We start from the raw sequence: 265,876 nt of genomic DNA, 5'->3' as shown, positions 1-265,876 counted from the left end.
GGTCCTCAGTTAAATTTTGGCGCGACCGATGGAATGGTGTTATTATCTTTAACATGATCACACCTGCTCATTGGCCCCTTGTTCTAGACACCATAAACTACACTATTAAGGAGATACTTGCTGACCAGGAAACATATGTCCAACTATTCTTAGAATCTATGAGCATTGCGATGCATTTCCCGGTTTTTGAGGAAAGTCAGGAGGACATTCTTGAATGGGTGGATAGTGGCAACCGTTCACTGTCACGACACCAGATTTGGGATGTACTACGCGCTAGTAGTACTGTTCAACCTTGGAGGAATTTCATTTGGAAAGTTGGAGCCCCTCCCCGTGCTACATGGATAACCTATTTGGCAGTGGAAGGCCGCCTCCATGTTGATGCGAGAGCCCAAAAGCGGGGTCTCCAACTTGCTTCTAGATGCTATATCTGCAATAATGCTCAAGAAGATATTAACCATGTTTTCCTTCATTGCAAGGTAATCAAAAGCCTGTGGGAGTTGGTTATAAGGAAGTTTGGGCAGAGTAATTTCCAACCTGTTACTGTTAAGGAAGCTCTTGTCTGGTGGACTTCTCGCAAATTTAAAAACAAGATCCTCTTCAAGTGCTGGAAAAATTTGCTGCACATAATCCTTTGGCATAAATGGAAATGGCGCAACAGCTGCAAGCATGAAGGAAAACATGCTATGAACTTTACTGGTAAGGAACTATGGAGTTTTTACACTGATTTCATCATCTCTAGAGACTGGAAACGTAGTGATAGGCAAGCTATCCAAACTTGGTTAGTGGTTGGGCTACCTTGGAGCTGCTAGAGGTGGGAGAATGGAACTGTCTACAATATCCACATTGCGGTGCATCTTAACAAGGACAATAGGGACTGTCTGCTTTAGTGAGAGAGAGTAGTGGCCGGTTTATTTTTGGTATCGCCTGCTGGAGTGATGAGAGTAGAGCTACTGATGAAGGAAGTATACTCTTACAATGCCTCTGGGCAGTTCAAGAAATCGATAGGCCTCATGGCACCATTAAGGTAATTTGCAACAACGGTAGATTCATTAGCTGTTGCTGTAGGTGCTTGAGGAACAACACAGTTCAACAGGTTTTGGGTGACTTCGTTTGTCAAGTGCAGAACAAGCTGGTTTTTATTAGAAATGACCCAACGCTTGAGGTGTTCCATTTGCTTAGAAGGGTGGACATAACCATTACTAGCAAAGTTTGGCATCGGCCTCCTCTAAACTGGAGACCGTATGAGGTCATTTTGTAAAGTTTAGGATCGCTCAGATCCCATTTTGTTGATGTATATATTCTCCCCATTTTTTGTTAATAAATTCCGGGGCTAACCCTCAGCATTAGTTCTTCGAAAGTGTTTGGAGTGTTAACCTTTCATACTGCAAAAAGAAGTAATCGACACATAAGTTGAAGCACAACGAAACAACACTATAAGGCACGGAAAACAAATGATATAGTTTAGGGAGACAAAGGGGTTGAGTGAAAACTTCAGTTGTCCACCTAATGGTGGGTCTCCTTCACTCACCTGAAAGTGTATGAAGATGAAACGCGAAACCTATGAAATTTTGGAAGATTGGAAATTAAAAAAAAATACAGAAAGACTTTTAATGTTTAAGAAAACGACTGGCCAACTTTGGAATTAAGAGCGCATCCCATGTTATTGCCATGTAAGAAAGACTGGTGTGAAAGCTAGCAAGCTAGCTCCTTCTACTGACACTCAATGCTGAGATGCGAAGGAAATTCTCAACAGCCACCTATTCATGAAAAATATTAAGTTTTGATACAAAATGACAAAAATATTCTTTTTAGAAAAACAGTTTTTAGCAGTTACAAAGGAAGAGTGGTTTTTTGTGAGAGATTTTTGTAATTTATATAAAAAATAATATTTGCTACTAATAAGAAGCTCTTTGATAATTTTTCTCAAAAATTATGTCTATTTGTTAACTTTTAAAAGTGGAATGGTGATTCGTTACTAATATTACACCTTTACTTGCACCTTTATGGCTTGTTTGGTTAAAAGAAAAGAAAGAGAATAAGAGATTGAGTAATCCTTTATTTATTTGATTGACTAATTAGAAATGAGAAAAAATGAAGGAAAGGTAGAAGGAAAGGAAAAGAAGACAATCCCTCCTAAAAGAGACCAATTAAAAGAAAAAAAAAAAATCTTTTTATTTCCACACTACCCCTTCCATTCTTTTCTTTCATTTCTATTCTTTTAAATTACCTCTTTTCTTTTCGTTCCTTTTCTCCCTTTATTTTTCCTCTAACAGCGTTTGTTTATTTGACTTCCGTGTCCCATGCCGCTCAAGCCGCAGCCGTATGAAGGGTGACGTCTTTGAGATTCCAATCCTGACACCTGTTTGACAGCCAAAGCCGGCCGCACTTCGCTACCCGTTTTGTTGTGCAATTGGGTGCGTCCTAGAACTGTACTTCCAAAGGAGGGAAGGAAAGTTGAACGGTTCTTAGGCCGAGAAAGAAAGCCAAAGCGCAACTCTTAGCTTCTGCGAAAGCGAAAACGAAAGCAAAAGCAAGCACACAGAAAAGCTGATAAAGAGTGCGGGGAGAAAGAAAATTAGAGGGTTGTGACCCCAGGAAGTTTCTATAAACCCGGAGCATATCCTTCCACCCATTTCCTGAAAAACCTTCAAGTTTCTGAACCTTTTAGATTTCAACAGAACTTTCCTTGTGTCAGAATACCTTTGGAAAAGAGGAAAGGAGAAAAAAGCAGAGGGAATAAACCAGGAAGTGGAGAATAGGGACGCCATGGTATACAAGACAGAATGATCATATCAAGATATGGCAGGCAGTTTTGGTTTCATTGCAGGAACTGAATTCTGTCCACTTCTGGAAATGCTGAAGTCACAACCTCGCTGTTGTTGGGAATCCCTTTTGTACTTGAGGAGTGGCAGTGATGGTTGGTAGCTTCCACTGTGTTGCTGCCCCTGCTCTGCTCGGGAGGCACTGTCCAGTGCAGCCGTTTCTGCTTGAGGCCTTGACCATCAGCCACTTTTGAAGGAAGCCGACCCCATCTTAGCTTATCGAACATCTGTGGAAAATCATAGAAGGGAAAGGGCTAAAATGAGCGACGGCCCACCACCTCTATAGATTATACTTGGAGATGAAAAATGAAGAATTGCATAAGAAAAACGAGGAGAAAGCACAAGCTTACCATAGAGGTGAAATTAAACAGAGATAGAGAGAGACCAACCAACCTTTAGTAGCATAGACTCAACTAATTTTAATGACATTAATTTCACAAGGTGGGCAGAGGTCATTGTGACGAAATGGAACACGTCACCAAGATCGTCCAGAACATTGGTCTGGGCCCAGTGGGACAAAAGATGACCCACCTTTCGAGACTTTGATTGCGCCTGCTGACGAAAACCCTTCTGCAATGACAGGAGCCATGGTGGAACGCTGGCGTCCTTCTGATGCGAGGTGGCTCTTCTTCATTGATGAGCCTTTTTGTGGCAGATGTCTTTAATTTGCTCTCATCCCAACTTCGTCTGGTGAGATAAATTCTTTCGACCACCGTCATCCATTAATGGCCAAAAAGCCTTCAAAGAAGGTGGTGCACAGGTACTGCCATTTCCTCTGCAGGAAGATGGCCTAACCCGATAGGTATATATCACCGTAGTTCCACCTCAATTATCTTAGTTTATCCCGGAAAATGGGCAATTGGGTGTTGGATTCCCATTTGGGATCGTATTGCACTTGACTTATTGAACTAATACATGCCTTGGTGATGGTTTATTGGGATACAGTATTGAGGTTGTGCCAAGACTAGAGTTTTATTTTTTACCAGACCTCTCTCAAAATTCAAAAACAAGAAGAAAAGAAAACTTAGTTAATTACATTTTTTCCTGGCACCCTTGAATACTACAGAAATATAGAAATTCATCAGCTTTCTTGTCTAAAATTGGATCCAGAGAAGAGTTCATAGATCAACAATATGAGGATCACACAGGCTAATTAATTTTTCTCATTTCCGAAACGAAATAGTAACTATGCTTTGAACTGAAAAATGGAACGGAACTTGGACCAGACCTGACGGTTCTATGAATCATATTACTGAGTTCTTCCGTCCTCTGGTTATACGACGACATTAATGACTCCCAACGTCAGAAAACGATGTGTGTAGCTGGGTGGGACCTCTGAAACTTTAATTTTTGGAGAAAATCTGTGCGTAGTATTTAGTGTTTTTGAGGAAAACCCAGTCCAGCAGTAGCAAAAACGATGAACCTGTACAGACTCCATGCTCGGCTTGCGCAAGAAAATGGCGCCCATGGGACTCTTGCAGCAGTAAAACTCTTGCACGCAGTACTTGGTGGCCATGGTCAGAAAATACTTGAGATTCATTTTTTCTTTTGGGTTTCTAAGCATATGCACTTCTGTATTAGATTGTACATGGTGTTTTCTTCCTGCACAACATCTGTTAAATGAAGTACGAAAGAAGTGACCGAAATTGGGCACTACAAAATCATGCTGCTTAGAGAAATATGGTAATTGTGGAACACAATTAATTGGTTTAGATCTTTTTCAAGGTGATCTATGAAAAGTGTTTCATAGGAAAGTATTTCCAAGCCACCCACCCGTTTCCAATGTCACGTGTTTAACCTTGCTCAAGAATACCAAAGCTAAGTGCGCAATGTGAAAATCTCCAAAATGTCTCCTATGCATCAAGTTGTAGCTTTGTTATGACATCAAAATTTTTCCCATTTCAAAAGTATTTTCTTATTCAAAAAGCTTTACAGGAGATTGAACCAAAATCCGTGGTTCACTGCCCAGTTGTCACGTGGGTTTCGTAAAAACTTACAGGTGTATTTTTAGCTGCACCAACACGCTAGTTGCAATAAACAAAAGGGCAGGTGACCACTCTATCTAGAATGTCCTTCAGGGCACGTTTAACCCTTCATGTATATATATAGTACGGCTATTTAGACATTTTAACTACTTCTACTAAGCCAATATCTTTCATGTCCCTTTTGCTTATAAAAAGAGTGAGCATCTGTGGAGACAACACATAGAGCCTAAGATCAAACTATTTAAGAATGACTAGATTGCCGTTGGTTTCACCATTTCTTTTATAGTTCTTTCACATACTTCTTTTTCATCTCCCTATCATTTTTTTCATCTTCTTTTTAAAAATGATTCTTCTTCTTATCCTATATCTATAGGATGCCCCCCTTGAAACCTCAAGGTCATAGCTATGTTTTTTTTTTACATGTAGCCAATTGCCCTGTTTGCTCAAAAAATTGATTCTACCATCCACACGGAAATCAAGTTAAATCAGGACTCCACGTTGTGTGTGTATGTGTGTATAAAATCCTTGTCAAAGAGATGTACGAGTGTTCAACTAATTTGCAACAAATTATTTTTTTTTTTACGGCCTTCGTTTTCAAATAAAATATCATCAATTACCTTTACAAGCAATTACCAATTAGAGCCCCTAGTGACCCTTTGCTTCGTATTTCTAAATCGTTTTGGAAAAGGTTCTTCTAGAAACCCACCTTGCGCTCATGATAATGAAGGCAGGGTTCATATTTATGAAATTTACGTTACTGGCTCAACATTTATTGTTTAATTAAAAGGAACCCATCTTGAACGTAAATCCTATGAGGTTATAACCCTGTGCCACCAAAATTTGGATTTGTTTTGAGGCCTGAGTGCGTCTGTATGGTACATGATGATTCAGTTCGAGTATCATGCTTGCCACATCTAATTCAACTTTTTGAAAGCATGTGATCAGGTTCCTCCCACAAATGTAAATTAAAAAAAAAAAGAGATTTATTTTATATAAAATTTTTGAAAAAATTATAGTAGAAAATTTGAAACTATAATTCAGCCCTCTTTATGAAAATTTCTTGGTTTTGCCCTTACATGTGATGTATTATAGTATTTAACAGAGGACTATTGTCATGATGTTAAAATGACCAAAATGCCCTCATTGGTTAAATGGGATACCGTCCTCTTATAAAACATGGAAATATTTCTCAGCATAGCATGGAAAGCCTTCTCTCAAGCTTTTGCGTATTTTTTAATTTCAGAATATGGCCTCAGTGTTTGATGCATGCTTCGTATTATATTATTTTTTCCCTGTTACAGAGAGCAGTTAATGATCACTTTCTGAAATACGAAATTGTTTACTACTGTCATTTTCTTTAGTGCCAACAATTTCCCGAGCCAAATGACAAGGGGAATAATTAATGGTAAGCCAAACTGCAATCTGAAAGCTGCTGGCAACGGCTACGGCTGAGTCAGAAAATTTCAAGGCACAAAGCTCGTTAAGGAGATTTTATCAAAGTAAATAACTCCGAGTAAAATGAGAATAAATGAAGGCCAAATTATGTGACATTCAATCGTTTATATTATGAGCTAAAATATAGGTTAAACTTATTTTTAAAAGGAATTACCGCGTTTTCATAGGCATAAATTTCAAATATTTGGAAAATAAGAGGAATTTTCCATGTGTTATGGAAACGCATGAAAATCAGGTTTGTATAAAAGAAAAAAAAAGTGTGTTCTTGAGGGGAATCTTGCTTAGATATATACAATAGGTTCTTCTTAAGGCTAATTTAAACTAATTCCACGCCATATATCTCTTACATATATGATCCTTTTTCATACCCCCAAGGAGTCAGTGTAAGTCACAAAGTCGATTAAGACATTCGTTGTTGACTGTATTAAATCGACATAAATATGAATGATATATATATATATATATATATATAAGAGTTGGACGATGTGATGTTGAGAAAATTAAAGGCACTTATCATGGCGCACCATACATCTTTTTACACACTGATTATGTTTTTACAGAGAGTCCACTTCTTTTTTTCCTGCCGTTCATTCAAATGTTTGTCGCAGTCTAATTTCCACAAGAATATGTGTGAATTTCGCGGCAACCATACCTTGATCATCCACTTAGGTAGAGAGGTTCGCGTGCACCTCGTCGCTGTTCCAGCTAAGAACAGGTACTGGAACGTTCCAGGACGTCTGGTTCTGATTGTTTCTGAAACTACAGATACTGGACATGGACTTTGAAAAACTCTATTTCAAATCTGTTAAAATTTTAAAAGTATAATTCAGTCAGCCATTGCAATGAAAAACTCCTAACTTCACCTCTAATCGTCATCGTCATGATGACGTTCCATCACCTCACGAAGAATTTCAGAAGGCGGCCATGAACGCTTTTGTTTTCCTTTTAGCAAGCTTCCAGAGGCATCAAGCAGTCGCGCTCGCACCATTGCGTTGTCTTATGCACTTGTTAGCATGTGGAGAGAGTGACAAGGCCAAAAACAAATGGTTCGCTACGTGAACCCCATGCTCGTTTTCTAAAAGTTTTTTTTCTTTCTGAAGAAGAAAATAAAGAAAAGGCATATCCCCCTCCGAGGGAGATGCAGAGTTTCCGATGACCTGTCCCTGGGCCCCGGCAACGACAGGCCAATTGTGGGTCCCCTTCCTTCTTGGACCTATTCGTGGAATTTTTCGGGCTCTTAATAGAGATGCCGATGGTTCGAATCCAGGACAGCCAAATACACGAATTTGGTACAGCGGAAAGCGGCAAAAAGCTTCCCTCTCTCATTGTTCATTGTTCTTGAGCACTCAATCCTTTAGCAACTCCAGTACAAGGCCTCTGTGCCTTCACATGGTTTTTAACATAATCCATCAACGCGTGTCTAGTGCTTCATACATAACTTCAAATTTTTATAAGTGGCAGTACCATTTAATGTACAAATATGCCTTCGAGCAATGTTTAGCGCTTTCATGCATGGCTGATGATGAAAGGTTACTACTGATAGTTGTTTTTATCTTCTCATCTAAACATCCAAACCGGGTTTCAGAAACATATTGTTAATAAAGAGCCGGGCTTCCATGAAATGTTGATTTTTAAGGGCATCGTCCAAACCCTCTCTAGAACTCTAGAGTTCGTTGATTGTAATAGACCTCACCCTTTCGAGGGGCTGCTTAAGATTTCTATGAAAAAATTTTTTATGTTTGAATTAAAGTAGAGGAATTCCAACCTCGATATTGTCACGTGGACGTCATCTCGACCGTCCATTGCGAGACATCAAAGTTGATGGAATTGGCGAGATGGATTGTTTAAAATTAGTGAGATTTGGCGATATGTAAGTTGCAGGCGGCTTGACCTTAAAATATTATCGGCGGTCATCGTTGCAGACGTTTGCATATAAATCAATGTGGTGAAAAAGAAAAGAAACACCTTAGCTTTTTGGTTGGGACCCACCTGCTTGGTTTTCATGAACACCCATAATCATAAAAGCTTGGTGCAACACACTTTGATGATTCTTCCATACCACACCAACTCCTCAATCATGGGTGAGCCACACACCCAAGAGGACACTGCCTCTTCTTCTTCTTCTTCTTCTTCCTCATCTTCCTTGGCCACCACTTCAACCAGCAGGTCCAGCACCAACAGCGCAATTGCCGCAGTTCGGGTTGACAGTCTGCCGGAATGTGGCCGGGATATTAACAGCGATCAATATCATGAAACAAACAGAAAAGCGTCATCGGAATGGCCCGAGACCGGAGACAACGAGGGCCGAAAGCGATGCAGGGCTGGCGGCAATGGGAAGCATCCCTTGTACCGGGGTGTTCGGATGAGGAACTGGGGCAAGTGGGTGTCGGAGATTCGCGAGCCGCGCAAGAAGTCGAGGATTTGGCTCGGCACCTTCCCGACGCCGGAGATGGCAGCGCGTGCTCACGACGTCGCGGCACTGACAATCAAAGGACAGGCTGCGTACCTCAACTTCCCTGAGCTGGCCGCCAATTTACCGAGGCCGGCGACGGCGTCGCCTCGGGACATCCAGGCAGCTGCGGCCAGGGCTGCGGCCTTCATTTTGGAGGAAACCCAAGTGCAGTCGGCTCGTAAGCCAGATAGTGAGTCCCCGGAGTCGCCGGGACAACATGTTCCGGCAGCCACCACCACTACCACCGTCACCGCCACCACCACCACGACTGCAGCCAAGAACGATGAGGATGAGGTACTCTTTAACCTACCGGATCTCTTGCTCGATGTCGGGAATAGCTTGTACCTCTTTCCGACATGGCTGCCCGCTGGAATTGACACCGGATTCCGGCTAGAGGAGGTCCCCCGTGGGACCAGTGTTACTGTTCATGATGAGAAAGTTTGTACATTCACTGGGTAAAGAAGGGACGGCCCAAATGTAAGAACTATAAAGCAGTTTCAATTTTTTTTCCATGGTAGAGCTCATCAGTTATGTGATTTTGTGTGTTTCGGTGTGCTTTGCTAGATTTTTCATCTTCAATGATAGACAACTTCTTCATAGAATTTGACAGTTTGCTGCACTGTCTCTGCTTTGTATTCATCTGCCGTTTATTTTTTTTGTAGAATTAATTACAGGTGAATATACATATACACACACACACAGAAAACGAGGGAGAGATGATAATTGTTCTTGTTTAAGGGCATTTTTATTATTTTTATTAAAGTACCGAAGCATGTTAATTCCTTTGCTAAAGGTATTCGAGTCACACGTCTCGATTTGTCTTGTGCAATGTCTTAAAACTGATTGACAAGATTGATATTATTAAATGGTCGACAAAACATATATATAAACCATCAAGTTTTTACGAGATGCGAAAATTTTTAAACCATCAAGTTTTGGATCATGAAACCAAACACATCAGATGTATATCTGGCGATTGGAGGGCAGATCTTTATTAAATAAACCCTGAAAAACACATCTGTATAGTTAAACTTAATATAATTGTCGATCGAGAGAAAGAGAGAGAGAGAGAGACAGAGACAGAGAGTTCTTGTAACAATAATAGAGGGAATAATATATCAAATACAAAGGCAATTGTGGTGGTGATGGGTCAGGTGGGAAAGCCACCCCATGCAATAACCTAACGTACTTTTGCCTTTATCCGGAAGCGCAGGGCAGTAAAAGGGATGTGGATATGGATCGAATACAGATCCAATCCCAATATCAAAGCCTCCGGCTTATCGAGCTCCAATCCATTAAGTGATTTCGAACGTTTGGATTCAGTTGTATTCCAGATCAATAACGGACCTCGGATTCAAATATTTAAAAACCTTTTGTACAATTCAAATCCATTTCACCCATAAGGGGGAGCCCATTCACTTCTCCGCACGGAATCTGGCGACTCGAATTCAGATCCAATTGAAAATCCGGACCCGAAACACCATTCACTGTCACCCCGGCCGTACCACGCGTCCTGGCAAAGTGAAACAGACCAGGATTTTGTTGGTACTCCAACCAAGAACAATTTATTTTATTACTAAAATACAAATGAAATATAAACGTTTCAGTTCTTTTTTCTTTTCCTATTTTTTAAAGATTGCCGAAGTTTGACCTTATCGGCCACGACAATTTCCTTTAAGTACGTCCGAACAATATATATATATATATATATATATATTTCTTGACCTTCTTGAGACCCATTTAATCATGGCTTCTCGATATAATGGCATCGAACGAAAAGGTTTTTCTCATTTAAAAAGGAAGGATTATATATATATATATATATATTGAAAATCGTACAGCTGTCTTGACCTCTATTCATTCATGGCTATCGGATATATATGTGATTAAACGAAAAGATTTTGATGCTTCTTTTATGACAAAGAAGAGATGGAGCGAATAGTTTGTGATGGCATGCATATTCCGTCATAAATGAATATGTAAGGTTATATATAATATGTAAGAACAAAATATTGCAATATATAAAAGAATTTAATACAGGCTTTTTTAAATACCATCGTCAAATATCATGGCCAATATGTTTTTTGGTATTTGTAGGCTTTTTTTTTTTCAGATCAAGCCACATGAAGTCACGAAATATACATTTATCATATTCGTAATTCATCTATACCGTCGAATTAATAAAAAAAACCAACTTCAAAATGCTGGAAAAGAAGAAGCGATTTTAAACGGCCCCGACAAATAATAAGTTTACTGCGTATACGTGGTGAATGCAGATTAAAAGACTCCACAGTAAAATCATTAAATAAACATGTACTGTGAAATTGACCTCTCCCACCTCAGCAGCAAGGATTGATGGTCCTGATCAGAAGCCAAATTAATCAATGGAAGAAGAAAATCTATCGCTCAAGCAATTGGAAAGCAAGGTTCCCTGTAGTGACGTCTTCAACTTTTCACCTTTCAGAAGCAAAAGAAGATCTTTTGACAGGTTAAAGGAATGATCATCCAGTAGCTGATGATGCAGAACGAAAAGCAGAAAGAAAAAATGGCAGTTGTTCACTAAACACGTACGATTCTGTGAAAGAAATAAATCAGTCATGTTTTCTTATCTTCCAAGACACAGTATAGTTCAAAATCTACCATTCCACCTTACAATCCTCTTTCATTCGTTCCAAAGATGCTGTCAGCGGCTTCCTCCAACCACAGTATATCGTGGGCAGAGTGCCAACTTAAGTGTTTGTTTTTGTGCGCAACGCCCACATGCGCCAGAAAACAAGCCTATTATGCATATGGTTGAAAAACTGGAACTTAATAATTCAAGTTTGTCTACAGACCATGTGTTCTCCAGCCATTGATTCTTGCAACTTTCAGGAATTCAATCTCTCAGCACAAGGATTCAATCAATAAGGGCAGGGCGCGAAACCAGGAATTTTTTGTTAAAAGGTACTAGTAATAACTTTTTAAATTTTTTAAAAGAAAAAGCTTTTCAAAGTGTTGATATAAAAATAAATATTTTTTGTAGCTTTATGTGGACAATTGTCCATTACATTTACTCACACTTGCCTCTGCCCTTGTTTCGCTTTCATTGTCTAACCCTAAATGTCCTTTAACTTAGAGCCTAGCTGTACCATGTGATGCACAAATGTTGATGCCGACTAGCTTATTTTGACTGGGCCGACTTGTGAAAGGTTACCAAGTCAAATTGATAGGGCATCAAGCGACTCAAACCTCACATGGCTGGGGTGTCCCCAATGTCCAAGTTAAGAATGGAGCCAAAATTTTTTCATGAGGGTTGAATTGAAGTTTTTAAATTTTGACAGCGACAAAAATATCATTTTTCAAAATTCCCAGTGAAATTTTTTAAAATTTACATGTATTTTTTTTATGAAAGGTTAGGGCCTCCCCTTGGCTCCGCCCCTGGTTCAAGCTGTAGTTGTGTATACATTCTTATTCTTGGGTTGATCAAAAACACCCCGAGGTTAGGGTTTTATCGGTAGTTATTGGAAACGTGTTTTTCGTATGTAAGAAGCCACCTGTCTCAACCAAAGGATTATCTCACTGTCCCGAGTGGGAGTTGAAGTAGTCTCAGGGGGCAAGAGCTCAAATAGATAGCACGTCAACTAGTATCTTAGTTGCACTCAGTCACACAAAAAGAGGTTGCCCCCGAACAATTGACTAACCATCTACCAGCTATTGGCCCAAACCAATACAAGACAGCCAAGAGACCATTTTCTTGGTCGATAAGGAATAAAACTTTTCATTCTAGGAAATCTTTTTCCTTGGGAAACGAGAACTTTGAAATTTCACGTATGGTCGACCAAGGAAAGGACTTTCTTCATCCTTAAGGTAAACCTCTTGCCTCATTATCCTTCCTTTTCGTTTACGGCTACGTGAACAGCGTTTGAAAAGTGTTTGCAGAATCGACTGTTCGACTGGGGGGACGGGCATTAGAAAGCAAGGTGGGAAAATTTTTTATTCCAAAATTTATACGCATGTGCATAGTTCTTGGTCCACCTGGACATGAAATTGATTGATGGCGCTTGCATTGATCAAGGGCATGTGGTGCATCGTACACATATTTATTCACAGGTCAAGCTTTACTTTTTTGAAATTTTGAAAGGTCTACATCAAACATAATTTTCTCAAACAAGCATGGTTACTGTGCTAACTATGCAAAACCTAACCATGACACACAACATAATTAATTAGCCCCAATCTTCCTCTAACTTCGAAGTACATATTAGCTTTATATAAGTGTGAGTATGCATAGAGCTAGTTAAGTAAAGCTCTTTAGCTATTCTGCCTCTTGACCATCTTTAGAGGTCGTTTATCATTGACAACAACAGTTTCCTGTTGTTCGTGCAACATATTCATGGAACAGTGACAAACTATTATGCGAACCAACCGGCCTCTTAAATTTAAACAAAACAAACCTAAAACTGTTTAGTAATTCAGATTCCAAACTCAAATGCATGCCCCGCCATTCACTTTACCTGTATGGAAAAAAACTTCAGTAGAGGCAACTTGGTCTGCCCTCCTTATTATGACAAAAATGCATGATTTTTACTGTTAAGAACACTGAACCAGACTTCTCTCTCACATGCAAACAGGAAAGTTTGCATTATTTTGTCATCGGGTAACAAAAAGAGGATCACATTATCTCATTATACTCGTATTCTTTTGATAATAGGCTTTATGCTTTGATCCATAAAAGGGCCATGCAATTTCTTTTGCGATTTAAGGGATCATACCTTTTATCATTACAGATAAAATTTTGTTTATTCTTCTCCTTTCTTCCCAAGCCTTAATTATAATGTCATTTCTTGATCATATGGAGCACAAACTCATAATGAAACAAGAAAAAAGGTGGAGCTGCAAGGCTTCGACACGCAGTATTTAATTATTTCTCTGTTGAAACCATAATCAATGTATATTGGTGCAGGTGTACTTCCATCAGGTTAATTGGAATATCTCCCCCACCTACTTAAAGAATTATGTAGTGATTAGAAAAAAAATGTCTTCGGCTTTCTCAGTGCGTGTTTGATTACAGTGAAAACGCATCAATGGAAAAATTAGACCCTTTCTCCACGGTTATCTATAAAAACTGAAGGCTACTGTCATAAAAATCGGGATCTGATATCGTGAGTAGGTTCATTTAAGGATAAATTATACAGAAGTATTAAACCATTAAAAAAACATAAAAGTTTTAAATCGATGTGGTTGACAACCAAGCGCTTGGCCAATCAATCTAATCAATGTGGCATAAATATGAGTCAGACATGCTGGTGCATGACAGTCAAACAAGAAAACTATATATATATATATATATATATATATATATATATATATATATATATATATATATATATACACGTGGGGGTGCTAGTGTTACATAATGGGGAGCACATTTCGGATGCATTCCAGTTTGCTTGATGCGTAAAATTGTTCAGACCCAAATCATGAATATTATTTATTTTGGAAAACAGCTAATAATTTCTTGGCTTACATTTTCATCAAGAGCAGAACTTGAATGCAATGCTGAAGTCATTTACATCCCAAAGATTCTCGAACCTCCTTGAAATCCACAAAGAAAAATAAATATATGTTTAGAGTCCTCTTCAGGCTTCATAATTTCCTCATAAAATATCTTTTTGTAATGCAGGAACATTGGAATCCAAAGTGTACATATAAATTAGACTGCATTCTTATCGAATTGAGTACGAATATATATATATAAGCAATCTCACGTTATACATCTTACTAATTTGATTTTCTCGAGCCACAGTGATCCGATGTCTTATATAAGTTCATGGTTTAATTCATTCCAAAGCCCCTATCACTCCGATGATCAATTTAATTCCTAGATAACTTAGTCGATGTTTGATGGCCTAATGCTTAAATCAGGGATATATATTCTTCACCTGAGGTGAAAAATGCCACATGAATCAAACACGCACCCTTAATCAGTGCTTGTCCCAAGCAACAGATAATTGTTAGAAAACCAATAAAGACTTTATTCCAGTTGTGTTAAACTTGGAAAAGTTATATGTTCAAGTTTTTTTTTAAGCAGCGTACACTGTAACAATATGACCCAGTTTCACACCGGGCTCGAGCTCCCAATCTAGCAGATTCCAACTTGTTGCCTTGCAACCTCAGTTCCTACTTCAAAGACTAATAATATTATTTGTCAATCCCTTTATAATTCGACGAAGATTTTCAAAAGTTTTCAATACATGATTAAACTTTCTCATGATGGGTAGTGCGGCCGTCCCATTTGGGATATTCAATCAATCAAACATGGTGTTGATGTCTACCAGCTGAGCCTGTACGATTAAGGACTATGGTCCAAGAGAGGTAGCTGGATGGTTAGGTAGCACTATCATGGGCTCATGGCTCAGCTCCTCCAAGAAGAACCATACATCTTTCCATATCCAAGAAAGAGGAAAAACAACTTTTTGTCTTCCCTTCTTCTCAAGGCAACTAATGTTGATATAGATAGCAATGGTATGATTTCTTGAAGCTATGTGTGTTGTGTTGTGATCTCATAACCAACTCAAGCCACATATACATTTAGAATTCTGCATTGATGTCACCAATATCTAGGGAAATCTCGGCAATGCCATGTGTCGGCATGATGTTGGTTGTCCGACTAATTAAAGGACTGCCTTGCTCCATAGGCTGCATTTTCTATGTTGCAATTTCATTATATGTGTAAACTAAAGAAGCAAGAACCTAAAGAAGGAAGGTGGCCCTTAGCCTGCTTTTCTTAACTCCATACGATTACAAGAACCATGAGACAATATTCTTAAGATATAATTTGCCTAGGGTTGATGGAATTAATACTCCATACCCAACTAATCGATTTGTGTCATCATTAACCCCAATTGGGTTACTACATTTGATCAATCATATGTCATTTGCGACATTTTTATGCTCAATTCAAGCTAATGGCATAGCTTCTAACACCCAAGTGAAGTATCATTTGATTACATTTAAAAAGCCACACTATGAACCTCGTTTTAGTCTCAGAACAAGTGTTTTTAGCGATTCTCATTTTATTATGATAGTAGGAATTAAGTTTTTGCACTTCTCTTTCCGAAACTCATGCAAACTTCAGTTGGGGCATGAAATTACAAAAAGACGCCCAAAGTGCAAAAATCTAGAAGAAAAACAAAGGCACAATTACTTTAAAATATATATATGATATATTGGTAACGTATTCAAGATAGTTTGATTACATCCATATTCATGACATAAGGTCTAGGGGAATTAGGGGCTGATAGAGGTCAGTGTATGGAGAATGTGCTGATGCGATCAATATGGCCAGATGCAGGTGGAGTTAGGTGCAACTTATGTCACTATGGAGCGTGAGGACTGTTTGGATTTTGTTCAAATTGTTTAGAAGATTAGACAAGCAGTAGCAATGGAACTTTTTCCAAGCTCTTTTGTTCTCATGTACAATTAATTGCACAAGAATTACGACCACTGAGAGCGACGGCCTAACTACCGGGCAAGTCCAAAAACGGCTGAGCTAGAATAATATTATAGAAAGATGGTGGGCTCTTTTTGTCTCATAGAAAAATGGTCCACTTGTGGTAGAAACTTTGGACTCACTGGTTTAACTATGGTCGCTTAGCTACCCACTTTCGCCAAAACCAAGTTAGCAGTTGTTTTTCAAAATATTTGAATAAAAACCTACGCGCAGTGTGAGGGACAATGTTGATGTAGAGAAAGAGAGAGAGGTTATTAACTCTATCTGTGAGAGAAAGAGAGAGAGAGGGAGAGTTGATTATTATCTCTCTCTCTCTCTCTCTCTCTATATATATATATATAATTGTGAATCTTGTGATCGATATGTTTCCACATCAGGTAGTAGTACTCTACTAGGGTGCAGGGCATGAACACATTGATATGATTTAAGGTCTGTCAGATTTGGTCTTTTTGAACTTATATATTAAGTAGAGGGTGAAAGTGTCATGGGGTGTAGTATGTTTGGTCGGGCTGACGAGTCAATGAGAGTCCAGTTGTTAGTTTGATTCTCGTAGACACTATTCTTTTGAATTATATGACATTTTAGTTGTCGGTTGAATTATGGGGCCACCCAGGTCCTAAAATAGTCTTGAACCCATGGAACAAAAAGAAGGAGAAAGGGTTTGAATCCTTAACTTCCTTGCGCCCAAAATTATGGGGGAAGAATAGACCATTTGTTTCCTTTTTTAGATGGGGCAGCTTTGGTATTTCAAAAAAAATCTTATAATAATTTTTTTTCTCTTATATAGCAAGTAAATTGGTCCAAAGTTTTTCAATCAACAATGATGTTTGCAAATAATGTATGGTCAGGTGTACCTTTCGCGTTTTCTACAAGTTATGCATGTAAACCTTTCTCTTTTTAATTAGAGAGCGTGCCTTTGGGGTCATTTTCAATTAAAAAAATGAGTTTCTTTTTTGTATTACAAGATCAACATCAGTAACAGTGCATTCAACTTTATTATTATATGTAATAAGATGCTATTCTAATCTAAAACATGCAGGCTACAGGGTAAACCAACCGTCTTAACGTTGAAGCCTTGTATTGCCGTATCATATGTATATTATTACATGTGCAGTAATTGTTTAAAAATACCAACCACAAAAGCCTTACATGCATGTGAGATTTTCTTTTTCTCGTATGGGTCCGTTCAGCCCATACGGCACTCTATTCTCATAATTGAATCTTTCTAAAAGTTGGACCCTCTTGGCTATGCTTTTAGGGTCAAGGGTTACTTTGAAATTTGAATGGAAAATAAGACAGAAGTTAACTAGAGTGCTGCACATCCACCATTTGTAGTCTTGAGAAGTCGTGCTCATGAGAATCAAACTGACAACCGAACTTTCACTAACCCACCAGCCTGACAAACTATGCTACGCCTCTTTTTCTGAATTGAAAACCCATATTTACAATATTGACTTAACCACATGAGAGAAAGGGAGTATAGAACCACGTTGGTTTAAGATTCTCAGTCTCTGGCCAAGTTAGTCATCTTGTTTAATTAACAAAGTCTCAGAAAAGAACAAAGCTAGCTAGGAAATGGGTGTACATGCAAACATATTCTATTCATGCTTGTCCTTTAGCAGGGATGTGAAAGTAGAAAATCCAGCTCTCTGAAACCTATAACCATAAAGAATGATGAGACAACTTGGTCCCAAAAGATGCTATCTATGCGGTCCTTGACAAGCTCAAGAGCTGAACTCTCAAGGCTTCTACTGGACCACTTGAGGGCACCAAAACAAAAAGGGAGAATCTAACTCCTATGCTTGGTTTTACTTCCCTCTTCAGTGTTCACCTCCTTAACTTGATGAACCGAGTCGATGAATATGCGAACAAAACCGATTCAAAGCGCGAGCTACTTGGTTCAATTCCCAGTCCTATTTGCTCGGTCACACATGCGAGCTAAACCGGTTCAAGACACGAACTACTTGGTTCAATGTCAAGGCCTAATCGCGGGCTGCAGAAGACCGAGACGGCCCAGCTGCCATTGCTCAACCAGACCTAGCTACCAATCTTTTGGCGGCAATTTGTAAAATGGGTTTCTGGCTTACATCTTGAGAGAGAGAGAGAGAGAGAAATGGCTAGGTGCCCTGGCACATATCAACTAAGAATTTTTCAGAATAAGAATTGCAACTAGAGTGAGCAGCAACCATAATCACACATTAAGGTTCTAGAGTTGGAAGAAAATACACATATAATGAGTTGTTAGATATTGTTCTTTCCTTTTTGTATTGTTTCCTTTTTTTTTCACTTGTTAGGCTCTCTGTCGTTGACAGCAGCGTGTTGGATCCGGGACCAGTCATTTGAGGAGATGAAGTTACAAATGGTCACTGTATAGGACTTTGATATGATGTTGCGTGACAATGTTTTCCGACAGCTGTATGGATTGAAAATATTAGACTAATGAATCTTCACTTTTTTGTGAAGAAAAAGGGACAGATTATGATCCATACTTTCTTTAAGGAATTTTCCTCTTTTGGTGTTTGAACTTTTTTTTTTAATCTGAAAGATTTCTTACAATTTTAGTATCGAGTGTACATATAAATCACCGAAACAATGTTTTTGCACTTAATTAACATGAAGTGCTGGTAATCTGATCTCCTTTCTGCCAAATCTGTACCACCAACGCAGGAGAGTACACGAAAATGGCAGGAGAAGCTACCTCAGTGTTTGGTCAGCATTATGCAAGCAACCACCAATATCACCAACCTTCTTAGAGAGGTGAAGAGACATCTTCTCTAAGCTTCCAGAACTGTGTGTTCTGGATGAAGCGTCTGATCACTGCTCTGAACATAGTGTTTCCGGTCGATCTCATCCATGGATCAACCGGCAACCTTAGAATTATGCAGCTGGAACTGAAGGCGCGCACCACCAACTCAAAGTTCTCATTACAAGATGCAAGATTTCAAGCTCGTAATATGCTTTACTGTTGGCTGTGACAAATGCTACTGAATTTGTAGCACCCCATTAAAAAATTTTGTTGAGAAATCTTGCAAGACTTATAAAGAAAATTGTTAAATGATTGTTTGTCCTTATTCATAATTTTTTTAACTGAAACCAAAGTTGCTAATGAGCAGGTTGGAATCTACCAAATCTCATAACATTTAGTTTCAAATCCAGTTCAACATTCAAATCTCATAACGTTTAGTTTCAGAACCAGTTCAACATTCAGACCTCAAGTCCCATGCACATTGAATGTTTTAGTTTCGTATCTAAGATGGTGAAGAATCTTAGGGAACTTATAAATAAGATTGTTAAGTGATTTGTTGTCTTGGTTCATGGCCTCTTTGAGTTAGAACCGAAACTGCTACAAGTAAATTGGGATCCGCCAAACCAGGTACTGGCAGAATTCACATTCTCAAGTATTTAGATTATATGAAGCTTAGGAGCTTTACATTCCCATAATTCATAAACTAAAGGTTAAATGCTGAAAGTGACATCAAGAAGTAGCAGTAGAAATATTGATTCTTTCACATCACAATCAAAGGGTACCACTGTAGGAGGTGCCCAATTAAAGAAGTAGCAGTAGAAATGTTGATTCATTCAACATCACAATCAAAGGGTGCCACTGTAGGAGGTGCCCAATTAAAAATCTGTTGAAATCTGGCGAGCACAATGACAACAGTTAACAAATGTGACAAAAGTAGCACAATCAGATAAGAGCATGTGGATAGTTAATTGCAGCGGAAATGTACAGTTGCACTTAGATGTGAACGGAGAAGTATCCTGAAAGTGTAGCACAAGTTAAAGCTCCATGGCCTCTAAATGGCCACGTATGTGGTCCGGTGCAACCAGCAGAGACATCGATAGACAGGGACACGAATGGCGCTATTATTTTACCACTTTTTACTATTTAATTTTTGTAATAATATTGTTCAATGAGAAAGTATTTTAGTATATCCCAAAAACGTCCTGTCATTTAAAAAAATTAAAAGAAGGTGTTCCTTCGTGTTCCGTAATTTTCAAAACATATCTGAACTCATGATCAGTGAGACCTGCAACACTGCTCTTATACTTCCTGATTTGATCAGCATAGCTTATAAGCTGGCTACTTCCTGCTACAACAGTTAGATGCCTGCAACTTCAAGCGAGAAATTGGAAGAGCGAAACTTAACATTCAGGGGCTCGTATATAATTAAATTTCGAGGATCTCCATTAATGGCAGCATGTCTGCCTCGATGCATAAGGAGCTCGACAACGGCCCAAGGTTTGTGATCAAGTCAAATATTTCAACAACTTAGATCTAAAACCTGGGCTAAGGTCCATAGTTTTTCAGATTTGCATTGATGAAAGAACTAATCTAATTAAAGTTTTATAGCAAGGGAGAGGAAGGGAGAGATGATCTTGACAATGAACGTATATCTCCGGATTAGCTATAGAGGGATCTCATATCAAGATTTATCGATCATAAATGACGACTGCATGTAAAATTATGTGTTCTTAGACTCTAAGAATCTTATGTTGAAGGTGATCAAGTGTTAAATACATAGGATGCATGTCTTTGTGTCAACTGTCGATTGCCTAATCGAAGATTGCTTAATTATAACATTATAAAGAGTGAGGGGGAGAGAGAGGGACTGTAATATTTGTAGGTTTAGTAGAAAGAGAAGGGGCGGACATAGGAATTAGCCCTTAGGGGTGCCAGATTGTCATGCGACAAAATGAATATGATTTTTAAAATTCTTTTACGAGGCCATTACCTTTTTTTCAAAAGTTTTACAGGCCCAAAATTCATATTTTTGAAAAATTTAATGAGTAAATTTTATTTTCCCAAATGTGAAGGGGAACCATTTTCCTGCAGCCTTCACCCCCGCCCCCACCCCCTTGTCTCCATCTTAATGAAGAGTATTTCATCCTACTACTCAACAAGGGCTAGAAGCGGCCCCAAGGTAGGGCCCTTATGGGCCTTGGCCCCATGTAAAAAAAATTACATGTAGTTTTTAAAAAAATTTCACTTGACTTGTCTTATATAAAAATTTTAAAAAATGATATTTTGGTCATAGTAAAAAATTAGAAACTTTAATTCAAACCTCCTCATGAAAAATTTAATTTCTGGCTCTACCTACAATCTAGTGAAGGAAATTACTTGAGGGATGAAAATACCTTTTGAGAAGACATATTTGATGTCCTTTTTGCCTTTTAGGATGATGTGGAGTTGTTTTTCATATTTGAGTTGTCTCTATTGGAGATCATCGAACAGCTGTTACAGTATCTAGAGAACCCAGTATAAGAAGAATCAAACGTAGAGCTTCGTTCTATTGCCCTGATCCCTCTTTTACTCAGCGATCCTGTGCTCTTAAATCTTTTCCAGCTGTTAAAGCTTGCTTGTCTTCTTTATTTCCCTTTTGATTCACGTTTGATGTTAAGAATTCACAAAAGGATATCTTTGAACTGTCTCACATCTCTCTTATTTTTGTCATTTGGTGTGTTTGTGTATTATGAGTTCTCATGCATCGTGACCTTCTTTCCCTTTCTTAGTAACAGAACTTAGTTGATTTACATGCCCGTGGCTTCTCTTTTGCATTTGGTATCACCTTTGTTTCGTTGACAAACATTTATGGGTCGTTTTCTGGAAGGTAATGGATATTTGTTCTGAAACTTTTCCAGGAAAAGTTGCCATCGTTTCTGTTTACGCATAGAATGAGCTCAACAGCTTGCATTATCTCCTTTCCCTGAAGCCATGAAAGAAGGTAGAATAGATGTTCTCTATTTTCTTGACTGCAAATATTTGTTAGTTCTGTGACTAATCCTTGACAAGAATAATCATTGGCAGCGCACATTGGCAGTTATATGAATGCATGCACTTGCACATTTTTTCTTTGTATAATATTGTCAGAAGCGCGTTTCTATCTTGATGTTCTCATCATGTTTATTTCTGGTTTCAAATCTCAAACACCAATTCTGCAGGTACCTTTTCTTGTTTCTAAAGTTCATGGCTTCAGTGATCCCAACGATTGACTATGGCTATACAACTGACTTTGATATTGGAAAAGCCAACTGATCATGACTAAGAAGTAATCGTACGTTGATCATTGCCTTTGAAGTTTTATAGAAAATCATGCTAGAACAGTTCTACCTATACTGCCGCCCCTCATGCAGACGTAACTGTTGGTTTTCTTTTCTTTTCTTTGTTCACTTTGTCCTGTTTCTTGAAGTTGTAAATCATTCTTGTCATCCATGAGAGTAGCATTTTGCATGGTAATTAACTATAGAATATAATTTGACATGTTCTGTATTGCTTAATTGTGGTATCGGTTATGTTCACTGTATAGTATGTCGCGGGCGAATATGAGACCTGTACAGCAGAGGGACTTTCTCTTTGTGAGAAGGGATTTCTTTCAGTCTCTCGATGCACATTATGCAGTTATCGTTTTGGAGTATGCAACCTGTGATCTGTTCTTTCATCTGTAATGCATTCAAATGGGGTAAGTATTAGAGGCTCTGCTGGCCTCCTGTGCAACGTTCTTTGGGCTTGATGAAGTACTGCCGTCCAAGGACAACGTCGACATGAAGGAAGAATTTGTCTGGTCATGTTTGTCCAGGGTACAAATGAACAAAACGTAATTGCTTAGATTAAAGAACTTGACAAAATTTTTATTATTTGTTTATGGTTTAGTTTGTTACCTACCTCAGCACTCATTTTAAGCACTTGTGTTCCTGTCAATTCTCGTGCCAACCTGAGTTAAAAAGGACGATTTGTCCTTCTACTAACAACTTCTTTCGGGTCGAAATGATCCTTAGCAAAGTTTGCTGTTATATGTCTGCATTATTGTTTCTCACATAGGCGCAAGGGCTCCGGAACCCAAATGAGAGAGGAGGAAGGAACAGAAAGAAGCCGACGAGGTTAGCGAAGTGTTGTTATCTGTGGTATTGTTCGTGAGGAAGGATCCCATGTTATTTATTGTTTATATGATTTCGACTACCTGCTTTTGCAGGAAGAAAGAAAAAGTAAGGAACCATGAAAAAAAAAATTCACCCGCACAATATAAACTCTAGAGAAAGAGTTTAGAGCTCGAAAATAAGAACAAGGAGGCGAATGCATCACGAAAATGGAAATGACGTATGACCATGGTTCACGAGGATCATGATGATGAAGATGACGATCGGTCATCGGCACCAGGGCTATGGAAGATGGACCTTCCAGGCCTGGAGGTGGTGCTGTAGCAGCCATTGATGACGGATGAGAGGAGGTAAGGTGGGGCGTCGAGGGCGAGCCATCGGCGGACGTAGAAGGCGGATTGGCTGCAGCCCATGTGAGGGCCCGTGGCGGTCACCTCCAGGTAGTCGCAGAACCAGCCTGAGTGCTGCCCTTGGCCGTCGGATGTCAGGTTGAGGTAGCAGATCGGACGGTCAAGGCACCTCCCCATCCCGCTGAACACGTCGAGGTTGCCGCGCTCGAAATAATCGTGGCCGTCCTCCATGAGCCCCCAAGTCTCCAGGTTGGCTACGTGCACCCCATGCTCCTCGCCGGAAGAGTCGGAGATGGTGACGGAGATCTTGGAGTCAGTTCCACCTTTAAGTATGGACCCCGTCTGCACATAGACGGTGTAGACGCACCCCTCGTCCTGCTCTGACACGGAGGTGTTATCGGATATGATGATGATAAGAAATGATGCACTATGGTTCCCTACGATGATGGTGATGATGTTGTTGCTTATGAATCTTATGGTGATGGTTTTAGTCATCATGCTCCGACCAAGAATCTGTGGAGCCTGAAGGATGTCATCTCTGGGGATCTTTTATCAAAAGAAATTATAGATCACTTCTAATCTATTCCATTAACGATGCACGAGTTACATCTTCCCACTATCGACTCATTGATTAGAGAAAGAACATACGTACAAATTTAAGATATTTGTTCTTTCTCAAACCCATTAGTCCATAGTGGGGAGATATAACTGGTGCATCTTTTAGGTAAAAGATTGGAAGTGAACTATAATTTCTGTTGAAAACCATAGGTTTGAGATCTTTAGTGTCTCTGTTCTCATGTCAGGCCCCTCAAGGTCTGCATGTTCACCGTGCAAGGCAGTGCTAAACGTAAGGGGGTCATGAATTTGGTAAGCATCACATATTTAGGAAGAGAGAAAGACAACCCACAAAATGAAAATTAACTAATGAAATCCTGCCTCGATAGACAAGTCACCAAATATCACAAAAATCTTCAAGAAAAGGTATAACAGCAAAACAGAAAATTCCAACAGCATGGAAATGGATGAGAGAGAAAGAGTTGAACTTACAGCACGCGCGATGAAGGGGGCATTCAAGATCAGCAGGAAGGCGAAGGGTACCAAGGGGAGAGCAGCAGCAGCTAGGTTGTGGCTGACGGGAGCCATCTTCTTTTCCTCTACTCTTCTGATCGTATCACTGATAGTGATGCTGATACAAGGGCCTTTATAGAACAAAACAGCAGCTGCCCTAGTATCCCCTTTCTCTTTCCTTCTTTTTTATTTTCTCTCTATCTATTTTTCTTTCCCAAGTATTTGCCCAATGCTGGGAGCGTCCGTTGGTGGAATTAGTCAAGTTTGCTAAAAGTAACAGGCTCCACTTAGTGATCTTTGGGAATCCAATTCACAATCTAAGTCCTCAATGAAATATCCATATTTGTATCGGATTTTAAGTAGCTGGACTAAGATTCAGTTTTAGGTAATTGAATCCAAATCTCAGTGCGAATCTGAATCCGGTGTCAGGAGCACCCATATTAATGCCCAAAGCTTTCAGGGCTCAGACTTACAACAGTTGAGCAAAGAGTTCCTCCAGTTGGGTGTACATTGACCTCAATTAGACTTGTAATTCTCATATTCAGGTCTTTAAAGTAAATTTCGAAATGTCCGTTCTGGTTCTTATCAGAGCAGGACCAAATTTTGAGTAATAATTTGAACTTATGTTAGTTGATTACTTATGATGCCCTGCATTTCGAATGCGGACTCAGATGTACCTTATTGGAACTGTACCTGAATTTGGATTCACTTTTTTGTATATTGCAGTTTCAGATTCAAAGCTGACAGGTGAGTTCTCAATTACTATGGCATCCCAGCATGGTATGGCAGCATAGGGCTGGAGATGTGTCTGATTCAGTTGGGATATGGGCTCTAGTGAATATCATGTGACCTAATCTGCGGTGACTGGAAGAAGACATTTTGAGTCATGATTCAGCACAAGCTATATGATAGATTCACATGCATGTGTTTTTAGCCACCATGCCTACAAATGTCTTTTTTCTTTGAAAAAGTAATTAATATCAAAAAAGATATTTCCCAAAAATTTTGGGTGTTTTAAAAAGATACAAGGAAATATGTGGAAAAAACATGATGACAAATACGAACATATACAGAGAACTGCTAATTTTGAAAGTAATATTCTAAAAGGAGTAGAGTTACTTTGGTTCTTTGAGAGACAATGGGAAAAGCATGAACAAGCCGATGAAATTTATCCAGAAGTAACTACACGACACCAAGTGTTGCTATCTCTACAAGCATTATTACCTTTACTAAATTTGAAAGTGTCTAAGTTTAAGGGGGCATTTGGATGACACCCCAAAACCAGGTTTTTTTTTTAGGTAAAAACCTATTGCCTCCAAACCAGGTTCTTGGAGTCATTGAGTGCTAAGTTTGAGGAAATCCCATTGTTTTTATAAAAAGGATGAAAAGCCTGGCCCTCCTCAAGTTCTTCAAAAACAAAGCTTTCGTGTCTCACTCAAACAAACAAACAAAGATTCTAAATCCCATTAAAAAAAAACTTGGCCTTCGTAAAACCAAGTTTTCATAAAATTGGGTGTTTTGTTATACGAGGGTGACATCCAAAGCCCCTTAGGGTTTAACGCACCTTTCCTTTCTTAATGCGTCCACGCAGCTAATCCCTAATTTGATGAAACCACATTACTGTATGTTGAAAAGAACCCCATATCTTCGAGTAACTTCAGTAAATGTACTGAGTTGAGTAAGAAATGTAACACCAAATCACGCGGCCATTCACATTCGTATAGACAATGGTACTGTATCTCTAATTCCAGAAAGACTAGTTGCATACATGTGTTTCCACAGACTTTGTACCAACTTCATTCAAATTAGGCTTCGACTTAGGGACTGATCATGGCGATAGAAACGTTCGAACTGCTTTTCCCTGATCTCGAATCCATGCATGTAAATGTGCCAAACACAGTGCTGTTTATCAAAAAAAAGTTAGGGGGGAGCGCCGCGCCAGTGATCTACCCAATAATCAAAGCCTCTATGGCTGTTGGAATTATGTCAGTTAACATCCAAGGCATATATCGAGCCAAAAGATATGGAGCAACAAGTCGACAGTTGAATATTTTGATAAATAACTGCAATGACATATACTGTGGTTGGAAGGGGGATTCAAAGAAGGCGATTTTGGAAGCGGAAAGGCGTTGAAGCGCTCTTTATTTTGTATCTCCAAGTGAAGCAAATCAGCTAGCTATGATTTCCTAGTAACTGGTAGCCGCCAATCCAGGAAATGGAAGCTAACTGTATTTTTCTTGAATCTCAAAATATAAACTTCCTTTAGTTGCCACAGATATCTTCCAAACCGGGCCCTGTATATTCTCAAAGAAATCCTGCCCTTCTCATCCTAGCGGTACAGCTCCAAACAAAGAGTGAACACATGAAACGTATGAAAAAACGATTCTCGTCCAAGCACAAACATGAGAAGGGAAAATAAAATATACACCAGAAACGCAAGAAATGGTATAGCTTCAGAAATCAATGGAAGAACTATCAAGTCGACTTCTGGACAAAGCACCTCCAGGAGAACAAAGAGAAGGATGAGAAAATGGACAAAGAACTGACGTGCTTTTGTGAGAACCTTTCAAAGGGGGAGCTCCTTTTCTGCTGAGGAAGACCACTTCAAGGTGGCCAATCCCACCAGTTAAAATTTAGGACCATGTTGAATCGATTGATACCAACAGTTAAAAATGAATGAAACTCGCCTATGATCTATTTAGGGTGTATTAATTTTCTTCCACCATTGAAAACTCTATGGTGTAAAATTTCTCAGAATAGTTATAAGATCTTTTCTAAGCATCCCAAGGAACTTGTTTAAGATCACACGATTACATACGGATGAAATTAGAATGAGGACGTAATAGCTTAGTTTCTGAGATGTGATTGCACAAAATATGTGCAATTAGATTGCACCGATACCTGATTTTTTTAACAGAAACTAGACCAACTCTAAAAATTTTACAAACCATTTCAGCAGAAGTCAAGCAGTATTCATTAAAACCTAAGGCTGACTCAAGTGCCCCCCGTACCGCGCGAAATCGTCGCTTATTACGCCTAATCTACTACCAGAGTCTCGCGTCATCACGAATTTCTCTATAATGAATTCAGAATAGGGAAACTGGTATAAAAATTTCAAGTTAGCATACACATTACAGAACAACAATTAGTAACCGATCAGTGTTCTTTTCATTGCCCACAAGACGAAAAAGATACAGCAAAAGTACCGGAGGGAGAAGATAAACAAACAGGACGAACCGCAACAATGATGGTGCATTGCCTCTGATCCAACAATCTTCCATCCTTAATCTCCGTCGACCAACAAGCAAATACATAAACCACCCAACAATTGCAAAGTCTGTTGATTCATTCTGGGTGGAAATTGAAAAGAAAAGCAACAGGAAAATAAATTACCAGAAACTACAGAACGAAGAACTGAATGCATTTCACAGGTCCGCATGCGTGAGTGGATTTTCAATTTCCAACTCAAGGGAGAGACACATACACACATCACCTTTTATCAACCGTTCACATCAATACGCACAGACATAATAGCAATCAACAGGAGAGGCAAGAGGGCGACGACAGTGCAAGTTTCTAACCGTGAAGGAACTCAGAGCATTTTTCCCTGATCCACCGGATGCCCTTGCGAAAGGAGGCTTTCACCTTGCCCTCCACGGCATATACCTTGTAGCTCGCCACACGTCTCCTGCGCTTCGATTCTGCATTGTTGAAGCCCCAGGACTGGATGATGGAGGCGCCCTTTCTCTTGCTGTTGCTGCAAGCCACGGAGCCAGCAAACGGTGGTGGGGAGGAGCTAGAAGCCAGACAAGTTTGGTTACCATTGAACGTCTTCCTCCTCACGACCTCATTTACTTTGTGCCCATATGTTCTGAATTGGCTTATCTCCCCCATCAAGAGACGGGGGAAGAAACCAGACCCAAAAAAAAAGGGAGAGAAACAGAGAGGAAGATGGTGGGGTCGTGAAGCAGAGACCAGACCCAAAAAAAGGGACAGGACGGTAAGGAGAGTTTGTGGGGGAGAGAGAGAAAGAGGTTGTTTCGGTGATGAGATTGGTTTGACCTGGCCTTGTGGGAGGGAGGGGAAGGAGGCCGTTTGCCAACAGAAAGATGAACGCGAAAACAAAATTGGAAGAAGTTTTCTGCAAAAATAGTGCGTGTTGTAGGCTTCGAATTTCAAAAAAAATATTTATTCTATAAATTTTTCATAATAATTTTTTTCGAAACAAAGAGTTTGAAGTATTTTCATTTCAGACTAAATTAAACCCCAGCGAATAACAGTCTAAATTTAAACAATTTTCAAAAAAATAAATGGTAAATTTTCAAACTAGCTCCGCTCCTCATGAAAAGTCCCTCTTTAGTACTCGTATTTTCAAAAATTTTTACTATGGCCAAATTGAAAAATTTCAAGGTAAAATTTTTATTTTTTCAAAATCTGGAGCGAAGATATTTTCAAGTGTTTGATCTTTTTCTTTCTCCCTCCCTCTCTAATGCCAATCGAGGATCTGATGGAGATCCTCATTCCATTTGGGTAACGTTATACCAAATAAGATAAAGGTCTAGTAAATGCATAGTTATACCAGTTTAAATTTTGACCCAAAAAAAAAAAAATCCATTCAAATATTTCAACTGGGTTAGAAGCAAATGCTAGAGAGTGTTTGATAATATCGAAGAACATTATTATTATTTTTAAAAAATATATACTCTTAAAATGCATCATCTAAAACACGAGATTTTTGTTTCAAGAAGCATAATACAGCTATAAATATTGGTTTTAGATTCCACAACTTAAAGTTAGAGATAAATTACACATGTTTCTTGAAACAAATGATCTTAAAACTATGTTATCAAAACATGCGTTTCAACTGGTATCGTGAAAAATCGATTTATGAACCGAATTGGTAAGGCTGCCGATTTGGTGAATTAGTTGTGAATCAATCAATGTCATTAAAAAGTAATTTTAAAACAAACAGAAAATGTACAACAAATACATAAAAAAAGAATTAACATATAATAAAATTTTAGTTGAAACTCGACACGCAGCACACTTGAATCGGCCACTAAATAATTCGATCATTTTGCCAGCAATTCGATTAGAAAATAACGCATATTTTAGAAAGCACTGTTGGAACCAAACGTCTTCTCTCTTATTCCTGCATGAACTTATGTTATTTTCTTCCCGTGTATTTAGGTTCCTCTTATTCGACCCGGTCCAAAACTCCACTTGGAGGAAACAAACCGTCTAGTAGATAAGGCGGCAAATTCAGAAACTGTATTTTGAAAAATTGGCGGGAGTCTCGACTTTGAACACCTAAAATACCCTCGAAGGAGAAGGTAACTCCTCTTCTTCGCAAAAAAAAAAAAAACAATTTCAGAAATTCGATTTCCATGAGCTTCCGCTCATCTTTCTCGATGCAATTTTATGTTCCCCGTCATTCTTTCCGTTTGGGATTATGCCCTAGTCGCGAATGATAGAAGCATCTGAGGATTTCTCTAAATCTCGAAATTATGTCTTCACGCCTGGATGTGTTCACTCAGTTTGATGTTCGATCTCTAAATGCCGCTGGAGTTTAGGATTTATCTTGTTATTCTTACCATGTCCGTTTTTGGATTTTTTTGCTCCAGGTGGGATTGGATTTTCATGATTTGTATACGAATTCCATAAAATTTCGTTTTAACAATTGTATGTGACCGATGATTTCCCTGAGATTGGGTTCTGATTTTGGGTATTTCTTCTTTCGTTCGTTCATCGGAATTTCTGTCGCACTGGAGCAAAATTGAACCGATTCTTATTTTTCTCCCTTTCTTTTATATAGATAGATGAAGCTAGTTCAAATAGCTCAACGGACACGAGATATTCGAGGAGGGTTTCCATCGGGAATAGCTTCCGATGAATGTCAATGATGAAGCCGGATCCTCCATTCGTTCGTTTCTTGGCATTCTAAGCCAGAGTTTCAAACTTGGGGAGAAATTATCAAGCCATAAGTCTGCCTGCGCCATCTCGTGGATGGGCAGCTTGCGGAAGAAGGTAATGTTATTAGTAGCTTTCTGTTCTTCTGCGACCTTAAGATTGTGCATAAAATGGCGGGGCAAGATGTCTTGAATTCTTGAGACGTTCTGTCGGCTTCCGATCCAAGGACGGTTAGGGGACGTCTCATGACATTCTCCATCGAACCACGTTAATTCTTTCTTCTTTTATTGCAGGATTTTGGTCCCACTTTCGGGAATGGGACACGAACGAAGGAAGAGAATCTCTCGTAGTGTCTATCCGAGACGTCCTCCTTCTTGCTCTCAAGCACGCGGATGGCCAATCTATTCTCCGTTATCTGTTGTGCGCAAGTGTATGCGTCTGCCTGCTTTTCTGATTTGTGCTGTTATTGGTTTCAGATCTTGAACGGCGGAAGTTTTCTTTCTCTTATAAATTCAGCTGTAGAATTGATTGAGTTTCAGGATTTGTTGTTTCTGTATTGGATGCTTCAGATTCTTGGTGGCGAAAATCTTCGGTTCCGTTGCTAAAGAACTTTGGTAATTTACAAGGGAATGGTTCGTGGTGCTTCTCGTTTCAGATTCTGGGTGGTGAAAATTCTCCGCTCCCTTCTTTAGACATGAGGTAGATATACTTGTTGACTCGTTAAATTACTACCATTTGACTGATCATTCTCTTAAAAGTAGGACTAGGAGGCTACGTTTGATTTGAATATTAACTAGTTGCTAATTGAAAAATGTTAAAATTATGAGAATCGATAAAATCTTCCAATAATCCTCGAGGTAAATGGATCGAGATCACCATTATCGATGTATAATGCAACTATTTTTTACCATCGAGATAAATGATCCCTACCCTTTTTCGATTAGTTTGAGCCTTATAATTTATTAGTTATTTTATTTTGTTATATCCTGACGAATCTCTTCATTTGCGATAAGCTGCTATTTTTTTTTGTATTTTGTCTTAAAAAACAAGCATCTAAATTCTTCCTTTTTGTTTTGATTTGGCCGGTCCTGCGAATCTTTAGAAAAGCGTCGATTTTGACGACATTGGTTAAAAGTGGTTGTCAATGTCTGCTGGGTAAGATTTTGCCGCATGTGAAACATGATCCACACCTAGTGCGCAGTAGAAGGTTGGCGAAGCAGAAGCCTTGAAAACTAATGAACATCTGAACAGCTGCAGCGCACTAGAGGTTATACGTTTTTTCAGGTTGATAAGTTTTCATACGTCTAGAAAACTTGAATAAGTTTCCTTGTCATAAAAAAGAAAGCTCTCCCCGCCCCGGAAGATTTTCCCTTTACCCTTTTGTTGCTTGAAATGATGGGGATGTGGCAACTCTTTTAAGTGCATGCGTGGTTGAACACGAGATCATGCACGTGTATCAATCTGGGGCATATATTGTGCGAATCCTGGAACGCCCACCAATATCTTCACCGTCCGTTGACCCTATCTCACTCCTGTCAGTGGTGCAGCCACTACTGTGGAGGTGCTGCAAATTGATAACTCACCATATACAGTTGATGACGATGGCTTCTGATCGTCATAAGAAGCGTTGAGGATGTTCAGGCATTTCCCCACTTTTAGTCGGTAGGTCATATGATCTGGTTTTTCATGTCATGATCAAGTAATCTTGCCTTCCGTCATCTGCCCGTTTAATTGTACATAAAAGTTTTGCTTGATTTTCTAAAGCTTCCGCAAAAGATGATTTAAGATGAATGAATTTTGATTTTAGTACTCAGGAAACATGACAACTTTTCATCGACAAAAGTAAATTCTTGATAATTAACAAGGGTGTGTTTCTAAAAATTTTTGCCAACTATCAACACCACCCCCAAACCCAAACGGTAATACTCAACCTATGGAGGTATGCCGCAAAAGCGTTAACATTCATCTCTCTGATTTCTAAAATTAGCTATGCATACTTAACATGGATGATATTTAAGAATATGAGAAATGAGAAATTTTCGGCGTGCTACTAAACTCAATCTACAAGTAGCCTGGTCGTCCTCACATTGTTGTGCCTACGAAGGAACATACAAGTTGGTAGCGTTGCATTGACCAACTCATCTTAACCGTCATATGGTTAATGTGGAAGTAACTCTTGCTATGTTCTATATATAGGGAGGAAACTACCGATCTAGACTTTGGACTTGTTGGATTTACTGACCAAGAGATGCTATATGTAAATTGAACTTGTGAGTTCTTCTCTGATCTTTTTTGTCTCTGTAGCGAAGGAGATGTGCGGACAGTATTGACCTCTTAATTTGCCTCCTTGGGTGTAGAAGCTTTAACCTGATCCACATAACCAGGCGGTCCGCTGCAAACGAGAACCATGTACCCATACTTTATTCGACTTTCTCAGATGCAAGCAATCACGGATAACATTCTAGTGCTGGGACACGCGTTCTGTCCCCAAATATCTATTACTTAACGTTGCAAGATAATGGTTGTTTTATATCAGTAGGCAATCCATGGAATCATCTTGCAACTCTCTTTGTGTGTTCAATGTTCTTCATCTTGTCCTTGTCGCTTTAGTACCCTTCTTCTCCGAATTCCGTAGGTCGACCAGACCGAAACTGCCATGGTTCATGAACTTCTTTAGAACGTCCTGGTCCAGTCATATATGTGTATCTTCTACTGAGGTGTCCCGACATTGCCATTAGAATTCTTGTCCAATCCGACATTCCCATTTAGAATTCTTTCTGTTTGTCTACTGTGACTGCGCTTGGTGATCACAGTCACGCCCTTCTCTCTCTCCCCCTCTCTCTCTCTCTCTCTCTCCTCCCCCACATACACATCCCTTCCTGTGTATTTAAATCGCCAGCACCATTTATGTCATTTATAGACGACAAATACAAAAAAAAAAAGGATGAAATGTCTATCAAGTGAAAGACCGAAAATTTATTGAACCTTTGGCTGCTTGTTTTCGTCCCCGTCAGGTGGTTATGAATTCCCGAAATCTTGCAGCTCGTTCAAGCAAGATGCCGCTTTAGTCCAAATTGCGCGCCTGGACGTTATGTACGTGAAAGTGAGCGGTGATGACTGATGAGGCGTTCTTTTCCATTGGAACAGCACTGAGTGAATGGGATAGATGGATGATAAGTTGCGGCATCTCAACCGAGGGACTTGGTTCGGATCCCATGGACGTCCCCGAAAAAAACAAAAAAAAAAAAAAAAGTGGTTCTGCTTATCTTGGTATTTGTTTTCTCTTTTATTAATATTTGGCTTTGCTGTTTGACCGAGCATTATCAGCTTTTGTTGCTTTGCTTTCGTCTGTTCTACGCCTTCCACTTCCGGCAATTTTCTTTGGTGGGGTCATCAAATCTTGTTGAAGAGGCACTATCAGACTCCAGGTTTTGCAGGAAAGGATTGATCGGATGGTCTTAATCGTCGTTTCAGGACATCGAATATCTCATCCTTCGATAGGGTTGAGTATTGCATTTTTATTCCAAAAATATTAATTTAGTTCCACCTGAGGACCGTTTCTGCTTGAATCAAGTTTAAAGACCTACCGTTCGATAAACTCGGCGTCTTCATGCGGTAAGTTGGCATTCCGGTAAATTATAAACTTGAACTCTTGTCAACTAGTTTTTGCTGTCAAAATAAATAGATCTATGTTATTTGTGAGCATTTGTTAATAATGGGCGACTAAATTGTGCTTGATTAAAGTTCAGTTGCTTTTAATCCACCGATTTGGTAGCTGTCAACTTGCTCTCTCGGAACTTCGCTTAATAAATAGGTAGACAGAAATGTTTGTGGAACAGATTTCGCTTTTTCACGACCAGGCAATATTATAAGATAATTTTAATGTGTGAATACTGAAAGCGACGCTCTAGCTTCATTGGTGTATCAAATACCAACACTACTTCTAAACAGATGTATAGGCCTTGAGATTTCTCCATATTATTGTGGTTGATCTATGCATTGCACATCTTTCCCGAGACAACTATAAATGTTGCTTTCGTACTAAAAGGAACATCATATCCCGACATCTGGTTCCTACCTACTTGTAAGAGTTTCGCCAAATTCTTTGCATTGCGTTTGAAGGACAACTTCTTCATTAGTTCCAGGCCAACCATTCCCTGGCAGCCGTTTTTCTTTCTTGACTAGTATGCTGCCAGTCGATTAGGAAGTAGCACCTGTTTTCCTGTCATTCAGAAGCTTGAATTGCACGAATAGCCTTCAGATTTGTTGGTCCCTAAGGATGATCAAGGTACCTGCTATGAGGGCCTATCGACCAAGGCTTTCAAAGTATCACGCAGTTGCTCGTGGAAGTGCTTGTTCTTGATTCTATAGTTTTGCAAACTTATATTTGGTATTCTTCCATGGTTGCAGTACTTTCGGCCTTCCGTTCTGCTGAAAAAGTGGCATATTGATAAGCCTAATGTGTATAACGTTAATGAGCATGAACATGTTACAGAGACTGAGGGTTGTGGTAAGTGAATTTGTGAACTTCCCTTCTGATTTTCTTTCAGTTTCCACCTTGCTCTAATGAGTGCGATACTCTGTCTCAAAATGCAAGCAACATAAAAAGGACCCTATCAGGAAAGTTCATTGAAACGATGTGGCAACCGAAATTCAAGGTTCTGGTATTGATGAGTTCCATTGATCAGGACAATGAATCATGATAAACGATCCAATTTTGTCATGTTCCTTCAAATCAAAAGCCACAAAATTTTGCAGCTACATGTGCCCCTTTGGTCACGAGGGAAATTTATTGCAGATCCAGTTGTTAGGAAATAGAAAATAGAATGTTCGGTATATACTCTGTGTGTGTGTCTATTATTTGGCTACAAAGACATGGTTATCTTCAGTAAAGTTTTCATAAGATAAACTGCTTACTGACCCTTCAAAATACGTTGTTATAAATTTCTCTTTCCATTTGTTAACATCAAGGGCTGCACTTCTGTTATCAACTAGAGATAGGTAGGTAATTTTTCTTTATGCTTTCGTGAACCGTTATTGTGGTCTAAACATAAGAGCTAAGAATTGGATATTTATGTAAAGGATGTTGCATTTGTGTGACTTTTTTGTTGCATGTACTTGTCTCCTTTGCCATGAATATCGTTATATAAATAGGACATTTATATTGCATATACTTGTTCATTTGGCATCTTGATTAACCAGCTTACGTTAGTTACCTGATGTATAGCTTTTGACCTTGTTGCCATCCCCAATCGCATGACATCTGCGTTTGTATCTTACAGAGTCCCCATTGGAGGATTGTATATTGAGCTTTAGGAGAGGAAAAGCAGAGACTTTCCTCGTTGAATACACAACTAAAAGAGAGATAAGGTCTGGCAATTGGTCTATTACAATACCGACTTTTATGAAGGCCTTTTGTTAGATATAGGACCCTGATCCACAGCATAATTTAACTACTTTGTATTGCAGCGTGACAATAGGAACGTGGAACGTTGCGGGAAGACATCCGTATGGACCTCTTGATATTGGCGAATGGCTTTGCACACAAGAATCTGCAGACATGTATGTAATCGGGTAAGTACTCGGTTTGCGGTTGAATCTTTGAACCAGCTCATACCGCATAACCCTTGGGCCTTGCCCCTTCCCTGTTGATGAAATTCTGCTGTTTCACCTGATAGTGAACTTCCGGCTTTGTAGTTTCCAAGAGGTGGTTGCTCTGAATGCCGGAAATGTGTTAGGTGCAGCAGATAGCAGCCCAATCCCAAAATGGGAGACTACCATTTACAGAACCCTTAATCAGATTCAGAGAGGGCAAACGGAGGACAAAGGCTATGCTCCCCACTCACCAGTACTATCTTCTGCTGCCGATGAGCATGATGACGGCGTTCAGATTCCCAACAAAGATTTGATAAGCGGCAACCGTCCATGCTCTCCTGGACTTGACGGAGTTAACGGATCATGGTGGCCAGAATATCCAACGCGTTCAGCTGTGCAAGGTAATTTACGTCATGGACAATAAAACCTTTTAGTAGAGTAGTTCTGTAGTCTGGAGTCTAACAAAATCGTGGACCAACTTGGTTTTACTTGTCAAAGTTGAAGACTCAACAACATGATGGAAAGAGCCTTGTAGCTCAGGAACCTTGGTTCCTTCTGGCCAGAGGCGGAACGGTTCTCTTTCTATTGCCTCAAGAATGCTTCTGACGTTATAACTCGTGCAGATTTTAACCACGAAACATCTTCCGATATTCAAGTGGATAAATGGAGTGATGCAGCTGAACAGGAACGCAATATGCTTTGTCCCAGATATGTACGCCTAATCGGCAAGCAGATGGTCGGAATATACGTCTCGATATGGGTCCATCAGAAACTGAGAAGGCACATAAACAATCTGAAGGTTTCTCCAGTTGGAGTTGGCCTCATGGGCTATGTCAGAAACAAGGTCCTCCATCTGGTTCTCAAAGCCATGCTAATGAGTCAAGGTCATGCTCATTTTAACTTTCCATTCACAAGTAGCCTATGTGTTGCAGGGCTCTGTTTCAGTCAGCATGTCTCTATTCCAGACAAAATTGTGCTTCGTTTGTTCTCACCTGACATCTGGCCAAAAGGATGGTCATAGAGAACGTCGCAACCGCGATGTTAGTGAAATATTGCGGCGTACAAAATTCCCTTCTGCAACTGATGCTGAACAGCCAAAAACAATCCCTTCACACAAGTAAGAGCAACTTTGACATTTACATATTGTTGATTTTGATGCTCAACATTTTGGACGTTTATGCAAGCGCTCTTCCCAAATTTAAGTCGGAACTGGTTGCATTGTCCTCTGCAGTTCAACCGGTAGTGTTCTTGCATAAGTTGATTAGACCTTTGATAAGTTTGTCCATAAAATGGAACTGTACCACTGAGACGTGCTATTCTGATGTCAACGACTAGAAAATTACGTCAGTGTCGCATATAATAGCTGCTACGGTTCAAAGCATGTTTTTGTTGAACCAATGTGCAGGTTTCTTAGTTCCACTGAACTTGTTCATGCTACATGTCTTTGTTGAGCCAATGTGCAGATTAGCTCCAGTAGGAAAAATATGAAACTTGCACGCTTGCAGATTCTGGGCAAGAAGAAATAATCTCTTGCTGCATTCATTTTAAATGTAATAGATGCGGCCTACGGCATTTCACCAGGACCTCGTTTTGTTTAGGACAAGAACCTATTTCTGTTTTTCCTAATTTAAGGTCCTTTTCCGTTGACAAGTTCTTAACATCCTGGAATCCAGAAGGTAATGGCAACCTTATGAATTACGACGCCCATAAGAATTGCCACTCGAGTTAGTTCCAATGTGTTCTTTTGACCCTTGACATAATCCAGTGTTCACAAAGTAAGTTTCCACACGAAATAACCGTGTGAAATTGTGGAGCATGCACACATCACAGAAACTTGCATATACCCTGCCGCACAGGCTACTTCGCACCTAAGAAAAGTTAAGGTGGCACTTGATGACATCCGGAGCTAGATATGAAATTTTTTGATGAATATTGGCTTGTCCTTCCGTGTTGATGGCTGGGACCTTGCATTTTTTGTCCTTCCGTCGTGTTGATGGCTGGGACCTTGCATTTTTCTATCTCAAAAAGCCACAGCTTGGAGCATCCGCCACCTGAGAAAAAGAACATGGATGGGGCTAATGCCATGCATCCTTCGATCGTCACCTAGAAAATCCTGTCCCTTTTCTGGAGGGCCTGAATGGCACCCTTAAGCAATTTTCCAGCTAGTCACCAGCCATAAATGGCGGGAAAGCCGTCAGGTCACACTGCCTGAATGCTTCTCCTGGCTGGATGATGCCAACCTGATCGTTTTCAGCCAGTCCTTGGGTTACTAGGAGAACAGAGGGACTAGGCCGGTTCATCTGTTGAATTTGCTTAGTTTATTTCTTCAAAATTACGCCGATTATTAACCATGTGTTTGTCATGTCGCCTTCTATTGTCGGCTATCGTCGTCCTGCAGTCAAATCTTCTGGTTTGGGGACTTAAATTACCGCCTCGACATGGGTGATGCAGAAGTACGGCAGCTTGTTGCTGAGAGGCGATGGGATGAGCTCATCAAGAATGATCAGGTAAGACTCTGCCACCATGCACCGCGACCATGAAATGATGCAGAGAAATCTGAAAAACATCACTTTTTAGTTGCACATTTCAATTTGAATTCACAAACCAAAAACTGAGAGATGGGATGCCCTTGAAGGTTTCTTCCATGGGAGTCCGCAAATGCTTCCTAATTTATCAATTTTGCTCCTTATGATGGTTATTTATATCTAGTGCAGCTTTACAGAGAGATGGGGACGGGTTGCATATTTGATGGATGGAAGGAGGGACGGATATATTTTGCTCCAACTTACAAGTATAAATTCAATTCAGATAAATATTCTGGTGAAGCTACAAAGGAAGGAGAGAAGCATCGGTCACCTGCCTGGTAATTCTTCAAAATTTGCATGCCGTCAATGTTAAAAAATATAAAAGCTGTTTAAGATGTTACCGTAGGATGCGTATGTTGCACGTTAATTTGTGTTTATGTACGCGTGATTCTTGTTGTGTGAATCCCTGAACACCCAAGAGAGATTCTCAGGGCCAGGAACGCATGCCTTGATCATTGAACTGTAGAGGTTTTTTCAATTTGACGGCTTTAAGCCAGCATATTACCGCGACAGATTTTGGACGAATCATTGACTAATACATGCTGCAACAGGTGTGACCGCATCCTCTGGTTTGGGAAAGGAATCAGACAGATTTCTTACACTACAGCAGAACTCAAGCTATCTGATCATCGACCTGTTAGTTCCATGTTCTTGTTGGAGGTCGATGTCCAGCACAGGCTTTCATTCAGTTGACAATCTCGCTGACAGGGACACTGAAAATGATGCATCCCCAATTTTAATATCCAAACTTCCAAAGCCCAAATTCATTCAATTTGAAGCAGAATTAATCCCTTAACACCGTTATGCTCTGTGTGCACCATCAAAATGCCATTGTTGGTCCAGGCGTTTGATTCCTGCGCAGGCAACGTCCAACTCCCATTTCCTTCCAGGAAGACCCTCCGGTAGCGGTTGACCGTGGGCTGCCGACGGATTCTTCCTATCGATCTCGTGCTTCAAACGATTGCTAATGTCAATTTTAATTGACCAAGTTCATGTCCTTTCTTCCGATTTAAAGCTCTTCACCCAGTTGTTTTGTGCTTTTGAATGGAACTGTAATTAACTTTATTTTTACATTTTTTTTATTGATTGATACCTCCATCAAATTTGACATATTTCGGCCGTCGATCTTGTGACATCGATCTCTACTTTAATCAATTTCCAATAGATGGGTATAGAAAAATCGTTAAATGGTTGCATGTTAAACCGAAGATGTCGGACGCTTACCTGACAGCTAAAACTTAAAAATTTGTTGCTAAAGAGCAGCCACTACATTGGTATTAAGTGATGGTTTATATTAATTTTAGTGACAACTTAGAGTCCTGTAATAGAAGAATTTTTATATTTTAACTGTCAACAACCACCTACCATCCGATAGTGTTGACTCTTCCCTAAACTTAATCCTGATTAGTAATCAGGTTTCTTCACCTGTCCCGGCAGTAAACTAGTTTGGGAGTAGATTGGTAATCGAGCAAAACCAACATGTTGGTTATCCTGGTCCCAAGCCCCACATAGATGTGGGGTTTGGATCAAGAAAAGTCCCCCCACAGATTTTCGTATATCTTCCCCTCCCCACTCTTAGTTGTTGGAAAAAGAAACTTGTTATAATCTTCGAAAAAGGATTTGATTTGGCCCCTGCGGAAAAACTATAAGGAAAACGTAGATTGGCCTATGAAAACTTTTCAGAAAGTATTTTAAATTTTAAAATGATTAAATCTTTAAACCGCTTACCAGCTTCCCATCATGCAAGGGGGCTCCCACATTGATTTTGTGAGCAACAAATTCAATGTCAGGTGGTAACTGATCAGGTATGAAGTGGTCGAACCCAAAGCAAAATTTTACTGATTAATTGCATGCTTTTCTGGCTAAATGTGCCGAGCATCCCTTGCTGAACAGAAAGTTTCTGTAGCTTTTCTGATCGCCCCAATAAAGTATGCACATATTAGGTATTGAACTTTAAGGCATCCCTAAAAAACTTGACAAGGTGAAGCATAATTATGTGAGCGACCGTATAATCAACATCACGATGGTCATCGTGAAGCGAAATTCTACCACGCATTTACTGATTTACGCAACCGACAGGACTACAGTCAAACAATTGACACCATCCTTTCCTTTGAAATTTTGGCTGCCCAGTTGAAAGCGACAATGAGTATCATCTTGTACGAGGGAAGATGCAACCGGCAGAGTAAATATATGATTATATATGGAAGAATATCAAGAAAGCAACCAAACCCCAATCCAAAGAAACCACCAATACAGGCAGCAGCTTGTCGTCTCTATGGCTCCATCCTTGGGAATCAATTTCAGAGAAAGTAGATATGTGGAGGTTAGATCCATGATACACAAGAAATGTTTGTTGCAGGAAAAGAACCAGGCAGTCCTCAACACAACTGCTGAAGAAACTGTAAAAAGGGCGATGCAAGGGCACGAAAAGAATTAAGTTGAAAGCCTGACATCTTTTACTCGAATAAACAATTGGGCGGTAGGCACGACAGTTGGAAGTAGCTTCATCTACCGCTAAAGATGTATTTTCTTCTTCTGTATTTTTTTCACAGATAAAAACAGTCAGGTTCAAGATACGGAGGGCAGGTCAAGAGTAAGGTGTATAAGATATGGGGGAGGCAGTCTTCCTCTCTTGTGCAAATCAGTAATCGAGAATGGAGCTCAAGTGGAAACTCGCGGCTTCAGTCTCTGTGTTAGTCTTGAGTTTCTTCATCTGTGGAGTTGGTGCAGGAGAGTTGTTCGAGGGCTACTACAGTGAGTCATGCCCTCTTGCAGAAGAAATAGTGAGGCATCATGTCAAGGCTGAGCTCCTCAGGGATCCAAGTATGGCTGCTGCTTTGCTTCGGCTTCAGTTCCATGATTGCTTTGTTCAGGTAGCTCATCCAACTTTTCTTGCACTGTCTCTGTATTTTTAGCTTCGCTTTTTTCCATACAGAGTCTGCAGCTTGTATGCATGGCATCCATATGTGCAGGGATGTGACGGATCAGTGATGCTGGACAACACTCCAATCCTGTTGAGCGAGAAGGAAGCAGTGCCCAACAAACGGTCAGTGAGAGGGTTCGAACTCATTGATCGGATCAAGTTCTCATTGGAAGAAGCCTGTCCTCAAACAGTCTCATGTGCCGACACCCTCGTTATGATTTCTCGCGACTCGGTGCACCTAGTAAGCTCCACACCTTTTTTTTTCTCCTATAACCCTGCAAAGACCAAACCATTTACTAGGCCTATGGCTTTGAGTTCTAAGCTTCTTATGCGAAGTTTTTGCATTATAATATGCTATGCAACTGATCATAACGATCATGATATATGTGTGGTCAAGTGCATATTTTGAAATACAATATATGGTCGTGTGTGAGAGTGAGATATAAATGTGCTTTTCAGGTTGAACAGTTTTGAGTATACACTGACAGACCTGAATCTGATCTATCATTTTGACCATGACATCAAAAAAGCTGGTTAAGCAACTCATCTGGTTCAATCTTTATCTTACTCTAGAGATCCGGAATGCAGAAATGGCATATCAGGATTCAGATGGGATATCTGACCATGTAGATCGCTTGTATGTCATTTTCTTCGATGACTGCTACATTTTTGTCGTTAGAACTGGTAATGAGCCAAATGATTGATGACTTGCCTAACACTTAACCTGTTTCAGCTCAATAATGGATCGAGGTACATATTTTAAATGTTCTTTATGATGCCGTATAGTATTAAAATTCATGTTGTAGAAGGTGCAAAGCAAGGATTGCAAAATAAAACGTCTGGCCAGCCTTAGTGATTAAAAACAGTTGATTTCGCCCATGCATGTACTAACCAGAAAGGAGAAGGTACTGCATCTGCAAACAGTCATATTGAGTGGTTGCAACTTGTCATTATATATATATATATATATATATATATATATATAAGTTGGTAAAAGACCAGACCACTTGGGTAAGAGACAACTCATACCTGTTGAAATTAATTATTAAAATATTTCTTTTAGAATCTAACCTTATAGATAAGATCTTAAGAGTGATTTGATGAGAAACATATATTAAATTCATTTTTTTACTTAAATAATGGTTTTTTAATATTAAAAAATGAACTTCCCTTATAACATCAAAATTTTGGTAGTATAAAGATCAGTTCTTTTTTACAAAAATGACTTGAACTAAAGTGTGATTTATAATAAATTAGTGTCTATAAACACATTAGAAGGTTAATAGTTTGTTTAAAACACTTTGGTTTATTTACCCAAGTGGTCTTATATATATATATATATATATTCTCAAGCTGCAATAACAACTTCAATTCAAAATACCCATATAACTCTTGTTTTATTTCTACCCAAATTTAACATTCATTGTGAAGTAACGAACGAAGAAAGGAAAGACAGTTGTTAAAATGTTGGATGGGCAAAAGCTTCCCTTATTGCAGAATTCAAGTCAAGGCTTGCTAATCCTCATTGTCTTGAGTTAGATGACCGATTTATATTATGACAAGGTTTCCCATTGGCTTCTTTGTCTGTTTTCTCATGATAAGAGAGGAGGTCCATATTGGACTGTCGAGTTGGGACGCAAAGACTCATTAACAGCAAGCTTCTCAGGTGCAAACCAGCTTATTCCAGCACCAAATTCAACCATGGAGACCCTCATCAGGAAATTCGCAGATCAAGGCCTGGACAAGCGAGACTTGGTCGTACTGTCAGGTATACCATCAACGCCAATCCCCTGAACATTCTATGTGAATAAAGCTCAATAGAGACTCATCCTCTAACTTCTTAAAATTTTGAGAGCTGCAAGTGCACTAACATGGCATATGCATGGATTCAAGAAAGAGGAGCCACAATGTCTCCCAGAAGCCTGAAGTTGGGAACCACTTTTTACCTACAAATATATTTTGATGTTAATGGATGGAGAACTGACAAGCAATCCAAATGCAAACAGGAGCACATACGATTGGTAGATCAAGATGTGTAAGCTTCAGGCAGTGGATCTATGAACACAGCTATGACTACCCTCGTTATGCAGTGAACGACTACGTGTACAGGCAGATCTTGCGATCTATATGTCCAGTATCAGGAGGTGATGACATACGAACATCACTTGATTTAAGGACTGCAGCAAGCTTTGACAACCAGTACTTCATCAATCTCTTAAGTGGAAAGGGATTGCTAGCTTCAGACAGGAAGCTTGTTTCTCAAGATGCAGATGATGAGATAGCATATTGGGTGTGGGCTTATGCATACGACCAGCAATTGTTTTTCAGACACTTTGTGGAGTCCATGCTGAGGATGACGAGGGTCAATCCACTCACAGCAAGTGAAGGGGAAATCAGAGAGTACTGCCGTTACACGAATTCTTATTTTGGGCAGAATGCAGAGTTGAGACAAGCAGTCAAGGCAAGAAGAGTTCAAGAGGTCAATGAAGAAAACTAGCTCTCTTCTCTCTCTCTCTCTTTGTGATGTGCATGTAAAGTCAGGCAAATGATGGTTCAGTAGTAAAAATAGGAAACAGCAATTTAATACATAATGCAATTTCGACAGCAAGACCTTTTGGTAATCGAGTGACCTATTTCGAAACATCTCACCTCACCTGTCATAAACAACAAAGGCTCCCTGTTCAAGCACATTGTTCGCCATAGCAATGAAACTCTGGGCATCCGAAACTGCAGCTTTTTATTCTTTTCCTGTTCTTTTTTTGGGTCGGATGCAAACAAGTGCCTTTTATCGTCTCTCAAAACATCATTGTATTAAAAGTCTACTTAACAATTTGTTTTCTTCTTTATTTGCTCAAAAGTTTGCACATGGAAGAACAAGACTACAGGAGGCACATGATCCTAGGAATGCTTTAAGTTATATAACAGTTAGCCATGATGAAAAAAGTGATACTTCATGAGAAATTCAAATGACCAATAGAGACCACGCGCAGAAGAGGTTTACAGATGACAGGAGCAAATAAATTCTTCTCTCACCATAGTCGACCATCCAGAAAACGAGCACTGGGTTTCATCTATGACACTAGAATTCAGTCAAGCAAACAGCACAGGCTTGAGAGTTTGCACTTCAAGCATGATATGAAACCCATGTTGGTCTCATCCTGAACATTTATAGACGCTGATGCAGTAGGGAAACAGGAACAAGTAGGTGGCCTAATTTCTATGTTCCTTTGTTTTAATTTGCAGTAGCCAAGTATCCAACCATATGATTCTTCATAAAATATGGTGCAAGTAGTAGATTGCAAAAGATGGATGAAGTTGAATTTTCCAAATATCTAGAAATCGTTCCTGACAAGGGGATGAATTAAGCACATAATGCATCACAACAGAAGACAACTTGCAAATAAACTAGGAAGCACATGACTGGTAGTTGGATGCTTTCCTTATTTGAAACGATAAAGACTTGCTTGCATCATGTAGCCAAGGAGCTGTGCCATAGACGTGGAGTCATATTGAAACAAAAGAAACCATGAAACCATTTAATATCTCAACTCTCGGAATACTAATGTGTTTCCACAATATCTTGACATACGGACTCCTGATTTTCCCACCTTAGTATCTAGACTAACCAAGCGCACTTCCTTTTTCTTCCAGAACGCAGACATTGGACCTATGTGAGTATGGTTTTGCAACATGCCTCAATAGTTGAAAGCAAATCATTGCTTCTGGTTCGAGCATGTAATCAGATAATCCAGCAAATGATGAAGGGAAACAGATGCAAGATATCAGGCTGGATTCGGTAACTCCTAATCTCATCGTCAATACTATACAACCCAGCAATGGTATCATGTAAAGAAAGACCGTGAAATGGTTCAAACAGAAAGAAGAAATCAAAGTTATCTTAGCAGCATGATACAAGCATTTAAGGCAAGGCGCCTAAATCAAATTCAAAATCTTGTAATAAAAAATCTGAAACAAGAAATGGAAACCAGTCATCGAGATTGTGATGATTGAGATCGTGGACGTAGGAAAACCTTTGAAGAAATTTTCCTCTATCCACCCTTTCCCTTTCAGTATTCAATTATTCCATCCCGCTGCTGGATCAATTAATATCAGATGGATGCACATTCTTTTCAAGCTCCCTTATTCAGCCATGGGATTTCCTTGGTTGGTCCCCACAAGAACAGATGGAACCATGAAGGACCGCACAAAGCTATCTCTACTCAAAATTCCTATATATGAAATAAATCCATATATCTAAGCTTCTCTTCGCTAACCTGATAATGAGACTTGCGTAAGTGAGTTGCACTTCCACATGATTTAGCCAACTGAAACTTTAAAGCAACGTTCTGCGCTCTGTTACATTCTAAAAAGAAAAAAAGAACAGCGAAAGATTCATAAATCTGGAAAGCAGCATGCAATTCTATCCGATAAAAGCAGCAAGCAACAAGCAACAAGCAACAAGCAACAAGCAAGAAAGGTATACAAGCTTTTGGTCTTTTTCTATTTTTTTGCTCCTCGACACATTAACTGGTTCATTTATCTTCCTGCAAATCCTGTTAAATGAAGGCCCTATCGTTAAAGACAAGCTTAGGTGTTCAGCCCCTAAAAAGTCCGTAACCACTTTTTTCCCAAAATGGACCCCTATCCAGATAAACAAAGCCCTTGCATGAAGAGGAACTAGAGTCCTTTTTCTGCTCCTGATACACAAAGTAGGGTCAGACAGACCCCTGGTCCTTGCCAGTTTTAGGGCAAGATTTGAGCTTTTGACCCCTTCAAGTTGAAGGTCTCGTGTCCAACATCCTAAGCCAGATGAACAAAGCTCCTGTTGACAGCAGAACGCAATTTTTGACGATATGTCGTCTATAAGATTGGTCCAACCAATGTCTTGTGGGCTACAAGAGAATCAATAGAATGACAGAACTGATGGGAAATTAGATAGCCACAGCCAAACACAAAAGAAGGGATGATTTAGCCCTCAAAGGGAACCTACGAATTCCATAGGAAGCCAGAGGAATGGCGGAGATGGGAAAAGAAACATGCATTAACATCAGCCAGGGGATGAAAACTAACTGACACGGCAAGCAAAGATAGAATTTTCCATTTATCAGACAGAGAAGTGCAGTTGCCAATGGCAAACAAACTAAACTGAATACCTTTCGCCACAATTATGGCTACAACTATGATACAGTGGCTATGGTTCTCCCATTGTCTTCCTAAAACATAAAAAGCTAGTGAATCGAAAAGAAACTCCATTACAAAACCACAAGCAATTGACTGGAAGGTAAAACAAATTTACATTTTTTAAGCACCAGATGAACCTCTAATGGCTTTCTTCAACTCTTCACTTATATCTGCGGAGGAACTTCCCGACCTTGCTGAATACTCAGGTAGTTTCCGCTCTCTAGTTCCATTATCTGCGCCATTCCTTTTCTTCTTTGTCTTGTCATCTACGTCAGAAAAATCCGTCCCCAGTAAATTACCACCATTTTGTTTTCCAATGACAGATTTCAGCTCACGGATGGTCTCCCTCACCACGTCATTCTCCCTTCGAAGAGCCTCCATGTCCTCCTTCATCATGCCTAACATTCCTTTCGACAGGGCCACCTCCAAATGTCTCCCTTCTTTCCCCGGGAATTCCGTTGCAGGAGGCCCGGCCGCCGACTCCACATTCTCGATGCTGATCTTGTTGACGGTCAAGAAGGGGAGCTTTACGCCGGTGAAGCTGTGACGGAAGCTACTGCCTGCGGCATGCATATCCGGAGGGAAATTAACGCCCCAACGAATCTTCAAGAAGCCGTTCTTCGTCAATGGAAATTTCGTCCTTGCCATGATCGCCGTGCCGGAGATGAATTCCTGCATCCCGGCGGCAGCCGTGGAGTGCCCCAGAGAATCCTTGAAATTCAGCATCCTCTCCACTGGAATGTCCATCATCCCGTTCTCCCCCCGGTTCTCCACCGGTATCTCGTCACTGGAGGCCCCGAGCTTGGCCCGGTGGTTTCCGCCCGACGGAGACACGACGGACCTTCTCAGCGAGAAGTCACCGATCTCCGGCTTGATCTGAAGCATGAAGCACGGATTCCCTCTCCTCAACAGGCTAAACTCGGCACCCATGGCAAGGACGGATGACTTCTCCGGCGAGTTAGGGATGCCGATGCCGGATTTCACAGCAAAAACGAAGGGATTGTACGAGTCGTTGGGCCTGTAGGAGAACTTCAGAGACAGGCCAGGGATCCATGCGGTCTGGATGCTGAATGAAAGGTCACTGGCGTCGCCCCCGGATATCCCAGACACGAAAGGAAACCCTAAGATTCCCACCGGAACCTTCGCTCTCAGTAGGGGTTTCTGGTCTTCCCGGAACTTCATGGATGCCTTCATCCTGCCCACTTCCTCCCACGGACGTTCCTATTTTCCAACCAGAACCTCACCGCAAAGGGTTACCCGGCCCCGTCGAGAAAGGAAAAAATATAAAGGGTTTTGCTTTCCCTTGCCAGAGTTCCTCCCCTCCGGGAAAGTCCGCGTTTGGATGAACGAATTTTGGGCCGACAAGTTTCCCTCCCTTTCTTCCCTCCTGAAAAGGGCGAGGAATCCTGTTATACAATAAGCAAACGGAACTCATCGAAATCACGAGCATACCGTCCTTCTGGGGGTTCAAAATCGGGAGACCGTGAGGGTATATTTGGTATTTCAGATTATGGGGACACCTGCCCCGTGCGATATGGTGGTTGGCGTTTGTGCGATCAGACGCTCCACTTTTAACATTTTGTGAACAAGACGATTCAAAATCGAGATGCACAAAAGCGACATACAAACACGAAGAAATCTTTGTCTGCGATTCAAAATTTGGAGCCAATGCTCTGAGGTAAACTTAAAACCATCCAAAAGAAGTGAAAGTGAAGAAGAGAATTTCATGGTTTTACTCGTTTCTTGGATCTTAGAGCTTAAAAGCGTGGCTTCATGTGCATTGTTTCTCGTTTATTTTAAATATCAAAATAATAATGTTTTTCTGGTTTCTTCTATATTTAGTTATATATATATGATACGTCACCAAGGAAAATAGCTTATATCCATTTAATAGGAAGAAGAATCTCTAAAATTTTTGATTGATTAGACAGGCACAAGAAGTGACAAAATGGAATTGCACGTAATAATGGAGATGAAAATAATATAATATGAAGGTGGCAGCAGTGGTTTTGAAGAAGATGGTGGCACTTAAAAAACTAATGCTAATACCAGGGATTCTAGCAGCTAATAAGTGTGTGTGTATATATATATATATAGGCCTCACTTTGTTTAACTTTCTTAAATTATCAACTAAAATTGCTCTCAAAGCATGAGATGTTGAGTGCGATGATGCTGTTGCAAGGGTGAAAGCAGGTGGGCAACTGCCCATTTAGACTAACAAACAATTATTGATACTTTGGGGTAGCTTTTCATTTTTACATATTGGTTGGTACCTCTTAAAAATTGAAATTTAATAACTAGTACCTCTTATCCATAATTTTTTGGATTAACGCTTGCATAGACAAACTATGATGTTATTCGACTCCTAATAAAAAATTAATAGTTGCGCCCTTTATTTTTGTTTGGAGGATTTGTTGAAGATCTTCTAAGGGCTTCAATATTTTTGTTTGTCATTTCACAGCAAGCATGTGGGGTCATGCATTTTGTTTTTTACCCTCTCTTTTGCTTGACGTTTGGGTCCTTTCTTGTCTCCAATTGTTTGTTTGGGTCCTCTCTCTCTCTCTCTCTCTCTCGCCCTTTTAGATAGATATGTATATATATCTATATAGTATGAGTCAACATCTTAAACGCAACCTTTTTCTAGAATATGTGATAGTATCACCAACTTGTCCATTTGTGTTTTTGATGGACGGCTGAGAATGGAGGGGAAAATTTTATGCATGGCCCCAAGAAAACTCCCCTTTTCTTCGTTCCTTCTTTCCTCATTGCAGCTTAGCAAGTGAGAAACAAAATACACTTGAATGAAAGAAGGGCCTCGTCGGTTGCTTCCTGCTCTTATCGTATAAAAAGGAAGACCCTTTTGGAGACAATGCATAAAGCTACGGGGCCCCACATACAAAGTCACAAAAACACCAAAAAATAGAAAATAAAGTAGAGCAATACTACGCCTCTTGCATGGTATTTGAAAAAAAAAAAAAAAAAAAAAACTTTTAACCTGCTTTTTCTTAATAATTTAAAAACTATTGTTATGGTCTGCTTAACCATAGTGATCTTACTTTAATACAAAGTCCGACTTGTGCCCGAGTCGGTGGATTTCAATTTGAAAATATAAAAAAAAAAACCAGTAATCTGAATTTTTAAAGTTATCGGGTTCGTATTGGAAGGAAAAAAACGAGTGCCTTCTGTCGCCAACCAAGACCCCCCACACGGTGCTTTTCTGACATTCACTCGACGTGTCTTTCGATGATTGGACCACGATGACAAGGCACCAGCGAAGCCTCGTCATAGCCACGTCACCAGAAGCCACGTCGCTCTCTCTATCGCCTTCTTATTTGAAAACTGACCTTCGTGACCAAAACACCCTCCGCAAACTCCCCCTAATTATTCGAACGCGAAGGTCATACGTGTGTTATTTACTATATATTTAGGGGTACTTAGTGACATCGTGATTGTGGGCGCACCTCTGGGCTGGGAAAAACAGACAGCAGCATATTAAGAGCCAACCCTGAAGGGGTGTAGGAAGAGGTAGGCCTTGTGGGGAGAGGATAAGCGTGAAAGAGGGGAGAGGAAGGCGGAGAGGAGAGAGAGCAACTATCTCTGTCTTGTTCTTTATCTCGTACTTGAGGTTCCATTCGTCTTCTTGGTTCTTTTTCTCTTGAGTGAGTTCTTCTATTGGTTCTTCCTCACCTTGTTTCTTTGTTTTCTCTTGATTTGTCTTTTTGTGAAGTCCTCTGTTTTTTTCCTCGGTTTTCTTTCTTGTCATGTGGGAGAAATCATTTTCGTGTGTTTTCGTTTTATGGGTTTATGGATTTCTTTGATGGGTGCTCTATTTTTGTATTTTTGGTCTTTTTTTTTTTTAATATGCATAGAAATGGATTGTGTTTTTTGTTGTTTTCAGTTGTATGACTTGGGCAATCTTTCAGTTTCCATGATTGAGTTGTTTTTTTATTGTTTTGTGTCTAATGGACGCGAAGCTTCTCTCATCTTGTTTATCTGTATAACGGAGACGCTTTTACTTGTTGAGCTATTGCTGGTCCACTGGAGAGCGATTCAAACGAGGGGAAAGGAAGTTATTAGCATTTTGAAACTAATTTTGGACTTTGGTTGGATGTGTAAGTTGAAGTTTGACTACAGTTTGATGGATTAAATGATTCATTATTATCTTGTAAAAATTTGGCATTCTTTTCTTTGTTTTTCATGGATTGAATTCCCTGCTTGAATCAAAATCCTGTAAAAGTATGTGATTTGAAATGTTAAACAAATTGAAAAAGAAGGATAGAGTGCGAGCATTTTCTCATGGATGTTTTCCGTTGGCTGCAAGTTTTCCGTTGGCTGCAAGTCCGAACCGAATATATGTGGTGATTTCACTTTTCTCCTTTTAATTTCCCTTCTTTCTTTTTATTAAATTCGTTATGTGCTTTAAGATTATTTTCTTATTTTCTCAGTTCTTCTGTGTATTCACTGTTTTAAGTAGTTCCTTCATTGCATTTGTAAATTCTTGCGTCTACCAATTTAAGCAACGTACTTCTGGTAGAGATATGTTGGTATTTACAAGCATGTGAGTTTGTGTTGGTTTACTGGAAAATCGTTTTTAGCCATAAAAAGTGAATATTCCTTTCTCTGTAAGATGAAACGTAGTCTGTGAGCATAATGAAGAGGCCAACTATTGAAAATTCACTTTTTAGAGTTTGGATCAATCTAGGAGTAAACCGTAAAAGTACTCTATTTCAAGTGGAAACTAAGATAGTTAGACTTAATAACAATGTTCTCGTAGAGTCAAACCTTTAATGATCACGCTGGTCAATTTATCTGGCATCCAAGTTATATCTATGCCATTAAATTACACATTTGCATACATTTGTTTGACTTACGGATCTTTGAAACTTCTCGTTGTTTCTAATAATTAATTCATATTGCTATTTATCTATTATCAATGGTTTGAGCAAATAGATATGTGATTTCCTCGTCCACTTAAATCTAAAACATATCATATTATATGTGTGACTTCAAATGACAGGTGACAAATTCTCTTCTCACTAGATTGTTTGACTTAGTTTAGTTCAAGTTAAGTATCAGCTTATAGATCAATCAGTCAGCTTGATAGTTGTAAAAGGATGCATCAGCTTTTAATGCCAAATCATAAACTATGTTGAAAGGAAGCTAAATGCTTATCAAGCTGCAAATACCTAAAAATTTTTCTGCGTCAATTCATGGCTTAATCGAGTCATCTCAGGGCAGGCAGCCAACAGGCCACAGGCCTTCATTCTCTCTCTCTCACACACACACTCAGTCACACAAATAGTGTCATGTCTCAGGTTTAGCCAGTTCAATGGCAAGTTTTTGCAAAACCATGTTTCCAGAAATTTTCCTGAACATGGAAAAGAAAAGAAAAACTAATGTTCTTCTTGTTGTGTTCACAGATTGTTTTGTAGGCATACATCTTTTCCAAGTGAAACATTTCTATGCTTGAATCTCATACTTCTGTACATTGATTATAAGTATATTTGTTCTTTTTACACTGCTAAATGATTGAGAGTTGGATTCATCACATAGCAAGCTCCTGGTGGAATATGTGGCAATACAAGCATCTCTCCTCATTACTTGAGAATTTGCAAGTTCCTTTCTGCATGACAGTTTGGGTAGCATACATGTTCAAATAAGATGAGCAGTATCTTCTGTATTATTTCTTAGAAATTATGTTGTATATGACAGAAGACTTGCTGTACATGCATTCGATGTGGTACTTTGTTGCTCATACTCAGGGCATTCTTGCTATCCTAAAGAGGCAACTCAATCAATTAATGGCTGCTTCAAGTGATAAGTCTTTTTTCTATAAATTGCTGCCAAACGTGATTCGCACTAGTATAATGATGTTTGACGCAGTTATGATGCTTCCTTTTGGGTTTAGCAATGCATGGAAGTGCAGCAAGGCGCCAGTTAGGAAAAAAGGGAACTGCTAGAATTATGTTTGCGCTACAAATTTCTTTTCCTTTCTCATAGTTACCATCACTACCCCCACTATGTAAAACCTTGACATTGCACTTACAAACTGGGGAATACACCCATTTTTTTGACCTTACAGCAACGTCGAAACACTGGCATGATTTGAACTTGTAATCACTACTTCTAGGTAATGTTTAATAGTTGGTGCTACGAAGTAAACAGTGTCTTTGTGGGCTTTTATTATATGCTTACACACTTCTATGAAACTCAGAAGCAGGTAGCCTTTGTGTGTATGTTGCTAATCACCCTTGAGTAACAAATCTAGAATGTATACTAGAATATGTTAATAGGTCTCGCTACATATGCAAGTTTGATGTACTGTTTTGCTATATGTAGTTTTGTTTGTCATCTGTAGAGAGAATATGGAAAACCTTTTAGTTGAGATGTAAAATCTTTGATTATAAAATAATATTTCATGTCTATATATTTTTACATTTTGACTTTATCCAGTTTGAATGATGATTTTCCTTATTTAAACTTTTATTTCTTGGAATGGAAGCATCCTTCTTGTGAGGATTCAAGTTTATCTTGGCTCGGCATATCAAATGTTTATCAACTTACAGTGAGCGTCAATAAATTTCACGTCTCCTTTCGTTTTCATTTGTTGTCATGGAAGCCAAATTCTTCAAAAAGTTAAAGCATTACTTTTTTTACCACTGGATGGTGTTCATGCTGCAGAATGCATATCTAAACCCTGCTTTTAGACATCATTTGGCATTTTGAATGGTTTTGGTCCCCTATGGGAGCTCCCTTTAATTTTTTTTATTTGATCTTTTACACATCTCTCTCTCTCTCTCTCTCTTTTCTCTCTGTCTGGGTTCTCCTTTGAAGTGTCGAGAATTTATCTTTCTAAAGTTTGGGATTCACCGAACAGAATTTTCTTCAATTCAGTTGCAGCTGTGCCACTACATGGATCCTAAGCTACCTGCTTCTGAAGTTTCCGAGGAAAAAGCTCGTCAATCACTGATCCAAATCTCCCAGACAGATCCAGCACAAGCCTTAGACTCAAAATTGCCACACAACAACCTGATTGCGTCCAATGCTGTTCCGAACAGAGATGCTCAAAAGATTGAGGAATATAGGTTGAAGTTAATGTCCATTTCCGATATTGAAAACCCTGATATTATTGCCTAAATGTGGCTTCTCAATTTGAAACTGCCGCTAGTTGAACCTGCAAAGCTAGTAGTAGACACATGCTTTCAGGTTTCTGCTTGTCGGTTTATAAATGGAAGCCTGCACTTCAAACAGCTCTTACCAAGTGATTGGGAATCCCTTTTTCTATTCCTTGTGCTTCAATTGTATGTTCTCCAAGTACTTGTACCCAGAAGTTTATTTCTTGATCATTCTGACCAACATATGACAGACAATATAGACTCTGTTTTGGATACGTGCAAAAAAACTGTGTCTACGTGAAGATATTCATTCTTTCTATATAGCTTCCGAGAAAACTGGATTTTTTGCATGCTAACTCTTGAAGAAACCACAGCAAGAAGCAGGTTGCTTCTCTTGGCAAGACGTAAGCAACGAACACTATAGGCATATTTCTCCATTGGGCATAAAAATTAAGCTGGTTCTGTCTCAATTTTGGATGATGAGCGAGCGTGAAAAATTTTCATTTTTTGTCAGCAAATTTTAACGTCGAAAAGAAAATTATTTCCACTTCCGGTTAACAAACCACTCGCAACTTGAGTCATGGGCCATAAATGGCAGTCTGCGTTTTGACGTGACATGATGTGTTCGTCAATCCGTATGTTCCAATAACAGGATTCTTCTGTTTGATCCGGTCACGGACCGAGGAGTAAGAATATACGAGCTCTGCCGCTTAAAAAGCCAGAAAATACAAACGTTGAACACATTAGTCTATTTTGGGTATTCCGAAGGAAAGCTCTAGATGAAAGACATTCAATACTCGTCTGGCACAAAAAAATTTCGGTACCGGCAGCGCTAGTGACAGCCGGAACGTCCCAGAGGCCACCCGCGTCTCTGACTGCTCACCGCTTGAACGCACCGCCGCATCTACGTAGAGAACAGCGAGGAAAGCTAGCGTGTAGCCGAGGATAATATAAAAAGGCTGTGGTCTGGTTCTTCTGTCGATCTAGTTTGTGAAGTAACCCAGCGTTATTCGGATCCTAACCCGCTCATTCTAAGTGATACAACTCTATTGACCTTCCTCAACTCAAAAAGGCCTTAAATCCACCCCTCTGCAAGTGGGCTGTGGGTGGACTTGTTGTGAGCCTTCGAATCAATCTACTGTCAAGCTTCCTTAGCACATGGAAAGTTTACATACGGTATTTGGTCGAGGAAAAGTTTGCCGGAAGGCCCACAAAAAGAATACTGGTCCTCAGGTCCGAACCAAACCCAGATTCCCTGGGTCGTTGTTTAGCGTAGGCGGGAAGCCTCTCTCTCTGGGTATAAAAGGACGTAGGCGGGAAGAAGCCGTGCATTTCTCCAGTTTGCGCGCTGATGGCTCGTAACAAGGTACTAATGTTCCATTCTTCCTCTTCGTCCTTATTTGAGAGTGTTTTGGCGTCTCTTTCATATGATTCTGCGTAGTCTTGTGGGTAGTCGCCCCTTTGCTGCGGTTAATCTTGAAGTTGGCTTGTTTTTCCGTTGCTTTGTGTTGCCATCCGCAGTTGCTTCATCTATTGAAAGCAGTTTAAAATGATAATAAAATGGTTAAGAGTGATGAGTTCATGGAGAAATTGGTTGTTTTTCAATGGCCTAAAATGGGATTACCAACGAAATCTCTATCTATATAGGCCATGACCCACATCTTAAAACAATCTTGGAATCGAACTCGTTAACGCGAGAGCCTGAGCTTCGAGTGTTTGACATAACCAAGTTCGGGGATGAATCATTTAGAATTCGGAGTCGATTGTCATTCACTGCATAAGAGTGACAAGGATGGGATTGGAGTTCCTGCGTGTATAAGTTATAACAGATGATTGACTTCATGCCTTCGGGAACAGTGATCGGAATGAGGACTGCTGTCCTTATTTGCTGTAAAATATTAATATTAGATGCATCTGACTACTAGAATGCATAATAGTTCTGCTTCTGTTACATGAACTCATGATGCCTTATTCTCTCCTGTCATTTCATGGTCTCCTCGTTATTTGGTAACATGGGAGCCTGTGTAGACTGTTGCATCGTTTTTGAACTCACACGGAAGGGCCGCTGTTTAGACAATAAGGATCGACGCCATCCCCTTATAACGAAGTGCTCCCTTTGCCTGAACTTATTGGTTCAGACAATTAGGAATGAACAAGCCTGTCCTGTTCATTCTGTGGCCTTATCCTTCCTTCTTCTCTTTCTTATGTTTACAGTTTTTTTTCATTAGATGGTCAACCATGAGAATTTGATGTATGGTCATGTAGATTTCAAGTTTCTCCTAGCTTCAGGAATTGCTTCTGGATTGCTTTTCTGAGTTTCTCTTTTTGTGTCAGCTCATTGAGGATTTAACGAGTGCTATGTAGAACATTTGGTGCAGAAAAGCTAAGAAAAGTGTTAAGTATGTGGTACTAATGTGTATATTTCATGTCAATGTAAAGCTTGTGTTTTTTTTTGCAGGAAGCTTTGGTTTTGTTGCTTGATGTTAGTCCATCGATGCATAGTGTGCTTCCTGATGTTGAGAAAATCTGCCTACTTCTTTTGCAAAAGAAGGTACCTTTCTTTTGGTTTTACTACCGAGGTTAACTTTTAGCTGGCAGTCAGTTAATGTGTTTTACCTTGAGTTTTGGGGTTAGTAGACTGCTACTTCTTGTACATTTTTGTTGATTCATCCTTCCTAGGGCGGTGAAAGATAAAGATCTGCATTAGCTTTAGCGGATTTCACAATGTTGACCTTACTTTTCCAGTTATGTTATTTTTAATACTTCTTAACCTACATTACTTAGCTTCCTTGTAACAGCAAAGCAACCCAACTCACATTGGTTAGCTTCCTTATAACAACAAAGCACCCAACTCCTTCTTTTTTTAGTACTGCAACTTCCTACCAATGCCTTTTCGTTCTTAGGAGTGCAAACAACTGTTTAACCCAGTGTTGTACGTATCGTACAATACAAGGCCGTATCGTACGATACGTATCGTCGCGTTTCAAAAATGTGATACAATATACCACCTATGTCGTACAGTTATGATACAGGCACCGTATCGTACGATACAGTTACGATACAAAATGATACAGTTAATATACATGTACGATACATTACGATATAGTTAAGATACGTTACGATATAGTTACGATACGCTAATTTTTACTGATTTTTTCAGAATTTTTCTATTTTTTCTGATTAATTTTTGTTTTTTTAAAAAATACGATAGAGTTACGATACATTACGATATTTTACGATACTCTAACTAGTTAATGTTGGCGTTATCATTTTTGAAGCTCTGACTTGTTTGTATCAAGATTCTTATTTTGATCTATCTCTTGTTTTTGCAGCTTGTTTACAACAAGAATGATGAGGTTGGTGTCATCGTTTTTGGCACTGAAGGTGACTTATGTATTTGAATAATTAAGAACTCTCATAAAACCCTACACTGTATAACTCTACCATTTTCATAGTCAGAACAAGCTTCTTTTGGCATCTGGCTGATTTAATTGCTGAAGCTGATTAACCATGGATGCTGATGGCTGAATATAGAAGATAATCTCACCTATACTCAAGCTATTGGTAGTTCAATATGCATATTTCTGTTGTGCAAAAATGTTGGTTCTGAAGTGAAGCAGGGCTTTCACATGCTTTGAGCAAGTTATGGTTATCTTTGCTGGTCTCCTTTTCTATTATAATGTTCCCTTTTCTGGATTGTGGTTCTTATCATCACTGGACTTTCTTTGTCTGGAAAGGTGCCTGAACAACAAGCATATGATACAGGCTTCTTGCTTGCAGTTTTATTCAATAATGTATGATAAAGCTTGTGGCTAATTATATTAATCTTCTGAAAGGACGTGTGGTTTACCTTTATCAGTTCTAACTGAATGCTCGTCATATTGTTCAATGCCGTAAAATTATATCTGAAATGTCATAGATTTGTGTTGAGCTGTAATTTGATATATAATTTTGGTTGTGAAAATTGCATGCGGTTTGTATGTATCCCATAAGAATCCCACAAAAACTTGGTTACGATGCTTCAAAATTGAAAAGTTGTAATATATGGTTCACCATGGCATGTGGTAATCAACTTTTTTCTTCTTTTTACATGAAATAGTTTTCATAAAAGTGTCAAAATGTTTAATGGTTAATACAATATTTTCCAGTCCAATTCTGTAGTTGTCAATCCACCTTTAACTAAGTGCTATTCGATTTTATGTTCTTCATTTTTCTCGACTTTATAAGCAGGTTTTCTTTATAAAGTAAATTTCAAGCTTGCAAGTTTTGCATTGAGATGAATGTGTTTTTCTGATTATTAATGGTCCTCAAATTCACCTGGCAACTCTGATCTGGATCTGGATGAAAGTACTTCGATGTATGGTTCAGAGCTTGGAGTGTTTATCTTGAAACTACTGACCTTGTCTATTGACTAGAGGCTTGTCTGAGAAGTTATCCTGTGATATACAACTTTGCACAAGGTAAGTTATTGATAAAACATGAATTATATGGCAACAAAGTTAATGCCACTGAATTTTACCTCATAAGTCAAATCCATGTCTAGCTAATTGTAGGAATGATTATACTGTTTCTTGTTACTGTGACACTAAAATTGTATGCTTTTCCTGCAAAAAAAAAACAAATTTATAACCGCTTCAGCTGCAATGTCCATGTTGTCCATGTTGTGACCTGATTTCCTGAGGTATAAAATGACTTAGCAAACATTAAATTCATCTGATTGATTGAAAAGTTGTTACCTTGAGAAGATGAAATTTCTTTTCTCTCATGTGAGGTATGTGCAAGGTGTTTCAACTTTCAATTTTATCCTTCTGCAATTAAACTCTCTTGTTCTGTTAATGATTTTGGATGTCTCAAGGTACAACTCTTCTGGACTTGTCAAGAATTATCATAACTAATTCTTTGATATTGGAATTAGATACTTGCAACGAGCTAGAAAAAGAAGTGGGTGGATATGAGCATGTGGTGGTTCTAAAGACTATAAAGGTTGTTGATGACGATGCATTGGAGGTATTGCAGAAACTCCCAAGAGGAGCCACTTCTGGTGATTGTATCCATGTTCTATTAGTTTTATTATTTTCTTAAGGAATAAGACATTTTTTGGGACTATGCTATCACGGAGTCATGTCTACATGGAGGTTTGCCGATAATAAGAATGTCTGCATGGAACGGAGTCATGTCTACATGGAGGTTTGCCGATAATAAGAATGTCTGCATTTCCATGCATAAATCAGCACGCATGCATGTCTTCCAGTATGCCATAAATTCATGTCCCTTTATGTTCTTAGGTCATGTATCTGACCTCGTACTTGTACTAAACATGCACACTTGCATCTGTTATGAATTATAATCACTTACAAATATCAGTGTTTTACACAAAAAAAACTAAAAAATTGCAACAATAAATAGCTGAAAATGGGAAGAAATCGCGATATAAGTATCAAAGCAAAAAAGGCATGTTTTTCGTTGTGGATTTTTTTGTGTTCCCTCCTTTTCATAATAAAATGTTTTTAATATATTTTGACTTTTTTCTTGTTATTTTAATATATTATTTAATATTTTTAATTTTGATAAATGATTTTATGAGAAATTTAATATGAAATTTAAATTTCTTTTATTATTATTATTATTATGTTATTTAATTCTCGAAATATTCCAAGAAGAACAAATTCTTGATTAGTGCATGAGAAAAACTTTACTGATAGAAACCCGGGAAAGTATTCGTGACAATGATTATAATAAATACGGGAAATGAAATTGTTGTCTTTAGTTTTTCTCCCTGAAATAGCATTGCAGAAATCTCATGAAGGATTGTGGTTTGTTTTTTTGGTAAGCTCTGTTGCATCCATGAGATTTGACTTATTCCCCTGTCTGCTTCTTTCATTTGTTTGACTATGTTTTGTTATGTTGCCACTGCAAGTCTGCAAGCGTGTGATGTTTGCTTCAGAAACATTCAGGGATTCCTTCAAGCATCCACTGTGCTCCCTGGTTCTCCCTCGTTTTACCCTTTTCCTCCATTGGTCACATTTAAGAGTACTCTTTCAATCATCAATTTAGGGTTCGAGTTCTACAGAGCCTTGGGCTACAGGATGCAGCAAGCTTTTTCATGTGAAAAGATACTTTAACTGCAGCTTGTGAATGCTTCCCCCTGATCTCAGGCTGTCAAAGTTTTTTGAGCTTATTTTATCTGTTTCACTTTTTATCCTTGACAAGTTTGTAGTTCTGGACGCTATTGTTGTTGGAATGGATATGCTCATAAAGAAATTTGGACCCACAAACAAGGGCAAGCAACGGTTATGCTTGATTACTGGTGCACAATACCCCATTAAAGAGCCATATGAAGGAACCAAAGCAGATCAGATCGATACCATATCTACCCAAATGAAAGCACATGGAATGAGATTGGATTGTATAGTAGTGCGAGACAGACAAGCCGGAACTGCAAATCGAAGAACATTAGAGGAGAATGATCTTCTTTTGCAACGATTCTCAAAGAAAGCATGTGCACGAACGGTATTTGTTGAAAGTTCAACTTCATTATTAGGTGCTTTGAGGACCAGAAATATATTACCTGTCACAATATTCAGAGGAGAAATTGAAATAAGCCCAAGGATGAGCATCAAGGTTAGTTTGTAGTTTGTACGTCTTTTTTCGTTCTGAGCTTTTATTTTCATTATTCTGAAGTTCAGCATTTTGATGATTTTCTGTTTACTTATAAACAATGTTGCCAGAATTTTTCTTTTCCTTCTGCTCATGCTTATGATCCTTGGTTGTGTAGCAAGTTCGCTTGTAGAGCAGCATGTTTTTCTAATCTGCCTTCCGATTATAAGCACTGCCAAGCAGGTGCCTGATTTCCTCTTTATGAGGGGTTCAATGGCTGCTTCTTTAGCTTGTTTTGTGCTGGAAGAGTGATGCTTAGTTTGGAAGGCAGCTTCAGTTTTCAATTCCTTTAGCAGTTCAACTAGTGGCTGATTTTGCAAAGAGTTTTGCTCATTCATTTTAAAACATTAAATGCAATATTTTTATCCCATGGCTGAAGTTTAGCACCAAAGTTATCTTGTATTTATGGTTTAGAGATGCAAATTGAAGTATGGATTGAATATATAAAAACTATATATAGGTCCCCCTCCCCCCCGAAATATTGCTTTTCTGTTAATGAGCTCTGAATCATCTTTCACAGCCACACCAGATTCATATTGACTGCGTTAGCACACTGCTTCATTGCTTATATTTTTAGTATAAAAATCAACAACCATCCAGCTGGTTATTTGCATGTGGAGGTAAGCTAGGTACTTTAATCAGTTGATTTGGACAATCAATTCAGTTCCAGGACAAGGTTCCGCAAAAAATGGTGATTTAGCACTGGTATACCATATGTCTATTGCTTATACCATTTTTGGATCGACTGATCTTTGTATGGTATTTACTGATTCAGGTGTGGGTTTATAAGAAAGTGTCTGAGGAAAGGCTTCCAGTATTAAAGAAATTTTCAGATAAAGCTCCGTCCTCTGACAAATTGGCGACCCATGAAGTCAAAATGGATTTTGAATACAAGAGGGCAGAAGATCCCACTAAGATAGTGCCTCCAGAGCAAAGAATTAAAGGTTTTCGCTATGGCCCACAAGTTGTTCCAATTTCATCTACTGAGTTGGAACTTCTTAAATTTAAACCTGAGAAGGGAGTCAAGCTTTTAGGGTTTACAAATTCCTCCAACATCAAGAGGTACTGGTTTTCTGCATGCTATTGAACTTCATGAATTTCTGCTTTTAGGGTTTACTTCTGTTGTGTGAACTTCCTGCCACTCCAAGGGCAACAACCTCTACCACGTGTTGAAGCTTCTTCAATGTGACATGAGATCAGCAGTATCCTTTCAGATGCACTGAGCAACTTGTAACCCTATTTGGACATTGAACTAAGGATTTTAACTTCCAAATCCTGACATTAGCATTGACATCCATTTCTAAATCTCTTCTCTGAAGCTGCTTGGTGCAGTCAGATATTGGTTCTGTCTATCTGTTGATTACCTTGTCAAGAGCTTCAGGCTCTGTTCTACCTCCTTACTTGGATAGCACTGTGGTTTTCAGTTATCCAAAAACTCATCATCTTCACAGTTATCTGTTGTCTCATTTTTCTCCCTAGGCACTACTATATGAAGGAGGTATATGTTTTCATTCCTGAACCGGGGAACAGGAAGGCCATGCTTGCTGTCTCAGCTTTGGCGAGAGCAATGGAAGAAACAAAGAGGGTTGCGATTTTGCGGTGTGTATGGAAACAAGGACAGGCAAATGTTGTTATTGGAGTTCTAACCCCCAACATTTCAGCCTCTCCAAACTTAGTAAGATCAATTGCTTACTTGGTTGCATGAACTTTAGATCGGTACATAAAAACTTAAAATTTGCTTGCACTTGGTTTGGGTAAGTCTAAGTGATGTCACCACGGTACGTTGGGGGAACTGCGTACCCATACCAAATGGGTACGCGGGTATGTGGTGGTACGGTTTGGAGAACCGACCCAAACCATATTAAATTTTTAACTTACCTGACCGACACCCGACTTCTTTCCTCTTGGACTTCAATATTATTCCTTATTCTTCCTCAAGTCAACATATCTACAGCAAAGACATGGTCGGCCGTGGAGATCTTTGGCGGCGGGCGGCGGAGACTGGCGATGGATGGCGGCAGCCTTCAACGTCGCTGGCAGCATAATCTTCTTTCCATCTAACTTTTTTTAGGGTTTCTACAATGTTTTCCCCTTGTTCTATTTTCCATATGTTCTTTTGCCCTTATTTTTCATCTAATGCTTGCTTTTCGTATGTAGTTTCCCTCTTTTTTGTTGCATTCCATTTGGTATTAGATTTATGGTTTCCTAGTTCTGTCATTTTCTCAAACTCTGCCTCAATGCTGTTCTTCAAAATCTGCTGCATAATCATCTGGAGCTGCTGCCATTCTTCATAATCTGTGATTATAACGTTTGTTTCTGCAAAACCTGTTGATTTGCCCTCTTCCTCAGGTCATGCTTGTGTAGAACTGTACATTTCGTTAATCTTTGTAAAACTGTAGAGCTTATATAAATTATGCTTGTTGCCCTATTGCTTACGTTATGCAACAAATTCAAAAGAATCAAAACCTGTCGATTTGTCCTGCGTTGCTCACTTGCTGTTATGCTGTTATTTGTTAATTGTTATACTTCATAGTTATATATTTATACTGTTTAATGTTATAAATGTTTTCTAGTATATTTATCATTGTTTGTTTTTTATTTTTTTGGAATTAAATATATACAATTATATAAATATATATAATTTTTTTGCCGTACTGCCGTACCAAAATTTGCTAAAATTACCGTACCCATACCTGCTTCCCCGTACCCGTACCTTTGTGACATACTCTAACTCTGCTGGAGTGTGAGTAGTGATCCATGATTGACCAACTCTTGTCATGGAGCCTCAGCAGGCACGGTGCCTGAGTTGAGTTAGCATTCTGGGATCTTTCATTTGGGGGCTCTCCTGAACACAGCATTTTTCTCATGGGTTCTATCCGCATTAATGGTTGTCTGAATATCTATGCCTTGGTCAGCCAGATTCATTCTACTTCAACATCCTTCCTTTTGTGGAGGATGTCCGTGAATTCCGATTTCCATCCTTCAGTAACTTGCCTCCATCCAAGCAGCCAAATGAAAAACAGCAGGAAGCTGCTGACAATTTGGTCAGGATGCTCGATCTTGCACCGCCCACAAAGGAGGAGAAGCTGTGTCCAGATCTTACGCTGAATCCTACCCTCATGGTATGAATTTTACAATCAAGTTAGAGCAGGACAAATTTTACTTTATGTGCACAGAACTAATGACATTTAGATATTTGATGGTTAGTTTATTTACGACCTAGGGGATCCTTTTTTTCTGAATACCATATCCACATTTAGGGAATTTTCTGTTTAAATACGTGCCTTTCTTTTTCTTTTTCTTTTTTTTTTTCTAAACTTTTTGATGGTCAAATTGTAAATCTTGGCCTTGGGCACAAGTAGTTTGGATTACCGTCAATTAGCAGACTCCTGTATAGTCCCTTGTTTTAGAGTTGGCGTGGACAGCATAGGGCCTAGCATAAGGAGGCACCTTCTCTGTAGCATTTTCTTGTCCTGTAACTCCTGTTAAGAAAGGTTCCCATTTCTGTTTCTTAGTAATGTTGGAGACAGGGACGTTTTTTACTCTTTTTTTTTTTTTTGACAAGCTGTGAAAATTTATAATGTTCTGTTCTTCTGTCTCAGAGGTTTTACAATTTTCTTGAGCTAAAATCAAGGCAACCAGATGCAGATGTGCCTTCAATGGACCAATCTCTCAAACAAATAGTTGAGCCTGATTCCTGTTTTATTTCCAAGAACAACTCTGTTGTTGCTGATTTTGTGAAGCAGTTCGAGTTGAAGGATAACCCAAAGGTACATTATTCTATCTCACTGTTTATTTTGAACGTGGCTAGTGTTTGGATTGCTTATTGGTTTTCAAGAACCTCTTCGTCAGATAAAGAAGAGCTCCAAACGCCTTTTCAAGGATAAACCATCAACATCAAATGAAGATATTAGGCAAGATGAGGATAATGTATCAGATGTTCAGAGTGTCATTTCCTTTGAAAATTCATCTATGGGAAAGATTGTGAAAATTGGCAATGCAACACCTGTACAAGATTTTCAAGCAATGTTGTCAAGGAGAGATGGACAAGAATGTGTCACAGATGCAATTGAAGGGATGAAGAAGGTTATTACTGGCTTTATTGAGAACGGCCTTAATTCTGATACTTGCCAGAAGGCAATAGAATGTTTAGTTGCCCTTCGGTCTGGCTGTGTTATTGAGCAGGTATGCTGCAATCTTCCAATTCTGCACTATGTTGCACGTGGCATTCTTATTCCTTTTATTTGGTGAATGACAAAGTTCCAGTTTACAGAATATGTGCTTTTCTGTTGTTCTTGGACTTCTTGCCTTAAAGAGCTTCCTTTCAAACAAATAGTGTTTAAAACCTATAATAGGTGCCCGTTCCCTTAAGATTGAATCTATGTACGCTCAGCTGGTGGAAGGTGAGAGCTTGAGGGTACGAAACTGATGCCTGTCTGGCCAGTGATGGGATGTTTTCTCCTAACCTGCCAAAAGAGAGGGAGAACAAGAAAAAAGGACAAAAGTTTTAAACTCAGGGAATTTCAACATAAGTTATTTTGCCAAAAATTTGATGTCGTTTTTATTGGAGTCTGATCTAGAGTGGTTGGTTTGCAAATATGTCATTGATGTATATACTCTGGGTGCTCAATATTCTTGGTACATAGTTGCGAGAGCTGGCTTAAAGGTTTTAAAGGTTTGGCAGTATAACAACCCGACCCACTCTTGGGTTCGGGCCCCTGGTTCGACGGATCCCAACCCGCCCCCTAGCAGTTTCGGCTCTAGCCTCAAAAAGGGTAGGAACTAGGACAATCATCTCATTAATGGCCTCCCTTTATAAGCCTTTGAAGATCCATCACAATCTTTGATACGGGACTAAATTTTTGAGGTGTTACAAATTGCAGCACAACTTGTTTGAGTTGATGGTTGGTGGAAAGGTCACCAACATTTGGCAGTTTAGTTTACCAGTCAATACATGAAGGCCTATGGTTCAGTATTTTTGCATGACGTGTTGTAGGATAAATAGATTGAGTGTTTTGTGGGCACCCATATGTGAACTCTTCTTTGATTCATTTGATTTTCCCCGTTTGTAGTTGGATGCGTTGCTGTTGTAGGCAAAAGTTTCATTGTGTTGCAGAGTTGGATTGATGAAATCAGTGGCATTAACAAACATGTGATTGGCTAGATGTGTGGCATTGATGGATTTCAAGAAATCTATATCTTGTGGCATTGATGGATTTCAAGAAATCTATATCTTGCCAGATACATTTTCTATGCAGGGAAGATCGTAGCATTTCTTATTATTGATTAGTTTTCTTTTTATTCAGGAACCAAATGAGTTCAACCATTTTATGCATCATCTTGCCGGCAGGTTCAGAGGTGAAAGCTTCAACTGTTTCTGGGAGCTTCTTGTTTTGAAGAACATCAGTTTGATAACCAAAAGAGAAGCGATAGACAGGTTGAGTTGAAACTATTAATACTCCTGTGATGCATTTAATTGCGTCTCCACAAGCATCCTGTGCATTTGCATGTGAAAAAAAAAAAGTTGTTATGCCCTTTCAAGCCGATGTCTCTAGTTATGTTGCAATTGCATGGTCTTTTTCATCCCTTGCTTTCAATTTTCAGCAGATTCCATGTTTTCTTGTGATTTCAAGTTATTCTACCAAAAACACAGTGATCAGAAGTTTCCGAGCCAAGCAACTTCTCGTTCTAAGTTTTAGCTCATTTTACATGAAAATGCTCTTTCTATGACTTCATTTTCTGTGCTACTGATGCAGCGAGGTACCAGATGATAAGGCACACGCGTTCCTAATTAAAGATGAGGCCGTATCTTAGTTGGGCAGGACTGGGACGAAGAAGAAGGGTTTTGTTGTGTTGAAGTTGCACCATGCTTGTAATATGCTGTAAATTGCTCGACAATGTCAGGTTGTCCTGCAAGACCCTCATGGTTCGGATCTTTAATTTTCTTATCATCTTTGGTTGTCTTCAATTTTAAGCAGCCACATTATCTTGACGCGCTGATCAACATTGACGATTGTTTATCCACTACAAAAATAGGCTCACCAGGAGAGGGGACCAGAAATCCTTGCCGCGGTTCTAGGATCCTTGCAGGTTTACTGATTGTGATGACTCTTGTAATGGGATCTTCCTGCCCGTCAACAAGTTAAAAAACTAAGTTAATGTTAAAGTTTGTTGTTGTCTTATTAAGGTTTGGTAAATTACAAGCCAGGGAGTTTTCCCATATAATTTTTTTTCTTTAGAAAAAAAAAATCGACAGATCAAAATTACTTTTGGGTTATTGTCAGTTCAACCGTATCTCAATTGTCATTGGCTAGTTTGTGCAAGGATAATTAAGGTAATTGGCTTCGGCCCTCGTTATGCGGTGCCAACATGGTTCGAGAATCGAGCTCGGGCACAGACAGGTTGAAGGCTAGACGGCCCCAGTACCTCCAAAGGACAAGTTTGCCCCTCAACTCAACTGGATCGGGATATAGATGGAGAGACCGAGAAAGTGGAGCCTAGACGGGTCTGATCTGGGACAATTGAATGAATCGGGATATAGATGGAGAGACCGATCCTGATATCTGATAAAGTCCAGTCAATCGGACTTCCATCTCCAACCAGCAATACCCTTTACCTTTCTGCAAAAGAGTTCGGCTCCGATTCCGACATTGAGAAGATTAAGAAAAACAAAGTTTTGCTTTAAAGACAAAGCCAACCTAGTTGGGATTTATTAAATGCTTATTCAGAAGTTTGTGCACAAGTATCTCAACGTTTTGAGTTCACATATAAATGTGACGACACTATAAAAATAGGGTTACAAACTGCGATAAATCCCATGCATGTTAGATTTCCAATGATTCACAAACTGATGCTTATCAAACCCATCTATGTCGTTTAAATCTTAGTTAGAACCGGTGCTATAGAAATTCTTCCCGAATCCCCTAATTGTAATCGACACATGAATTCAACTGGAACAGATTTATCCGTCCCGCTTAATCCAATCCCGGATCGGGACTTCGATTGCTAAAAACTTTTATTTGAGGAGAAAGTTATCCAATTTTTGGAGATTCACATCGGATTTGTCCTCCTCATTCTACTTAAAAGAAAAGAGTCATGTTTTCGAGGAAAAAGAAGAGGGGAAGGTGGGAGGCAAATGGCATGAACTCCAAGGCTACCCACACTAATCACGCTGACAAAGATTTTCTTTAAAAAGATTGTCTTAATTAATTAAGGAGACGGTTTGTTATCTTTACTAGATTTTCGACCCAAGAAGAGACTGAAATTGTCTCGGATAATTTCTTCCCCGATCCCAAGCTCACCCAAGAAAAGCCAGAAGGGCAGGCCCTAATTAATTTGATTCCTCGTCATTATAAAGGACGATATTTTTTTAACAAGTTCTCTGAAAATGTTCATATAATCAACGTGAAATTATGGAAAGAAGCTCCGCTATTAAAGTCAGGCTTAACCCTTCCAATAAAATCTCAAGTGAAAAGACAAAAAGGTTACCGTCTCTCTATATCTCACTAAGGCCATTATGGTCATTATCGAGCGTATTAACGTTACGTGACGCTTCTCTCTCTCTGGTGTCTTTGGCGGACGTGGGAACGCATGGAAAGCGCGGAGCTGGGCGGGGCGGAGGAGCAGGACCTCCTCCCTCGGCTGGAGGAATATTCCGGCGACGTTTCCGTCGACTGCACTCTGACGTTGGGGCCTTCTTCCCGTGGCGGCGTCGTCGCATTTCCGGCGGAAGCCGGCGGGCTACGTGCTTCCCCTTCGACCTCATCGTGGTTCGTGGGCGTGGCGAGTGCGCAGAAGGAAAGCGGCCGCGCGGCGAGCTCGTCGTCGACCGGCAAGGTGCGGAGGTGCGCGACGTGCGCGACGACCCAGACTCCTCTCTGGCGCAACGGACCCAACGGCGCCAAGGTGATGAAGCCCAAGCCCTCCCTCGTTTTCTCTCTTTTTCTTTCTCTGCATTGCGGCTCGGACGAGTCGATACTTTTCCATGAGAGACGACTCATGAAACAGATGCGAGACTTTTTTGTTTTTTAAAACCATTTTCCTCCTTTCGTTTTCTCGTGTTTTGGAGTGTGCAGACGCTGTGCAACGCGTGCGGGATCCGGTTCAAGAAGGAGGAGAGGAGGACGAATCTGGGGACCGATTCCCGAGGGATGACTCGGTCGTCGAAGAAGCCCAAAGTCCATGTCTAGATTCGCGGATTTGTTTTTTGGTCACTAGATTGACCGATTTTCGATCAAACTTTGACTACATATCATGGCTCTCTCTCGCTTCATCTACGTGAATAAATATGTAGAAATCATATATATATAAAAAAAAAAGTTCATGTAAAACCCCTCCCTCAACTTTCTCTCTCTATTCTATTTTCTTTACTTGGCTAGAGCGAAGGAGAGACTGAGGGAAGCGTCAACCCGTTTCGGTGGCGGCAAACTTTTGAAGAAAAGAAAATTTTCACAATAGTCCTCTTATTATGGGTTTAATTCCAAAACTCGCCTCACTATGTGAGATTTTGCAAATTAATACTGTCGCACTCAACTGCTTGCACGAAGCGGCTCAATCGAAGAGTTACCTGATCTTATTTGTTGGGACATGTATGATCGTCAGGGCAGAGGCAGCCCTCTTAGATTTTTACAACTATAATGTAATACTGGATCAGGTTAGACCTCTGATCTAAAGATGAGACTTTAAATCCGAGTTCAACACACTATTTGGGTCAGATAAGACCTCTTATCCAAATTCCCATATGATTGTCATTGATCTCCTTTAGTATATCTTCGATATACTTTTTCCTCAAATAAATGTTGGATGTATGACGGTTTAGGAAATTGATTGTGGGTGATTTTAGAAAAAAGATGTATATTTGATGAACTACTTATGATCTCAAAGGATTCTTTGTATAGTATTGCCAAACAAGTTGATATAAATATTCGAGATCTGTATGTGGACTGGATAAACTTAGACCTTTGAACTCGACCCTAGATTTGAAATTCGTATTCAACATTTAAACTGGATCATGTTAGATCCTTGATCCAGATCAAAGGTTTTATGTCTACACTCTGAAGTAGATCGAATTAGGCATTTGATTGATATCCTAGGTTGAAAATTCAATGCCAACTTCTATAGTGGATGAGATTAAACGTCTAATCTAAATCCCTGGTTTCGTACCCAAATCCAACACACACACTATAATATCATATTAGACCTCTAATCCAAAGGTGAGACTTTAAATCTGAGTTCAACACACTATCTGGGTTAGTTAAGACCTCTGCCCTCAATTCTCATGTGATTATCATTGATGTCCTTTAAATCTTGTATATGATATACTTTTTCATCAAATAAATGTTGGGTGTATGACGGTTTAGGAAATTGATTGTGGATGATTTTAGAAAAAACGTGAATGTTTGATGAACTACCTATGATATCAAAGGATTCTTTGAATAGTATTGCCAAACAAATTGATATAAATGATTGAAATATGTATCTATACCAGATAAGATTAGTCGTTTGAACTAAACCCTCAATTTGAAATTCAAATTCAACATCTAAGCCAGATCTTGTTAGATCCTTGAACCATATCAAAGGTTTTATGTCTACACTCTGAAGCCGATCAATTAGGCATTTGATCGATATCTTAGGTTGAAAAGCCAATACTAACTTCTATGGCGGATGAGATTAAGCCTATGATCCAAATCACTGGTTCCGTACCCAAATCCAACACACAACCGGATCAGATTAAACCTCTGATCCGAAGATGAGACTTTAAATCTAAGTTCAACACATTAACTGGGTCAGATAAGACCTCTGATCGGAATTCCCATATGATTATCATTGATGTCCTTTAAATCTTGTATTATATTTATGATATACTTTTTCATCAAATAAATGTTGGATGTATGACAGTTTAAGAAATTGATTGTAGATGATTTTATAAAATAGATGTATATTTGATGAACTACTTATGCTCTCAAGAATTCTTTGTATAATATTGTCATCAGACCAGACTTTTGATCCAAATAGCCATCTGATCGTCTTTGATGCCTTTTAAATCTTGTTTCATTGCTTTGATATTCTTTCTCATGTATGATTGACTGTTAAGGAAGTTGATTGTGGATGGTTTAGAAAAAGACATGTATATTATATGAATGATTTTATGATCCCCAACAATTTCTGGTTTTGTGTTTCCAAAAGCATTGACATAAATATCTGAGGCAAAAATTGGAACATTCCAATATTGGAGAACTATAATGAAATGTTTACCTTTTGGACAAAGATCTCTTTTTACTAACATGCTATTTAAACTTGTCCATTACGATAAGGGGCGGGGCCAAACTAAAATCCCAACAGTACGGTTATCACATGACGGTTTTGAAGCCAAAGAAAAATTTCACAAAATCAACTCGAAACTCTTAAGCCATTCCTGTCCTATCATAATCTATAATCTGCACCTTGACACCTTGACATGATAATCTATAATCTGCACCTTGACATGATGTGGGCCAACTCTCAAGCATCGTAATCAGGGGCGGAGGGAGGGGGACCGCCCGGGCAAGGGAGAGGCGATTGAAGTGAAAGCTTCACAGTCAAACGCGTTAGTTATGCAATATTTTTCATAATATTTAAAAAATAAAAAAGTAACAACTAAAATAACTGGGAAATTGTTACACTAAAATGGCTAAAATAACACATGCACTCATACACTTGTTGTCGATGTTTGTGAGTGTAGTAATGACGATTAAACGGTGGTATCATAGTAAAAAGAATGTTTTTTTTTCGAAAAAATGTGAAAATAATTGAAAACGCCGTTTTTCTTTGGAAAAAAATTGTGAAAATGAAAAAAAGGCAAAAGAAAATTCGATTTTTTTTTTTTTTCATTTTTCAATGCCAAACTGCTTGTTTCCATTATTGTTGCACACGTACTTATTTTTTGATGTCTATATTATTAGTTTCTCATTTATCCATTTGTTTCCCATTTTTTGTTTGTTTTTTTTAATTTTTAAACATATTACCGTAATTTTTTCGTATGTTTTCCTTTTCTTTTGAAGCTTTCCGTATTATGAACAACCTAGAAAGTTTTTTATGTGCTAGTTTATTATTTATGCATGATGTGCTTGTTTTATACGTGATATAAAAAATAAATCAGTTTTTAAATAGATACCCGTTCATTAGAATTGGTAAATAAATTATTTGGCTAAGGTAAATTTTCAAATATTTATAAACAGTAATGTGCTCTGGTCATAATTTGCCGGGCAGCTGCTCTCTATCCCTTTTCCTTTTATGGCTAGCCGCTGCTCTCTCTCTCGCGCTCTAGAGTTTTGAGCGATTGATCGAGAAAGAGAGAGGCAGCGCTAGCCATGGCCAGTGTTTGACTATGGCCCCTCACAAGAGTGATAAAAAGGGAGCTCCACAGTACCAATTAAGAAGAAGAGAGCGACCATACCAGCAGCGGTGCAGGGGTTGATGTCGACTGTGGCTCCACACCATCGACCGGCAATGGATTGAAGTCGAGCTTTTGTGTAGCGTTCTTTCGAATCATAAGATAAATATGTTCTGCAAGATGGTGTTCAATCCGTGTTTTTTTTAGAACAGAAGGACATCCCGTTCTGCTGCTCCTGTAACAGAGTAGACATCTTCTACTGCCTTTTTTGCATAAATAGAGATAGATGTATGCCCTCCAGTTCTGTGTTAAGAGGTTGTTTGGCACTATGAAAATGTCTCGTAAGTCCATCTCAAAGATTGGGTCAGGTTCATAAAACAAGTCCATGAATCTTTACATATATTTGTGGTAAATTTATAAACTCTCATTGGGTATCCCATAATCATGCAGAAGCCAGCTGAAGTGGCTAGCTAGCCTTGGGGGCTATGGTCCTAGCCATTATATTTTAAGTGATCAGGCGAGCGATAAAGCCTTTTCACCAAATTGCAGTTGCAGTTTTTCCTTGTAGAATGTGAAAAAATCTTCGCAAAACTACTCTCATATCATGCTCATATTTGTATGACCAAAAAGTAGAGAAGTTTTTAAAACTTCAACTCGAATTTGCGTGCAACATGGTGATGACTGTAGTCATAAGAGGTGCTATTAGTTTGTTATTTTGATAGTGTCAAACTAATCTGTCCGTATGTATATTTTTCCTATTGTGGTCACGATATATATCGTGAGCTTTTTAATGTGGTTGAATGTATTTACGAACATTTAATTAGCTGTTTCGAGCAACACAACCAGGTGGTGACCTAATATCAATTCAGTAGGGCTGGAAAAAGCCTAAGCTGAAGATTGAATGTAGTTCATGGCAAAGGTCCTGGGCTCTGAACTCTTGGTCCTGCCTTTAATGTTTTGAAGTTAGGGAGCAAGCAGGATAGCGGAGTTAGGTGTTGGCAACGAAGAAGAGTTGTGTCACTTTTTATTGTTGCCTCTTTTAAAGTCCAATATATTTATACGTGTGGGATCTAGAAGGGGAGAAATATAGGGGTTTGTGTGGGCAACTGACCGCACGGGACACCCAAGTTGCTCCGTAGGTAATTCCATGCTGATTGAAGAGACTAAACTTAGATGTTCGGAGCAACCTCGCGTGATTATATAATTAGTCTAAGACTCTATTCGATTGTCTCTAGATTTCGAAACGTAAGAACTTGAGAACGGACCCTCCTCTTCCTATTAATTCTTTTGATGGTGACAAAATCTTTGTTCTTAGATGACATCTATGAACCACAGACCTTGGGCGCGAATCTTTTGTTATATAAACTAAGTCAAGCCACGTACATCAAATCTACGCTTATTCAGGATCTTTAGCTAGCTTTTAATGAGTCCAACTAGGGATCTTAGGTCAGACCTAATTAAGAGCTACAATTGAGATGAGACAATCATTTTACTTGCTTCAAGTAACAAATGGTATCATCTAGAGTCAAAGAGGAGAGGTTGTAACATGGATTACTACGTGGATGTCAAATCCTGAGAATCTAAAGGCCTACCCAAAGATCCTAGCTGGTTGATCAGGTCTGGTCAACAACTCCTGACATTGGGTGGGCGGCCAGGGTCTCCTCATCTCCTTAAATTTCCTCATATTCTAAGTTTGCAGACAATTGGGAATTCGTAGTCCTGCATTTTTTGTTCATGTGGATGGATCGACGTGATCGTCGGTTAAAATAATATATATGTTCTGAATGAAAATTTATGAGAACTAAACCCATGATTAACAGGCAGCTGTTTCGTTTTCAAACAACAGAAGATATTTTTCTTGACAAATGTATACGAATTAAAGATTGATCTTGTGATCATCAATAAATGAACCAACACGAATCTGATATGCATGGACAGATTTAATTGGGAAGTTACCCACCAAAGATGAATCGTCGGAGCCGAGAAAATAAGCAATATTTTCCTGATCTACACATGGGAAACAATATTAACAAGTTGAAAAACTTTCGTCGACCTGATGTCTCCGTCATTCTCTTGGGTGGTTGCCTGTTGCCCAACTGTAATATTCTTCAATAATCACGCGTGGCTGCCATTTCAATCCGTCTGGCTGGCCTACTCGAGTTCTTCACCTGCCGTGTCAATCTGGTTTGTTAGATTTTGAATCTCTTTTATCTGAAGAGTTTCGACTTCTCAAATTTCTCCTGTATCTTTAGAGGGATTGCTTGTTGGTGCATCTTACCGTCTAATGACTTTAATATTACTGGACGTCAGCGCTGACAGAACCCCGAAGCATGTGTTGTTTTCTCGCTTTGAAAAGTTCGAGAAGAGTATATCTGATCAGCTCTTGACTTTGGGAGGTGGCACAGATCCTAATTTTTCGTCAGTTTTTTCTCCAACTGATTGGTTGGTGCAATATTATATTGTAGCTAATATATAAGCGAATGAAGTTGAAGAAGCAAGACCCTTGTTTTCGTTTGGTTCTGGTATAACGTTTACATCTCGTTGACATGATCAATCAATGGCTTTTATCTGATTGCGTCCAACTTGTCGTGTTTCTTTGTATTTTGCTCTTTGAGTTTAAATTGAGTCTGTCCTTTTCAATCACGCAACATGATCTTGATCATGAATCTGAAATATGAACTTCCTGAGGTTCTGCCGGCTGGTTTCGTTTGACCTTGCGATTTCTGATAATGACCTTTATCGCTACGTGCATGAGTCAGGAATTTTAATTGTTAATTGCCAACAAGAAAACTTCTTTAAGGGAGAGTCCCGGACGTGGTTGCTGTACTGTAATGGGCCGGCCACGATGCGGTTGTCTCAAGATTTCTTGTAGGTATTGCATTTATATACTACAACTTGGAACTGGGGTGTAGGTGGTCACATCCAAGAGGTTTGAGCTTCAAATCTTATTTTATTGTGTCATTCATCTCTACTGCAAATGGTGGCAACCGCGTCACTCGAGTGGACCGATTTAACATAACTCCTCTTAAACCCTGAAGAAAGGCTGAACATATGAGGCATAAGGGTATGATCTTAAAGGTTTTGCTTCGGTTTTCTCTAAGTAAACACTCAAAATAGGGGTTCCAACATGTTTAATTTCCTGGATAACTTGTATTGCATGTAAAGGTTATCATCAATACAGTGCGGAGCATTCTGAACAAACACTTGGTAAAGAAATGTCGATAAGTTTTCTCATTTTTTAATCTTCAAAATAAGAGGAAAAAAGTCATTTGTCTGCACCAACCATACCAGATGCCTTCTTTGCCTACTCTCAAATGTTTGTTTACATTTTTTACTAAAGCCCGATGTAAATGATGCTGTTAACAACTTTAATTATGAAAAGGAAAAACATTACCACTTTGACTAATAGATCTGTACATTCATGTTGAAGTTAGCGCTTTGTGATAGGATCATACATTCAAAATGAGGGAAACAATATCGGCATGCATGCACCCAATCTGATGAAAAAGTTTGAACCTCTTCATTTTCTGGAGTTCTTACTGGCAAAAAATAATTGAACAGACCAAGAATTCTGTGAAAGAAAACAAGGAAGCCAAGAAACTAGCATCTCATGGCTGTTAAGAGTTCTATGTTAATGTCATGCTAATGGTAGTTGTCACCATGCCTGATTGTTTACTAGTTGAGTGGAGACATATCCTTGACTAAGTTGGTTTTTATCTTCTTTCTCTCTTTCACATTTCCTGACTTTTTCATGAATTTTGCCAATAGTGGGCAAGGGCAGGAGACTTTACAATCCACAATGAAGTCAAGATTCCATATAAAACTCCAAGAGCTAGCTAATTGTCAACATGACTTGGTGGACGGGGCAGCCTGTCTTGCGACGACCAACTTGGATTTTTTTTTTTTTTTTTTTTTTAAATTTCACATTTTCGGAAGCAGATCGGTTGGACAGCAAGGTTCAAAAGAATGCGTCTGTAGAAACAGTCAATTTCAACGTTCCCGCTTTTAGCTTCCTGTATTTCATGATCTCACGTTCCATTTGTGATTAATTTGTTTTAGGACATCTCTAAGTATTTAGAAACAAACCCTTGCGAGGAAACTGCCAATATAATTTCTTTTGGTGTTCTGGAAACTAAACCAATGCCGCTGAGTGGGTCAAGGTGTTCTGGCCCACTACTCCTGCCTCTCTCTCTCTCTCTCTATCTATATCTATATATATATATATATATATATATATATATATAGAGAGAGAGAGAGAGAGAGAGAGAGAGAGTTGGGGAGATGTCAAGATCACGCAAGAAAACAAAGTGGATGCTGAGCTTCCCACTTTGATTTGTAATTGATTAGTGTAAAGGCATTATCATTTGAAAATGGAAGTTGCTGCTGGGCCTTGACTAAACAAATAACTTCTTGGATTAAACAATTAGGATAAACAACCACAAAGTTGACGGCCCCGTAAAATAATCCCAATAAAGAATCATCAAGCAGATGACTTTATCTCTGCATATAGCTGCACAAACTATTAAAAGAAAAGGATAATCAACTGGAACGTTAACTGATGCATGATTTTTGGACCAACAATTTTAACTTGTTCAATCAAGTGGAAAAAGGAAGGGAACCCAGCAAGGAACAAGGCAAATTAAGCCACCCACGCTAAGGACGAGTCCAGTTGAAATTAATGTTCCTGTGATTTTGTTCAGGAACATATTCCTACTGAGCTTTCCCTTGTTAATTTCATTTCACAACAATGGTTTTAGAATGTAACAAAAATCATTAAGCCGTGTTTGGGTGACACTCTTAAATAGCATTTTGGAGGCAAAATTTACTTAGCTTCTAAAACAGCATTTAAGTCGTGTTTGGTTGATTCCACAGAAAAAGTCATTTTGATCTTCCAAAAACATAAATGACTTTTATCGACATGTTTTGCATGAACCCGTTTTTAAGTCGAGAAACTGATTCGTACTTACATAATTAAATTGGCAGAGGATGCTTGAGAAAAATGCATTTGGCTTTTAGCTTATCTCTAGAAGGAAGGTCTTGACTTGAGAAAGCAAAACCTGATACGTTTTCATTGCGTTATTTAATTGTTTCCATCAGTAAAATGCACCTAATTAGTTCAATATATATATATATATATATATATACCCGAGCCTAATATTCGATTAGCCCAATCAACAGTCAAACGTGGGATTCGATTTGTAGATCCAAGAAGTTGAGTTATTGTGCTAAAAACTAAAATAAAACTTGCCTAGTCTATGAGCAAAGCTGGTTCTCCTTCTAGGGTTGGCCCAATCCAGTGTTATGGATCGGCGTGCTACGTCTGTACATGCGTAAGGAAATCCGGGTCTAGGTCAATTTTTTTCACTCCCCTAGTCAAACAATTATGAACTTGGATCGCGGTCTAAATCATTAAACCTGACAGATATGGTCTAGTAAAAAAGATCAATTAGGGTTAGGGTTAGGGTTAGGACTATATATATATATATATATATATATATATATATATATATATATATATATATAGAGAGAGAGAGAGAGAGAGAGAGAGAGAGAGAGAGAGAGAGGCTAGGGTTTTTAGGGTGTGAAGTTTGGGCTCAAAAGGCAAGAGAACTGTTGGTACATGTGAATGACTGGCCTGTCGCTTACAGTTTTTTTGTTTGTTTTGTCTTCTAGAATGCGTAAAAAGTGGCAATTGTCTTCTTGTACTTGGTTCACATGAGAGAAGCAACATGTGGAGAGACCCCTTTCTCAAAAGAAATGCATTTCTTAAGGCGGGTTCTCGAAATTCGAAAGGAACTCATTTCTCCCGTGTTTGGAGGTGTTTGCTTGAGCCCCGCGGGGATAAGAGGGAAGGTCTTCGTATTCCTGAGAAACTGATACTTTTCCACATTTCACATTTATGTAAGTGAAATGATAGTTTGAACACAAGCGTTTTTTGGAGAAAATGTCGATTATTTCCACACTTGATTTTTCATGTGATTTGGATTGACCGTAACTATTATGGGTATAAGCATTATTTTGGGTTGCAGCCTTTTTCTCTTTTTTAATTCACAATTGTTGGATAAGACAAAAGTTCAGGATTCCTTCCTAAAGAAAATTTTGCAATCGATTATTGCGTTCCATTGAGCATAGATATGATCGATGTTATTAAATTGTTGTTTGAATTGAATGAGTGAACACAAATGTTTATATATATATATATATATATATATATATATATAAAGCAAAAGAAGGGGACAAAACAGGTCTACGTAACTTCTAACAGCACCTCTCAACCAAAACAATGTCTTTGAGAATTGAACAAGGGACGCGCCCACAACTGGCCACCTGCCCATCCAGTTATTCTACAAATCCGTTGGGGAGAGAGAGAAAGAGAGGGATGTGTGCTCTATAGTCTTTATCTCATAAAACAGATTCCATTAAATGCGTAACTAACACATTGACTTTAGACTCCGGCAGATAATTTCAAGCTTGACTTTTTGGAGAAAGAGACCCCCTACTGGAAATAGTGGTTTTTGTAGGGCATAAATAAAATTAAAAGGTAGAGGGGGCCAAAGAATTTGACTTTGGTGGAAAGCGATTAATGTCACGTTTGAAAAGGGAAAGGAAAAAGCATCACCTAAATTTCATTCACGGCCTGCCTTCTTTCACCGTAATGCCTAAATAAGTCCTCTAGTTTTAAGCTTTCTCATGTATTCCAACTTTCACGGCTTAGTACGTACTTCATTCTGGTTGGCCATTTGCTAAGTTATTAATGGAATAAAAGCTTAGAGTTTTATGTGTTTATTCCTAGTAGCAGTGGTGGAGCTATATATGGGCTTATTTGGAGACCATTCACCAACCCCTCTATATCTCTTTATTTTCATACTAACATATATATGAATGCCCTGTTAAATATAAAAATCGATGACGGATTCATTCTCATAGCGTCGTTATGGCAAAGATTCCATGAAACAGACGATTTTATTTAGTTTTCCTTATTTTGTGTCGAAAAGTGAAGTTGACAGCAGTATTTCCATGATTTTTCTTAACGAAGATGGAATGCAAAAATTTGACATGTTCAAAGTCGCAGGCTTTTTACTTGGGGCTGTCGTTGGAGACGTATAAGAAAACTCAAAGGTATATGAGGCCTCTTATTTAACAGTATAGCCAAAGAGGAAGGACTTGAAAAGAAATTTTCCCCATTACTTTTCTGTTGCTCGGTCTTCTGTACGACGATCAACGACAAAGAGGGAGGAGTGTGGGGCCCACATGGTTTGACTCCTGCACAAGGCGACGCTCCCCGATAGTCGATGCGGCTCGGCTTCGGCTTCGGCTCCGGCTTAAGTTTCATGAAGATGGCCAATAATACCCTTAGACGATATCAACGGTAACCAACGAAGGGGAAGCAGTCACGAAATTGGTGGCTCCTCTGACTTTGGTGTTACGATGGGGAGGGGAGGGATGCAGTTGAAGCGTGCTTTTTTCTTTCTCTTCTCTGCCTCCCTGTTGGTTTCGAATTTTCAATGGCGCTTTGGTTGGTCGTAGATTCCACGAGAATGGTTGGCTGCCTCCCGTCACTTTTGGTGACAAGTTTGATATGAGAAAATTTACGTTTTGAATTGGATGAAAATGATTTGTTTTGTAGTGGGTCCTAAGAAGAACTCTCTCCATATCTCTCTCTCAACAGTTGAATGAGCAGCAGAAGGAATCAGGGAGAGCTGAGCGGAGGGGAAGCGGGCTTTTCGTTGGTATGAATGTGACTGGCGATATATGTCCCCACGGAATACATTTCAAAAATAAATGGTGGACAAAAAAAATTTGGAGAGAGAGAGAGTGGAAGCAGAACAGGTGAGAGAAGAAGTCAGAGACTGAGAGCAATAGCAGTGGAGCGCCTCACACTCTCACTCACCCTCTCTTTCTCTCTCTCTCTCTTGCTATTGGAAGCAAATAAAAAGAGGAAGAAGAAGACACGCGCAGAGAGAGAGAGAGTGAGAGAGGGGGAGAGGAGGGAAAGACAGTGGTTTTGGGGTTCGAAAACGAAAGACCACAACGATAACAACAACCAAAACCTCTCCCTCCCTCCCTCTCTCTCTCACCCTAGCCCTAACTCTAATCTGCCATTGAAACTCCTGCAAGTCCACCTTGAGAGAGAGGGACAGAGAGAGAGAGAGAGCAAGTGGGTATCACTAAATGCGATGGGAAACGGCGTCTCTGTTCTCCTCCCCTGCGTCAGAGCCGGTCCTGGTGGTCATCACGACTTGATCTTCTCGGAGGAGCCGCTCGACCAGACGCTCGGCCATTCCTTCTGCTACATCCGACACGGGTGCCGCCTTCTTTCCCCTTCCGATTCTGGCCGTTTCTCCCCCTCCTCCTCCTGTCGCCTCGCTGCTCCTGCCGCTGGCGTTGCGGCCGAGACAACCTTCCGCTCGATCTCCGGCGCGTCCGTCAGCGCCAACTCCTCAGCCCCGATTGCCGTCTTCTCCCAGGGCCATTCGGACCACGATGGGGGGCTCGGGTTTTCCTCCGTCGGTGGTGATTATGGGTTCAATGTTGGCGGTAAGAACGGCGACAATTTCTTCGTTAGCAGCTCGTTCTTTAGCTCCTTACCTCTGCAACCGGTTCCTCGGGTGCTGGTTCAGCAGAGCCAGGAGCTAGGGAATTCAGGTAGGTTCGAGCGCGGATTCATGTCCGGTCCATTGGAACGGGGAGCGGCCTCCGGGCCGCTGGATAGTTCGGACGGCATCCATTTCTCGGCCCCCTTGGGCGGGTACTATCTCAAGAAGAAGAAGAAGAGGCACGTTTTATCTGGGGTTGCGATCAAGAGGGCGTTCCAGAGGAATTTCTCGGAGAAGAAGAGGCCTTGGGTTTTCCCAGTGCTTAATTTCGTGGGACTGCATCAACCTAGAGAGGTTGTCAGTTGTAATGGTAACGATAATGGCAATGACAATGGCAGCAAGAGGAGGTACTGTGATGATTTGGAGAAAGAAGGTTGGAGCAGGGATTTTGGTGACGGTCTTCAGTGGGCTCATGGAAAAGCTGGGGAAGATAGAGTGCATGTGGTCGTTTCCGAGGAGAATGGCTGGCTCTTTGTTGGTATTTATGATGGTTTTAATGGACCTGACGCTCCTGAATTCTTGATGTCTAACCTTTACAAGGCCATTTTCGACGAACTTGAAGGCTTATTTTGGGAAACTACACAGGATTCAACTGCGAAAGAAAATGGGGAAGAAGCCGAGGATGCGGGAGGGACGGTGGAGAATTTGGTGGGAGAGGGAAATGGGCGCCATCCACCTTCAAAGATTGATGACAACAGGCTGGCCGATGATGGTTGCAGCAGCTCCAGGAAACACGATGGTGATCCCGCGCAGGACAATGGTAAAGATGATACGATGCGGGGAAATGGATTGGCTGGTGAAGGAGCTCAGTCTATAAAACACACTAAGATAGGAAAGCACGAATCAAATCCATCTTGTGGGTCCATTAAAAGAGTGACCTTCCAAGAAGAGGCAATGGAGGTGAAGAGAGGGAAACTTCTGTGGGAACTACTCGCCGAAGAAGACGACGATGGGTTCTCCACTTGGGGTTCTGGTCGTTTTGGCTTTCGAACAGACAATGCTGATTGTGATGGGTCATCTACCGCAGAGGCAGAGCAGAAGGAAAGAGATGGACGATATCGAAATGACGCGTCCACGCCTTCAACGGTCAATGCTACTGATTCACTTCATCGGCCTCGAAAGGGAACATCCTTGCTCTTCTCCAAGCTAAAACTTAGTTTTAACAAGCACAAAGAGAATCGTCGAAAATTGTCCGGTTGGTCGTATGATTTAGACAAAGAGAAGATTGAGGTGGAGAACCAAGTCGATGAAAGATCTAAGCATAGCCTCCGAAAGTACAAAACTGGTCCTGTTGATCATGATGCCATCTTGAAGGCCCTTTCCAAGGCACTTGAAACTACTGAACTCGCATATCTGGATATGACCCATAAGGCTATTGATCAGAACCCTGAGCTGGCGTTGATGGGTTCCTGTCTATTGGTGGTGTTGATGAAGGATGAGGATGTGTATGTAATGAATCTTGGTGATAGTCGTGCTATAGTGGCCCAATACCAACCAGAATTAGATGCATCTTTCAGGGCTCTAAACATCCAGAAAAATTTCACATCAGCTTTGGAGGGTATCCTTGAGGATGCTTCTGATCGTAGCGGGAACTTGCGTCTGGGGGAGGCTGAATTCCCTGCTCACCAAGTGAAGCTAACGGCCTTGCAGTTATCCACCGACCATAGCACCAGCATCGAAGAAGTAAGAATTTGACTTATCCTTTTGGCTTTTGCATTTTAGCGTTACCGATTTACTTTAAAGTTTAAACATCTTAACTGTTCAATGTTGGATTTGTATTTCTTGGATATCTTGTACAACTCTTTGGGGGTGGTAACACTCTTTTATGCAGCTATCAATTAAAACAGCAGAAACTCTTGAATTTGTCGTAGCGTGCTCCTAATTGGGCTCCAATAAAGCTACATGTGCATTTTGAATTGGATTTTATCGTTCTGTATATTCACGTCAGAACTCAATTATTCGATATATGGAAATTCAGATGGAAGTCGTTAATGCTTGTCGTCTAGCTTTTGGTTGTGGACTTAGGAACTGTGAAAGTGGGAATTCTTTTGGCATCTATTGATGAAAACTATTAGTATACTGTATCATTATAAGTTGCTCTTTGCTAGAACTGCCATATTTCCCCTAACTCAGTTAAGCTCGATTTGGCTATCGTTTAACACCTAGCAAATTTATTTTCTCGTGTGATTGTGAAAAGCACAATTGTTGATTTTGAGGTTTCGTTTCATGTACCATTGTGGAATATGAAAAGTATGCTATTGGAGCCTCTCCTATGTTATTGATCCTGGATCACATGACACGTATCCAGCACATGCTTAACATACGCTGTAGTAGTAATTTGCAACTCCAACTCTAGTAGCTTTTTGGATATGTGTGTGTGTGTGTGTGTGTTGGAGTACCTTGACTTGTCCTTCAGTTTAGTCTGACAAAAGATTGTCACTTTTGGAAATTTGATGCCTGTGACTTCTGCAGGAAGTCTTGAGAATCAAGAGAGAACATCCAGATGACAGCCAATGCATTGTCAACGACAGGGTGAAGGGTCGTTTGAAGGTCACAAGGGCCTTTGGTGCTGGTTTCCTCAAACAGGTTTCCTTGTTGCTGCTACTTTCCTCGATAACATCTATTTTTTCATGGCTTCTTGTCAAGATTATCTGTTTAATCTAATCGACTTTTTCTTCCATAAAATCATAAGTCATAAGTATGTGACATCAGTTGCTTATGCTGAAAAGAAATCTTGTACCTTTTCTCATCAATTCAATGATTTTTAAGACAACATATTTGAAGATTAAGTACATTTGAAAGTATTTCATGGTATAGCCTTCAGTTGCCCTTTTCTGTTTTTTATTTAAGATTAGATGACTTACTATTTGTAATTTTATTTTCAGGCGGGCTTGAACAATGCACTGCTTGAAATGTTTCGGAATGAGTATATTGGTACTGCACCATACATTTCTTCTTCTCCTTCTCTTCGCCATTATAGACTTGGTCCGAGTGACCAATTTTTGGTCCTCTCATCGGATGGATTGTATCAGTACCTAAGCAATCAGGAAGTTGTCTCTTATGTTGAAAATTTTATGGATAAATTTCCTGATGGGGATCCTGCACAGTATTTAATTGAGGAGCTTCTCTTCAGGGCCGCAAAGAAAGCTGGTAAGATGAAATCACTCGCTGGTGCAAAAACACAAATTTGGCATTGCACATTCCTTTTCTTCAGTTTCATATATATATATATGTATATATGTGTGTGTGTATGTATTCATATTTATTTATTTATTTATTTATTTATTACTGGAGCTGTCATAACTGTTGTTGCTCATATAATCATTGAAAAGGAAATTTGGGGAGTAACCTTCAATTGTAATATTACTGGATGCTTTCTTTCGTTTTGCTATTATGTGATCCTTGATGTTGTGGCTGGGATTGAGAAAACAGTATGGATCAAGAGTCCTTGTTGGTTGAAAATTCAACCGCTTTTGACATCTGGATTCCAAGTCACTGTCCTTTGATTTGTTATTTAATAAAAGATGCATCTTTCCGCTGATTGATCAGGGATTTAACTGCTCATATAGTCACGATTCTGATTTCCTTGTTTCAGCCATTAGTTTTTCTAGCTCTTGAATCTCCAGATGTTCTGGACTGATCATTGTTTCTTTCAGGTATGGAGTTCCATGAATTATTGGATATACCACAAGGTGACCGAAGAAAATATCATGATGATGTTACCGTCATGGTGATATCTCTTGAAGGGAGGATATGGAAGTCCTCAGGCAAGTACTTGTGACGATCAGTATATAGCAACTTCCAGTTGGTTTCTTGAGCGGTGATTTGCAGCATCTGTTGATCCAGACATGAGCCTGCGAAGAAACTCTTAGCCTGAGTTCCTCGAGAAAGTCTTAGATTCATGCAACGTGGTGCTGAAGCTACTGCTGAAATGCACAACTGAAAACACCACTAGATGGGAAGACTACTTCGGGTGCTCTGAGAAAGTACATGTATCTATCTGATAGCATCACCTGTGAAGAAAGAATTTAGAAATGTAAAGTAGTGAAGGCTGTTTATGGTTACTGGTGTTCGGTATTCTTTTTCGGTTCAGTGATCCAAATGTGAAGCGCTGCTGATATTCAGATCTTCCTGTTTGAAATGTCTGCATTGGCACGGCAGTTTCCATGAAGGACCATATTTTGTTTCTCTTCCCTTTCCTACTTTCTGAATTTCGGTTGTTGGGCAGGGTCTGTAGAGCTTGTGTACCTGGGGGTGGAGGAGATAGTCAACCCATATGTACATGACGTGGGGAATTTAATATGATACAAACACCAACAGATCAAGGTAAAGTTTATGAAGTACATTTGTACCGAAAATCTTTCATTTCACATATAAATGAAGATCACCTCTTGTATATATTTTTCTTCTTTATTGTGCCCCTCCATGCGGCTATATTTGTTGAGGGACCAAATATTTTGCAATCATACTCGTACTCGGAGAAGTTTACTCCTGATCTTATCATCTCATGGATATGGGAATGAACTACTGGCGGAGGGGAGATGCGTGGGGGCTGGTGGCCCACACCAGACCATCAAAAGTTCCAGAAGAATTTATATTATGATGACTTGAAAAGTACATGGGGCACCCACATTGAACTTGGGCTGGTGAGTCAGTGCCCCTCAGCCAACAAAAATCCTGGTACCGCCACTGGCATGGACCTGTTATGACTAGAAGACACGAATGTGAAAAGAAAGTCCAAAATTAGGACTCTGTGTGGATTTTTTTTTTTGTGTGTGTGTGTGAGAGAGCGAGAGTGAGCAATAGTGCAAATAAAGATGGCAATAATGCATTGAACTTGCAGGCGCTGAAGGTTGGATGCTGAGATCAGTTTGCAAAGATTGTATTTGCTCTTTCTTACTCTCTCTCATCGCTCCTCAAATACCGCGTTTTACGCTCTAACTTCCTTTAATAGTCTGTTTTTTCTTAAATGTTTTGCGTTAGAGGTTGCAGCAGTAACGTTTCAATATCAGATCAACAAGGAAAACCGGAAAACCTGGAAGAGATGATGATATTAAACCCTGTAAATCCCTTTATATAGTGGAAACTTCACAAATGAAGAGCGTCATGGATGTAGCTCCTCCTTCTTGAGCGAACCACATATAAGCCGTGTGAGTTCTCTTTTTTTCCTTCCCTTTTTTTTTCCAACTACTTGTGTGACAGGTTCATGGTATCAGAACTTCACAGCCATGACTTTAGGTGCTGCTGCAAGCACCTCACCCAGTGCATCCTTTTCCTCTGTTACCTCCAATAACTGGAACCTCTGATTCAGCAGTGCATCATCTTATTCTCCTTGGAAATGAATTTGTGGTTAAAAATTTTGAGCTCGTTCACTTATTTTTGGTCATTGTTGCACCTCACAGGGCTTCCTCCTTGCTCATCGAAGTATAATGTCGATCTTTTAAAACACACCAGCATGGATGGAGCCGGAGCGATTTCTTCTCCCCTTGTGCTTAATCACAAGTTAAATCTTTGCACGATGGAGAACCTGCGGCGCATCCTACTCGATATGGCCAAAAGTGGTTGGGGCACTTTAGTACTTGACTATGACTTTAGCCTGACCTTGCCTTCTGCGTTAACAAAGTTTGCCAGTTTATGCTTATCACTCTACAGGAATTATTGGACTGGTGGCGTATATTAGGGCATCTCAAGGCCACAGTGTTTCCAGGCTTGACCTTGTTAAATTCTTCTAGGTTGCTTCTCTCTACCTTCTCTAGTGCAGACGGGGTGGTTGTGTTGATGACTGCAAATCAGTAGGAGATATGCTACAACCTTTTTTTTTTTTTTCTATCAAGCACAATAGCAGAGTATCGAGCACTAGCTTCCACTGCAACAGAGGTTTTATGGTTGACATCTTTCTTGCATGAACTTCATATTCACTTCGCATCTCTGCCGTGCATATGGGTTGATCGACAATATCGGACCCAGAATCTGTTTTCTAAACACCTTTTTTGATTGATACGTAGGTTTGCAGATCAGCTGGCTGATAACATGAACAATGCTCTTCATCCTGCTTGATTCCATTTGTTGCAAGCTTCACATCCTGGCTATATATTTCAGCTTGAGATGGGCTGTTAAACAGTGACGTTTCTACACCAAAACAAGGGAAACAATATGGTGGCAAATCGGGAAGAAACAATGACATCAAACCGAGGAAGACAGTTGACAAAATTGGTGACGACTCTTTCCAAAATGATTGGAACGATGCCTACCACCAAGAAGCTCTCCTGAACTGTAAATCCCGTTTATAAAGTGGAAACCTCGCCTCTCCGGTTCAATGAGAGTGAAAAATATGTGATGGACGTAGGTCCTTAACCCAAACACATTCCCTTGGCTTTCAGCTATTTTTGTTTTTCTTGGGTATTAACATTTTCAGTTCGCAATATGCCGAATGAAAGGCCTCATGTCAAAACACAGAAATGAACTTTAATCCAAACTGCTGCTAACGTGTACCGCTAGATATCGTTTAAAATTTTTTCCGCACATTCCTATACTTAATACAAGCACAACAAGCTAAGTTAGCGAAGCAAAGAATATGCATGCGAGCATGACTAAAAAGCACCAAGCACAACCATAAACACTTCAAGATCCTTCTTCAAACGAGCTCCTGTCTAAAATCAATAGATAGAGAAATGAACTCAATAAAGATCAAGTGGCCCTCATAGTTCACTATCTAGCTATATCCAATCTCCTGACACGCTGTGGAATATCTACGATCTTACAGCAATTTAGCCAAAGACCGATAGAAGTACAAACGCAGATCATACCTAAGCATAGGAATTAAAGAACTTCATCTAATAATAACTTTGATTAAACAGCAAGCAAAAGAAAACCAACAATGCCAGCTAAGAGGCTTGATAAATAACGATTCCACCCGAAGATGTTGAACAAGGTGAAAACCAGGCTATGTTTATCCACAAGCCAAGGAGTCGCAAATGTGCAGGCACAGTTCTCATAAAGGCAGGCAATAATTCAAGCCCCTTATAAGGAGGTATTCTACTGGCAAAGGAAACTATCTATTCGTGGCAACTGCTATCCATAGGCAAAGGCAACTCTGTCATTGCCTCAACCATCCACTTGACCAAGCTTCAGTCTCTCACCGTTCGTCTGATTTCCTTGTTTGCAATCCTTACCACCTCCTTTTTACCTCCAATTTTGGCAGAGTCTAGTTGATGCCTCTTCTTCCTGCTCCCGTGACGCTCACTCAATTTCCAGCTCAAACTAACAAGAAGAAAAACTCCACGGCCACGAATAGAAATCTTGTTTGGAGTCCATTGTTCTTTACAAATTACTGATTAATTCTTCACTTAGCTCGGGTTCCATCTCCCTCAGCTGTTGATTAGTTCACTAGTAGTTGGTTATGCAGTCGTGGTTGGGTTATTCACTTGGAGTGGCTTTTGGTCCCTTGGTGGCACTAGGGAGCTTTGCGGGACTAGGGTAATTGTGGAGGTGGTGTATCACGTTGTGCGTGATTGCCTTGTAGACTTTATTCGTTCCACCATAATAGCTTGATAAGATGCAATTTAGTTGCTTGGAAGGTTAAACATTTTATCTACCTAATGATAACCACCACAAGAACACGAGTTCCATTGTCAAACGAATCCTGGTAGCAAGTTCTGTAGTTAATCAGATATTGATCAGAATGAATAACCTATTTTAAAGGTTGTTCAAATGGGACACCTTCACACAATGTGATTTGTAAAACACGAGTGTCGGCTTGTACGTGCACGTATATGCATCTCCATATGTGTGCAAGCATGTGCTTAAAGATTAGGAATATAAACGTTCAGTCTCAGTCGCCCAGCGCCATCATGAAACAACAGTGTGATGGAAATAATGTTTCCCTTTTTATAGTTCGTCCCTACAAGCTTAGGAAGGTTTTGTATGCAAATTTGAAATGATTTCTTGACTTGGAAAATGTTTAAAATGTAGTTATTCTGACATACAATGCATATCCAACATACACTTGGCCATGCGATGCCCCTGATACAACACAGTTGCCTACCAACCTTTTCCAGATCTAAGAGCTAACACCATAGACACGAATCCTCTGTTCTATCCCAGTATCACAAGAAGGGCAACGTTTCTTAGGCTGTTTCTCATGGGCCTCATTGCAGCCAACACACAGAACCTGATGAGCACATGGTAGGAAAACTATTGAAACCTCCTCTCTCATGCAAAACACACATTCCCTACCACACTTGTTCTCTCTACAAGATGATTCTTGAGTTTTGTCCAGCTCATTGGTAGCCTTTTTATGTGATTCTTTTACCTTTTTTGCCATATCCACATCACAAGTTGATTGTGTGGTCGACGAGCAATTAAGCTGAGTGGATCTTGATGATGCTTTAAGGCGCAAGTATTCCTCTTCAAGCCTTTGAATGTCATCCTTGTGCCGTTGAAAATCTATTTCAATCTTGCGGCGTAGCGCCTCCTGCCTCCTTGTAATGTTAACTTGAGTGCCTTCCTTGGCTCTTCTTTCCTCCTCCACTTGTGAGATTGCCTTCTCCTTCGCTTCCAGTTCATGTTTCCACTTTATCTGTTACAATAACGCAATGGCTGAAAAAGGGGTAGAACAGAAAACTCAAAAAAATCCTCACACAATATTCTGTACTCAGAATTGTTAAAAAAATGAAATTGTGACAATAAGATTGGTCATATCGTGAGAGACAGGGGAGAGAGTGGCAGTCAGCATAATGAATATCTAACACAAAAGATTGAAATGACACTCCTACACATTTCTAAAGAAACAAGCAACTCAAAATGCACAGAAACCTAGGAAAAGTAGTTGAACGGTAAAACAATTGCAGTGCACTAAATAAGCAGAGAAACAAAAGGTCATGCATAAGGAAATTTTAGCTATTTACTGACCTCAGCTTCCTTTTGTGCTTCCTTGACAAGATGCAACTGTTGCTGCAGTTGATTATTCTTCCGTTTCTCCTCAGCCACTTCCTCCTGCAACTTCGTTTTCTGCTTCTCCCATGCTGATAGCTTTTTCTGGATCTTTTTCTCTCGCTTCTCAACCTCTAGACATGTCTTAACTGACTCAGCTGCACTTAATTTTGCTGCAACCATCTCAGCCCTGATTTCCGCATTTTCTGTTTCGAGATGCTTTACAGCTGCATTAGCACGATCAACTTGGGCACCCGCCTTCTTCAATGCAGCTTCCAGGTCAGAGAGCTTCTTCATGGTTGCATCCTCAAGTGACTGTTTATTTTTCTGGTGCAGAGTTTCCTCTCTTTCCATTCTCAACATCTTAAGCTCTGTGAGATCACTGCTTAGCTTTTTAGCAGCTTGCAGTGCTTTCTTTTGGGCCCACTCCATTCTCTCCTGAAGTTGCCTCTCCAACATTCCTATTTGGTGAGTTAATTTGGAGATCATTTCATCTCTTTGGTCACTCGTTCCATCAAGTTTGTCGCTAATATGCATGTTTTCTAGGTTACTTGCTATGGAGGATACAATATCAGGATTATCAGTCTCCTTCGAGTTTTCACAGTTTTCAGGAGAAACCTTTGACACGGAATCAATTCCACTAGGCAGTTCAGATCTTGCAGACACAGTCACCAGGTGAGCAGCACCCGTGCTCCCATGCACCATATCTGCTTGGTTCTTCAACAAAGAAAGCCCACCCAACTCACTTTTCCCTTTATGGTGGTGCATGCATAAGGTGAGTGAAGGATGATCATGATAGCAACCTGCGGAAGAACTGAGAGGATTGCATCCATCTGCTTTTAAGACTTCTGGAAAGCGAGTTGGGAACACAGCAGCTGCATTTCGTCTTAACATTGACACTCCCACAGGAGTCTCGTTCAGGTTGCTTAGATCTCCATCAACATTTACAGTCGTTGGAACCAAATTCGTAGGATCCGTGACATTTGTAATTCCACTCATGGTTAGACCTTCACCTCGAAACCCCAATCCACCATATGATTTACAAGTCTCAGAAGATTCAGCTCCAGGAACCAAATTTAAAGGAGGACGAATTGGCACAGGAACTGAGACACCTCCGGGTGATGGTAGTGGGCTCCCTTCTTCCGTTTCGTTGCGAACTCCATCTTTTTCAGTTGAAGTAAGTGGAAACTCCAATGCGCTTGCCCGGCCAACGTGAAGATCACTCATAAGGAGGCACCACATTGCATCTCCTTTACTTAATTGGGGTCTAACTTGCTGAAGCAAGCAGACAATCCCAGCCAATGAATACTCTTCCAGTTGCTTCAATTCTCCAAAAACAAAACCAGACTCATCTAGACCCCCATTAGCATCACTAGTCAAGTATGCTAGCGCATTGTGAATGATGTTCGACAGCACATCCCCACTTCCATAACAGTGCCCGTTTCTCAGCACTGCCTTCAACGCAACATCTTCATCATATCCCAATGAAACGATCTTGCATATAGCTTCATTGTAAAGGAATTCCAAATTCTTCAACAACAACTCCTCTAGTTGCTTCTCTGTACAAAGTCCCCACTCACTCCCATCCATCTCACGACAATCTGAGGAACACTTCCCGCAATCTCCAACATCTAAAAATTCGATGACGGCCGGGCAAGGTTCCTCGAGGACATTAACATCTCCTTCATTCATCACGCCTATATCAGGATTAGCCTTCCTTCCGTCTCCCATGGTCTCTTCCCCAACACTAGCCATTCAGAATCAGAAACAGAAACAAATCCGGCGCTAGTTTCAGATCACCCGCCACGGATTAAGGAAGAAATTAAACGCAGTGAAGCCCACTGTCAAATGAAAAAGAAACAAAAAGCAGCAGATAATAATTAACAAACGAAATCTATGGAACTTTACGTGTTCGTACCACAAGAAGAACATGGAAATGATCAATTCAAGACAACCCACATGACCAAAGGAGAACAGGAAATCTTAATATTCTGAAGATACAGACGGTCAGAAATCAGAGAACTAATCAAAGAAACCAAAAAAGAATTCATTCAGAGTACAAAAGTCTAGCATCGGTCGATCGATCAGTGGCGCCAACAAGACTTACCAACGTTGGCTGATATCCAATTCTTGTTCCATGTATCTCCTTCCGAATCCACAAAACCCTAATCCCTCGCGCGTAAGGGAATTCCAAGAAGAACCAGAGTGACGAAAGTTGGGCGTCGGCAATTTATAAAAAGAAAAGGAAATTTCCGGGACTACCCAAATCGAGAAAAAGCCAAAAATGGAGGGAAAAGGGAAGATCACGAGATAAACGAAGCAGCAGCGTAGGAAAGAAGCCAAACACTCACAAATCGGATCCAGAGTTTTGCGCCGACCATCCAAACGGGAATTTGAAAAACCCCACTTTCTACTCCTCCCATCCGAAATCTGGTTTGGTTGCCTACAGTAGGAACGATTCCGGTCTGGATTTGATACCGAACTACTTAACCCTTTAGATGTGAAATGTTGAGTTACGGACCTGCCTCTCTCAGATCCAACTACCAGCAAAAAGTTTGACACATAAACTTTGAAGCTTTTTTATTACCTTTGTCTGCAACATAAACTTTGAAGTTCTTTTATTACTTTTATCTGCAACATAAGCGTTGAAGTTTTTTGTTCACTTAACATTTGCTGTTTACAAGGAATGATCTAGAAAAAGATTGACAGCAGACTTCCACTATGTGTACTTATCAGCTTCAACCTACCGGCGCGAAGGGTTTGGTGGTGAGGAAGGACGTTCAACTAATACTCGGGTTGAACCCATATGGGCTCCAGTTATTAAATCATGATGCTTTTAGCTGGCGAAATTTGCAGCTGGGACCCGATCTGTTACGGTGTTTCAATTAAGATCCAAGACCTTTGCATGTAAAAGCACATTAAAAATGTATTCTACGATGTAGGAAGGGCACCAGACATGGATACAGATTCAGTTTTAGTGCCTTAAAGTTTGGTTCATATCCAGATCCAAACGTCCATCCGGGTCTGATTGACTTGCCAGTCGGTCGTCACCTGCATCTCAGATCGTGAAGGAAAGTGACCTGTTTGACAGAGTCCCGGTGACCCAGTACCCCGTGGATGATGTGCAGCACCGCTGCGGTCGGACGTGATGTGCAGCAGCACCGCTATTGCACTTGAGACCTTGACTTTTTGTCGCAGTTGACGAAAGCGATGTTCCAATGCTTACTATATGCGATGAGTTTCTCGTTCGATTGGCAAAGAGGATGGGTCGTAACTTATGTGTAAGTTAAGTTGAAGAACATAAAAGATGTCGCCACTTAACACACGGAGAGGAGCTTCAACTCTGCTCCGGATGGCTGGCAAACTAGAACTGCTACAGACATGCTTCTAGTTAAACATAAGCTTACTCGTACCTCATATATGAAGAGATTGTAATTCCAAGATATGTGGTAAGGCAGAGGCAGAGTATAGCATATGGGTAGGGTTTCTTTATTTTCGAATTAATATCTCTAAATATTTGTTATGCTATGGATATAAGTGTCCCTTTAGATATAAACATCTGTAAAGAGTGCCCCCTCCAGAAATTTTTTCAGAAAATATCTGATTTTCAAAGAGGAATGAAGTAAAAATGTCGACATTTTCCACGACAAATAGTGATAAATTCGTGCGTTCCGTGTAAGTAGTAAGCAGTTTTAATGCACAGAAGGTAGAAAGTTCAAAAGCGAAAGCAAGGAAGAAGCTGCAAAGGTCTATTTCGTCGGTTGGTCAAAAGAGTTTTAATGATCGAAAACGAACCGACGAAGAAACGTCAACCCTAACTGGCGCCGGTCCACTAAATTCCTGTCCATTCTCTCTCGTTATGCTTTTATTTTTCTTATAGAAAACCACCTCCTATTTGTTGTTCTTAATGCAGGGAAACCTTACAACTATTTTTTCCAAATTTACAAATTGAAAGCTTCTTGTTTATATATATGGTCCAAGTAAGAACCATCTTAATCTTTAAAAAAAAAAAAAAAAAACACTTTTCTATAGCTGCCACCATTGATCATTCTTTTTCAAGGTGGACTGAATTTTAATTTGAGGTCAGACCAGACGTAAAAGGCAAAGAGAGGCATTTATTCGGTCGTTATAGTGCAGAGTAATGTCTGTATCATGAACTTCATAAACACACCTAATCAAAGTCAAAAACATTGTTGTTCTTTTCTCTCAAAAATAGGAAAAAGAAGAAAAACAGATAAATCCGGAAAACTTGTGCAGAAATCTTCTTTGGTCCCCTTAGTCTCTCCCACGCCATTGACTTTCAATAAAGAACCTCAAGTTGCTCAGTGTATTAAGAGCTTCTCATCTCCCTCGGTCGCCTCCATTTATACAGATTACAGAGGCTTCGCAGTAGTGCCACCCTGATCAAGAAGAAGCATTTGGTAGATCTCGATCCCTCTCCGTGTGCCAACTCCTCTTTCTGTGTTCCTTTCTCTGAGAGAAGAAACAGAAGAGATCAGAGGAGGAGAGAAATGGAGGTACCTCCCTACTTCAAGTGTCCCATCTCAATGGAGCTCATGACTGATCCTGTCACCGCCTGCACCGGCGTAACATACGACCGGAAGAGCATAGAGCGATGGATCTGCGGTTGCCGGAAAAGCACCTGTCCGGCCACCATGCAAAACCTTGAAAACTTCAATTTCACCCCCAACCACACTCTCAAGCGCCTCATAGACTCGTGGAAGCAGAGCCAAGGCCTCCTGCAGCCCGCTTCGTCTTCAACCCAGAAAAGGGTCGACTCCAAGGAAATGGCCGATCTCCTCCGGACGATAGAGTCGTCGCTTTTCAAGGTCTCTTCACTCAGGAAGCTAAGGGAGTTGCTCGAGTCGGGCGGCGACAATTCTGAGTTGTTGGTTCAGGCCGGAGGGATTGAGGTCATAAGCGGGTTGCTTTGCCGGGAATGGAATGAGAACGGCGGCGAGGATTTCGTCGCCTTCCGGTCAAGTGAAGAATCTGTTGCTATCCTCCACAGCCTGCCACTGGAAACAATTTCTAGTTCCACGATCCAGTTCCTGACCAGACCCGACTGTCTGAGAACTCTTGTTTTAATGCTGCAAACTGGGAGCTCAGAATCGCGGTTTCATGCAGTCTCTGTTCTGAGGAAAATTACGAGAGAGGAAACCAATTGGAGGCAAATCGTGAGAGATCAAGGTACGAACCTTTTCAAGGCTCTGTTAGAGCTGCTATCAGATGGCATCTGCACCGAAGCCACTTCCTCTGTCTTGGAAATTCTGGTAGATATACTGACGGTTTCAAGATATAGCCGAGTAAAGGCGGTAGAAGCCGGCTCAGTCGGTGTCTTGATCGAACTTTTGCCGGATTCGAGCAGAGGGAGGTGCGAGAAGATGATGGTAGTCCTGAAACTGCTGTGTCAGACGGCAGACGGGAGGTCTGCGTTCGTCGATCATGCGATGGCCGTGGCAGTTGTGACTAAGAAGATCATGACGGTCTCAGAGTTAGTAACGAAACTTGGTGTGAAGATCTTAGGGCTGATCTGCGAATACCATCCAACGGAGAGATTCTTGGAGCAGATGGCGGAGTTAGGCGCCGTGTCGAAGCTCAGTGGTGTATTGCAGCTCAATGGCGGACCAGCGGCAAATTCGCTCAGGGAGAGGGCACTGAAGATGCTGAAGATGCATGGGAATGCATGGAAACAGCATCGATGTTTCCCATTGCAGCTGCAGGATTACTTGAGAGTAATAGATGAGAACGAGAACCTGTCAAGACACTAGCTCGATAGCAAGCTTTTCGAGTCAATTGAACTTTATTGTATACTTGTATCATTTTCTTGTTTTCACAATAACACTGTTGATTTCTTGACTCTTTTGTGACCGTGTTTCTGTCTGCATGATGATGGTGGGGAGTGGGAACATCACCTGTTTATACTGTTGAATTTTGGAAATGAACTTGAAAATTCAACTTGTGTTGTTATATAGTTTATGCACTATAATGACGCTGCATGGAGTCTTCCCCAAGGACTAGAGTTCCCGGATTTCCAACTTGCAGCAGTCTCAGCTTTTCTGTTGGGGTCAGGAAAATTTTACTTGAAATGGAGTGTTTTGATGGTTTGGAATTTTGATTCTGAAAATCATAGAATCATAATTCTTTCTCAAACTAGATTGGAATCAAAACTTCATGTTTCCGTTTTTAAATTTTTGAAACAAAATACTCTATTTGTTTAATAATTTTAATTTCGTAAAAATGGAGTAGTTTGATTTTAAAATTTCATGATCGTGGACATATCAAACACGGATCAAGTCCAATCAATTTAGGAAGATAGAAGTAGGTCAGATGTACCTTGCCCACATATACCCGCCCCCTTACTACATGGGCAGAGCGGGAGACACACTATTAATTGAAGTCTCACGAATATTGGCATGGGATGACTTAATTTGTCAGTATACATGAGCTTGCCAGAAGTGTCTGGTCAAGCCCATAACTTGTGACCTACGGCCAACTGTCTTGGACCATATATATATATATATATATATATATGCACCCTACACAATGCATGGGACCAATCTGACCTTAATCGATTGGATGGTCAGTTTTTTTTTTCAAAGAAAAAAAGAGAGAGAGAGATGGACAAGAGGTGTTACCAGCACCACAATGGGGGAGGCCACATTCTCCTCCACAAAGCATAAGACGTGGTGAGGGAGACCTTTTTTTTTTAATGTTAATTTTATATATATATACATATATATATACACACCATGTCCACCGAAGTCTTCGAGGAGGAGCTGGCAGTTGACCTCCCCTCAAAAAAAAAATATACATCATTTATCCTATATACAAATTTTGGAAATAATTTCAACTCTTGTCACAATTTTGCAACTATAATTTAACACTCCTCAAGAAAAATCCCTTACTCTGCACTTGCCTGTCCATGCTTTCAAATTAACTTGCCTCTCGGCTCAGGTTAAGGTTTCTGCACTTAAAATCTGAGAGAAGACTATCAAGCAAACTTTATCTCATATACATACACCTACATGCATATTAGCGTTCCCATGTACATAAAAAAGCAGACACATATGTATGTATGTACGCATAAACAAAGCGATGCATTGCGTGATAAGCAAAATAAATGCTATAACATGGATGGAAGCGTTTGATGAGGCAAGAATTAGGGAATTCTAAAATTAAAATTCTCATTTTTTATAAAATGGAAATGTAAAATCGAATAAACAATTTTGATTCTGGAAATTATATGCTCGTTTTTTAATCAAAATTCTATAATTGTTATGATTCCAAAATTTTAGAAAACTTTCACTCATGTCGCAATGATTTTAATTCATCAATTCTAAAATCTTAATTCATGCTCGTCATTTTCAATTCTAGAATCAAAATTCTAGACGTCAAAACACAGGAAAACGGGCATTTTCGTTTCAATTCTAATTTAAAGTGAAATTTTTGTTTTTAAAACTTTAATTCTAAAATCAAAATTCAAAGTCATCGAACACCAACCAAGAGTTTTTGAGTGGGGCCATGAAATGCATAAATTGGTCAAAGCACTCAACTCTACTGGATGGATGGATGAGATGAAGGGCAATTAATGGTGCTTTGATGACTTTGAGTTCCCCGAGGTCCACTAAATTGTGAAGTCTAAACCATTTGCGTTCACGGCATTCTCTCTCTAGGCGTCTCTCTCCCCGTCTTCTTCAGTGGTTGAACTTGAGTACGAGTAGTCTTTCAAAACGTCGACACCAAATTGGGAATGGGAGCGCAGCCATAGACCTTAGGGAGATGAAGCTTTTTTGTACTACATCAAATTCATTATTCGAAAAATAATGCACTTTTTAGTAATAATATGAACTACATCAAATTCATTATTCGAAAAATAAGAAGCTTTTTTGTCAGATTATTCCAATGCACTCCATTTCATTTGGTTTTTTAGTTTTTGAACTTTTTAGAGAACTTCTAGCTTTTTAGAAGGTATTTGATAAGAAATATTTTATTTTTAGAAAATGTGTTTTAAAACGCATAACAGTATATCGTGTTTCATAAAACACGATGTCATGTAGATGTCGTTTAGAGATTCAACAAAAAAAAAATGCTAGTAATAATTATAATTTCTTTAAACCAGAACATTGCGTTCTTCAAACATGTCATAGAAATATGTATTAATGTTTTTCTTATCAAATCCTTGAGAATATGTCTTCCATGTCTAACATGACAAGCGCAACACAAGATTTTTTTTTTTCTACATAATTAAAGCCAAGTGTATCCATCGCCTTAGTTTAATCCAAGAAAAGAAACTTGAAATATTACGTCTTCATAAGATATTGAAGACCTAACAACCTTATAGTTTTCTGGAGGATCTTAACAATGGACCTAACAAAACGACATATTAAATTTCTTATAGCACGTAGAGATTGAGGAAGCTATTAGGCCATACTTCTTCACTTTATGAAGTGCTAATTTTCTGTTTTATTAAAGAGCAATTTTGATTTATCTCACCAAGAGAATTAATTGAAAAATATTCTTTTTCAAAGACTAATTTGGCTGGAAGCACAGAAAATGAATCATCAAAACGAGTGAGGCACGACTGAAATTGACGATATTGAAGGGCGGAGGAGAATCGTTGGTTTCATCCGCTGCATCCGGACAATACGGTGTGCGCAATATTGAATTATATTTACAGAGGAAAAACAAAAGCAGGAGAGAAGGAAAAATTGGTGCACAGTGACCATCGAAGTTAGAAGGAGTGCATCGCATGTCGGTTCGTCGTAAAGTTGAACTACAGGTTCTCTTCAAGAACTTTCCGAGATTTCCGTTTTCTTTGTATCGGTCTGTTGGTTTCTTTTCCTTGTTCTTTTTCTTCTTCACGGCGGTTCATGTAAGAGCAGAGAGAGAGAGACCACACGAGAAGTAGAAATGGCAATACAGCTACGATCAAAGCCACCAGCTTTGATAGAAACAGTGGAGGAGATCATGGGAATTTACAGGTCTCTGCCACGAAGGCCCACAATCGACGAAGTTCAAGCAGCCATGGTGGTCATGCAAACTTTAGAAGACGAGGAGAGGCAGAGGATGGAAGAAATTAGCTGGATGGAAGAGCCTGAGGGGGTGCCTAAAGAGTTGTTCCGTGTGCTGCAGGAGATGAGGAGGAACTTGATCATGCTGCGGAGTCATGAGCAGAGGAAGGAGGTCCTGTTCTTGCTTAAAAGGGACAAGATATTCGAGGGCTTTGATCAGCTCATTCAGAAGGCTTCGGACATGCTGGTCTCCTCCGAAGGCCACGGAATTCAGGTTGGTAGTTTTGTTCATGAGACCCCCGTCATAAAAGGCGAAACAAAGAAGGAAACTGGTCATGAGAAGGCAATGTCAGGTGTCCCCACGAAGGACATTAGTGATGATAATCAGAAATCTGTTGTTTCAGTTGATTCGGTGAAGCCTGCGTTAGTGAAAGATGGTGATTCCTTCAGCACGCGTCTTCCCTTTTCTCCTTTCATTGTCTTTCTCTGTAGCTTTAAATATGGCATTGTGGTGGTTTCAGAACTTTGTTGCAGCAGAGAGAAATTAGAAGAGGGTTAAGAAATAATTCTCACGGTCCTAGTGTTGGTCGATAGCTTTAATTAGGAGATGGATATGATATCTCCATTTGTCAGTGTTGTTTATTAGATTGGCATCTCCTTTTTGGGTCTTTTTCTCTGTCTATATCTGATATGTTTATGTCTCTCTTTCTGTGATCAAACGGTATTTCTCACAAGGATATGCAAAGAATTATAAGAAGCGAAATTTCATAGGAGCTCATTGCTTTTGTCTGTGTCATGAATACCACCAAACATTCTGATTCTTACAAAGGCTGATATAATACTGATTACTGAATGGTGCAACTTTCTCAGATGTCTATATGGATGCGCGTCTATAATTTGTGGTCCGCATTTGTTTGGACTTTTGGCTCAAACTTGCCTGACAAGAAAGTGCATCTTTTCTGCAGTCTCCAATTAGAAACAGTTTCTGAGTCTATATGGATGCGTTTTTGTAATTTGTGGCTCACATTTGTTTGTCTTGTTTTTTCACACTTGGGCTGTTATTGACGTATCATTTTGGTTCGCTCTTGGGGATGTAATTTCTGTTCTTAGAGTTTCATCTTGCAGAGTAACTTTATATGCTATCTGAGTTGATAATATACAATGTCGACAGTGTTAATAGCAAAGGAGACAATAGTGCTGCATGCTGACCTGATGTTAACCTCGCCGTGTGGTGCAGTTGGGATAACTTTGCAGTACTTCTTTTGCAAAAATTACTTGGACGGTTCAACGTTCAGCGAAAGCTTGTGCCGTCACTGGAGAACTGCATGTGTTTCTGTGCTTTGGGCACTCCACGAGGTTTTTTATGTTTATTATCAGTGAAGTTATGTTTTGGCTGATGACATAACACGAATGTCATGAACCAATGGGGTTCATATAGGATTGTGAGTTGAATACTTGAATCCCATGTTTAGATAATGATATCTGCATTTTGATCTTATTATTTAGTCAATTGAAGAGCACGATGTGGTTAGCAGCGCAGAGTGACAGTCATGTCTCGATTAGAACATTTTTTAGTTGGCAGCATACATACTTTGAGGCCTAGATGCTATGTAATATCTCCCACTTCTTTTAAGCAGAAAATGCAGAAATTAATGCTCTCCTTTTAAAATTTCTTTTGTGCATAATTATTTATGTGTGTGAATGCATGTCGTTGCAGCTTCTGACATGGTCAATATTCAGGATCATCTGCGTGCCCATACATTGTGTACCACAAATACAATCCGTTGCAGCTAATTTCTGTTGCCTGTGTAAACCTTATAGGTGAAAATCCAGAGAAACTTAGCTTGATAAATTTGGCAAGTTTGATTGAAGCTTCTCAGAGAAGTGGTGTCACTGAGCTAGATCTTCAAGGGAAGCTGTTGGATCAGATGGAATGGTTGCCTGTCTCACTGGGGAAGTTGTCAAATCTCGTTACTCTTAATTTAGCAGAGAATAGAATAATGGTTCTTCCCTCAACAGTTGGCGAACTCAAGTCCTTAGTGAAGCTCGATCTGCATTCCAATCAATTGATGAACCTGCCTGATTCCTTTGGAGACCTAAGCAGTCTAGTTGAACTTGACTTGCACGGAAATCTCTTGAAATATCTACCAAATGCCTTCCGAAATCTATCAAGTCTGACAAATCTTGACTTGAGTACAAACCAGTTATCCACTTTGCCTGAAACTTTCGGAAACCTAACTCGTTTGAGAAGGTTGAATATTGAAACCAATGAATTTGAAGAACTCCCTCACTGGATCGGGCTATGCTCTTCCCTTACAGAGCTTAGAGCTGATTTCAATCAACTGAAAGCACTTCCTGAAGCAATTGGAAAGCTTGAGACGTTAGAAATTCTTACTCTACACTATAATAGAATTAAGCGCTTGCCAACAACAATGGCTTCTCTTGTTAATTTGAAGGAGCTAGATGTCAGCTTTAATGAACTTGAATCACTTCCAGAAAGCTTGTGCCTGGTCACCAGTCTTGTCAAGCTGAATATTGCCAAGAATTTTGCTGATCTGCGTTCATTGCCAAGATCAATTGGCAACCTTGAATTGCTTGAGGAATTGGACATCAGTGATAACCAGATCAGAGTTTTACCAGATTCCTTCGGACTGCTGACAAAGCTGAGAGTGCTTCGTGCTGATGAAACTCCTTTGGAGTTGCCACCTAGAGAAATCGCAACATTGGGAGCACAGGTAAATGATGCACTTTCTTTTCAAGTCTAATATTTTTTAGCATAAATAACTAATATCCACTTTTTAAGCTGATTGCATTCAAGGTTATGGCTTTTTCACTTCTCTCAGGAAGTTGTGCAGTACATGGCTGAGCATGGCAGACAAAAGGATAGGAAGGTGGAACCAGCCAAGATAAATTGGTTCTGGCATTGGCTTCTCTGCTTGTTTTCTAGTGTCAAGGTGAAACATGAAAACGTGGGTGCTTCTGTCTAGTCTGTGTCTTGGAGCTGGCAACTCGGAGTAGAAATTAGGTGATGGAGTCGATGCTTGGTGGAACGAATTTGAGCAATGGTTGTATGGAGGAAAAAGAGACTCTGTTTGGTAGCCGTGCCATTTATTTCTTCTGCAAACTGAATCACTATAAGCTACTTCAAGGAATTCAGCAGTGATTGTCCCAAATCCATGAAATCCCCCCTCGAAGCACACCTCCCAAACAGAGCCTTACTATAAAAAACAAAATGTGCTGATTGTAAATTGTATCCGGTGTCTCGATGTTTTTGTTGTAAAAAGAAGTGCATAAAGTTGTAAATGTGAACTGGGTGGAAACAGATTGGTATTGATTGATTCCTTGGTTCGTTGATGTGTAAAGCAAAGCATAAAAGAACAAGATGCCGATTCACCATCTGTGTACTCTCGTGTGATGTGGATAAGCATGAATGGATCGTTCTATCATCTTCACTGCCAATGCTTGTTCCCAACTTGTTTTAGCTTTACATTTCATCGACATCTTGTTTCGTTCAAGAGATTTTATCTTTTTTGCGCTCGCTTCATACGCCTGTGTGCAGACTTAGCTCAGAAATTGGCCCCATGCACCTTGTTCTGCCGTAGCTCAAAAATTTGAAGATTTTCTTGATCTATGCAGAAAATATCATCGACGTTGCAAATTCATGGATCTTCTGGAAACTATTTATTCAAGAAACTGGAAGCGTATCATCTGTACTGCATTTCATTATTATTATTTCGTATTTTTTAGCAAAGCCTTTTCATTTTCTTTAAGCATTTTGTCATTTTTTAGATCTCTATAAGACAACCAAGCATTCAATTCTTCAAAAATGAAAACAGCAAAAGAACGATTCCAATTTGATTCCACGTTCCACAGTTCTCTCAACTTTTTCTTAAAAGGAATAAAAGAAGACGATTCTATTCATAATTTCATGGAGTCTCACTGGTTTTCTGTTCCGGTTGATGACTTGTAAAGCCAAGAAAGTTTGGCGCCACATGCTGGATGCACTGTGACCACTAAAAAAGTCACTTTTTTTTTTACTGTAGTAATTTAAAAAATAAAATAAGTTGTACCATAATTTTTAAAAAAGTACAAAACTATACTTAGTAAACTAATATACAATTAAAAAGTCTCAATTATTGCGCCTATCGAAATCATTTTAAAGAAATATGGTCTTTTCATCAGCAACTCATATGAAGCCACCGTCAATCATACATCATTATAAAGATAGACGCAGTCACCCAAACTCCGTGTCATGCATCTAGAACAAGGACTAGAGATTTAAATAGAACATATTAGGAATCCCAGAATTAGATAATCGATATACTTTGGAAAACCAAATGTAAAAGAAAAAAATTTACATGCCGTGTCGTACAATAATATTGGCTTTGAATTTTTTTGTATTTTTGATAATTTAAAAATAAAAATAGGAATTTCCTGACCATAAACCATTTCCCCATATGCAAAGTCGTAAAAGAAAAAAAAAATTGAATCGGCTGGTATGTGCCAATATTGATGATTGAACTCTTGGAATTTAAAGAGGAAGAAAAAAAAGGAGATATAGTGTTTGATATTGGAAAAAAGTAACCCGTGAATAACCGTATTCATGTTTGAGCGACCGCAGCACACGCCGGACATACTTCTATCTATCAGAAAAGAACAAAAAATTGATGAAGAAAAATCTTATCCCAACCACCTCCACCTCCCCATATCGATATTGGTGGCCACTTTCGGCATCGATGTCTCTTTCCCTATAACATGACACGATTCGTTCAACTTGATTTATGTACAGCTTGTTGCAGCTAGGTCGAGAGTGACTCGGAGTCTTTTTTCGAGAGTGTTTGGATTGCATGGATGAACGGAGCTTTCAAGATAAATGAGTAAGAGAAGTATTTCATCCTACCGCTTAAATCGACAGTGGAAGTTTTCTTTTGCCCTTAAGCTTATATATATATATATATATCAACCTAAGTTCGTTCCTTGTGAAGAGGGAGAGTATTTATATCCTACCGCTTGAAAAAGAGTTGATATAAAAAAGAGCCAAAACTTTTATTTGTTCCCATCTTCACAAGATTCCGTGCCTATTTTTAATAACTGCTTTAGTGACTTTAAACCATGAGCTTACGCTCATAAGATTCAAAATTAGCCTTGGGATCACATGATTGTTGGAGCTGTAAGGACCCCACGATTCCAAATCAAATGGCCGTTGATGTCACTTTAGGAATCGTAAAATATTTGCTATCTCATTTCTCTACCCCTTCGTGTTTGATTACATGCGAGAAAACAGGGAAAAGAGTTTAAAAATATCTTAGGTGAACCTTACGTGTTTAAAAATAATAGGAACTAAGAAAACACAAACACGCGTTTGTTCCGTTGTATTTGTTTTGTAAGCAGAAAAAACATATCAGGCTGTCGACTTTTACAACTTTATCTCATCTATCCGTTCATTCACAAGGATGTGGTTCGTCTTGGGTGTTATAAATTTGCATCCGTTAAGTCCAATTTTAGATGTTTGAATTAATGTCACCTTTTTTTTTTTGCATGACAAGACCTCTCTCTCTCTCTCTCTCTCTCTCTCTCTCTAAATGTGTGTGTGTGTGTGTGTAGGGAAGCATTTGGATCGTTGATTTCAATGAGATCAAGAGTAGAGATTAAGTTAAACAAATAAAAATGTAGTTCTATTTTTAAGATACCAGAATACCTCTTAAAGGAGGCATGAGTCTCGAGTAAGGAAACTCTCTTTACTTTTTTCCTTTCATGGGTATGTCTATCGTTTGAAAATACAACTGTGTTTTCATTTTTTTTTTTTGTCAACTTAATATCTACTACCTAATCACCTTAGAATCAACTAACCACACAATTTTCATCAAATCTGGCATATAAGGGTTTGGTAAGTACCGGTTTGCATATATATATATACATAAACGGAAAGTTGAACATATCCAAGGTTTCACTTAAATATTATTTTTCTCCATCCTTTTCAAGCGAAACTTCTCTAGGAAACAACTTCACTGAATTTTAGCTTAAATCCACTCCATTGAAATAATATGAAGCAAACTTGTCTTCAGCTACTCTCCTTTCCAAGAACGTATGAGACAAGGATTCCTATATATATATATATATATATATATATATATATATATATATATATATATATATATATATATATCATAGTTGCAGTAAATAAATGTACTTTTTCCCATATTCCTTCCTAACCTTGGGGCGATTGGAACGTCTACCTTTTATATCTATTAATAAATGATTGTTTTGCAGGGAACAAAAGATGTTCGCCGTAAAGTAAAAGACCCAAACATTTGGGATGAAATTGGTAATCACAATTTTGACGAGCATGAATTTGCTATTTACCTAAGGGTGAGGAGGGTACATCCGACAAAATTGGAAGGACTCCTATAATACAATAGGATGGTGAGGGATAAGATAGGGAAAAGGGAAAACTTATAATAAAGAAGCACACCCACCATTTTACGTGCATAAATAACTAAGCCCAATAATGAAGGGAAAATTCAACTACCAATTTATTTGGCTTCTACCATAATTGGACAGTATGGTCTCTAGGTGGATAAGAGAGATCCTCCCTTGAGAAAAATGCCTTGTGCTAAAACAATGGCTGGAAGATATATAATATAATATAATATATATATGTAGAGAGAGAGAGAGAGAGAGTATTTTGTGAGTGATGCCAATATTTTCTGATTTGAAGAAGTGGTTGATGTTTATGAAATTTACTGATGGATGATGTAAATTACTAGAAATTGCAAAACAAGGGGCCTGCATTTAGGATTTTCCCTGATAACAGTCCACTACAATACTATTCCAGTTGCCGAAAGAACCTATCTACCATATTAGACAGGCTAAGAAAGCATGGCCTCTTGAAATCTAGAACAAGAAATTGGACCTCAAGTGAAAATCTTCTCATTTTTTTAGAGAGAGAGAGAGAGAGAGAAGGTGGTTGGAAGTTCATAGGCTGAACAAGTGTGCCCCCACAGTTTTTCCTTTGGGGGGGTTTTAGCTGCTGCATCTGCACAGATGGGCAGTTTCGGAAAGACTCCAACCAAAATTATTCTATTCCTCCATGATCCCAGCAGTAAGAAAATGTGGGACCATTTTCCAACGCCACTAAAAGTCAGGTTACATGTTGCTATTTTCAATGCACTATTCATTGATATTTTTCTATCACCGGTCAGTGAATTTACCACAATGGAGCTACATACTTTCTTGGGCAAAAAAGAAAGGGGTCTTGATCAGTAGTATCTCCCCATACATATATTTTTATGAAAGATTCTCAACATATATATTATATATAATGTGTCCACTTTTTGTAGCTTGCCTCTCATGAAAAGCAAAGTCCCCATTAGTTTTGCTTGTAAAATAAGGGAAATAAATACCAACAGGCACATGATTATCATACAACTAATATAAGGCTATTTTACTAAACAAATCGTAGTGCATATAAGTTTGGTTCCACATGATGAATAGATAAGGGTGAGGATGCGCATTGGAAAGAAAAGAAAACCACACAATGCTACCATCTTGCGAACCCCAATGAATGGACGAAATTCGGTGTTGCAAATGCCTACACAAAGATCCATGGTGTTGCCAACTCTGAATTTAATATCTCAAATATTGACTTGGCTTTGCAATTGAAGAAACCCCTATCAGGTGCCATGCTCCTAGGGACCCTGAACTTATTCCCTCATGAGAAGAACAATTTTTTTTTTTCTTGTATTTCTACTTTTTTACTGAATGACGACAAATATGAAATCAAGATCAGGGGAAGAGAGAGATGAATGGTACACACAAAATAGGCTCCAAATGTTTTCTCCAAATAACATGACTCCTTTTTTGCTTATTAAAGTATAATAATCTACTAATCATCATTAAAATTAATAAGGAGTTGGATTTATTTAGAAACCGCAAATTGTCCATCTGAATCTGACAAGCCCAGTAGGCTGGGGACGGATTGGTGAACTTCTCGTAAGTCAAGAACGTGAAAGGATGACGACATCTGCCACCGCCATTTCTCAGGCCGAAACGGAGGAACCTTGATGCTCAGGTGCTTAATGGGGTTAATTTACCATACGAAGAATCTCACAGCGCGATTACTGTCCTTGACTGGTTGCTTCTGTAAATTCGGGGTTCCATGATGTATGATTGCGTTGATTGGGGGTGTGCCCACAGAGGGAATGACAGGAATGACCTTATCACAGGGCAACCAACCCTCTCCTCTCTTCTCTCTTCTCTCTTCTCTCTTCCTCCTCCTGGTACAAGGATCACAGCGGGAAAACCGCGGCTGCCCGTGCATATCCGCTTGTGGGTAGCGCCTATAAAGCAACCTCCCGTGCCTACATCCTAGCGGCCCATTTGCTAAGGCCTTCCCTTCTTCTTTCTCCTCCATCTCACTCTTTCTCCTCTGAGCCATTTCCTTTTTCTTTTTAGCAATTTGGGTGCTCTAAAACCAATAAAGAAATGGCTCAAGCCTCGGAACCGAACCTTCCAGAGGTAATATTCTTGATGATTTCGGATCACCAACTTCTTTTTTTCGGTTAATTAGTTTATTACTGAGTCCCGTTCAAGAGATGACATCAAAGAAAGCTCTCTTTCTCTTAGGTGAAGTCGATCAAGAACGATGGTGATGAAATGGTTAGTTAGTTTCCTTTCCCTTCTTCTTGGTTTCGTTTGGACTGCTCTTGTAGCCTGTGGTGGAAAAGGCTGCAGTTATCTTTTAGATGAGACGTTTTGGAAATGGATGTTGTTGGTTTTAATGAAGGATCTTGATGGATAGATGTATGGATGCAACTGCAAGGGGTGAGGTTTCTTTTTTGTCGTTCTATTTTCCTGGAGGATGCCCGTGTGATACTGATGCGTGTGCCATTATGCTTAGACAGTGGCTCTGGTGTACGTTAGATTGCCACTAACGTTTTGTTTTGGTTGACTCTTTTGGCCTTCTACTTTTCCTCTTACAATACCTAATTTTGATCTGCCATTTTTATAGTTTGGGGTTCTTTGTCATGGGTCTGTTATGCTTCTCCTTTGTTGGTTTCTGCGTGCTTTTGTCTTGCAGATTTGGTTTCATTGTAGCCTCAGTCTTCACTTTTGATTTGAAAGTGCTTGGTTTTCCCTTTTTATCTGAAATTGGTTACATTTAACGTTCTTTTTTCATTATTTACCCATAATCGAATCTGTAGATTGTTTGGCTTCTTCTCACAGCAGATCCACGGACTTTGGGCTATTGTCCAGTCGGCATTAGTTTCTTATTTTAAGTGGATGCGCACTGAAAATTTGCTTTAGGCTGCAATTTGTGATTCCAACTCAATGATTAGCTGCATCTAGATGCCTATGTTGGTTGATTTGTTTTTAACTTGTGTTACTTCTGCCAGTCTGCTTTCCGTGAAGCAAAATTGAAATATTAATTGTTCTTGGTCATGTTTGATTCTATCAAATTTGTTGAATGATATTTGTGGAACATTCATCACTTCCATGGTCTTCGAGCTCCGTATTGCCTTTTAGTTGCAGTGGTCCCAGATTAATTTTTTGAATATTGAACATTAATTAAGTATCCACTTCTTCAGCTTATGGCTGTGTATCCTTCTTCCAGGGCATTCCTGAGCATCTAGCTGATGCACATGACAGTACAGAAAACTACTCTCTTGCTTGTCACAGCTTAAGCACAAACGGCTTCTCTAAAATGGAGGGAAATGGTATGGTAGATCAGAAAAGGACTATATATGTGTGGGACATGGACGAGACTCTTATATTGCTAAAGTCATTGTTGAACGGGACATATGGAGAGGCTTTCAACGGTTCAAAGGACATTCAGAAAGGAATGGAACTTGGAAAGTGTTGGGAGAAGCACATTCTGCATGTCTGTGACAGTTTTTTCTTTTATGAGCAGGTAAGTGTTTTTCCTTTCTCCCCTTGCTTCTCATCAATTTATTTTTTTCTCACTTCCTGAGCTTTTTTTTTTCTTTTTCTTAACATTTGTTGAAACAGGTTGAGGACTTCAATGAGCCATTTCTTGATAGTTTGAGCGAGTATGATGATGGCAGGGATTTGTCAGATTACGATTTTAACAAGGATGGGTTCAGTCATTGTTACGATGATGCCAACAAAAGAAAGCTTGCCTACCGATACCGTATCATAGCAAAAAGATATGCACAGGTTTTGATATAGAAATGTCCTTTTGCTTGGGCATAATTTTTTCAAGTCATGCTTTCCTAGGCCACTACTACGCTCTGTTGCTAACACTTAGTTAATGGAATTCTATAGTATGGCTTTCTCAAGTTGCTTTTTGCTAGATCTTGAACATGAAGCTAGTTTATGGCTTTGAAGTTTGAACTTCCTGTTTATGTATGCTCGTGGATTTTGTGCCTTTATGTTTTACATATATTGCATGCATTTCTTCTAATTTAAAGTTTGCACTCTACGTGAAGCTAAAGCAATAATTAGTTCTGGAACTATATCATGTTCCCAGATTGTCATTATCATGCAAATATCCCTTCATCTAGGAATGACATGCTATTGGGCATGGTCACACATTTCTGTAGGTCGTTCAACTACATAGGTACTTTAAGGAAAAAAAGGGTTTTATGTTGTCAATACAGTGTAACAGCGGAGTGAGCGTGTTTTTTCCATTTTATCTGAGGACTTCAAGTGTTAAATTTAATTGTGCAGACCCACCTTGTACTGGAACTGGAGTATGCTGATCTGGTTTAATAGCTTCTTTTCAAAACAAATTACTGAGCAGGTACTTCGTTGAGCCAAGATCCTAATCGAGATGTTCATGATTATCATGTCCATGCAAGAAAGTTTCTTGAGAAAACAGGGAAAGTTGTCTTGGAGAGTTTTTCATCAGTAACTGTGCCCTAATAAAGGTTCAGCTTTTGGATTATAAAGTGCCAGCGGCAAGCACTCTAAAGCTGTTGATCTAGTTGTCATGCATGTACAGCAAGCAATTAATTTGGCATGTAAATGACAGCCTCAAATTTAAAAGGGCTTCAGTCGTGGTGCTACAAGCACCACAATCTTACAGTAGGTATTGTGGTATCAATGTCATAGGCCTAGGAGGTGAAGTAATTCAGCTAATGGTCTTGGTCCACTGCATGATGTGCTTCATATTCATAACCATTTGCAGCTTACATAATTAATTACCTTTGAAGTCTGCCGAGGTTCTTATTTTTCCCATTATAATGAAGAGTTCTATGACATCTTCATCAACACACACACACACACACATGAGTGTGTTGGGCCTTTTTGTCTGCTCGGCTTGGTTAAGTTAATGAGCTTGTGAGGAGATCTGTTTGAACTACCAAGAAACTGTATTTATGCAAATAAATCCCAATGACTGGAAGCCTCATAACTTGTTAACTCCAAGTAAACGAGATTCATTTTAGATTCTGTTTCCTGAAAATGTTCATATTTATATTAAAGCACAAAGTCTCTTCCTTGGCTTGGTGTTCAGCAAAAATTTGATCTTTCCCATCATTCTACTTACTTACCCATAAGCAGATTGATTCTCTAATTTCTGCCGCATCCTTGTTTGCTTTCAAACAGAACTCTAGATTATACCTTCTTAATATAGGAAGTCAGGAAAAAAATTAGCATCATCGTTCTTAAGATAGAAAATCACAAGAAAAAGGAGCAAAAGCTTGTTCAGGGAAGATATTCTTGATGAGCAGTTGTTTGGGCATCTAACAAAAGGAAACATCATAACCATTTTTGTTTAGATCCTTGAGAACTAGCTGAAAGAACTATCCTGTCTGCTTACACTAGAGGAATTTGATGCTCATGTATTAATATGATGGATGCCAATCCACTTCATGCCGTAGCTGCAACTTGCACCATGTTCAGTCGCATGACCACATCAGACACTATGAAGATCCATTTGTCCCTCTATTACAAGTAGGATGGAAATGAGGAACCTGTGATGCCAGTGCTTCTCAGTTAGGTATGTACATGGAAAAAGGGCAACAGAAGGATGTGATTAGGAATTAAAGTCTGCACTGCTAAAGGGCAAACTTATAGACTATTCATGTTACACATTAATACATGCTGCACTCTGGAAGAGAGTTCCTTTTGGACTGCCAACACAAGGAAGAAAAATATGTGTAAGTGATGAAAACATTGCCCTAGATGGTCCAAACCCGATGTTACTAGATCAAGCACCCATAAGAAATGAATTATGGAAAGATGGATACTCTAGAGGTACACAATGAGCTAGATTTAGTACCCTTAGTTATTTGCAGCAGCCATTTATGTTATAGATAAGTAATCAATTAATGAAATATTTAAGAGGCCAGATGAGAAATTTGTGATCTTGCTTATGGAACCAAAGTTGGATCAGCATGATTTCAGTTTCTTAACCAAAATATCTCATGCCCTACAGTTTCAAATTTATGAAACAGTATTCTGTGTCTGAAGATATATAGTATGGTTTTCCTAATGCTTTTTTCTCTATGTTGTTAAGGCATTGCCTTGCGCACACCTAGGTGATGACTAGGGCAACTCCACCTTGATCGCCTAAATCCAGGACTTAGGCTATGTAAGGTGCGCATGGGCCTAGGCTCACGCCTGATCACGACTATGGGACTAGGCATGCCAGCGCCTAGTCCATAGAAGTCGGAGCAACACTCACATTGACATTGATATGATTATATAATATTCTGTTTGTACTTTATATCTATATTCTAATTATGTTTCATTACATTCTGTAAAACTGAAAAGACTGATTTCTCATTTCTGTTTCACACTTTCATCTAACTGCTAAGTTGTCATATGATTTCTGTTTCATATTTCATTGATATGATTATGTAATATTCTGATTATATCTATATTATAATTCTGTCTCTTATATTCTGTAAAACTGAAAAAGTTTGATTTCTCATTTCTGTTTCAGACTTTCATGTAACTGCTAAGTTGTCACATGGTTTTTGTCTCATATTTTTTTTATATGATTATGTAATATTCTGTTTATGTCTATATTCTAATCACTAGGTCTTTTTTTGTTATGAGTTATGAATTGAAGTGAACATTTGAGTCTAGGATCTTATTGCATTGATTTTCTGTTTCTTGAATCATCAATGCTATGAAGTATAAACTTTACATTTTGTCTTCAATATACAAGTATAATATAAATCGTGCAACAGGGACTGTTATAGATTGTTGTTATATATCACTATTAGTCATATATAACTCAATACTTAATAATTAATAACTTCATATATATAATAGTTGTCTTCCACACTTGTTAACGTATATATTAAGTTATGTATGACAGTCTGATACATTATATAATATAAACTATATGATATTTACTGTATGTAATGCATACAGCCATAATTAGTTAAATGGTCGCCTAAGTGTGCCTAGGTCCTAGGTGCAGCCTGTTGCTCAGGCTGCACCTAGCAACCTTTGACAACATACCTTCTTTCTTGGGGAAAGGTATGAAATTATTTTGTCATGAGTATGATCATCCAGTTTTTCATAATTTTCAGCTTCAAGTATCTACAGTTGAATAGCATTGTTGATAAGTAGACAATTCACTGCTGTTTTGTATGATAAGAACTAGTTCAGCTATGTTGCTTACAACTTGAGTGCTACATGCACGTGCAATGCAGTAATCTATTTTAAAATTGTAATAGTAATCAGCAGTCAAAATGATTAGGGGAAGAACAAACCTTGAGAGTTGGATTTTGCTTTCACATTGTTTTGTTGGTCATCTTTGGTGCTCTAGTTAAGTTGGCAAACCTTAAGTCTTCACATTGCTTCCAAGCATGTGGCATATTCTGCAATATTTGTGAGTTCCTCTAAGATGATCAGACTCTTACATCATGTGGTGAAAAGGTGGTGTGTCTTGCTGAATGCACAATTCTTGCATGAATACATGTGCCTTTACTGTCCATGTGGTTACTGCATTTGATTGATGCTTCCTTTTATTAATGGCCGACCTACATGAGTACCATCTCTTGTCGTGTCTACATGCATGATGCATTTCTTCCAGGGGATACATGATGCCTCATAAGGCTTTTCAGTTTTCACTTCACTGGCTTGACCTCTAAATGTTGCACTATGAAGAGCAAATATAGAACAAAAGCTTTTGATTTTTACTTTTTTCCTCCTGATATCTTTGGGTAGTCTCTCACTTCATTTCAAGTTTAGGTCAAATAAACTTGCATTTGAATACTACAGGGCTTGCATGAAGTTCTTGATCAAGAGACAATTAAATTATGGGATGACCTTTATGACTTAACAGACAGCTACACCGATGGATGGCTATCTTCTGGTATGAAACTTTTTAAGTATGTTTTATGCAAATATTTATTATTTAACCTTTCATCTTAATGATTGGTCACGGTTATTAGCTCTTTTATTATTTGAAATTTATGCTTCTTTATTGAATTAAAGATGCAAAGTTGAGTCTGTCAGGCAAGCTTTAGGTCTACAGAAGAGGGAGGAAGCTTGCTTTTTGAATACTGCTGCTGCTGTATGTATTGTAGTAAGATATTTGGTGCACACACAAAGACACACATGTGGGTTCAGGATTTTACTTGTTTTAACCAAGGATGAGGAGTTTATAGGATTGATATGTAATGACTCTTCATTGCCCCCTCTTGTTAATATCCTTTGGACCTTCATTTGAGGTGAAATTGTTTAGCCTGGATTGTAGGAACTAGAGAAAGCTGTAGGATAAGTTGGTTTTTTGCTTGAACCAAATCTAATCAATGTGCACACTTTTTTTTTTCCTTAATTTCATGTTTTATTGTTTAAAACGTTCTAAAGTGAAGCCAACTGAATTAGGTCAAATATTCCAGGATGTGACTTGCCTTTTACATTCACAATGAAGTTGATTTATTATAAATAGCTAAATAAATAAACATTGTGCCATGGACATGATAACCTGAATGAGATTTGCCGGCGATCTATCCCTGATGAAAGTGCTTCATTTGTGGCAGCCTTTGATCATCATTGGTAATTTTGGTAACACTTTTCATTGAAAAGTGAACAAGGGTGGAATCCAAGTAGGCAACCCGAACTGGTTTGTGTGTTTCAGTCGTTTTATACCAGTTGCGTGGGTGCATTTGAAGTCCTTTGCCTTACAACATTAGGGCTCTTGGGGACATAATTGATTTTGGATTCAGGCAACAAAATGGACCATTTTGATAACCTTACTGATAAAGACTTGGTACTTTTCTTTTAAATAAGTCTCGAGAGCAAAGTTGGCTTTTTTGTGTTCTGGATTTGCTTTTAATATGAGCGAAAAGGTATGTTGCTGGAGATAGTCTCTGATGTTTTGACACCCATGCCATGCATATCTTCTTTATGTTTGAGTAATCAAACTCTGCCCAACCAGGGTAACTCATAATTAACCAAAGAGAACGGGCCATCAATAATGTCCCTATGAACACCTCCCTTCATGAAAATATCGTTTTGAGGTCATAAACTCTCTTGATCTCCCAGATGCGCTTCACATTTTATCTGGGTTTCTAATAACGTTCCTGTGTGTGTCTGCTAAAGTATTTAAGCTGACCAATTGCATATGAGAGGTCATTTCCTTTTCGTCTGTCTTATTTGCTATTTCTCTTTGTGCAGCACGGTCCATTTTGTCCCAGTGCAGGGAAAATGTTCCAGCAAAAGCTCATTTGTCCAGAGATGGTGTAGATATTATTGATGAAGTGGAAGGTAGATGTGTTAATGTTCTTGTTACTTCTGGGGCCCTAATTCCCAGTCTTGTCAAGTGCCTGCTCTTCCGACTCAATGATTTCATTCCAGCTAGAAATGGTGAGTTATAGGCCTTATTTCTTTGTCTTTTGCTGTATTTTCTTCCAATTCAATGGTTTCATTCCAGCTAGAAATGGTGAGTTGTAGACCTTATTTCTTTGTCTTCTGCTGCATTTTCCCTGCTTATGTCCAGGGTTCAAATTTAGTATTGATAGTTTCAACATAAACCAATTTATTTTTCTGGTCAAGTATCTTGTATTTGCCATGTTTGTCTATTATAGCGAACTCCAAATTCAGGATGAATGATCAACACCGAATTACACATTCTTTAGTTTCTTCACTGGGAGTTCATACCGACATCTGTATGTTAGAAAGAAGTTTATCTATCAATTGGATGTAAGAATGTTGCCTTTCATGCATCAAACCTCATATCTCGCAACTTCTCTATAGGCAACCTGGGGCCATGGAAAGCATGACCATGGTGTTTTATGCTGTCATATGGGTATGCGTGTGGAGCATTTTAAAAAGAACTGGGGTTTCTATATATCTTTAGTTATATATATAAAAAAATAAAATTGTAAGTAAACAATATTCATTTTTTATTTTTATAGAAATATTAAAATAATAAACAAAAAAAATACCGCAAGAAACTTAAAAGAATGCTAAATATCACTTTGCAGTGTCCAAGCTATGACCTGTACTTCCCTCTAAGTCCAGCCATGTCAACACAGGTGTGGCACCCTTCCAGGCAAGTCTGTGTGCATGTTGTATACGTTATTATAATCTGAATAAGAAAGCGGTCTTCATGCTTGCTCATTCCTGAATACATCATTTTTTGAAGGTTTCCAATTGAAGAATGAGATTACAAAACTTACTTTTTTGTCGTGAATGATTTTCTTACATTTTGTTTCTCTTCCTCAGTTTATAGTTCATGGGATGTGGGGAAGCCCCAATGCTTCTCATGGATCAAAGCTCGTTTCAGTAATCCAAATGACCGTTTTTGCGTGATTGGCAATGGGATTGAAGAATGTCAAGCTGCTGAGACCATGAACTGGCCTTTCGTGGAGATTGATATGCGGCCCACTGGTGACCATCGTTTCCCGGGTTTGTCTATGAGAACTGTCAAGCTTTATATCGAAGTTGTATATGGAATCTCTGATGCTGAGAATGATGAATGATGGTATATCTTTGCTCCTGATTTGTAATGGTAACCTGGAACATAGAGTGTCCTCGATCCTTGAAGCAGGAAAAATCTGTTGATCCATCAGAATATTTGCTCAAGCAGGAGAAGCTTTGTATATCCCCTTGAGATCTTTAGAAAATGTGTCATGTTTTCTTGTACGATAACATTTTCTGATAAGGATCTAATCTCCTGTTGGCACTTTGGAGCTCAAGATGGGCACACTTTTGTAAGAGGACACAAGGCAGGTGTTTCGTTGGTTATAAAACTACTGTCTCTCTTTTTGCACTTTTATTCGAGATTTTATTGGGTTCAGGATGGATCTGGTGTCAACTGGAGCTTATTTGGGATTTGTGATCGGTGTGGTTGGGTACATAGGCACAACCAAACTTGAATTTGGAGACCGATTTCTGGATCTAATCGGGTTTAGAACTCCCAGCGTTTGATTTATTTGCTTAGCAAGCTTTAAGGTATGGTGCCACACAGCGGCAGATGCCAGCTAAAAAAACTCAGTTTGGTCGACTATCTCTGAGTCTAATGCGTGATGGACTCCAAGTCTTTTAGATTCTGTAAATATTGAAATGTGACGCTTGTATCATATTGATATATTTATTTGAGCATATCTTCCAGTCAAAAACATATTATGGTTTCTGCTTTTCTGTTTTGACTATCTGTTCTGATGATCAAATGAGCTGTCCGATTGGAGCAACTTCATCAGCTACTTTTCTGAAGTATGTGATCGCCATTTTTGTAATACATGCAAGGGAAATTTGCAGAATCCCGCATATTCACTCTGAGCCAGTTGGAGCAAAAACCAGCTATTTTGGCATATGATAAGATACAGATGAACTGTTCCGCTGTTCTGTCTTGGTTATTTTTGTGTTTAGTGGTTATTTTTGTGTTTAGTCATGTGGCTTCACGTTGTTCACAGTACGACCAATTGAGAAGTCAGAATTTTCTCAAAGCCCGTGGGTAAGTTTTTTTTGAGGTCGATAATAGTTCAGGTGCAAAATTTGAGAAAACCATCAGAAAATTCCGAGTCAGAGATTGCTCGACCGAGCATGCCAAGGTAGGTTCGCAGGCTTCAATATACTCAAAATTGGACCTTTATCTCCTACCCATAGGTAGATATTTGCAATGCTCTTCTCTTTCCGCCGTGATGCGTCACGGGATTAATGCAACAAACCATGTCAAAATGATTTCTAAGCTCATTGTTGTTGGTTGCAAGTTGGCGACTCAGTGACCAGCAAGGCGATTTAAATCATTCAGCATGGTTCGCAAAATGATTTCGTAAAGAATGAGTTAAATGCCTTTGCCTATGCATAAAAAACCCAGCCTTCGTTTTTGTCTTCAGTTGCAGTCAGTTCTTTTCCCTGAACTTTCTTTTCCGGACAATGTTGACACTTTTATTATGCTGGTGTACACACTTTTCACGGGATTAATGCGACAACAAACCATGTCAAACTTATTAGATGGTAGTTTGCTATGAAAAGAACTTCCAAAAAAAAAAAGGAAAGCCAACACATAGACGAGAGAGAGAGAAGAATATGCTAAGAAAATGGTTGACAAGAAAAAAGTGTAACAGATATTCGTTTACAGGATGATATGACCAATTAGAGCATTCTCTGTCTCTCCTATCTCCTATATGTTTAACTATTTTCTATATCGGCCAAGAGCGCGATGGATGGGATGGGAGATCGGCTAAATGCAGAGAAAAATTAGATATTATGACGGGGAGAAAAAGGGAAACTCCAAAACCATAACCAATTCATTTGCATCCCCAAGTCTATCTCATCCCCCTCACCTGATCAATCCCTTTAATCTGCAAATAACTGCAGTTTCTCGCCCAAGAATGCGTTTAGCAGTACTAACATTTAGCGTTTATTGATTAACAATGTCTCCCAAGGAGCAAGCATGAACGATAAACACTTGCTTGAGATGCTACATGTCCCAGTCTGCGACAGTATAAAGCCCATGTGCAAGCAGTACATGGGTGACCTACCCACGTCGACATGATTAGGCATGGGTACGTTTTAAACTGTTTACTGCCCTCAAGATCGGTCCCACGTTTGATCCCCATAGAATCCAATAGAGCTTTTTATCTCCTGGCTTTGGCCCAAGAAAGGAACTATACTTTGTCCCTGGGCATGAACCATATTCTCCCTAATTGGCAATGTAAATCTTTACTTGCATGCATACAAAATAGATACTGATGCACATCTATATATGAATGTGTATTTATTTACAGATGCATGAGCTTCTTCAGATGTGATTATCACTGCTTTTTAAATTTCCTAGGGGAGGATGCATGATTTGTTTTTTCTGTATGTCTAATATTCCCCTTAAGCCTATATATGGATGGAGGGAAACGAAAATAAAGGAGACAGAAGTCTGTATGAATATCTGATTAAATAGGAAAAAAAAACGATTACAATACTTTTGGTTGTTCTAAACAATGAAAAGTTTGCCTTTTCTTTTATTCTAAAGAGCATTTGTTGCATGTTGGCAAGAAATGTTTCATATGAAAAGTAAAAGGTCTTAAGAAGAATAGTTCGAGCTCACAATTTAGATTGAAATGTTGAGAGAACAGTACACATAGTTTTTTAAAAAGTAAAATTCTACTCAAAGCTTTTCTGTGCCATATTACAGGTATCATATGTAAAAATTTACTTCAGTAAAATACACTTAAAATTTTTTACCGCGCTACCCCTCAACCGACAGGGGGAAACACAGCACTTAGCTTCTTTAAGCCCTCAAAGACACTTTGTAAAAGCATTCCTCAAGATTGACTAACCGGTTAAAATACATTGTCATGTTTTTTACTATCAAAGTGACAAGTGCAAGATGGTTGACAAGTGGAAATTAATACCCTTTTCCTTTCAATCTGCAGATTACGAGTGTGTTACATTTTCTTTTTGAGACAAGCTGCCACTGAGAAAATCTTTAGCAGATAACATGTAACTAACTGTTACATACTGCACTATATACGTTAGTTGCATGACACTTAAATCCAGTTCGAAAACCTGAAACATGAACTTCAACTAGGCTTTTTAATCAAAACTCTGTTTTCTGCTTGTTTGGCTGACAGAAAATCAGCTTTTCGGAATCAAGTTTGCAGAAAGAAAACTTAATTATGAGAATATAAAACAAAGTTGGGGCAGGTTTAGTTTATCGGGTAGGGGGCCCCCTTCTTCATTTTTCCACATTCATTAATTGGTGAGGGCGGAGAAGCTCCGCCGTTAATGTCCGGCCACTTTCAGCTAATAACTAGAAAGGAAAATGGCTGGACTGGGATCGTTCGGTCAGGTCGGTATAAGAATTTCGATCTGTATAAGTATTATGGAAGCTTCCATGCATGTTGATTAGATTTTTCTTGTATCAACCTTTAAACAGTTTTAAAATTAATTTTCCAATTTCGTTTATTTTCTTTGTTTAATAATGGCTGTTTGCAAGATATATCATTGCTGCCAACATGTTTTTCCTATTATTTGTCATTCTTCCTTTCGTTCTCCCCCCCCTCTCTCTCTCTCTCTGTGTTCAGTTCCTTACAGATACGTTCTCTTCCATAGAGGCAACACATCCATGCCCTCTCTCTCTCTCTCTCTCTATATATATATATATATGTGTGTATATATATATATATAAAAAAGATACTTGACCTCTGTAAACACCATGATGATTGATGCATAAATATGTACAACATATATGTATTCCTATCCACTAACTATATTGTCTTGATTTGTTGCTATTTATATTAGTATTTTCTTCATCGTCCATGCTTTTCTTCCCATGAAGTTAAGACAGAGCAAAAACACTGTCAACGATGAACTCTTTGGCCATTTCAATTGAGATGGTTAGAGGACAGCTGGGGATAATAGATCTGACAGGTGACCGCTCTCTCTCTCTTCTCTCACGTGTACCTTAAACATTGCTCTCAATGACAAACCACGTGAGTGTCAGGGGATCGAGTATATATATATATATATATATATATATATATACAAGAAGGAAGCTGAAGCCAACAATTTGAAAAAGGCTTAGGTTAAGCACTGTAGCTAGCTAGCATGTGTACTTTCTTCGATAATTTTCTAAGAAGAAGAAGAAAAAAAAAAAAGAGGTCTGCAATTCATACAATTATAGACCAATTAAATATGAAGTTTTCTTATTGATATTTATAAAAATTGCGTCCCGATCTATATATGTCTAAATTTGGAGACTTATAAGCCGCTGAAACTCCATCCAAATATTAATTTTTACATCAATCAACTGATCACTTGCATATTTATTAAATTGCTACATATATTTGCAGGCAAAGTCAGCTAACTTGGGCCTCGTGACCGGCGAATGATCAAGTCTGACGGAAAGGGAAATGTGCGCCTTGCAGCTATCAAACTCTCAGCTACTGAGGGAGCTGATTCATGACTTGGATGAGAATCGATCGTTCCGGGCATGAAGAAAATGCCAATTAATCATCATGGAAGAACGGAGCCGTGAATAGCCATCTTCCTTTCTCTGCAAATGGAAACGAAGGGCGGAGTCTGTCCTTCTCTGTCACCAAACAGTAATGAATGCCTGGTGATCCAGGCGCACATCCGACAAAGGAACAATAAATCTCGTGTTCATTTACCGAGAAGGTACGAATGCATCCACCATTCATCCTCCATTGCTTGTTCCTCCAGAAACCGCATGCATCCACCGTTCATGCTTCCAGAGAGAACGCTTTCCATTCTTTAACTCTATGTGCTTCTGTTCTACAGGTCAAAATTTTATTTAGATATACTTTCTTACAGTTTATATATAAATGTATATCTATTCAGGTTCTCCATCGTGAGATTACCGATTCATCTTAGGATGGGGAGAATAATTGGAATACAATGTCAAAAAGTGAGAAAAAGAATGTAGATGTGAAACAGAGAGAAGGGATGAGAAAACCTCACTTGTTCGTTTATTTTTCTCTGATTATTGAATGTTCTTGCTGGATTTATAGATATGTTTTTTATTTTTTTTTAGAGTGATGACTACAGAACCTGCAGACTGGGAAAGAAAGAAAGGACATCTTCTGTAAATGGGAAAGGAACCTAACAAAACGAAAACGAGGACGGGCTGCCATTTTTAATGAATTTGAATTTCAGCATCTCAATGGTCGCCATCCACCGAGGAAAGTGGGATTTAAGATGGTTGGGACCCAAGTCAGATTCACCGTCCATCATATGGGCTGATTTTAATTGAATTTACCTTGACCGGTGACAGTACGCCGTTTCAGACTTGAAACAAAATTCAAATTTTACATAAATTAAGATCTAACTTTTATGTATCATGAAAGAGCTTAGATCTGTTGTGTAACTGCTCGGCTGGTAGGTTGATGAGAGCTTAGTCATTGATTTCTGCAAGTAATAATTTTTTGAATCGCAAAAGGCGGCGATCCTTGTTATCAAGTTACACAGAATAGCCAAGTTCCACACAAAATCGTTTTCCGTCCCACGACTGGCTAGGTGAAGCCTTGAGTTCGTGATGGAGCGTCATCGATCGCGCGTTTGAGTGGGTCGCCTAGGGACGACGTCCTTGAGACCGTCGCGGAACGGCCACGCCATTAAAACAGGCCCAGGATCCTATGTTGGATAAAGGAGATTAGCAATACTGTAAAATTTTGATTTTTTTTCTTAACAAAAGTGAAAGAAAACCTAAAACTGGCTTTTGAAAGCACTTGATGATGATGAAGTGCAGATCGCTATCGACGTAGCTGGTCAAATTAGTTGGCCGACGTAGGTGCTGCACTGTTCTTTTGTACTACAAATTATAATAATAACTATTTTTTAGTTAAAGTAAATAATCATAAATTTATTCAAGTTTTGAAACAACTCTCAATCATTGTCTACGCTAGTTTTACAAAATTAGTTTAATAATGTTTTGATAATTTGATTGATATACATACAAGTGACCCAAGCCAAACAAATTAAAAGTATTAAATGGGTGGTCTCATTTAAAAAAAAAAAAAAACTCTAGTTTTCTTAGTCCTCTCAATCCTTAAAAAAAAATCCCACTAAAGGGCCCACGTAACAAGTCTTAGGCCAAATCGGGTCCCATCAATTGGACATGCCATAATTTGTAAGGAGAAGGGTCTCCATGTCGTTTCGAGCAAAGAATAATAGAAAAAAATGTCGGCGATTAGTTTGATGATAAAATGCAATGACAGGCGGAAGCTTATCTTGAATTTTGTCATGAAAATTGGCGTGATCTTGACAACTTATATATTGCCGGCATTCACAACTGTTGGATCCGTTTTCTTGAGGTTATTATTGGTTACACTCTGCTCAGCTAAATGAATACCATCTTTTTCAGTGGTCACTCCTCGTTTGCTTCATCCTTCTTAATGGAGTTCGACTCCTGGTTAATGCAAGATTACCAGTTCTTTATCCCGTCCAAAACTTGCTTCTTGTTTACAATGATCTTTGACAGCTGTGTGACGTTGGTGCTGCATGGGCAAGCATAACTTTGAGGTGGCGTTACCGTGAGAATGGCAAGAAACGTGTGTAGAAGGGGTACAGGCGTTATCAACCTCCACAGCAGGGGCTAGATTATATATACATGGGTAAGTTCGCAGCGCCCCATGAGGGAGAGAAAATCAAGCTGCAGACAGAAAACACTGGATTTTCAGGATAGACAGTGCCGGCCCTGACAAAACTTACAACTGACCCTGTGTAGATATATATAGGGAAAATAAGTACATTTTGAAGTAACTTTCTTTTAATCAAAGGAATACATTTAGTTTAGCAACATGTGAAATATATATCTGTTTTAGTGCTCTTGGGTTTTGTTTCTCATATCTTAGGTCTTAAAGAAGGATCTTTTGGCCTGCCAGTCTCGTGCTGATGAATTTATCCATATCAGTGCCTCGACCCCTTTGAGAGAGCTTCAACTGTAACAATGAAAAGTTAAGAAAAAACTTCTATCCATGGTGAAAACTTCGTTCTTGTCTGTTTGCTAAGGAGTACTCTGTATTCATGTCTTGGTTTTGCCTATGGCTACCTTGTTATGCTTTCTTTAAAAAAAACAAATTTGAGTTGTTTCCTTGCTGCTTTTCAGCTCTCAAGTTTTTTGGCGTTTGGTATTATCTGTGACGGAAGACGGGGCCTTCCAAGTTCCCTGAACCAGCAGAAGCTTACAAGTTTCCAAGTCCAAGGTGTCAAACTGTCAAGACCTGGAAACTCTAGAAGCATAGATGCAATATTTTTTATATGTATTAGAATTTTTCCTGAATCTCTCTCTCTTTTCCAATGGTTGGCATGCAAATGATAGTGTCATTTGAAAACACGACATGCAACCTAATGAAACTCTTAAAGTGTTCGATTTCAAAAGTTTTAGTTGGCACATGAAATTAGAAGAACGATGCCAAGATGGTCGTGCACCGTTTTATTGGGCGTTCTGACATTCTTTTCTCATGTTTCTGCAAGTTTTTAGCGTTTGCAGGCTCGATCATCTTCCTTGTTTGCATGCATGCGTTGGTGGAGATGGCTTTTTAAGCTTGGTTGCATGGCTGGTCATGCATCATAGAAGCATGGAATGAAATTAACAACATGAAATTTCATTTTGGAGTGCGCCCAATAGAAGCAAGAGATTGTTTGTTAGGGAAAAAATAAAAATGAGGAAAAGAAGCTCAACGGAGGCAGCCATCGGAAAGGGTTGAGTTTCTGGTAGTTGCCGGTTGGTCTCCTCAGCTGGTCGCTGCCTCGGATGAGCACAGGCCAAAATATAGCGACGGTGAGCAGGGGCAGAGTTTTCGCATGTCCTTCACCTGTATGTTTTTTTTCTGCACCGAGTTGTTAATTTTCAGTTTCATAGGGTGCAATCACACTCGTTCATGTTGAATCAACACCCTTTCACATCGTGGAGATGAATCACTTCATCTGCAATAATCGATCCCTAACGCGCGTTTACCATTACGGCCACAGAATGGTTGGCTATTACTGAAATCACCAGAGTCATAAATGGTAAAAGCTGCCTTACTGTTCCTTTAATGATCGCTTCCTTTTGCAGCTCTTCTACCCAATTGGAGATTTTGGCTTTCTACCATCTTAGCGAAGAAAAAAGGAGACCAGCTGCGAGTCTAAGGATGCCAGTAAATCTTGCGCCGTATGCATCTGCTCCTGTGTCTTTTACAGCTCCAAATGGTAAACATGGTTGATCATTTTCCTTTATGAATTGTTGAGATGATTTTGATGGTTGCTAGTTAATTGATCCTCTGTACTCATGATGAACTCTTAGAGTTGTTTAGTCCATACATTTGGTTGGTTCTAATGTTCAGATATATATTATGACTCTTGCCCGTCAGATTAATCATGACGTTGGTCAGACAAGCTAATCTTCGAACTAGCCTGCTTGCTTTCGCAAAACCATTTATTTCATAACGATTTTCTGATCTTTACTGTAGTAAATTAGAATGGTAGGCTTGATTTTCTAATTAGCTCTGCTAATCCAGCTTTTTTTCTTAGGTGCACAGAGCCAACTCGTGTGTTCAGGATGTCGAAGTCTGCTTCTATATCCACATGGAGCAACTTCTGTGTGTTGTGCTGTTTGTAATGCATTTAATGCCGTCCCAACCCCTGGTATGTTCAACCGTCCTCTTCTTTTCATATTTCTGTTCTTGAATTTGTAACAACATTGCAACGAAATGAGATTGCTATCCTAGACTAAATTCATATCAACTCCGAGTTATTTTCATGGAATTACTGAAGGTTCAGCCAGAGGCAACAAGGATCTTTTACTTGGAAATTTGTGGACCACATGTTTTACACTGGCCTACTCCTAATGACTTTGTGATGGACATTAATTACAGCTGCAGGAAAGCTCGATCAGTGTTCAGTAGTGATGAAAATACAACGAGTACTGATGATCTGATGGACAATATTGTCAAAAAAGGATTCCTTCTACATTTGCTTGAGATGAGACTTTATTTAGGGGACTCATGCATAATGTTCTAACCAATTTAAGTCATTCTGATGAATTTAAACTTGATAAAAACATCCTTCAGCCATCTGCAAGTGACGAACTTCCTCCTTCCAATGCCATGAGAATGAAGCTTGAATTTAGAAAAATGGCGGTTGCCAAATGCATCCTTTCTTTTTATTGGCTTGATGCCCTTACATGCCTCCATCCGAATGGAAACGATCCGCTAATCATTCTAGCACTGTAAACTTCAGAGAACATGTTATTTTCAACATGATCGAACCCATTTCCAATCCACCTGCTGCTTCTTTAGATTTTTCAGTATAATGCCTCTTGAAAAAGTATCTGAAAGCAAGTTGATTTTTTAATTTCTTTGCAACAGGAACAGAAATGGCTCAACTAGTCTGTAGAGGTTGCCGTACTACTTTGATGTACATTAAGGGCGCAACCTATGTACGGTGCACCTGCTGTCTTACTCTTAACCATGCTTTTGAAGGTAAAGAAATACTTACGAACCAACATGGCGTTCTATGTAAAGATAAACTCCTTCATAAAACAAGCGTCATAGAAATTTGTCCTGTCATTCCAGTGTAAGTTATATGTCTTTGCTAAATAAACAGGTAATTTTTTCTTCTTTACAATATAATTTTCATGATGATGCAGCCTAGACACGCATGATGGTGTCAATCTGAGCACAAAGATCTAAGTCCATTACTCAAGGTTATCTTTTTTCTTTGCAGCAAACCAGATTGCACATGTGAACTGCGGGAACTGCAAAATGTTGCTGATGTATCAATGCGGAGTACAATCAGTGAAGTGTGCGGTTTGCAGCTTTGTGACTTCAATTGCGGTTAGTATTTATGGGATTGTTCATGGAACCTGAAAATGACGCTGTGATTCTTGTAAATATAGTTCCTGAACGCAGCATGAGATCATTATTGAGGGATTACATGATTTTGCATGCCATTAGATTGGAATGCAGAGGCAAAAGACCTTTTTAATTGGTGATGTTAAATATAAAAAATACTGCTGATTGAACCGTAATAGTGGTATTAAAATAATATCTACAAGAAGACGGATGGTAAATGAGGGCTGCGGAAAATAAGCGAAGGAATTGAGACTGCAATTAATGAAGCTGAGAACTCTCAGAGACGGCGTTCTTGAAGTTAATGACCAAAAGGAATCACATCGGAATACCTTCTATTCCTGTCAGGAAGTTGTGCTGGCCCTTGGAGTCACGGTTAGGTAATCATGTGGGACCTGCTAATTGTAGAGTTTCATTTCCTCCTCCGTGTTGACATGCTTATTCATCTTCTGATCTCAGAGAGATCTTCAGCAGATAATGAAGATTAGTTATCTATTTGACGAAAAACAACTATTAATTATACAAATATCTTCTCACTCGAGTGCTTTATTTCCTGATCCGGCCCTCTACAGAAGAGAGCCCAGCTAGAGAACCGCTAAATCTTACATCTCACATATAAGAACTGTTAAACGGCCATTTTTCTTCTATTGCTGAATCATGAACATCCTGTCATGCAAGTAGTAACAAGAAGGCACTCTCGGCATCTAAAATTCCTGTTTTGATTGTCTGGCTGGATACAGGCTTTCTCAAGTGCTGAAGTTCGGTAGCTGATCAAAGTTCATCCGGTAAAGCTTCTGTTTTTCTGAAGTTGATCAGGCATGCATCATGAACTGTGTCTTTCATCTCATGAAAACCCATTTAGAGAGGAACCTTGTTAAGAGCTATGTTAGCCTTCTCTCGCTTGAATAAACAGCTTTCGATGTGGTAAAGATGAACTTGCCGCAGGAATCTGTAGTCAGAGAGGATTGTTCATATAAGTAAGGTATGATGACTGCATATCCATGTTAGTTACTGCGACAAACGCTGGAAGCTCTCTCTCTCTCTGTGTCTCACGCACACGTACACACACACACACACACCCGGGATCGATCAAATAAGCAATTCAAGAAACCGAGGTTCCAGAATGTCAACACTCCACATAACTGCAACTGCTTGGAGATTTTTGCCGTTTTAAGGCATACATCATCTGGATTAAACACATGGGGGAACCTTGGACAGCCAAAAATTTTAGCTCATCGAGCACTAATTGAAAAACTTTCATACTTTAACCGGGACCAATATAGATAAACAATCACATAGTTCACGGTGATATGAAAGTAAAGATATGGATCCGCCACTGCTGGTCCAGCGTTAGGCTTTTCATCCTATAAAAGAACCAAGGAATTTCGCAAAACCAACAAAACTAAAGGGACTACTGGTAAAGATCAACTTGGCTGCGACAACACGTTGAGATGATAGCACTGTTTTTAGTTCTGTAAGATACAATCCTTGTTATGGTGGTAGATTTGCTCTAATATTATTCCAAGCTGGGATTCAAATTGCCCCTAATCGCTAAAGTAGAACCATTCTCCACATGCTGCACGATCGTGAAGGATTCGCAATTCATCAGTTATGTAATTACCGCGTCGACCATCTCATCGTTAATATCAGACTAGGAACATGAATAAGCAAAGAATCAAGGAAATGAAATCTCCAGATTTCCAAATTGGGGGGACCCTCTGCGTCGACAGCATCTCGCCAATTGCAGGCACGCAGTAAACTATTTTCCAAGTTGAGAGACCATCTGCCAAGTTGAGAGACAATTAAAGAGATTTCTCTCCAATCGAAGGGGTGTCCTACTTCACAAGGTTTTCACGAAGATTCAATGATTCTGCTTCCGATATTAATTTCATCCGTTCGTGCACCAAAATTTACGTTTATCAGATCTGTTATTACACATCAATCTATATTTGCTTATCAGATCTGTTATTACACATCAATCTCAATATTTGTTTACAATACCCGTTTGAGTGAGTGGATTACGACCTACTGCTTGGAAAAGAGAGAGAAAGGAGCTTTCCCACGGCCCCCCTAAAAAAGAAAAAAAAAAAGAGAAGAAAAAAAAAACTCCGGTGCCACTTCTTAAGCTTTGTTTGGTTGGAGGGAAATGGAGAGAAAGGAATAGAGGGAAAGGATTGGTCGGAGGGAAATGGAGAGAAAGGAATAGAGGGAAAGGAAAAGAAAGAGAAGAGAAAGGAAATGGAAAGGAAAGAAAAAAGTTGATTAAAAACTTGTTTGAATAGAAAGAAAAGGAAAGACTCATGTAAGACTCATGTTTGTTTGGACTACATAAATAAAGGAAGGAAAAGAAAGGATAGAATTTATAATATTTTACAATAAAACCCCTAACAATCAAAATGTTTTGAAAAAATGAGAGGTTTCATGATATAATGTCCACAGGAATTGAGTTAATAAAAAAGGATATAATGTCCACAGGAATTGAGTTAAGAAACACGCCTCTTCCCCCAGCTATAGTATGCCCTTAAAATAGATCGATCAATGAACAAGCAAGATCCAAATCATACGGAAGCTTAAGAGCCATTGGGAAAAGGGAGGGTGTTTCATTAGTGCTCTTCTGAAGATCTACTGTCGACGCAAATCTGGTGGACGGAATGTGCTCCAGCGCGTTCCTGTGAGGAATGCTTGCCAGGTGACCTTGTAACTGTAAAGGAACAGAAAAACCAGGTTGTGGGGAGCACGTTTGTTGCGCATCAAACGCTAACACCGGGTCGCTCTACGTGAAAGGACATCCTAATACATATGATAAGCAGCTCGAGTCAGAAATACAACCTACGTCACTTTACAAATGAAATAAGCAGACCTTTTTGGCAACGGAGAATAATAAAACAAGCATTGCCAGAATCCCCAAAGCAATCCCATCAAGAAAAATTACATTGTAGAGAAAAGGCACCACCCTCTTCCGAAATGGCATCAGATGATCATACGTGCTAGAGCAGAGAAAAAAAAAAAAAAAAACCCTAAGATTTCAATGTCAAGAATACATGCAGAACAAGCAAGAGAACTTTAAGTTGCTATTTACCAGCAACAAGGAGCTCTTTAACTGCCGCGATATGTAGTAAACGAGAACGGTGACAGCAACAGCGGAACATGGAAATGTTGGGATGTTTGATCCTCTTTAATCTTGAACACGATTGACACATAAGGGTAAAACCCGCCAGGAAAGTACTTTCTCGTATTGAAACTGATCCTATAAATTCCAGGAGATACGTGATCAACTATAGGCATCAGCTGGCCGCTTCGCCCATCCGTATCAGTGACCGATGATCCCTGGAAGATCCAATCACCTGAACCTGCTGAATCAAATGATGGCTCCTTTTCTAGCCGATTCCACTTCTGCAATACAACCTCAACGCCAGATGCAGGGGATCCTCGCGAAACATCTAAAATATGTGTTGTGATTGGAGGGCGGGTTCTGGTAGATGGCGCAGCTGCCGTTATATGTGCTCCAATCTTGTTCAAACGTTCATCTGCAACCAGAAGTACTACAGCATGAAAAGAATACCATTATTAAACTTTCTTATTTGAAAGCAAAATACCAACTTCTATCACTAAAATCTGAAAAACGAAAAAAGGCAACAACTTTTCAGTTCACTGTTAGTGAACCTTGCAGTGTACTGGAAGATGGAGCCATGGATCAACTTGGCCAGGTTCCCAAAATCATGTCTCTGTCAGAGACAACTAAGGATTGCATGAGACTTGATGAAAAGCGCCAAATACAATATTTCCAAGAATAAACCAAGTTCAGAGTACAAGATAATGCCTGGAATAGTTGACCCACATGTACAAGGAAGAGTTCACTCGAATCCCTCTAGTGGCTTATAAACTCCCATGACACAGTAAAATTGCCATGAAGAGAAAAGGACCAAGTTCGGAATATCACATAACCAATTCTGGAAAATGGAAAATTATTGAATAGGTTTAATATGGAGGCACAACATGTACTTGGAAATGTGGAATACAAAGTGCAAAGACAGTAAGAAGTAAAGAAGAAGCGGTTACATTTAAGGGTACCTTTTGGTTTCAAATTTTCACTGTGTTCTCCACTGTGGAAGGGGGAAACTTCTGTAGACTTGAAGAGTTTGGCAAGGCGCAGTTCAGTTATCTTCAGTTGCTCCAGAGCAGCAATCTCAAGTTCAACAATCGGCCGGTTCACATAGCGCCTCTAGGACACAACATCAAACAAGAAAACCAAACTAGTTTAGACCAATTTATAGGACACTCATGGACAAACAATTAAACTCGTAGATAAACATGCACGAAGCAGATGTCAATGTGCAGGCAAATATGTGAATGCACATGCAGGCACAAGAAAGGAAAAGAGAGAGAGCAGCTAATTCGTCACTTCTACAAACTGCCACGAGTATCAATGAGGCACATATTCCATTTTCTTGAAATGGCAAGTGCTGAGCAGTATAGGATACAGTATCCAGAAAACATAATGCTCTTGTTTCGTCTTCCTACATGATTTGCTCGTCTTAGCGCTGTCATGAGGTGGTTCCAACATAGAAGAGCATGGATTGGTGCTCAGCCATAGGCTATACTAGCCAGAAGTGTAGAAGTTAGATGAACACAAAATTTGGCAACGGTGGCAGTAACCAAAGAGTCAAAACTAATTCTTGTAATACAACTACAGTAGCATAGCATGCACCTAGATGTGATTAAGGACTTGAAATATAGGTAAACAGCAGGCAAAAAAACCATGAAAGGTATGTGGAAAACAAATGTTAGTAACAACACGAGATGTAAAACTCTTTTAGAAGATAACAACAAATCTGACCTTCAACTCTACAAGTACTTCATTTGAGGTCCTCCCAGATGCACATATGATGAAAATAAATCCAAATTTTTGTTTGTAACGAATATTCCATTCATGAAGTTCCTGTACACATCAAATGTTAGTTACAGTCTTACAGACATTTAAATACTGTACAATGCTATTAACTAGAAAGGGGTGGAGAGATGCTCGCAGCTACAATGTCCATGGTTTCTTTCTCTGTTGAAAATGAATCAACTACCAAAGCTAGTTCACCTAGACAAGTATCTCTGACCTGACCAGCTAGAAAATTATACCAGCTCGCAATGAAAGCTTGTGACAAAGCTCCTGCCTTAAAGAGCTTGAATGGAGCAGGGGACAGCTTAAGGAAAAAGTTTTACAGCTCAGATTGTTTAAAACACACAACCCTTTTGAAGTTTCAAAATAACCGCCCCGTCCAGTCCCCACACCCTACATACAACTAAGCCAAAACCAAATCACTGTCCGTTCCCTCTTTCGCACAACACTTCAAAGTTTCAAACCCACCAAAAGGTTCACAAGATAATGAAAAGTGAAAATGGGGAGGAAAAGAAGTGAACAAATTAATCTGCAAAGGTCGTACTTGTAAATTAGAGGCAGTTGCAGTTGCCATAGCCATCGACTGCTCTCCTTTACACCACCTACAAAATTAGAAGCTTCAAGACGACTAATCGTAGAAGACTGTGAAAGAAAGCAAACCAGAACCACCAACTTTTGGGGAAGAAGAAAAGTAGGTAGTAAAAGCAAGTGAAAGAAACAAAGTGGATAATACAATTCTCAACTATTAGCCTCCTAAATAATTGTCAAAGTATATGCTTGTTTTCTCAAAACAATTAGTTAAGATATCCAATGGTTGCTCGAGACTTGCCTTAATTGAATATGAAACCATAACAGCACGGCAAAGAACAAGCATGACATTTCTAATATTCAATATAAACTTACATTAATAATACGTAAGCAATTTTTAATATCCCCTATGAACTAATGTCACAGAACGGAAGTGAACAAAATAACATAGAACTTGTAGGGAACACTCAACTGTGCATGCATCCCGCTTTCTTGGTTTGCAGGAGTCTCTCCAATCTGTGGATGAGCAGAGAAAGCCTCCAACCATCCATTAGTGTCAACCTAAGTACAGACTTAAGTCATTGGAGTACTTAACGAAAGTAAAAACCTTGACATATAGATCTACGTAAATGAGAAAAGCAATATTCCCCTTAACTCACAATAGCTAATATATGAGATAATCATGGTGTTCTTTGTAATATAATGATAAAAAGCTAACCCCCAAAAGAAATCACCATGCACAATAACATAAAATCTCAAGTACCTCTCACTTTTCCTTCTACCTAGGGACACGAAGATCAAAATCTGGAACCGACAGAGGTTTTCCTTCTCAGGATCTCGATATATGAATCATCCTCCAGACCTTAGAAGTTCCCTTGTGAAATTTCTGTTATAAGCTTTTACCTTGTGAAATTTCTTTTATAAGCTTTTCTTCCCCTTCATTTTGGTTTATAACGTCAGTTGCTTCAAACTAACCTTTTACATTTACCCTAATCTCGCCATGCCTATACTCCAGCTGCAGATAACTAGCATTCTCGATAAGACCATGCTAACGACCGACAAATGGCCTGGATATTTAATGACCATTATCAGAAAACACCATTTTTTGTTCATTTTCACCAATTCTCCGCACCAAAATCTGTATGTTGCATAGTAACCCTTTTAGTGACCAAGAAAATTCTGGACGCATCATCGATATTCCTCCCTTCTCGTACGCGCATTAATCCCATAAAGTTTGCAAAATCTTCTTGAGCCACTAGCTTTGCGTCCCCAATACTACGAAAACTCTCTGCCCGCTAAGCGGAACTTTAACGCAGCCACCTTTAAAAACCAGAGATAAGTTGGGACATTTGCTTCGCGCTTCGAAATTCCATCATCGTTGACATGTCCAAGTTTCTCCCATTAATCGGCTCAATCCTATCTCCACAAAACAGGAAAATAACCGATCACCACCTGTCGGATTCGCCTAAAACCGAAGTCCCAAAAGATCGTTGAAAGCCTACAGCGGTTGACACTACATAATCGCTACTCGTCTACTCTATGTCCTCCTAAAGGTTTCCAATCCAAACCTCCTTCCTTTAACAAAAAACATCTGAAAACCGAAAGCAGATTCAATCAAACAGAAGACGACAAAGAAGGAGAAAGGGAAGGCCTGGGACTGTGGAGGCTTACATTGTTCAACCATATGTCCCTCGCCATCTCTAGTGCTTGATCATAAGTAGCGAACGGAGAGAGCCTTGCCATCTCCCGAGCGAATCTTGTGCTCCCGCAGCAAGCCAGAAGCTCTCTCTCCTCGAATTGGAAGGCCATGGCTCTCTCTCTCTCTCTCTCTCTCTCTCTCTCTCTCCCCTGCCGACGACATAGACCGTGGTAAAGCACGCGATGTTAGTCCTCTCCGCACTAATTCGCAATTTGTCGTGCGAATCATATAATTAAAATTTATATAAAGGCAATATCGGTTACACCTACACCCACACGTAAGAAACGACAGCTGGAAGTGGACGTTTGCTGTCAAACTTATAACCGATAGAATCTTAAATCACGTCTTATTGCAAGCGGAACTAAGTTTCCAATCTATCACAATCTTCCCATGTTGTCAGCTGAAACCGTTTAAGTTCGTTTGGAGCTCACCATGAACGTTACAGGTATAAAATGACGTAGTATTACTGGTCTAATTGATGGATCAGTGAAAATCCAGTCGTTCTTTTGATTTCTGTAGGTATTAATTTTCTGGGTACTCTTTATCTGAACTATAAACAATATATACATTGCAGTGTACTGCTTCTATCTAAGCCTCCAAATAACTTTGTATTTCAAGACCTGAGTGTACTGTGTCTAATCAAATCTCCAAATAACTCTTCATTTCAAGGAAAAAAAAAAAAGTGGTAGCTCTAGTCGCATTTCATTAAACCGTGCTTGGCTACCATGGTATGTCCGAATCTAATTGGTGCAGTACGACACAAACAACTTCTGCGGGATAAACAGATGCCTCCACCGCTCTATTATGACTTTCATTTGTCCATCGACACCTATGCATTGCAGTTGGCGATCATCCTCTTTATATTTTACGTGGCAGAGAGCTACGTTCGTCACCTGCCACCGGTAGACACGTTGACGATCTCGCTCTTTCCCTCCCCTTTCTTCCGCCGATATAAAGGATGAAGGGAGGACGAACAGAAAACGAGCACATACGCATAGAGCTTGCTGTTGATCGACTGCGAAGGTATCTATCGAGGTTTGGTGAACGTTAGAAAAGAGAAGGAAAACATGCAGGCCGCAAAGGAGAAGATCAGCAACGTGATGAGCTCAGCTAAGGCTAATGTTGAGATTCAGAAGGCCAAGGCCGAAGAGAAGGTTCTTAAATGTTTCTTAGTGCTTCTCTGTTCGTATATTCTTCTTCTTTTGATGTTCTTCCATTTTCACGTCTTGGTACAAGTACCAAAGGGCCAAGTAGGGGTTCAAAGAGCCATTAGGTATGGTAAAACGTGGAAAGAGGCGGAATACGAGCAGTGGTTGTTGTGAACTATCAACCATCCTCTGCTTCCCTCTTGTTTTCCTTACAGACCTAACCGTGCGAATGCGATCTTCTGTCGTTTCCACCAACTTAAAAGTCAATACGGAACTCCTCTCAGCAAAAGGAAAAAGAAAGAAAGAAAAATGACCAGCTTAGCTTCTGTTCAGCTCGTAACAGGCTCTCCTTCATTCTGTTTCTATGATGAGTTCATCAGTGAAGCTTTACAAGTTGTTCACCAACAGTGCATCATCTTTGGTGAGCGAAAGTAGAAACGGGATGTGTTCAGTTCGTTCACCTCAATTGAGCATTGTATAAGTTTTAGAGGTTGTTAAGCTTTGACTGAAATGAGTTAATTTCCTCGCTTTTGGGGATCAAACTTTGTGCAGATTTAACAACTTATGTTTTTCACTTTTACAATTAGTGGGTTACTAACGTAGATTTTGGTACCATCAAGCCTTCACACTTTCTTATATTAAAGCAATAGATGGTTCTTTCCTAAACTATTGAACACCCAAGAACTATGATGACATTTTCATTGTTCATTTTATTAACATAGAGAAACGAAGAGGGCACCCTTTTGTTGATTACTAATTTACTGACGACCCTCTGTTTTCAAGAAATGTGATTTGAGTTACGGCAAATTTTGCAGGCAGAGAAGGCGGCTGCTAGGACAGAAGGCGAGAAAGAGATGGCACACCAGCGCAAGGAAGCCAAGGTGGCTGAGGCCAAGATGCACCTTCACGAGGCCAAACTGCAGCACAAGGCCGAAAGAGAGCGGGCAAAGCATGAAGCTACGGCGGGCGTGCATGGCATCCATGGACAGACCGCTGGAGTGCATCCGGCGGCCGCTGCTTATGCACCATCCACCGACCTGCACCCATCTAGCACCGCCGGCGTTTATGGCGCCCCTCAGGCACCAGAGGCAGGTTTCGGCACCACTCAGGCACCAGCCGCAGGTTACGGCACCACTCAGGCACCAGCCGCAGGTTACGGCACCACTCAGGCACCAGCCTCAGGTTACGGCACCACTCAGGCACCAGCCTCAGGTTACGGCACCACTCAGCCACCAGCCTCAGGTTACGGCACCACTGAAGCTGCCACAGGCGCAGCTTTCCCGGCAACGGTAACTGTAGCTTCGAAGTATCCGGCGACTGGAACGGAGCCCTCTGCCAAGCGCGTCTGATCATTTTTCTCTTGTTCTACCGTCTCTTTGTTGTTACTTGTCTAGGTGTCTTCCTTTGATTAGGATGTAGTGTGGATAATCGTTTTTGTTTGTGAAGGTCTTGTGTTTGCGAACCAAAATGATCAATCTTCTTCTTTGGTTCTACTACGTTCGTCATGAGTACGATAATGGAAATGTCACTAAAAAAACAAATAAGTGTTTTACACCCATATCAATGTCCCGTTAAAGTCTACACATTGAAGTATGTTTCCATCTTGAACAATTGCCTGTCTCTTTACTCTGGCTGGCCGGCTTGAGCGCCGGACAATGAACCTGGATTGTGATTGTGATTTTGAAGGCGTGCTGTCCATGGCTGCCTGAGATGAACTTTCGGGCAAGACTTCCTCCAAGAACTCCTCTGCTACGTCTCCATCTTCGTCAATCCGTAGCCGCTTAGCATACCATCTAAAGCCCTGCATGTTGCCTTGTGTTAGTAGTTCGTCCGGTAGCATTGAAAACTGAAAAACAAGTTCACAAATGAACATAACCATGATTCTGGTCACAACAAAGAGAGTTGCTAGTTGCTAGGGACAACATTGTTGAGGCGGGGACAAACCAAATACATTCTCGAATACCAGGGAAAAGGACTGACAAGTCACTTAAAACACCCACAGAGGAAAAAAACAGAGGAATCACATGCATTCTCAAATACCAGAAAAAGGACAAACCAATCATAAATTTTCCAATACCAAGAAATAGAAACAAAGTTTCTGTTAGTTAAAGCTTTGAAGCTGCAGAAGAGAGCTAGGATTTCTCGCATATTTCCATTCTGTGATCAGGCTGGAAATGTTCCTGGTAGACGTCTCGTCACGTCGAGATCCAGATTCCTCACCGTTTTGAACTTAACCATACATAGTTATGCTGCAATCCCAAAAGGCACAAATGTCTGACAGCGAGAGCTTTCATTTTCCTGAATTAAAATCCGTTGATCTGAAGTCACAAGACTAACCGAGCCTGAAAATTTTGCTTTGCATCTTCGTCGTTGCTGTTGAATGCACCTGCGTGCCTGCCTCGTAAGTCCAACATTGTCCCCAGAGAGGCACCAAATTACTACAGCAATGGACCGAGTGAGATCACCATATCAGTGTAAGACTCACCGGTCTCAACGTGGGTGGTGAGTCTCTATCTAGTATCAAGTGCGTCTTTATCTAGTATCTACTGACGCTAACTTGAAGAGAGTCCGTCCACGACTTCGACAAGAGTCTGTCCACGACTTCGACAAGAGTGTCCACGACTCCACCAAGCCATGACATGATCAGAACTTTTTAATATGACAAACAATATCCTGCACCATAAAAGCATAGATCCAACACCAAGAGACCGAACCAAATGTATTTTCAGGAGGACAACCAACAATACAACGTGGCCTGTAAAGACTAGCCTTCGGGGTAACTTGTGGCGGTTCAAAAACTCTTATATGCTGCTCTGTTTTTGAGATAAGCAAGAACATGGAAGCCTGCAAACAGTTCCTACAGAAAACAGATGAAAAAGTGGCACCTGCTCTGTTACTACAAAAAGTCTGTCATTGAACACACGCTTCTATTTTTAGTTCACTCATCTTTCTTGCAGTAAACCAAATAGCTGCAATTCGCATATACCAATTTGGTGCAACGTGAGCTCCAAGATAATTGTAACAAGAAATACTCCATTTTGATGCCTGTTCTATGTAGAAATTGTCCTACCACCAAGAAGAAAACCACACAGAAAAAAGGAAAAGCTATCACTCAACCTCTCGTCTACTTATAGGTCTTGCTTTCAGTGCCTCAAGGCTGCGCACTTCAACTTGCAGTGATGTCATGGATCCAAAGACAGCCTACTAACTACAGCCCAATTAGTTGCACCATTCCCCTTGTGAACTATAAGATCATTACCTCAATGATTGGGTTCTACAAACTACACACCCTAATAAAAAAAGTTCCGTCCTTGCACTCAAGGTGTCACTGTTAAGAAGCATAATGTTCCCATAGTTTCAAATGAGAAATGAACATTTTTAGTGATTGAACTACATTTCACAGCCATTAGATGCTAAATTTTTCCTATGTTGAGTGACAGAGCCATGTTGTCAGATTATACTGACAGCAATCTACTTGAACCTACATTTCAGATCATTAATAGTAGTCTCAACTTCACTCTTGTCAATTGAAGTACAGATTCATTCATGAGAAAAGACAATGGCACCAATTACTTGTGCATCCTGGCAGACAGGAACAATTGCCCAAGATTCCATAAGCTCTACCAAATGATGAACCTGTTGCCAAAAAGCATCACAAGCTGTAAATGTAAGAATAAAAGGTGGTCCCTATTGCGCTTCTCAGCAACAGCGAGACACTAGTTCTGAAAGAACTTTCACCACTTGTAGGATCTTTACCTATGAAGCATGTGCATTCATAGTTGGTAGAGAGATTCCCATTAGCTTTCCTATGCATAGCTTCAGGTATTTAAGGAATCGGCTGAATATCCTGTATATAATCTAAAACAGCCAATCCAAATATTCACACCAAATATGAAATCCACCTGGACAATGCAGGACCTTGATCAGCCGAGAGGTTATCCAGACTTAAGCTTGTCCTAATTTGTCCTGCTCTGAAGTTCAAAGACTAGAATTCCAGTTCTAAGCATAATAAATTATGGCATTTGTTGCTTGTTTAATGATCAATGTTGTCTCGCATACTACCTTTACATGTATCGATTAATGTCAATGATTGGAATCTAAAGATCTCTAAACCTAAAAACCACAGAAAAGAATGCACCTCTGACACCTAAGAATGACTATAAATTTATTATAATTTCACTAGGTAATAAATTAATAACATCCTGCTGCCTCGCATAATCAAACACCGGATAACAAACATAAGAATAAGAATGGCACATTAATGGATCATGCACATCAAAATCCCTTCATTAATCACTAAACTCTTCTATAATCTATATAACGTACCAATAGAGTCAATATTTTTTTAAACCAATATTAAACAATTGTCAGAAAATGAAGCATTAAACATGACGGTATTAGAAAAAGTTCAACTAACCGTCCAAGTTTAACAAAACTTGGTTTAATTAGCAGTGCACTATTCTTGAAAACAACTCACTTGAGGCCTCAGGGAGGAAAACGTATTGAATGACAAACCAGAATGATAAAGAATGTCATGCAAAAAAAGTAGATCAGCCAAATGCTTGTATGAAGGGCCTTTTTTGTTTCGGTGGATGGCATTTTTTATTTGTGTGTGTGCATGTGTATGAATCTATTACTTTCTCAAACATACAGAGGACAAAAAAAAGGGAAACAGATGTTACTGTTAAAGGAAGAAACTAGGAACCTTATAAAATATTAAAAAGGCATTTTGAAGAGTGGTAGAGAAGATCACTGTGTAGAATATGACACAAGGAACAATGTTACGGAGTAACAAGTATTTTCTTCTACATTACTGGAGATAGGACAGGCACTCGTAGTCTCGTACCCAAAAGTGCTGCTGGAAATTAGCTGGTCATAGTGAAACTCAAGTATGACTTCAATTTTCAATATAAATTAATCTAGGCAATCTTAAATTAAACTATGTATAACCTAGTTGTTATAAAAAGAAATGTTGATATATCTCATTCTCTTCACTATTTTGTCCAAAATATTTGTCAAAGACAGCCTGCTTTGGTCAAGTTCTCAGTCCATATCTTTGGTGGATTTTTATAGTTCTAATTGAAGCAACTGCATGTAAGCATTTCTACCGTTTCTGTAGAACCGAACTTTTAAATGAAGCAAGGTATCAGTTCAAATGCTTTTGAGGATCACGATTTGTGACAGTTGATGATTTGTGTACCAGAGTCTAGAACCACAGACACCCAGGGAGAGTCTCACTTTGTGGACAAATTCTCAGAATTTAGACATCCGCAGCTGCTTATTTTATCGTTCTTACAAATTCCTCGAGATCTTTCAAGTTTCAAGTACAATTGGGAAGAAATGTGACAAAACCATTACACTGGACCGTAAAAGCATCAGGTGCCTGCTGGACAGGACTCCTTTCCAGACTTTTATGGACTATACTTCCCAAATCCCATATTGTTCAAACGGAGTAATCGGACAAAGTAACAAGCAGCAATTAACAAACATAAATGCCATAAATAGCAGAGCTTCAAACTTCCAGTTGAGAAGATGAAAATAACAGGAAGCTCAAGAGTACTAAAAATTAAAATAATTCATCAGAAAACATCGAAACGCTATAGTCTATACTGACAAGGGAGAAGAGAAAACTTTTATTTCCAGCACGGAAGTATGACATGACACCAAATTCTCCAAGAACCTCCGAACAGAAATGTTAGGGAAAACAGAAACCAAAAATGCCACCAAAAACGCCCAAGACTGCTGCAAATCTTTCATGGACAACAAAAATTTGCATGAATTTCAAAATAAGAAGATGAACCCACTTCAGGAATAACATTACAGAACTAAATTCCAACAGTAATAAAAACATAAACAGAGTTTCTGATGCAGATAGCTACAATTTGCATAAATGAAAAACCAAACTCACTTCAAGAAAAAAGTGCACTAGCATCAAATCCCGAACATCAATGATATAGCACAAACGGAAATTCTCCGATAGAAACCCCAAAACCGCAGAAACTCAAGAAGAAGCAACCACACTTCAAAAATTCCGCCACAGAATTAAATCCAGCGAGCGATATTAACACAAAAGACAATAATAAAGCAAAACAAGTCCCGCTAATCAACGGAAACCTGCAAAGCAATGCTACCTGAACTCCGCCTTCTCCATGATCGCACTGAGTGATGACGGGTCCCTGATAGGCCCTCTCCACTGTTACGGGCACCTTGACGCCGAACCCTCCGTTTGACCTAGCATTCACGCCAACATTCGGATTGACGCCATCAGGGTCGTGATGACGACGACCACCGCCACCATCCCGATCATGGCCATCGTCTCTGATGATCCCGAAGAGACTAGCGATCTTTCTGAACAGACCCATCCTCCTCTTTCGGTTTCCTGGGAGTTGATTTGATCCTCTCCTGACAAAGAAGGGCCAGAACGGAACCTCCTGAATATGCACCCTCTTAGATGCACATCTCAAATATACCGATGACACCGCTGATGGTCATGATGATGATGTTGGATCATAATTAGGACGATGGTAGCGAACGTATCCATACATGGGGGCATCGATGAACCTACCCATGCAATTGGTGGCGGCGGCTATGAAGCATTGGGAAAACAGGAAGCGAGTTTCGTGGTGACGCTTTGAGAAGATAAAGAGAGAGAGACGTCCCCTTGTTTCTTACCAAGAAAATACAGAAGAATTAAGCCTTTTAACCCTGCCCGACACGCAACCGATACTGAAAATAATTTTCTTGATATATCCTCGAGAATTTTAAAAATGACTACCAGGAGCCGATGGAGAAACGGTCTTTTGGATTTGACAATTACCTTTCCCTCAAAACCGTGTGCAAGATGGTGTGGAGTATATTCGAATCTGGATCCTAATCAGTGAGTTCTGGAAGCCAGATTAGATCTGCATAATCTGTTTTACTTCTAGAGAGTTAAATGAGTTAGATTTGATCCAGATCTTAATCTTGGTACCCAATTTTCGGGAAGTAGCGCCACTAGTGGGGATGGTGCTGTGTCAACAACACTTCTTTAGTTTCATTCTCGCTAGCGTTACTCTTTGTGCCATATGACTGTAATCCGCAGCATAAGTGAGTGATTAACTTTTTAACAAAGCAAGTCATCTACTAGTCCACCTTTCATAAAGTACTTTCCAATCTATAAGAAAACAAAACGAAAAGTTTGTCTTTAAACGATAATCAAATGCTTGGTGGCGTTCAATCGTGTGAATGGTTGAATGTATCATGTGCCGAAATTTTTATGGTAACTTTTTGAAAAGATAGTTGTTGCATTGTAAGAATAATATGTTTTTATATCTTTGTTGCGATTTTTTCCCTTTTTGCCGACTTCGTAATGTTAATAAAACTTTGGATCTGAAAATTTGTGACTAGTAAACAAAATGGGGCTCTTGGTTCTTTTTTAACCCTAGTAAAAAACGCAGGCATTGATATGTCAATTGCCAGTAAATAGGACATGAAATTGAAAAGAAGAAGCGATGAGATGAGGAAGCGGGGGCGGGAAGCGACCTTGCAATGGCGGGAAGCGGGAGCGGGAAGCGATCAGCCATCAACAACAATGATATCATTGAACATGAATCCATGATGATGGTGCGATCCCCCAAATGATGCCAACCGCCAACCATTTTATCTCATCATCTCAACCTACCATTCCTTATTGCACGAGTTGTTCCAACGCGTCTGACCAGTCTTGGTCGCATTGAGTAAGCCATCACATGTTCGAATCCCATTGTTGCTGAGTCACAAACGATGCTTGCTAAGCTCCACATTTAAGTTGAATGGTCGATTATAGGCTCGCCTAAGCTCCAAAACAAGTTAAAGACCTTGAAGATATGAGGCTACAATTGATGGTTTCCCCTAAGTTACTAGTAACAATGAAAAAGGAAAACTTGAAATCAATGCGCATAAATGATTTTACAAGTCGTCAAGGTGAAAGACATTATTAGGTGAAAACATTATAGAATATGGTTTGTCTGTATACGATTGCATTTCTACAAAATAAAAATGGGCTATATATGGCGCGGCAGACTATAGTATACATTGATTTATGGTAAATGCGAGAATCTGTTTGACTATTATTGTTTTGAAACTCTATAGACCCGTGACTATGTTTTCACCTTATTTGCCCACTAAGAAAACGTATAAATTGGTACGATGATCATGATTTATAGAGAAATAAGGTTAGTTTTGTGAGGCAAAAAGTAGATTGATGATTTTCAAGTATTGCAAAGTGTTGTTTATCATGTAAAAGCATTGTCCTTGATAAATGCACGATGATGTAAAAAAACGCATTCACAACTTACACTGAACAATCAATAGTGGAAAATGTTAAAGTGAAGAGACCAATCCACGGCCTCCAATATGATATAATATGGTTTTGCTATGTTTATTTTTAATTACTAATATTTCAGGTGAGTGAAAGGAAATCACACACTCACACTCTCTTTATGATCCAGAGCTGCTATTGGTGCTTTACGGTGACATCCTCATCCTCACCCTCACTGTGCTTTAACTTGTATATCGGTATCTCTCTTTTGCAGCATAAAAATTTTAAAACACTAAACCAACCACTTATCAACCTTTATCCCGATTGTTATGCCACTCGCATAACAAATAATTACTAATATCTTACTAGTCATTTATTAAAAGGACAGTAAATAAACTGCCGATATAAATTATCTTTTCTAAAAATGTATTGTTTGGGATGCATGGTCTCTCTCACTATCAAATCCTTCACGACTTAGCATAGTTAGTCAAGCTGTTTGGTAGGTGAAGGACTTGTAATCATATTGATTTTTATTAAGTTAGGTTCTCAGGGGCAAAATGGTTGAAATTTCCTCTTCCCCCCACCCTTCCACATCTCTTGCCCATAATAAGATAGCTTAGTTGGTTAAACAGACTCATCAATGAAACTTCAATTGCCAATTTGAATATGTGGGTTCAATTGCCAATTTGAATATGTGGGTGTTATTTTTTTGAACTGCAAATAATTAATACTTTTGAATAAACCTAAGAACATACAAAAAAGAAGGGTTTGGGTCTGTTCAAGATATCCCTCCCCCACTTTGGACTCTCTCTCATTTTTTTGTTCTTCTTTAATTATGGTCCAATGATACATAAGCATATATGAGGATAAATAGTATAATTTCCTTTTTGAAAAGTTAATTCATTTAATTTTCTATTATTGTTTTTTGTTTTTTGTTTTTTTTAATTATGGTTAGAGGGTACAGAAGCATATAGGAGCACGAATATTATCTTAATTCATCCCGTAAATCATGTTGAAGGTTGTATGGAACTCTGACCTGACCAACCACGAGACGAACTGACGAGAATGTGAACAGGTCATTAATCACAACAGATATCGTTGATCGTATTGCATCGACGGCAGGGATTGCGGAATATTTTAAGAATGTGATTTGTTCGGACTCTGTAAGTAAGCTGCTCCCGCAGCAGCGTTGCAGCCCTCCTTATTGACAGCGCAATAGGACTCGAAAACGAGAAGCAAATCAGACAAAAGAAAGAAAGAGGAGAAAATGAATTAAAGTAGAGGGCTAATTCATTTTCTTGGCGGGGCGTTCCCTCTTGCTGTGTTCTTTTTCTTCTTCGTCCCCCTCAATTTCTCGTGTGTCTCGTCCCGATTTGTTTCTTTTCCCACACATCCGATTTCCGGTGAGATCTCGGTGCCGGGAATCCGACAGTCCTTCCCTTCGCTGTTCTACTCGATGACTTTGCTGTCCAATCCCTGATTCTAATTGGTCTTCGCCGTTCGGATACGATCGGGAGGCGGGAAGATTAGGGCTTTGGATCCATCAAGATCGGGTCGTCGTTCCGCGTCCAGATGCCGGTCGCTGCGTCGGCGATCTACTTCCTGAACCTCCGAGGCGATGTCCTCATTAATCGCCTCTACCGCGACGATGTCGGGTAAGGAATTCTGTTTCTTCCTGTATATTTTGCCGTTTCCCACGAATTAGTCGTCATTTTTTTTCCTGAAAGTCTCTCCCTATTGTCGATGGAGGGTGGGACTTCATGACTTGTTGGCGGTTTGTCCATATATTTTTTTCCTTCACAGTCTAATGGATTAGAAGTTGGGTTTTGTGCGGAGGCATTAGAAAGTAGGTCCAATATTTCATTGTTTGGTGGTGGTTGTGTTTTTATTGCCTTAACGTCCGGATGCATGGATAGGCCAGGATTGTTTACAGCTGAATCGTCAACAGGCTGCGCTTTCCGAGATTTCTGACTTTCTTTCCCCCCTTATACATTTTAGGGGAAACCAATGAGACGGGAATATTCTAGTTTGTTTAGCTTCATATGTTTGAAGCCAAGCAGATTCGGGAATCTTCCTTACGGAATAGTATTTGTGGATTACGGACTTTTTTTGTGAAATGGTTGAGGTTTTATCCTGTTTCCCGCAAATGCAGTTTGAGATTTGATATCTAACTTAGAATACTGCAGGTGGAGGAATAGAAGAATTTCAACAGTAGTGTCTAAGGTTGCAAGGCTGATGGCAGCCAAAAGTATACCCTCCATGAACCAAGGCAAAACATAAGGTGTTTTTCTTATACTTAGGTAAGTTATCTAGAAAGCTAACATCCCTGGTGGAAATCCAAAGATTAACATGCCCAATGGGAATAAGATGCCAAATGGATATACTCTGAGCTGCTATTTTTCTCGCCCTTATCTATTATATAACAGAAACAATATGTGGAAATGGAACCACAGTCTCAACGTCGAGGCAAAGTCAGTCAGTTCATCGGCAGTAGGTCCACAATAGATAAACAGATGGAAGTCCTTTCGTTTGCTGAGTGGAAATTTCTCAGGTCTTATTTAATTGCATTGACGTGTGGTGAATTGGTTGGCAATTTCTAGAACTGAAAATGGGATAATAGCGATAACAGGTCCTTATGATGGCCGGGCTGTTTGCATGCTTCAGTATCACTGAGTAGGGACTTGTGTCTGGAAAACTGCAACCGCAGAAAAGTGTAGAATTTTTTTTTATACCTAGAGGATTGGTCTTAGAAATTGGCTAGAATTGTAGAATAGATATTTGTTACAAAGTCCAAGCTGATGTCTCTAGGGGCTATCATTTGTTGGACGATGCCTGTATGAACACATGTTGATAGATGCCTATGGCAGCTATTTGACTCCAAACGCCAGTGAATGGGTCATTGATATGATCACACGATTCTTTTCCTAAATATATAGACTTCTTATACTTATTTATTGGAATCTGATTTGCCTCAATAACAGAATTTCATGAATTTAGGTATAGTTTGATAGTTTTGAAATCTTAAACTGCAATTAAGTTTCTGGAAAGATGTTTCCAGGAATGATGGAATGGGAAATTTGCTGCCCATTCCATTTTTGCTGAGTGTGTGATGAGATTAGATAAAGATTCCTGGAAATATCTTTCCTAGTTTAATAGCATGGGATGGAATTGATGGCAACAACCACCTATGTCATATTTCTTTTCAAATTTTTTATCATGTAAGCGATGCTCATCACTGGCCACTTCAATGCTCATCAATTCTGGGCCGCGTTTGATCTCCTATGCACCCCCACACACTCCAGTCTTGAATTAATTCCAGGGAGGGACGTAAATAAATTGGATGTACATCCATATGGAGCTGATTATCAATTCATGTAAATAAATGCTGATAAACAGATGTTGGAAATCTTAAACTGGAATTAAGTTTCTGGAAAGATGTTTCCAGGAATGATGGAATGGGAAATTTGCTGCCCATTCCATTTTTGCTGAGTGTGTGATGAGATTAGATAAAGATTCCTGGAAATATCTTTCCTAGTTTAATAGCATGGGAATGATGGGATGGAATTGATGGCAACAACCACCTATGTCATTTTTCTTTTCAAATTCTTTATCATGTAAGCGATGCTCATCACTGACCACTTCAATGCTCATCAATTCTGGGCCGCGTTTGGTCTCTTGTGCACCCGCCCACACTCCGGTCTTGAATTAATTCCAGGGAGGGACGTAAATAAATTGGATGTACATCCATATGGAGCTGATTATCAATTCATGTGAATAAATGCTGACCCAATGTCTTTGATTGACAAATACTGATTTTAATTTCAAGCTCCATTTTGATAGAGAAATTTTGAGTCCATTGCTAGTTAGTTTTGAATCACACGCGACGTTTCATTCCTGAACTTGGATTTGAATTTGACACTCAAGTGCAGACTGATGAAGTCTGATCCGATCACATAGATGTGGAACAATATCCTCGTTGGTCATGACCCTGGCATAAAACCTGGATCCTCTTTTTTTGTCATAAAATTCTGTTTTTATTTAACATGAAGAATGTTAAGGGATTGACATAAAAATCTTCAAACCAAATTTATCTTGTTCTTAGTTTAGCATGAATTCATCCCGAACCTGCGATTGAACTTACAAGCATCTTTGAAATGCCAATCTTATTTTATCAAGTACGTGATGATGGTGGGTTCTCTCTCTTCAGCCCTAACAGGCATTTTTTTGGTCCAGGGTTTCTCGTGGGTGAGATGAAGTTTTCAGAAACATCCTTCTGGAAATTTGCCCCACGGTCTTTCTTTTTTTAATTTCTAGTTTGATTAAGAGGGATCAAATTAAAAATTAAAAGTTTTTTTCCTCATCTACTGTACATTTCTGGGCCATGGAACCGGCACTTAGGGACTAGACTGTCAAAACTCATATAATATTTGTTGCAAACCCCAGAACTAAGCCTAAAATAGTTATCATCATTGGCATTGGGATGAACTGCAAAGTTTAGGATTTCTCAGTCAATTTTCTCTCTACCAGCAGAATACAGGTGCCATCTGAACATCTTTCTCCCCTTTTAGGTTCTTAGATCCCCTTTTCTGCTTGTATTTGTTCAAAATGAATGAACATGTCAACGTGGCTTGTAAAAATGAAAGGTCAACGTGCATTGTGGTGAGGTTGCATTGCCTGTGTAAAAAGCATTAACAGTATACTTATAGAATGCCTCATTTAGGAGATTTTATACATCTTTTGATATATTTTTTTAAAGATATTAGGATATGAAGTTTAAACATTTAACTTTCATTATAGAGATCACTTTTTGCATCTTGTGTTATGGAGATCATAGCAGATGATCAAATTTAGAAACTTGAATGCACATGCGCATATTAAAATTTGACCATTTATATTTTCACTTCTATAACTGAGACAACTTTTTATATATTATATTATATTTTTTGAGACAGTAATGGATTATCAAATTTAGGAACTTTGAGATTTTCACTTATGTAACTGAGGCAACTTTTTGCATCTTATATTTTTTGAGTTCGTAACAGATTATCTAATTTAGAAACAAATTTAGAAACTTGAACATTTACCTTTGCAATTTGAATAGCCTTAATATATATATATATATATATATATATATATATATATATATATATATATATATATATATACATATATATATATATATATATTTATGTATTTATGTATTTATTTATGTCTCAAGTTTATTTATTTATGTCTCAACTTCTTGCTCCTATGGGATAGGCAAATAATTCATTATCAAGTGAGTCTCCACCTTCATATGAGCGCATATGGTCATCATTTGTTTGCATTGGTTTCTTAATGAATTAATCTACATCCATCTTTATTTTCTGATTCGTCTCAGTGGATATATTTCTATAGAAAGTCTTATTTCTTTTTTCTAACCATATCTCAACCACTCTACTAACTTTGAGTACTTTTTTAGGGGAAACATGGTGGATGCTTTCAGAATGCATATAATGCAAACAAAGGAACTTGGTACATGTCCTGTGCGGCAGATTGGTGGTTGCTCTTTCATATACATGAGAATTAGCAATGTGTACATTGTGATTGTCGTTAGCAGTAATGCCAATGTTGCTTGCGCATTCAAGTTCATTGTGGAGGTAAGTTGGTTAGGTTTGGGAAAAATTGCTATATTTAACTTCTTAAGAACTTCTATCATAACACTGGTAATGTTCATAGTTGAGGCCAATGTTTTAAGCTTTCCAGTTTCCTCAATTGTTGGACGATGAAATGAACTTTACATATAGAAAACAATGATGCCCACATCTCTTTTTCTGTGGTATTTGGTGCAATCAAAATATCTCGTGGTGATTATGCATCAGGTTTAGACAATTACTATCTCAGAGGGCCGTTATGCAGTCATTGAATCTCAAATAGTCAAATGTTTTAGCCTCAAAATTTTTTTTTTTCTGCCTGACGAACTACTCAACTTCATACTATTATTCCTTTTTTTTTTTGGCTTCAAATGGCTCTCTTTGCCCTTGTTCTTTCAAAGAGCTACTTGCTTCTTACCCTTTAGGCTGCTTCTTCTTCTCTTTATCTTTGTCTTTGCACCTCTGGGTAATTTGATTAGGCTAAGTATGTGTTCATGTTTTCATGCTCCATTTTAGTGTTTTTGACAAGTGGTTTGACCTTCTGATGTTTTTGTGAAACAGGCTGTTGCTCTATTTAAATCTTATTTTGGTGGCGCCTTTGATGAGGATGCAATTAGGAATAACTTCGTGCTAATATATGAACTTTTGGATGGTATGTGTTTAGTTTCTGTTGCTTTAAGCAAAGAAGCTATTAGAAGTTATCCTTTTGTTTGATTTACTCACTACAGTGATAAACTAATTGTAGAAATGGAGAGTTTATAGTACTAAACTGCTATGCACTGAAGAAAATAATTAAAGAGACGAAAGAAATTAGCATTGACCTATCAGGTTGATTTATTATACCCAGTCTAAAATCATTTCAGGGCATGCTTTATATTTTATCATATCAATGATTTTGGTGTTTGATTAATATCATGTGCCTATAGAGGATGCTGATGAACTGTTAGAGACAATTTTTGGACAACGTTCTGGATATAAATGTTCTTTCTGTTTTTGCGTGTGGATGTATGTGCGTCCATTTGATTCTTGGATCATCAATGGCATGCATTTAAGGGGACAAAAGCTGTTGTTGTTTATGTTTATATTTGCTTAGTAAATGGTGCAGGATATGTCGGGTTCTTACTGTAACCTATCCTGGGATTTTGTTTCTTTGTGGGTGCTCTTACAAAACACTTGTCTTATTAATCTTTGTAATTATGTCAGATTATTAGCACTATCTGTTCTTATAACCGACTGTTGACTACTGATGTAAATTTCCCCGTAGAAATCATGGACTTTGGGTACCCTCAAAATCTGTCTCCTGAAATTTTGAAGTTGTACATTACACAGGAAGGTGTTCGGTCTCCTTTTTCGTCTAAGGTAAGTACATACTTCAGTGCATTCAATATGATCATATTTTGAGCATTAAGTTGATTTTGCCTTTTCATTTTCTTACACAGCCAACAGATAAGCCAGTGCCCAATGCAACTTTGCAAGTTACAGGTGCGGTTGGCTGGCGCCGTGAAGGTCTTGTTTACAAAAAGAATGAGGTATTAATAACTTGTTTTATTTGCAAGGATTCAGACCATCATAATGTGTGTTTCGGCATAAAAATCTCAAGCTGTATGTATGGCAGGTTTTTCTCGACATTGTAGAGAGTGTGAATCTTTTGATGTCTTCAAAAGGTACATGTTGCTTTGTCGGTTGTGCTTATGATAATATTTCTTTTACCACTTTCTTTTATTACATTTAAACATTTTCTAAAATGCAGGTATTGTTTTGCGTTGTGACGTGACGGGAAAGATCCTCATGAAGTGCTTCCTCTCTGGCATGCCTGACTTAAAGTTGGGGTTGAATGATAAAATTGGTCTGGAAAAGGAATCTCAGCTGAAATCTCGTCCTGCAAAAAGGTAATAATGAAAAGTTTTCTTTTTGATAGTTTGAAGATGGATCACTTGTTGCCATTTCAAGTTATGCTATTTTTGGTAAATATATGATACTATGATTTATGTGTAGCATACTAAGCATCAATTTTACTCACAGTTGCTGTTCCTTTTTACACTGAATTTCTACTAAGTTGAAGGAATTAAAAGGAAAAAGAAAGAAATAAAGGTCAAATAAGTAAATAGAAGCTCAAGTAAAATGGTACTGTCATTTAATGCCAAACAGACTTAACAATGCAAGATGATTTGTAAACAAAATGAAGCAAAGGCGTAAAGGTCCTTAAAAGAAATTGTGTATGAGATAAGATTACAAAAACAAAATTAAGTTGACAGAAGCACTAAGTCAATATATTTTGAAAAAAATTTGTTTAGTTTTTTAATCGCATGAATAGTGATCTGTTGGGCTTTTCTGTTGAATTTGTTGAACCAATGTCAGTTCGATATTTTCAGGTTCTCTAACTTCCAATATTTTGTGGCCATTTCACAATGCTTGTATGCTGTTATCATGTCAAAATAGCTGTTATTTTTCAATTTATAAACCTGAATGCTAGCGATATTTATTTAAAAACTTATGTAAATCTGACTTTAGGCGTTGTCTTTCTTTTTCAGTGGGAAGACAATTGAGCTTGATGATGTCACATTCCATCAATGTGTGAATTTGACAAGGTTCAATGCAGAGAAGACAGTCAGCTTTGTTCCACCCGATGGAGAGTTTGAATTGATGAAGTAAGCTTGAAACAGTGTTATGTATTCTTTTCATTTTTTTTTTGGTTATGATAGGTTTGGAACTTGTATAGTTGAATTTAGTGTCTACACATGATTTTGAGTGGCAAGATGTCAGATGTTTTTTCCTGATCTCTTTGCTGTAGCCTGTAAGTCTATAGTTGTCTTATTATTGGAATTTGAGGTATGACTTAATTGAGTACTCAGCCTGTCTTAAAATGAGTAAAGAGTACAAATTAGTAAAATGGATGTGAATAAAAAAAGATGGCAAGAACAAGAAGGCATGAAAAATTGTTACCATCATGCAGTCTTTAAACATATCTGCTCAAAGAATTAGGAATTATGGAATACTCCAACTTGTGGACAAATTGCTTTTAAGTTCTGCTCTGAAGTAAACTGGAAAGCAAATAGAAAGGTGAGAACCGGGAGAGATGTAGCTCAAAGCTGAAGTTTATAAGTGACGTTGCAATGCAAGTGGGTCATACCTTCGCTTAATTCTTTTTTTCTGCAAATATGTCTTTTCATTTCTCTCTGGTCCTTTATGATCACATTTTAGACTTGTTGAAGCAGATGAATTGAAGTACCTGATGTCCATGATCTGGACTTCTCAACTTGTTTATCAGGTCCATACATTTTTTCTTTGTAACATTGGTTAAGAAGAGATCAAGAGACATTAGGTGAAATGCAGTGAACCCTCATGGCCTCGAGTATCAGGCGTATGGCACATTTTCTGTTTAACAACTTACCGCTACAACAATAGATAAAGGCAGAAAAAGTGAAATGTAACAGAACAATCCATGCGATGAAGAGCACATAGGATGGTCAAGTGGCAGTGGTGCTCAATATTGAAATTTGCTTGTGTTGCATTGGGCAATCTCACCTTCATTGTTCGGTGCTCTTACCTTCACTTAAAGTGAAATATGATTTAGCAATTTTGCCAGTTCCAGACTATTTAGTTATAGCTTGATTACTGCATGAGTGCATGTGCATTGGAATATCAGGTGTCAATGAATCCCATCCCTTAGTTATGGATTTGACACGAAATCTTGCGCCTGTTATCTGGAAAGGGCAGTATCCTCCATGAGTTTCCAACTAAGTAGGCTTTTCCTGAAAAGATATAGGCACCTAAACTTTCATTCCACCTATTTCACGCTTTTTCATTTGTTGGTGATTGGGCCATGTCGATCTGTTTTTGAGGTTTTTTTTGTCTATGCCAAATTTAATCTTGTCATGTAATTAGAGTTTCATTACCCGAACTCCAGGGCTGAAATGTTGTTGAATAGTTACTGATATGGGGAATCTTTCTTCTCGTTATCTTGGCTCTGCAATCTCATCTATTTTACTACTTTTTTCATCATGTGTTCCTTACATTTGTAGGAATGCTGCCATTTGATTTACTTATATGAATAAGGATTTGATAAGGTCTGTTCTCACAAGTTTATTTTCCATAGGTATCGCATCACTGAGGGTGTCAATCTTCCATTCCGGGTGTTGCCAACAATCAAGGAATTGGGTAGGACCCGCATGGAAGTAAATGTGAAGGTTGGTGAAATATTAAAAATGGCAGCACTTTGCACAGTAAACAACGCATTTAGCATATTGGTTAATGTTAATTTTTTTGTCTACAGGTGAAGAGCATATTTGGTGCAAAAATGTTTGCCCTTGGAGTTGTAGTCAAAGTGCCAGTGCCAAAGCAGACAGCTAAGACAAGCTTCCAAGTCACTTCAGGTCGAGCCAAGTATAATGCCTCCATTGACTGCTTAGTTTGGAAGTAAGTAACTGAACATCTGCATTATTTCTTGAATTGCCACTATTTAGTTACTTCTTCTTTTCTCTATTTTTATGTTATTGTACTAGGTTGGGTTGTGTTGTGTGAAATAATGACTTAGAAGAGCTAAAAACCAAATGAGTGAATTTCATCTATCCTCTTCATCATCAGTTTCATGTTCTCTTTCCCGTTCTCATGTGCCCATTTATTAGTTTATTTATTTTTTGTTGGAGAAAAGAGTGCTTTGCTGTCAAACCTCTAACTAAAATACTCTAATATATATACATTTTGCTTGATGATTGTCATTCACAGCATGTGGGTGAGCATTTTTTTCTTCCACATTTTTGTATGTCTTTGTTTTTCACTTGCCCCACCCAAAAGTTGGAAAGAAAGCACTATTATGTCACATACAATGGTTTTATTGAAACATCCTTATCGTATCATTTTGAAGTTTGGCATGTCGATTTCATTTGCAAAGCCGGATGAGATTACCTATTAGGACTTTCTTTGCTCATTTTGACTCTATTGCAGTTGGCTAAGTAACTAATTTTAAAGTTTAAACTGATAAATGAGATATGCATTTTTTGAGGCTCATACTTATGCCTTCAAGCATCTGAATTTTCAGGATAAGAAAATTTCCTGGACAAACTGAGTCAACCATGAGTGCTGAAGTAGAATTAATCTCTACAATGGGAGAAAAGAAATCTTGGACAAGGCCACCTATTCAGATGGAGTTTCAGGTTCCTATTCTTTCATTTATTAGATGCTTATGCATTTTTGTTAGCATTTTCCTGATTCTACCTCTGCAATTTCACGGGGCTGATTTTTTAGTTTCCTGGTCATAGCTGCAGTGTTTTTCTTGAACTTTTTTGGCTATGTTGTGAGGCATCACCCCTTGCATCTTCTAAGTCCAGCACTTAGGTGACACAAGGCGTCGGTTCGCCTAGGCTCATGCCTAGGGGCGACTAGGCATGCCTGTGCCTAGTCCATAGAAGTTGAGGAGACACTCAGTGAAGCAGCGGGATTCTTAAAACTCTTTAATAAAGACTAATTAGTGCTGGAGATTGGTGTAGTGCACATTTTTAAGTTGTGGATACTTTTAACTGAAAACTTGAGTCTAGGAACTTATTGTATACATTCTCAGTTTCGCTAATGTTCAATGCTGTCAACTTTACATTTTGTATTCAATCACATTAAAAGTATAATATAAATCATATAATAATGACTGCTATGGATTAATGTTATATGATGAAATAGGACACTATTAGTCATATTATATAACTTAATATGTATAGTAGTTGTTTTGCTCACTTTTTAACATATATATTTAGTTATATATGACAATCTGATATGTTATATAATATAAATTACATAATATTAACTATATGTACTAATTAATATCTACAGTCATAATTACTTAAATGGCCGTCTAAATGTGCCTAGTCATGCCCAGGTGCGACTTTGTTATTTCTGGGGCTGCTTGGTTTGTGATAGGGACTCATTCAAACTCCAAGTTGGCTTATGGGAGCCAGTTGGCCTCCATGGTGCCTCCTATTTTTTGGTGTCTTTTACAAACTAACCATTTCTAATGTATTGACCACAGCATGGTGGAAGATATCTTGATTCAGGACATTTGCTTGTAGGAGGCAAGTTGGCCTCCGTGATGCCTCCAATTATTGGTGTCTTTAACAAACTGACCAAATGCATTGACTACAACATGGTGGAAGATATCCTGATTTAGGAAGAAATTCTTCTTCTTCTTTTTCTATTTTTACAGTGAAATTTTATTTGAAAACGGGGTTATAAGAAGCGCTTGCAGAAAGTGCACCTGCTAGTGCTGGTTAGTTACCTTCAAGAAAATTGTGTAATATATTATGTCAATATTAATGATTCTCATCCTGAAAGTCGTAGCATTGTCTGCGGTATCTCACTGCTCCAATTTCAATTTCTCGTTCCTCCTACCAACATTCTTTCAGCAGTCCTCTGCTCTGGCCCAGCAGTTTTTTCTTTTGCTTTTACCTTCATCTTCTTAATTTTACTCTTTTTTTTTCTTTCATTCACTGTTTTTTGGCCTGCCTAGGCCCCTTCTAGGCTGGTCCACCTTGTTGGCCTGCCTAGCGCTTTTGATGAGTGTAACTGTATCCTCTGCTCTGACTTGTGCAATTGATCATTGAAGAAACCTGCATAGTGACATCAGGCCAGAAAAAATGTGCTTACACATCTCTCCAGGTTTAGCCTGGCCAGATGGCAATATGGAATGTAGTTACAAAAGTGTCATACGATTGTGGCACAACAGTTCCAAGCTTTGTTTTTTAAGGTGTGGGTGAGCCGTAGGAAATGATTAATGCTAGGCCTTGCACCTTAACCTTGTGTTGTATGCTTCGTGGAGGCATTGGCTGATATCCAGTTCTTCATTTATTTCTTCTTTCTGATCTAGTTATCTTTGATTTTACCCAAATTTGTGAACTCATAATGTAAATAATATAATGTTAAGGAATTTTTCTATTGGATATCATTTCTTAATTTTGTTTTACTTGGTGGGAAGTGGCAGCTACCTGTATTCTTTTCAGGTTCCATAAACTATTTTTTTTCTTTCAAACAGGTTCCAATGTTTACAGCTTCTGGGTTAAGAGTACGATTTCTGAAGGTAAAGACTCTTTTCTCTTCATACAGATGTCTGCAAGGACATGCTGCTGATACGCATACATGCACCTAGATGCTTGCAAACTCTGAGAACATACAAAAACTTCTATGTTGCAGGTGTGGGAGAAGAGTGGATATAACACTGTTGAATGGGTTCGTTACATCACTAAAGCTGGGTCCTATGAAATCAGATGTTAGCAGCCGTTTGATGGTGAGGAATTAAATTAGTGGGTAAAGGACAAAGTGAATGCAGGCATCAAGTGGAAGAGAACATGGCATTCTGATATCTTCTGAAGCAATAGTAAGTTGGTGACTTCCGGAATCACAGAAGGAATTTCTCTTGTGCAATTAAATTTTCCATCTTTTCGAACATACAATTTCTGCATTTTCATATTCTTTGGGTAGGAAAGCTTGAGTTTTCTTCTGCTTGCTGTTGTAAATTTTTTTTGTGCTTCTTCAGAGCTCAGTAGATATATACTCTTGTTAACCTCTCTTGGGAGGGAAACACCGATTTTCAATCTTATTGTCCGCTTGCATTTTGTAGCACCAGGGTATTATGTACGTGTTTACTGTTATTGCTAATTTTGTTTGTACGGGAAAATGTTTTATGCAAATTCTATGATTGCCATTGGTACTTAATTCTTCGGAAGTCCTGGATCATACCTTCAATTGCGAAAGACTTCAAGCTGCTGTTTTGCAAAATTGGGTTCGTGTCTGCTGCTTCCAGGTTTTCCCCATCCAGCTGGTTAGGAGGTTGGTTTCAAGGCTTTCCAAGTTCAAGGACAAGGTTTAAACATTGAAGGTGCATCTTTTGGAACAAATTTATAAGTCCATTCATGTCCGTTACTTTTATTTCTGTTTTCTCCCTTTTGTTTGTCCTCAAAGGGGTCTGAGGGGAAATGCAGTCTTGAACCCCTTGATTGCAACTTTCACGAGGCACACCAAGAAGGCTTGTGCGGAGAGTTGATGATCATGAGAGTCTGTTGTATCCTTCGAACAGATGTGGCCCGCTCCCACTAGGCCGACCTCCTCAGGTCTAGGCTTAGTGGCCTACTATTGTTTTTGCTAGAGCCTTTTTTGTTCCGCATTTGGATGCGCTGTGGATCAAATTTGATCCGGGCATTACCGCATTGGAAAGAGTCTCCTTAACGCAAAAATAACAACACCCCTTTAACAGAAAAGGGTTCTTTTCATAACATATTCGTCCGTACCTCATAAGTTATTGACAAATTCGTACATACTTAGGTTAAGTTTGTGCACAAATGACAGACACTATTTCAGTGTTCTTCTGTGGAAACTATATACGTGGCCTTAGCGAGGAATGATTTCATTCATGGCATGTTAGTATTTTTAATCAGTACACGCATGTTGCTAATTATATAATGATTGTTAACTGTTAATTATGGTCAGAACAACGTGTTAATTGATCTTAACAATGCAAAGTTTAAGAGTTAAAAGTAATCAGTCAGAATACGGCTGGTACGGTCGGGGATAAATTCTTGAAAGCCGTATTAATAGGAAAGGCAGACAGAGTTAGAACCGACAAGTTAAATAAATCGTTCTTAATTAGACCTCGATAGCCACAACCGGATAAAATCTGAAGATATATCATTGGGATCCAACCTGGATTGAGGTGAGGATTACCTGAACCATTAACAGGGGTTCTAGTAAATTGGACAACCGGAGGGGTGCAAATTTATCTAGAAAGGAATAGCTTACCGAAAACGCGTTTGACGGCATAACAAAGAATTACCGTGATTGACATTTAATAAAATTTACACAAACAGGCCTACGTTACGACAAATTTGTTGACAAAATTAAGTTTTCAAGCATAATTAAGGAAAGAAATCTGTTTACCATAGTCAGACTATGTGTTTAGATGTACTGACTACCAATTTAACAACTCTCAATAACGTATTTAACTGTTCATCTCTTTCATTTACTCTTCAATTAAATTAAATTTACTCTGTGTTTGAATAGAAGGTAAGAGAGAGAAATGAATGGATGGAAGGCAAAGGAGAGGGAAATGAGAAGAAAGGAAAGAAAAGGAACGTCTATTCATTTCCATCTCAATCTCTCCATCTTGGAGAATTACATTAAAAACTCCTTTCTTTTCCCTCATTCTTCTTTGCACCCAAACTCATTTATTAGTTTCCCTCCTTATTAATTAGTCATCAAACACAGGATAGCCTTTCTTTACATTCTTTTCTCTCTTTCTCCCTCCATCCAAACAGGCTATTAAAGAAGAAAAACATACATGGGAATTCAAATTTTATAGTAATAAAAGAATAACAAAAAACCTAATGCCTGTACAAAATTTATAAAGCTGACAAACATGAGACTTACGAAATCTGGTTGACACATTACCCATTTTCATGTTCTTTGCTTGCAAGGTTGTAGATTTAAACATTCGGCATCTATCTCTAAATTATATTTGTGAAAAACACCTCGCGATACTTGTAAGATCGGCAGGCAGGACAAAAGTGGATGCAATGACGGACATATGCTATACTTCTCATCGTCAAAGGAGAAGAATTCCATGGTCGCACTTTCATTTGGAAGTAGTTATTAATTGCGTCCCATTTCGTGAGCCAATTAAGCTACTCATGTTAAGCTACCCAAATTGAGTCAATGATTGCATAAATAAAGAACACACCAACTTTATATCTCAAAGACAGTGATACAGTGAGAGAGCTCTAAACTAATAAGGTTACAAAGAGAGCCTAACCAGGAAGTTGTTCGTGCACCGTATGGTTCCGAACGCCTAAAAAGAGTCTAAAAAAGGCACAGACAATGAAAGCATAACACAGTTTCTATGTGAAGAATAGTTCTCTAACCAACCCGGCCCAGACCCTAAAGAGTCTCGCCTGTTAGCCACCAGAATAAATCTCAAATGCAATCAGAAATAAAGAGTCAGGAGTAACAGTGTGTGTGATCGTCACATGCTGCCTTCGTGTCGGTGATCTCCAGCGGATGACTGAGACGCTGGCCAGCCGGTGGCCGAAAAGGCAGGCATCGTCTGGACAGGCTGGCTGGTGTTGCTGGTGCTGACGCTCTGATTAAGCGGGCTACCAGCGCCGCCAGATGACTCGCTCATCGTCCCTCTTGATGGTGGACTTGCAGCTGCACCTGCACCCAAGTTAGACACTTGTGGTGTAGCAGACGAGGGCTCATGGTTGAGAGGCGGTGGTCTTGGACGCGGCTTCTTTCCTTCAGATATGAAACTCCCCACGACCAACTGATCAATTTCCCAAATGTCAGTACTGAAAATCATCCAATTTTTGCCCCCGAGAAGGTTTAAAAAATTTAGCAGATGAACGAGAAAAGAGACACCACTTGAAATTAGAAGATGAAAACACTTCCATGAATAACTAAATAAAACCTGGATAGGCGTTGCTGCTATTAACAATCCAGCTACCCCGCCGCCCAGAACACGGCCATCTGGACCTGCTAACGATACGCTCAGGCCCCCGGTTCTGCTACGAGTGCCCCCAGAATCGGTAAGCAGAAAGGAGCCTGATAAAGAGATTATCTCAAAGCGACCCTGCACATAACACAAAATTTTTCACTCCCAGTTTATCATGAAGTGAAGCAGTCAACTTCTGGCTAGCGCACAGATAACGAACGTCTATTTTATGTTCTAACACGCCCGCACACACGTATACCCATGATCTTTCAGAAGTTCTACCACTCATAAATATGCCATCTTCAATGTTGTGTGCAACGTGCATTACAGTTTAAAGGAACTTCGTATTTTTGTTACCAAAAGATGGTACGAAATCCAGACAAACCTCGTAGGTCACTGTTCCCCCAGAGGTGGCAGGTTGACGAAGAGTTACATTAGAGATAGCTCCATTAGCTGAAATAATACAAATTGCTCTGGGACCTTGCTGCGAAAAGGACATAATCTTTGCGGCAACATCCTATGAACAGAAAAGTCCAGAGTGAGTATTACATAAACATTGTAATAAATAAAAGTAAATTCGTAATCTGTAACATGTAAGGAAGGCTACAGCCAACCCAAGAAAGGGGGCAAACATTTCATCAATGACCAAAGGATATTTTACTTAAAATGATCAATACTGACACGCAACACAGAAAAGATCATGTATAAAGAAAAAAACAATAGAAGACATAGCAAATGATGCTCTTGCAAGTGATTGATCCATCACTGATCATGAAATAAAATAAAAACAATCTGGCAAACGTGTGTGTGTCGTTTCTCCATATATTCCCGGTTTTAGATTTTGAGAACTCTACATTAGGGAGAGAGAGAGAGAGAGAGAGATCATTTGCAAAGGCTAGCTCAACTTTTCCCTGAAGAAAAGTTCAATGTTCCATCACTAAAGAAAACCTGTTGGCCCAGGTTGTCGCGAAGCTTGAAGTGCACGCAGCCAAATGACATAAAAGTGCAGGACGATGACAGAAGCTGCAGGTAGTTTTTGAAGCTTCAAAATCAGGGGAAACCGTAGAAAAAGCTACATATTGAGCAGGGAAAAGGAAATCTCAAGAATTTATGCCACTTCATGGACTCATGATCTCATTATCAACTTAAAATTTGTGATTTGAATGGGCTGGCTATCCTCCTGTGTTAGTGACAGAACAATAAAAGGATCTCTCAATTAACAAGCTTTTACAGCTCAAAAACCCAACCCTGATTCAACTAGCTAAATAGAAATACTAATAATTCATAATCCATAGAATCAATGGGCAATTTCAAGTTCCATGAAGCTGCATTATTCGCTTCATGTCAGAAGCATGTGATTTCAGTAGAAGTATTAACGTCCCACGGCCCCAACATAATTTGCGTCCTGGACGCATCTTATCATGATTATCATCAAATGTCAACTCTGCCATAAAGTCCTCAGTCGTCAAACAAATTAGGCAGGACTAGAACATTCCCTGGGTCCAATAGGAATATTCAAGCAATTCAAACAGAGATCATCAATGCTTTTTCCTTGGGGGTTTGAACTTGAAAAATCAGGGTAAGACACATTGGTCAGAGTGGATCTAACCTCCAAAGTTATATTCACATCGTGAGATACCAACATATTATGGTTGAGATTCACGATATCGATAAGCAGACATGAGAAAGTCCAGATTTTTCCTTAATCCCAAACCTGTGGGTCATGTGTAGTCATCAGTATTGGAAATTGAACTTGAAAAAATGCCAAAAAAATATCATGCCTATAAATCATGACCCCATCTTTGGTGTGATAATATACATACCAGGACACTGTCTTTATAGTTTATAACAAAGACCTTTTCAGCCAATATAAACTGATTTCAGATGAAAGTTTCCTCAACTGTCAAAGAGGAGCAAACTCGAGATACTTGAGGCATGTTAAGAACTGCATCATACTTTTTACGTGTTGTGCCAAGAAATAGCTTTCTGAATTAACCAAACAGGAATAGGACATGTTCCCACAATGCAACCCCAGAGACCAAAATTGCAGGACAAGGGCATGTATATGCGCATGGTGAAAGTAGCAAACAAATACAAGCATACATCAGATAAACGAAAAGCCCAAACATAAATGGATCACAGAAGAGAATGTGCTCCATTCAGGAAAAGAAAAAAAAGAAGATAAAAAGGCCAAGATTGTGACAGCTCTTATCTGACTCAAGAAACTTGCACAGAATGAACAGTCAGAATTCCTCGACAGCAGGACATGCAAAGAAATTATGTGGCAATAAATTGTTCAAAATAATGCTTACCTCTCCAGCTTTGACAGTGATTACGTGAGGAGTGAAACCAATTCCAGCACAACCTGTTAGTGACCAATCCGGTCAGAACAGAACCATGGCAAAGTTTTCTTGAAGTTCCAAATAAATTACCATATTTAGATAGGTTGCTACCTAATGCATCCAGCTGCTGCCTTTTCCCTGATCCCGGTGGCCGCCCTCTATTCCGCTTAAAAGATGGTGTAGAGTAACTTGGGACTGATGACAATGGAGACAAAGCCAACGCCATAGTTCCATCAGGACCATATTTCCTTGGCCTACCTCTCTTTTTCTTAAGTGGCTCGCTCAGGTTCATGCCATGGAATATGGTAGGTGTAGAAGAATCCCCTCGATAGGGAGACGCAGACTCCGGTGGTTTAGATGCAGAAGTAACTACTGAACTAAATGGAATGCGCGTTTGTTGGACAACCCCACCTTGGGGTGGAGTAGCCACGGAACTGTTCTGGAAGGTCGAACCATAAGTATCCGAGCCGATCATCATAACAGGGGACTCAGAGGAGGCTAACCGTGTGGCTTCCCTGCCTTCCATGCAAATAAACAGACCGCTGCTTGATCTTATACTTTACCGAATCTCTGCCGCAAAGAGTGTAATAAGAATCCCGCTCTCCTGTCCGAGCTAAGCAGTCAGGAAGACTTCACAAGCGAATGCAACACCCAAAAACCAAGCTATAACTCCAATAGCTAACTGAATCAGACTCTACAACTTGAAGCACTTGATGATCCCTTCATTCTTTTCTCCCTTTTCCTTTTCATGGGTGTTGCCTCTCTTTGGGGGAACATGCAAAAAACAGCTAGTTCTCCACTAGATCACATCAGAGGAAGCTTGTAATGGCACGAATATCAGGCCTTGAGCAGTTTAACCTCTAAGCAGTAATCAGAAAATCCTTCCAACAAAGTCGACAAACTAAGAAGACGAACTTCAACCCCCACCCTTCTCAAAAACCCGAATGAAGAGAGACAATAAACCATGCATCGGCATCTTCCATCACCTATGAAACATAAAAGTAGATAAAGAAAAGACATTACAAGACATGACAATGATCACAAAAGCAAAAAAAAGGAGCTGAAACTTCCAATGAGCTTCAGCAGGTGGAGCAACAATTGCTACAGAAAAAAATCCAGGTGATTGTTCGAACATTTTTGTACAAACCATTTTTGGTGCCAACAAATTAAAAAACGCGAGATCAAAAAGTGCATGAATTTCAAAGGAAAGGGGAAAAGAAAAAGAGCATTGCCGCCAGAAAATCTCAAACGGTGGCACCAAAAAACTACCACCCACCTGCTTTGAAAGTTCACTCGAGTGTCACAAGATATTCGAACACCAGGATTGAAGACTACCCACTAACTGTTTCCTTTGAAGCAAAAGTTGTCAACAAATTAACCAACAATTTTTTCTCCTCATTCTGGATCCACTCAAAGGAGGATAAACATATTAAGAAACTAAAAATAAAACCCATTAAGGAAGTTTTATCTCCCAGCTTAAGAAGAAAAGGCTATCCCAGAAACTCTTCAAGGACCAAGATTAAGCAAATGGAAGAAACCCATTTTTCTGCTTCATTAACGAAGGAAAATTCGAAATTTTGTTGGGAAAGCCAGCACGTCCCAACAAATCTAGGCCCTTTATCAGCATCCGAAAGGAAAGGTAAAAACTGAAAAAAATTTACCCAGAGGTAAAACAATTTAGAAAAAAAAACCAAAAAATTTCCGGTGAACATAAGCGAAACGGAGATGTTAGAAACCATAATCATACCTTGGTGGGAGAAAAATCCGGAAGGAATGCCCAAGATTTAGGGTTTAACACTGGCAGATTTAGGGTTTTAGAGGGGGGTTTTCTGCCTTTTTGTTTCTGCTAATTCAAAAAGACCCATTTCTTTATTATCCGTTGAAATTACTGTTTTACCAGAATATAAAAAAGTTAGAGCAGAACAAAGAAAATTTTAAATTCCGGAGCGAGGAACGCCTTTTGGTCTTACTGGTCATAATAATAATGTTTACTTGCTTTTGAAGGGACACATGAATTTTTATCTTTTTGGGATATCATTGATTTAATATTTTTCTGCTCCTCGATTGCTTTCCCATTTCCCGTTACCTTTTTCTCCACATCTCTGCTTTTGCTTTTATTCATTTTCTGGTTTTTTTTTCCCTTATATGGTTAATTTTCTTTCAAACTGGCAAATGATATTTAAATGGTTGCATCCTTGTCCTTTCCCTCCTTTGTTTTGAACGTTTTTTTCTCTTCTCTTTTTCCACTTTTTCCTCAGGCAGCTGCGCTTCTCCCTTTCTCACCTTTCTTGCCAGTTGCTCTTGCTTGCCATAGTTAGGTACGACTCTCTCTCTCTCTCTCTCTCTCTAAACAAAACAAAACAAATTTGATTCTTTACCCAATGCCTGCAACTTTAATTTCTCTCTCTCTCTCTCTCTGGAACTCACTAGAGTCCATGATCCGACCGGTTTCCTTTCTTACCGGCATACATGGAACAATCGGCAGTCGAAGGAGTTGGTACAATGGACAGAGTAAACAGTATCTGTTTTGAACATCCCAGCATCAATTCTATATAATATAAAGAAAGGTCACTAACATGCAAACTGAAGCGCGACGTGAGACCTTCAGCCTTCAATCGCGTCTCCCTGCTCACTCAAAAAAGTTAGTATACCTCAAAGGATTAAGTTAGGCGGTGGCGGCTGGTGCTGATGCCTAACATTTTACATATATGCATAGGCATTGGGAGCAAGGGCTAGGATCTTGCTTTGCTGCTGCATTAGCCAAGAACAAAAGAGTCCATATTCTAAACAAACAAATTGACAAGGCTTTGACCATTAACATTGAGGAGGGGGGAGTTGCAAACTCTTCTCTAGATTAATTTAATCCACTAATCTGTCATTGGGACAAAAGACAAAGGAAGTGGGCGTTTGATTCTAGATAAGAGCAAACAGGAGAGGATGAAAGTCCAAAGTTGTGATGTCTTCATCTGCCAAAAAGACCATCGATTAGGTGAGGACTAAAGGCTTGAGGGAGGGAGGAGGAGCAGGGTTGGTGGGCCTTACATCAACATAATGGGAGTCGCTAAAACGGGTCAAACTTTGACTATGTCAGCTGCATGATAGAAAGCCTTTCTTTCTTTTTTTTTTTTTTAGGGTTTTTCTTTTGGGGACAGCCGGCTCTTACATGCACATCCGTGCACGCCCAATTGTCTTAATTTTTTTTTTTTTGGCCCCTTTTACTATTGGTTGATTCCTTTATTGTTGGATCACAGTTCACTTTTTTTTTTTTTTAATTTTCAAAAATTTTAATGTATATTTAATTTTTTTGAATTCAAGCATCTGAAGTTCAGTGCTTGTACCAACTATTTTAAGTGGGGGCAAAAGGCTTCTGATCTTTTATATATATATATATATATATATATATAGTTGATGGTAGGGTTTGTGATTATTTTATTAGAAGTAGGAAAGGCGGCTTTTTGGTCTCACATGCCAAACGGGTTCCCTTTCGGCATTTGACCAAATGAAAATTTGTTGCCGCCACATGGTGCTGCCATCTTTCTCTCTCTAGATGAACATGATGAATGGGGTTGTAGACTATGTAGTGTAGGCTCATGTCTCTCATATAATTATGACAATCACAAGCTCAGCATGCTTTGACATTTCTTTTCTTGTGGATTTTTAGACATATAGTTCATCTCGATCGGGAAAACCTACTGGAGAGCCCATAGATTTTGATTTGTTTTCTTCTTTTTAAATGTATAAAATGGTTTAACCAGTCATTCTGGTTTCTGGGAGCAGCTGTTTTTAAAGTACTTAGAATTCAAAACAATTTTTCACTAGAGAAAACATGTAAATCACATTTACAAGGTATGATATAAGTAAAGAGCAGTAAAACCTCCTTTTCCAAATTGCAATCTCATTCATAATCCATCGACTTTCAAAATGTTAGGGCATTGAATATGGAATATTTAGTTTAAATTTGAGCATTTTCACACGAACAACGGTTGCCGTGATAGGAAGGAGGGAGCAGCCCAATAAATGACCCTCCAGATAAAAGATTAAAGGCACACCCTCCTTGGCCTTCCCTTCACTTTATTTTAATGTTTAAGTGCCTCTCACCCTTGAGAAATTGCAGCCTCTACTCCCATCCACAATCCAACTTCTTCCCTTGGAAAGCTGCTTTTATTGCCGCACATTAATCTCTTCATGTATGAACTTCGTACTCATGTCACATGGACACGTCTTGGAACGCTTTTTTTTTTTTTCCTCTTTCTAAACGATATTTTATTAAAAGGATAAGTTCCATATAGATCAGAAAAAGTTTGTTTTTTTTTTTTTAACTACCTTTCCGTGAAACTTCGGGGATGCACATACAACAAAGGATTTGGAAAGTTGCACACTTTTTTTTTTTTTTTTTTAAATAAGTTGAGTAGATTGAGTGGCAATACGCCTCTTCAAAGCTCTTCTTTACTGGATTTTAGGCCTTTAATTTCAAATATTTGTTGGAAAATTGAAACTAATTTTGAAAAGATGAGTATTTCATCATTCCATTTAAGAAAAGAGACAAGCTTTTTATATTTCTCCCAGTGTACCAAGCATGCTTCTAGTGTGTTGATGTGACGGTTCTATTATGTATCAATTCAATGCTTTTTTTTTCATAATATATAAAGTTGACGCTTCGTGATTTCAAAACGAAAATATGTTTTCTTATTCCATGCACCATGAACGAATGAAGTTCCAAGTTGAATATATATATATATATATATATATATATATATATATATTTGTTTCTGCAAAAGTTTTATATCGTATTCCCTTGGAACGTCCATATCCTTCCCTCCCTTTTCAATAAAAACTTAATGAGAGATCAGAATTAAAGATTTTTCCCTTTCTTGGGGGATGTGTGGTTATGATTGTTCTTCATAAAGCCAAGTACAATGAACGTGAGTACGTTAATGCATGCTTTGTGATAATAATCAGGTTATTTTAATGCTTATGTATAATATTAAGTCATAGATCAGATTTATGATCAATTGAGGAGGCTGCTGTACCCGCTCCCGATCACTGTCCCTTTTCTCTCTGTATCTTTTCCCCTGTAGCTATTCTTTTCTCGTTAAGAGTGACGCATGAGTTCTGGAGAGGGCGATACCTGGAAAACCAGCCGTGAAATAAAACTGGAGGCTTAACTCATTTCCCGGTAAATAAAACATATAGTAATTAGTGATATTTCAAGATTTAGATGTGTTTTTTTATTATTTCTTGTAACACTATATCTTTGGTAGTAAAGAATAAGATCAACTTAAATTGCTTTGTACAAAATTAACATTAATATAAATACATGTGTTTTGGTTCTTGTGCGCATAACGCATTTTGTAGTGCATATAAATATTTCTAACTCCACAGCTTACTTCAATAGCGAACCAGTGAGATTTTGATAATCCAAATTAGCATTAGAATCGCATTTTTGGCGAGCCACCGATTTCACTACGATGGACGTATTTCAAGAAGAAAAGAAAGCTTTCAATTGGGATCCACAGCAACAACAGATTTGTTGTTTCCGCAGCACTTTCTGTAATAATATTAGAAATAATGAACTTCCCATACGATTTCCAAAGATGCTTGTGGTCTAATATTTCAGACTCAGGATGCAAAGTGGAAATTTCTAAAAGTTAGGCAGGGATTTCTTAATTAGCATAGATGCCTTCTTAAAAAAAAAATGTTCCAACAAATAAAATAGAGTATTCTTGAATTACTATAATAAGAATGAATTAATGTCAGCAACAATTTCTAAAATGCATCTTACTTCTTTCCATCTCTAATAATATAGAGCTGTTTTTAAGCAGTTATGCTTCAACTTACATATAATCTGAAATGAAAACTCATCTCATCTCATACCTCTCCCCAATCCAATGTGCCAACATTTTATTTTATTTTCTTGTGCATAACTTACGGGCTGCATGTTTACGGGACTTAATGCATGCATTTAATGTTTTGAACTAACCCCTGTGCCCTACAGGCACATGTTCTTTGTCCAATTCATAGATTCGAATGGGTCTCTTATTTTCTTTGTCCAAGTTTCAAGGCGCTGACTGTTACGAAGCTGTACTGCATTTTGAGTAAATAAAAAGAAAGAAAAAAAAAGGAAATTCAACTTAATTAATCAAAAGGCCTATTTTTTCCTTACCCTTTCGTTAAGGACATTTAAATAATAATAACTATATAACTCATGAGGTTTAACTAAAATTTAATTTGCACGATAAATGAGGCAAAACATGCACCTTCGATCCAGAAGAAAAAGACAAACGATGGCTTAAATGCAGAGAGATCCGGGAGTTCTGAGTTTAACTTCCACGAAAAAAAAAGAAAAAGAAAAAGAAGAAAACCTTGCAAGCTCGATCGCCTAATAAGCTACAACAAAAACCAGGTTTGTTGATAAAATTAATTATATATATGTATAAGTAATATGTACGAGTAATTATACAATCATTCTATTAATATGAAAAACATTAATTTTATATAAAATGATGTTTTAGTTCAAGTTATTTTTGTAAAAAAAAATGATCCTTTTTACTATCAAAATTTTAATGTTATAAGAGTTGTTCATTTTTTATTATTAAAAAAACTTTATTAAAGTAAAAAAAAAAAGTGACTAACTTAATAAATATTTCTCACTAAATGACTCTCAAGGTTAAATCTATAAGGTTATATTAGAGAAAAAAGTACTTGAATAATTAATTTTAATAAGCCTGGTTCGTATCTTTACCCAAGTGGTGTGCTTTTTTCCAACCTTCCTATATGAGTACTTGGATTATGCCGCCGTTTTTATATCTGCGATCTTGCCTTAAAGATGAGGACCAACAATCTAGCTCAAAACTAGGATTTTTTCATTGAAGGGATCAACTATACTTTCAAAATTTTAATAAGGCCAAAATATAATTTTTCAAAATTTTTATATAAGTTAAACTGAAATTTTAAAAATTTATATTTAAAATTTTGAATTTTTAAAGTTCAGAGCGGGGGTGGGGGGGTGCATGGCCGATACAGAAACTGGGCCCCGCCTCCGCCTCTGCCCTTGGCAGCAATATCCCTTGCATTCATCTTGTTTGAATGGTAAAACTTGGTGCATCCGATTATTGATTTAATTATGAACTACATAAATCTTTGTGTTCGTGTTCTTGTCTTGTGTGCTAGTTTAGTTTCTTCCCAGTGATCAAATTGAGTGTAGTCTCATATGAGGCAAAAGTGGGCTTGCCCTAAAGTTTTAGGGCATACATGTTTCCCGCTTCCAACTCAAAATTAACATGTGTTCAAGATTAACCATCTAATCAATAGACATAGAGGAAAAAAGGATCAAAGAAACGTGACATCACTAAATGCGAAGCTGAATATATATGCCATCTCCGTGCATGAAATTTCATGCACCATTTTAACAACAAAAAAATGTTCATGATTAATACAAAAAAAACTTTTTGTAAGGACAAAAAGTAAAGTCGCAAAAAAAAGATTTGGAGATTCAATAAAAATAAAATTTATCAATTTGTATATATGCACAGCGTTATCATCAATATACCCCTCTAAGTAGTAAAAAGACGTCGTAGTGTTATATCATTATTTCATAAATATTTATTATTTCATAAACATTATTTTAAACTTATGTTTAACACTATCTCATAGTGTCTGTCTGCTATTTCATTACCCCATAAATATTTTATTATATCATAAATATTATCTTGTACTTATGGTTAACGTTATCTCATACATCCATCTATTAGGTCATAAATATTTTGTTATCCAATAAGTATTATCTTATGTTTGTGCTTAGCGTTATCTCATATATCCATATGTTATTTCATTATCTCACAAATATTTTGTTATCTCATATGTTACGCATATGCATATGTTATATTTGAGTATGAAAACAAATATACAGTTCACATCCGGCATATGCTTATGATATACATGAAAGAACATAAAAGGACTTGCTCTCCACTAAATGAGCTCTTCATTAAAAAAGCGGTTCTCATCCCTTTAAAATAAGAAGGCAGCGTGAAGCTGCGCACAGTCTACCATGATTGGTAGTTCCTTTTAAAATAATGCTCTTGTTTTGGAAGCTTATTTTTGAGGGGACATCTGAGAGAATAGAATATTGGCATCCCCATGCAGCAGTGTTCCTTCTTTTCGTTGGCCCTGTGGGCGTTGCTTAATAAACTACACTAAAGGGAAAAAAGAGCGATGGGGATCATGTGATGAGAGGGCAGATGCATGCACACCAATGTCCTCATCTCTTGATCAGACCTTGAGGTGTGTGTGCGAGCGCATGTGCTTCCTGCGTGAGAGGTGGAAAATGCTGCCCGCCTTCTTCCTCGCCTCACCTCTTGCATGGTTCGAAAGGATCTCTCTCTCTCTCTCTCTCTTCTTTAGAAAAGTTTTTGTCTTTACAGTAAGCATTTCACATCTTTTATAAGCTTTTTTAACTCTAATGGTCCCAATTACTCTCGTAATTTAATGTGCATGCACCTCCTTGTCCAAAGCATCCGCTCTCTGATCACTGCAAAAGTATTTGTCTTTACAGTAAGTAAGTCTCCCCTTTTAGCTTTTAATGGTCCCAATTAGTTTTGCAAAAATTTGTAGTCCTCCAACTTGTTTAAATACCCAGTCATTTAGCACCCACACACCTAACACATAGTCCCGCTACTATGTTTGACCCTAAGCATTCACGCAGAAGGTTAACAAGCCACAACTTGAAAAAGACTTTGAAGGCTCCCTCCCGCCAATTCCCCTTGCATTTAAGGTTATGGGTGTGTTGGGACCTGGGTGAAGTACGGTATACCTTTCAAATTAAATGTTGCCATCCTATTTTTTTTATGGTTTAAGAGAATATCATTCATGAGAATCAAATAAGCAACTTGCCTTTTATATGCATGTCTGCCTGAACAGCTATGCTATTTCTCCTCCAGTCTCTTAAAACGGTACACCCCACTCTGCCCATTTTGTGTCCATGACTATGTGTCATTCTGTAAGCGTCCCTTAACCCGTTCCAAAGATTGAGACATATTCATAAACAATAGTTCTAATGTTTCATGAATCTACCTCAATTTTGGGGGTAGGTTCATTAAATGTTCACAAAGTGTTCACTCTTTGAGTTGGCCTCTCTCATCTTGTTTTGTTCCAAAGGATATACCCACCTTCCCTTTTTCTCTCTTTTCCTCAAAGTCTTTTCTATATAATTATTTTGAAGTTCGATTTTATGGCTAAGGAAAACTACAAAACAGAGGGTTCGGGAAAATGTTAAAAGGTGAAAGGTATTTCAAAATGCAAATAAGCATAGGACGATTTCTGAAAGAAACTCTTAAACTATTTCTTAGGAGTGAAAAATGTGTTAGTTAACCTTGATTCTAAGTAATACAAAATATTTTCCAAGAAAAGAGAAAAATGATTTAAAAATAAGGGAGTCCCAATGCACATAAATCTTTTTTTTTTGTTTTTTGAAAAAAAAAAATCACAACATATAAAATGAAATGAAGTTGTCCTCCTCCGTGTCTCTGACGGCCCATTTCATGCCAAGAAGGTGTGTGGGTCGTAGTTGCCCTAATGAAATTAACTGCATCTGTGTTGCTGATTTATAATCAAGGCATTTACGTTCTTATGAAGATAAGTATTAATTCTTGCCAGATTAATCTAGCCTTTCTTCAGGGTTCTCCACCAATAATTAAAAAAGAGGTCAAATTATTTAAGAAACTAAAAAAGTTGGTCCAAGGGCCATTCTCGGACATGTTGACCGATTATGTTCTGGACTCTTCTGCAGAATCAACTGAACAACTCCTGGAGTTAATGAGCCTCTGAACAATTAATGCATAAAGAGAAAGTGTGACATATATATATATATAATCATGTTTTTACGTCCCATTACCACAAGCATGAAATCAATTTCTATTTTTACTATTTTTCTCTAGAAAAAAACAGAAGGCGATAGGAACATCTAAAATGGGTTTTCAGTTTTTTTTTTTCATTCTTTTACATTACAGAGATTTGACTATAAACTATACACGATCAGTATAAAAATTTTGGAACTTACGTCATAAATTTTTTGCGTGTATGACTTGGAGAATTTGAACCAAAGTCTCTAATTTTGGCAGAGTTTGTTCATAATTAATTCGTTCATTACCTGTGCGTAAATAGTTAAGCGGCAAAAGCCATGCACCCGTGCCTTATTTTGGCTGATGAATCATCTCTCCTTGCACTTAACAAGAAAAAAAAGCCATTGTTGGCATGTATAAGCTTCTTTGAGAATGTTGGTAGATGGCTGTCGGCATCTACTGAGTAAAATAGGCCTGCATATCATATTTTATCATATTTTTTACAATTCATAATGAGATGTTATAATAATTGGCCGTCAAACTAAGTAAAAATGAAAAAAAAATAGAACTTCCAGTGTCTACAATGAGTGTTCTAGATGTCTCTATATGACTAAGTTATCATCCGCAGTGTATCATCTCTTCTTTTGCTTATACTTGCCAACGTATATCGACCCATACACCGTGTTGGCGAGCAAATGATACAACCAGTTATTATTATTATTATTATCATCTATCAATATTGTTATTATTGGATATATATATATATATATATATATGTGAAAACTGAACCGTGACTCCACCATTCTCATGTCAAAGGCCTAAGCATCTTAAATTTTCTCATAGACATCATCGTCAACATTGTTGCGTCTTGAGACAGTGCTAGAAATATCATGAATTGATTTACAAACAAAAAACATAAAAGCCCATATCAGTCGTGCGTTATACCGGCGAAGGGACTGACACGGTGCATGTATATCGATCGATACATACTGACATGGTTAACGCTATTCATAAAGATATTTACGAATAAAAAAATAAGTATGAAAATAGTTTTTTTAAAAACTAATTTATTCCTAACAGAAAATAATATCAGGTAAATATTTTTCACATTAAGACAAACGCAAAGAGAGAGAAAGCGATGAGAAGCTGTAGAAAAATGTACTAAGCAATATAGCTTATGAGTTTTTTTTTATTCCAAATTATATTATGGGTAAAATAGTCTTCCAAAGAATATGTGAACTGATGAAGGCAAGTGCCCACATCAACCCCATATCAATTGCTTTATATGTATAAATACCATAATATTGGACTTCCACTTATTTATATACAAGGTTCCTTTAAAGTTTAAAATCTAAACCACTAGTGTCTCTCAGCCAAAAATTTTTGGTTCCACCACCTATGTCGTTTTTCTTTTATCTAATGCCTTACAATGATTTGAAAACTTATAAAATATTATATAGGCATGTTTCGTTTATCATCTTCTTTGCTTGACCTTTGCCATTGCGGAGAATTTCTTAGTGCACTTTCGGGAACATGCAAACATATGCTACTCATGATCGAGTTCTGATATTTTCTTTACTTTTTTTTTTTTGATACAAAGAAGCGGTTTAGAACCGCATTAACTAACTATAGCACGAGGTCGAGCTACACCAATCAGATCCTCCTCAATCAATCGATGTAAATGACCAGGTGGATTGGTAAAAATGGTCACTTCAAAAGGTCCTTGAAACCCCTATGAAGCAAGAAAATCCGCACACATATTAGCTTCTCTGTACGTATGACATAAGACACACTCCCAATCACGTCTTAGTCATTCTTAACATTGTTTCACTATCTAAAATAAAAGATCACGATGCTACAGGTCTTTTAGAACCTTGTTCACAGCTAACAAGGAATCTGATTCAACAAACACACACACACGCACACACACACACACACACACACATATATATATATATATATATATATATATAAAAGCAGCTGCATGTGGTACTTACAGTAACTCCCATTTGTTCTTTATTGTATGTCATTACAATATTATAAATTGGGGCCAATAATTTAGTGGTTTAAATGTGGTTCTTAAATTTTTTTAGTAGTCATATAAAATTTGACAAATGTGTCTGTCTGCACGGTTTGCTTTCTCATTCAAAATTGTGTTACCATCTTGTTGAACGCAATTTCCTTCTCCGATATTAATTCAACTAAGTGATGTTTAGATCAAAATTTTCTATATCATTGGAGCAAATTGGAAGAAGGGTGTTTGAGTTGGTGTTTCTTTCACTCCTTGTGTAGGGTGGAATTAGCAATTGTTGGGCGAACACATCAAAACAAGCGTGCTCTGACCAGGCAATAATTTAAAGGTAAGTTACGATGGCCTACCTAACTTCGGTGTAAGGACGATTAACAAGTGAAGATGCTTAACATAGTCGTATAACTACTGATCATGAAAAGTCACAGTTCAATGAACTGCTTCCTTATTTTATGTTTATTTTTCTTTGAGCTTTCCACAATTTTCGCGGTAAAATATATACGTGAGTTTTAAATGTAGTGAAGCTGCGCTCCAACCCCAGAAGCTAGCTGTTCATAAGCACATACATTCTGATATTCGTGCAAGAAAAAAAAGGAGCTGCATAATGAATATGGTTCCTGCTCTCTTGCTTCAAGCCGATAAATCCACGATGGAGTATTATCAATGCAAATATATGTAGCCATGCATTTAATTGTAGATTGAACTTTGGGCCATAGATCAATGCACCTAGCCAGTTGCTCACGGATTTGCCTACTGCATCATGATGAGCACATTTAAGCGTTGTAGAGATAGTAATATACAGTTAAATTAATATAAACGAGCTTAGATTAGTTAAATTCTAACTCTAGCACTTGCATGCATTTTGAAATGCCTAAGAAAAGGATATTTAATTGCCAAATGGATTTACAAATTTATTCATAAGCGAGCTCGTTGTTGGCAGCTGCAGGTAAGCGATCAGCCCTAAGATTCGTAGCATCCCAATAAGAAGAAGCAAGGAGCCTCATGTAATGCATAGATAAATAAATAATGGATTCTAAGTCTGAGTTAGTAGAACTTCATAGCAATTTTTTTTTAAAAAAAAACATATAGTTTTCTTTGGTACGAATTTGATGGGCCCGTCCAGATCCCGAGTTGATGTCCTTATGCTCTTTAGAAGACAGAAGCCATATATAAATAAATGTGTATAGGTTTCACCGTCCTACCACTTGGTCATGATCGGGGCGATCAAATCACAAATATGTTTCAGGTTTTTTGTGTGCTCGTGAGTTCGGCACTTGTAGAATATGGAATTGTTGATAAAAGAAGTAGGGCCATTCATGAATTTAAAATCAACAAAACCTTCTTCTTACGTACCAAGCCCAAACAATCCAATCATAACTTAAAACCAAATGCAGGGAACTATATTATGCAATTGGCCTGAACTGTGATTATAAGGCTACAACAAATTTCTCAACGTGTATGATGCAGTATATTATATAGTGAAAGAAACCTATATACGGTCAATATCCCGAAATCATCTTATAGTTCATGCATGCTATATCAGGAACGTGTTCAATTAGCTTGACCAACCAAAAAAATTGGGAGAACTCGTTTTTCTCCCTCTAAAACCTAGCTAAGTTCTCTAGCAAATTTAGAATGGGCAGCACAGTCATGCGTGACGTTGCTTTAGCAAGAGGTTTTTCCTCTTATAGCTCCCTACGACGATTAAAAAAAGGGGACTTTGGAACCATAAGCATAGAAAAAAGGGAACTTTGGAACCATAAGCACACTTTAAAATGAATTTTGAACTGCACATGTACTGGTTTCAACATAAACCACACATTTTCACCACATGGAAGATCAAAAACATCACTGAAACTATAAAATAAGCATGTCAATAACGCACCATGTTGAGGAGCATTTGAGAGAAGGAAAATTTTCTCTACATAGATATCCTCCTGTAGAGCCTTATAGCAGCGGTTCTTCTCTCAACTCAGACAAAAATGTATAAGAGAAACGACATGAAAATTAATATCAAAGTGTGCAAGCTGAAAGCTATGCAACTTTAACGCAAAAGTTAAGATCAGAAATTTTTTGTTGAACACCATGCATGAGGAAAGCACCAAGCACCAAGCACACAAGGTTTAGAGATTAATAGCTAAAAGATATGTTGCTTCTAGTCAGTTGGTTGGCATTTTAACCGATGCACTAGAGACAATGTTAGTTTGAACTAGCAAAACAAAGGACGAGTGCGGCGAGAAGTTTCTGCTGTTAGGACATGCTGCACAACATGAAGATTGAAGGAGCAGTATGGTGAATGCCAACCCATGCGTTTTATCCCTTGAAGTTGGTAAGGTCAGTTGATTGCACACTTCTCCTTGGAACAAATAGTCCAGAGTCTCTGCTACCTATTCTATCTATCTATATATACACAAGAGAGAGAGAGAGAGAGAGAAAGAGAGAGAGAGAGAGAGAGAGAGAGAGAGAGAGAGAGAGAGAGAGAGAGAGAGAGAGAGAGATCTTTAGCTTTTAACATGGTCTGATCAAAGAGAAAATCTTTCGACTGGGATCTCTGCAACAGTTTGCACTATGAAGAGCACATAGTTGCTCGTATATTACGACACATGATGAATTCAAACAAGACAACAGTTTTCAGTGTGGTTTTAGAGCATCACACTGACAAAAGCAGAAGACGAAAAGCACCTAAGTTTTTGGGGGTTAGCAAACTAGGGAAAGATAATCAACAACAAGAAAGAAAAGAAAAAGGCTTGATCATACAATTTCACCAAAGAAATCTAAACTAAACTGCATCTTCCAAGATGCTTTCCTATGTACTAGTCGTTCTTTCAGCACGCTAACTAAAATCAGGTCCGTAATTAGAAAGACCCATCAACAACATTTACTGACAAAAAGAGGGAGCCATGCACAGTGTCATTAGTACCCACAGAAAAGCATCAAACAATTTCTATGTGATCACACCATAAATTGTTGCAGTATTCCTACTGTCCTTCAATTTGCCACGATCACTGAGTTCAGTAACCGAAAGGAGTAAGATTCGGTGCTGCTGCTGCTGTTAAATGATCATGGCGGCCATGGTTTCAGTCGACGAAGTTTGAACGTGCAATTATTAGTGTGATGTTTTCGAAAGACATGACACAGGACATGAGAGAAGGAGCTTCCAAGCAAGTGCAAAGCCTCAAACTGGTTACTTATGAAAGAAAAACGTTTGATACATAAAAGAAAAAGGAAAAACAAAAAATACAAAACCAACGAGAGAGAGATAGAGAGACAGAGAGAGAGAGAGAGAAAGAGAGATAGAGAGTAATTGTACATGATGAAACTCCATGAATATGCACTCTAACCTTTGATGTTCACAGGGACGTGTTTCTTCTTCAATGATGAAAACTGGATCCTGCTTCTCGCTCTCTCCCTCTTTCTCCTCTTCTGATTCCAACCCCCGTTGATCAACTTCTTTCTTTCCTTCATTTTCCTTGTCCATGAAACTCAGATTAAAGAAAGAACTCACTTCCCCACATTTCGAGAGCCCACCAACGACAGATAAACACAAAACATGCAACAAAGAGAAGTAGCAGAAGAGGAAAAATAGAAAAGAAGGGAACCTTTTCTCCTTTCCCTTCCCCACTACCACTACAACCGGTTTAATTAGAAGGGCGGCCGGCCAGAATTGGCTGCCCAGCCGTGTGAGTCCACCGGCAGCTGACAATTGCCACCAACGTTGAGAGGCAAATTGAACAAGGGAAGCCCTAAGGATGGGTCGGCAAACTGCCCACCAGCGGCCTGCATCCCCAGCGGCTGGCTCAAGGACGGTGCCTGGACCTGCGCCTGCGGCTCCTCCTCTTCCTCGAGTGGCAGCCGCTCGTAGGCTACGTTGGTGAACGAGGAAGCTATCACCATGACGGGGCCCGCGGCGATGAGTGCACCGACTACACTGCCACCGACAACTTGGCCTTGGCCGCCGGCGAGGAAAACGGTGAGGCTGGTTGCGCCGGGAGGAGCAGGCGGTGGCAGGAACGAGCCGGAGAGGGAGAGGATCTCGAAGCGGCCGTGGAGGGTGACGATAGCCCCTGCTGCGGCAGGCTGTCGGAGGGTGACGTTGGTAACGGTGCCACTGCCGCTAAGGACACAGACGCCGCGCTGCCGGCGTCGGGCGTAGTTGGCGATGCAGTCGTAGATGTCGCTGCCGCTGGCGACCTCAAGAATGTGTGCTCGAAGGGTGTTGGGGCTCTCCCTGGTGATGATCACAGGGGGCTTGGGCTTATTCTTAGATCCCGGGGGCCGACCCCGCGGCCGGCGTCCGACAACATCTCCGGCTCCGGACGCGGCGACCAGCTCTAGCCCACCGCCTCCCCCACCGCCGGACGCCATCCGCTCGTCGTCCTCCTCCACAGCGCCCAGCCGGCCGTTGACCGCGTGGTTACTGCCGTCGTCATCGGAGTCGCCGGGGTGTCGCTGCTGCAGGTGCAAGTCCGGCCGGTGGTGCAGCTGCTGCTGCTGGTGATGGATGAACCTCGTCGCAGTGCCAAGATCGAGCCCTGCCATTGATCTCTTTTACATCCAAGGAGGGAAAATCCTCCCTCTCTTTGGAAAAAGAAAACAAATCAAGATAATTCGAAAAAACAAAGAATATAATATGAGAAAGAAGAGGAGATATTTTTTATTTTCTCTCTCTATTTCTTTCTCCCACTCCTTTTTTTTTTTTTTTTTTTTTTTTAAAGCAACAAGAAATATAAAAGATGAAAGAGAGCTCTCGGAACTCCAAGAAGAACTGTTGAGGGAGTGGCGACGGAGTGAAGAGGTAGGGAGAAAGAAGGATAAAAGAAAGAAACGAAGAGAGAGGGAAGGGCAGCAGGCATCCCAACAGCCGTTCAGTACTTGAGTGTGTAATAATACTAATCATTAAAAAAAGCTCTCTAATGTGAGAGAGAGAGAGAGAGAGAGGCCTCTGGATTAGGGTTTGATGAATGAGAGAGAGAGAGAGAGAGAAAGGGGGCAAGTGGGATGATGCGGCGTGTGGGGCCCACATTGTCTCTTTGGCCGGCTCTCTGTCGTCACCGGTGCATTATTGGCTCTCTCCCTTCTCCAACTCTCAAGTTGGGGTTCAAACAAAGAAAAGAAGATCAACTTGCCTTAAAACTTTGCTGATTAATCAATCAATGGCTGGGGTTTCCTTGGCCAACCTGAGCGTCCCCATCCACACTTCCATCTCATCTCATCTCATCTCCAGATCAAATCAACCCAATTCAATTCAATGCAGCTTATCGAGTCTCCCACACCACACCAACAACGTGGTCCCCTCCACCTGCCTGGTCCCAATCACCATGGACACGACGCGCGAAGATGCTGGATCGACACGTGGGTGAATCCGTATTTTTCGACCATTAGGGCACGAAAATCGACCTTAAATCTAGTCCATTAAGTGATCTACTTTTTCTTGACAAGGAGTCCTCATCCTTACAAGGCTAAAAGATTTTGGGATAGACTCATGAAAGGTTAGTAATTCGAACTCGGTCAACAGCATTGGCTTGGCCCTAAAAGGATTTAGGCCAAGCCTTTAACTGGGCCGACATGGCTGCATCTATAAGGAAATTAGCATTCAAAGTTTGAACCTTCTATATAAAGATTGATTTATTCCCTCGTGACTCCACAAGAGAATGGTTGCCCTAAAAACCAAAGGACTCGATGATCTTAATTAATGAACAAGGAGGTGATTTGACCATATCGAAGCAAAAGTGAGCAGAGGGTTGCAAGCCAATAAAAGAAAAAAAAAAAAAAGGACCTCCCTCTTTTCTCCTTTGAGATGATAACAAAAGCAAGTCTTATTTTATGTTTAGCAATGCGGGTTTCTTTTCGTCTCTTTGTAACCTATAAGTCAGTGTCACACCTGCGGCCTCTTTCGTATTCAACGATGAATTGCAACTGTCTGTCAACTTTTCTTGGCTTTGTTAATATGTACCATTAGCGCACGTCCTTTTTTACAAGCACATTGTTGGAAAGGAGAAGCCCATGAATTGAAAAGCCACAAGGGCCCTAGCTACTCTCACAATAATTGTAAGAGCACATACATTGTTCTTTAGCCGTTTGATGATCATTATTAGGAATCTGGTATCTGAATCCACTTATAAAGTACAAAATATACAGAGGCACACACCCCTTCCGGGTACATCTAAACCCATCTTTCGAGTTTATAAAAAATTGCCAATGATATGATGAGCTGTTTAGATCTTTGATTAATTGGACCAAATCATAAGATATATTAATCTCTCGGTCTTTACCACTATATAATGAAACAGGCAGATCATTTGAATCTTGGAAAACAAAAGTTAGACGACGATGATGATGAGGAAGGGGGATGATAATTAATGCGGATGGGGGGACCAAATATGGGTAATGCCTGTACCGATGAGATTAAAAACTTGGAAGAATAATATTAATAGCCGTTAGGTGTAGTTTTAAAGAAATTAAGTTTGGGATACGTGCCAAGTGCCAACCACCTAGATGCCGGTGGTGGTGGTGGTGGTGGCGCCGGTGGTGGCGGAGGCTGTGGCGCCAGTTGTGGTGGTGGTGGAGACCAAGGGCGAAGACGAAGCTGGCGAGGGCGCTCCGTTGAGTGTGAGTCACGTGTGTGAGTCTACATTAATCCAGAGAGAGGGAAGGCGGAGGAGAAGGAGGAGGAGGGAAGGGGGCCACCCTAGAAATGTCGGCCACGAGCCAGCAGTCGTTGTCATCGGGAATTGGTCAAGCTGCCCGCAAAACCTGGGCAGGCTGTCCTTCCTTCCACATGAATAATGAATCCCTCCTGCTCTGGTTTCTGCTCTCTCTGAGAGAGAGAGAGAAAAGTCTATCGTCTATCTCTATATTCGTGTATGTGCATGTGTTGCGAGGCCTAAAATTCCGGGATGATTCCATGGGTCCGAGACAAAGCTCATCCTCTCTCTCTTTCTTTCTCATGAGAGGAGCCGTTTCATACGCACAGATTAATATTTCAAGCGGTATGGATGGGAGAAGTTTCGTTTCCCTGCCCCTAAGTCTCCATGTCTTAATGTCAAACGCATGACTGAAAGAAAATTCCCAAGAAAATTTTCACTCGAGCAGCGCCTAAATGAGCAAAAACTCAGGGAGAGAAAGCAGTGGAGCTCCCCATTTCAGACTTTGAAAATTTCACGAGCCTACTTTCTAAGGGATTTGCCTTAAAAAATTTGGAGCGCCATCAAACGCTATGAAAGAGAGACAGCCCCATATGAACGAGAAAATATTTGGTGATGTTGATCGTCAATGTCTCTCTCTCTCTCTCTCCCTCTGCGTAGCCTTCTTCCAGTTAGTTTCGTAGTTGTCTCTTTTAGTTTTTGTCTTCTCTGTGAAGGAAGGTGGTGGGACCAAATGCATATGTGTGGTAGAAGATGTTGTCAACAATACCGAGCTTGCTTTCCCTGTCATCATCTCCTTGGAAGGAAAGCAAGCAGGAAGAAAGCTGCAACCAGGAATATGTGGTCTTATAAAACCTCTCTTTGGTATTCCCACCTTCAAAGCCTACACCTGCTTAGGCATCCAGACAGTCTAAACTCTAAACCGCAGATTTTAAACTTCGACTACTGTTTTTCAACAGAAAAAACGCAACCCATCAGTTTGATTGCACTACATTTAATGTCATTTATTCAGGGTCATCCTTTTGTCCTGTTTCCAAATTTCTGATTGTTCTCTGTTACCGATCTGTGGAGAAAAACAGGCGAATTAAGTGCTACGATGACAGACTTTTTGCTTTTCTGCTCTTAAAGAAATTCATCCTTGCATAAGTTTTTTCGGTCAAGATGGCCCGTTTGAAAGGGTTTGGCAACTCTCAAGACGGTTGAAGGTTGAATACTACCTAAAGAGATGTACGTCTAGAGCATTAATCAGTTCATAACTTTCCTAATTCAACTGGATATCCTTTATCCAACTCAACCAGCTCGCACCAACAATGAACATTTAAATGGCATTGGCTTTGATCTTATAAATTATCTCGGTAAATACATACATGATGATCCTTCACATATAGCAGCAATTGTTTTTTTTTTAGTTATTAATGTATCGGCACACATCCTGACAATTAATTTAAAGCACGAACTGCCATCGCCCGAACAAGATGGCACGCACATGTTGATTACGAGAGAAGCAAGCTAGTGGTTCATACAATAGCCTACTAGTACTAAATTTTTTTCGATCACCTAGTTTCCTGATTAATACATCATCTTGTGTTTACTTAATAAGCTTTTAAACATATATATATATATATATTTCAATTATATCATTCCTCCCTAGGAATTTCAAGCCGAGATCAATTATATTAAACGTGCGTGTGTGTGTTTTTAAATCCTTCACATTTCTTTATATCTCAATGGAATCCTTAGTCCGAGTAATGAAGCTAGCCTGTCAAAATTATAAGAAAAAAATGACTTTAGCTCTTTATACACACACACACAAACGCACACGAAGTCCCTTTTTTCCCCTTCCCTGCATAGTTTAAAGGTTGACTAGCATTATCTAAACAGCCATTTGTTGAAACATATAGCATTTTTTAGCATTCGATCGTGAATGCCAATAACGGGTATATAGGATTTACTCAGGACTTTTTTCCTTTTGGAAGTGCTTTTTGAAAGCTATCACATAGGCTAAATCTGAGTTTTTAAATCTGTATAAAAAGGTTATAAGCTAACCTTTAAGGTTAGTTAAATATTACTTAAATATTCATGGGAAAAATTCAACCTTTTTATATTGTATGCGCCCTCTGGACTTCCTACTAAACTTTATAAATAACATAAAGACCTTAAAAACTTGAGAAGATTCCTTTCTTCAATCATTTGATGCTGGAAACCAATGTGTGCCTCACGTACAAGCGTTCATATAATATGCCTATTTACGCTGTTTGGAAATTATTAAATATAAAAATCTCCGGATATTTACCTAGCGATAATAAATATTTTTCTCTCCTCTTTTGGGGTTTCCGACTAATGACAAGAAGCTAAATTAGCCATCTATAAATTATTATATGGATCAAAAGCCTAGGCAGCTAAAATTCAGAATGTTACATGGCCTTATCCACTTCAAAAGATTTAGTGCATGTAAAGTACTCGTTATATTTAAATAAGTCCTATTTTTTATGATGCCACAGTGTAATCGTTGCAGCAGCTAGTGGCAAAAAAAAAAGAATAATTTTACAACGTCAGCTCAAAGGTTCAGGAAAGATTATGGAGCTGATCAACTATATAGGACAGATGTAATCAACTATTAGTTAACCAAACAACATGAAGAAACTTCTTGGCTAAGTCGGATTTATCAAGAGCATGAAAGTACACTTGCCTATATACCAGTTCCTTTCGAAACAAAGCTTAGGCTCAGAATGAAAGAACACCATTTAAATTTATTTTTTATAAGTAGTGTTTTTCCTTTACAGAAGAAAAACTATTTTTTCCTTTCTTTGATTTCTTATGGATGGTTGCAGACATCTAACATAATGAATGTTTGCTTGCTATTCTTAAGGCTATATAAATCCTTTGCAGCTTGTGGACATCTATATAATGTGTCTGTCTTCTTAAAAAAGTGTCATCACACAATTCCAAAGTGCTTAATTGGAGATAGAACATTCTCTGATATTGCTAAGCTATGGCAAATATTGAATCAATATTATTAGGGCCCATGACCAATCGTGATCATTTAGGCGATATATATGCCATATATATGAGGAGGGGAAATGTACGTGATTCCCTTAATAAAACCATCTTCATTAACTTATTGGGTGATGAAAAACAAAGCTCATGAAGCCAGAGAATCTTATGAATGTACATCGTGCTTGTGCCTAATATCAATGGCATTCTTAATTAATTAGTAAGATATACTTTTGCTTAACTCCTAACATGTTGGTATGTTCTGATCAGTTTTTAATAAAAGTTGCCCTACTTTCAAAGGTGATTCACAACTGGCAGACTAATGAAGATCTCATGCATATATGCAATTAGCTTAAGATATGGATTTTATATGTAAACATCCGAATAACTAAATGTTTGATCAGCCTTTTCACTTGCACGTAATTTTCGCATCTATGTTATTATTATTGCTGTTGTTATTATTATTATTATCCGTCGAACTATGCAAATGTCGGGGCCCGTAGGATCCATGACACCCAAACCGAGGAAGGTTTGCATAAAAGAAACGTTTCTTGACCAGAACTGCAAGCATTCCTCAACCAGAAGTGGTACTCCATGAGACATCTTGCTTTCCAAGACCTTAACATAGAAGTTGTAGGTTATGATCTCATTAGGGAAATCCATTTAGGAAGCTAAGCAGTGAATATTTCTTGATATCAGCAACAACACCTCGCTTAGAACTTGAAGATAAATCTTTCTATGTGTTCCAGATCAGTATAGCAACACAAACATCGAGTGTTTTCTCACAAGTTCATTTGAAGTTGTCAGCTGTGATATACGGACATTTTTCGTTTAAATAATACTAGATCTGAAATTCCTGCTCATCCTTTTGTTGTGCAATCTTTGATTCACATATGCCATCTGTTTGTAGATGTTCTTGACAAAGATGCTGTATATATCCTTTGCCTAGTACTTTTCCAAGCGATGAAAATCAGTGGACTAATATAATTAAATGTTTGACCAAGTAGAATGAAACTTGCAAATACAGACTAGCAACTAAATTTCAAATGCCTACCAATTTAGAAATCTATCGGCAAGCAGGGCCCTCCATTGTCAAGAAATTTTCCTCCTCCCAAAAAGAGAACGGAAAAGCAACAGGCTGGGTGCATTGCCATCACAATCCCAATCATTTCAACCACCATCTTAACATGAATCCTTATGGCTGAATTCAATTTCATCGGCAAAGCCATTGGCTTTTTGCCGTTAAACTTGCAGAATAGGGTGCTGTCTCAACATGATAATTAAGCATATCCACCACAAGTTAGTCTGAGTTCTAAAGTAAAAAAAAAAAAAAAAAAAAAAAATCCTCAAAAAACCAATACAGTGCAACCAAATAACTCTCTCTCTCTCTCTCTCTCTCTCTCTCTCTCTCTCTCTACAAGCAAGCAACCTAAGTACCATGGAACCATCTGCCAAACCTAGAGCTACCCATGATCACCAATAAAGAGTGAAACCGATGCTGCAGTGAGCCTCACACCTAGTCCACTGTGGGTGTTGGGGCTTATCTGCAGTTAATTGACAAACACTTTAGACCTACTTTTAAATATAATATTCCACGCCCAACATGGAATTTGAGTATTATATTGAATGGAGAAAACAAGTAGGGGCACCATCTACTTTAAAAAGGGACCATCATCAAGTGTACCTAAAGAAATGCAGCGAGGCATAACTTTGGTTAAGGAAGGGCATAAATTAATGGAAAGGGAAGGGTTAAGAAAATAAAAGATACTTGGGGAGGATGCATTGAGTGTGCGGCCACGATGAGGATGTGCCACGTGATTGATACTGACTGCATCTTTATTTTAATCGCCATGTTGGTCCAACTTGTTTGTCACCATATTTTAATTGTCTCCCACAGCCAATCACTAATTGCTTGGGCAACCCATTCGAGGTGTTAAGGAAAGATAATGGAAATTGCTGAGAAGAGAAAACAAAAAAAGGAAGTCATTCTTATATATTTAACAACTCATACATGCTTCAAATTAATTTTGAAAGATGGAGCAGAAAGACCGAATACTCTCTCCCTCTCTCGCTCTCTCTCTCTGTGCATCATCATTTGTCTTCGTTAGGTAGGAGCACTTGACAAGAAACAGCATGCATTGGTGAGTCAATGGGTTTGGTATGACCAGTGGACAAACAAGGCGAGTATATAGCTCCTGACCCAGCTGGGTTTGGCACGCAAACTGTTCACTCCTGTTCGTCGCTGGTAACTGATCAGCTAAAATATTTAGCGCTCCTCAATACCATCAACATAGCCTCTTCCAAAATCAAACCAACGATAACGTTAATACATGCAGCACAGTCCAACTGGTTGCACTACCCATCACTAAGTGAGAACGAGCGAGCAGGAGCTTTGAAAGGTTGTAAGTTTTACGCATTATCCATATTAAGACAAATAGAAGTTTTTTCTTGAAAAATCTGCTGCAGGTTTCTGTTTGGCTCGCATCTCTGCTCCCTCATGATCATGAGCTCAGCTTGTGAGGTGCATGCGGACAATGATCATTATTCAAATTTCAACCTGAATGGACAAGTCCAAACAAGGCTTTGTTTTATTCCATTGGCTTGTCTGCGGTCCCAGGGTCTTAGCCAATGAAGCTGGACAAAGCTTGATCTGATTAGATTCGGATTTGGTATGCAAGAAAGAGGTATCCATGGACGAGTAATAAAATGAGATGTCTATTGCTGGTGAAGTCTTGTTGGGGGGGTGGTCTAATTCAGACGTCCTTTGGTCCTGAAGAGTGCTCACAGACGTTCAATGTAATGGAATATTTATTGGGTATGGACACTTTTTTTTCATTTGTATGTTCTTGAACGGGATTACGTCTAGTTTTTCCGGCGGAATTTGATGGGACAGGTCCGGATCAACTAGTTTATAGCCAGATCAGATATTTCCACCTCTTGACACCCCCCTAATTATAATTATGGGTGAAAAAGGTGCAGTTTCAGTTATGGGTTTTTTTTTTTTCTTACTTTATTTCTGTCTGTATGAATGAAATCTGACTCGAACTTCGTACTCTATATGTTTATCTGATCCAAATCCAACCTGTTTGTGCCTCTATCTATATCCATATGCACTTATACAGAAGAAAGGATCATAATAGGCCCGTGAAACAGGGAAAATACGCCTTTTCAGTACTCTTGAGGAAGACTCATCTACCAGTGTCTGGGTCATGACCTTAATTTAATCATATGCGTGGAGTAGATTAATCTGCATAGTGGCAACTCATATTTCCAGTATACACATGGACATGAAACTCTAATAATCCGACAAGATTTGTATAATATGGCTTTTCGAATGACGTTCTGAAAGTAATCTGACATCGCTACTGTCAATTGTGAATCCACAGTAGGTAGAGATTGCGTTGTCACCTCTAAAACACATGGTTTTCATTAATTAGGTGATGATTTAGATTGAATAGAATCTTCCTGCTTTTAAAATGGCAGCATGTGGAGTAATTAAGTGCTGATCTTAGACAATATGGATTTAAAAACAGAGAATAGTCTGCACCAACGGCATAATATTAGTCAATATTTTTAGGTAATTAACGGAGGGACAAAATGGTGCTTTGCTCCAATGTTGTCAATGTCTAGGTATGAATCTACTAAATGACAAGAAAGCACATCTGACGTGACTACTTGTGCATATATACATATATATATATATATGCAAAGAGGGAAATTGATATACATATATAAGATGCCTAGACAGAGAAATGTAATTTAAAATAATCAAGAATCAAGTAATCCAAACAGAAAACAAAAGCTGCAAAAAACTTGCATTCTTTCAGCAAGGAGATCACAGGATACACATGTCCTGGCGGATGTACAGTGAGTTTAATTAGCAACGCAGTACCGGTAGATGTATATGCCGCTCGTTTGCCTGGTAAGCCTTGTTGTGAACCAAAATTAGCGGCAAAGGAATACAAACGGCACTGTGTCTTTCGCATCTATTCATCAATTCGGGTTGAGATCAACTAATCAGCATATGTTGCAGACCAGGCCGGATTAGTGAATCCGCTTTTCATGAAATGCCATCCAAAAATTTGCCATATTTTTCCGCTAAACAATGATAATTCCTTTCGCACAATTTTCTGCTATGAAAAATTACAATTTTGAACGTCAATAAGTTTCTCCAAAGCCTCTACATGCCAATAAAATTAGAATTTGAACAAGAGATGGAAGTTCCTTTACAGCTGATGTTAAAATAGCTACTTTCGGAACAACAGAGAGAAAAGAAACAACACAAGTGGGACGGCCAAACTGAAAAGTGTACGTTACTTCTTTATTCTACTCAAGACTAGCTATCAACGAGGTCAATATTCTTAAATAGCTCCCAAGTCATGGAAGAAGAAGCCCAACTTCTTTCCTTTCTGCACCTGTGTACTGCAAGATGGAACTCATCCCACTTGGAAAAAGGACTATTATTCCTTATAATGCTTCGGAGAATTCCTCATCACTCGTTCTAACTTTCTTAATCTATTGGATTTTGATTCCGCATAAGCTAAAAAGGAAAGGGAAACAGAACCATCTGATTTGATTAATGGCATGGTACAGTATTGCAATCAACTAGAATGAAAAGAAAGACGGGCCCTGTCGATAGTATATATGGTTCTGAGGAATGCCAAGTACATGAGCCATATAAACATTAATTAATTCTACTGCTGCATATGCTACTACTTTAATATTTTGGCGAATTATTCTGCAAATCACTATAAATAATTAATTTGGGTAACGGTGATCTGGTTTCTTTTATCCTCTGTCAACATAGAAGATAAGATCGACAAACATGAGAAAGAACCGGGGCGCAGCACAAAGTATTTCGAACTTTTCTTTCAAACGAGAAAAAAACTGGATCGAATGTAATTTTGGGCGTATAAACTATCATTAAATGTCATTAAGAACCAAAAAACAAATCAAATAATGTGTATGAACATAATAAATTGTCAAGTGAAACGCCAAGTCATTAACAACCATCAGCGTTTTGTTTGTTGAGCACTGAAATTCATAATTAAGACGCGATGTACTGACCCTTATGACGACGGCACTGAAAGCATGCAATGGTACAAACCAAACATGGAAAACTTCTTGATACGAAACACTTCTAGATGTTGCAATACCTATAAGCAAAACTGTAAGGAGTTACAAAGGGTGTCTAGTTGAAGATGGAGAATCGGCTGTCAGCTCTGCCTTTTTACAGCAAGAATTTTGACATGGTATTGTCCTGTAACTCTTCAAGTTCCGGCCTCACATGGTCTCCCACAAGTCAGATATTGTAAATAACAATGAAAATGGCTTAGTTAGATCCATTGGAATAGATGTGCTTGCGACCTGCCTCTAGGAACACTTTGTGTATTTGATTCTGTAAGGAATAGCGGTAACGTACGTATGAGAGTCGAACCATGATCATCTGCCCAACAGGTGGATCTATTGGAATACAAAGTTCATGAGATCATAAACTCCATTGATGTCAAGAGCTCCACAGGCACAGTGAAGAGTGGCCAAAAAGTCCACTTAACAACGGGGAGCCACTTCCCCCAGGGTCTAAGGGTCTAGGGCTGCATTGGCTTGTGCACAGGGTTGATGCAGAACCAGGAACTGGCTAAACGTCCTTCTGCCCACATGAGCATTCTGATTGAAAATGGTATGTTTAACCCTAACACACATAAATAAATGAATTCAGATGGTAAACCAGTCTGCTCTAAGTGATCCGACCCGCTGTGCAGTTTGCAATTTGTGGTAACCCGAACAGAATTTGTTTCTTATGCTGTAATATAACCCAAGTCGAAGAAGGTCAAGAGTTCGATAACCATTGTGTATCTTCGTTGTATAATATATTCTAAGGAAAAAAAAGTTTACGTTTAAATACTCTCGTACGTTCTGCTATAGGTGCCTCAAGATCATGGTCTAATTAAGCTTCCTTTTATGGATGGTAAATGTCATCAGCAAGTTATAAGTAATCGCTAAGGGGAAATCAGAAACCACGAATTTAACTAGTGCACGTGATCATCTTAACCAGTCCTAGCTCTGGTCCGTAGAGTTCGTGCTCAGGACTGCCGCATTTGCTGGCCGCTCGAGCAAAGTTGGTTAACTGGCAGCATTGGAAACTCTCTGCAGTTCGGGTCCGGGCGGGGAACTCTGTTCTCACCTCTAGGAAATCTGACAGACTTAATGAATCAGGTTTTAGTAATTACATTATATGCATAATAGATCCAAACTTCCTAATTACAATGAGCACCTCATATTGCAAATATGATCAACTCACTCTTATATATATATATATATATATATATATATGGGTAGCTAACAAATCCCGATACGTCAGATTTGATGTGAATTGTCTGAGTCGTTCATGTTAAAGAGATCCAATGGTGAAGATTGAGTTAATATTTTTGTGTCGTTTGAGGGATATTCCAATTACATGGATGTGTTGACAGGAGACAGATGGTCATGAGCAACTGGCTGCACTAAAGGGATTGGGCATTCTTTTATTTTATTTAGAGGACTGAAGCCCCCTTCTTCATGCATCATCTTGGTTTCAGGACTGTCGGTGCCTAAAAAAGAATTAGTGCAAGCACTTAAAACTTGCTGAACTAAAGTTTTTTTTTGTTATGTTTAACTGATCCAGTATTTTCCACAGCTGGTAATTCAGCTAAATTTGGTCTCGCAAAAACTAGGATCTGGCTCAAGCCTGATCTTTTCAACCATATAGAGGACAAATGTAGGGCATGAACATTGAACAAATTAACTGCACCAAAATAATGAGAAAATAGAATAGGAATACTTTTGTGCTAAAATATCCTTGGTTTCTCTCTCCCTCTACCTTTTTTTGTTTGAGGAAATGGGAATACTTCTGTTCTTTAAACGACAGATCGAACAGAGGTAGGTCACCGTAACATTTTTGAATGAAACGATCGTTGACATTTTCTTCGACTTCCACGGATATCTTTGAAAATTTTCATGAATCTTATGCACTTCGAGAAAATTTTTATGATATTCTTCGTTACTCATGTCGGATGCCTCTGGCCTCTCCAGTCGCATGATCATATATGTCATCCTTTTCATTCTGAGAAATTATTTCTTCGTGTTATTTTTGATAAAAATGCGATGAGCATACTAATAGATCTACTGTAGTTTCACACAGACCACGACCAATTGTTTGCCTCCCCAACCACATGCAGCTAGGTTATCTGGCGGTTTTCAGGTGCAACTCTCTCGTTTCCCCATGTTGCTATTTTCAGTGTGATTTAGGTCATGAACGATTCAAATATTATATAATAATCAATCTTCAAAGCCATATACGGCGAGGAAGTTGAATTCCTTCACTACCTTTACATTTTTGTTCACTTAAAATTAATTGGGATGGATAAATTAAGTTGGCAGAGAAGAGGTCCCATTTTCTTTGCTCAGTTTTCTAGTACTGTGAAACAAAGCTGGTATACCTACAAAGCACCATCTGCGCAATCAAGCGTGCCCAACAACTGCTACTGCTAATGAAATCCTTGAGTTAACTGGCGATCTCTCTCTACGTCTCTCTCTCTCTCACATACACAGATGCACCTGTACGTATAAACGTTAAAGAAATCGAAACGATGACCCATGAACTTCATTTTGAGCCAATGTTTAATAGTCTGACGAAGCAAAATTTTGATGGCAGTAACTAAACTAGATGTAAAATAAGCCATTCTATCTAATTGATTTAATTATTTAAGTTATAGGATTAAGGAATTGTGGATTTATCGGGTTGCATTTGGTGGGAGAAATTCTCTGGCTTTTCATAGTACACTGCCCAAGGCATTGCATTTTCACATGCTTGAGCTTAAGTGCAAGAATTCATCCTCGATTTTGTAACTGTCTCTGGATGCAAAGATTAATACGAGTGCAGGGAAACCAATTAGGCCACATCTGAGTTGAAAGAAGATCTAGTTCCGGGGGACCGCCCTATTTGTTACTTTGCAGGAAAGCAGCCTGCGCTGAGTACTGGAGGAGGAGGCGACGGAAGGAAGAGGACAGAGATGCGTTTACCAATGGCCACGTTAACCTACGTGTTGTGGTCATCAGCCGGGACAAAAGTCCGTTACTTTTTTGTCTCTTCCCCGTTCGCATTCCAAGAAAAGGAGGGGAGACCACAAGCACAAGCTCTGCCTGCAGTCAGGAAGGAGGGGGGCCTCAAAAGGACACAAAGTCCGCCATATCAGACGCCTCCACAGCAAATAAAGACGAGACGAGCCGGCTCGCTACTGGTCAATCAACCAGTCCTGCTACACGAACCCCCACGGCCTCGAAGACGACCTCACAGCCTCTCCCTCTCTCTCTCCCCTTCTGCAGATATTGCTGATTAAGGGCATGTTGATTTTGACGTGTATATGTAAGTTGTTATATTTCATGAGCTCCAATAAAGAAATGTTTGAGCAGATTCTTAGATCAACGGCTTCTCGAGCACCTGATCTACCCAATAGGCATGCATGCAGGATCTTTTGTTTCAAAAAAGAAGTCGCCATCTTCCCTCCCTTACTTGAAAAGTCTTGTTGCTGGTCATTTCCAATAGAAGGTAAATGAAGCAAGTTCATTTGAACTAGTTGAGCTTGAGCTCGACTTTAACCGAGCAAATTCGAGCTCACTTTGGTTCAACCCTTTGTACATCCCTTGGCAGCCTTGAGTGGAGCTGGACAATGCCCCAGCACGGGTAGAGCTTTATATGTGCCATACTGGTGCATGAAATGAAATTTGCAACCAAGAAAACTTTTTATGAAGACAAAAATAAAATTAAAAAGAACAGTAAAGGACATACTTAAATATTCCATTACTTTTACTGGGTGCTCATAACCGCACAGGCAACTCAATCCGAAGCGTGTGATATATGCCTTATCACATTATGCTTGTGATAATTTAGGGCATCACGGCCCCCCGATCCAGCAAAGAGGGGCCACGTGACCCTGTTGTGAAAGTAACCTATCGCTGCAAACTGTGAAGTGTGAAACGATGAGAAGATGAAACGAATGCAGAATCCTAATTTTCATGAACATTTTACGAAACAATTGAACCTTTCCAATTGGCGTTCAGTTAAAATTCAAATCAATCGGTTGATTACAAAATGGGAGTTGGACCAATTAATCCGCATGGTCGAGTACGTGAACAAGTGAATGTGCCCCATGACAGGCTATTTTGAATAAAAATAAAATATCGTGCTCTTGAAACACAACTTTTAAAACATGCTTCGATGTAAATGTTATTTTCAGATAACAATCAACTTTTCACACCATGTTCTCCGAATAAAAATATGTGACGCTATTAAAACATATATTTCAAAACAAAATGCTCTATATAAAGTACTGAATTTGTTTCCTTTGAATATTCAACTGTTCTCCGGAAGTTGGTGTTGGCCCGTTAATCTTGTACTCCGTTCGTGATGCTTGACAATTATATTTTCATTTGCAACGTTAATTATAAAAAGAAGCATACCATCAGATATATACCAATTGACTCCACGAGCCACGAGTTTAAACGTAACATGAAGTACTCACGCCCACATAAACACCACCAGTTAAAAATGAGTAGAGAAAACGAAAAAGAGTGGAAATATTGAAGGCCGCTCCTTTCCTGGAACTTGACATCCCGTTAAAACCATCGTTTACATCGCAGTCAATGGAGTTAGCTATGAACTTGAAGCGCCCGGGCTAAGATATAGATGCCAACGACTTGATTTATGGAGTTTCTACGGTTTGTGTCCGAGGCGAAGCTCAAGGTCAAGATCTTCAATCAATGCCGAGTTACCCAGTTTGATCGCATGCTCGGCCGATATTGACGGCGAAGAAAGGAATTGCACTGGCGAGGCAGGCATTACATTGCCGGCGACGTACTGAGACATAGAGAGAAATGCGGCCGGAGCGTTCTCCCACCCGCTCATCCTTGGCCTAAACAATGCAGGCACGCCGCTGCCGGCGGTGCCGGGGAAGGTGCACATCATGCAGAGGCTAGGCCTTCCAGGTTCAGGGTGCGCTGCGAGCTCGCCGGGAGCGACAAAAAGCGAAGAAGGGGGCCTTCCGCGGAAGGGATAGGAGAGGCGTCTGGGGAGAGCTGGCGCAGGCGGGCGCGGTCTCGACGGTGGACGTTCATGTGGCCGCCGAGGGCCTGGGCCGACCGGAATTGTCTCCTGCAGAAGGTGCAAGGGTAGGAGCGGGGCGGCCATGTTAGGTTGCTGGAGTCCTCGGCGAAGGCGCGAGCCTCCCACGTGTCATCTGCTTCCAGACAGGGCGCCCGCGGGTTCCATGTCCACCTTCCCGCGTGAGGGCCGCGCTCTTGCTGTCCCGCAGTGTTGAGGCTAAGATCCGTAGCCATGGCAGCATCGACTTTCTTCCGCAAAGAAACCAACGCAGCCACACGCGCACAGAGGACGAGCGAGCGAGAGAAAGCGAGAGAGAGTCTCTCTAAGTAGATACTTCTGGTAACCCCATGAGCGCCAATGGTAGCAATGTACGTGTCTGAGAGCTTATCTATTTGGGGAGGGGAGAGAGAGAGAGAGTTCACTGGTTGCCCTTTCCAAGCTTTTGTTCTTGCTATTGTTCTGGTTTCGAAAGACTCATTTCTTTTAAGAGTAACATTGGATTACAAGAAGCCATGGAAATAGGAAAAGCAAAGGAAAAGGTGAAGTTTCAGAGCCAATAAAAGTCCCGTGGCTTTCACGGTGTGCAGCATCCACTGTTCGGTCACATTCACAGCGGTCTTCACGCCCCACGTGTGGATCATCTCAGTATCTTTTTTTCCCAATTGTGTCCGTTATTTGAATATTAGGAGACTTCTGTGCCAGTTAAAATTCATGATATCGTTAGATACAGGTAACTTTAAAATCTTATAGCAGCAGTACTTTAAAAAAAGTGCATATACAAACACCGCGAAGGAGAATACCTAACGCTAAAACGGTGATGAATACGTCCTGACGTGAAAACAGGAAAAGTGTTAAAACAATTTAACGCGCAAAAAAGGAAGGATGCCTTGGGGAAGGAGTTGCGAATATGGGGACTGTTGCAGAAAAGCTCTGCCATTCAGCCCATTCCCATCTATCACCTTCATTCCTCCTTTTCATCGTTTCTGATGCATCATGTATGTATCACTTTCTTCCCCGCTTTTCTCCTCACCTCACAAGCAACTTGAATTACCATCCAAACCTCTTCATCACATAAAAATACCTCTCTCTCTCTCTCTCTCTCTCTCTCTCTCTCTATATATATATATATATATATATATATATATATATATATATATATATATATATATAGAGAGAGAGAGAGAGAGAGAGAGAAGTGTTATGTTGTTTTTTATCTCGTTTCCTTTAAACATAAAAAAGACCAATTTTTAGGACTTAAGATTGGTATATTGTATGTGTAGGTATGTACTTGTGTGTGTATATAAAGGAAACCCTGAACATCAGACAGTGTAGTGAAGAAGATCTCAGTGATCACATGCAGATAGACACACCCCTCTCACGTGAGATGCGATGACCACCCTGCCGTCTGCACTCTGGTGTGGCAGACGCAGATCTTAAACGTAGATTCTTGAAATCGACTTCTCAAATGTGTTTTTGGTTTGCATTATAACAGTTGGCCTCCCCATACCGATGGAGAGAGAGAAAGAGATAAAGGCTTTCCCTTGTAAAAGCCTTTTAATTAATGTCCAAGTGGCATCTATCGTTTTGGGCTAATTCTTCTGCGTTCAGGCAGAGAAATCTGCGTAATGGACGAGCCCTGGACAAGAAATCTGACTACCTTTTCATCACTTCACTTGAGTGGCTGAGATTATTGGTCTTAGAGTTTGCTCCCTCTCTCTGCCCATTCTTTTTTAAGTACTCGGGTCGTTTCCCAATCTTATCAGATTTCCTACTTTTACCTAAATTTTCAGAAGGAATTGAAGCACTGATCAGTCTCTGTACGTGAAGTTCACATGTGAAACTAACACAACCTTCTAAGATGCCTCTTTTGATTACATTTATATATTCTTAACCAATCATGAGTGCAGCATGCATGTCCAAACTAAACTACCAAAGTTGCACCATTTTCTTCTTAAAGAAACATATGGGTAATATTCTGTAAGCGCATGACCCTTATCTAGCTCTTATTGTTTGTCCAATTTGTTTGTATCAATTGTTGTCTCATGATCGTGAACCAGCTTTCTGCTAATTTTTTCAGCCAAAAAAAGGATATGTCAGGGACAAACTTCCGTCCAATTACTCTGTGATGTTGATGTAAGAAGCGAAAAGATCCGACTGTCCAAACAAGAAATAATAACAAAACTATCAAAAATTATTATGACTTTTTGACGTATCCAGTCGCTGAGTTTGACGCATCAAAATTAATTGGCGGACAGTGAAATTCACGAGCCAATTCCACAGGGAGACATATTCGAGAGTTCAGAAAAGAATTAGACAATTTTGGGTTATAACTATGACGTGACATGACGTGCATGCATGGAATCCTGGTGGCTTTCATTGCACACTAAGTTGTCTTCGTTTCTCCCTCTCCTCTCGTACGTCGGCTAAAACCTACTCTGCCGGAATAATATCTGAGCTTCTGAAATTTAACGGACGTTCTCTCATTTTTATACCAATCTTATGTGTGACTGTGATGACAGTGAGGGTGGGTTGGTTGCATGGACGCACGCACGCTCTCTCTCACACACACACACACAGAATCGGTGCTCTAACTGGCCAGATGGATATCAAATCCAGAACCGCCGACTCGCAATCCTAAACATTCATGCAGTGGGACTTATCGTTTGATCTACTGGGTTATTGCTGTTCTCAAGTTGAGCAGTACATGGATTTCCTTTTCTGCATGCCTAGCCCTCTCGTGGTGAGCACGATCATTCACGACGACTCAATTTGAGTTAGATCCAGGTTCGCATGCAAAATTGGAAACGAATTCTAGCTAGCTGGACCTTTCACATGTCCATTGAAGGGGGTATACCGCAACTAGACGGCAAGACCTTCATCTCTAAATAATGTTGTAATCCATAGTCACTGTCATAAACTAATATACTACTTTTTTAAATCATAAAAAAGTATGCCATGACTCCAAATTAATTAATTAAAGAAGAAAGAAGATTTGCTCTGTTTTCATTGGTACCAACTATCACGTCTTCTCCATGACCCCCAAACTAAGTCCCATGCACGACATCACCCTCAATTCTTCAATGTGGCTATACCAACTCTGCCCCTGGGTATCTTTGTCCTTGCCTTACTACATGAAAGCTAATGTCGTAATTTTTATGGAAATGGAGAGGTATCACAGTCATTGCATGCTTGGTGAGGAAGTTGAAACCATTTGGTGATAAGACGGGGTTTTAATAACATATAGCCGTTCTCTGCGTCCTTCTTGCTCTCTCTCTCTCTCTCTCTCTCTCTATACTGTGATGACTCCTGCAACTTTTCTCCTCATCTGATCTGATACTTTCGCAGGTTTGGAGTTAAATTTTGCTTCCCAGCTTTTTATTTTTCTCTCTTCTTTTCAAGAAGTTCCTGGACATGTAATTTGTAAGATGAATTTTCTCTCATTTTTGCAGGTTGCGACTTGGCTAATTCAATCAAGAAGATCAGGAAATTGCGTGCATAATCCGGAGATGAGAATTCAAACCTCGTGTAGCTTCAATCTTTTCTTGGTAATTATCAAGGTGGAATCGATAATTTCCACATCGAATTGAGGCCTGAGAATGCTATCGATCTCTAATATTGATTATTGCAAGCAATATCTTTCATTTCCATGGAAGAATGTTGGTTTAGGTTCCCATCGTCTTGAAACTTAAAAGCAATTCTTTAGTTTCTTTCTTGCTTGTCTTCATGAAACAAGTATGTTAAACTTTCTGAAAGAATATGCATACAATTTTTTTTTCCAGAATTCAGAAGGAAATTCGTTATTGGCAATTCTGATTTCTTCAACAACAGGCTGACTACTCTTTTTAGGATATTGCAAGAATCAACCATGCAATTCTTTACGATCGACCATCTAATCGCTTCTTTTTGTTCCATTCATTAAGCAAACGTTATTCTCTATCAATATTCTTCCTTCTGGTATTGTTGGCGTAAACTTAAAACCAGGTATAATCCAATATAAACTTTGATTGTAAAAGAAGAAATATGAAGTATTTTTTATGATATTCTCCAACAAAAATTGAATGAAAGATAATTTCGACATTGGTCTGACAGATATCTTCACCGCGTCCAAACAAATCAATGCTCATGCCTTTCCGTGGTTTAATTTGCAGGTTTGATTAATCGATCAGAGGATCTTACTGCTTGACAGGAGTTTTGGACACTTTTTTGCTTTTTCACAAGCGAGCTAGAGCTATGCTGGATTTTCGACTTTATATTGAGAGATGCAACTCTTACTTCTCCTATTGGAGATCAAATAAATAAATAGTCCTCCTCCTTCAAATTAAGCCTTGGTCAAAAAGGAGTACTTGGCACGGAATTCCAATCTCTTCCTTCCCGATCTCCACCACAGTTAGGCTTGAGCAGCAGCCCCTTACCTCAATACCATCGGAAATAAGCTATTACCAACTCCCCAGCCATGGACCCACTAAACCACAATGACTCAAACAAGGCCATGCCGCCCCGGCCAAGTCCGTCCGTCAAGTTTGTCCGGCGGACGTCTAGTGGCCGGTTTGTGAGCCTCGATAACATCGAATTCTCCGGCGAGTTCCCGACACCCATAAACTATACGGTGGTAATGCCCCCCACCCCAGACAACCAGCCAGCCAAGGCAGAGGATGGTCAGGGCCCTTATGGTTCGAAATCGTCCTACCAACATGATCAGACCACTGCAGGGGCTAGGGGGGGTGGTGGTAGCGGTGGGCTCAAGCCAAGTCAGTCCATGATCGTGAGCCAGACAGGGGACTTTGACCACAACAGGTGGTTGTTTGAGACCAGTGGCACCTACGGGTATGGGAATGCCTTCTGGTCTTCGAGTGATCATGGTGGTGGGTATGACGTGGTCGATGATGACACCATGAGCGTGAGCATGGAAGCTTTCCTTGACAAGCCATGGAAGCCACTGACGAGGAAGCTTTCCATCCCAACTGCCATTATCAGCCCATACAGGTTAGTTTACCTTTACTTTTATTCTTTCGAACGAATTTAGCAAAGATTCGTTCTCTAACTCTGATTCGCTTCCGAAAACCAAAAAAAAAAAAAAAATTGCAGGCTTCTTATTGCGACCCGGCTGGTGGTGCTAGCCTTCTTCTTGATGTGGCGTGTGAAGCACCCGAACCCTGACGCCGTGTGGCTTTGGGGAATGTCCGTCGTCTGCGAGCTCTGGTTCGCCTTCTCATGGCTGCTCGACCAGCTCCCTAAGCTTAACCCCGTCAACCGCTCCGTCGACCTCGTTGCCCTCCACGAAAAATTCGAGTCCCCTTCCCCTTCCAACCCTTCCGGCCGCTCTGACCTCCCCGGCGTTGACGTCTTCGTCTCCACCGCGGACCCCGAAAAGGAGCCTCCTCTCGTCACCGCCAACACCATCCTCTCCATTCTCTCCGCCGAGTACCCGGTCGAGAAGCTCGCCTGCTATGTTTCTGATGACGGTGGCAGCCTCCTAACTTTCGAGGCCATGGCGGAGGCCGCCGCCTTCGCCGACCTCTGGGTTCCCTTTTGCCGCAAGCATAACGTTTGCCCCCGAAACCCCGAGAGCTACTTCACGGCCCGCGGCGACCCCACCCGTTTCAAGAAGGACCCAGACTTCGTCCGCGACCGCCGGCGAGTCAAGCGAGAGTATGACGAGTTGAAGGTCCGCATCAACGGTCTCCCCGACGCCATCCGCCGCCGATCCAACGCATACAACGCCAGGGAAGAGGAAAAGGCCGCTAGGGAGACAGAAACCGCCGACCCGGAGGTCGCATCGGAGGCAGCAGCCATCCTTCAACAGGCGACGTGGATGGCGGACGGTACGCACTGGCCGGGGACGTGGTTGGTGCCGTCGCCGGACCACAGCAAAGGTGACCACGCCGGTATCCTTCAGGTGATGACCAAGGTACCTGACCCCGACCCTGTCTTAGGCGGCCCTGATGAAAATAGGATCGACCTCTCCGGCGTCGACGTGCGGGTGCCTATGCTGGTGTACGTTTCCAGAGAGAAGCGCCCTGGGTACGACCACAACAAGAAGGCAGGCGCCATGAACGCCCTCGTTCGTGCTTCCGCCATCCTCTCTAATGGACCCTTCATCCTCAACCTCGACTGCGATCACTACATATACAACTCTCAGGCCATCAAAGAGGGTCTGTGCTTCATGATGGACCGTGGTGGCGATCGCATCTGCTACATTCAGTTTCCTCAGCGGTTTGAAGGGGTAGATCCTTCGGACCGATACGCCAACCACAACACCGTGTTCTTCGATGGCAACATGCGCGCGCTCGACGGTCTCCAAGGACCGGTCTACGTCGGTACCGGCTGCCTCTTCCGACGTGTTGCTCTCTATGGCTTCGACCCACCTCGGACGTATGAGTATACCGGCGTGTTCGGTCAGAGCAAGCACCACCTACGGTCGCCGTCGCTATCGTCGACCATCTCGGACGAATCCGCCTTTACCGAACCTCCCCCGCCTCTAGATGAAACTCCTTCCGACATGCCAAAGAAATTTGGGAACTCCACGCTTTTTGCTCACTCGGTCCCGGTTGCCGAGTTCCAAGGCCGGCCGTTGGCGGACCATCCGTCCGTCAAGAACGGTCGGCCTCCTGGTGCGTTACTGTACCGTCGAGAACCGCTCACTGCACCCACCGTGGCCGAAGCGGTGTCAGTCATCTCTTGCTGGTACGAGGAGAAGACGGAGTGGGGAGACCGAGTGGGTTGGATCTATGGGTCCGTCACGGAGGACGTGGTCACGGGGTACCGCATGCACAACCGGGGCTGGCGGTCTGTGTACTGCATCACGTACCCCGATGCTTTCCGAGGTACCGTGCCTATAAACCTCACCGACCGGCTGCACCAGGTTCTCCGGTGGGCTACCGGCTCCATGGAGATCTTCTTCTCTCGCAACAACGCTCTTTTCGCCAGCAGGAGGATGAAGTTCTTGCAGAGGGTAGCATATCTCAATGTCTGCGTCTACCCATTCACCTCCATCTTCCTCATCGTCTACTGCTTTCTACCGGCCATCTCCCTGTTCACCAGCACCTTCATCGTGCAGACCCTCAGCGTAACCTTCCTCACTTACCTGCTCACCATCACGGTCACCCTCTGCTTGTTGGCCATCCTGGAGATCCGGTGGTCCGGCATCGATCTCGAGGACTGGTGGCGGAACGAGCAATTTTGGCTTATAGGTGGTACCAGTGCGCACCTGGTCGCGGTGCTGCAGGGTCTGCTCAAGGTGTTCGGCGGCGTGGAGATCGCGTTCAAGCTCACATCAAAGTCGGCATCCGAGGACGAGGCCGACGCTTTTGCGGACCTGTATGAGGTGAAGTGGACCAGCCTGATGATACCGCCGATCGCCATTATCGTGGTGAATGCGGTAGCGGTAGCGGTAGGGTTCGCCAGGACAGTGTACAGCCCGATACCGCAGTGGGGCAAGCTCTTTGGTGGGGTGTTCTTTAGTTTCTGGGTGTTGGCTCACATGTACCCATTCGCAAAGGGGCTCATGGGAAGGAGGGGGAAGCTGCCCACACTGGTCTATGTGTGGGCAGGCTTGTTTGCCATCATAGTATCGTTGCTGTGGATCACCGTCAGCCCTCCAGGCAGTAGCAGCAGTGGGATTTCTGGGGGCACTCTACAATTGTAATTGACATTCTCTTTTGTCTTCGTTACTTTCGATTAATCGGTTCATTTTGTAAGTTTAAACAGTTCCAAATTAAGGGCTGAGCAATTTTTGTCTTTCTTTTCTGTTTGGGTTTGTCATTATAGCTTGTGTATTGGAAAGCTAAGCCCAAGTGCATGTAGATGACCTGCACCTTTACATTCATCTGCGTGGCTCTACTGGGTGCACAAGGACAAAATTAATTTGGAGGGGGAAATGAGGTCTTTTTTTCTTCTCTCTTTCTCCATCACTCGTTTCTCCGATCTTCCTGTAATAACAGATTGATTGATCTTTTGGGGTGCGCTTCTGTCCCTGTCATCCGATAGAGGCCCGTTCAGTTCATTAGTGACAGCAAAGACTTTGATTGCGGCACACTACTATCGACTTTCTGGATGCTATATCTAATGTTTGATGATCTGAGCCCTCGGCTTTAAATGGTTTTTGAATTTAGTAAGCAAATTAAAATCCAAATCAATTTGGCTCGAAATCGATATTGGTTCCGCTCATAATTCAATAGGGGAACCGTGCCCTGATCCATGTCTCGAATTCAACCCAGTAAAACCTGACTCTTTTCAAGCAAGACAAGCTAGCTATTTGGATATGCATGGTAGTAGTAGGTAGGCAGGTGGATAATCTAAATCCGTCCACACAATGTATGCCATCTCTCCAAACTTAGTTTAGTGATGCAATTAATTGGTCACAAACATGGAGGCACCGTGCAGGCATGAAACCATTGACCTCTTTCTCCACTTATTATGGCTGACTTGCTTGGATTGGCAAGTTGCATTGCTCCACTAACGTTTAGCATGTCACTTAATTTGGAGTTTGGATATCGGCAGAATGAGTCTGGTCTGGCTTAAAAAAGTGGGATCCGCTCATGGCCCAGACCCAAAAACCAAAGCTTGCATTCCAACTGGGACCCGACCTGGGTAGACGCGGACATTTTTTTCCTACATTTGTTTGCATCGATAAAGCAAGTAGACTTTCTCCTTCTCTTTGAGGTGGATGGACACCTTCATCCCCCTTCTTAATTTCTTGCATAGGAAGAAGAAGAAGAAGAGAATTGATTGACGCAGTGGCATTCCTTGTCCATATTATGATGTCGATTTTCAATGGCTGCTGACCAGTAGTTGAGATGGGTGATTAGAAAATGCCGGGGTCCAATGGTAGCACTGTCCACCGATTTAGATTGGTGACTGGCTATGGGTTTCATACCAAGTAGGCGGTCCGGTGCCTCCTCTGGCTTCATCTGATTCGATCATGTGGTTTATAGTCATTCATGGTAGGATTACATCAACCTGATCCACTTATATACTCCGATTTGCGTAATCCACTTGCCTTCGTCAAGTTTAGTAAAGTGAAGAATTTAAAGTTCCTTACGTGTTATGAGGTCCTCGTTTAGTCACTAATTGATCTGTTTGAATCATAAACCTGATGCCGAAAGAACGGCCTCTTGAAGTGCTTGCTTTGCAGGTAAACAGTTTTTAGATTTTGGGATTCTACTTCAAAGAAGCCAAAGCTTGATTCGATAAAGCATGTTAATTTGGAGGCCTCAAGTTCGCATTTTTTTACATGTTATTGGATTTTGGTACCTGTCGGAACAGATGCCTTCTGTCTTTGGCAAGAAAATCATAATTCGAGTTCTAGTTCGTTCTTAGTCATATTCGGATTTCTTATCAAATCCAAGTAATTGGATTTGGATTTGAAATGATTGTGGGATGATATGGCGGATCTTTCTGTTCCTATTTCGGACCTATGCCTATCCCCTTACATACCGGAAAACAAGAAGCCATTGGTCCATAAGCCACGTCCATGTTCACTGAATGTTTGTGGGATCAGACATGCAAACGAAGTATTCGACCAAAACTCTTCGCAATTATAATTATTTGGGCTCCGCAATAATGTTGACTAGACAAATACTCATTGGCCATAAATTGATATTTGATCGAATTTGTCTGTCGAGTCGGAAAAAATATTATTTAATGACTCTCATTGTTTATTCTTTTCCAATTCATCGAACCACATAATTCGTTTCATACTTTATTTTTCCGGTCTGTGTGCCCAGGACATACATATACGTAGAAGTTTCTTAATTCCCTTTCTCATTTTTTTTATTTTTGAGGTCTTTTGATTGAAGAAACGACTCCATTTCATTAGATTTGGTTATGAAGGGGAAAGAGTAGGCAACTTCTCACAATCCAACAAGCAACGGTACATCACAACTCAGGAAAACCAAGACTGTGGTAGAAGAAGAGAATGAAAAGTTTTCTGAAGCATAATTGTGGTGTGCATAGAAACTGCAGCAGCTGGAAGTGCGCAAGCCCTGGAGCCATCTACAACACAGAAGGGGTGAGAGAGAGAGGGCTAAAAAAAAGTGCACAAAACACTCTTCCAAGGCTAGGCGATATTTTCATGAAATTTTCTGGATTTTTGAATAAAAATTGACTCAGTAGTGTAGTTATCATCCATCTAGTCTATACATCAGCCGACTATCCAACCAACTCTACCATATACAAACCTAATGTATATTCTATAATCTATAGTACACCAACTCTTACATTTTTTTATTTTTATATATCCACAAGCAGAGACGGCTAGGCATCCGATTATGAATTTCCCTGCACTTCAGAATTGCTGTACAAATACTCTCTAACCAGCAAGAATGCAGCACAAACAAATTAATGGCCGTGAATATTCCTTCCACATTGTGTTCGTCTTCATAATTTGTTTGTTCTTCTTCCCTCCTCCCTTACTTGCTGGATTCTCTGGCGAAACCTACGCCTGTGATCATGAATTTTCCACAAGCCATGGCCCAAGATGACGGCAGAGTATATGCCATGGGTGATCATGGGCGCAAGAATATTATCCGTCTGCAACAAACAGGAAAATAAACAGCAAATTCAGCAAATGCACCTGAGAAAAGTAAATGGTTTCAAGACATAGTAATTCTCAGAATTTGGTAGTGAAGGTCTTTGGTCACCTTGATCCATTCGAAACCCAGGTAGAGGGCCAAGAGACCTTCTAGGAGGGGCGAATATATCTTCTTCAATTGTCTCCTTTCGTACCAAGCTGTCAAAGAGGAAATACTGCTGAGTTTTCTGTGTTCATTATTCCCTTGTACTATGCTGATCACACTTCACATACAATGAGCTCAGAGGACAAACCTGCAAAGAGCTTTTTAAGATCTTCACGACCGGAACGAGTTGGTAACGTTGGTGCGATGACATATGTGGGGTCTGCATAAAAAGGTTAACAATTGTATAAATTGAATGAAGAAGGAGAAAATATGCTACATATGTGGTCAATCAGATCCTAGAAGCCGAAAAAAAACAGTATCAGAGATACGTTTGACATCCCAAACACCTCTGGCTGTAATGACAAAGCCTGTCTTCCAACGATAGAATATTTTAAAATTTGATGTTAGAATCTGTGTCCTTGGAACCTAAATTTTTTGAAGCAGTGAAGAGGGATCGAAAGATGTAACTGTAAAGTAAAGCCACAAGGCCATTCCCCAATTTCCTTATGGAAAGGGAAAAAAACGACACACCACTCCAACAGTTACGAATGGAAAAAGAAGCTCGGCATCTGCTGGATGTGTGAATAGAACAGGAAACCTTTTAGAGAGCTTCAGCATCGTTCTAGGTACTCACCTTTGGGAGAGGCAGCAATATAGTAGAGGGAACCTGTAAGAGCTGCCGTTATTACAGCAGCAAAAGCTTGCGCAAATGGGACAAAAGGAGGAAACATTCCAGTCTGCACAAACTCAAGCCATAAATATGTCAACAACAAAGTCCAGCAACCTTAAGTAGGAAAAATCCAGTCACTTGATGAACGAGCAGAAAAACTGCCCAACCAACTCAGAATGAAACAAACACCATGTGCAGCTATTCCTTTTGAAAATAGACTGAGGGTAAGTTTCAAATTGATTTGGGCCTTGCTCAGTTTTCAGTATTTTGAAGACAAATCACTGAAATAACTATGAACCAAGTCAAGAACGAACCAGAGATGTAATTCCAGGAGCGTCCTTCACCAATTCTGTGCCTCTCAGAAACATGTGCGCCAACCCCCCCTACAACAGTCCAATTTCTTTAATTCAGAAAGCAAACAGATGTATGGCCCTATTAATATTAAGAAAGGAATTCACTAACAAATTAGTAAATGACTTTTTTTATGATTAGTCACGAAATTCATATTAGCATGCCGGTACCTCAATCAAACTGGTCTATTGACAGGAACAAGTAAAAGCCTAACAATAAGTGTTTAACGTTTAAACATCAAGGCCATTTCCTGAATGTTTAGAAACTTATTTGACTACATGTTAGCTGCTAGTCAGGCCTATCACTTTGTAGTCATCTGATGCTGAGGAACGCTTCATCAGTGATGAATAAAAGAGAAAAGGCGAGTTTCATAAAGCCAAACCTGCACAGCAGCACGATAAAACAACTCCTCCCCAACGGAACTCGCAGCCACAATAAGTATGAACTGCAGTGTACAGAATAGCCGTATATGAAGTTTCTTAACCCACAAGAATGTATTGGGCAGCAGTAAAGACTAAGAAAAAGCAAGCTAGAAAAAAGTAAGGATCACCAACATACCTGCCATGGAGACATCCCATAGAAAAAGCTCCTTAGTTCCTCATCTTCAACATCTCTAATTGCACGAGCATAAGGTGACACCTTGACAACCTCATCCTGTCAAACCAATCAAGATGTTAAGTATCTCCACGAATCCTATCTTCCCAAGATATGATTACTCCAGATTCTAAACCTATAGTGAGTGACATAATAACAATAAACAAATACTTTTTGTAAAGAGATCAAAGGGAACGGAGGAGGAAGAAATTTAGCATGCCAGAGAATCACCTATACGGCTATACCTACTGTTACCAAGATTAAAGTATTAAAAAAAAATCAGAAAAACAATCAAATCCACTGAAGAAATAAATAATTCACCACAATGTGGAGTAGCGTACATCTAGTATAAAGAGGAGGGCCATTATAGGAGGAACCGCATATCCAAGTCCATCTAACAGAGCCTCCAGTGAGAAATGGAATCCACCCATCGAATCAACTCCCGTCATTGAGGACACAAAATTGCCCGCAAGCGCCATGGCACCATATATACCTGGATGTATTGAATATCAAATTGATTAGCAGGAAAAATGAAAAGGAAACAAGCAGAAACATCCACAAATTAAACCAAATTCGGACTGCCCTACACAACTTAACAAGAAGCTAAGAGTTGAGACAAAAGATAATCAGGTTTTGATTATCCAATGGACCAAAAAAGTTCTCATCATTTACTTAGTGATCAAAAGACAAAAAATATCAGTATGTCATAAAATTCCAGTAACTACGCCGAACTTCTCAAGAAAAACGAGGACGCAACAAGCAGTTGCTTCGGAATTGGAATTGTGCATCCAATTAAGGCAGCGCACATTAAGGAGATTCACTGACATGAAGTGTTGGCGATCTTCTATAAAAATTTTAATTCGTTCTAAAAATCATAAGAAAAAACAGTTAAGGGAATTACATAAAGAATTACTTTAATTATTGAATTATAAATTTTGGATCTCAAGTTTCTCATTGTGGCAATTTGCACTCGATTTTTTGTTACATCACGTTCAAAAATCAGAAAACTAGACAAAAATATGACGAAAGGGAGGAAAGTTCCCAATTTGAAAAATACAGTTGAAAAGTTGGAAAATAATCTAAATTACAGCAGCTAACAAATATCCGAAAGTTAAAATCAGTAAAGGAACCATAATACCCTCAGTTCTGCCTGGAGGGAGAGGATTAACAGGTCGAAAGTTACAGAAGAAGAAAAGAAAGAGAAAAATATATCCGCGATTTGACAATGTTAAAAAAAGCAAACTAAACTGCAGTGGTCAAAAAAGCAGAAAACAGAAGGAGGAAAAAAAAAAAAAAAAAACGGACTCGTCTTCCAGGAACCAATGAAACCAAACACCTCCAATTCGTCCAAAAAGACGTACCTGACTTGGAGAAGCGAGAGAGAGAGAAAAGAATGCTTACCCATCCCGTAGCTCAGGCGAACGACCGCGCCGAGCTTCTCCCACACAGGGAAGTCCGCCTCTTGGTACCTCCGATCCGCCGTCGACGTCGACGCAGACGCCTCCATCCCATCTCCGGCACTCTCCGCTCTCGCCCTCGCCCTAATTCTACCTCCCCCGCCGCTTCGCCATCCCCTTACGCTTCGTTCGCAGTCGGCCGCACTCCTGATCCCCCTCCCTCCAGGAAGCTCCAAATTCCCGGCGAGTAACCGCACCTCGGACCTCCGGCGACGAAGCGTGGTCCGTTCGCCGCCGGCCGGAATGGAGGAGGTGTGGCCGCTGCAGACCGTCCGATTAGGCCACCGGAAGTTCGACACGAGCGTCTCCATCGCCCCACTCTGGCTCCCCGGGCAACGGGTGGCCATCTCTCCTCCACCTTTGGGATATTCCATAAAACTAACCCCTTTTTAAATGAAAATAATTTCTAAATTTTTTTTAAATAAAGCAGAAACGAAATTGACATTTATGCACACGGTCATTGCCAAAATGTAGCGTGCATGTCCTCACCCGCTGCCTCGCATCCGGCAACAGGGAGAGTTTTGTGGTGCCAATGGTGATTGTGAATTTGACAAGGACAATAATTGTAAACTGAAGAAGAAAAAGTAAATTAAAAATTTTAGTGTACGAGAGAAAGCGGGAGAGCGACGGAGACGGCGACGGCGACGGCGCCGGCGACGACCCAGGAGGACAACCTTGGCCTTTGACCGCCTGACTTTGCGCGGGGAATTGCCCACGGTATGTTTGGCTCCTGGTTTTGGGCCAAAATACAATCGATTCGGGTCGATCCAGATAAAGTCGATTTGATTTGGTGAACCATAATTCAAAATCCCGAATCCAGACATTAATAAGGTTCTCTAATGCTTCTAGAACGGATTTGGTGGACCATTTCCAGCTTCCACCCAGGTCTAATTTTTTGTCTGGCCCGGGCCCAAGTTGGGCCAGTACCGGTTACCCGGCAGTGGCTCGACCCGGTGCCCAACTTTAAGTACAACAGGATCCAACTTGATTAATATCTAGACCCACTTTATAGGGAAAAAAACCCACTTTTATGAACGTCAATTGTTTGTTGCCGATATAATTTAATATTCTATTACGAGAATTCAAATTCAAGTCAATGTATGTATATATATACACGATATAATTTAATATTCTATTACGAGAATTCAAATTCAAGTCAATGCATAATATATATATATATATATATATATATTATGACCTTACTCCTTATCAATAACACAGTTACAGATTGTAGCATTCATCAAAGGCTTAAGCAGATGGAGAGCTCACTTTCCCTACACATATTTATTGTCAGCGGACCCGGTGTCTTAACTTTTATACATATGTTTTATTTAAACTAGATAAGATAGGCGAGGCCTAGATTTTGTGGAGTCGAAAGTTGCAAAGTCCAAAACCATAGGCGGACCACAAACTAGAAAAAACACCGCTACTTTTGGAAGCAACCCACATGAAGTTAGCTGCCTCGTCAGTCCGGGCATTATTGTCTTCATTCTACAATTTGTCACGAATGTCCTTTTCTAACACTTTGGATTTCTTGTCCCGCCTATTTATTAGTTGCTCACAACTTGTGGAAATATATCACCAGCAATGCAAATGAAGCGGCTTTTACAAGTTTGATTCAAATTTGGTTCCATACCTTTTCTTCTTGGGTCACACTAATATTGGGTTACATACATCTCTTGAGTTGGGTTTAGTTCTGATCTAGACAAAATATACGATCCAAGGTCTGATTACAGATAATTTAGAATATTATTTACCAACTCGTTTGCCTTTTCCAAAAAAAAAAAAAAAAAAAAATCGCTGGAAATCACCATTTTATATAAATAATCATGTATTAATTAGCCAATTATATTTTCTCTTTTCCTGCTTGAAACGTACATGCAGCTTCCAATCAAGCAAAGACGGACCCGGCACTCTCACCCACTACACCCAACATGGAAGGAAGCTCCGTGCTCGGCCACTGAGAATCTTCCACGTTGCATGAAAATTGCCGCATCTTGCATTGGTTACGTGTCACTCTCTTATTGGAGGGTAAGACTAACAAAGAACCAATAGTCTTCCGCAGCATTGTTGGAGCGAAACCGACCCGTAATCATTGCATGGAAGTTTCTAGTAATAATAATTTCAAGGAGGTGTTTGGATGACAGGGACGGAGTGAGAATTTTTTTGATGAAATGATTCAAAATAAGATTTTTAAATTTTAACATAAACCAAAATACCATTTTTCAAAATTTTTATATAAAACAGGTAAGTAAATGTGCAAATTGTTTTTTGTTCGCTCCCATCATTAACACAAATATTGGGTTTTAAAGAGCAAGGCTTTTAATTTTCTCAGTTTTTTTTTTTTGAGAAATTTTGACTTTTTTTTTTTTGGCAAAGAGAAATTCTAAACATAAGGAAAAAGTGAAATAGATGAAAAACTAACAAACAAGATAACCTAAAAAAAATTTGGTAAAACGATCAATGTTTTAGTAATGATAGAATTGAAGATAAAAAAAAAATTAACTTAAGTTTTAAATTTTAAAGTAAAGTAACGTAAAAATAAAAGAAAAATATGTTATAAAACTGCAAAAAAGAAAAACACGTACGATAATTTTATTTTTGAAGTTTTTTCAAAAAAAAAAAAAAAGGAAGGAAACGGGTTTTTTGTTTCGTTTGACAATGGTTCCAAATTCTATGAGAGGTTGTAGATATTAACTTTTGAATTTCGTGGATAAAGGCTCAAAATTCTTCAACGATCGCAAGGATGAGCATGTTCAAGCTCATTCATTCAACCTCTTCCGGGGAATACCAATGTCATCTCGAGGTACAAGTGCTCGATGTGCCACCGAAATTTGAATCCATCTGTTGGCATAATCTGGCAGAACACATCCTAGTTAGGGATCTAAGATCTGGATTCAATCAAACAGGACTTGCATACCAATGTGATGAAATAATATTTTGGGAATGCTGATATCAAAATGGAAACATGGTGTTTGAATTGAATCAAACGCAGATTGGCATGAACAGATATTTCAATTTTTTGATGAACAATAGCTCTCCTGCAGGCTTCTACTCGTGCTTGTGTTCCCGTATAAGAGAGGAAGTAGATCTTGTATATGTAGCGTTGCAGATGGAACACAAATGAACTGACCTCCTATTCCAATCTGACTTGTACTTTTCTAGATATATGGTGAACTTAAGTAAGAAACCCTGTGTGTTTATGCGTGCACATGTGTCTGTATATGTTCTATTCAAGTGCATGTTTGCGTGTTTGTGTGTGTGCAAGTGCACATGTTTGTCAAATCTCATGCTAGTGCTTGACAAAAACATGGATTTAGTAGTATTTGTATTATCTGTGCCCTTGCATGGATACATATGTGCGATGGAACGTTCACCAAGGGCACATTCTGCGCTCAATTCAATTACTAAATACAAATCAAATAATATGTTACTAAATCTTAATGCAATCATATGCTATGAACTGTTACATTTAATAGTTTGCATCGATCAGGCAAAGCCATCACAATTCACAGGTGCATCTTTTAAGAACTGTGTGTGTGTTCGTGGCTTCGATTTGAAGTCATCAAGAAGTACATGGTACATTCGGTGACAAACGCCTACAAAATTATGTGACTTAGAAGTACTGAACTACTCTTGATTTCATGGACTCTGAAAATCTCCAATCCAAATCTTTAGAGGCACATGCATATGGATTTGAACCATCAGCTCATGCATGGAGGCTGTTCCCTGTTCGGATCTGACCTAATTCAACCCAACCCATTGACATCTTCGGTGGATGAGTAGGAAGAGTATTTTTTTATACCGCCCAACAAATGAGCCAGAGCGTCTACTTTCGATGCTTTAGAGAGATGGTCACGTTATATTTCATCTTAGATGACCCCTTTTTTGTTGTACAAGAAGTGAATGCTTAAGGAATTCGAAATGGAGTCTAGCCACCTATTAGCCCTTGCCCCATCCGTTACGCCAACACATTCGAACAAGACCCATTGATACCGTTCTGGTATTGTGTGCATCTAATTGTAATTTGAGTCTAAAGCCAGCAGAGCAACAAGAGATTAGTCGGATCCAGATCATGTTCATATCCAAGCTGATATGTACGGGAATGCATGGTAACTGGAGAAACTTTTTTGTCTTTTTGGATAAAGAAGAAAATGAGGTACTTGATTTGAATTATTAAAAAGAATATACGGCTTTTCAAATAACACTTTAGTTCGTCGGCCAAGGGCACAAACAAATGATAATGACCCCTTGGTGCATCGTTCATATGTAGCTAATTAAAAGTGCGAATACGACTTGTTATAATTGACATGAATGAATAAAGTAGGCGTTATATCCAAAGGGGAAGAAAAATTCAAGTAGTGAAAGTGACGTTCATATCCATTGATATCCAAGCATATAACTCCTTTTGTGGCCCATTAACATACTACAACGAAAAAAAGTTTCACATTAGGATGCGACATGTCAATAAATGAACTTTTGGATCACCAAAAAAAAATAGTGCACATTGAATTCTTTATATAGAGGACTTGTAAATGGAGAATGTGAAAAATAAAATCTAAGTAATTAAATATGAACCTATATAGCCTACAGCCAACCAACTTGGTCAGGTCAGAAATGATTTACAAGGAGTCACGGATAAAATAACTTGCTTAAAAAGTGAATTAGATTTTAGTATTTCAGCTTTAAAAAGCACAAGTTTAGACATCGCACCGTATAAAATCATCAAAAAGAACTGATTTTATCCAGTCCAAGCTGGGGCGGAACTATCTATTTTATTTTCTGGTATATATATTCTTCTCTTCAATATCATATTTTAATCGTTTAAGGATTTTATGGTATATTTAAATATTGGACTACCCAGGATTATCTTTATTAGGTTTTTCACAATTAAGAGGAGGCAGGAGGTAGGTGTGCGCATGCGTGAGTAAATACCGACCTAGAAAAAGTGTTTGCTTTCCTATTGGTATATCAAGGCAGTTTTTCTTATTTCCATATTGATGCTCCTTAAAATTTTAAAATTTTATTATAAGAGGCTCTGAGCTATAAATTAACAGATGAGTGACCGTTTGCATAATTTTTTTTGGCTCGACCCCTAACAAACAAAGCTAAATTAATACGCATAACGAAGTCGTCGTAGGCCTCGCGTTTTATTTTTCTTTTAACTTGAATAATGCACGTTGAGCATGCATATCACGAATAATAATAATATACACGTTTTAGGTAACATGGGATGACTATTTTCATTTTATAGTGGTTCACTTTTTATATTTTCTTTTATGAAAATAATGGATGCTTCTCAAAAAGTCGATAAATATTTTCCAAAAGAACGTGTTCATATTTTTTTTCAACTCCAATGTAATCTCAGCATTCAACTCCAATATAATCCCAGCATTCAACTCGGGAACCGATTTGATATGACGAGTAATTTTTTGTTAATAACGATACGATTGCAGTTCAAATAAACGGGAATCTTTATTTCCGTGAAAGATAAAAGCGGAGAAATTGTGGCTTGCAGCTTCCATTCCATGTCTATGGGACCAACACCAACTCGGTGGGCTCACATCGAATCGGGCCGGCCTATTACTTGGTGGTGGCCCCAGTTGGGAGGCAACCCGACAGGGACCAGATTGGGGCACGTAGGCTCGAGTGCATGGCTTGGCTTGAACGAGGGTACCTTGACTTGACCTGGGCTGTCAGGCTAAAGCTGGGACATGTTGGATCCGTTATCCAAATCAGACATGGATCCAATCATATGGACCCACAGAATTTAGATCCATCTACTCGGACCCTATCCATCCAATCTTATCATGACACCTGGAGATAGTTGTGCCGGTGAAGCCAATGGCCCCGTTGCAAAGAGAAAATGGTTCCCGTTTGATCCATTTTTACAAACAAATTACATGTGGGCCATGTTTGGAAGAAGTTCACAAAATAATAATCGTAGAAATGTATTAAGAGTGACATCAAAACGTGACAAAGTTCATGAACTTCAGCTTTCCCCAACATAATTAAAAGAAAAAAAAAAAAAAAAAGGGTCCAAGTTCATAAATAAACTGTTTATGCACCATTTCGTGCCGTGACAGTATTATCTATCACCCATGGCCACAAAGTGGACAGGATATCACGCGTTTGAAGCCACTAAATACTGGTAAACAATATTCGTTGGTCTTTGTCACCATCGTCGAAACATGAGATACATAAACACTATCAAATAAGGGCCGAACGGAGTGAAGACAAGCGGAAACTACAAGAGAGGGAACAGAACATATGAATTGCTCCAAGATTGGAGGCAAAAGTACAATGGTTGCTCACTGTAAGACAGCTATAGATCCAATCATCACTTGCTGCCTATAGAAGACAGCATATGCAAAGCTGTTGGACACCAAATTCTACTGAGATTGCCTGTTATTTTTGTGACATCATAAATATCTTGCATTCTTTTGTTTGGATACGTTTATTTATATTAGATCGTCGTAACCACTTCTTTCGTAATTATACAAATGGGTTTTACTTCTTGCATCGTTCAAACTTCAACAATTATGTTATTTCACAAACAATCCAAATGCATCTGGTGACCTCAAATGTGTAGAAGATGCATGGTTCATATGTTTGGTGACCTGCTTTTTGTAACCAGTTGTTTTCGTTTTTAACATTATTTATTTGTTTTTTTTTTTCCTGCAATTTTTGTCTTGTGGTTAACAAATTTAGCTTTAAAAGAACTAACAGAAAATCCTTAAACATATTGGATCCGGTGAATGGATTTCAAAATGAGGTTGATTGAAAGCATTTTCTTACAGACCCCAAGATTACCAGGTTCTGAGAAAAGAAGAAACCTAAAAAAATATGATAAATGGAACTGGTTTAACTTATTTCACACACAATTACTCGCAACAATGCACTGGTTTTCCCCCCTTTCAGGTAGATTTGCCACCCAAATGATATTTTCTTGCCCACAAACCTAAAATTTGTACATTTTGTACCTGTGATCGATATCTTATATAAATATTTTAAAGTTGATGACATAAAACATCATTGATTCATGAAAATTTTGTTTATATATTTGAGAATATGCGTACTCAATCGATTGATAGGTTTTGATACCGAGACAAGTATCGTGTTAAGTATTTTTAAATATTAATTTTACATAAAAACGATTGATAGTATTTTAAGTCTGTGCGTGTGTGAGGAGGTAATTTACAAATTACAACCAGCACAATAAATTAGATAATTGTGAAATTTTTGAAGGAAGCGTTTGGAATTTGGATGACACTCGTTTTGTAAAATTGATTTTATGTAAATGAAATTTTTTAATGAGCTTCAAAGACTTGATTTATTTGTTGAAACGATATATAATCAGAAGGAGTTTTGGTTTATCATTTCCTTTTATAAAACCAGGTTTTATCACAACTGGGCTTTTCCTCGAGCGCAAAAAAAAAAAAAAAAATTATGGTTTTGGGGTGTACTAAAAATGAATAATGATTTATTCAATAAAAAACAAAATTTGTAGCTGCGATATTAATTATAAAATATTCGAGAGATTGATTTTTTTTTCTATTTTCTTTGAACTTATACATGCATCTTAATAAAACAAATCAAGTGTTAATTTCAGAATAATCATCTAAATCAATTTGCACATTATTCATGTAAAAAAAATATAAAGACCACTTTTAAGTCTTAACAGTTCAGCAGTCATGATCAACGTAAATACGTTCGGAGATGTTTAATGACATAATCAAGACTTGTTTAAGCATTTGGAGGAAGAAAAGCTAAACCCTTCGGCCAACGAGAATGAGAGGGGGATTGCTCGTGGAACATCACACGCCTGTTTAGAGAGAGAGAGAGAGAGAGAGAGGGTTTCTTAGGAGAAGCGCGCCTGTTCGAGTCTTCCTCCTTCCTCCCTTTCACATTTCCAATCTTCCCACCTTCGAATTTTTCCAATCTAGGATGGTACCTCCTCAACCCTAAAATCCCCACCAGATCTCATCCTCTTAACCCCCACAATTCCCCTTCCTCTCCATTGTGCTCCTACACTCTTCCTTCCTTCCTTCCTTCCTCTTTCTTGTCTCTGTCTCTGTCTTGCACTGCCCAACTCACTGCTTCAACGCCCGCCCTTCTGCGGTCGGCGCCTAATTCGCGCGCCTCGATCGTTCACTGACTGATTTTTTGGACTCCCCGTGAGCGATCCGAAGCCGATGCCCGCCGGACAGGATTAAGGAAGAACATGACGTCGTAATTAGTTCCATAGGCCCTTCTCTTTCTCGGATGGCAGAGAGGAAGCAGCGGGACTTGGAAGAGTTACACAGACTCACCTCTAAAATCTCGAAACCGAAGGTGGACACCGGAACCACTAGCTTTGCTGTTTGAATTCGCTCTTGTGGATTTTTTTTTTCTTTTAATTGTTCTTCTTCGATTCTGCTGCAAGGATTAGGATTTGGCGGCTGACCTTCGATTGGTTTCTTTTGTTAAGTGTAGGATTTGTGATGACGATCGTTTTCTTCATGTTAGCTAATTGATGTTCGGCGTTATGTTGGCGGTGTTTCTGATTTTTTTTTTCGTTGGGGTTTGATCTCTTCTATTGATCATACCGAACGGAGTTCTTGGTTCAATGAGTTGTTCGTTATTTGGTTTATTGATCGTTTGGGTTGTTCCTGATATCGATACTAAGTTAGTTGAAAGTGTAATTCAGAGGGATCCGTGCGGTGGAAGTGGAAGATTAGCACGTATTCGTGAATGAGGGATTAATTAAGCTAGCTAAAGAAGGATGGCGTTTCTACGGTGGTACGGATTCCTTATATATGCAAAATTTGTTCTTCTTCCTTCCTTTCCTTGTCTTTTTTATCATGCTTTCAGAATTTGCAGCTTATGTTTTGAACCTGTTCAACACCTGTGCAATTTAATCCCATACTTTTCTTCTATTCATCGTGGGTCATTCTTATCTTTTTGTGGGAGATTCAGTGTTCAAATTTATCTTTTTAATATATATATTTTTTCTCTAGGTGCTGATGGTTGAAAAGCCCATTGAATCACTCCACGGTGAAACAAATTACGATTTCCTTGTCCATAAGGCATTGAGTTCTAGATGATGTACATAAGTGGAAAATAGGTTATTTTTGAGTTAAGTCTTGTGTCGCTATTTTTTGAGTCGTGGAAGTCTTGAATTCACCTTGCTTGCTTGTACTAATCACAAGATGACTTTTGTCGATTACAAGTTAGAACCGCTTTATGACATATTTGTCTGGTTGTGACTTACATTTTTTAGTGAATTTTATTGATATCATGAAACATGTGTTTCTTTCTTTTAAGTGGCATCTCACTGCGTCTGAAAAGGGAGACAAGTACTTTAGGTGGATAATTATTTTCTATTATAGTGCTATGCATTCACATCTGCAATGTTTTAAAGTGTTTTGCAAGTTCCTGTTAATCTGTTACGGAATCAATTTCCTTTTTCTTCTCTAGCTATATTAAGTTGTTAATATGTTTGTCAGCTGCACTTGTTATAATGGCTTGATTGCGGCAACCTCTAATTTTGTTGGTTGAATACGATGAAGTGTAATTAGATGGTCATTGATTTGCTTTCCAGATTACTCCAATATTACGGGGGGTTTATCATATACAAGGACCAGTGGATGAGTTAGAGCCTGATATTCAAGCAAGTAAGGCAAGGTTCTTTCTGATGTTGTACGAATATTATTTTGCTTAGTTCATTGAGCTGACAAAAGGCAGTTTGCTAGTTATTCTATTTTCTGTGTGTCCTTAATTAAACTGAGATTGACTTAAGTATCTTACTCTAACTTGGTTTATCTTCCTTCATTTTATCAAAGGCGCCCTCTTTCCTTTTCTGGGAATTTAATTGATGTCCTGGAAAATGTAACGTGAACCATCAGATAGGAACTGGAAGAGAACATAGCAAAAATCTTGTTACATCTCAGCACGTTTACTAAAATTTTATATTGAAGGATCACAAAATCATTTTCAAATCCATATTCAAGAAAGTCTCTTACCTGATAAAGGTTGAAGGTCTTGGGACCATATTGTAGTAATTGCTCTTTCCAGGAATATATTATGACTACGGTCTTTCTAACAGTGCATGGTCTTTATAGATCGTAGTTTTCCAACCAATCACAAGTTCATTACTATATATGCCAGACTATCCATTTTGAACTTTGTTGGCACATTATCTATATCATTGTCACCAGTGTGAGATTTTTGAAAACCTTGTGATATTTATGAGAAAATCAAATAAAACAAAAAAAATCAGGAAAAAGTCACGAGATTTTGAGAATCTCCCCACAATGAAATCTCGTGATTTTTTCTCGAGATTTTAATATGTTTTAGTTTTTAGAATTTTTAACGTTTTTCATGATTTTTATGATTTTTTTAATTTTTTTTAAAAACTGTCAAGATTTTCCCAAGAAGAACAACTTCGCCAAAAGAATTCTTGAGAAAAATATCTCCCTGATATTTTCCCGAGAACGATACATGTGACAATGATCTGTATGTATCTTATTGTAGAGCAAGCAGAAGTAAACAGTTTAGAAAATCAACAAAATAAATGGAAAGTATGAACATAATTGAGAGTTCTGTCATGGTTAGTAGGGGCTTAGGCTTATTTGAACTTTGTGGAATTGCAAGGGTTTTTTACTGTATTCTTGTCTTATTTCATTTTGATGGTTCACCATGTTGATTAGCTTTCAGTTTAAAAATCTCTGTGTAGTAAGGCAAATCTTGCTTGGACCTTAAAGGTTTAAAAAAGTTACAATATTTCTATATGTCCAACTTTGGAAGATTAGAATTCCTCTTCTTCCTTGTGGTTTGAAAATGGATGTTTTTGTTAAAAGGTAGACAGGAGTATGGCTTATTCATCATAAGGGAAAATGAAAAGCAAAATAAACAAGCAAATTAAGCAATCTTTCTAAAAACATGCGTTAATAAGCATTCCTTTTGTGAGTAGCAATATTAACCAGCATCCTTCTGCTCCCAGTCAGGTGATTCTTACCAAAAAAACCTTATCAATGGCATTGACAAATAAAGACAGTTGGAAAGCCTCAAGCAAAAGGCTCATCTGGGACGTCAAGACTCTGGACCGGATTGCAATTGGTTCTCCTGTTAGGAACCTGTCTTGAAAATCTTACTTTGCATTCCACTTCATGTGAAATTATGGCTGTTATAGCTTCAGTTAACTAATGTAAATTACTGCTTGCACTTAATAATGCAAATAGCTCAATTCTTTGGACTAAAGAAATAATACCACTTGCTTCTTCTTCCTCAAAACTGATTTCAAAATTTAAGGCGACCATTTTTTTAGTTGATTTTATTGTCTCGATTGGCTGATGTTATATGCTTCTTTTTGTAACAGTCCATGTGAGGGAGTACTTGCTAATAGTCTTATATTGAAGAACTTGAGAAATCTTGAGGAGTGTATATACCCATGTCTTGAGTGTACTTTTAGAATGCAAACTGAAACCAGCTGTAAGGTGGGTTAGAATCCATCATACCAGTGACTCTGGTCAATTTTGGGTCGTGTCGTTAAATTTACACATCATAATTGGAGTTTGCATAGTAAGTCAACAAAATGATACAATGGTATGATAAAAAATAGAGTGACGTTTAATTATTACTGGCTACATAATTGAATTGTGACATGACTACATGATTGAATTCCCCATGGATCCGTAGACTGATTTTCATTCTGCAGCTTGACGATCAGTTAATGTTGATATATGATATACCAAGTACCTGCTTCGTAAGGATGTTATATTTATATGGTGTTTTGTGAAGGCTCATAAGATTGCAGCCACTTCTACGTGTAGTTGGAAGTTATTTCCATTAAACATGAACTTTTTTAAAGTTTATTAACTTCAGAGCTCTATCATCTTTTGTTTGTTGCTTTTAACTGTTGTTATCTGCAGGAAGCACCTCCCATTGACAATTCATTGGGCAAGGACAGCCATTTGTCTTCTGAAGCTGGAAGTCGTGAAGTGTGTCTTGCTCCATGTTTCCCTGGTACACATAATCATTTTCAAACTGTGTCGAATGTTGAACTAGAGCCAGGGGACGGGATGTCAGATGAAAGTGGCCGAAGAAAGGCAGTTAAACAAGGTTCGTTTGGTAATAATAAATCTAAGTTTGTTAAGAGCCATGCATGTGATGACCAACCACAAACAAGTGAGACGAGCAACCTGGTTAGTGCTTGTTCAAGTCATGATTCCGCTTCTGAAAATGCAGACGGCAAAGGAAGTGTAAGGGGGTGTGTTAATTCGGACTCTTGTTTGTATGATGGAAGTAAGATCATGATGTCTGAGGAGCAGGTTGATGATAATCATGGTGGTGGCAGTTCAAGAAGTGGGGTAATTCATGGAGTTCATTCTGTGCATAGGTTGGTCAATGAGAGTTTTAATCATGTTTCCTTGTCTAATTTAAAACCAACAAAGGCTCATGCTGCAGTTAAGCTGGATTCTGCAGAGAAAACAAAGAGTCTTACTGATTCTGGTGGAGGTTCTCATACACGAGGCATTACCAGGTCTTCAAAAAGGCTAGGAGGTCTTGAATCTGTTGATACTGGTAAGGATGTGCAAACACACTCAAAGGTTTTAGGCAGAGAAACCAGTGGGAAGGATGGATCTGTTTCTAATTCTGCTTCAGAGTCCAACTCTTCACAATCAAATAGTACATCCAAATGTAGAAATAGTTCTGCTAAATGTCATGAAAATGCACCAAATGGACATGTGTGTACATCATCCCCACATGAGATAAAGGAAACGAAGCTTCATCCTTCTCCTGATAAAGGTGATTCAAGGAGATGCAGTGGAGGAAGTAACTTTGAAGAGGAACCCATGCATATGGAGAAAATTGGTGGTTCATCATTAATTTCAAAAAAAGATGTGCCAAAGACTTCTAATGTTTATGAAAAAATGAGTTTACTGTGCCCGTCGCAAACTGTTAACGAATCTAGTAGACCACCTGGGGTCATTGATGTTCCAAAGAAACATGGTGAAAATGATGATCTGTTAGGCCCACTTCCAGATAAAAGTTCAAATGTGGGCTCTATGGAAATGGCAGGTACAATGCCCCTTCCCTCAAACGAAGCACATATTAGAACTGCTCAAGTTGCACAGAATTCAGCCTCTCTCTCTAAGAATGCAGGTGAACTTATTGAATCTGCAGTTGTACAAGTAGAACCTCCTTCAATATTATTTCCAGTCATAGCTAGTGGCACAAGTGGAACAATATCAACCTTCAAAGATTCATCTGTTAACCATTTGACTGCTGAAAGTACTTCAGCTACTGTCGCCCAAAGGAATCCATCTGTTGGTTCAGCAGCAAAGATCCACCCTTATGCAGAAGCTGAACATGACCAGGACCCAAATGCTGTAAATATTTCTACTGATCGAGATGATACTGCTGGCTTATCATCTCAACCTAAACAGAAAGATTTGCCTGTGAGTGCTCAACTTGAAGGATGCACCACCTCATCCAGTGCATCTGAGAAGCAGGGGAAATTGCAATTATCACAGCCTTCATCTGAGAGTGACCATTCTGAGTCTGATTTGGTTGAGGATGATGTAAGTAGCTACTCCTTTGTAACTGCTATTGCTCATCTGATGACAAAACGATCTTTATTGTATTTAAGGGGAACTGTTGGAATTATCTCTTGTGGGACATTGACAACAAGAAAAGGTTATGTAAAATAAATAAATTAGCATGGAGGCTTGGTATATGCATTCTGTTTCTGCATACTTGATACTTTTGTGTGGGTTGTATTACTGTCCATCAGTGCTGTATGAGTTCCTCCTACTATCTTGTTTGTTTGTGTAGTATATTCATGTGAGGGTTTCATCATAATAAACTTTTCAAATATAAGCACGGGTGCTTGTGAGGTGTCAATCAGCGTGGCTGTGTTTTGATTGGTTCTTCATTTCAGTTGGTTGCTAACCATGCCAACCACTTTTATTTGTTAGCATTAGCACCTCTAAAAATGTGTCCTGTGGTTCCTAAGTGTAAGTAACTTGTTTCAGGGATTTCTTTCTGCATATATTTATGAACTTGAGACTAGACTAGCATCCGCAAATAGAAAAACTAAAATGCAGCTTCAATGAGTAAAGTGGCAGCCACTTCTTTTCTTAATTCTTGTAATTATACTGTGGAAAACAGAACTCTAGCATGTTTAATGTTCATTTATAATATATTGAAGAGGAGAGTAAGAAATATTTTCCAACTATCAATTGTATTCCATACAAAGAAACTCCAACTTCTAATTCTTTTTGCTGATTCAGTTTTCAACTTAGATCTTTCCCCTACAACCTCCATTTTTTAAATTTTTTCTAGCTTTGCATATTGCCTGCCGGTGAAATGGGCATATGCACAGATATAGGAAGGAGAGAGAAGCCCTAGTTGGTTGAAAAAGGGTGTGTCATGCTTCTTGGAGCTTGTTGAATAGCTAAGTGACATGCATTTTCCCAAAAGAGTTGCTTACCTGAGTCGTTCCAAGTTTGTGTGTGGTTTAGCTGTGGCAATAGATAATTTGCTTTGTTTTTGTTGAATCATTGATAAAACTGTAGCTTGTTAGCTGCTAATTTTGTTTTGCGTATGTGTGTGTGTGTGTGTATGTGTGTCTATGTAAGTGTATATATACCTCACTGGACCCACATCTGCATTTGTACTAGCACCCCATTACTTGTGTGACATAGTCAAATAGGCTTCTTAGGTTGAATATATATTATTATATACAACTCTTATGCAATTCTTATTGTTAGTGCATTCGCTTTTTTCCTTGGTCTTTGTAAAGGAAGTCATTGGTTCAATTTCACTCATATACAGTGCCTTCACCCAAAGAAACAGCTGCTTAAGCTTTATCTTACTCAAGCCGTAAAGGTCCAGCTAGGTTTTAGTTAGAACCTATGTTTCTTGTACTTGACTCAAGCTCGAGCTGCGACTTGCCTTGAATTTTATACACCCTTAATAGTTGGTGGTGATTCCCCAGTTTGCACGTTTCAGCCAGTTTAAACTTTAAAGCACAGTGCTTCCTGGAAATCACAAATTCCACCGTTTCTCTGTTTGTCAGTAGTTATATATTTGGTTATAGATGCCTAGATGGAGAAACTTTTGTTATGAAGACATTTTGCAAAAATGATGTAGATGGAGAAAATTTTGTTTTGATGACATTTTGAAAAATGATGTAACACACCTGATTTTCTTGTGAAGGTATATGAATATGATAATTTAGGTTTTGGTATACTGCATAAGAGAAAGTAATAGCATGTGTATATTCCCTTTTGAAAGGATAAAATTGGAATGACTATCAAAAAGTGGTGGTGTCAGTGTTTCTATTTTTCATTTCTTATACACAATGCTGCCTGGTGAAGCCGTGTCCTGAAAGAATCTTTTACAAAGTAAAGCTTTGGTTAAGGGATGAGATAAACCATTGAAGCTGAAACTCTTCATGATTATTCTCTCTTAAACTTGGAAGATTATATGGTATGATCTTTACGGTAGCCACAGTGTAAGCATTAAATAAACGTATGCTATTAAGAGCTTGAATGTGAAGAGTGTCCAGGAAGGAAGAGGAAAAGAAGCAATGTGATAGCACTGATGTGGTTTTTGCATCTTGTTGTTTAATATTTGTAGCTGGAAATATCTGAAATTACATGCTTGCATCATTGTCTCTCCGATCTTGAGATTTGGTGAAAGCACAACTAGCGTATATACAGGGAAATAAAATATCCTTCATAGCTAGGCAATAATAGTTTTAGATGTGACTTTTAATCATTGGTGGAAGATTTGGTATTGATTAAAAAATGGCATGCTGAAAGTGTGGGCAATGGTTGACAGGAACAAGGTTTATGCACTAAAAACAAATAGGAGAAACGCATGCAAAATTTTCGGTCATCTTACACCAAGATGATCATGTTTTTGGAATGTCAAGTAATGGCAATTGCCCTTTGAATCCTTGATTTATTTAGAGATTAAGTTTAGGTTGACAATTTTTAAAATTCACTCTCACCTAGAGGAAGACATGACTCTAAAACATGTTCTCACCCCTGAAATATCAATGTCTTGTACGCGATGTGTTATATAGGACATTATGAGTCTACTTTTCTGGATTCTTTCTACTGATCCAAATAATCAGGATATGTTGATCTTTTCACTTGATATTGAAGCAGGTGAAAGTTTGTGATATTTGTGGTGATGCTGGTCGTGAAGAGCAGCTTGCTGTTTGTAGCAGATGTAATGATGGTGCAGAGCACACGTATGGCCTCATTCAGCTTTTATTTGTTCTCTTGCTGTTCGTCCTGTATATGTTGTTTGCATATTGTAGATTGACTAACAGGATTCATTTTCCTGAAACCAGTTACTGCATGCAAGTAATGCTGGACAAAGTTCCAGAGGGTGAATGGCTTTGTGAGGAATGCAAGTCTAAAGAGAATGTTGAAAGCCAGAAATCTGATAAGTCTGAAACTATATTTCCAGCTTCAAGGCTGCCAATCTTGAAGGAGAAAAATAAAATCTCTAAAGCGAGTGCAATCTCCAAGAGCTTACCTAAGTTGGATCTGAAGGTGCTGGATTTGGACATGAAGCAAGCCACAAAACCTGCAACACCAAGACTAGTTGAAGCAGAACCTGTTTCTGCAGCTAAAAGGCAAGCTTCTGATAAAGGCAATGGATCACCAAATTTGTGCAGTCCAAATAGGAAACCTTCACTTTTGAGAGAAGGCTCCTTTAAGAACTTAGACACGGGCAAAGTAAAGCTTGGCCATTCAGTAACTTCATCTGCTGGTCAATCTGCAAACCATCCTGAGGAGATTGGCACATATGGGTGTAACTCAAGGATGCAATCCAGATTGCAGTCACCACGCAATAAGTTTTCACCACTGAGCAATTTGCCTCATAAGTCTGCTCAATTTAGTGAGGGTGGACATTGTTCAAGTATGGCTTCTACTTTGGTTTCTAAGGCTTCTACCCTATCAAAGGGATCAGAGGCTTCGTTATCCAATATGACTACTTCACAAGGGGTAAAGCCAAAGCCCAAGGTTAAACAGGTGCTGGATGAAGTTCCGCAGAAGCACCTGTTGGCTAGAAACTCTTCCTTTTGTGACAGGAGGAAGGAAGGACCAGTCAAAATGCTTGGTAAATCTGCGTCATTCAAGTCCAATACAAATACTGTGAGCTTAAGTTTGGATGATATGAAGTTAAAACTGCAATCTCAGAATTTACCTCATGCTGAAGACTTGAAAAGCTTGAAGCAACTCAATGAAGGAGCCAGTGTGATTGGAAGGAAGAACTCTTTTAAGTTAGATCATCCCATGAATGGTTCATCGCCAGCAGCGAGTACTGGGAATCTCTATCTTCCAAGGTCTGACACTAAAGCATTGCAATCTGATGCCAAGACAAAAGCTGCCAGTGATGCGGCCGTAGCCTCCAAGAAAGATGCAGAAAAAACAATATCCTGTGGTAAAAGCTCTTCAATTCTCCAATTTGCCATTATTGTTTCACATTGTAATTTTTACATGCAATAGCTGATTGCCAGTGAATTGTGGCTGTTTTGCGCTGCAGGAAATGGTATCAGGAAAAGATTGCTCTCTTGTCATGGTGAATATGTGGCACCAATAACCAATGAGTTGGATAAAAAGAATGGATTAGTTGATGAAAAAACAAAAATTGTGAAATCTGTAGCTGTTGACACATCAATGGGATCTGAAAACATACTTGTCTCTGGTATATTTTGCAATACTAGTTTTTTATAATGATCATGTATGGTCTAGACTCTTGACTCCTTTTCTATTATTATTATTTCTCCTGTTTCTCCTGTGCAGCTGGTAGTCAAGTGCAGATTCAAACTCCTTCATCTTTTGATGACACTTCAGCTGTTGCTAATTCTTCTGAAAACAAGATGATGGAACAGAATCTGCAGCAAAGTGGTTCTAAGGAAGATAATCTGATTGGTTCTCATACGCCTGATAAGTCACATTCAAATCCCTCATATACAGTACAAGAGGGTTTACTGCAAACAAGGGATTCGAGCAACCTGGAAACAAGGTCCAAGGAGCTCTCCCCTTTTGTCCAATCCAGGAAATTTTTAGCTAATGGTAGAAAAATAAGATGCTTCAAGTGCAAAGAAATAGGCCATATTGCTCAGTTCTGCTCAAATAAGGGAAATGATGCTGGCATTAGTCCTCGTGCTTCTACTGCATCTGCTGTGAGAGGTTCTAAAGAAATGACAGGAAAAAGCAAATGGGATCATGCTGTGGAGACTGGTTTGTCCCAGAAAACTAAGAATGGTGAAGGTGATAGGCTGTTTATTCATTCAAATGATGTAGTGTTACCTACCACAGATCTAAACAATGATTTGGCTTCTAAAACTCCAGTACCAACAGGCCTAGGAGCAGTTTCTGTTGCCACAAACAGTGGAAGTGCTTTGTTAATGGAGAAAGGTAATGCTGAAATGTTGCTAGGCAGTTCTTTTGTTGATGCTAACAAAACTTTTCTAGTTTCAAGGAAATGCTTATATGACTCTGTATCATGTCTATCAAACTCCTCAAATGCTTAACCAACATCCACTATTTTCCAGATGGAAAAAAACTAGAACCTTGTTTCAGAGAGATGCCATTGCAGCCTTTTAGGAGTCATGTGACATGCTTTGCGATTCCTGAACATCATTATATATGGCAGTATGATACCTTCTCTTTACTTGGAAGGTTCCAGTTTTTTTGTTTGTCAGTTGATTTTTCCTATTGTTTATGGAATCCCTGGTCAATTATACTGTTGTATTCATCTGCAGAGGCAGTTTTGAGGTACAGAGGAGTGGGAAGATAGCTGATTTTTGTGATGGAGTTCAAGCACATTTATCAACATGCGCGTCACCAAAAGTTGTTGAAGCAGCCAATGGGTTTCCTTCTAGAGTGCAGCTGGAAGAAATACCTCGTTTGAGTTTGTGGCCAGTTCAGTTTCAGGCCAAATATCCAACAGAGGATAACATTGCTCTCTACTTTTTTGCGAAGGATGTTGAGAGGTTTGTCTAGGTTCAATTTTTTTGACACTGGCTGTATACAGATGAGGCACAATAGGCATCTACATGTTAAATCTTTATGTCCATATTTACACTTACTGCTCTGTATTATCATTCTTATGCCACAGTTATGAAAGAGATTACAAGAAGTTGGTGGAAAATATGCTGACAAATGATTTGGCTTTGAAAGCTAATGTTGGCAGTGTGGAGCTTTTGATATTTACGTCTGATCAGCTGCCTGACAACTCACAGCGTAATGATTTGTTTAAAATTTTCAATTAGCTGTAGGGTCTCATGTGAAATTTACAAAAATTGTTGCTTGCTTTCCTCAACTACTGGAGATATGGTGCCTTTTGCAGGCTGGAACAGGTTATTTTTTCTCTGGGGTGTATTCCGAGAAAGGAAAGTTGGTTGCTTAGAGCCTGTGAGCAGTTCTATGGCAAAACCGTTTGGAGCTGACAGAGATGTATCATCATCGTCTAAGGATTTTTCCTCCATGATAGCTGAAACTACAGTTGTATCGAAGTTGATACCTCCTGTATGTCTGGGTGAGGATTCGTCCTCTTACAGAACACCTGAAGCATCTGAAGCAGCTGAGGCTACTACCTCTTTGAGTTTGCCATCTTCAGTTGACCAGTTGTCAAACTTGTTTGGACACAATGAGTCCATCGAAGAAGATGTACTCCCATCAAAGAACCAGTCTTCAAGTATGGCTCCAGACATTAATCCTAACAGTCATCAGATGGCTTGCCAGCTATCTGCAAATTCATCATCTAAAGCTCCCCATAACGGCAGGCAAAGGCAATCTGTCATTTCTTTGGTAATCTCTTGCTGCCTGTGAAAAAAATTAGTATGAATTTTCCAAAATTGTTGCATGTAACAATGATGCATTTTACTCTACACTAGTACATAGAACACTTCCAAGTCCAAATCAACTATTCTTGATGTACTTTCCACCATATATGCTGCAGCACTACCTTGATGTTATTTAGCGAATATGATTTCATTTAGGTACAACCGTACAACTGAAAATATGATTGCAGCAATCATATGAAGGAATATGCAAATTTTGAAATTTTTATCTTTTCTGCTTGCACTTTTGTTTTGCTCTATGTTTTGATTGTTATTTCTCTGCCATTGGAATGATTTCTCAAGTAGGAAAATTTTTCTTAAGTCTTCTCATTTTTAGCTTATTTCTTGGTATTGTACTCATAGAAGGAAGGAGACAGAGATTCTCAGATTAGGCATGATATGGATCAACCCTACCTGCGACGGAGCGAGATACTGAATGCCACTGAAAGTAGCAGGGCTTTGCCAGCTGTATCCGAAATGCAAGAACCTTCCTCTGATTCTTCAAAAGATGTCAAAGTTATTTGCAATAACCAGGATCAAGAGCAACTGACAAAGGAAATGCAAATGGTTGCCAAAGGCAAAGATGGTGAATTGCAGGACAGCATTGACAAAAACAAAGATCAGCTTTTGGTTGATTTGGGAGGACCGGAACCTGCAATAATTCCTATTAAGAAAGAAAGCAGTGCCTTGGATCTGAGATCTAACTGTAAACGCCAACATGTTTGCTTCTCAGGAAAAACCTTTAAAGCATATGAAATAAAGCATGAAGGATCAAATTGTGCATCTATAAATGGAGAACATGAAAGCAAGAGAATAAAAAGGGGTAACATGCTGAATTCATGTGGAATTGATCTTAACTCCACTTTTCCAGAAAATGAGGATATCAAAGTAGATCATCACACTTTTGATCATGGGGAGGAAGCTGAATCATCAAAAACTGCAGAAAGATGCTTTTTCTCTGTGGATTTTGGGCACGTTCGAGATCGTGAAGCATGCAGCTCCAACTCTTGGCCAAGTTTCAAAAATAATAATGATGAATCACTAAGGTCAGACATCCCAAACCTTGAACTTGAATTGGGTGCTGGAAAACAAGTGAAGAAAGGGCTGCTACCCTTATTCCTTAACGTGCTTGATGAAAAAAGCTGCAAAGACAGCCATTCAGATAAGGGAATAGATGGTGCAGATGGTGGTGCATCATCTCTCTCGCTTTCACTTGCTTTTCCTGTTCCTGAGAAAGAGAAGTCTGAAAATCCAGTCTCAGCATCAGAAAAGGTTTTTGCAGAGCAGCCCCATGTTAACACCCCGTTATGGCTTTTTGGTGGTTGCATGGATTCATAAGTTTTCTTTTGGGTCCACGTATTTGGCACTGTAAATTTTCAACAGCATGGGTATGGCTGGGATCCTAAGCCAGAAGCATACATGTACGGGGTAGGCAAGCATTCTGCTCATATTAAGAAGAGAATGCCCCACACCACCTTGTTTCTTTTTTCATCTGCTTGCTTACTTGTCTCGAAGGGTTGCAGAGTCACGGCTTTTGTAGATAAAGAAAAGAGCAGGCCGCAGACTGAAGCCAGGAAGGACTCTCTGGATATTAGATTCTGTAAGTCCTGATTGATTCACTTTGTCTTTTGCCTTCTGATCAGTGTACAAAAAGTATTTGTGCAGTCTGCCTTTTACTAGGATTAGTCTCAGCTGAAGACCGTTGCTGTTTAAAGATGAGAATAGCCATAGATGCATATGTTCTTATACTCTTAGGTTGATCCTCTTTGTTTAGCTACAATATCATAGTGGTACATGTACAGATTTCTCATTGCAATTGCATAATTTACCCAGAAATGCTGCTTGCAGTCAGTTGCTCTATTATTATCATTCATCATTGCCTGTTCAATGTCAGAAGCACTCGAAACTGGAATTTTTGATGAGCATCCCTTTGACCATAAAAAAGAGATACAATCGACTGGTTGACTTGGGTCGGCTCCAAGTGTTGCTAGCCCCAAAGGTGGTTATGGTCGGTCTGAAACACATTCAGTGCTACCTGTAGCTCGATCCCAATTTCAAGTGTACACTTTCCTACAAGATGCACTGATTACTCCTGTCTTCATGAAATTCATGTACAAAATTTTCTCCAGAGCATGGACCACTTGGTTAGTTTTTGCTTTCAGCATGTGCTCAGACATTCCTCCCAGAACCGGAGGATTGGTCTGGTCAGAGGGTGTACTTGGCTATTATATCTAGCATTTCTGGCTCATAAATTCATGAGGTGAACGGTAGATGCAGCGGCTCCTTTATATACTAGAACCTAAATGTCAGTACTAACTTCAGAGAACCGGCATGATTGTATTGCACGTTTTACATGACTCTAGGCAACCGCAAATAGCTTTGAAAGTCACTTTCTATTGTGCACCATGTAATATTTTTGATCTGTTAAAATTTTCGTGTAAAATTGTATTTGGAAGTTATATATACTGCCATGTTTCTCATTTTCCTAACAGATACGCTAGTTGATGAAGATTTGTGATACAGCTTGGGTTTTGACAACAGTTGCGAAATCTACTCGCTTGGAGCACTTGTTATCGGATGTCGAGAATGTGTCAATGTGCGCCGACGGAGCCTAAGCCACTAGATTTTTGACAAGAAAATGCTAAAACTATAAAAAAAAAGGTGGAAACAAGATGAAAATAATCAGAGGAATGGAATACAGGTTGCCGGCTGTTTCTCCGTTATAAAAGTTGCACGAAGTACCCTTTAACATGCCATGTGTCATGATGGGTTTTTAATAATTGTTAAATATTTAAATTCAATTTTTTATTTATTTAAAAATGCTATATTGTTTTAAAAATTAAATATAGTATTTTTTTGTTAATTCACATTCGATTCATATTATAACTTTTATAATACTAGTTTTACCTTGTGTTGCCCCTCTCTCGTCCGTACATCTTTGAATCTTTGATGGAGCAAACGTGTGATGCAACTTTGTTGGTCGACACAGGTCGTAACCTCATTTCAATTTCTGATACCGACTGATTATACGAGGTTTTGAGTAGCCGTTGCCTCTTTCCTGTATTACGGAGAAGTGGTCTTGTGCCCTCTTAAAATCCCATGAAGGATGTTGTTAATTCTGCAAGTTTACGCTTGGTCGCACCATCATCTGACATCGTGATGTAAATAAATTTTGAATTATTGCCGCTAATATAAGCATTATCATTAGACTATTGGTCTTAGTCCATCTGCTTGCGCCTGATGAAGGAAGCGAAATGTTTTGTAAGACTGGATGCATGAGTTTAATGCTTGACTGGGTAACACTTCGCACGGAATCCCTCGGTCCAGTTACCATTCTCATTATTTATTAATATATTGATATCTAATCATCTGGACAGCTTAAAATGGCTGTCATGGATTTCTTAAATTCCAATAGTGCATACACAGTAGAGCTGAAGATTTTATGTCATCACCTAAACAACGGGCTTGCAGTGGTCCTTTCAAATAAAGAAAATGAATGAGATGCTAAGGAAAATGAATCCAAACATGACCATGTAGATCGGCATCTTCCCACAGTTTTGGATAGAATGTAGATTAGCGTCTTCTACATCGACCTAAAATAACAGGTTTTGCAATTGACCATGATTAAGTTGAGCGAGGGAAAATATATCCAAGCCTGACCAAATAATTTCTATTGCATTTTCAGCATGCATGATCGGACAGAGTTCTATGCAATAACTGAATAAGGTTGAATCACAATGTTATTCTCCAGTCATTTCAAGTTAATCTGGCCTATATGATTTGAAAACAAACTTCTCAGCTTTGTGGCGAGTATTATACCATTGTAGATCGGTCTCTAACATTAACACATAAATCTGCTCCATGGACCCGCCTGATCCGTAGACCCCAACCCCACACAGGAAGACAGAGAAAAGTAAGTAAGAAGGGAGGTAGAGAGAAGGGGTGGGGTGGATTGACCAAAAATAAAAAAATCATTGAATCATAAATCTTGCAAAAGTATCAGCGCCATCGACAAAAATCAGATTATGGCTTCAACCTCATGGCCTACTTCAATGGGCTCCCGGGCCTTATCCTTCCTCCCTCTCAACAGCGTCGAGACGTTGTCGATGGCTGAATTCAGTTGGCTTATCTTCCCATTTAGAGTCTGCGTTGTCCTCTGCTTTGAACCGCAAAAAACCAATCAATAAACGCTCCTCCGAATAAGAACAACAAAAATAACTCAACACTGTGATTAGCGGGCGCACAACCAACAGCTTTGATCGGCTAAGCTCTAGGTCAGAAGCAGAACCAAATTTCTCAAGGTGCCATAAACTAGTTTAAGCAGGACAAAAGTGCACCCAAGATTTGGGTCACTGTACTAACGAAACAATACTGTTATCAGATTGATGCAGATTTTAATCCCATCAATGTTCAACATAAAATCTAGTTAGAGAAATCTCATGTCATTGTTCAAATCTGTACAAGCAACGGGACTATGCAAACAGACATGCACAATCCAGGTCCTGTAGAACCAAATAGACCACACTAACATATCCACAGCGTCTTTGTGTCCTTGTGTGATCTAAACCTACTATATGTAGACGGAGTTTGCTAACTTACTTCCAAGCCTTCGTCATAATATGTGGGTCCCCTGGCCTTCCAGAACCCGTAGTCATCTTCATTGAGAAGAGATCTCCTCATCTAAAAAGGGAACAACCATGAACCTCAGATTTTGAGCCAGTAAAATATCTACTTGATTCAGAAAAATGAAAAGCATAGCATACAATAAATGTAGAGAAAGGCTGAATCACAGATATTTAAGTACATAGAAAAATACACAGCCAAAAGGTTAGGATTAATATCTTATGCTTCTATATTGAAAGGTATCGTAAGAAGACTACAGTATTATATTGAGAACCAAAAAAAACTCCGCAGTAGGTAATGCAAAATGGGACTTGAACATAGGGAGAGAATCAGCATCCTGTTTGAGAAATTGAGAGAATCAAAAAGTATTGTTTCCAACTGTCAAAATGTATAACCAAAGCTGCTCCAAATCTCAACAGTTTTCACCATCCTAACTAACAGGAGGACCCATAGCAGCTAGAATTAATTTTATAAATCTTAATGTCGCCAACAATGCCAAACCTGGCATAACTTCGATGTTAGGATTTCATATGTTGAAAAAGTTGTGGTTGCACTATCAACTTGCTAATCCTCAACAAAAGCACTTCTTCAGAAATTTAGCCAATGAAGGCTTTATTGACCTATACTCTGAGGCCTGAAAATGTAGGTCATCCATACTATACCTGAGCAAAAATATGTTGTTTGTTACAGTAATGCCTAGAATTATGCAACATGACAACAATGTACAAAAGATGATCGTGTCAAGGAAAAGTAAAGAGCCAATACTTAATATGGAGAAACATTTGGTTTTAACTGTTTCAGAACTAGAAAGCGTCTTGCTTAGATCTTTTTCTGTATGTGGTGGTACACAGACAGAGATCACCACTTGTTTCGTTGACAGATAGAGTGAACAAGAGTCAAGAACTTTCAGTTTTTAATCCTTCCAGTAATAGAAACCGTTATTTAAATGCTTATGGGGATAGAGGACTAGGTTTTAGAAGAGAGTCATCATCTTAATTATAACAACCCTTCCCACTCCTGGGCTATTATTTAATAAATCAATATTTTTACAATCACTAAAACTTTACAACAAATGCTTTAGATTTGTGTACATGTAAGTGTGCATACTTAAATGCACTTTACGGTTGTTTTCTAGATTTTTAAAGCCTTGCATAAAAATTACACATCCAAAGCTAAATCCTCAAGGAAGAAAAAGATAAGTGGTTTAGTTGAAGCATTTTTTGGACTTTGGTGTACAGTAGGTTTGGGATTCTAACCTTGTAATTTTCAGTCAGTTTCCTTTTTCCTCTCCCTCTCCTTCTATTACACACTATAATACTAAGAAAACAAGAAAAAGGCAGTTGACTAGAGTACTGCTTTTGAAACAAATAAAGGTAATGAACAGACAACATTAAGAACTGCATCAAGGCATCAGCTAAGAAAAAATGCCATCACCCATCTTAGGTAAGACCTATTACTAAGGCTCCAAAAAATTACAAGACCAACCCATGTCGACAGTATCTGATGTTAAATTCAGTTTCTTCAGCGATTAATAAGTACATTAAAACCCTTTGTACATAACTAATATGAGTTCATCTGCACATCTGGTAATTCCCAACGTCAAATTCCAGTTTTCTTCCTTGCTTTCTCCTCATGCATCCTTTTTTCCACACCGCGCATGGCAGCTAGGCAAAAGGTGGAACACAAAAAGGAAAAAAGAACAAAAGGATCCGAACAAGCAGACAAGATCAATTTGGCTCACATGCTTCATTAACAAAAACCGAACACCATAGAGGATAGCAAAAGTACAAAACGATCACCATCAAATATGATTTCATTCAATCACTGGAAAACATGAATAAATGATACAAGATTGGCGACGATAAAGGTGGTTAAACAAATACAAAAAGGAAAAGTATACTCAAACGAGCGCGTGCCTTGCAAGTGGAAAGAAGTTTCAAAGTCACGTGAAGCTACAAACTTCAACTTACTTGTACCGTGCCTGAACCGCTAATCTCCTATGCAACTTCTTTTTCCTTATTGAGAATGCAAGTATCTTCGGATGGGAAAATTGATGGATGAATTTCGTTGAAGAAGCAACAGCATTCTTCAAATGAGATCCACCTATCAGCCAGAAAAATTGCAACGTGCTTCATCAGGAACAGGAAAACAACATCCTCAGTCGCAAAATTGATAACAAACCCATCAGGAAAACATGATTAAACGTACTTCGATAAATGCAGGAAAAATCGTGACATTTTTCTTCACTTTCAAATGCAAATAAAAAACGAAAATCACTGAAATGTTGGGATACATTGATAAACAAAATAACCATCGAAAGCGAATGAACTATGTATTAGCAGATCTTGTATTACCAAAAGTTGTGGATGTGATCAAATGAGCCGATAGATTTCAATTATTTTTCACATAAAATGGAAACAAGAAAAAATTCCTGCCCAAGTCTTCTATTTTAATTTCAATCAGGGACAGGATTAAGGCACTATCATGAAAGTATAACCACATAACCAAAGCGAGTCAGGTAAAAAAACTGCCCAGTTCCCGCCATCAACACAAACAACAAAAGGAAAAAAAAAAGGAACCAGAATAAAAGAGAAGAAATCAAGAATCCTTCTCCACTCACGGAATCCTAGATGCCCACACTTGCCCGATCAGATTTATTAATAATACGCTCTCCCCATGCCGTCTCCTTGACGAAAAGATAAACAGCGAAAACACAACCCGACTTGTCTCTTCAATTTCATTTCGATGGAGATTGAGACTCCAGAGAGTTCACCATTGAAACCCTCGACACCACATTCTAGTCTTTTACGCCTTCAAAATAAAACACCGGGTGACCTTATCTACTTAATTTCATTTATAAAAAAGTTTAGTTCAGGTGCTGCTTCTGCGGTTTTCATGGGCACTACCAATTTGCAACAGACACTACTTTCAAGTTGAAAGAAGTAATCTTAAGTTCACCCACATACAACTCTAAACCCGACACTATTTTCAAGTTGAAAGAAGTAATCTTAAGTTCCTCTCACCCATACATACAGTGAGGTTCCATCCTATTCACTGGAAAATAATTTTGATCGAAGCGGAGCATTTCTATAAATAAATGAAAGACTGCTAAGGTCAGAGCGATCTTTAACAGTTATAATGAGCAAACACTAGATTTTTACATAGACATTGGTGTTGTAAGGAAATGACAAGTGACACTTCAACAACTAACCATGTGATCTTTCATTTTTTATTTTCTTTTGTTTCTGGTTGGGTGCAAGTCCACTAGCATTAGAGGAAAGTGGGATCTTGTACCACATTGGATGGGCCGACAAAGTTCTCCATAGATGACTTTATGATTAAAACTTTTTCCCATACAAAATTACAAAGATATTACAGTGAAACATCATTGAATTTTTTGCAAATAAGTTTTTCTATAGGATAAAAGTATTAATGTGTCACGTATAACTGAAAATTTGAAAAAAATAAATGAGATGCGTCCAAGAGGTTCAAATTGCTTTGTCGTCTCCCAGTAAGCCGTCTCGATGCATTGACGGCAAACACGTGCTCCAGCTTGTGATTGAAAATCAGAAGTTCAAAGGGCATTTTGTTTTTTAAAATAGGCAGAAAGATGCATCTCAAATTACAAAATATTAAACATAAAAAAGGTGAGACCCAATTTTTATCATTTGAGTTGCTAAGTGCTTTTTAGGGGTTGAAACTTCAAATCATAATGTCATGTTTGAGTAATGATTTGCATTGCAAACAATGATAGTTGAAAAATGTATTTACATTCAACTTAAAGCAAAATAAAACAAGATATGGCTGGCTTTAAGGGTTTTATGTTCAAGACTTATTTTCTTAAATAAACATTAATTTTAAAAAAAAAATTCTGTCCTGTTGAAAAGGGCAAGATAGAAAGGCATGTTTTCTTGTTTAAAGCATAAACATTAATTATTTGCTTAAATATGAAGGATTTTAATTTCATTCATGATGGATATAACTCGTCTCTTGGATGCATCTGACAATCATATACTAACACACTTTAGCTTAACAAAAACACATTTAGGTTTGATTTTCTCTCAACTAATTATTTATTTTGAATGCAATTGGGGCGGTTAAATATGACATATTTGAAGTACGTTGTTAATGTTTTTCCAAGAGTTGGACGTGCTTTTGTGATATTTTTACGTTAAAATTATTTGCTTTAGAATCCGAGTTGGGACTGAAGCCATTCAACCTGATCCAGACCCATCAACCCGATCCGTTTTCATGACCAACCAACCCCCAAGAATGCGTGAGGGCGCCGTACCTATTTATCGCCTATCGGGAATATATGACGGCGAAGGTGGGAGAGCGGGTGACTCAGTCTCCCTCTGCCTCTTATTTTTCAGCTTCCTTCCGTCGGTGGAGGACGGGGCTGCGTTTCCATCCGCCTCTCCTTCCACTGCCCTTCTCGTCTTCTTCTGCCTCCTCCTCTTCTCCACCAGTCGTTCGATTTCTGGTTCGCAGCAGCCGTTGATGCTGTACTTAATGATATCCTCCGTTAATGTAGCGTCACCCGCTCCTTTATGCTGTCTTCTGTTTCTGAATGTTTTGTCTTTGATTTGTAGTTCTTCTTCTTGCATTTTGCGCTTTCCCAGTTCGGTCTCTCTCTCTCTCTCTCTTTTTAGTGAATCAGATCGGGATGCTGCTGAATTACGGTGTTTAGGTCGAGATTTCTTGTTGCTGTCGGGTTTGAATGGTCTGTTTCGTGATTTAGAGCGCGGAATAGGAGGGAGGGCGTCGTTATCGTCCTGATTTTAGTCGAGTGTTTCAGATTGTGGTTTGTGAAAGTGTAGTCTTGGAGGATTGGAGAGAACGTGATTCAGGTTTATTTCTACGTCTCCGTTTCGAGGAACTCGTGCTTTTCAGTTGAAATCTTAATCAGGTGAAGAATGTATTGGATATCGATATTCGTAGCTTAAATTCTTCGTGTTGCTTCGCGAAAATGTAGTTTACATCGATCGCTTTTTGGAGTGGGGATGCCCGAGTCCTGTGTTTTATCAAGGATTTGATACATGGAGCTTTTCTTTTTTCACATTACCTCGCGATCGTTTTGGGGATTTTGTGCTAAATAGCTTCACGTGTTTTGCTTTATAGAATGCTTATTGTTTTGGGCTTCCTGAATCAGGATATAAGGGAACGAGCATCAAGTGCGATTTCTGGCTGAGAAGTGCTTGAGGGGCCAAACATGGCGTGCTAATTCTCCAAGTCACATTGACAATTCGTGAAAACTATCTTCTGGTGATCATATTATTGCATCTGCGTCACATTGAAATTATCTGTTTTTTTGACATTTGTAAGTCCTTGTTATTTATTGTTCCTCTATTTATGTAAAGAGTGTGGGCGAGGAGGCGTCAGGTGCTTAATTTTGCATTCCTTATAAGGTTCCGAGAAAAGGGAAGCTATTTGGCTATGTCATCTTAAGCTTTCCTGTATACTGTATGGTTCTTTCTTTCCCGGTTTCCCTCATTGCGAAACTGCTCATACTGCCTAGATATTCCAGCTTGAGCGTGACTCTATTTTTATACAATTCTTTCTTTTCCTTCTTCTTCTTCTTCTTCTGCCACTACTATTACTGCTGTTGCGGCTACTGCAGCTGCTGTTACGATACATTTGGTGAATGCCATTATGCAATTTCTTTAATTAGACGCCAATAGTTTGTTTACACATTACGTGTGAAAGCATGGGAATAGGAAAGCCGAAATGCTGTTAAGATTTGAAGGGGTAGGATTTTTCTTTTTCTCTTCACTTTTTTTTTTTCTTCCTGTCTTTTCGAGCATGTTAGATGTGACTCGATGGACTTAGACAGGGTTGAGGCCAAGGTATTCAAAAATAACAGGTGGGTTGTCTTTAGCGTTTCCTGTTAGACACCAATAGGGAGCGTTGACAGTGTTGTTCGAATTCTATCCCCTAAAGTATCTGAAATTGTTTTAGGATTGACGTGATGCCATTGTAGTCTCTTTCTGAAACTACAGTGGCTGGACAATGTTCTGTGAACAGGGATTGCTGTAGTTTCATGAAAACTGTTGGCTAGTCCCAACTTAAGCAATGTGTATCAAAATTTTGCCATAATATTTATGTTAACATGTATGCAATCAAATATGTCTTCACAAAAGGGGCATGTAATCACATGATCAGATGTCTACAGAACAGCAACAAGAGCACATTAAGCAACAATTTGGAGGTGAATAGATGAATCACTGTTAACTCTGTCAAATTCCTAGGAAACAAAGTACTATGAAAATAAAACAACTACCCAGCAAATTGATTGGCTTCAACCTAAGGCTTATAGGCACGGTGTTGAAGCTGTACACAGATACTTGAGTGAAATCAAATAAAGAATGCTTCATATTAGGAAGAACCTCGGTTTTTGGTTGAGGGTGGATATGAAAAACCTAATAAGCATACAGGAATACACATTGATGCTCTTGGCCTCTTTTATATTTACACTTCCTGAAGTGTTAGAGTTTCCCAATGATGTATAGAGTCTATAGACCATCAAAACTTCTATGCCCTTGCCAATGAAGAGCCGCTTAGCTTGGTATTTTTCTGCTTCTTCTGTCCTGATCCTTTATCAGCATTAGTTGCATTTCCTGCTATGATCTTCTCTGCAATAGAACCTAGCAAGTCCATTCAATGTAGGAGGTAACTAGAGTTACGATGGATCCTGTTGACAAAAAGGGTTTTGCACTTGAATTTTCTTCTATTTCAATCTCCTTTCCTATTGTTCTCTTGACAGAACAATGCACTAAAATAAACCAAGCCATGATCTCACCTGCAAGAACTTTTAACGTGTAGTTTTGTGATTTTTCTATGCAATTGTGTTGCATTGCATTTACTCTATTATTAACCATAAGGATCAAATGATAATCTAAAAGGACATTACTTTTTTGGATTTCCACTTGGTAAGTTGACATTAGCTTCATCTGGGATTTAATGTAGCCCCTGTTTAGAATATTAAACGAACTTAGGACAGAAAGTCATGTCGTTCCATTGCATTAGCATATATTAAATTCAATTGTAGTTAATATTTCTCCTTTTTCTGGAAGGCAATTTACTGTAGCATTTTGCGCACCTGTCACCTGTTAACCATGGGTGACGTTGCAAAGGACTTGACCGCTGGGACCGTGGGTGGTGCAGCCCAATTGATTGTTGGGCACCCATTTGACACAATAAAAGTGAAGCTCCAGAGCCAGCCAGCTCCACTTCCTGGTCAGCCTCCCAAATACTCCGGTGCTATGGATGCTGTCAAGCAAACTGTAGCTGCAGAAGGACCTAGGGGCCTCTACAAAGGCATGGGTGCACCACTCGCTACAGTTGCTGCATTCAATGCTGTTCTCTTCACAGCAAGGGGTCAAATGGAGGCGTTGCTCAGATCTGCACCTGGTGTTCCATTGTCTGTCGAGCAGCAGATGGTATGTGGTGCTGGTGCAGGTGTTGCAGTTGCATTCCTGGCCTGTCCAACTGAGTTGATTAAGTGCAGGCAAGCCTTTGTTCACATACATTCATACTTCTCAAATTCCAGGCTTAATTTATTGCTTTAATGTCCTGTTCATGCTTTGTGTCACGTTACTTGCTGAAGTTCTTAATAGCATGTACCAAAACTCAGGTTGCAAGCACAAAGTGCATTGGGCTCGACTGGAGGTTCTGCCATCAAGTACAATGGACCAATGGATGTAGCAAAGCATGTGTTAAAATCCGAAGGAGGTACGTTGGGTCTGTTCAAAGGGTTGGTTCCAACATTCGCACGTGAAGTTCCTGGCAATGCCTTCATGTTTGGGGTGTATGAACTGGTTAAGCAATATATTGCTGGAGGGAAGGACACATCCAGCCTTGGAAGAGGATCCTTAATTGTTGCTGGAGGCTTGGCTGGAGCCTCTTTTTGGGTGACAGTTTATCCAACCGATGTTGTCAAGAGTTTAATTCAAGTTGATGACTACAAAAATCCAAAGTACTCTGGTTCGGTTGATGCCTTCAAGAAGGTCCTGCGAACCGAGGGATTGAAAGGGCTCTATAAAGGTTTTGGACCAGCCATGGCAAGAAGCGTTCCAGCAAATGCTGCTTGCTTTCTTGCATATGAAATAACAAGAGCCAGCCTTGGTTGAAACCTTCTAGCTGATGTCCAGGCAATGCTTTCTTTGTTTGGACAATTTCCTTTGCATAAGGTTCTCATTGGTAATAATACCTTATTGCTGATTTTTTGTTTGTGATCCTTATAGGTGGTTGTATTCTTTCCATTAACAATGCTTTCCTGAAAGTATTATGTTCAAACCATTTTAATCAAGTGATGTTATTCATGATTTATCTGCATACTGGGAAGAATGACTGAAGATCACACTTATGGACTGGCTTTCCAAGGGCCTTTCTTCTCACAGAAGTTTTGAAACCAGGAATTGATCGTCTTTTATCCAACCCTTCAGACTCAGACCACCGGAGACAAATTTTGAGAAGAAGAAAAAAAGGGAAAAAAGGAAGATTGCGTAAAAGACGAAGTTTAATTTTTAAGGAAACGAGAGTATGTCAATTGCCATCATCACTAACACACGTTTCTCCCACTTGATAGGTAAGTCTATTTTCTATTTGGCCATTTCTTGACACTTCAAATTTGCAGTACAAGCATGTAGAGTTAGTGCATCACATCTTGTAACTTGGGCAAACTTTGATAAACGCAGATTTTGATTTTAAACAACAATTTTCACTGTTTTGAACGACAGCGTTGCACGATTTCTCACCTCATCACTTGTTTTCTCCGCCATTCCCACGTCCATCTTTTAGGGCTCCAAATCGGTTTGTAAATTCAGTCCGAATCTAATCGGGCAGGGCCAAGAATTGTAAAACTCCTATACTAGATCGACCCATTTCAACCCCTGCAATAATGGAGATGGAGCCATAACGAAAAAGTGCCATGCATTGGAAAACTTGTCCCATGTGCAAGGGTGAACTAGAAGATCCAATTCCTGTAAGCCACAGAAACTGGTTGGTCGAAAGCTGCTGCCCTGGATTGGTGGATGCACGTGTCCTTAATGGCATCCATTTGTTTAGCTCGGCCCATCGATCAATTTTGTCACTCTCTTGAATCTCCTGTGGATTCTCTTTGTTTTGTTCGACAGCCACCAATTGGATTCAGATCCAGCTGTTCGCTCAGGTAGCTCCAAACATTCCTACAACTAGGAGTGGAAGGAGGGGAGGAATGGCAAAAAAAAAAGAAATTACATTGGGTTTAGTTTTGCCCTACTCAGATCTAGAAGGTGGACTGTTGGCCCGCCCATGAAAAAAATCCTGGCTTTGCCCCTGCCTACAACCAGTGCTGGCCGTAGCATTTTGCTCAGAGCTACGGCATATCGGCCAAACTATCGGACTGCATCACTCTATTTTATTCTTTTTTGAATTTAAAAACATATATTTTAAATTAATTTAACAAATAAACATATAAAAACATGTAAGCCTGCATCAATCCTATATCATACAAACCTGTTGTGTTGTACAACTTGACCACTCGATGCCCCAGTGGATGAGGATCTATCCATAGGGATGCCTGCGGGTTGCAGTTTTGATTCTGGTCTAAGCCCCTTTCTCATCTATCCCATGGACGTTCGGGGATGCTTCTAGACGATACTTGGGTGGATAGTGGTACACCCATCAATTAGCGTACAACCGACATAAGAAGGTGGTAAGCTTGTGGTGAAAGGGGCATAGGAAGGGTCTCAGATTGACTTTGAAAACCTTGGATCAAGCCTTTAAGCCTATGATTTTATAGTCCGAGTTTCTCCACTGTGTTGGCCACCTAAGATTTTTAAGAAGTTCAACTCTATCTCATTACTTCTTGTATGGTTTCAGAATGAATTCAGATTGCTAATTGCGAGTCTGATATCATGTAATAGTACTGCACGAATCAGTAGTCGAGTAAAAATCTGGCATAGTAAATGTAATGGTAAGAAAACTAAGAAGAACTCGCCTGATGGTATATTCCTTGGGTGAGCAATTTGATCTTACCGTTCTAAGATGAAAGCCGAAATTCTTCCTTCCTTCATCCTTGAGATCCAGAGCTGTGTCCAACACTTACTGTTACAATTCAGATTGTGTGTGTGTGTGTGTCGCTTCCGTAAAGGGGGGAACACCCATGCCACTTGAACAAAAGACCAAAACCAGACGTTTACCAGCCACTGATTGAATGAAGCTGGTCACTCGCGCTACGAGATGCCTTTCGCCGTAAACAAATTCACAGCAGCAGAAACGGCAGTTCCTTGACCTGTGAATTGGCATTTATTTCCTCCATCAGGAGTTGCTCGATTGTCAAAAGTATGGTCTCTGTCCTGTCAAAAGTGCTGCTGATATGACCGTGGAGGTGGCGCATGCAAAATTTGTGGGCGTTTTCTCAATAATCATTTTCAATCAAGGGTGTGCACTGCGTGGTAAGACTCGATAAGGACAACGAAATGGGATCTTTGTATTTTGACTCTATACGCTTGTTTGAACTCCTTAAAAGTTGATTTACAAGCCAAAAAAATGAAACAAAACGTTAGGGGCTAAGTTGGCTGTCCAAAATATTTCGGATATATTCAACATTATTTACAATAATCAGTTGAAACTTTGGTCATTCGGTCCACCAGAACCCAAAACATCCAAGAGGAAGTAGAGAAAGATCTGATCTTTAAGTGATTGAACGAACATGGGTTTTTCTCATTATTCAATGACTTCGAGTTGTTGCGAAAGTTGACACTATTGAACACCATTAAATTGTTTGACGTAGAGTTGGTTGGAAAAAGTTGCAAGATATAATGTGTGTGTTGCGTCCGAAAAGTATAATACAAGAAAAGTTGATGAATCTAAATCAAAAGAAATTTCTTTCTTTATTTATTTTCTAACTGATTGATATATGTATTCTTCAAGCAAGACAGAGAAAGAGGGGTTAACGAGTGCACTGAGTGACATGCACCTCCTTTATTACGGCGCATAAAAACATTTTGCTGATTATATCATTTTTCATAAGGTTGCGACAGTTAACGTAAAGAAAACGATAAATTTGCCTAAGAAGCGTAAACATTAGGTCGGATTTGTTCACCATAATTAAGGAGGATGACTTGTCAACGAATTTGAAAAAATCCACAGGAGAGATATTTGCATTAAGAGATCACTTTTTTTTGCCTCATTTTAATGAAGGAGCTTATCTTTTCTATTTTTAATAAGATTATTCTACAAAATGTTATAACAATTCTCGAGTACAAACCTCTAAATAAATTTAAGTTTGATAGGTCGTTTGACAATTGTAACATATCATTACTGTCCTATGAATCTGCCAAAAAAAAAATGAGGCAGATTTATCAACGTTATTATTCAATGACTGTGACTCAATTTTTTGAGGCAGATTCATCAACAATATCTACCCGATTATTCCATAACAATTAACATTCAAATAAAACCACTATTATCAATATCACGTTTTACAGACCGATATGATACATAGATAGTGGTTGATACGGTACAAGGCGACACAGGTTTTTGTTTTTATTTTTTTAAAATATTTCAAAGTTGTAGATAACAACATACACTATATCATTATCATTATTTACAACACTGCTTTTACCGAAGTCGAATATTAAGAAGCATTAAAACTCCAGTCAAATCCAAATTAATATATCGAAAAGCGACAAAATTTTCAAATCATGTCCCAACTGCTCCCATCCCTGCTTGATGAAGATATATCTTATCCCAACGTCACGAGAAGTCGTTTTCCCGGATGAGAAAACTTTTCTATAAAGACAAAACCGAAAAGGAACTCAGACAATAAAATACGTAATAGAGTTGAAAGTTGAAAATGAATTTGACAGCACAATTGATTATATCTGCATTGAATTGAGTTACTGGATTGGTGGGGCTCAGGTGTCCATGTATATATTTGTCAAAGCACATTGAATGATCAACCCGAGTTAATTGTTGGGACTGATTGAAACTCGATACGAGCTTTGGTTAGCATCATCAATTCCAATCCCTTGGTTAGGGATGATGCTCATCTCTTCATCGTATCCGATTCATTGAATGTTCATGTATTCGGATTTCAATTCGAATTTAAAACAATTATTCGTTAATTTTTTTTTTCTTAGTTGGTTTTCATTTTTGTTTACTCACTCGATCTTTTTAAAACAATTCAACTGGATATCTGATTTGAAACCAATCCATTGAAGACTATCAATGAATAAACAACATTAAAGCAAGCTGGATTTGTGTTGAATCTAAAGTCTCAAGCTATCAAACACAACGTTGGACAGAAACGATCTAATTATGGGGAAGAGAGAGTTGACAAAGGTAAAATATATAGAGCACGATAGGAAAGTGACACCACATGTCTCCTACAAAGAACCTACCTATCTACTCTACGTGCCTCTTTGAGAAGGGTAGAGTCCATTAATAAGCTAATGATGTAGATCCACGTGCTTAAGACTGACTCGTTTGTGCTCATATCTGGTCGTGTAAAATAAATGTTTTTTAGGTTAAAAACTAGGTAAAACTTTTCTCCAATGTTACCACACCAGCCCTAGAAGGAACTTAAAAAAGGGAAAAACTTACTTCTAAAGAATAATTACTTTATGAACTTTCTTTTTGAATGATGGAATGAATTCGATACGCTGTTAGCACAAATTGTGAGATGATAGTTAAAAAAAATAACCATGGATTGTTACTTTATATTGACGAGGAGCCTAGGTAAAAGTCGATGCGAACCCAGCACAAATACGTCGCTCGACGTGGCGCGCACCCTGTGGGGCTGTGGGGTGGATTTCTCCGGTGACACGTACGAATTTGCTCGATTTGTTATTGAGGGGTATTGTCGTCTACATGTTCTCTATATATAAATTGACGTCACGAGTTCTTGATGTCCGAGTTCAGTCCCCCTCGCTCCTTCCCTTCCCCCTCCCTCACTGTTTCTGTGCAAGAAAAAAGATCGATCGAGACGAGAGCGGCCGAGAGATCTGCCGCCGCGCCGCTACCAGTACCAACATATGGAAGAGGAAGGACACCCATCTTCGCCGCCACCGTCGTCTTCTCTAGTGGATCCCGGCGAGAGGATGCCGGCCGGCCTGACGCGGGAAGAGTACGACGAATTGAAGGAGACAATCGAGGGGTACCACAGGTACGACGCAGCCCCTGGGCAATGCTCTTCCCTCATCGCACAGCGTATACACGCCCCGGCGGATACGGTCTGGTCTGTTGTCCGTAGATTCGACCGGCCTCAGGCGTACAAGCACTTCATCAAGAGCTGCCGCATCGTGGATCACGCTGGTGGGGAGCCTCCCGTCTTCAACGTCGGGTGCCTCAGGGAGGTCACCGTCATATCGGGTCTGCCGGCGAACACCAGCACCGAGAAGCTCGACCTGCTCGACGAGGACCGGCGGGTCGCGGGGTTCAGCATCATCGGCGGCGAGCACCGGCTGCGGAACTACCGGTCCGTGACGACGGTGAACGAGGTGGCGGGCAAGGGAGGGGAGATCGTGACCGTCGCTCTGGAATCGTACGTCGTGGACGTGCCCGAGGGAAACACGGAGGAGGATACGCGCTTGTTCGCGGACACGGTCGTCCGCCTGAACCTCCAGCAGCTAGCCTCCGTCTCTCAGGCCATGGCCAAGCCACGGAAGCAAGAACATCCATGAACGGAATTTTCCCCTCTTTCTTTAATTGGTTCAATCTTGGGACCAAAAGAAATTAAAGAAAGACTGTGGATCGAGCTTCCTCTTGGTCATTATCGATTCGAGACGAAGTTCTGTGCTGTGTTGGCGTGTGATGAGATTGCCTCTTCTTGATTTGGGGTGTGGGGGAGGATGTCTTTTATCTTTTTCAAATGGTCTTTTTTCTTCTGTTCTTCGGGTTTTTTCCGATAATGAATGCGCAATATAATTGGACTTGCCTTCGTTTTGGGATTCTCCAATCTGGACATTGAACATCATAATTTTCAGGTAAAACCCATTTTATGAACCATTTATATTTGAGAATTGAGGGCCTGAGGAACCTGTTGGCATGTGTGTATAAAAAATTTTATAAAAGTTGGAAAAAGTCATGAAGCTTGAGACTTTATGGCATAAAATTCTCTGTACGCATTCGATGCTGACGGTGGGTGGATTTTAATTTTTCACTTTGGTAGTTGACTATATGCGCGATTCGTGAGGAGCCCTCAGCATTTCTTCATCTTGGAGTTCTTTGTGACCTTTCGATGCGAGTGAAAGCTTTTGATCTCTATATCATGCCTATTTTACATGGCTGTGTTACATCAGTAAAATTTTACTGCGTCCATTTAACGTGCTTTTCATACTTTTATTTACTATAACGTGACGTGCATTCTGTAACCCACTTTTGTCAATGAAAAACGCCATGCATTTTCTTCTGGTTGGCGCCTCACCATTGGTATATTGGCAAGAACATCCGGAGCATACGTATGGATCTTTACCGACTGATTTGGTCTTAATTCATTGATTATTTCTTGAGATAAATTTCCTTTTTCTAATTCGTGACAATTAACTAGGTGCCCTTCTCAAAGATCAGGTCGTTTGACGGGCCTGCTCCGAATAGCTCGGCTGCATAGAAAATCTCTCCTTAGAAGAATTATTCAAAAAAAAAAAAGATTAAGCTCAATTTTAACTATTGAAATGAGTAAAAGACATTATTAAACATGATTTTTTTTTGCTTTCTCAAGCAAGTTTATGTCAATGTCAAGGGTCTATCTAATTAAGCTATAATCTTTACAATATCCCGTCACTGCCTCAGCAATAGACAATGCCAACAAACGATACAATTGTCATAAAAATTGAAAAGTTGCAAAGGAATCAATTTAAGTCGATTACCGACGAATTAATGTCTAGGTGCCGATTCCAGTTCAGATCTACTGGAATTGATTCTGATATGACTGGAAATGAACTTGTGCATGCAAGCTTAATAACTGATCATTACAAAAATAAGATTTGGTAAGATATGAGAGAGAGAGAGTAGTTCACTATCTTATTATGTGATCCAACGCTTCACCTTTTCATTCAGAAATTGCTATCCACATCAATCGACTCAACGGTGAATCTCTGGAGGTATCCATCTATTGGCTTCAACGGCAGCCTTTGAACTGCAGTAACCTTCGATTAATCACTTTTATTAACCTGTATTTCAGCTAAGAAGATATTGGTGCTGGTTCAATGAACTGCTTCAGAAAAAAAAATGGCGATCCTACTCGTTCAAGCAAAGGAGGGTGGAGAGCAACTTTTGAAGCGATCATGTGGAGGGTGTGGGGCATAGGGAATCAGACCATTATCGAAGGCATCGGCTGGTGGGATGACAGATATTGCACGAACAATTGCTTTCTGATGTAGGGAATCATATGCAGCCGAGTAGCAGAGGGAAAAAAAGGCAGTGTGACTGTATCTGTGTGTTTGGAAGTGGGCACTTGAGAAGGAAACAGTCGCTTTTGTCCTCATGATTATTGTCATTTATCACAGGAATGCACGTCCTTACATGCCACAACACACATCCATGTGCGTACATAGGCCACAATCTTGCTGTGCCATACATGTGACCAAGCCGAGCAGGACTCATTATTCTTTAAAAAATAAGAGCCTTCTTTAGTCCTAAGATACGGCCCATGTTTTGATAGGCATATTTCAGAATCGTACTCTTGAGAATAAGGAGGAGAAGCTGGCATTTTCACGTATTCTTGACGAGTTGGCAAGGCAGTCCATATCCCTTTTGTAACACAGCATATACTCATTTTAATTCCCCATAGAAAACAGCGAGCTTCCTCGAACTGCCTTCAGTCTTCGAGGTCTGCCGCTGCAATACAAAATGGTTTTGACTGGATATCCGTTTCGAAATTGTCTCAGAATTTCCAGATTTGGATTACTGTAAATTGAATTCATATAAAATCGCGAGCTACCAAGATAATGCACTGCAGCTTGCCAGGTGAGGGATCAAGCCCAGCCCAGCCCAGCCCCAGTCATGGTATTTCCCTGACGCAAATCATTTTTCCGAACTTGTTCATTTTATGTAGATCTACGAACTTGAGTCAAATCTGTAGCAAGAATGGAGCTGTTAATGAGAACCAAGCTTAAATCTGACACATTTTTTTTTTATCCCACAAACCAACCGTACCTATAGTTATATTTTTTCGTCGGGTGCAAGCACATAAGAATTCTCATACAAAGACAATTCAAGCACAATAACTGCCAGTTTACATAAGCACATGCTTCCATACAACTCTGATTTATTTAGGGATGTAAACGACCTGTGGCGGGTTTGAAATCCTTCAATAAAAATCCCTCCAAACCTTGCAGTAGAACAGAGCACGGCATCTAAGACCATCACCCCTCTCACATAATAATGATAAATTGTGAAAAAACAATGCCAATCAACAAAAAATACGTCTGAAGGAACATGGCTATACTATTAACTGATTTTCGAGTCTTACAGATGCAAACAAATAGTTGAAAGAATCGAATTATGGCAAACAACAGGAAGAGAAATCAACGGACTGTCACCTTTAAAGGGGGTAAAAGGAAAAAAGCAAGCTTGTACATGTAGCATATAACAGCTAAAGAGGAAACTGATAATTTATGAGCAGCAACTACTCTTTTGGGCGACAGGTTGCCCTCGGATTTGCACAGTTGGTGGCCTTGCATTGTTCATGGCTGGCTGACTTGCCATTCTGACAATTTGAAAGGTGAGGATTAGTTACCAACCAATCTCAAGAACTCAGGAAAGCAGGATTTGAATACCATAGGATTGGTAGTTGGTACCTGTTCTTAATAGAAGCTGCCATTGCCATGAAGGCTTGTTCAACATTGGTTGCATTCTTCGCACTTGCTTCCATGAATGGGATCCCAATCTCATCAGCAAATGCCTAGGGAAGACACAGGAAGAACAAAATTTTAAACCAACAAAAATCTCCAGCATACATAGACTAGAAACTACACAATATTCAAAATTTTCAAGTTGAAAGTCACTCTACGTAGAAAGCAGAAAAGAAAAATTCTAAATGTCATGTTGAAAGTCAATCTCCTTGAGAAAGCAAAATCTTTCTTTCTTTCCTCCTACACCATTGACTCGGTCAGTAAAAGTTCAGGGAGACTACTCTGCCTTCTTGGGAAAAGACAGTTAGTATTCTACAAGAGCCTCATAGCTAGCCTACATATAGCTGTCAGACAAGCAATCAGGATTCAACTTCCATCTCTCCTTGCAGAGGAGGAGCAGGGCATTCCCCTAGGCTTGCAGGGAACCTGAGGTCTTTTACAGATGCAATACTCCAGTTGAGGGGTCAGGCCAGGTTTTCCCATGGGACGTTCCAAAATTGATTGCTTAAAAACCTAAATTTTGCTATCATATAGAGCATATAATTCCATTTTGACGTATTCAGAAAAGCACTTTAAGATACTTCCGAGAAAGGGCAGAGAAAAGACAGTTGGGAGGAAAGATACCTTAGCTGTCTCATAAGGAACCACTTTCTTGTCTGTTAGATCACATTTGTTCCCAACAAGAAGCTTGTTCACATTCTCACTAGCATAGCGGTCAATTTCATTCAACCACTGCTTCACATTGTTGAAGCTTTCTTGGTCTGTGACATCATATACCACCTTCCAAAAGCAGACAAGCATGTAAGACTTTTTTGTCAACATTGCACACTGCCAAGTGGCTAGTAACCAAAGGGAACAAGTGAACAAGATCAAAGCCACACTCACTAATGCAACTACGAAATGACTCGAACATCAATACTACAGGCTAAAACAAGACTAGGTCAGACCCTCAACACGATAGTCTAAGCCATTTAAGCACATGCAAAAGAACAAAATAAAAGCATTTGAATCAGTAACACTTACAATAATCCCATGAGCGCCACGGTAATAGCTGCTAGTGATCGTTCTGAATCGCTCTTGCCCAGCAGTATCCCACTATACGACAGAAATAAACCAAGGGTAAAAAAAGAAATTGAGGAGATATCAGGCAAATGCTTTCCAAGCAATTCAAATCCACATCAAGCACCAATGGTCGACCACAGAGATAAACAAGCTAGGATACCGTTGTCAATCAAGAGATCCTGAAGAAGATGATGTGAAAAGTTTTAACCTTAGCCATTCAATGATGCAACTATGCATATAAGAGATTTATGAAATAATACAATAAAACCAAATGGACATAACATTCTTGTTATATCCTACTCATGAATGTCGTACAAATCAAAAGCCCTAAATTTATATTAATAATGAAAATGAAGAAGCAGCCTATATAATGTTCTTGTATCTACTTCATATTATCATGACATTGAACTCAGTAATGTCTAAACTTTAAAGAAAATTCCTGTGCTCTGAGGTCCCTTTTTTTGCCGAGTAATTACAGGATCAAGTATACTAGAATGTCTTTGAAGTAGTTGGTACACCTTTCATGGACCATGCATTCATAAAAAAGTAAATACCTAGAGAACTTACAATTAAAAGGTAAATACCTAGAGAACTTACAATTTGAAGTTTAATAGTCTTTCCATCCTGCTCAACAGTGCGGATTTTCTGCAAAACAAATACCATCAACGCTCTTAGATGTGTTGACAGGACACGGTCCTCACAAGACTCAAAAAGACAGTGAAACAAGTAATGAAATCTGGATTCTTAAGTAATCAAGTGAAAACTTCACAGAAAAGAAATGCACACATACAAAGTCAACTCCAATTGTGCTGATGTAGCTCTCCAGATATGAATCGTCCTACATGATGTAAAAAACAAAAAACAGTTATTAGCATATGTATCGGAACAAGTCTCTCTGTAGCAGCCTGTCTCAAAACTAATATGACAAATAGAAGTCACTGTGCTGCCAGGTGCACATGCGAAGCTTCTCTCACAAATGCATGAGTCAGGAAAGACCAACCCATGTGAACAATCTATAGTGCTGAGATATAAAATTGATTCCAGTCCAACAAAAGAATTTCAGATTTCTAGGAATCTTATTTCTGAACAAATTAACAAGCAATAAAACATTTAGAACTTGAAATATATAAATTGACATCAAAAGATAGTTTTCATGTTTATCCTATTCTCCTCACCAAATATATAAATTGACATCAGAAGATAGTTTGCATGTTAGTTTGCATGTTTATAACTTTATCCTATTCGCCTCACCCCTATGTTAACCCATATAAAAAATTAATCAGAAGCAAAGAAGTAGACCCTTACTGCGAATCTCAAAAGCAGACATGATTTGCCAACGCCAGAATCTCCAATAAGCAAAAGCTTGAACAAGTAATCGCTGCAAGGAGAGATTATTAGAAGAATATTTTCCAAATTCCAATTAATAGCACCACACTGCCAAAAGTTAATTACTAGTCTAGAAGAATATATGGAAATGGGTACAGCTGCCATATGATAGCAGGAAATGGACGTGAGATATCTGTAAAAATCAAAAGAAAATGACACCTATAAGAGTGCACATTTAAAGATGCATATATACATGTACGGATGTTGACCCAATTCACAAATGCATGACCGGAATAACTCAAAACCGCAAGGATATCAGTAAAATATTATCTAATAAAGCAGATAAAAAATCATTAGGGTGAGTTCAAGAGCCAAGGATCTTAAACCCAATCATATGATGTGACATAGCTTTGTATCCCTGTAAAAAACTAATAATAATACACACATAAGACACATATACACACACACACACACACACACACACACATATATATGTTGTTAAGGTGTCACCTAGGCCACACCTAGGCGTGTACTAGGCGTCAGTCCACACCCGTCGCCTAAGTCCATTACTTAGGCAATGGGTGTGGTGCTGGCGCCTAGGCCAGACTAGGTGCCAGCACACCTAGCCCATGGGAAGGTATGTGCCTGTGATTTTATTGTATATACTGTGTGTCATATTATATGTACAATCTGAAATAATGTTTACTACGTATTGTATATTAATGTGCTATATATGTATTTCAAATGTATGTCCGACACGCTACGAACAAATAAATGTAGACTATGAAAATCAAAGAGAACGTCTGAGATGTGCAAAGTAAAAGGAAACCTTTTCACAACTTTCCATCTCATAAGATGTGAACTCACTTCAAATCTAGGGAATTGCCAAAACAATGTGATATTCCAGGTTTTAACCTTTGAAAAGAAAATAACACTTCAAATATAGCACATCGTCACTATTCGCGATACTTCCAAGTTCCAATCAACTTATTCTAAAAAAAAAAAAAGCCCCTGCCAGCCAGATCTATGGCAACTCAAACCATGCAACCAACGGTGCGAGAGAACAATTAAACACGACAAATCAAAATGATACAAATGAAAGCATTAAAAAAAAATGATTCAATTTCCATTTCACAACAAAAAAATGATCAGAGTCAATATAATCACATAAGCGAAGCAGATCTATCATCTGCATAGAAAATAGTCCTATCATATCTCAACCATGAAAACCCCAAACAAATGGGACGCAAAACAAACAATCAGAAAGCCAAACTTCCAGACTAATCGAATTCCCCTATATATCATAGTAGAGAGCCTAAAAAAAAAGATCACAACCCTAACAAAATGCAAACACAACAAAGTTCGAAGGATAGAGGCACTCACTATTCAGGATTCATGGCTGAATTCTATGCGAAATCCAATAGATTTAGGGTTTCCGGACGACGAGAAGCCGGTCGATCTCACGAATCCGGCAAAGCTGCCGGAAGGATCTTCGGATCTCCGCCGGAGGATGCAGAAAGAGAGGACCGGAATCTCTCCCTGCGAGGATGACGAGAAGGCCGACAAAAGCGGGGAATGGCGAGACGGGCACGATTCTTTTATTTTAAAGAAGCGGGACAGCAGCAATAAGCCCTTTATTTTGTTTTACTTTTCAAATGTTTCCCTCAATTATTCGCGACGTGTTCGGTTCGGATTCAGTCGGAACGTGGGCACAGCCAAACCAGATATAACTGGACTCCGAAACTACGGATCTAGATCTGGATCCAGTTTGGTTTCGGAGCGATTATCAGCGGATTGGACCCACTCAGAATTCAGATGCAGCATATTGGATTCGGAGTCGGAACTGGAAGGCCCATAATTGAATTGAGTCGTTGATTAAAGCTGGTTCTGGTGGGACTTGGAAGTGAATTTTGGATTTGGACTTGCTGGAGCGATTGATGCTCATAAATCTTGAACAGATCTCTTTCTCTCTCTCTGTGCCATGTGTGTGGGGGTAAGCCTTTCCAAACGACGGAATCTCTTGGAACGGCAATTTGTTCAATTCATTGCTTGGCTTGTTCGGCCTGTTTTCATTTACTTTCTTATTTGTTCCATAAGCCAAACACATATGTTCGTAAGAACAGTAGATCTATCCAGTCTCGCTAGATATATTGCAGCATAACGCCTAAACATGCATGGACACTTGGACATAGTCTTCCATGCAGGCTTCAAGACTGAATTTATCACCTCGTTTGATGGCTGATACGGCCTATGTATAGGTTTTCTTCATGCAGAGGCTCTGGGGAATAACAAAAACAGTGATATATCGTTTCGGAAAAATGCCACTTCAACCGGGCAATCAAACGCCCCCTAAAGGTGGAAGGGGTTCAAGGAGAACCGTCATCAGAAATGGTTCCATGGTCTAGTGGTCAGGACATTGGACTTTGAATCCAATAGCCCGAGTTCGACTCTCGGTGGGACCTTCGTTAACCATCATTACCTTCGTTTAGTCACCTATGATTTTTTTCATGTTACGTTCATGTCATGTCCCTGGCAAAGAGTAGAAAAAAAGTCCATAGAATATATGAAAATATGAGTAAGTTTAGTCCATAGAATATCTGAAAATATGAGTAACTTGAGTATACGGCTAGAGAGAAAAAAAGTTGTTAGACGGGTCGGAAAATGAACAACGGAAAGGAAGAGAGAGGCTTAGTTAGACCTTCTCATATAGCATCCATAAGATCGGGGAATGTCCTATTCTTTCCTCTCCATCATATTTATAAGCTCTAACTTGTTAACATTTTGGTGATTTTTATTTCTTTTGATTAGATTTCCGAATGAAGAAAATGGGGAGGGGTTTATTTGATTATTTCACGTTTTATTGTATGTTATTGTTGACAGGAACACTAGAGAATCTCTTTTAGAGTCCACTTCTTGTTAGTATTCTCAGAAAAGGCCTCACATTTCTAAATCTTCTAATGTGGGCCCTGGCTTAGTGGTTTTTGCTCACTGACCACCGAAATCGGTTCCGAGTGGGGAACAACTTCAAGATCCGACCCGCTGATAGCCCTAAATGATTCGCCCAAGCTTCGGCGGCAAGCAGACCGATCTCCCGGGCAAGCAAGGCAGCAAGCGCGCGAGCGAAAGGAAGAACGCTCTCATCCCTTCCACGAGCGGATCGATCCGATCGAACGGCACGAGACGACTGTAACCGCCATCTGCAACTGAATCAGTTCATGTAATCTTTGTTCTCCTTCATTTCGATTTTCCTTTTTCGTTTCCTCAAATTTTCCCTCTCCATCAGCGTGATCCCGTTCCATGGCATTCTGTTTCCTTGAGCCTTCCTTGTCGCAACGCAAAATTGCATCGAGGCTACGTAATGTGATGAAATTTTGCATAAACGGCATGCATTTTGTGCGCCGGAGAGCTAATGGCGTCCGTCACTGTCGTTGTTGTGTCGTAGCATCGTTGTATTTTGCCTGAAACTGTGGTATTGGGTCAGTGCTGCAACCGGGGCGTTAGTTTCTGTGTGATTCAATAAATGCTTGATTTCCGGGGTGTGGATCGGAGTTCGGACTACTTTGGGAACGCCGGCCGTTGCAATGTCCGTTCGAGATCTTTAAAGATGGAAGATCTTTCTTGTCACTTTTAGGTCTTTAGACATGAAAAATCATATTCATGCCATGAAGAAAGAGACTCTGCATACAAAGCTCACTGGACCAACTGCATATTTGTGAATGACCTTGAATTCGTTTCTAGTTTTTTTTTTTTTAAGCAAGTGTACGGACATTATGTTCATGATTAAGTGCACGTGGTTATATTTGTCGAATTCATTGATTGGATTTAAAAGCGAAAATTGGTCACGTTGCCACTTTATTCCCTTTTAAAATTGAGTTGGGTGTTTAAAAGTGAACTTCAAGGGAAGCATATCCTTGTGTGATACCTTTCAATTTTCATATACTATTTTAGCCACCTTTCATATACTATTTTAGCCGTTGAAATCATCGTATTATTTGTTCATAACCAAACAGAAAACGAGCCCCCGGCTGTCTCTTTCCAACAACAAATCTTAGTTGACCGTTACAAATGTATTAACTCGCAGAAGAATAAACTAAGTTATCGGGCAGCGGAAGATGCGGAGTGGATTCCTGTATTTGTTGATTCTTGGCCTTTAGTCTCTTCTGCCTCCTTGCATTTATTTACAGAGTTCACATACTAAGAATAGTGTATATATGTCCCAGTATATTGTCAGACCGCATTGTGAAATTCTTCATGGCTACTGAAGTTCAATTTCCTGGATGTCTCAAAGGATATCTATCTATCTTTCCGTTCCTTTTATTTTGTTGGTGCAGGTTTTTGCTGTTTCGGAGTGTCAGGAGAAGTAACCGTTTCTTTGGATCTGCTAAGGCGCGAGATTCATCCCTTAGCAGTAATGGGGTGCCTTATGCAAAAATTGAACTACCCATTGTCCGCTCCAGCCAATACCTGTCACATAAATTTCAACTGGGGGCAATTTGGAGGTTATATTCCAAGACAATGTCAATTACATTATTTAAGAGAAAGGCACGTGTTCTTCCAAACAGATATAATAGCAGGTTCTCCAAATTGACAATCGATTACATGGATTATCTTGCTTTGATTGCATGGAGAAGGCTTTCATCAATATGTTCATATGGTGGCCCAACTTTCCGACGAATCAGTGCACGTGCTATCACTTTGGCCTTTTCAAGGTCACACTTTGCTCACAGTATTTTTGCTTTAGCTGTTGGAAGGCGTACATGGACACAGAAGACTTGGGCTGATGAAGGACGTCTCCAGAATGGAAGTAATCTGTACACAAGACCACATGATCACCATATTTATATATCGTCTTTCTTTTTTTCAGTCTTCGAGGGTGTTATTTTGCTTCTAAGAGCAGTATATTTGGTCATTTTGTTCACACCTGCCATAACGATGGCCCCATTTTCAGATTATTTTGGCCCCCAGTTCAGGAAAGCATGGCTGTATGTTCTACACCTCACCCTAGAAACGGCTGGACCTGCATTTATAAAATGGGGTCAGTGGGCTGCCACACGTTCAGATCTCTTTCCCAGGGACCTGTGCACTGAGCTAGCCAAACTCCAAACTAAAGCACCTGCACATAAATTTTACTACACTAAAAAGGCTATTGAAAGTGCATTTGGCCGGAAAATCTCTGACATTTTTGAGGACTTTGAAGAGGTTCCTGTTGCATCTGGAAGCATTGCTCAAGTGCATCGAGCAACTGTTAGAATGCACTACCCTGGAAGGCATTCGAAGCCCATCAAAGTTGCTGTTAAAGTTAGGCATCCAGGTGTTGGTGAATCAATTAGGAGAGATTTCGTGATCATTGATTTGGTTGCAAAGATTTCCTACATCATTCCAACGCTAAAGTGGTTGAGACTGGACGAAAGTGTGCAGCAATTTGCTGTTTCCATGTTATCTCAGATTGATCTTGCTAAAGAAGCTGCTTATCTAAGTCATTTTCTTTATAACTTCCGTAGATGGAAAGATGTCTCCTTTCCAAAGCCTTTATATCCGCTTGTGCATCCTGCTGTACTTGTAGAAACTTATGAGCATGGGAAGAGCGTTTCTCATTTTGTTGATGAACTTGAAGGAGATGCTCGTACCAAAACTGCTTTAGCGCACATTGGTACTCATGCTCTTCTCAAGATGCTATTGGTGAGCTTTCTAAATATCTTTGACTTGCATTTCACCTCCTTATTTCCAACCAGACCATTATACTGGAAGGTGGAAACACCTGACAAATCTATGAGCTTTGGAAATGTTAGCAATATACTAGTGGTAGTCTTGAGTTGTTTCTATGAACCTATGACCTACTCAACACTTCAGTTTCAAGAGATTATATTCCTGTGATAAACCAATTGCACGCAGACTAGTTTATTTTAAACAATAGCCATAATATGCCAGCATTTTCTGGGAAATTTCCTGATGCACATTTTTAGATATTTTTTTTTCCCTGCATGCATGTTTCCCTTTGTGTAGATATATATATTTTTAATTTTATTTTGACTAAAGTGTTCCATGTCTGTACTGAATTATTCGTAAGTACCATGTGATTTGCAGGTGGACAATTTTATCCATGCGGATATGCACCCGGGGAATATTCTTGTGCGAGTTTCTCAGCCTAAACATACAAAAAAACGTTTGTTTAATCCCAGGCCTCATGTTATTTTTCTTGACGTAGGCTTGACAGCTGAGCTTTCTAAGAATGATCACCAGAATTTATTGGAGTTCTTCAAGGCCGTTGCACTTCGAGATGGCCGTACAGCTGCAGAGTGCACTCTTAGGTTATCGAAGAAGCAGAATTGTCCAGATCCAAAGGCTTTCATTGAGGTATTACTATTATCCCAAAGTTCTGACACGAATGGCATATAAACTCTTAAGTTCTGTTTTCCTCATATGGTTTAGATTGGGATGTTATTTGCAAAATGCTAGTTGCTCTCTCTCTCTCTATCCCTCTTTCTCTGTCACCCCCACTCTCTCTTGTGTGTTCATGTGTAGTCTGTCATAACTAAAATGATATTCCTGAGAATGATAAATTGATAATTGCTAACTGATGGGCTTCCCTGTTTTGGGTTACACTTAAACTACCACTGATGGATGTATCGCTATGAATGTCCTTTAGGGTTCTGTCCTGCTCATAATGGTCCTAACTTCAAGTTTCCTCATGATTATGGCATTTCCTGTGGGAGTATAATCTGGGATTTGTGTTGGTACTTAACCATAAACTACTGATCCTGGGAAGAAATTTACAAAAATTTTGATTTCATGATTATTTATTCTCCTTGCATCAGAAGAACAATTGGGACTGAGAATATAGTGTGATGAAGTGGAAGCCTTAATTCCTGGGGGAATCTGTGCTATTATGTCTCTGTTTTGTTTACCAATCTCTGATTCTTTGGAAGCAGTTTCTTGTTTTCTTCTCCTGTTAGGTTTGTAGTAAGTGCTTTCAACTTTTTGATTGTTATAACTCTTATTATGCCCATGTCAATTTTGACGTTACAATGTAACATTTGTGCTCATTTCAGGAGGTGACTAGATCTTTTGATTTTTGGGGAACTCCTGAGGGGGATGTCATTCATCCAGCAGAGTGCATGCAACAGCTGCTTGAAAAAGTTAGGCGGCATAGAGTGAATATTGATGGAAATGTTTGTATGGTGATGGTAACAGTTTTGGTTCTCGAGGTACTCTCTCTCTCTCCTTCACACTCACACTTGGACGCAAAAAGAATAATGTTAAATGTATCTTTTTTCTGTTAGAAACGCAAGAATGCTGGTCTGCACATGTCAACAACGAATTACAAAATTTCAATTGTTCAAAATTTTAATTTCTTTGCCCAAAATGGAAAAAGCTTCTGTTAGTTCTCAAGAACAGTAAATTGTAAATATTTGATTTCTTTTACTTTTTGTCACTTTCTTCTCCCACATTTTTTTACTCTCTCTCTCTGTCTCTCCACAAACACATAAAGAAATTATGTGAAATGTATTTTTCTTGTCAGATATACAAATTGCTGGTTGACCTGTCTTGACAGCAAAAAAAATAATTTCTTTGCCAAAAATGGAAAAAAGCTCCAGTTTTGGTTAGTTCGAGAGAGCATTAAATAATAAAATATTTTTCTGCTGTTTGTCACTTTTGTCTTCCGCATTGTGCTTTCATTTCTTCTGTGTTTCCTGCTGTATGGGCAACATTAGATGGATTTGTATGCCAGTTGCTTATGAAAGCCATTAGGTTGTGATATGTTGAATAACCATAATATCTGCAATGTTTTGATTGTCACTTGTTTTCGTTCTATAGTTTTTCCACCTCTTATTTGTGCTTCTCCTCTTAGGGTTGGCAGCGGAAGCTTGATCCAGAGTATAACGTGATGCATACTTTGCAAACACTTCTTCTCAAAGCTGATTGGGCTAAGTCACTTTCTTACACAATTGAAGGACTTATGGCTCCATGAAAAGCCTTCTTCTACAAGCAAGCACTAGAAACCTAGTTATCCATTTGGTATACCGTAAAGAGTGTCCATGCAAAACCCCACCACCCACCGTATCAATAGCAGCAATTATGGGAGGCTTGCTTGCTGTTTTTACCTCCTTAAGAAAGCTTTTCTAGGCCTTGCATGGAAATGGTGGCCTGTTTAGCTTTGGATTTGATAGGCAATTTCATATCGTAATCCAGATCTTGCTCAGGTATTTGAAATCCGAGGAGATGTAGTTGGATCTTGGCTTGATTTAAGATGTATTTCACCTTAGATCTGAGCCCAGATTGGGCATGGTCCGATTTGTATGTACCTTTCATAATTCATTTCCTTATGCTCTCTCTCATAATTGGCAACTGCCGTGTGCCATTGCCTAAACGAAACAAAGAGCATATGCTGCCTTTTTCAAGCATATACCAGAAGTTCATGTGCATCAAAACAATTGTTTTGATTTGCCAATGTACCAATATTCTAGACGTGGCAGACTGGCAGCTCCTTGTCGTTGGAGCTTCTCCTATCGATCGAAAGTTACAGCGATCCTTGACTAGTGCGAGGATAAGACTCTTGGTCGGTAGCCGCGCTTGAGTGAGTGGTGTTTTCCCTCTCTTTTTCCTTGTTCCCTAAACAGAAAGAGATTGCTTGCATAGATATAAGGCCTGATCCATATTATTATTGTCCTCTTAGACATGGTAGATGCAGTCCCGTGACAGTAACAAAGCCTTGCAATAGTGGGCTGCACGACCTTCACCACCAACAGTCAACCTCATAAATTTGAGTCATTTGACACGCATGATACGATAAACGTAACTCAACTTCCTAAATTAGACGAAGAGCAAAGATTATTTGGTTCGCAACTCCCAAGAATTAGTTCATGCACATCCGGTTACAGTTTTCGGGAGGTACGTGGCGTCTTATTGTGGATTCCTTGTTCCTAAAACGTTTCGCCGCTGTTATGCGTCTCTTTCTTTCCTAACGTCCTCCCCACCTGCGTCGGGTCCCCTCCCTCCATAGACCGGCCGATTAAAGGCAAGAAACACGAGGTCCTAGAATCCCGCTACGAGTCGACCTTGCCTCATTTTTAGTATTGTAGTCTTGTAGAGCAACTGCAAGCGATCCCTCTGCTACTCCAGATTCCCTTTTCTTCCCGTCTTTCCTCGTCATGGAACAAGATGGAGACGAGGAGATTGAGGCGATGAAGGCCGTCTATGGTTCCGATTGCAGCGTCATCCAGGAGATCCCTCCGCACATACGCTTGCACATCAAGCCACGCACAGCGGACGATATATCGCAGCAGGTAAGATCACCCCTGTTCCTGTTTTCGGACTTTTTATTCAGGGGCTTCCTTGGTCTGCCGATGGTTTTCTTGTTTTCCGCGTTTAATTTGAATTCAACTTGTTCAATCGACTTTAGTTGTTTATCTGATTTGCTTGAGTTGGATGTGTTGCTATAAAGATCGACATCGTCACGGAGAATTTCTCATGTACATAAATTCTCCAGTCTCCCTTTCTTGCTCTCTCTCCCTCTGTGCTTTTGTGTGACGGCTGGCAATGAAGGAATCAAGTCGCTGGTTTGTGGCGCCATAAGGTGTTTGTGTATTGATCGACGGTAGATTACAACGTTCCAATAGAATTTTCGTGCATATGGTTGGAAAAGTGTTATCATGTCCTAGCCAATTGTGCTCTCTGAGTTTATGTGAAATCCAAATGCACCTTACATTTGTCGAAATAACATTTGCAGCTATTGGTTTTAGCTGCCAGTTTTTATTTGCTCGAGGTGCTTAATCAAGCTGAATTATTTGGTCTAGCTACTTGATTTTGAAGTGCTTTCTCTTTATGTCTTGTACTACGTTTATTTGCTCTGGCGTTGTTAAACATTGTTCATCTTTTGTGGGTTTGAAGTTCCTCTCGTCTTGCTTAGAAGAGGTCGATGCTTGCCTTTATAGAAGTAAAAAAGATGCATGAACTCAATTATTTGGAACTTGGTATGTCTTTCTTTATGATCCATTCTCGGGCATGAGCTGTTTTATGCTTCATAGTTGTGTAAGCAGAAGTTTTATATCATTTTGTTTTTCTTCACAGTTTGTGGAAGCTGTGCTTGAGATTCGGGCTAATGCTGAGGTACGGGATTTATTTGTTCTTTAATCAATCTACTGGTTACCTTTTGCGATAGTCAAATCTGACAGTGGCACCTTCTGACGTACTTGGCAGTCCTCAAAGAATGCCAACTTGCTTGCCTTTGAATCTTTAAGTTGGCTGCTTTGACTGTCGCTTTTGGTAGTTATTTTTGTTCGTTCCAGAGAATCGATAGGATCTCCTGAAAATTCATTTGGAAAAACAGAAAATGAAGAAACTATAACCTGAATGAATTCACACTTGTATCCTTTCTGGTATTCTGGCAGTATCCAATGGAACCTCCTACTGTAGATATAGTGGACTCAAAGGGACTTGATGGCAATCGACAAGAAGATCTTGTCAAAAATGTTAAATTAAAAGCCAAAGAGCTCACTTCGTACCCAATGCTTGTGGCTCTTTGCGAGGTCAGTAAAAAGTGTAACTTGTCTTTTTGTATAAATAGTTCTTTACATGTTTGTTTTACATTATATTAATGAAGGTAATTGCTGTTGCTTGTACCCTTCCTCTCTTTCTCTCTCTCCCCACTAGCAACCTCCCCACCCACCCTAAACCCCCCCCCACCCCCCCCCAAAAAAAAAAAAAAAAAAACCTCTCTCTCTATGTGTGTCTGTCTGTATGTGAAGTTAGCTGCATTCTATTTACTGAAGTGATGAAAATTAGGTGCAACTGAGGCTTTTTCTTTTTCACTTACCAAGTATCATGTTAGCAGGAAGCAATTGAGACTCTTTCTGGCATGAACCATCCAGATGGCAATTGTCCACTCTGCCTCTATACCTTGCACCAGGGAGGTGATGAGAGCCCCTTTTTGCCATTTATGAAGCTAATGTCTTGTTTTCACTGTTTCCACAGGTGTTTCTGTCTATTCTTTTCCATGTGATCTTTTTTTAACTTCAGAGGGTACAGAGCCTTTTATACATCTATTTTCCTTTTATCTTCTTGTAGTGAATGCATCATTAGGTGGTGGAAGTGGCTCCAGCACGAGAGACAGACTGCAGATTCAGATGATGGCAGTGGTAACAGAAACTAGAAAAACTGATTTTCTTCATGGTAGAAATTAATCATATAGAGGCGTGTGTCAAAAATATGAAAAAGCTTCATTGACTAATCCAACAAATGTCCAATTGTATAGAGTTAAAAATGCTGCAATTATTGGTCAATTATTGATTTCAAAAAAAGATGGAAAGAAAAAAAAAACTCCTTTTATTAGTCTTGCTATTTCCAGAACCACAAAAAATGTCAGAAACCTGAGAATCCACGATTATACTATTTGCTTCTCCTGGACTGAAACCTTCTTAGCGTATATACTTTCCTAATATCGAATGTTAATGCAGTCCGAAAAACGTGTTGGAAACTTCATGCTTGGTCCTTTAGGCACCTTTTTTACCCTGCAGTTGGAAGCGTTTCTGTAGTCTCTGATTAATGCATGAATACTTTTTCTACCCCTCTCGCTGTAACATACACGCACATGCACCAACATATATATATATATATATATATATATATATATATATGAGTTTTAGAAATATCTTATTTGGATTCTCTGACTTTTGCATGATTCATCTATGTTATTATTATGGTTCGTCTAATTGAGACTGCTTCTCAATACGCTGAAGGAATGGCAGATCAAACATCTGGGAGCAACAACCGTCTTCTAGCTAATTGCCCAGTCTGCCGCAAAGATTTCCATGCAAAGGATATCGAGCATGTTCTTGACATGCTCAAACCTGGTTCATCTGAATTGGTATGTTGCACCCTTTTTCTTCCTTTTCCCCATAAATGTTTTGATAGCCAAGCCGCCAGAATGTTGCTGGTCCATCTTGCTCGTCATGGCAGTTTTCAGTGTGAGATAATTTGTCTTGATATGAACCCGATAGAGCATATGTACGTGTTCAGGGCTGTGTCTTTGTGTTGGACACTATAATACATATTAGGCTCAGCATTTGTTTTTTCTATTTGTGTTGCTTTTAGATAAAGCTTTATGTTTTAGTCGGACTTGTGGTCTATGAAAAGCTTTTTTTTGCGGTTTAGAAAATAATTCCTCCTCCCTAAAGAACTGCTCATTTTGGTTTTCAGATCGATGAAGAAGCAGATGTAATTGACAAGGAGATTCTCTCTTCTGAGTTTGAAAATCTTCGAAGGAAGAAGTATGAGGCTGCTCTAGAAAGACAGAGAGAAAATGGCGGATTTATAGAACCAAAGAAAGTGGAGACTTTGTTACCGGGAATGTTCCTTCCCCACCTTATTGCTTCGCCTAGTTTGGCTGCAAAGGCCGATGTTTTAGAAGACCAACCATCTGATAACGGCAGCGAAAACGTCAGCAGGGAGACGGCGACTAGTAACAGCGAAAACGTCAGCAGGGAGACGGCATCTAGTAATGTTCCAAACAACGCGGGCACCAGTGAGCACCGGAATATGGGAACGAGGAAGAACAGAGCTTACAACCAGAGAAAACATTGGAACTCGCAACCGAGTAGGAAACAATGGATAAAGAAGGATACTGCATGATTTGCAGTTTTGGTATATGTTGGCGCTTTTTATTCATCGTCCCATTTGGCTGATGCATATACGCAATTAGGTTAGGAAGCCGTAAGCATAGCCAAAAGTGCTTTGACTGGTTTCCAATGTTTGTTAAATATGAGTTCTTGCGGACTATAACGGTAGGAATTTTATGTATAAAAAGAATTGTTTTCGTTTGCTATGAAATTGTATGGCTTTGGCGCATCCGTCTATGGGTCGATTTGTGGAGTTCCAAGTTGAAGGTCGTCAAGAATTTTGTACTCCGGATGCTGCCTGCCCCATGAATCCAAGGGTGCCAATGCATGGTACCAAGTTAGGTGGTCCAGACCCAGATCTGGTTAAAGGTCCATGGTATGACATGAACTCTGCTGAGTCCATCTTCATTGACCGATCAATCAAAATGAATGAGCCAGCTCTCAATTGAATTCACTATGAAATCCGATCCTGATATGATGTCCAAAGTATTTGGCTGCCTCGAGCCTGATTCTTACTCAGTAAGTTTGAAAAGGTATTATTATAATTTTATTGTTTTGCGGTGTTGTCCTAATTCCCATGTTTAAGAAGAGTGGTTAAACTCGTCTTCTTGATTCTGACATAGTAAAAAAGTCTGCAGCAGAACTTGGGTTTCTCAACCACTGGTTCGTAAAAATCCTTGTCTACTTGTTTTTGTTTTCGTTTTTTTTTGATACTGTGAAAGAGAGAGAGTGGGAGAGAGGATGTCGTTCCCAACGGCACCGTTCTTTGCTGTAGCAGTCACAGGCCGGTAGACTCCAACACGTAATTTATTCTGTATGTAAATATCATTCACATTTATCCTTTACAATAAGAAATAGCCCAAAAAAGCTTCGACAAGTAGCAGGTCCGGCAACGAAGAACCAGAGGCAGGTCGCCCACAGGACGGCTCAGTATGGAGAATCCTCCTTTGATTTATAGCAGCAGTGGGATAGAAGTAATATCCAAACTACCAACAAAGACACCAAGGGGCAGTATATCCATGAACCATATACAAACTGCATCTACATTTTCCAGTAAAAATGGCTAGATTTAAGAAGAAACAGTGAAGCCAAAGGAAATGGACAGATTTTGTGAATACATGGACCCTCGTCCTCTAAATGCCTTCATGGCTCCACCAAATGCAGCACCAGTGACAAAGGCTGCAGAGTGCCTGTGCTTTCGATTCTTACACCTTATTATATTAACGCAAAAGTTAGCGGGGCTCTGATACTTTCACATAGCTTCTGCAGGAGTTATGCTGCTCCAATTTCATCAAACTGATTGCTGTTGGACACTGGAAACTTGTCGAATTCAAGCAGCTTGTGGAGGGGTAATTCTGAGCTCCAGATCGCAAGTGTGTATGGGTGTTGGGCTGGAAGAGAAAGCAGGAAGAAGGTCGGAAACAGACAATGGCGGAGGAACGGTTTTTGTTTCGAGATAGGGTGGAGATGGTGAAAACAAGCAATGTCGGACAAGATCGAGGGCGAAATGAGAGGATTGCCGATATGCCTTGGAATCGTGTGGATTTATCTTGGGGGAGGATTCGCTGATTGACTTAAACGATGAGGTTGGCTGCAAAGCTTCAGTTCCATAGGATGATGCTTCCTGCCAAGCAAAAAAATTTTAACAACAGATGTAAGAAAGACGAATTAACATAGAACTAAATCCAGCAGAATCCTGCTGAACATCAAAATGCTTGCTTAGGACGCCATTTTGGGACACCGATCATCAAGTTTTGCACCAAGCTAAGAAGAAAAAAAACAGCTGAATGTGACAGAAAATATTGGAATGCTTAGAAGTTATTTCTTCCATCTAAAGCATTCACTTTCTCATCTACGAGGACAATGAACAAGCAGTGCGCTTCTGGTATTTATAACATTGCATGAAAAGGAAAGAAGGCAAGTGCCTGATCAAATTGATCTGGGCGCATATGTCGTTTTGGGCGTAAGGCAGAGGACTTGGTGATTAAACTCTTTGTTAATATGAACGATGGAAACAGAGTCAACTGCCACAAACATGGCGTTCACGAAATGGATACTGTGATTCTGCCGACAGAGAAAAGGGAAGTGGCCCAGGATGTGAAAGCTATACCGTCAAATTTGCACCATTAGGAACAGGAACTTCACTACTCGTGACCAAAGGAAAAGCTGGGGAAGCTTCTGTGGTTGCATCTGCTATTTTGGTGTTCATTTTGTTTGAAGATCCATCCTGAGAAAATAACATCAATATCGATATGATGGTTGCCAAGAAACTCATTTCTTTCATACAGAATATCAGAAAAACTGAGAGCTAAAAATCTAACAAGTTAAATAAAGGCTAAATAAAGCATGTAAATTTCAGAAGACCCGGTAATAGACAGAGGAGGAAGAAGAAGGTTTTACATTAGCCACCACATCAAAGAGGCTGGACCTGCGCTTCTTCTTGCCACTGCTGGCATGCCTAAGGAAGTATTTCTGAGCATGACTGGCAACTTGAGTTGGAGTCCTGGTAGTTACAAATCTCTTTGAAATTCCCTTCCAATCCCCCTTTCCAAGCTCCTTTAGTCCTGCCAGAAAGGTCCTGTGCTCCTCTTCTGTCCATGGTACACCTGAAAGATGAAAAGGAGCCCTCTTGTTATATGTCACATCGCTGAAAAATTACCTACCTTTGAAATTCAGTAAAAATACCCTAAGTTCTTGCATCACTCTACATCAACAGTTAAGAATTTGCAATAAGAATCCTTATGCTTTCTCGTGTACCCAGATAACCACCTTAACAACAGACATTTGTAAGGAATTCAGTGTTGGAATTTAGGAAGTCATTAATAATCCCTTCACGTATTACCATAAATCTTCTTCAAAATGCTAAGCGATTTTCAGAGGTTATTAGCAGAACAAACAACTAATTAGTCCTACACGCACCTATAACCAAAAGGGAGCAACATAATATTGTACGTGGTCGCTGAAAATCCAGGAAGCCACAGATAAATGAAATTTTTTCTCAAAGAAAACCAAGTTCGCAAGTAAATCGACAAAAGAGAAAAACCATTAAAAGAAGTGTACAAATATAATTGTCCACGGAATATCTTTAGATTAACTAGTAAAAGATGGGTCCATTAAATGGGTTTCAAGCTTTCAGCTGGATATTCAGACAGCATAACACTTCCTGTCCAACCAACAAAGATTCAGCTCCAAACTTCAAGCACAATCCCCACGAAACAAGCATGGGAATTGGAATTCAAAGAGAGAGAGAGAGAGAGAGAGAGAGAGAGAGAGAGAGAGAGAGAGAGAGAGAGAACAACAACATACCTCTGTTTCTCTCATGTCGTTTATTGGTAGAAGAATGAGGGAGGCCATCAGATGCGTACCCCTGGTCACCAGAATTCTGCTCCCCACAAAAGACCAAGTTCCCTGTACTCAGGCTCTTCCTCATCACCTCACCACCACCAATTCTCACCCCAAACAGCATCAGCCCTTCCCCAACTCCTCCCTTCTGCCAAGCACCCACGCTGTCGCACGTCCTCGAGTTGTGGCCATTGTTCCCGCAGAACGAGCATTTCCTCACTGTCGATTCTTTCGCCATCCTTCCTCTCTCTCCGTTTGCTGTATGTCACGAACTACCAGAGGAAAGACAAAGGAGGAAGCCCGTTATTATATAACCACAGGGAGGGAGGGAGAGAGAGAGAGAGAGAGAGAGAGAGTCTTGTGGCATCGAACAAATCCACCGTACTGAAATGCTGTTCACGCGTCCGAGAACCAACCGTGATTTTTCCCGACACTCGGAATCCTAAATGTGCAGCACGTGCCTCTTGATTCCGTTCACTGTCTCGTGACTCATCCCAAGTCGATCCTTCACTGTGTTTTGAATAAAATTTGAGTATGTGATTAGCTGAAGGTATATTAGATCCGTTTCTTGGTACAACTGGATACAGTGGCAGCGTTCAGATTCCGAAATCAAGAATGCCATGGTGAAATCTATTTCGCCAAATTCATTTTACTGTTCTCGATTAGTCAAGTAAATTGTTCTTCAGACATGTCTGGATTTATGCTGCCAAACAAGCAACAAAGTCTCGCTACCAAGTA

General features: G+C 39.4%; 29 protein-coding genes, 2 long non-coding RNA genes and 1 other non-coding gene across 73 annotated transcripts; 20 read left to right on the top strand and 12 right to left on the bottom strand.

The window, feature by feature from the left end:
* Window positions 1–8,318: 8,318 nt before the first annotated feature.
* On the top strand, window positions 8,319–9,316 carry LOC116252945 (ethylene-responsive transcription factor ERF039-like). Its single transcript, XM_031627592.2, has one exon. It carries the CDS (start codon window positions 8,340–8,342, stop codon window positions 9,171–9,173), a length of 834 nt encoding a protein of 277 aa, XP_031483452.1. The 5' UTR covers window positions 8,319–8,339; the 3' UTR covers window positions 9,174–9,316.
* A 13,879-nt stretch (window positions 9,317–23,195) lies between these two features.
* Window positions 23,196–24,656, bottom strand: LOC116253496 (PLAT domain-containing protein 3-like). Its single transcript, XM_031628327.1, has 2 exons — window positions 24,480–24,656; window positions 23,196–23,807 (listed from the first exon to the last, which is right to left on the bottom strand). Exons 1-2 carry the CDS (start codon window positions 24,573–24,575, stop codon window positions 23,325–23,327), a joined length of 579 nt encoding a protein of 192 aa, XP_031484187.1. The 5' UTR covers window positions 24,576–24,656; the 3' UTR covers window positions 23,196–23,324.
* A 9,017-nt stretch (window positions 24,657–33,673) lies between these two features.
* LOC116253095 (type I inositol polyphosphate 5-phosphatase 2-like) lies at window positions 33,674–39,723 on the top strand. Of its 3 annotated transcripts, none has more exons than XM_050077519.1 (10): window positions 33,674–34,025; window positions 34,821–34,920; window positions 35,693–35,780; window positions 35,880–35,984; window positions 36,108–36,406; window positions 36,629–36,849; window positions 36,938–37,122; window positions 38,404–38,512; window positions 38,715–38,868; window positions 39,142–39,723. In XM_050077519.1, exons 4-10 carry the CDS (start codon window positions 35,971–35,973, stop codon window positions 39,384–39,386), a joined length of 1,227 nt encoding a protein of 408 aa, XP_049933476.1. In that variant the 5' UTR covers window positions 33,674–34,025; window positions 34,821–34,920; window positions 35,693–35,780; window positions 35,880–35,970; the 3' UTR covers window positions 39,387–39,723. The 3 variants fall into 3 exon arrangements, with proteins under 3 accessions (XP_049933476.1, XP_031483717.1, XP_049933475.1); XM_031627857.2 differs by lacking the exon at window positions 33,674–34,025 and adding an exon at window positions 34,477–34,698 and having other exon boundaries at window positions 38,720–38,868; XM_050077518.1 differs by lacking the exon at window positions 33,674–34,025 and adding an exon at window positions 34,477–34,698.
* Window positions 39,724–40,825: 1,102 nt separating this feature from the next.
* On the top strand, window positions 40,826–44,373 carry LOC116252206 (peroxidase 20). Its single transcript, XM_031626327.2, has 4 exons — window positions 40,826–41,466; window positions 41,566–41,757; window positions 43,119–43,284; window positions 43,523–44,373. Exons 1-4 carry the CDS (start codon window positions 41,248–41,250, stop codon window positions 44,011–44,013), a joined length of 1,068 nt encoding a protein of 355 aa, XP_031482187.1. The 5' UTR covers window positions 40,826–41,247; the 3' UTR covers window positions 44,014–44,373.
* A 2,213-nt stretch (window positions 44,374–46,586) lies between these two features.
* On the bottom strand, window positions 46,587–48,088 carry LOC116252239 (uncharacterized). The gene has a single exon (XM_031626373.2). The coding sequence runs from the start codon at window positions 47,889–47,891 to the stop codon at window positions 46,818–46,820; it is 1,074 nt and encodes a 357-aa protein (XP_031482233.1). The 5' UTR covers window positions 47,892–48,088; the 3' UTR covers window positions 46,587–46,817.
* A 2,067-nt stretch (window positions 48,089–50,155) lies between these two features.
* On the top strand, window positions 50,156–54,087 carry LOC116252977 (uncharacterized). The gene is made up of 2 exons (XR_004172365.2): window positions 50,156–50,356; window positions 53,592–54,087. It is a non-coding gene; the product is annotated as an uncharacterized LOC116252977 (long non-coding RNA).
* Window positions 54,088–54,904: 817 nt separating this feature from the next.
* On the top strand, window positions 54,905–66,635 carry LOC116253136 (ATP-dependent DNA helicase 2 subunit KU80). Its single transcript, XM_031627911.2, has 12 exons — window positions 54,905–55,178; window positions 56,271–56,363; window positions 57,145–57,196; window positions 58,728–58,859; window positions 60,030–60,433; window positions 61,245–61,531; window positions 61,949–62,144; window positions 63,385–63,591; window positions 64,072–64,239; window positions 64,322–64,654; window positions 65,776–65,906; window positions 66,226–66,635. Exons 1-12 carry the CDS (start codon window positions 55,164–55,166, stop codon window positions 66,281–66,283), a joined length of 2,076 nt encoding a protein of 691 aa, XP_031483771.1. The 5' UTR covers window positions 54,905–55,163; the 3' UTR covers window positions 66,284–66,635.
* Window positions 66,636–68,050: 1,415 nt separating this feature from the next.
* On the top strand, window positions 68,051–68,736 carry LOC116253563 (GATA transcription factor 20-like). The gene is made up of 2 exons (XM_031628428.1): window positions 68,051–68,374; window positions 68,545–68,736. The coding sequence occupies exons 1-2, from the start codon at window positions 68,060–68,062 to the stop codon at window positions 68,656–68,658; spliced, it is 429 nt and encodes a 142-aa protein (XP_031484288.1). The 5' UTR covers window positions 68,051–68,059; the 3' UTR covers window positions 68,659–68,736.
* A 10,650-nt stretch (window positions 68,737–79,386) lies between these two features.
* On the top strand, window positions 79,387–86,922 carry LOC116252676 (protein phosphatase 2C 29-like). 9 transcript variants are annotated; one of them, XM_050077461.1, is made up of 6 exons: window positions 79,387–82,120; window positions 82,910–83,023; window positions 83,323–83,587; window positions 84,094–84,763; window positions 85,430–85,587; window positions 85,840–86,922. In XM_050077461.1, exons 1-4 carry the CDS (start codon window positions 80,018–80,020, stop codon window positions 84,216–84,218), a joined length of 2,607 nt encoding a protein of 868 aa, XP_049933418.1. In that variant the 5' UTR covers window positions 79,387–80,017; the 3' UTR covers window positions 84,219–84,763; window positions 85,430–85,587; window positions 85,840–86,922. The 9 variants fall into 9 exon arrangements, with proteins under 9 accessions (XP_049933418.1, XP_049933417.1, XP_049933415.1 ...); XM_050077460.1 differs by having other exon boundaries at window positions 85,421–85,587; XM_050077458.1 differs by having other exon boundaries at window positions 84,094–85,289.
* A 1,455-nt stretch (window positions 86,923–88,377) lies between these two features.
* On the bottom strand, window positions 88,378–91,876 carry LOC116253122 (MND1-interacting protein 1-like). 2 transcript variants are annotated; one of them, XM_031627892.2, is made up of 3 exons: window positions 91,720–91,876; window positions 89,348–91,209; window positions 88,378–89,015 (listed from the first exon to the last, which is right to left on the bottom strand). In XM_031627892.2, the coding sequence occupies exons 2-3, from the start codon at window positions 91,121–91,123 to the stop codon at window positions 88,497–88,499; spliced, it is 2,295 nt and encodes a 764-aa protein (XP_031483752.1). In that variant the 5' UTR covers window positions 91,124–91,209; window positions 91,720–91,876; the 3' UTR covers window positions 88,378–88,496. The 2 variants fall into 2 exon arrangements, with proteins under 2 accessions (XP_031483752.1, XP_031483751.1); XM_031627891.2 differs by lacking the exon at window positions 91,720–91,876 and adding an exon at window positions 91,476–91,708.
* A 1,741-nt stretch (window positions 91,877–93,617) lies between these two features.
* Window positions 93,618–95,230, top strand: LOC116253126 (E3 ubiquitin-protein ligase PUB23-like). The gene has a single exon (XM_031627896.2). The coding sequence runs from the start codon at window positions 93,880–93,882 to the stop codon at window positions 95,137–95,139; it is 1,260 nt and encodes a 419-aa protein (XP_031483756.1). The 5' UTR covers window positions 93,618–93,879; the 3' UTR covers window positions 95,140–95,230.
* A 2,681-nt stretch (window positions 95,231–97,911) lies between these two features.
* LOC116252154 (plant intracellular Ras-group-related LRR protein 5-like) lies at window positions 97,912–101,813 on the top strand. Of its 2 annotated transcripts, XM_031626253.2 has the most exons (4): window positions 97,912–98,150; window positions 98,504–98,819; window positions 100,204–101,117; window positions 101,226–101,813. In XM_031626253.2, exons 1-4 carry the CDS (start codon window positions 98,121–98,123, stop codon window positions 101,367–101,369), a joined length of 1,404 nt encoding a protein of 467 aa, XP_031482113.1. In that variant the 5' UTR covers window positions 97,912–98,120; the 3' UTR covers window positions 101,370–101,813. The 2 variants fall into 2 exon arrangements, with proteins under 2 accessions (XP_031482113.1, XP_031482112.1); XM_031626252.2 differs by having other exon boundaries at window positions 97,919–98,819.
* A 4,767-nt stretch (window positions 101,814–106,580) lies between these two features.
* On the top strand, window positions 106,581–115,588 carry LOC116252292 (eyes absent homolog). Of its 4 annotated transcripts, none has more exons than XM_031626448.2 (7): window positions 106,581–106,899; window positions 107,008–107,040; window positions 107,996–108,292; window positions 108,391–108,558; window positions 112,585–112,678; window positions 113,986–114,174; window positions 115,036–115,588. In XM_031626448.2, exons 1-7 carry the CDS (start codon window positions 106,867–106,869, stop codon window positions 115,290–115,292), a joined length of 1,071 nt encoding a protein of 356 aa, XP_031482308.1. In that variant the 5' UTR covers window positions 106,581–106,866; the 3' UTR covers window positions 115,293–115,588. The 4 variants fall into 4 exon arrangements, with proteins under 4 accessions (XP_031482308.1, XP_031482309.1, XP_031482311.1 ...); XM_031626451.2 differs by having other exon boundaries at window positions 106,582–106,899; window positions 106,993–107,040; XM_031626449.2 differs by lacking the exon at window positions 107,008–107,040.
* Window positions 115,589–122,151: 6,563 nt separating this feature from the next.
* On the top strand, window positions 122,152–126,089 carry LOC116253378 (protein LSD1-like). 5 transcript variants are annotated; one of them, XM_050077545.1, is made up of 8 exons: window positions 122,166–122,249; window positions 122,378–122,474; window positions 122,753–123,088; window positions 123,329–123,462; window positions 123,784–123,897; window positions 124,620–124,733; window positions 124,978–125,087; window positions 125,843–126,089. In XM_050077545.1, the coding sequence occupies exons 4-8, from the start codon at window positions 123,405–123,407 to the stop codon at window positions 125,867–125,869; spliced, it is 423 nt and encodes a 140-aa protein (XP_049933502.1). In that variant the 5' UTR covers window positions 122,166–122,249; window positions 122,378–122,474; window positions 122,753–123,088; window positions 123,329–123,404; the 3' UTR covers window positions 125,870–126,089. The 5 variants fall into 5 exon arrangements, with proteins under 5 accessions (XP_031484031.1, XP_049933503.1, XP_049933502.1 ...); XM_050077544.1 differs by having other exon boundaries at window positions 122,746–123,088; XM_031628171.2 differs by having other exon boundaries at window positions 122,152–122,474; window positions 122,746–123,052.
* Window positions 126,090–127,513: 1,424 nt separating this feature from the next.
* On the bottom strand, window positions 127,514–132,423 carry LOC116252100 (uric acid degradation bifunctional protein TTL). 5 transcript variants are annotated; one of them, XR_004172066.2, is made up of 8 exons: window positions 132,193–132,423; window positions 130,994–131,082; window positions 130,538–130,595; window positions 129,940–130,041; window positions 129,174–129,324; window positions 128,182–128,644; window positions 128,035–128,089; window positions 127,514–127,892 (listed from the first exon to the last, which is right to left on the bottom strand). XR_004172066.2 is itself a non-coding variant. In XM_031626166.2 (7 exons), exons 1-6 carry the CDS (start codon window positions 132,328–132,330, stop codon window positions 128,199–128,201), a joined length of 984 nt encoding a protein of 327 aa, XP_031482026.1. In that variant the 5' UTR covers window positions 132,331–132,423; the 3' UTR covers window positions 127,520–127,892; window positions 128,182–128,198. The 5 variants fall into 5 exon arrangements, 4 of the variants coding, with proteins under 4 accessions (XP_031482026.1, XP_031482025.1, XP_031482024.1 ...); XM_031626166.2 differs by lacking the exon at window positions 128,035–128,089 and having other exon boundaries at window positions 127,520–127,892; XM_031626165.2 differs by lacking the exon at window positions 127,514–127,892 and having other exon boundaries at window positions 127,941–128,089.
* Window positions 132,424–133,221: 798 nt separating this feature from the next.
* Window positions 133,222–134,902, top strand: LOC116252077 (late embryogenesis abundant protein 6). 2 transcript variants are annotated; one of them, XM_050077223.1, is made up of 3 exons: window positions 133,222–133,374; window positions 134,184–134,520; window positions 134,611–134,899. In XM_050077223.1, exons 1-3 carry the CDS (start codon window positions 133,288–133,290, stop codon window positions 134,715–134,717), a joined length of 531 nt encoding a protein of 176 aa, XP_049933180.1. In that variant the 5' UTR covers window positions 133,222–133,287; the 3' UTR covers window positions 134,718–134,899. The 2 variants fall into 2 exon arrangements, with proteins under 2 accessions (XP_049933180.1, XP_031481987.1); XM_031626127.2 differs by having other exon boundaries at window positions 134,184–134,902.
* Window positions 134,878–140,024, bottom strand: LOC116252078 (uncharacterized). 2 transcript variants are annotated; one of them, XM_050077224.1, is made up of 2 exons: window positions 139,500–140,024; window positions 134,878–135,214 (listed from the first exon to the last, which is right to left on the bottom strand). In XM_050077224.1, the coding sequence occupies exons 1-2, from the start codon at window positions 139,728–139,730 to the stop codon at window positions 134,918–134,920; spliced, it is 528 nt and encodes a 175-aa protein (XP_049933181.1). In that variant the 5' UTR covers window positions 139,731–140,024; the 3' UTR covers window positions 134,878–134,917. The 2 variants fall into 2 exon arrangements, with proteins under 2 accessions (XP_049933181.1, XP_031481988.1); XM_031626128.2 differs by having other exon boundaries at window positions 134,878–135,169.
* A 2,819-nt stretch (window positions 140,025–142,843) lies between these two features.
* On the top strand, window positions 142,844–154,881 carry LOC116253058 (AP-2 complex subunit mu). The gene is made up of 13 exons (XM_031627794.2): window positions 142,844–143,301; window positions 147,108–147,285; window positions 147,841–147,931; window positions 148,544–148,638; window positions 148,719–148,808; window positions 148,895–148,943; window positions 149,030–149,168; window positions 149,811–149,927; window positions 151,376–151,466; window positions 151,553–151,695; window positions 152,318–152,432; window positions 154,295–154,339; window positions 154,453–154,881. The coding sequence occupies exons 1-13, from the start codon at window positions 143,219–143,221 to the stop codon at window positions 154,531–154,533; spliced, it is 1,317 nt and encodes a 438-aa protein (XP_031483654.1). The 5' UTR covers window positions 142,844–143,218; the 3' UTR covers window positions 154,534–154,881.
* Window positions 154,882–156,970: 2,089 nt separating this feature from the next.
* Window positions 156,971–161,953, bottom strand: LOC116252165 (AT-hook motif nuclear-localized protein 10-like). 5 transcript variants are annotated; one of them, XM_031626266.2, is made up of 6 exons: window positions 161,831–161,953; window positions 160,174–161,069; window positions 160,054–160,106; window positions 158,127–158,258; window positions 157,718–157,879; window positions 156,971–157,573 (listed from the first exon to the last, which is right to left on the bottom strand). In XM_031626266.2, the coding sequence occupies exons 2-6, from the start codon at window positions 160,607–160,609 to the stop codon at window positions 157,274–157,276; spliced, it is 1,083 nt and encodes a 360-aa protein (XP_031482126.1). In that variant the 5' UTR covers window positions 160,610–161,069; window positions 161,831–161,953; the 3' UTR covers window positions 156,971–157,273. The 5 variants fall into 5 exon arrangements, with proteins under 5 accessions (XP_031482126.1, XP_031482125.1, XP_031482129.1 ...); XM_031626265.1 differs by lacking the exon at window positions 161,831–161,953 and adding an exon at window positions 161,360–161,679; XM_031626269.2 differs by lacking the exon at window positions 161,831–161,953 and adding an exon at window positions 161,360–161,676 and having other exon boundaries at window positions 160,195–161,069.
* Window positions 161,954–175,119: 13,166 nt separating this feature from the next.
* On the bottom strand, window positions 175,120–176,790 carry LOC116252326 (AT-hook motif nuclear-localized protein 23-like). Its single transcript, XM_031626502.2, has one exon. The coding sequence runs from the start codon at window positions 176,485–176,487 to the stop codon at window positions 175,591–175,593; it is 897 nt and encodes a 298-aa protein (XP_031482362.1). The 5' UTR covers window positions 176,488–176,790; the 3' UTR covers window positions 175,120–175,590.
* Window positions 176,791–191,585: 14,795 nt separating this feature from the next.
* LOC116253294 (zinc finger protein 10-like) lies at window positions 191,586–191,960 on the bottom strand. The gene has a single exon (XM_031628057.1). It carries the CDS (start codon window positions 191,958–191,960, stop codon window positions 191,586–191,588), a length of 375 nt encoding a protein of 124 aa, XP_031483917.1.
* A 3,028-nt stretch (window positions 191,961–194,988) lies between these two features.
* On the top strand, window positions 194,989–199,637 carry LOC116253757 (cellulose synthase-like protein D1). The gene is made up of 4 exons (XM_031628746.1): window positions 194,989–195,072; window positions 195,177–195,272; window positions 195,876–196,710; window positions 196,813–199,637. Exons 3-4 carry the CDS (start codon window positions 196,181–196,183, stop codon window positions 199,370–199,372), a joined length of 3,090 nt encoding a protein of 1,029 aa, XP_031484606.1. The 5' UTR covers window positions 194,989–195,072; window positions 195,177–195,272; window positions 195,876–196,180; the 3' UTR covers window positions 199,373–199,637.
* Window positions 199,638–201,794: 2,157 nt separating this feature from the next.
* LOC116252261 (uncharacterized) lies at window positions 201,795–205,848 on the bottom strand. Its single transcript, XM_031626410.2, has 9 exons — window positions 205,420–205,848; window positions 204,360–204,511; window positions 203,983–204,078; window positions 203,807–203,869; window positions 203,388–203,456; window positions 203,038–203,140; window positions 202,552–202,623; window positions 202,368–202,456; window positions 201,795–202,257 (listed from the first exon to the last, which is right to left on the bottom strand). Exons 1-9 carry the CDS (start codon window positions 205,820–205,822, stop codon window positions 202,105–202,107), a joined length of 1,200 nt encoding a protein of 399 aa, XP_031482270.2. The 5' UTR covers window positions 205,823–205,848; the 3' UTR covers window positions 201,795–202,104.
* A 7,405-nt stretch (window positions 205,849–213,253) lies between these two features.
* LOC116253055 (uncharacterized) lies at window positions 213,254–227,824 on the top strand. 8 transcript variants are annotated; one of them, XR_004172383.2, is made up of 13 exons: window positions 213,255–213,809; window positions 215,059–215,136; window positions 217,388–219,040; window positions 221,639–221,724; window positions 221,827–222,926; window positions 223,029–223,190; window positions 223,289–223,906; window positions 224,044–224,143; window positions 224,254–224,484; window positions 224,610–224,734; window positions 224,841–225,301; window positions 225,697–226,933; window positions 227,167–227,824. XR_004172383.2 is itself a non-coding variant. In XM_031627787.2 (13 exons), exons 1-13 carry the CDS (start codon window positions 213,741–213,743, stop codon window positions 226,669–226,671), a joined length of 5,568 nt encoding a protein of 1,855 aa, XP_031483647.1. In that variant the 5' UTR covers window positions 213,255–213,740; the 3' UTR covers window positions 226,672–227,824. The 8 variants fall into 8 exon arrangements, 7 of the variants coding, with proteins under 7 accessions (XP_031483646.1, XP_031483647.1, XP_031483645.1 ...); XM_031627787.2 differs by having other exon boundaries at window positions 223,289–223,759; window positions 223,850–223,906; window positions 225,697–227,824; XM_031627788.2 differs by adding an exon at window positions 214,165–214,256 and having other exon boundaries at window positions 213,256–213,809; window positions 215,059–215,131; window positions 225,697–227,824.
* A 1,756-nt stretch (window positions 227,825–229,580) lies between these two features.
* On the bottom strand, window positions 229,581–232,761 carry LOC116253401 (uncharacterized). The gene is made up of 3 exons (XR_004172433.2): window positions 232,577–232,761; window positions 231,927–232,059; window positions 229,581–230,013 (listed from the first exon to the last, which is right to left on the bottom strand). It is a non-coding gene; the product is annotated as an uncharacterized LOC116253401 (long non-coding RNA).
* Window positions 232,762–234,267: 1,506 nt separating this feature from the next.
* Window positions 234,268–238,290, top strand: LOC116253075 (mitochondrial carnitine/acylcarnitine carrier-like protein). Of its 4 annotated transcripts, none has more exons than XM_031627811.2 (4): window positions 234,268–234,486; window positions 235,109–235,221; window positions 237,030–237,463; window positions 237,590–238,290. In XM_031627811.2, exons 3-4 carry the CDS (start codon window positions 237,072–237,074, stop codon window positions 238,083–238,085), a joined length of 888 nt encoding a protein of 295 aa, XP_031483671.1. In that variant the 5' UTR covers window positions 234,268–234,486; window positions 235,109–235,221; window positions 237,030–237,071; the 3' UTR covers window positions 238,086–238,290. The 4 variants fall into 4 exon arrangements, with proteins under 4 accessions (XP_031483671.1, XP_031483670.1, XP_031483673.1 ...); XM_031627810.2 differs by having other exon boundaries at window positions 235,109–235,276; XM_031627813.1 differs by lacking the exon at window positions 234,268–234,486 and adding an exon at window positions 234,493–234,865.
* A 4,558-nt stretch (window positions 238,291–242,848) lies between these two features.
* LOC116252902 (abscisic acid receptor PYR1-like) lies at window positions 242,849–243,898 on the top strand. Its single transcript, XM_031627515.2, has one exon. The coding sequence runs from the start codon at window positions 242,976–242,978 to the stop codon at window positions 243,621–243,623; it is 648 nt and encodes a 215-aa protein (XP_031483375.1). The 5' UTR covers window positions 242,849–242,975; the 3' UTR covers window positions 243,624–243,898.
* Window positions 243,899–246,369: 2,471 nt separating this feature from the next.
* On the bottom strand, window positions 246,370–250,788 carry LOC116253105 (ras-related protein RABD2a). The gene is made up of 8 exons (XM_031627870.2): window positions 250,566–250,788; window positions 249,162–249,234; window positions 248,647–248,694; window positions 248,454–248,501; window positions 247,818–247,889; window positions 247,419–247,574; window positions 246,741–246,844; window positions 246,370–246,649 (listed from the first exon to the last, which is right to left on the bottom strand). The coding sequence occupies exons 1-8, from the start codon at window positions 250,577–250,579 to the stop codon at window positions 246,556–246,558; spliced, it is 609 nt and encodes a 202-aa protein (XP_031483730.1). The 5' UTR covers window positions 250,580–250,788; the 3' UTR covers window positions 246,370–246,555.
* Window positions 250,789–251,572: 784 nt separating this feature from the next.
* Window positions 251,573–251,644, top strand: TRNAQ-UUG (transfer RNA glutamine (anticodon UUG)). Its single transcript has one exon. It is a non-coding gene; the product is annotated as a tRNA-Gln (tRNA).
* A 597-nt stretch (window positions 251,645–252,241) lies between these two features.
* Window positions 252,242–257,521, top strand: LOC116253103 (uncharacterized). The gene is made up of 5 exons (XM_031627866.2): window positions 252,242–252,399; window positions 253,514–254,861; window positions 255,267–255,536; window positions 256,232–256,387; window positions 257,032–257,521. Coding segments are annotated over exons 1-5 (1,896 nt in total). The 5' UTR covers window positions 252,242–252,397; the 3' UTR covers window positions 257,152–257,521.
* A 198-nt stretch (window positions 257,522–257,719) lies between these two features.
* Window positions 257,720–262,025, top strand: LOC116253104 (uncharacterized). 2 transcript variants are annotated; one of them, XM_031627868.2, is made up of 8 exons: window positions 258,334–258,466; window positions 259,071–259,153; window positions 259,251–259,289; window positions 259,571–259,708; window positions 260,014–260,153; window positions 260,247–260,317; window positions 260,918–261,045; window positions 261,378–262,025. In XM_031627868.2, the coding sequence occupies exons 2-8, from the start codon at window positions 259,130–259,132 to the stop codon at window positions 261,807–261,809; spliced, it is 972 nt and encodes a 323-aa protein (XP_031483728.1). In that variant the 5' UTR covers window positions 258,334–258,466; window positions 259,071–259,129; the 3' UTR covers window positions 261,810–262,025. The 2 variants fall into 2 exon arrangements, with proteins under 2 accessions (XP_031483727.1, XP_031483728.1); XM_031627867.2 differs by lacking the exon at window positions 259,071–259,153 and having other exon boundaries at window positions 257,720–258,466.
* Window positions 262,026–262,585: 560 nt separating this feature from the next.
* On the bottom strand, window positions 262,586–265,410 carry LOC116252301 (probable transcription factor At5g61620). Of its 2 annotated transcripts, XM_031626465.2 has the most exons (4): window positions 265,103–265,410; window positions 264,197–264,402; window positions 263,907–264,023; window positions 262,586–263,420 (listed from the first exon to the last, which is right to left on the bottom strand). In XM_031626465.2, exons 1-4 carry the CDS (start codon window positions 265,374–265,376, stop codon window positions 263,127–263,129), a joined length of 891 nt encoding a protein of 296 aa, XP_031482325.1. In that variant the 5' UTR covers window positions 265,377–265,410; the 3' UTR covers window positions 262,586–263,126. The 2 variants fall into 2 exon arrangements, with proteins under 2 accessions (XP_031482325.1, XP_031482326.1); XM_031626466.2 differs by lacking the exon at window positions 263,907–264,023.
* Window positions 265,411–265,876: the final 466 nt, after the last annotated feature.

The sequence above is a fragment of the Nymphaea colorata genome, chromosome 4 (genome assembly GCF_008831285.2).
Source record: "Nymphaea colorata isolate Beijing-Zhang1983 chromosome 4, ASM883128v2, whole genome shotgun sequence".
Lineage (NCBI taxonomy): Eukaryota > Viridiplantae > Streptophyta > Magnoliopsida > Nymphaeales > Nymphaeaceae > Nymphaea > Nymphaea colorata.
The sequence above is the reverse complement of the archived record's forward strand: the minus strand, read 5'-3'. Positions and strand labels throughout refer to the sequence as shown.

Excerpts from the sequence above, each read along its gene's own strand:
- LOC116253496 (XM_031628327.1), bottom strand. The coding sequence starts at position 24,575 with ATGGCTCCCGTCAGCCACAACCTAGCTGCTGCTGCTCTCCCCTTGGTA. Across the intron at positions 23,808-24,479 it reads CCCCCTTCATCGCGCGTGCT|GACGAGGGGTGCGTCTACAC; the intron begins GTAAGTTCAACT and ends GTGTCAGAGCAG.
- LOC116253103 (XM_031627866.2), top strand. Across the intron at positions 254,862-255,266 it reads CTCTTCTCAAGATGCTATTG|GTGGACAATTTTATCCATGC; the intron begins GTGAGCTTTCTA and ends TGTGATTTGCAG. Across the intron at positions 255,537-256,231 it reads ATCCAAAGGCTTTCATTGAG|GAGGTGACTAGATCTTTTGA; the intron begins GTATTACTATTA and ends TGCTCATTTCAG.
- LOC116253058 (XM_031627794.2), top strand. The coding sequence starts at position 143,219 with ATGCCGGTCGCTGCGTCGGCGATCTACTTCCTGAACCTCCGAGGCGAT. Across the intron at positions 148,639-148,718 it reads GGTCTCCTTTTTCGTCTAAG|CCAACAGATAAGCCAGTGCC; the intron begins GTAAGTACATAC and ends TTTCTTACACAG. Across the intron at positions 151,467-151,552 it reads GCATGGAAGTAAATGTGAAG|GTGAAGAGCATATTTGGTGC; the intron begins GTTGGTGAAATA and ends TTTTGTCTACAG.
- LOC116252902 (XM_031627515.2), top strand. The coding sequence starts at position 242,976 with ATGGAAGAGGAAGGACACCCATCTTCGCCGCCACCGTCGTCTTCTCTA.
- LOC116253563 (XM_031628428.1), top strand. The coding sequence starts at position 68,060 with ATGGAAAGCGCGGAGCTGGGCGGGGCGGAGGAGCAGGACCTCCTCCCT. Across the intron at positions 68,375-68,544 it reads ACGGACCCAACGGCGCCAAG|ACGCTGTGCAACGCGTGCGG; the intron begins GTGATGAAGCCC and ends TGGAGTGTGCAG.
- LOC116252261 (XM_031626410.2), bottom strand. The coding sequence starts at position 205,822 with ATGGCCACCCGTTGCCCGGGGAGCCAGAGTGGGGCGATGGAGACGCTC. Across the intron at positions 202,624-203,037 it reads TATTGCTGCCTCTCCCAAAG|ACCCCACATATGTCATCGCA; the intron begins GTGAGTACCTAG and ends CTTTTTATGCAG. Across the intron at positions 202,258-202,367 it reads TGGGTTTCGAATGGATCAAG|ACGGATAATATTCTTGCGCC; the intron begins GTGACCAAAGAC and ends TGTTTGTTGCAG.
- LOC116252301 (XM_031626465.2), bottom strand. The coding sequence starts at position 265,376 with ATGGCGAAAGAATCGACAGTGAGGAAATGCTCGTTCTGCGGGAACAAT. Across the intron at positions 264,403-265,102 it reads ACGACATGAGAGAAACAGAG|GTGTACCATGGACAGAAGAG; the intron begins GTATGTTGTTGT and ends TTCATCTTTCAG. Across the intron at positions 263,421-263,906 it reads CTAATGGTGCAAATTTGACG|GAAGCATCATCCTATGGAAC; the intron begins GTATAGCTTTCA and ends TTTGCTTGGCAG.
- LOC116252239 (XM_031626373.2), bottom strand. The coding sequence starts at position 47,891 with ATGAAGGCATCCATGAAGTTCCGGGAAGACCAGAAACCCCTACTGAGA.
- LOC116253075 (XM_031627811.2), top strand. The coding sequence starts at position 237,072 with ATGGGTGACGTTGCAAAGGACTTGACCGCTGGGACCGTGGGTGGTGCA. Across the intron at positions 237,464-237,589 it reads ACTGAGTTGATTAAGTGCAG|GTTGCAAGCACAAAGTGCAT; the intron begins GCAAGCCTTTGT and ends ACCAAAACTCAG.
- LOC116253136 (XM_031627911.2), top strand. Across the intron at positions 58,860-60,029 it reads AGGAGCCACTTCTGGTGATT|TTCTGGACGCTATTGTTGTT; the intron begins GTATCCATGTTC and ends ACAAGTTTGTAG. Across the intron at positions 65,907-66,225 it reads AAAAGAGAAGCGATAGACAG|CGAGGTACCAGATGATAAGG; the intron begins GTTGAGTTGAAA and ends CTACTGATGCAG.
- LOC116253105 (XM_031627870.2), bottom strand. Across the intron at positions 248,502-248,646 it reads GCACAATTGGAGTTGACTTT|AAAATCCGCACTGTTGAGCA; the intron begins GTATGTGTGCAT and ends TTTGTTTTGCAG. Across the intron at positions 246,845-247,418 it reads TTCCTTATGAGACAGCTAAG|GCATTTGCTGATGAGATTGG; the intron begins GTATCTTTCCTC and ends TGTCTTCCCTAG.
- LOC116253757 (XM_031628746.1), top strand. The coding sequence starts at position 196,181 with ATGGACCCACTAAACCACAATGACTCAAACAAGGCCATGCCGCCCCGG. Across the intron at positions 196,711-196,812 it reads GCCATTATCAGCCCATACAG|GCTTCTTATTGCGACCCGGC; the intron begins GTTAGTTTACCT and ends AAAAAATTGCAG.
- LOC116253122 (XM_031627892.2), bottom strand. The coding sequence starts at position 91,123 with ATGGCTAGTGTTGGGGAAGAGACCATGGGAGACGGAAGGAAGGCTAAT. Across the intron at positions 89,016-89,347 it reads AAGCACAAAAGGAAGCTGAG|ATAAAGTGGAAACATGAACT; the intron begins GTCAGTAAATAG and ends TTATTGTAACAG.
- LOC116253104 (XM_031627867.2), top strand. The coding sequence starts at position 258,332 with ATGGAACAAGATGGAGACGAGGAGATTGAGGCGATGAAGGCCGTCTAT. Across the intron at positions 258,467-259,250 it reads CGGACGATATATCGCAGCAG|TTTGTGGAAGCTGTGCTTGA; the intron begins GTAAGATCACCC and ends TTTTCTTCACAG. Across the intron at positions 259,709-260,013 it reads TGCTTGTGGCTCTTTGCGAG|GAAGCAATTGAGACTCTTTC; the intron begins GTCAGTAAAAAG and ends TCATGTTAGCAG.
- LOC116253378 (XM_050077546.1), top strand. The coding sequence starts at position 123,405 with ATGCCAGTAAATCTTGCGCCGTATGCATCTGCTCCTGTGTCTTTTACA. Across the intron at positions 123,463-123,783 it reads GTCTTTTACAGCTCCAAATG|GTGCACAGAGCCAACTCGTG; the intron begins GTAAACATGGTT and ends TTTTTTTCTTAG. Across the intron at positions 125,088-125,842 it reads GCTTTGTGACTTCAATTGCG|GCTTTCTCAAGTGCTGAAGT; the intron begins GTTAGTATTTAT and ends GGCTGGATACAG.
- LOC116252206 (XM_031626327.2), top strand. The coding sequence starts at position 41,248 with ATGGAGCTCAAGTGGAAACTCGCGGCTTCAGTCTCTGTGTTAGTCTTG. Across the intron at positions 41,467-41,565 it reads TCCATGATTGCTTTGTTCAG|GGATGTGACGGATCAGTGAT; the intron begins GTAGCTCATCCA and ends CCATATGTGCAG. Across the intron at positions 43,285-43,522 it reads AGACTTGGTCGTACTGTCAG|GAGCACATACGATTGGTAGA; the intron begins GTATACCATCAA and ends AAATGCAAACAG.
- LOC116252945 (XM_031627592.2), top strand. The coding sequence starts at position 8,340 with ATGGGTGAGCCACACACCCAAGAGGACACTGCCTCTTCTTCTTCTTCT.
- LOC116252078 (XM_050077224.1), bottom strand. The coding sequence starts at position 139,730 with ATGGGTCTGTTCAGAAAGATCGCTAGTCTCTTCGGGATCATCAGAGAC. Across the intron at positions 135,215-139,499 it reads ATGGAGAAGGCGGAGTTCAG|TTTTCAATGCTACCGGACGA; the intron begins GTAGCATTGCTT and ends CTTGTTTTTCAG.
- LOC116252165 (XM_031626266.2), bottom strand. The coding sequence starts at position 160,609 with ATGGAAGGCAGGGAAGCCACACGGTTAGCCTCCTCTGAGTCCCCTGTT. Across the intron at positions 160,107-160,173 it reads TAGCAACCTATCTAAATATG|GTTGTGCTGGAATTGGTTTC; the intron begins GTAATTTATTTG and ends GGTCACTAACAG. Across the intron at positions 158,259-160,053 it reads TCACTGTCAAAGCTGGAGAG|GATGTTGCCGCAAAGATTAT; the intron begins GTAAGCATTATT and ends TTCTGTTCATAG.
- LOC116252676 (XM_050077463.1), top strand. The coding sequence starts at position 80,018 with ATGGGAAACGGCGTCTCTGTTCTCCTCCCCTGCGTCAGAGCCGGTCCT. Across the intron at positions 82,121-82,909 it reads ATAGCACCAGCATCGAAGAA|GAAGTCTTGAGAATCAAGAG; the intron begins GTAAGAATTTGA and ends TGACTTCTGCAG. Across the intron at positions 83,024-83,322 it reads GTGCTGGTTTCCTCAAACAG|GCGGGCTTGAACAATGCACT; the intron begins GTTTCCTTGTTG and ends TTTTATTTTCAG.
- LOC116253294 (XM_031628057.1), bottom strand. The coding sequence starts at position 191,960 with ATGGCTACGGATCTTAGCCTCAACACTGCGGGACAGCAAGAGCGCGGC.
- LOC116253095 (XM_050077518.1), top strand. Across the intron at positions 34,921-35,692 it reads TACAGAGACTGAGGGTTGTG|AGTCCCCATTGGAGGATTGT; the intron begins GTAAGTGAATTT and ends TGTATCTTACAG. Across the intron at positions 36,850-36,937 it reads TGGGCTATGTCAGAAACAAG|GGCTCTGTTTCAGTCAGCAT; the intron begins GTCCTCCATCTG and ends TATGTGTTGCAG.
- LOC116252326 (XM_031626502.2), bottom strand. The coding sequence starts at position 176,487 with ATGGCAGGGCTCGATCTTGGCACTGCGACGAGGTTCATCCATCACCAG.
- LOC116252154 (XM_031626252.2), top strand. The coding sequence starts at position 98,282 with ATGGCAATACAGCTACGATCAAAGCCACCAGCTTTGATAGAAACAGTG. Across the intron at positions 98,820-100,203 it reads GCCTGCGTTAGTGAAAGATG|GTGAAAATCCAGAGAAACTT; the intron begins GTGATTCCTTCA and ends TAAACCTTATAG. Across the intron at positions 101,118-101,225 it reads TCGCAACATTGGGAGCACAG|GAAGTTGTGCAGTACATGGC; the intron begins GTAAATGATGCA and ends CACTTCTCTCAG.
- LOC116253126 (XM_031627896.2), top strand. The coding sequence starts at position 93,880 with ATGGAGGTACCTCCCTACTTCAAGTGTCCCATCTCAATGGAGCTCATG.
- LOC116252077 (XM_031626127.2), top strand. The coding sequence starts at position 133,288 with ATGCAGGCCGCAAAGGAGAAGATCAGCAACGTGATGAGCTCAGCTAAG. Across the intron at positions 133,375-134,183 it reads AGGCCAAGGCCGAAGAGAAG|GCAGAGAAGGCGGCTGCTAG; the intron begins GTTCTTAAATGT and ends CAAATTTTGCAG.
- LOC116252100 (XM_031626166.2), bottom strand. The coding sequence starts at position 132,330 with ATGGCCTTCCAATTCGAGGAGAGAGAGCTTCTGGCTTGCTGCGGGAGC. Across the intron at positions 130,596-130,993 it reads GAAAGCGGGATGCATGCACA|GTGGTGTAAAGGAGAGCAGT; the intron begins GTTGAGTGTTCC and ends CTAATTTTGTAG. Across the intron at positions 130,042-130,537 it reads CAACTGCCTCTAATTTACAA|GAACTTCATGAATGGAATAT; the intron begins GTACGACCTTTG and ends TGATGTGTACAG.
- LOC116252292 (XM_031626448.2), top strand. The coding sequence starts at position 106,867 with ATGGCTCAAGCCTCGGAACCGAACCTTCCAGAG. Across the intron at positions 108,293-108,390 it reads GTTTTTTCTTTTATGAGCAG|GTTGAGGACTTCAATGAGCC; the intron begins GTAAGTGTTTTT and ends TTGTTGAAACAG. Across the intron at positions 114,175-115,035 it reads TTTCATTCCAGCTAGAAATG|TTTATAGTTCATGGGATGTG; the intron begins GTGAGTTATAGG and ends TCTCTTCCTCAG.
- LOC116253055 (XM_031627785.2), top strand. The coding sequence starts at position 213,741 with ATGGCAGAGAGGAAGCAGCGGGACTTGGAAGAGTTACACAGACTCACC. Across the intron at positions 221,725-221,826 it reads AATGATGGTGCAGAGCACAC|TTACTGCATGCAAGTAATGC; the intron begins GTATGGCCTCAT and ends TCCTGAAACCAG. Across the intron at positions 223,191-223,288 it reads TGAAAACATACTTGTCTCTG|CTGGTAGTCAAGTGCAGATT; the intron begins GTATATTTTGCA and ends TCTCCTGTGCAG.